Source organism: Sciurus carolinensis, chromosome 6 (assembly GCF_902686445.1).
Source record: "Sciurus carolinensis chromosome 6, mSciCar1.2, whole genome shotgun sequence".
In the NCBI taxonomy this organism is placed as follows: Eukaryota; Metazoa; Chordata; class Mammalia; order Rodentia; family Sciuridae; genus Sciurus; species Sciurus carolinensis.
The window spans coordinates 64,261,733-64,550,090 of record NC_062218.1 but is presented as its reverse complement, the minus strand read 5'-3'; the positions used below and the strand labels follow the sequence as shown (position 1 = coordinate 64,550,090).

At 40.9% G+C, this 288,358-nt stretch overlaps 2 protein-coding genes across 9 annotated transcripts in view; both read left to right on the top strand.

Moving 5' to 3' along the window:
* Arsb (arylsulfatase B) overlaps positions 1-26,120 on the top strand; it is a 196,060-nt gene extending 169,940 nt beyond the window's left edge. The window contains exons 7-8 of the mRNA XM_047556044.1: positions 22,393-22,515; positions 23,647-26,120. Of these exons, the coding sequence (XP_047412000.1) occupies positions 22,393-22,515; positions 23,647-23,912 (389 nt within the window). The 3' untranslated portion in view covers positions 23,913-26,120. The remainder of the gene's footprint in view (positions 1-22,392; positions 22,516-23,646) is intronic.
* Positions 26,121-138,064: 111,944 nt separating this feature from the next.
* Positions 138,065-282,062, top strand: Lhfpl2 (LHFPL tetraspan subfamily member 2). Of its 8 annotated transcripts, none has more exons than XM_047556760.1 (6): positions 138,065-138,449; positions 150,401-150,476; positions 207,590-207,650; positions 257,229-257,565; positions 261,510-262,159; positions 278,130-282,062. In XM_047556760.1, exons 5-6 carry the CDS (start codon positions 261,730-261,732, stop codon positions 278,384-278,386), a joined length of 687 nt encoding a protein of 228 aa, XP_047412716.1. In that variant the 5' UTR covers positions 138,065-138,449; positions 150,401-150,476; positions 207,590-207,650; positions 257,229-257,565; positions 261,510-261,729; the 3' UTR covers positions 278,387-282,062. The 8 variants fall into 8 exon arrangements, with proteins under 8 accessions (XP_047412716.1, XP_047412719.1, XP_047412718.1 ...); XM_047556763.1 differs by lacking the exon at positions 257,229-257,565 and adding an exon at positions 249,079-249,139; XM_047556762.1 differs by lacking the exon at positions 257,229-257,565 and adding an exon at positions 246,632-246,701.
* The last annotated feature ends 6,296 nt before the right edge of the window (positions 282,063-288,358 follow it).

Sequence of the window (288,358 nt, the reverse complement as noted above, 5' to 3'; positions counted from 1 at the left end):
GTGCTTCTGTCCAGGTCCCAGGATGCCTGCTCATGGTGTCTCTAGGGAAGCATCTTTATCACATGTAAATAAGCATTCCACTCTCAGGAGAGCGGACACCCAAATAAGGACCTAGATAGTCCTTACTCATGCTTGCAAACCATCCGCCCTTCTCTCTACTCCATTTGGAAGAAAAGATCCTGGAGTTAGGTTCTTAGGAGATACCCGTTCATTTAAGTACATCACAAGAACTTTTCAAGGCAACCCTGGGTCTCACAGGAGAACCACAGGTTCATGCTGACCACAAATGTCAAGACTGATTCTGTTCCCTCCCAGCTCTCAATGCAGAGTACCCACACATTTTTAGTGTGGCCTAATACAGAGCTGGAAACCATTCATTCCTTCTGTTCTCTGTACAAAGGGAGCTCAGGTGAGTGGTTTCCTGCTCTGTATTAGCCCACAGTAAAAATGTGAGCACTCTGCATTGATAGCTGGGAGGAAACAGGATCAGCCTTGACACTTGTGGCCAGCATGAATATGAAATAGTCTAGTTTCTTTTCTTTAAACTTTATTCTTCTCCACTGACTATTTGGGGCTGTGAAATTGAGAGGTAGACACTGTAGCCCAGAGTGTGTTTCCCAAGGTCGTGTCTCCGCCTGCTGCTCTGCCATCTCCACTCAACATCTGTCCCTACTTAGATCACTCTCAAATCCAGCCGTACCTTCAGAGCCCTAATGCATTCCTCTGTTCAGTAATACTGATCAAACACTGCACAGTGTGAGGTGCTGAATGCACAGTACACAACTGAACAAAATAGCCAAGATCTCTGCTTTGCTGGGATCTCATGCTTTTAGAGGGAGCACATACTAAATACACAAATATATCATTACAAATCATAATATATGTTATGAAAGATAAACAGGAGTTGGTCTAGGTTAATTTGGGAGATTGTAAAACACTGCTCTGAGGAAGTGTTATTTGATCCGAGACCTGGAAAAGAAGTTATCCGGGCAAAGAGTTGTAGAAAGTTCTCAAGAGGGAAGGGAAGGACAAATTCAGACTTGTGCAGTGGAAAAAGACCAGACTGGACCACCAGAGCTCAGCGTGCCCACCAGAAACGAAAGAAATTCGTGTGTTTGGAAGTTTGTAAATGAGAACAGTCAGATGGGATGAGCCCCAAGAAATGGTGGATTAGTTAAGACAATGCTTACAGCTAGAATAAACCCAAACCATGTGATAGTTCAAACAGAAAAGACATTTATGTCTCATTCATAGGATGCAAAATGGGCATCCTGAGTCCCAGTTTCTCTTCCAAGCAACGTTTGGGGGGGAGGGGGGCACAGTTTCTTCTGTCTTGCTGCTCTGCCATTTGTAACAAGCTGCCAAGGCCACATCTTGTCTACAAGGAGGCTTCTGCACGAGAGGGTTTTCTGAGCCCAGGCCTGTCTGATAGTGGCCCACCCACTGCAGTCACATTCCATGAGCACACACCTAACTACACGGGAGGCTAAGAAATGTGGTCAGTGGGTGATCCCAGGAAGAACAGTGGTGCAGGTGCTGGGGACCTTGCACTTCCAGTTATATTCCTAGAGCGCTAAGGCGCGTGAGTAAGGATGCACCTGCAGCAAATCCGTCATCTGGTCTAAACCCACCTGTGCAATCGCTCATGTCACGCGCTGGGCCTGAACCAAATGCGTCATCCCCCTCAGAAAGCAGCAAGTTCCTTCTTCTTCCAATGATGCCATTCCAGACCTGGCGTCACGTTTCCTGCCCGGTTGGCCATCTACACTTCCTTTCCAGCCATAGATGTGGACTTATTCAGCACTTGCCCAGCTAGACTGCTCAGTGGATTTCTTTCTCTGAATGCTAATTTATTTATCTACAGTGTAGAATATCACCTTTCGATGACAGTTATTGCTGGCTGTCCTATAGAGCAACATTTTCTCAGTACGAAGTCATCCAAGAAGCTTAACTAATAACCTTAGAGAACATGGATCTCAGAATCTTTAGATTCTTTAGAATCTTTCTAAAATGTGCCTTTCATTCCTGCTCAAAAAATGTTACTGTCTTCTAATTGTCTACTAAAAATAAGCTCAGACTTCTGTAGTTTGGAGAAACTGACCCAACCCATCATTTCAAAACTCTCCCTACCCTATACCCCTCTAGCCAGCCAGGGTGCCTAACCATGCTCCACAGCCGGAACAGTATTGGTGAATTCCCACCTCATCCTGCCCCTCTGCCCGGGCTGCCTGTACCTGCCCATCTTCTTCTGTGAATCCTTCTGACCCCTCACTGTGTACCCTCACCTCAAGTATTACCTTCTCTGGAAAGCCTTCCTTCTCGCCCAAAAACTACAAATAAGCTTTCTGTTTCTGGAGTTTTGTGGCATTTATTCCATCTAGGCAGCTTCTTTGTTTCTTTTGCTTATTCAGGAAGTGACCTCTGGGTTATGCGATTTCCATTTTCCTATTCGCAGCCCTCTTCTCCTGCAAGAAGCAGGTGGCAGAGTATAAAAGAGTTGCCCTGGGTAGGGCAGGATCTGTCTTTCAAATTTTCCACATTATCAAGAGTTTCCTAACTGACCTATAGTATGCATACATATTTAGTGGGTACACTATTATAATTTGATATATCCATATAATGCATAATGCATTTAGCATTTGCATCCCCTCAAATGTTATTTCTCTGTGTTGGGAGCCCTCACACTCTTCTCCTGTCTCCTAGTCATTGTGAACTACAGAATTACCTGCTGAAAACTATAGTTGCTCTCTGGGTCATAGGACTCTGGCACTACTTCCCCCCTCTCCCCCTCTTACCGTGTTCCAGTGCCCATTAATCACAAGATTTTTCATGTGACCATCTGTATTAGAGCCAGGAGAGTGCATCAGACCAACTGGTATGTGTTTTCTGAATTTACCCTGCCTTTGGTGTTTTGGTCAACTGAATCTCTGTAGGGGACCATCCCCTAGCAAAATGAGCCTCTAATGTGATAGTAGGCCCCTTGGTTCTATTTCTAAATCTGCCTGATTCTAAACATTCTTATTCGAGTCAGATGGAAAAATTCAGTTCTGTCTTGTTTTCCTCCTCATTTAATTGGTTTTCCATATGCAGGTTCAGAAGTGGAGTTTTGCTGAACGCACTGTCCCTGAGTGGGAGTAAACTATCACTGGTATCAGGGGAAAGGGGAGGAATTTTCGAGTTAAGTCCCTCCTACCTACTTTAGAAAAGTGTTAGAGGGAGAACCAAACCGTATTGGTCAGCACAGATTCACATTCTGCCCTTGTGTGAATTGTCTCATGACTGTTAGGTGCCTAACAGCTGGCACCTGCTGGGCGTTGGGGTGGCGGGGAACCAGGGCTTCAGAAATCTCCAGAGAGCTGTCTGTTGGACTCCACAATCAAGCTACAAAATCACCTGCAAATTCAGGAACATTTAAGGTGCTCTCTGGAATGGTACCTTTTCAAAGATGATCTGAAGGACTGGAAGAGAGCCCTTGCCTAGCCATGCACGAGGTCCTAGATTTGGTCACCAGCACTGCATAAAAAAAGGGGAGGGGGACACCCAAAGTGATCTGAAAATTTGGTGGCACTTTAATATTTCATACTAAATCAGGCAGAGCAAAAAAAAAAAACCATCTTTTTGTATTGCTGTTTCAGACACATTTCCAGTTTTATTTGCAAAGAGGGATTGTGTTCTGACTCTTGGTTCATGTGAGACCCTGATAGCTTCTCAAAAATACAAAACATCCTTAGTTTCAACTGGGCTGCTGCCAAGATCTAGGGTAGGCTAGAAAGAGTTGTCCTGAATGTTTGCTTTTTTACCTTTGGCAAGCAGCACCTAGTGGCCCTCATTGCAATGATTATAGGGTGTATGTAACATGCTGGGGTTTGGGCCATGGACAGCAGTACTGTAGAGGGCTGTCCTTGGAAGAATGCCAACTGGCTTCAGTTTTCTGCAACTGTAATTGTCACTGTTACTACCCCAGTATGGGTTTCTGGGCTCGGGATGCCCCGTATCACTACACTGCCCAGAGAGACCAGTCCTGCCTGACAGCCATCATGGACTGAACCACGGACAAGGCGCCCTTTCCAAATTAAGTATTAAATTAGCATTATTTCATCCTTATCCAAAAATGTGCTCAGAGCCTAGACGGGCCTTTCCTGCACGCTGGAATATGAACGGTACAGTGCAGGAAGAGCTCAGCCTTCAGCAAGGCGTTTTGGATCGTGAGGCTTTGTGGTTGGGATTTCACTAAATGCCATGTTGGGGGCAGGGGAGTCTCTCTTCTTTCATCCCGAGCCAAAGAACAGACGGCTCAGCCTGCTTCATGCTCATCATCTTAATCACAGACTGAAAATGAATATTTTTGGTTAGTTTCCTTTTTTATATATATACAAAATGCCTATTTATAGCCATTTGTTGACGGACTCTACCAATTACTTGAAAAAACGTGTATTTAGAGAGAGACAGACTAAAAATGTGAATTGGATGGGTAGCTATCATCCTGTATTAGGTCAGCCTCGTGTGAGGCAGGACGAGAGTGGAGAGGCAGTTGGCACATGATCACTGGTGCCAGGACTGCCCATCTGCTTTCACTTTAATTGGAGGAAGATTAGAGCAAACACACACTCTCCCTCTGTCTGTCTTACCTGTGTTGTTACATGCTCGCTGGACCCCACGTTCCTGTTTACATGGCATTCTGTGTCCAAGCCCAGCGTGGCCGCTTTCTCCATGTCACCCCTTGTGCCAGGTTCTGTGCCCTCATCCTGCTCGCTCATACTTTCCTCTCCCCTTGTCCATTTTCTCCATGGAATATTTGGTTTCTGTGGTAACCACTCTTCTAGTCCAACTCCTCCTTCTTGGTCTTTTGGGGGATCCTTCCCCTCTTTGTCTTTCGGCATTGGTTTTCTTTGGCATTCCATCCTCTCCCCTTTCTCTTCCCAGACCACATGCTTCTACCACTTCAACTACAGCAGGAACAAGTCCAGTTGGGGAGTCTGGGACTTGGCAAGGCATGGGGACGTTGGAGAGGAGTTGCTATGGAAGCTATCTTATGGGCTGTCAGATGTACAGAGTGTGTTTCTCTGACTCCTTGCCCTCCACCTCACCCTGGGCATAGGGCTCCAAAAAGGCAGGGTGGCTCAGGGCGGCAGTGTGTAAAGACAAAGCAGCCAGAGGGAGTGCATAAGCTATTGTCCATGGAGGAGAAGGGGACACACAGGCTGAAGAGATTGAGCCTGTTTTTATGGCCAAGGCCAGCAACAGTAGAGAGATGGCAAATTCCCCTGTCCACAAGGGCAGGTCCGAGCACGACCAAAGGGTCAATGAGTGAATGAAGAATGAACGCTGGCCACTTGGTTCCCAGGTTCGTCTGGGTTTGAGGCACTGGAGAGTCAATGGGCAGAAAAATCTGGGAAGAAGATAAGATTTTGGAGTCTAGAATCCACAGGGGAATGTTGAAATAGAGCCTTGGGGAATGAAAACATGTAAAGATGAAGAGGGAAAGAAGAAAAAACAAAGGCTGAAAAAGGACCTCAGGCAGAACCAAGTCAGCCTGATGGAGCATCTTTTGTGTGCTAAGTACCACTTATGTGGGAAGTGTTTCATGTCCTTCTTCCCACTTGGAGACTGGAAGGGAGGAACATTCTGTAGGGAGAAGGACATCCCAAGAAGACAGACAACTGTTCTGGGGTTGTGACTCAGTGGTGGAGCACTTGCCTGGCATGCATGAGGCACTGGGTTCGATTCTCAGCACCACATAAAAATTGAATAAAATAAAGGTCCATCAACGTCTAAAAAAATAGAAAAAAGATAGGCAGGCTTTCTGCCTGGATCACCTTTGTCAAGATTTCCTTTACCTTTCACATCTACCCTGTCCTTAGGGTTCAATAAACCCCACCCTCCAGGATCCTCCCCTCTGGGATCCTCCTGGGGACATTTGCTTCTGCTTGGAATCTTCCAGCACTTTGTGCATTTATTCATGTCGGCCACAAATGTTTATTCCACTATTTTAGAATCTTTGATGTTTTAACAAATTATTTTATTATTACCTCCTAGGCTAGTTTATTCATTCTGATTCATTCTGAGAGTTTAGTATCTAGCACACATAGTGATTAACAAAATAGAAATTAGTTGAATAGAAAAATGAATAGTAATATCTAAGTTATTTATTCAAGATTCAATTTAATCCATCAGATGCTTTCTCGTCAGTCCATTTCAGACACACATGACTTAATTTACCTGGATGGTCGTGAATTGAGGATTCTTTGAGTGGTTGTTTTCTGGCTTTTGGTTTACATTGTTCAATTGACACTCCTGGCTAATGTCAGACATTAACCAACCATTGACGTTCCTATAAAACAGGCACATTCTCTGAATACTTATTTTACACAATTCAATAATGATTAACATTTGAACTCTGTCTAGGTTGAGCAAACCACATCAAAGCACTTTTTTCACTAGAACTTTTAAAATATCAAATATGGACTGAGTGAGTAGGTGTCAGAGAAATTGACTTTGTAAACTAAGAATCATAAACTTAGATTCATTTGAAATATGTCACATGGAGTGCATATATATAAAAATTATGAGCATTTTGATTTTCCCCTTGTAGGTAATAAATAACATCTGTAATATTCCTCCTCACCTTTTTCTGATTAGCTTCATGTCTGGCATATTTTTCTTGACACTCCTGTTAACGTCTTAAGGATTTCACCAAGGACAGACAGGATTCTAAATAAGGGGTGTGGGTGTAACAGAAACTTGCGTCAATCAGGTTTAAGTCCAGAAAGGAGGAGAATTGTTAATGGTGGTCAGGCTGCCCTGCTTACTCTTCCCCAGGTACACACTGGCAGAGCTGCACAGGCTCCAACTGGCGGGAGTACCTGGGAAAGAGAAAGGGCACGTGGGGCCACCTCCCCCTGCTGACGCGGCTCCCCAGACCCCCTCATTCCCCACACCTGTGCCTATGTGGGTGCATCCAGGATGCACCCTGGCCACAGGCTTCCACTTGGTGTCAGTGAAGCCCAAGGGGTCCCCTGGGGGCTGCCAAAGGTGACCCAAGGTGGAGGGAGGTTGGACAGCTCTGCTTTTAGCTGTTTTATGTAAGGGGCGACTGCGCAGTTTGTTTAGAGGGAAGATTTTGCCACATAGTCCAAAAAAACACTGCCTTAACTGAATTGGGTAATTTCAACAACTATTTTAGTCATAATAGTGGTAAATAATAATTGTTGACATTTATTTAAAGCTCACTATGTGCCAGGGATCCTGCTAAAGACCTTCAATGTACTATCTCATTTAATTCTCCCAAAAAAACTATGAGATTGTTACTCATTTTATCATGAGAAAATTGTAAAGTGCCCATGGTTATAGGGCTATTAAGTAGAAGAGTTGGTCAGGGAGGTCGGGCTACAAAGCTAAGGGTCTCAATCCTGTGCAAATTCAGCAATCAAGTGGCCCTGGCAACTTGGATAACTAAAACCCAACAAAACAGATGTTTATGAAGTGCCTGTTGTAGTCAGGCATTAAATGATGCTTGAACTCCACTTAACTCTGAGCTTCACTCTACTCCTGTCACCGTCCCCGCTGGCCTCACCTAATTTTGGAAATGTCTGATAGGCAGAGAGGCAGATAAGTAAGGGCGGAAGGAAAAGCTGTCTTGAACACCCTCCCTGAGCGCCCGGGCTGATCCAGCCTTCTCCTCACCCTCCCCAGCCTCCTTTCCATCATCTCACCTTTCCTTTTACTCCCCCGGCCCTCCTGTCTTCTTTCATGTCTTCTTTTTGCTTCCCTCATTGTTCTTCTCTTGCTTCTCTTGGATTCTTCCGGCATAACCCCAGGGCAGGGCTCATCTACTCTCTCTTCAGCACTAGCACATCCTCTGTTCTCAGTCCTCAGCATTGGTTATGGGGCCTCAATAAACACTTCACATTTTAATTTTACTTCAAGTATATGTATCTGAAGACTGTTGAGTCCATTCTATTGTGTCCCCCAAATTATGTATGAATTAGAATTGTCCTCTTGAGCCAAGAACCCTGGTGTTTTGTTGTTGTTGTTTAAACAGGGCATAAGATCAGAAATGGGAAACCAGTCCTCAAAATTAACAACGAGCAAAGCGAGAATCCATGAGAGCTCTGAGAGCTTACAGTGAGCCTGAGAAACAAACTCCCACAGGGTGAAGGATTCCAGTAGCATGGTTAGATATTTCAAAAAGCCTCAAGAAATTTTTATGCTGAAGTTCAAGTTGCAGCAGAAACTGTATAATGATGATCTCTGGTGTCTAAGGTCAGGTACGCTACAGGGCCTCCTACGACCTCTGCCTCCACCCACATGGCATGGTGTTCCCACTTTACACCCCAACCCCTGCACCGTCACCCCATCCCTGCAAAATCATCATCATTACCATCATCGTCATCACCATCAACAACCTACTCAGCCTTCCACTTTCATACGGACCTCGCTTCTTTGAGGAGATCTTTTCTTCCCGCTACACTAATCTAGTTTTCCCTTGGCAGCTGCCTCTGACCTCACAGTGTTATAGGGTTAGGTGGTCAGATGCACCTTAACCTTGATGACTTTCACCCTAGGTTCAATCTAAACTGAAAGGGTTTCTTTTGGTTGGTAAATTGGCTTTGTCCATGTTCCCAGTCTGATGGCAACTGCAGTGGGAATTCGGGAGACCTGTAACTGGGGTCTTTATACCTACGATCTCACTTCCTCCTCCCAGTTATCCTGTGGGTTAAGCAGTATTGTATCCTCGTTTTACATAGAAGGAAACAAACAGTGTGGTTCAGTGACTTAATAAGACAACAACCAAGAGATTGTTCTAAAATCCTCTAAAATGCACAGTGACTTCTCTGACTTCCTTGTCAAAACTAAATAGTAATGGCATAAGGCATGCTACTGCTAAATTCCTAGGAGTTCTGCACCTCCCAGGTTTCCATCTGGGGCAGCCATCCATGCTGCTGCTGGGGAGCTTTTCCATCTTCAGAAATTAAACCAAGGAGGCCAGTAGAACATCAGCTCAGAGAGTGGGGTTCCAGCCCATATTTTTTTTTTTATTTATTTTTTATTGTATACAAATGGGATACATGTTGTTTCTCTATTTGTACATAGAGTCAAGGCATACCATTTGTGTAATCATACGTTTACATAGGGCAATGATGTTTATTTTTTTTCCCTTCCCCCCACCCCTCCCACCCCTCTTTTCCCTCTATACAGTCCTTCTTTCCTTCATTCTTGCCGCTCTCCTTATCCCTAACCCTAAACCTAACCCTAAACCTAATGCTAACCCCTCCCACCCCCCATTATATGTCCTCATTCGCTTATCAGCGAGATCATTCGTCCTTTAGTTTTTTGAGATTGGCTTATCTCACTTAGCATCTCCAATTTCATCCATTTGCCTACAAATGCCATAATTTTATCATTCTTCATTGCAGAGTAATATTTCATTGTATATATATGCCACAGTTTCTTTATCCATTCATCCATTGAAGGACATCTAGGTTGGTTCCACAATCTGGCTATGGTGAATTGAGCAGCAATGAACATTGATGTGGCTGTATCTCTGTAGTATGCTGATTTTAAGTCCTTTGGGTATAGGCCAAGGAGTGGGATAGCTGGGTCAAATGGTGTTTCCATTCCAAGCTTTCTGAGGAATCTCCACACTGCTTTCCAGAGTGGCTGCACTAATTTGCAACCCCACCAGCAATGTATGAGTGTTCCTTTTTCACCACATCCTCGCCAACACCTATTGTTGGTTGTATTCTTGATAATCGCCATTCTAATTGGGGTGAGATGAAATCTTAGGGTAGTTTTGATTTGCATTTCCCTTATTACTAGGGATGTTGAACATTTTTTCATATATCTGTTGATTACTTGTACATCTTCTGTGAAGTGTCTGTTCATTTCCTTAGCCCATTTGTTGATTGGATTATTTGTATTCTTGGTGTAGAGTTTTTTTGAGTTCTTTATTAGATTCTGGAAATAATAGCGCTCTATCTGAGGTATGGTTGGCAAAGATATTCTCCCACATATTTTTTTTTTAACAAACTCATTTCTTTATTTGTCCTAATTAGTTATACAGGACAGTAGAATGCATTTTGGTACATCGTACATAAATGGAGTATAACTTCTTATTCCATTGGTTGTGCATAACGTAGAATCATACCTCCAGACAGTATTTTTTAGGAAATAGTTTTTATAGAAAAACCTTTATTTTTAGACTCACAATGCTTTTTAAAATAGAAAATAAGGCAAGATTGTACACACCCGGATACATACACCCTTACCACACAGCAAGATGAGAGTGCCACCTTGGCCTAAGCCCTCTGTCATTGGGACATATGAAACCATGAGCAGAATGGAGAGTAGAGCCACGTGTGGGCCAAGTGCATGTCTCCAGTTAAGGACTGAATGAGCTGCGGTCCCATGTGGAAATCCAGGCTCTGGGCTGTGGGCCTCTCACTAGCTAGCACAAAAAGGACCCTAGTGCCTTAAGTTTTACTTGGAGTTTGGAATTCTTTGAACTCTTCACTAGATTGACCAAGAAGAAATGACCAGCCAATCTAACGTTAAGTGCAACTTAAACTTTAATGTAAACTTTGAGATAATTGATTCCCATAATAAACAAATAGCCTACTCTTTTTAAAAATGGAAGCACAAAAGTTGAAGGTAGTATTGGTGTTTAAACCTAAAACCACACCTGATGGGATTCCAAATTAGAAAACACATTGAAACTAAGCTTGTGGAAAGGTTGGGAAAGTCTCCACAGCCCATGTGGGTGAACTTTAAATAAATATGCCCACATCAAGTGTGAAGATGGCCTCACACTGGCAGGCAAAGTGTCAGTGATGGAATGAAATCTTAGACTGATTTTGGTAGATTTTAACAATGATTAAGAACAAAGAGAGCTCAGTGGAAATGAGCAGCAGCCAAACCACAGGACAGAGAAGAGAATAAACCCTTAAGTGACAAATCGTAGCTTTCATCCACAAACACTGTTTTCCCCAACCCTATTCAAATTCTGGAACATAAACAAGGAAGCACATATAGGTCCTCAAACCTAGACCATGGAAGTAGGTTTGTTTTCTGTGGAGTTTTTGTTGTTAGGTTTTATTTTGTTTTTCTGGTATAATAATGACTTCTGCCTAATTTTCCCAGGAAAGAGAGTTAAAAGAAAGAAAAAACTATATTGTACTGATGATAGCATTATTTTATAGAGATATTGCAGGGACTGAATAAGTTTACATAGGAAGAATCCTTAAAATAGTGTTTTATGTTTATGAGCATGTAGTGCTTGTAAGAATTAGCCATTACTAATTAAGCATTACTATCTTTAATGCTGATCATGTTGACTGTAGTTTTACAAGATAGTAGACACACTATGCTAAGCATGTGTGCACCTTGCCTCACTGACTATTGTTAAACTAATTTTATAGCTAGTAAACTAAAGCATGGGAAGTTCAGAAATTGCCCAAATGGCAAAACTGGTAACTGTTTTAGTCAGTGTTTTTACGGCTGTGATCAAAAGACCAGACAAGAACAATTAGAAGAGGAAATGTTTATTTTAGGGCTCATGGTTTCAGAGGTCTCAGTCCCTAGATGGCCAACTCTATTCCTTGCGTATGCTAGGTGAGCACTCTCCAAGAGGAGCCATCTCTTCAGCTTCCCAACTCCATTCCTTAGGGCTCAAGATGAAGTGAACATCATGGTGGAAGAGTGTGGTGGTGGGAAGGAGCTCAAGAAATCACACCAGGAAGCAGAGTGAAATGACTCTGAAATGACAAACGCATACCCCCAGTGACCCACCTGGTCCAGCTACACCCTACCTGCCTACGGTCATCACTCAGTTAATCCCTATAAGGGGATTAACACATTGATTGGGTTAAGACTCTCATAACCCAAGCCATTTCACCTCTAACCTTCTTGCATTGTCTCACACATGAGCTTTTGGGGAACACCTCACATCTAAACCATAACAGTAACATTTGTTACACATTTATCCAGTCTACATTCTGGACTTAGTAACAAACATTTTCAATGTATCATCACATTTAGTCCACATAATATTGTGAAGCACATAAAACGAGGAAACTGAGGCCTAGCAAGTTCAGCTAGTGTCAAAGTCACAGGGCCATTGAGCAAAGGAGCTGAGATTTGAACCCAAGCAGCCCACTTTGTACTGCTATGCCCTGTGGCTTTCTGGGAGAAGGGTTGGTGGAACCTCGCTTCAGTCACACAGTCCTTACCTGCATCCTCATCACCATCCCCAGCACTGCTTTCCTTCAGGTCCTAACAGGAAATCTTCCTAAGTCCCATTCTCTTCCCATGCCCAGCTCCTGTTACTCAAGCAGCATTTCAGAGAGAAGGTGACCTAGACCATCCTGTTCACCCCTGTGCTGATGCTCCCTGCCCAACCCCTTGCCTCTACCCCTACGGCCAGAAGATCACCCTTCCCAAGGAAGCGTGGCCTTCCAAACCTGCGGAAGCTCTGTTAGAAACATTCCATCTACTGAGCCAAATGGTATTATGTGCCTTAGTCTTTCTGTTTTTGTTTCCTCATCTATGGAATGAGGAATGGGTGGGTTATAAATGGATTAAATTAGATGCATACTGCTTAAAACAATGCCTAATTATGTTACATTCAACAAATGTTATCTGTTATCACTATTATTTTTATTATCACTCCTGAAAGTTTTATAGGATGAACCCAATCCTTTTGAATTGCCCCCTTTCACCATTGTGTCAGCTGCAGCCTGCCCTCATCTCTCTATATCCAGGACACGGTACTTGTCTTCCTGATGACTACATCTGTTTCACTTCATTCTGACCTACATGCATTGTCAAGAACTGCCCTTCCTGGGTATCACTTAGGTTCATCAATATCCTCTTCAGAAGCCAAACTGGTTCTTGCTTGCTTTCATATTTGCATGGGTATAAGTTTCTCTCTTAACTTCTTGCCAATCCATACACACATGCTGTTTTCTTTGGTCTTGAAAATTTCCTATCTTCTCTGAACTTCCTCTTCTTATTTGCAGGCAGAAAAAAAAAATTAAAGCATTGTGTAGTTAAAAGCTTCAATGTTTATACACCAAAATGTTAGTAGCAACTAATAAATTTACAGGTTTTTTTATTTTCCCATTTATAGTTTTCTGTATTATTCAACATGTATATAATAAAATCTACCATTAGAAAAAATAATGTGTTTTATAAAAGTATAATCATAAACTATACTAGACTAGTGATTTCCAAACAGTCAGGAAGATGCCTTATACAGCCTAGCGAGCAGGATTGCCTTTCATGAAAATCAGAAGTGACCTTAGGCATTCCCTATTTGGTGAATCCATTGTCTATCACTGATCTTTTGAACTGCATGGTAACTTCAGATGCTTTCTTCAAACAAAAATTAGAAAAGTACACTATATTTAGTGGATACCACAGATTCTTGCTCATAGATTGAACTACTCTGTTGGAATAGAGATGGGAACCTGGACCCCTACTGACCAACTCGCCACCCCATCTGAAGATAGCTCTTGAGGTCTGGAACTCCTTCTAGGAACTTAAGCTTCAGATTTTACTCAGATAAGGAGCACCGTAAGTTTATAAGATAAGGATTTCCTTCATTTGCCCTAAAATTTTCTGCTTATCTCCTTTTTCATGTCCCAAATCAATACATATGGCTGATTCATCTTATGACTATTTCTGTCTGATCAGAAAGCTTTATTATCTCAGAGATGGCTTTCAGCTCAGAAAAAAAAAGAGAAAGATGCATTTGTTTTTGCCCAGAGGTTAACAAACCCAGTGTCCCTTTCTTATCCACCATGGTGATGGATGGAATATTTGTCACTTCTAATTTGTGGTCTGAAACCCTTTGCTCTCTTGGCTTCTGTGATGTCCTGTTTAACCAGTTTTCTTCTTCATATTATTTCCTTCTTCTCTACCTCACTTGCTGACAGCTTCTCTTCAGCACTTAGTGCTCTGTTTCTGGACTTCTGCTTTGCTCTTGCTCCAGTCAACTAATCCATTTCCAGGATTTGGTGGTCACTGCACGGTAGGCAATAGCCAAACCAGTGTGTGCCTTCAGTCTCTGAGACAGGTCCAGTGCTTTAGCCCCAGCGTGTGCTGGATATATCCACCTTGACTTTGTATAATTCCTCAGGTCAGGATGCCTAACCCTGCACTCATTCTCCCCACAATTTCCTGCACCAGCATCTCTTATTCTACCAGTATCAATAATATTCTCCCAGTCACCAAGCTCTAAACCTTAGAATTTTACTTATCTTTCATAACCTTTTGCCATCAAATATCTTGGATTACACCTTCAAAACTTCTCTTAGATCTCTTTGCCTATCACTTCCTGTCATAGAATTTCAGAACAAAATGCTTTATTACCACATAGTTGTTAATCGACAAATACTTCTTAAATCCAGATCTAGTCCAACTGTCAAAGAAATATTAAAAGTTTGTTCACATTCTAAGAAGTCTACCCCTCCTCTCTATCATTCCAACAGTCTATTCCATACACTATCAATTGAATAATGAAAACACCAATTTTATAAGTAAATATTCTTGTGAATATAGATACAAAATCCTCAACAAAATACTAACATATGGGGGGATGGGAGGGTCCAAGGAGGTGGGAAAGGCAGTGGAATAAGATGGACATCATTACCCTCTGTATATGTACGATTGCACAAATGGTGTGACTCTACATTGTGTACAACCAGAGAAATGAAAAGTTCTACTCCATTTGTGTACAATGAATCACAATGCATTCTGCTGTCATGTATAACTAAATAGAACAAATAAAAATACTAACATACAGAATCCAGCAATATACAAAAAAGATTATATACCAGGACCAAATAGGATTTATCCAAGGAATATAAAATTGACTTAAGATCTGAGAAGCAATTAATATAATATACCACATTATAAATAAAGGACAAGAACACAAAATAATCTCAATAGATACAGAAAGCCTTTAAACAAAATTCAACACCACTTCATGATAAAAACACTCAAACTAGAAATAGTAGTCCTGTTCAACTCAATAAAGCCCATCTACAAAAAACCTACGCTAGTATCACATCTAATGGTGAAAGACTTAATGCTTCCCTCCTGAGATCAGGAATGAGACAAGGCTGTCTGCTCTTGCCATTTGTATCAACATTTTACTGAAGATTCTAACCAGGAAGTTTAGGCAAGGAAAGGAAAAAAAGACACCCAGTCAGCAGGGACATAAAACTATTATGATCTTGGCTATGCAAAATCCTAGGGTGCAGGGTGTAACTCAGTGGTTGAGTGCGTACCCAGCATGTTCAATGCCTTGGATACAATCCCCAGCACTGGAGAAGAAAAAAGAAAAAAACTAATGACCCCATGAACTCTGTAATTCTCCTGTTTCTGCATGGCCCTGAGCTCCTCTTTCCTCAACTCAGTTAGGCCTGGATTTGCTTCGTAAAAGACTTTCCTAGTATTTTCTGCAGGCCCTGCTGTGGGGAGGTTCCAATACAGAATTTAAACTCTTCTCTCTCTTCTTCTCTCCCCTTCTCTATATATGTATATCTTTAAATAATCTATTAAGGACAGCAACAGGAGAGTTCTAACAATTCTAGTGTGAAGCCAAATAGTGATCTTTTAGTGCTTTGGGGCTGGGGTGAATAGATGGGCAACCATGATTTTGATTGCCCCTATTGCTCTGCATTTGCCAGTTTATTCTTTTGTTTCTACTACCTGACTGTTTGGCCCTGTCAAACAAGTGTCAAAGTTGTGGTTTAAAAATGTTTAGTAACAAAACAAGATGTTGTAATGACACAAAGCCTTATAAAAATAGTTGTGGAGTTCAATAAAAGAAGTAAAAAAGATAAAACTAATGAGTCAACTGAAAAGCTATTAAAACTAAAGTTTGGCAAGGTTGCACAATACAAGAACAATATACAATGGTCATTTGTATTTCTATATAAGAGCAATCAACAAAGCAAATCTGAAATTATGAGAAGGCTCACATTTGCAGGAACAGCAAGAAAGAATAATAGTATTTGTGGATATACAAATAACCATGAGGTTTTACACTCTAAATGGGTGAATTATGTCCTATGTGAACTGTATCTCAGTAAAGCTGTTAGAAAAAATAATTCAATCTTTAAATCTTTTGTCTCCTTGGTAATTAGAAGAAAAAGTGATAATTTCTACAGCCCAGTATTCAGCACTTTCTTGAGTTCCTTTTGCCATCTATTTACCTTCACCTCCCACAACAGCTATGTTACTTGTCCTTCAAAGGCACTAAATTGTTGGAACTGTGTCTTCCATTCTTCAATCTAAAATTCCCATCTTCTCCTTCTCTGCATCCAATTTAGTCTTTCCTTGCTTCATTAAGCTTTCTTGTGTGCTCACCATCCATGTGCCAAGGCCCTGGGCTAAGACTTGGGGTTACAGACATGAATCAGACTTAGAACATATCCTCAATTTTTTTTTTTTTTTACTGTAAAAGTGATTTATGTTGCAGATGACACACAGGTGCACTTTTTCAAATCTTCTGAAGTCCCATTTCATCAGTCTTTCCTCTGTACTTCAGCCATTATCAACTTCTTCCTACTGTGATCTTTTAAGATATTTACCGTTAGACCTTAGTCACATTCTGCCTTGTATGTAATACTTCATGCCTCCATCTGTAATACTTAGCTTCTTGGTTAATTTATAATGTCTGTAACAGCGGAGCTCATACGTATTCATTTTCCATTGCTGCTGTAACAAATTACCACAAACTTAATACCTAAGATGACACCAGTTTTGTGGGTCATACGTCTGACCCGGGCCTTCCAGGGCTGACATCGGCAGGGACTCTAGTATAGAATCAGTTTCCTAGCCTTTCCCAGCTTCTAACCACGGCCCCCTTAGCTTAGCTTAGCTCCTGGCCCCCTTCTCCACCGTCAAGGACGGCAGTATTAGTCTCTCTGACCCTTCTCCTGGCCATGCCCCACTTTTACCAAGGTCAGGAGGTACTCCTTGCTTCTGTGGACTCAGTGTGATTCGATTGGATTCACCAGATAATCTAGAATAATCTTCACATCTCAGAGTCCTTGCCCTTCATCACATCTCTTTTGCCACATAAGGTAACATATTCACAGTTCTAGGAAATAAACTAGGAGCATGGACATCTTTGGGGGCCATTATGATGCCTGCCTCACCCTGTCTTAGATGTCCTTGTATTGCATAAGAATTTCACACCCTACGGGTGGATGGATAAAAAAGTAATTCTATGCAAGCACTAAACAAACATGAAAGTTAAAACTGGGGTAGATATACAAGGTAGATGTGAAAAGTGAAAACATTATTAAAAGGGCTTTTTTTTTTTTCAAAATAATGAAAAGAGCAGTCAACAGAAAGTCATACATCTAAATTTGTGAGAACTTAATGGCTGGGGAAGTAGCTCAGTGGTAGAGTGCTTGTCTGCTGTGTGTGAGGCCCTGGGTTCAAGCTCCAGTACTACAAAAAAATAAATAAATAAATTTTCTCTGCTAGTTATTTTGAAATATTTAATCAATTGTTGCCAACCATACGTAGCTATCCTACTGCGCTTCAGAACATTGGAAGTTTTTCCTCCTATTCAACGGCATCCCTACACCCACTAGCCATGCTCTCTCTACCCACCCCCCACACCCTTCCCAGGTTCTGGTAACCACTATTCTGTTCTCTACTTCTTTGCGATCCACTTTTTTATTTATTCCATATAAGTGAGAGCATACAGAATCAATATAATCTTGATTCAAAAACAAGATAAGGAACATTGTCTTGAGCATAGAGGCGAAATTTCTTAACAAAATGTGGATAAAGCAACAAATAAAAGGTATAAATGTCATGACTATAAGGGAATTATTCTAGAAATGCAGGATTAGTTTAGCATTTAAAATCAATCAATGTAATTAAATACATTAGAAGATAAAAGAATACATTCTCAAACAGAAAAGGCATATGTTAAAACTTAACACCCATTTATGATTTAGAAAAAAATTAGTAAATTGGGAATAAAAAAGATGATTTTTGATAAAATATAATCTACAATCTATAATCTATATTGAGATATTTAATAGTAAAATGTTAAAAACTTTTCTCCTGAAATCAGAAATGAGTCATAAAGTCCCACTATCACTACTTTTATTCAGAATTGTGCTAGAGATTTTTTCCAGTGTCATAAGGTAAGAAAAAGAATTAAAAAATGGAAGGATAATCTATAGGATTTATTTTCATGTGACATGATATAATGCATAGAAAATCCAAAGAATCTATAAAATTTGGGACTAGAAAATCCAAAGAATCTATTATCTATAATTAAGAAATAACTTTAGCAAAGTCACTGTAATACAATTTTAAAAAGCCAATTTTATTTTTCTGTCAGCAACATTTAGAATAGTTGTAGCAAATAATATTGACCAGTTATGAATAAGCCTAACAAAAGACATGTGACTTCAGACAGAAAATCATAAAACCTTATTAAGAGAAAAATTTCAAAACCTAAGTAAATGTCAGGATTCACTATACTCATTAATTATAAAACAGCATTTGAAATAGTCCCCAATTGATTCTTAGAGTCAGTACCATTCTATTCAATATCCCAGTATGACAAGCTGATCCTAAAGTTTACACCGAAAGTATTAAAGGCCAAAAATGATGAAATCAATCTTGATGAACAACAGACTTGAGGGACATATGCCACCAGCTAGAAAAACTTGCTATCATTCAACAGTAGATAAGACTGTGGTATTAGCATAAGGATAGACAATAATAGGGGATCAGCATAGAGATTCCAGAGCTGTGCTGTTCAGTATAGTAACCACTAGTCACATGTGACAACTAAAATTAACTAACATTAACTTAAATCAAATTCACAATAGCTAAACTATGGAACCAACCTAGGTGCCCTTCAACAGATGAATGGATTTAAAAAATCAGGTATAATGGAATATTACTCAGCCCTAAAGAAGAATGAGATTATGGCATTTGCTGCTAAATGGTTGGAGCTGGAGAATATCATGCCAAGCAAAATGAGCCAATCCCAAAAAGCCAAAAGATGAATGTTTTCTCTAATATGCAGATGCTAATTCACAATGAGTGGGGGAGCTAGGGAAGAATGGAGTGACTTTAGATTAGGTAGAGGGATTTGAAGGGTAAAGAGGGGGTCTGGGGATAAGAAGGATAGTAGAATGAGTCAGATTTTATTACCCTGTGTACCTATATAACTATATGACAGGTGAGATTCTACATCATGAATAACCAGAAGTATGAGAAATTATTCTCCATTATATATGATGTATCAAAGTGCATTCTACTGTCGTGTATAACTAATTAAAACAAATAAAAAATTTAATAAAAAAATAAGTTCGGTTTCTCAGTTGCTCATGGCCACATGTGGCCGGTGCCTGCAGCATGGGCAGCACAGGTTCAGAACATCTCCATCATCACAGAAAGTTCTACTGGACAGTGGGGCTCTGGAGACACTCCATGTTCATCACTTCATGTTGAAATATTGTTTTTAACAAAGGCATCACTGCAGTTGATAGGGAAAAGAATAGTCTTTGCAATAAATGGTATTTGGTCAGTTCAAAGCTGAGGATAGCAAAGTTCTCATAAATTGGAATACTATATAGCAATAGAAATGATGAAGTACTGGAAACAGGCTGGATCCAAGCAATGTAGATGATTCTCACAGACATTATGTGGATCAAAAGCAGCCAGAAAGCAGAGTGACGTATTATATAGTTCCAGTCACATTAAGTTCAAAAGTTGGCAGAATATTTCAGCTAGTCAAAATCAGGATAGCAGCTACCTTGGGAAGAGGAGGGAGTACAAAGGCTGCCATAAAGAATAATAAAATTATGGCATTTGGCAGATGGATGAAATTGGAGAATATCATGCTAAGTGAGATAAGCCAATATCACAAAACCAAAGGATGAATGATCTTGCTGATAAGCAGATGATGACACATAATGGGGGGTAGGAGGGGGCAAGAATGAAGGAAGGAGGGACTGTATAGAGGGAAAAGAGGGGCGGATGGGGTGGGGGGAAAGGAAAAAATAACAGAATGAATCAAACACTATTACCCTATGTAAATGTATGATTACACAAATGGTATGCCTTTACTTCACGTACAGAGAAACAACATGTATCCCATTTGTTTACAATAAAAATAAATTTTAAAAAATTTTAAATAAAGTAAGCAAATATAGTAAAAATGCTATCTGATCATCCTAATGTGTTGTGTTATTCTTTATCATTTTCTCTTTAATTTCTCCAGAGGAAAAATACAAAATTGAGATAATAGTGTCTTTCATTGTTTAGTCTTAGCCTTATTTATTGTTTAGGTGTTTTGTGTTCCTGTTGGCTTTAAGAAAAAAAGTGCATATAAATATAAGTATGAATGAGATAACTGTTTCCCTTGTTTTGTTAACATTCACAAAGCATGTTTGTTTTATTTAACATTCTTGGATATCAAAACGTGGTTTTCATACAAACTCGTGAGGAAGAAGACATGAGGGCTCACAGTTTTACCACAGCCTGTGTACTAAGAACCCACTTCCTGTGATAGACATCCTCACACACTTCCATCACCAGAAGCATCTGTTTGTGTTGGAGTCAAAATATCACAAGCAGAAAAGCAAGAAGTCAAAAAGAGTTTCCTCTTTGGCGCTAAAGATATATTGCTGTGTGATTACTAAGACTGAAGCTCTGAAACCACCAGTATTTACTGGATCCGTCTCCATATGTGTCCACAAGGCCAAGTTTCAAAGGCTTACAAAGAATGGGACTTCTGCCTCTTCCACCCCTGGCCATGCTTCCTGCTTCACACTTGCATTCAAAGTCTGGAGAGCACCCAAACCGGCTTTGGTGGGGAGGGGGGCATTCTCAAAGTTTTTGTTTGTTTGTTTGATTGTTTAGTAATTTGTGACAGGGTCCTGCTCTGCTATCCAGGCTCATCTTGAACTCCTGGGCTCAGGCAATCCTCCTGCCTCAACCTCCCAAAGTGCTAGGACTACAGGCACTCACAGTGCACCCAGCTTCTCAAAAGTCTTTTATAAAAGGAAGGTAGACGACTAGTTTTGTCACATGGTGGAGTCTGCACTTTTATAGATATACCACACACTGTGGCAATTAGTTACTGGACTGGTAATTCAGCAACCCTTTGAAGTGCTCCCAAGATTATTTCTGTAACTGTATTTGAAAAGTTAACAGAGAAATATCAACTTAAAACAGACTAAATATTAGGCAGCTAAGTTCTGAATTGAGACTTTAAAATCTGCTCACATAGGAGTGAGGGGAGGGAAACTCTGCCCCTTGCCCTCATGGATCCACCAGGGTCTTGAACTAGAGTTGAACTCCCACCAATCCTTGTACCCCTTTTCCCAAGGGCAGGTGAAGGAGGGAGTATCCAAATAAGAAACTTAGCATGCTCAACCTAGATCCTTTTGTGTTCCTAATTTCAGAGCTAGTGCATCTCCTCCATATATATAAGCAGTCTTGTCTGCACTGTGTACTCCTAGGGAGTCCAGTGATTGTCCGGCAAGATCAATGGTGGTATCTAGGTCTTTCTAAGTCAAGGGTCAGTTATTAGCAAGTTTTCTCTGGCATGGATCTGAAGCTATGTTCTCTCTGATTGACTTTATCAGTAACAAAAGCAATTTTTTTAGCCCCATCTGTCTGGCTTCTGCCTCTTAATTAGTTCCAAACTCAAGAGGGGGTAGATATTAGTCATTGCTTCCCTCATAAGCCTAATAATCAATTACTACAAGGCCTTGAAATGATAAATTAATGTATTGCATGATACCAACAAATAATGTGTGTACCAAATTTATTCTCATACTCGTATTCTGTCTGAATAATTAATTGAGCATTGCTCACTTACTTTTAGATTGTATAAGAGTTGTTTTAAAATAAATATACTCTTTCCATGGTGTGCTTGAATTCTCCTACCTTGAGGCAGACTGCACTATCATGTGTATTTTATAATTTATTACACTATCTACTTAGATATAAGTATGCACAGAAATTGTATTTAATTTATACATTTAAGAGCAAAAAAAACCCAAAGATTCAAAAGAGCAACTCACTGTGCTGTAATAGAACACTGTTCTGCATATGGCCAGCTGCACATTGGCAGAATGCAGTGATTTTAAGGATGAATTAGTATTGTAATCTCTTTGGGGTTTCCTTTATATTTGTGGTGGTTTGTGACTGACATTTAATGTAACTATAGCTTTCTTTCTATTTTAATAGAAGATTCATTTCTGTAGTGGTACACACATTTGCACTCCACTGGTGAATAAAAGCTACTGTTCAGCAAGAATGATATAAACTGCTGATTTATAATGACACATTCCAATAACAGCAATCTTAACTCTCCAAACTATTTCTTCTCAGGTCCAGGAAGCAGCATGGCTCCAGCAAAGGATGATTCTTCTCTTCCCAAATATTCAACCTTTAACACATCTATCCATGCTGCCATTAGACTAGGAAATTGGAAACTCCTCACAGGCTTCCCAGGTAACGCTTAGCTTAGCCAAGGTCCCTTCCTGCAGTGAACAGGGGAGGGTTGTGTCCTCTGGGCCGTATCTCCAGTCTCTCTGCATCTTGGGATTATATTCCCTTGGCCATTTCTCTGGGAGAAGAGGGCTTATCCCTCCCATTCTAGACATTTCCCATCTCCTCCTCCTTGGCTCCTCAGGGCTCCTAGGACCTACCCCCTCCCCTCACTTTACTGAGATACCTGAAATGCAAGCTCGTTATTCATATCTTTTATGGTCCCCCTGATACGTGCCACAAAGAAGACAATGACTTATTCAAGGTTTTCTCGTCCCACTCTGAACACTGCTCCCAGTGACTTGGCTTCCACTGTTGCCATGGACCAAGTCAGCTTTTCCACCAGAACATAAGAAAAATTTTCTGAAATAACTACTGCCTTTTGTAAAACAGATCTCTGGGACTGCTAAATCAGGAGCTAATGAGGAGGAATGGTTGGGAATGCTCCCTCCCGCCACCCCGCAATTGAGAATTAACTGTAGTAGGAGTGAAAGGAAGGAATTCCATTCAAATGCTTCATGGAAAATATGGATTTCAGGTATTTGTGGCTGTACAGAGAATCTCTGAGAGCTATGTCCTCAGCCAAGGTGAAGCTGGGGAAGGAAGCAGTTTCTGTTTCCCTGATCATAGTCTCTAAGAGTGACGTGTTTTACAGGGACATTTTGTAAAAAGTAGTAAGATGGTTAAGACTGTGAGGAAGTCAGACAGTGCTTATAATGGGGGTGTTCTTGGTATTTGCAGCAAGACAATTCATCATTTGGGACTGTCCTGTGGATTGTAGGACATTTTAGCATCACTGGCCTATGTCCAGTAGATACCAGAAGCACTCTCACCCCGTCATTGTGATAACTAAAAATTCTCCCTCACACACACTCGTGTGCACACATGTCTAGAAGTCCCTGGTCGTAAAACAGCAAGGCATGTGTCATTAAAGCCCCAGAAGTCGGATTCTGAAACAAAGCTAGAGACAGCACCAAGCACCCATCTTTTCAGATGCGCACACCCATGAGCCAGCACAGCCTCATCCCCAGAGCTCCCTGAGATTAGCCATTGCCTACAGTGCTTCCCCAATAAACACTTCTGTTTCCTTGCCAGGCTGTGGTTCCTGGATCCCCCCACCATCTCAACACAATGTTTCTGAAATACCCTCATCGGACCCACCAAGCAAGACCCTGTGGCTCTTTGATATTGATCAGGACCCGGAAGAAAGACATGACCTGTCCAGAGAACATCCCCACGTGGTCAGGAAGCTCCTTTCCCGCCTGCATTTCTACCAGAAGCACTCAGTGCCTGTGTATTTCCCAGCGCAAGACCCCCGCTGCGATCCCAAGGGCACTGGCGCATGGGGTCCCTGGATGTAGCATTTCAGGGAGGTTGGAAAGCATTTCTGTTGCAAACTGGACCTCAATTCTTGACTCATGTAGCCCTTTGTCTCACTTGTCCTCCCACTCTGGGTTCACCTGGCCCTTCTCATGCTCTAAACCACACCAGGGAGTCCAGTTTCAACCCTAGTGCATTTAAGAAGCTGATAAAATCTGGAATGCTCCTGCCATTGGCTGGAGCTTGTGTCTGCAAGCAGGGGTGGCTGAGTTCATCCGCTCTTGCTAAGCTCTGGGACAGCTGGGAACTTGACAGGGGAAGTTCTCATTGAGTCCTAGGGGCTGGAGCAGCTGGCTCTTGTTGCCTCGCAAGTCAGACATTAGATTTCCCTCTGCCAATAACCAGTTTTATTGGAGTGACTCACATTTCTTGTAACGAATGAAGGGAGCAGACAATTGTTAATGGTTCTGTTGGCCGGGAGTTCTCTGTCTGTGAGAGACTGTGCTTAGGCCTTCCATGTGAATGACCTCCCTCGGCTCACCCCTCACTTACTCATCTCAGCACCAGCCTGAGGCCCACTTCACTAAGGTCAACACCACAAAATACCAACACCTTGGTTTTGGTTTTTACAACAAAGAAATTTTTTTTAATCCTAATTTTTTTCCCCAGCCATTGCTCATTCTGTCTAAACTTCCTGTTATCTCCAACTGTGACTCTACCTGCCATTCCTTTTGACTTCAGTGTCCTGTGGGAAGGCCACTTTGCCTGAGACCTGCCTTCCTTCCATTTCTAATGCTGAAGCCAGAGCCCTGCTCAGAGAAGGTGGCTGGGTTGCTCTGTAATCATGGGCAACCCAAGAGGAGCCAGGTGGAAGATGCATGGGTCCATGGCATCTGTCTGCTAAGGGTTTCTCCTGAGTTGCATGGAGGTCGTCATCAATATTGTGGCTTCAACTCCTGATATATAACAAGTTGTACTGCTATTCCTGAGCAGTAAGGAAAGACTTCTATTACTAACTGCTCTGTATTATATTGAAGTAAGATTACTGGAAGGATATGGTGCTAGAACTGATGGCATTTATTACCTTTACCCAACTCCTGGGTTGACAAACACCCGGCCAAATGTCCCCTGTAGCCCCGAAGCCTGTGGCAGAAGTATAAACTAACTGAGCCTGAATGTTACTCCTGCACCCTTCCAGCCCCAGGGCTGTAGGTAGCTGTTAGTGTCCTAAGATTGGAGACTTCCACTATTTGACACCTGTCTGTTCTCCCTATTGTACCCTTAAAAGCTGTCCCCAATTCCATTTCCTTGTTTGCTGTGTATCCTGGGGATTTTCTATAATCAATGGGTTTAAAGAGTTTTAAAGAATACTTTTAAAAATCTATCATTCAAGATTTTGTTTTATCCATTATTGACTCTATCTCATTAGACTGATTCTATGCAAGATGAAAAGATTCATGTTGTTATAAAAATATCCATGTTATTTCTTTCCAAATTTGTTTACCTTTAAAGAAGATTTTGTTTATTTAATTGTGAGCTTTTCTTTGTGACTACATGATTCTTCCAGATTTAGTGGGTAAAATAAAAATAACCATTTTAAAAATATGTCAGTCATGGATATGGGACTCCTTGGGATAATGAAAAAGTTCTGCAACTTGGTAGCAGTGATGGCTGCACATCGTGCGCTCACTCAGAGCCACTGAGCTGTATACTTCAACATGGTGAAAATGGCAAATTTCATGTGATGAAGACCTTATCACAGTTTTTTAAACTTGAAAATTTTATAGTATGCGAATCTTATCTCAATAAATCTGTTACATAAATAAATATACCAGAATTATCACAGTGAAAAAAAAAAAATGTGTCAGACTTTGCCCTAGGATTATACATCGTAAAGTAAGGTATTAGAGGTGGAGCAAAAACAAAGCACTAATGGAGTGTACTCATTTTCTATGACTGTGTAGCAAATTATCCCAAAACTTACAGCTTAAAACAAAAAGTTTGTTATTTCACACATGAGATGAGAGGGTCAGAAATCTGGGAGTAGTTGAGCTGGGTGGTTCTGACTCCTGGTCTCTCTGACTCAGTGGTTAAGACGTTGAGCAGGGCTGTGGTCATCTGAAGACTTGAGTGGGGTTGAAGGCTCTACTTCTGAGATGACTCACCAGGGTCTTGGCTGCAGGCCTCAGTCCCTTGATACATGGGCATCTCCATAGACTGCCTAAATGTCCTCAGATGGGCAGATAACTTCTATCAGAGAGAGAGAAGCAGGGAGTTACAGTGCCTTTTATGACCTGGTTTCCACATTTGTACAGCCCTTGCTATTGGGATGTGGTGGAACCTTTAGTAGGTAGAGCCTAGTGCACAAAATTAGGTTATAGAGGGGCATGCCCTTGAGAAGGATTTTGGAACCCTGGTCTCCTCCATTTCCCCCCTCTTTTGCTTTCTGGTCACCATGAAGTAAGGGCTTCTGTCATACAGTCTCACCATGATGTGCTGCCTTGCCACAAGACTAAAAGCAATGGGCCAACCAACCATGAACTGAAACCTCTAAAACAGTAAGACAAAACAAACCTTTCCTCTGTATAAGTTGATTTATCTCACGTATTTGTTTCAGTAACAGAAAGCATGACTAACATATAATTAAGAACTAATTTTTTTTTAATGTTTGCTATATACTGCTCAGTGTACTGAGGTGAAAGGATTAAAAATAACCAGAGCTGATGTTTGTAAAGCTCAATCTTTTTTTTTTCAGTATTGGAGAATGAACTCAGGGCCTTGCTGATGCAGTGCAAGTGTTTTACGACTGAGCAACATCTCCATCCCCTGTTTAATCTTAATTATTGGAGGCTGACTTGGTTTTCATCTTTTACATTCTTTCAATATCCAATCTTTATGCAAACATAAAATTATTTAAATCAAGAGAATAAAAAAGGAAGAATTATTTAATGTCTTTCTACAAGGCACATCAGAGAAATAACAAGTATCCATCAGAAGATAAATGGATAAGGAAAATTTAATACATAAATAAGAGAACATTTTTCAGTTCTAAAAAGGAACCAAACTCAGGAGACTGAGCAGGAGGATCACAAGTTTGAGGTCAGACTGCAACTTACTGAGATTCTGCCTCAAAATAAAAAATAAATAAATAAATAAAAAGGGCCGGGGATGTAGGTCAGTGGGAGAGCACCCCTAGGTTCAATCCCCAGCACTACAAAAACAAAAAATAGAATGGAATTCTAATACATTTTAGAATATAACTTTGAAAACATCATGCTGAATCAAAGAGGTCAGACAAAAGGGCAAGAATTGTGTGACTACACTATTAGGAAATAGGCAAATTCATACAGGTTAGAATCACCAGGGTCTAGAGGAGGGGAGAATAGGAAGTTTCCATTCATCATTAGGGTGATAAAAAATTTTGGAAATAGTGGTGATGCTCGTCCAACATGGTGAATATAATCAATGCTACTAAACTGGTTGCAGTGGCAAATTCTATGTTATATGTGCATATTTTATCACAATGTAAGGACAAACATTTGCCGGGAGGGAGTGCATCTGAGAAGTTCTGCATTGGGAGGGTAGAGAACAGCAGAAGCAAAGGATAGCTGGACTGAGAGCCTGCAGCCTTATGTTATAGAAAGTAGCTGTTCTTTAATTCTGGTACAGATTGAATTTCCATGTAAGACAAAACTAATTGGTGGTGATCGAAGTCAGCATAGTTGTTTCCTTTATGGGAGGGGAGATTGCTTGAGGAGGGACCAATAACCCTTCGATGTTCAGAACATCTTGCCCTGTTTGGTCTTTACATGGGTGTATGCTTATATAGAAATTTGCTGAGAGATATTCTTATTACTTACTATAAGTATATACCATATATGAAATTTAAAAGAACTTTTAAACAAAAACAAAAAACACCTGCCCTTAGAGCAAAATGAGTGCTACATATTTATCTTTGACAACCAAAATGGGCTTATAAACACAAATGTTAGTAAATAAAACATTTTCAGTACTGCAGGGGAATTCATTATTTGAAGAAACTTTTTTTTTTTTTTTGAGAATCATTTGGTAAACACCAAGTTTAGGTCTTGTATTTGCAAAGCCTAAATGCATGGATTTAAATTTCCTAAGTTGAGACTTCCCTGCCCAGGTTTGCCTAATGGGTCCCCATGTACATATGAGGGGCTGGCAAAGGAGGATCAGAGACGATGGAAGCCACCCCAGCATATCTGGAGGCAGGGCCTTGTTGCCCAAGTTGTTTTCAAAATTAATCCACATTGCAGAATGTATTAGAAAGGCATGTCCTCTTATGGATAAAAGAATTCCAGTATAAAATAGTATAATTCTAGACTAAAAAATATATATAAATATTATATATGAATATATAAATATTTTATATATTGTTATATTTTATATACTGTATAATATAGTATACACATATACTATATTGTAGATACACAGAATATTATGTATTATAATACATAATTATATGTATTACATACGATTATATATATTATAATAATATTATATTTTATATGATATATAACATATAATAAATATTGTATGTAAAATAGTATATTCTAGTATGAAAATATTCTGGTATACCATATTTTGCATATCCATTTATCTGTTGATGTACACTTGAATTATTTCTCTGATGTGCCTTATAAAAATATATTACAATCTAATTCTTTGCTGTAATGCTCTTTCCAGCCTGATCTAAGAACATTGTGGTCAATATATTGGCTAAATATATTAAAATAGTTCTTATCCTCTGCAGTGATCACTTGAACTTTATAATCTATTTTTTTGTTCACGTGGAGAATAGTCATGGTTCATAGGCTGGTTCATTTTTAGGCTGTTGAAAAGTCAGTCTGTTCACCCTGACCATGGCCCTTATCACCACTAAGGACAGGTAGATGCAAATAGTCTAGAAGCAATCACCACCTGTCTTTCACCTTTGCCCAGTTGCCATGGGAGCCACTCACCTAAAAGGCAGGAAGCACCAGAGGAAAGTGCCTGCCTGCACCTCCCTGGAGCCGACTTAGGAAACTAGAGAGGCATTTCATTCTCAAACAAACTCACAAGAGGAACTAATCATTAATCTCTAGATATTTCATAACCTTTATTACTTTTCTAACCATGGAGTTAATACAATATCACTGTAACAATTTTAAAAACAGAAAACATATAACAGAAAATTAATCCATAAACTACTACCTATAGACAGCTCCACTGACCTTTGACACCTCTGTAAGAGAGCAAGTGGCCCCTTTCCAGGTTTGTCTTTGTGCCCGGCTGAGTTCTCATTAGGGATTGAAGATGAAGATGGTTGATTGAAGATGGTAGATCAATGAAGTGTCACTCTTCAGGAAATTCTCATTTTGATCTCATTAATGACGTACAGATGTTCCCAGAATATTTGCTCTCCAGGGCCGTGGTTTAACGCACACACTCCACCACCTGTTTGCTTTCCTCCATGGACCTCAGGAGGGGGTCTGGCCACAGAAGGGCCAGTGTGATCAGTCAAGCCAGCCAGCCAGGGGTCTGGCCTCTATTTCAGATCAGAGTCTAACAGAGTCCAGCAGAGGAGGTAAACACCACCTCAGGTGAACAGGTAAATAATTTACTGGGTTTCTATTTACATTAAATGAATCAAAGCTTAGATTTGGTGTTTGAAGGTGATATGCATTGGAGGTGAAGGTAGGGTACAGATGCCAGGCATGGTACCTCCCGCAACAGGGGAAGAGGATACATCAAAGGAGACCCTGCTCCCAGGATGCTCACCAACTGTGGAGCACAGAGGCCAGGGGGTAGATAGACAGGAGGAGGTCCCAGGACAGGGCCTGAAAGACGAGATGTGGAAGGGCTTCCAAGTTGGATGTATGTTGTTGCCAACCTGTTAAGAAAATTCACATTACCTTAATTTTTATTTTTTTAGTTTTTGTACACCATGAGTGCAGTGAGTTCTTGCTATAGGAACCATTTCTAAAGTGAAAACCTTCGATTATAGCAAACTTTGAATCTGTGAGGGAAGCAGCTGGTGGGGTTCGAATAGGTTATTCTTTGGGGGTTTCCCATAGAACATCTGGGTTTTCTCAGTTCTTAGGCCAGGACTTGAGTAAAAGTGTTTAGGTTTATGACATATGAGTGATAGAAATATGTGTCCTGTCCCCACTGCTAGAATCCAGGACTGCTGGACATGGAGGAGGGCCTTTCTCAGTGGAGCCTGTGGTGCACTATCACTGAGGTCCAGCGGGGAGTCCTGCCCCACCAAAAAAGTCACTGGAGTGCCCAGGGCTGGAGGAACCCCAGGAATCCCCTCAGCCCCACAGAACACCCTGTCCCCCCAGATCAGGCACAAGGGCCCTTTCACTGTCAGAAGTCACATAGAGCTCTTCCTTACATTCTTTACTAGAATGAGTACTCTAAAGCCATGCTTTTTAAGATCACTGTGATAAAGGGAAAAATAGTATCATCAATAATCATAAAAAGGCAGACAATTAATAAAAATTGCTCTCCAATTTGGGGTACCAACTATTTCTAGCTGGAAGAAAGAGAATTGAAGTGTGAATAACCTTTGCATTAAGTGACTCAGGGTCACCAATGTCAGGTCTGTGACTTGGCATCACTGCTGGAGCCAAGGAAACTCCCTAAGGGCAGATACAGCCCCCTTTGGGTTCTGGGTGGTGCCTCACAGTGACTTGTAACTTCACCTCCTAATGTCACCACTGATCCTGTGCCCTCAATTTGTCATTTTCTTTACGAGTCACAGCTGTACTTTTTTTTCCAAACAATTTGTTTTGCTTATGTACTGGATATCCCAAAGCAAAGGCAGACTCCTAAATGAGTGAACTGTATAAACACAATAGGAAACCAACATGCACTTCTGCAATACCATAGAAAATCACAGAGGATCCCACAAAGGAAGAAGACAGGAAAGTCAATAAACAAGTTGGTGGAGCTGCAATGTCCTGAAATGAGATGTTTGGAAGAAATGACTCAATAGTGAGATGGAGAAAAAAGAAACAACATAGAAAGTTTCTGGATTAAGGATTTCCCTGATCCAGGTTCTAATTCCTTTCCCCACCTTAATTTCTGGGATTATAATCTCCGGTCACCTGGATCATAAGGCTTCCCTCCCAGTAAACTCGGTATCAGTGAGGCCTGGGATTTGCTCCTGTTCTGCCTCACCTGCCACCTCAGGTGCCCTAGGTGTCCGTGGGGCTTCATTTGGCTTTAATTCTCCAGAACCTCTTTGGATTCTGATTTAGCCCATCATGTACGCCATATCTTGCTAACTGTAGGAGCAAGAGAAAGAACTAAACTTTTTTGAGAACAAACTGTATGCCAAACACTGATGACTTTTCCAATAGCCACTAAACTTACAATAATACTACCTGTTAGGTAATTGTTTTTGCAATTTTGACATTAATCTTGCATGAAGTCAGTGAGGCAGTCAAGTTGGAATTGCAATCAGACTCCTCTTAACCCAAAGCTTCCACTTTCTACTGTGCTCCCCAACGTATTAGGACACCCCCCCCCACATTGTCCCTGCCTTCCTTTCCTTCCCTTTGTCCTGCACCTCTAAGGACAGAGCATAATCTGTAAAAGTCCTGTTTTTGCAATTTGCCCCAGGGCACTTATGTGAGGGATAGTCAAAGCTAGAGTTAAAGAACGTCAGCATCACAGGGGCTTGTGAGGAACCAGGGGGACCAGGGGGTAGACTGGTATTGCGTTTAGCCAAGAGTAATGACAAATGAAGATACAAAGGAGTGGGATGAAAATCTAACTGGAGGCTTCCAAAATAGAAAAATAATTTTTTTAAAAAAGAATATTTACTAATGCTTTTCATATACTTCATATGAGCCAGGCATTGTGGTGCACGCCTGTAATCCCAGTGGCTCCGGAGGCTGAGGCAGGAGCTTCAAGAGTTAAAGCTAGCTTCAACAACTTAGCAAGGCACTTAGCAACTCAGTGTAAATAAAATATTTTAAAAAGGGCTGGAGATGTGACTCAGTGATTAAGCACCCCTGGGTTCAATCCTCAGTACCAAAAAAAGAAAATCACCTTCCCACAGACAGGGCACAGAAGTTGGTGACCATCCATGCTCTCATCTCATGGAGTCAAGGACAAAACATACAGTACATGCTGATCTGGAAGAACAGTGAGGTTAACAGGTGAGTTCTTGACACTCTCCCCAGCTTCAGGTGGTAGTGCTGGCTTGAAAATGGAATTTAATGTGAAGCTAGTTCTGTGGCCAATTGGCATCCACCCGTCTTTTAATCTTCAGTTGGCACTAGTTACCTTCTTGTTGATTCTGAAGGAGGAGCAGGTGGTTCCTACTAGAAGCCCAGACTACTCCCCTTCATGCAAAGTCAGCAGGACCTCAGTCACCCTGTGTGGTTACGGAAGCTCTGAGAGGAGGAGTGACAAAGACCTCAACTGGGCGGGATATTTTTTTTTTTTTTACGATACTGGGGATCGAACTCAGGGCCTTGTGCCTGCGAGGCAAGCACTCTACCAGCTGAGCTATCTCCCCAGCCCCCTGGGTGGGATATTTTTAAAGTTTTGTTCATACTAATTGATCTTTAGGAATTGGGATGAATGAAGGTAAAGCAGATGTTAGCCTGTATATGTAGACTTTCTTATAAATAATATTGCTTAGTTAGTGTCAATCATCAGTACTGTAAGAGATCAGGCCATATCAAAGCCTATTGACTTCATCAAAAAGTATTTGTATTTATACATATTAAATATGCATAGAAAAAGAAAAAAAAGTAAACATAGAGCTGGATGTGGTGGTGTACTCCTGTAATCTCAGCTACTTGGGAGGCAGAGGTAGGAGAGTCCCAAGTTGAAAGTTGGAAGCCAGCCTGGGTGACTTAGTAAGACCCAATCTCAAAAGATAAAAAGGACTGGGGATGTAGCTTAGTAGTAGAGCCCTTGCCTACCATGTGCAAGGCCTCCATACCACAAAAAACAAATGAACAAACAAACAAAAACAAAAAAAAACATAAGTAGGAAAAAAAATGTTTTTAAGAACCAGACTATACTCTTTGCTTTACCCCTAAAAGTGGTAACTTCAGCTCTGAATGTTTCAGAATGTCTCATTAGAATGTCCATCTCTCGCAATACTGAACACAAGCTATCCTTAACCCTTAGAATTTAAAGGAAAACCTTTACCTAGGGAGGATTTAGGGGCTCAGGTATTCAAATCTTCTATCCTAAAACTAGACAATAAAGAATATTGCTTTGTGAGGATCTCTTTTTTAAAAAAAAGGAACAAATACTATGTTTAGATTCAGGCAGTATGTTTGGGTTTGAAATGCTTTGTAAATTACAGAAGACTCTTGGTTAACATGGATTAGGCAGAGAAATGCTTAGATTTCTAGTTAGCTAAGTGTTGTTGCCTTAAAAGTCACGTAGTTGAGCCATAGTTATTAGGCCCAAACTCCTACTGGCGGGAAAAGAGAATGTCAGCAAGAGATAAGCCCCTGCTTCTTGGCAACAGACCTGGGGAGTCAGCTCCTGTAGACAGGAGTTGAGCTCGGGCTGCCCTGGACATCTCTGGTGATGAGCCCAGCACAGAACACCTAGTCACCATGCAGAGCCAAGCCAAGTTCTGGCTAATCCACCCCCAGGTAGGGGAAATGGCCTGTCTCAGGCAGACAGGGCAGAATGGAGGTGCAGGCAGGTGGTGCCATCAGCCTTTCTGTTTGGTTGCTAGAGTTTTACACATAAGAACACCAGTGACAAGAACTTGATCTCGATTTTACCAGCAGTTATGTTAAAACTTAAAGATTCTTACTGATTTGACAGACTTAAAGATACTATATTATTTTCATTGCATTTCTTTCCCTGCTAGCAGATCGGACTTTCCTACATATTGGTCACTTTTCTTTTTTTAGTAGCCTTTTGGCCCATCCTCTACTGCCCAAATTTCCCTGGCCCTATAGTAGGGAGGGCAGGGTGGACAGGTAGCTGAGAGGACAGTGCAGGGGGAGGCCAGTCTTTGTTTGGCCCTGAACTACTACTATCTCAGTAGGGGCTGTTGGGTCTCCAAGTTCTGGGTGGTGCGTCTGAGTGGTCACCGGCCTCTGCTTTCTGTTCAATCTGTGCACTGGTTCAGGGGGTGGGACGGTAGAGAGGTGGAAGGGAATAGGCCAACTCTTCCTCCTTTCTTAGGGACACATCTAAACTGAGACTTGGGGGCCCTCTGGGAACGCTAGTAATCTGGAGCTCCTTCAAAGTGATGTTCTTTTAATATTGGAATATTCATATTAGAATAGGGTCACGGGATGGAGTGTTGGGAAGCTGGAAAGGGCAGGCGACGGGTACTGCCCATTTCCTCCTGTGATTCAAGCTCTACAAGTCTGGCTCCAGCTGGCATACCTAACTTGGCAGAACAAAAGCCCTGTGGACTGCCCTTCTGAGAAGGCAGGATAACAGCTACGTGTTTCTTACAAAGCAACCCCTTGGGGATGCCACGCTCACCTCCGAGGGCCATATTTCCAACTCCATACAGACTCCCTGAGAGGAGTTCTGTCAACCACAGCTGTAATCATGATTGTATTTGGTACTTTGGGGTTCTTCTATGTGGGCCAATCCCCGCTCCCGAGTTTGGATTTACTCTGGGACCCCTGAAGTCCCTTTCCTCTTGAGGGAACCTCAGGGGTAGTGGTCATTGCTCTCTGTATAAAAGCCTTATTAAATATGAAAACTTTATCGCACTTTAAGTCTTTCCCTTCCCAGGATGAATAATCTCCCCTCCTGGCCCCTGCACATCTTCCAAGACTTCTGGGCCTTAATACATGCTGGTCCTGTGGCACAGTTCACTCTTCTCTTTTCATTTGGCTTGACTGACTCATCCTTCACGTCTAAACCTAAATACCCTCTCCCCTGGGACAGTTTCTCTGAGTCTGCTGAACCGGAATTGGGTGTGCCTGACTTGCGTGTCTCCTAGGAGTGGACATCACCCTGTTCTGTGGTTTGTGTATAAATATCTCATGTCTGGTTCATTTAGTGGAATATCTGTCTCATATTCCAGTTCTTGGCACTTAATACTGGCTGAAAGAGTGTTCTATTTGTTGAATTTGTGGGACTTAACCTATCTTTCGATTATAAGATAACATTTGAGTCCTGGATTTCAAAGTCTGTCCCTTGCTCCAAACCCTTACTTCCTACCTGCATATGGAGTTTACTCTGCCTCCACAGTGACTCTGCAGTACAACCTGTTCCAGGGAAGTCTGTATCTTCAAAGGCCCTGTCTGTCTCTGCTGGAAGGACTTTTGTACCTTTGTCAAAGCAGGGTGAACCATTACACTCTCCAGACTCCTCAGGAGACTTTTGTTTACCCTGGGATCTCCTCCAAGATATCAGCTCATGGCTTCAAACACTTTTTATGGTCTCCAGATTTGGACAGACTCAGATTTTCCCCCTTCATCTTCCAGTCCTTCCCTAAGATTTTCCTCCTTCATTTGCTCATGCTTTATTACAAATGCTTTTCCATGTGTGATTTTCCCTGCAGAAAACTGGCTTCTTAGCTCATACCAAATGAGGAGATAAGTCTTACAAAGGCCAAGGGCTAGCTGCCCAGGGCAGATGGCATGTTTCCTGATGCTGTTTAGTTATCAACTGCTCTCTACAAAGGTTTTCTCCTGGGAGTGGGTGGTTTCGGGGAGATTAGATACAATGAACTAGTAGTGTCCTCAAGCAAAGTGAAGTCAGGAAAAAAAATGTTAAAGGCATGGTTTAGGGTCAATAGAGATACAAGTTTAGTCATCTAGATGCAGACTAGGACAGCATGCATCTTGGTGAAAAGTGTAAGGCACAAATGCATCTAAGATTTACATGCATTTACATTTTTTGTGTACCTACTGTATATGCCAGTTCTGGCACATTGGTAACAAAGACAAATAAGACATGATCCTTACCCTCAAGGAGCTCCCAGTCTGTTAGGACAATGACAATTACAGAATTGTGGAGGCGTGAGTAGGGGCAGCAAAACGATTTTGGTGTACTTGTGTTCCCTGACCTTGTTTAGCTGCTGGTACTGACATGGCAGGAGGACATAGGAACCCAGTTTTTAAAATTTCTAAAAAAGAAAAAAATTCTAAACCTCATGAGTCCAGATGCCTTATGTGGTCATCAAGATTATTTAAGATTCTGATATTTTTCTTCCAGCTGTCCTCAGAAGTCAAGAAAATGGAACCCACACAATACCACCTGCCCCCACACTCTATTGCTATGTAACAAATTACCATAAAATTACATCCAGAAAATAAATAAACAACTATCATCTCCCCTGTCTCTGAGGGCCAGGATTCCAAGTGTGGCTCAGTTCAAGGTCATAGTAGAGTACCCATCTCAAATAACAGTGTTAAGAGGTGAGGGGTAGGCAGAATCCAAGAGAGTCAGAGTACCCAGGACAGAAGTTCTGATCATTTGTTACTTCTGCTCTCAGAAATGACCCACCCTTACTTCTGTTACATCTATGTGTTGGAAGTTGGTCACTAAATCCAGCCCGTACTGGGAGGATAGGATTTCATGAGGGTATAAATGCCAGGGAGGACTGGGATCCCTGGGGACTATCTTCAGACTGCCTACTGTGCCCCTCCAGCCCAATCCCATTCTCTTTCCTGTCTCATTGCTTTTCTTCCCAATCCGGAATGTGCTTATGAAAATGACTGGTGATTGCTTCCCTCTTGTGTGTGTCACTGGGAGTGGGGAATAGCCATAAGTCATAATAGCTATGACGTTGCCTGTGCTTTTTGTAGTGGAAGTACAAGGCCTCAGCAGTGCAAGAAGACCCTCCTAAAAAGGCCCAAAGCCAACGCTGTTGCACTGAGTAGGAGGCAGGTAGATTTAGAAAGAGCTTACTTCTGGAAATGATTGACTAGAGGGTGTAATGTATAAAGCTGCTCCCCCACCCATCAGGTGCAGTCATTGTCCCCGCCTCCCAGCCACTTGTCAGTCTGTGGACATCCTAGCTAGCTATTGGTTCATCAGTCAGCTTGCAAGTATCCTTCTCCGTTATTGGTCCAGTTAGTCCGTAGGAATTCAACCGCCATCTTTCCCTTCTTGCTTCTCTCTCCTACACACTTGCTTTTCCTCCTCCTGGCTTTCCACTCTCTCTAGCACGTGCCCTTTCTTTTCCTTTCTCTTTTCCTCTCATTTTCTCTCTTACGCTGCAGGGAGACACTCTGTTTGCTTAATAAACTCCCTCATGTGATTTTCTGTGTCCGGCGTGGTTTCCGTGGGATTCCTTACAGAGGGGAGCTCTTCAGTAAAATAGGACTTGAAGCCTGTTCCTTGATGTTACTAAGTAGTCTGGTTGGGACTCAGTGATATCCCAAAGTGTGGTGCCCTGGCATGCTGAAAGTTTGAGCTGAAGGAAAGGGGCTCAGAAACAACATCTTCCTGACCTTCTCCTGCCCTGCTCCCGCCTTCAAGGCAGGACATAATCATTAGAATTCCTCTTTCCCACCAGGGTCATTTGGGAGTGGCTTTCCCCTAAAGCCAGTCATAATACCTAGAGGACATGGGGGCATACACTATAATCCCAGTTACTTGGGAGGAGGAGGATCACATGTTCAAGGACAGCCTAGGCAACCTAGACCTGTCTCGAAAAGAAAGAGAGAGAGAGAGGGAGAGAGAGAGAGATCTGGAAATATTACTCTAACTTTCCTCCACCTTTCAGTGTAAGAGCTGCCATAAAAAAAAAATTCTCTGACTTAGGTTGTCTGGTCGTAGGTCATGAGACCCTTATTTCAGAAGGAAACCTGCATCATACCTGGGAGGAAAGAAGCCTGGCCACACAGAGAGGTACAGAAGACTATGAAGAGATAGGTGTTGCTGACCCTCATCCCTGCCCCCACCCCATATCCCCTTTGTGTCCAATCACATTTCTACACTGCTATCCATTCTTCATCAAACCTAACCATAAAAACAAGCAGTTTTCCCCGAGTCATTGGCTCTTTAATCCTGAAGACTCCAGGGTCACATTAAACTATGTTCAAAGAAATTGATAATGCTTTTCCCTTGTTCCTATGTCTTTTGCCATAAGGCATATTGGCTGTGACCCTTATGATAGGGAAAGAAAGGAATCACCCCATTTAACTCCTATGTTCGTCATCTTCTAAAAATGCTTGCAGTCCCTGTGAAGGCTCAGGGCTGAAGAGCTGTCTTAGAGAAGAGGACAGTGTCTGCCCTATCTCAGGGCCCATGTGGTCACAGAAGCTGTGTTAGTTAGATTGTAGTCACTGTGACTAAAATACCTGACAAGAACAATTTAGAAGAGGAAAAGTTTGTTTTGGCTTAAAGTTTCGGAGTTCCAGTTCTTGTGCAGCCAACTCCATTGCTCTGGACCCAAGTGAGGTGGAACATCATGGCAGATGTGCTGTGGCACAGGAAAGCTGCTCAGTTCATGGCAGCTGAGGAGCAGAGAGAGAGGGAGAGAGAGAAAGAGAGAGAGAGAGGAACCAGGGGGGCAAAATATAATTCTCAAGAGCACCCCCAGTGACACCTCCAGTTTCACCTGCCTACAGTTACCACCCAGTTAGTTAGTCCATCGAATGGATTAATCATCATTTCACTTCCTGCTTGCACGGGAGCTTTTGATGGACGCCTCATATCCAAACTGTAACAGAAGCCAAACTGCTCTTGGTACATTCCCCACCTTGTCCTCTACACATGCGCAACCCCCAACTGCTTCCTGGCTCTGTAATTCAACATGCTTCTCTGCCCCAGGTCAACGCTGTCTTCTGTGAGCTCTCTGCTGGCTCTAGGTAGTCCTTGCCTCCATCTTAACTGAGTTGCAGTTAAGGTATAACTCCTCCCTGGGTCTAGAAGAGGTCCCTGGTTATTCCAGTGCTCAGTATCAAAACCCCACAGTTAGCAAGCTGCATGGGAAAGCAAAAGTTGTTATAACATAATGTCAACTGAGGAACTTAACTCACAACTTTCATAACTTTCACGAAAGGTATCCCTATGCATACGCGGTCCTGATTAATCCAGCTGTCTCCTAGTCAGTCATCTCATTCTCCCTGTCCTCCACCCAGCTGATTTTCCAATGTGGTAAAGATACAGAACCAAGATGAGAATCAAATGCACTTTAGTGAGGTGGGGAGTGAGGTTGAAGCCTTATTCTCTGGATGAACCCATTAACAAAGAAAGAAGGATCTGGCACATTAAAGCAGTCAACAGTGAAGGAGAGAAAATTGACAAGGACATGACACAAAAGACTCTTCAAAAGAAGGTGATTTGAATATCAAAGGTGGAACAGAGGCCCTCAGGAAACTAATGAAACTTTTGAATATTTTTGCAAAAATATTTCTCTTTACCTTCCTGTCTTTGAATGTAAAATGAAGGAAGACATCCTGTGTATCATGTCATACTATCAAATAGCTAATGCCAAAAAAGTTGACTCATTCTTTTTTAGGACTGAGTGTATAATCAAACAACACACCCATCTTTTGAAATTGCTCAAATATATTTTTATGATTTTTAGCTTTATTTGAAAATGAATTTCCAGCTATGACCCTCCCACACACACACTATTAACCATGACATTTTCAATGAGCTTGGCAGTGTGGAGAGGGATGTAGGGTTGAAGGTAGGTCTAAGGAAGAGGAAAGATATTTATTTATTTATTTATTTATTTATTTATTACTGGGAATGGAACCCAGGGCCTCATGTATGCTCGGCAAGCACTCTACCACTGAGCTCATCCCTAGCCCTAGAAAGATATTTTAAACAGCAGCATTAGTCAACAGGATGTAGGATGCTCTCTCAATTGTCCCCTGGAGTTTCAGAGCTGAAGTCAAAGAATGAGAAGCACCCGCACATTCTGAAGAGAGGAGCTAAAGAAGGTCATCAGTTTCCTAAAGAGAACCTAGAGGTTCATGAGAAGGTTCTATAAAGAGAATTTGTAAGAGGAATAAGCTTTGCCTTTTCCCTCCATTCCCATTGGGAAGGGGGCCCAAGAGAACCTCCAGTTAGGGGGTTCTTCCCAAAGGGGGAGACAAACTCACAATTCACAGGAAAAAAGCTTGTTGAGTGGAAAAACACTTTGACCTGTGTAGTGGTGCTATCAGAGTGAACACCAGGGAGCTTGGGAGAGCTTGCCACAGTCTCCTTGCCAAGTCTCCTGGAGTCTAGGGGCATGAAAACTGGCACCTCGTGTCAGGGAGCTCTGAAAACTGGCGGCTAGATGGAGCCTGGTGACAGGGTGAAGGGAGAGAGGGTTTCAGGGTTAGAAGACACTTTTCTGCTTCCATTTTTGTTGTTGTTGGTGGTGGTACTGGGGACTGAACCCAGGGGTGCCTCACCACTGAGTTACATCCCTGGTCCTTTCTATTTTTTAATTTTGAGAGAGAATCTCACTAAGTTGCTGAGATTGGCCTTGAATTTGTGATCCTCCTGCCTCAACCTTCTGAGTCACTGGAATTACAGGCATAAGTCCTGCACCTAGCTGTTTCTACCATCTGAAAGTGTCAAAAAGCAAAATTACAACAGAGTTTGGAGATTGAATTGACTTTTATTTGTGATTCTAGAATCAGGCCCATTCCCTAATTTCAGTCTTCTTCTGATGAACTGAGCAGAGGAGTTGGCTTTTTAGGCAGAAAGCGGCCAAAGAAAGCAGAGAAGAGAACAAATCACAGATTGATGAGCACCAGATTACTTTTGGTGACTTTCAAAGCAGACAGGACTTCCTTATCAGTCCGGCTAAAAGTAACTTGCTAGGGGATTTTGCTGTTATCTCTCTCTTCTGGGTTCTGGGAAGGTCAGATAAACAGCAGCTGTTGGTGATGTGAAACTTCAGTATGACTACAAGTTGGATTGTTCTGTTGCAACCTACTGAAGGAGCTCAGTCCAAATCAGTGCCCTCCAGAGATTAAAGATGAATGAATTCTCATGGGCCAAGTGATAGCCAGAGCTATCAGAGAAGTATTAAAGTTGCAAAAAGGATGTGAAAGGCAGGAATTGCATTGGATCAAGGATGCAAACTGTGACTATCAACTTAGGTGTCTCAAAATAAAATTTAAAAAGCAGGGGTACTGCTAATGTAGTTCAGATTTAGAGCTCTTGCATAGCATGCTTGAGGATCTGAGTTCAATCCCCTGGTACTTGTAAGCAAGAAGAAAAGAAAAGAAAAAGAGAACAAAGAATGTTTTCAGGTTTTAGCCCCCGACTTTAGTGTGAAGCCCTAGCCCTGGGTGTTGGGTTAAACATTAGTTTAACATTAGCCACACAAACTCTGGCCTGTGGTTGGTAGATCTGAGACTTAGATTCAATAGATGTTGTGGCCCCCATTCCATGTCTTCATAAACTCAGAGCAAAGAGCAAAGGAGATAAATATGGGTGCAGACAGGTGATGAGTGGAGAGCCAGGAATGCTGTATTTGGCTACCATCCTGGTGGGCGATGAAGATGAAGAATAACAAAGCCATCTCATGGTTTCAGTGTTTGTATAAATATCTCATTTGCACAACAAGCCAACCAGGTCTTCTGATGCCCAGGTTCTCTATTGCTCTTGGCTACCCTGACCTGGTTCTTTCACCTCCCATAACTTCACACAGCTGGACTGCCTCGCCCTCAAACTAATCTTTTCCCAGATGTTAGCACAAGCGAACACATAGGCCTCTTACAGCTTGCAATGGCTTGAATGTTTGAGTTCCTCCCAAATTTAGGTTGAAACTAAGCCACAATACAACAGTATTAGGAGGTGGGGCTTTAGGAACTGATTAGGCTCTGCCCTTAAGGACAGGATTAGTGCCTTATAAAAGGGCCTGAAGGGAATTAGTTAAGTCCTTTTTGCCCTGCCCCATCTGTCATGCAAGGACACATTTGTCCCCTTTAGAAGACATACCACCAAAATGACAGCTTGGAAGCAGAGAGTGGGCCTCCACTAGACATGGAACCCATCAGCACCTTGATTTTGAACTTTCAGGCTTCAGAACTATGAGAAATAAATTTCTGTTCTTTATAAACCACCCAGACTTGGGTATTTTGCTATAGCAGCAGGGAGGGACTAAGACACTGTGGTTGCCAAATAACAATTGGCAATTTCCTGATCTTTTTATCTCTGTGAGTCAAATTTCCATGCCATCCAGTGGCAACAGCTACACCTTGGCTGGCCAAAGTTCAGGTTAATATACTTCTCAGATCTGTCACAGAAAGGGAGAGACATGGTGCCTCTCTAATATAGACAAAGAATATTTCCTGACTTGATATGGGGATTGATTTGTGATGAATGTGTTGAGGACACTTGGCCAGTTGTCCAGTTACATTTCTAATGCCCATTTAATTCCCAGAGGAATTGGGATGTGGGCATGTACCATTGATCTCTCTGATTCCCAGACATAGTTGGCCACATGGTCTTTTTCCTGGACTTTTCACTTCTCAAGTAGCACCATTATGATGCGTCTCTTGGGGGTTATTAGTGCAGGGTATAAAAGGGGAGAAGGACAGGGTTCAAGTTGAAAAAAGAAAGTGAAAGTCAGAAACCGCATTGGCTCAAGGAAGCAAACTGAGACTATCAAGTTAGAGGATATTTTCCCACTTTTATTCAAGTCATCTTAAATGCTACCCTGACAAAGGAACTTTAAAAATGCTTCAAGCATCATATGATTTAAAAGATGTTTTCCAAGTCAACATTTGTCTGGGTTGTACATTCTAATATGTTTGTTCAAAAAGTTTGTTATTTTATGGTCATAATCTATGCAGTCTTTCAAGCAGCACTCTAAAAATGAAGGCCTTCCAGCTGAGATGATAAAGTATATATTTTTAAATGTGGATACAGGATCCCATTTTTAAAGTATCTTTAAACTCCAATCCAGAAGAAGATGGAAGCTTTTTGACACCGAATCAACAATGCAATCATAAGTTTAAAAAATTCAAAGTAGTTTAGGTCTGACTCCTACATCCAAGGAGTAGATCTTTTTGACCCCAGAGTGAAGTGCGGTTGTGGAGGCTGACAGGGCAGCTTCACAAAGCGAAATTGCTTTGTTTGAAGGCAGCTTTTTTCCTAGGAGCTGTTCTGATATTTAAATCAAACAGAGGCATCCTGCACTGAGCAATCAACAAAATACAAGCCTGGATGCAACTTCTACTCAGGGAGATGATCCTAACTACCTAGGACAATTAGTCCCAGAAATTGTCCTGGGTGCTGTTGTCATTTCTTTCACTTTCCATTCATTTCAGCAGCCAATCCAACAGGTTCTTGTTTCATGTCCAGGTTCCATGATAAGTGTCCTGACATAGAATTGGCTTCCCCAGGCTTGACCCTTGGTGCTAGAACTTCCCAGGTATGATGGACTTGCCTTGCTCTCAGTCACTTCAGGAATCACCTCTCGGCAACTCCACCAGAGTAGGTCTGGCCTTCCCTGTAAAACTACCAGTAATATAATAACTCCTGTGCTGACCTTGGGGCCACATGCAACAGCTAGGCTATGGCAAGGAGTGAACAAAATGCTTTTCTTCAAAATGTTAAGATTTATAATATGCTCTTTTCTTCTGAAGATATCTCCTGAAAGAAGCTCATCTTAGTCCATTTTCTGTGGCTATAACAAAATACCAGAGGCTGAGTGTTTTGAAAAGAAAATAGGTTTATTTAGCTCACAGTTTTGGAGGCTGAAAGTCCAACACTAGGCAATCCCAACTGTTTGGCCTCTGGTGAATGTTATGTGGTTGCATCACAACTTGGAGGATGGCATCTTGGTGGGATTATGGGCAAGAGAGAGAGAGATTACATGGTAGGACAGGAAGCCAGAGAGAGTCAGGGGCCAGGCTTGCCCTTTTATAACAACTTGCTATCACAGGAACTAAACAGGGTCCTGCAAGTCCCTTCTGAGGGTGATGCTCCCCGTGACCTGATCACCTTTCACTAGCCTCCACCGTCTCAACATTACTGCACTAGGGACCAAGCTTCTAGCACATGAACATTTAGGGGATACACTTGGATTATATCCAAACAATAGTAAATCCCTTCTGAAGTCATGGTATGCTAGCCATGTGTCTTTGCATCCTGACTTTTGAGGTAAAAACTAGTACAGGCTTATTTGACATTTCCTAAGGTCCCAGTGGACACAAGTCATTGTGAGTATATCAGAGGCTCCTAATCTTGGTCACTGAGAACACTACCCAGCTCCAGGGCGAAACTGATGCCTCCCGGTTCCCATTTGAGTGGTGTCAACAGCACTTTGCTCTCATGAAAACCACACACGAACAGAGATTTGGGTTTATTCCACTCTTAATTTTGAAAGGAAAAAAAAATGCAGGGTATAAGGATCCACAGTTGCCAGGCTGCTTATTTGACTTTGGCCTAACTCTTGGTCTCATGGGAGGCAGAGGGGAAACCTTGATAAAAATTAGATCAGAGTTTTTCCTTTTTGTCAACACAACCTGAAAAAATGTAAACCAGCTGAGTTGGCAGAGTCTTTGCCTGCCCCAAATGCAGGCATCTACAATATCAAAGCAGGTTTTACTTAGTGACATTTCAACTTGGGTTTCCTATGAATTAATTGGGAAGAAGGTGAATTGATAAGTCGTGGATGGAACTGGGCTTTCTTTTACACAGTTCACCAGAAACCAGTGCTCTTTACAGACTGTAGTGAGGTTTTGTTTGGAAGACAGGTCTGGGGGTAGAAGAAACCTCATACCACAAATACCTGGATGTATCCTGATGAAAATATGGTTTCCCTGGCCCTCAGCCCTGGTGAAGATATGAACAGTGTCCTGACATTTCAGACAAGGTTCTGGAATAGCAAGGTTTTCTTCTCCAAAATTAAGGTGCTAATAAGCCAAAGGCATAGTTGCTCAGTCAGACCCTTGATGATGCAGAGTTAGCAGAACACTGCTTTTATTTGTGGCTTTAGATAGTTGAGGCTCTTCCTTCCAGTGGTATATCCTCTGGTTGTTTCCTCTACAGAATATAGACCAAGTGATGTGCACACTTTCTCCATCATGCTGTGCCCCAAAGTATGTTTAAAAGATTAAAACCCATTAAGTTGTTTGAACTCCAAGATCTATTGCTTTTATATCTAACCCACGCAAAACCATTATTTTTCTCCATCTAAATCAGTCTGCATATATTCATTAAGCAGCTCAAAGGCGGGCAGCGCTTCTGTTCAGTCTCACCTAATGAAAATTTCCCTGTTGTCCTTGCTCTGGGGAAACTTCATTAAGGAGACAGCAAACTGTGTAAGATGTTAATTAACAATACAAGCAGGATGTAATAAGTGCCCAGTGAGGAAGGATGGAAAAATCTGTTTTTAGTACTGGGGACTGAACCCAGGGACACTCTACCCCTGAGTTACATCCAAAGCCCCCCTTTATTTTTATTTTGAGTTAGGGTCTTGCTCAGTTGCAGAAACTAACTTTGAATTTGTGATTCTCCTGCCTCAGTTTCCTTAGTCACTGGGATTACAGGTGTTTGCCACCACAACTGACTTGAAGAAATTTAATTCAGGGAAAATAAAGGGTCTATGAGAAACAAGGCTTTCTATTTCTTCAGGGATAATGAATGTGTTTCCAGAAGGAAGAACCTGGGAGATACAGGGAAAAGAATTTTAGCTCATCAGCAGGAAGACTTCTAAATGGGAAAGCCAACCTAATAAAGTTGCCTGAGGCCAAACAGAAACTGAGTAACCATCTGTTAGTGGCCAGAAAAGGACTTTTTACATTGAGAAAACCAAATAGCCCCTAAGACTGGCTTGGACCTACAAAACAGTGACAGTATCTAACTCAGTCTGGACCCTCCCCCTCCTCCCCCGAGAGAACCTGTACTGGGCTTCAAAGGATGATGGGCCTCGAGCTATGTAGGCCCTCCCTCCCAGTGTTCCCAGATCACCCACCTCCTTACCCCTGGAAGAGCCCAGCCTATAGCAAAGCCACTTCTGTGACAACCAAGACAATGGATTCAAGAAATACAAAGTATTTGTGTTATACTCAAAGTGTATGTATTTTACCGAATGTAAATTTTACCTTGAAAAAAGTCTACATAATGATATGAAGTATGAAAAATATGTATATCTTAATTTACTATAAAACATTTAAAAAATAAGATGGATAAATAGTGGATATGACATGAATATGTGATAAAACATACATAGCTAAGTGTTAGTTGCAACACCTAGGTGGCATTTATGGGTATTTACTGTACAGTTTTCAGCTTTTCTGTATATTTAAAATTTTTTATAATGAAATGTTGGGGGAGAAATCCACATAGCTGTGTCAAAGACAGTAAGTGGCGTTCAGTTTTCACAAACGTGGAACACTACAGAATATTACAATGCAGTTTATTGAGTTCTCACTGTTCCCTGAGCATTTTATGAATACCACCTCATTTATTTACACCAACACCTCTGAAGTCAGTACCATCATCTTCACTTTGTAAAAGCGGAAACTGAGACAGAGATGTTTACCCAGGGTCAGGATTGGAACCAGGTATGACTAACACCAGGACCCAAGACCATGACCCCTGACCACACCGGTCACACAGATGTGGACACCATGGCCTGGCACACAGCCTTGATTGGGAAGAAAGAACTTGATATTCAGGGGAAAGTGGGGAGGACAGAGGGACCACCGCCTGCCAGGGACTGCCTATCCCTCCTTCTAATGGGTTTCCCGTGAGTTTGGTTCTTTAACTATCCTTAACTGTTAATGGGCACCCAGACTGCCACCTGGAAGTTTTTTCTGGTTTTATCCCACTTTTTTTTTTTTCTTGTTTTTAAAAGAAGTTTATTTAAACAACAAGATATTGGACTTGGAGGGAAAACTAATATTCTTTTTTTTTAAGAGTAATTTTTCCCTACTTAGAGACAAATTGCTGTCCATGTAACAGTTACCTATATAACAGTTATAAAATGTGTCCTTACTTTTACAATAATAAATGAAAAACATTAACATTCTCTAATTTAATAAGGTCTGCAAGAGTTTTTTATGTTTGTTTGCTTGTTTGTTTTTGTTACACAGAGAAAAATAACTTACTGGAATATAAAGGGCTTCATGAGCATGACTCAATGTAGGAAAAAGGTATTTTCATAAAGCAGCGATTTTTCTCACCCATCTCCATCTAATATCGATCAAAACATACTATCGACAATTGTTATAGTCTGGGTGTGCAGTGCCCCCCACAGAACCTCACATGTGAGACAATGCAAGAAGGTTCAGAGGAGAAATGTTTGGGTTATGAGAGGCGTAACCCAGTCAGTGAATTAATCACCGATAGGAATTAACTGAATGGTAACTGAAGGTGGTTATTGGGGCGTGCCTTTTGGGTGTATATTTGGTAAGCTGAATGAAGTCTCTGCTTCCTGATCATCATGTGAGCCCTTTCCCTCCACCACACTCTTCCACCATGATTTTCAGCCTTGCCTAGAGCCCTGAGGAATGGAGCCATCTGTCCATGAACCCAGACCTCTGAAACTATGAGCTCCCCCCAAAAACTCTTTCCTCTCTACAATTGTTCTGGTCAGGTCTTTTAGTCACAGCAGTGAAAAAACCGACTAAAACAACAGTCTAGTTGTTGTTAATGCACAGTTACTTGATTTACAATAAAGGAATGGGGAAGGGGAAATGAAAGAATAGAGAAACTATAGCAGTACACAGGATGGTGGAACCAAATGGTGGTTTCCTAAATAAGACTGTACTCTTGCCTGCAGGAACGGAGTTCTGGAATAACTTCGTTTTTAGTAGACTTCTGTCTGCTGCTAGAACGTAGCAATCCTATCTTCAGCCTCAATTTGCATCAGGGCAGTGTCTGTTTCATTGATTGGTTGTCCATAAAATCAGAATCTGACCTGTCTCACCGACTAACCTTGTTCACAATAGGCTCTCATGAGTTTACCGAGCACTTGTGTGCCTCTTACCTTATACTTCAGAACCATCCTGCCCAGCCATGGTCAAACTCAGTCTTTTCCAGTCTCCACTCCTTCACTGGGCTTTTGTCTGCTATGCTGGCCCCCCAGGGGTCTTCTCAGCTGCTGCTGCTTGGCAAAAGAGGCACCAGATTTCTCCTCCCCCGATGAGTTTTATCTCTTATTGTCCCACGGAGTTCTTTCCAGTCATTTGTTGAATGTATGAAATGCAAACAACACTCTCAGCCCCAACCCCCATAGTTTGCAAAGAGAAAAAAGAATCATTGAAAATAAAACACTCTAACCCCTGCTATTTCACTTCAAAGTTCCTACAGCCCTACATACTTCTTGTGTGAGTTGTGGAACCTTTTGCAATGCCCCTGGGGAGCTGGGCAATCAGCCCTGGGTGTTATTTCTCAGGAGAGCCTTGGAATCCCAGCTCTGGCGACCACCTGCAGACCTCCTGGGTTATACAACTCTCCTTTGCCATCTGCTGAGTGCTCAGATTCAGCTTATTGGGGGCTTCTGTTGCTTATTTCCCTTTCCTTCCCCTTTCAAAAGGAAGGGAGGAATTAAAGCCCAGCTGGGTAGCTTGCCCACCCCGACTCCAAGAGCTCTTGGGTCCCACCACTGCTGTGGAATAGAGAGCAGGAAGAAAAGTTTTTAAGGAGTTTAAAGTTCCCAACACAAAGAAATGATAAATGTTTAAGGAGATGGAAATGATAATTACCCTGATTATGCATTGAATAGATGTATGATATTATCACACTGTATCCCATAAATATGTACAATTATGAGTATAATTATTATGTCAATTAAAATTTTCAGAGTTAAAAAAAGAAGCACTTTAGAAACCAATGCCAAGTAGTAGGAAGGAAATTCCTCATGGCTGGGCCTCTGGGTTTTTGGAATTGGCCCTCAGATAACTCAGAGGTCAGGCCGGCTAAGGAGGCATAGCTTATTCTAGATCATTCCCTGTAGGGCCCCTGAACCAGAGGCATCACAGAGTCACTGTTCCATTTGAGCTGTGGAGGTGTTCAGACTTCACCAGATCTCATAGTTCCAGGAGGACACAGGTAACGAGGTTGTCACTGGGCTCAGCACGGACATCCCTCATGTTGGACTGAGTCCTTTAGCCTCTCCTAGAACTTTCCATGGAAGACCCAGAATTGGACCCAGACCATGGAGTCTTCAAAGCCATAGAAATGTGAAGGACTCAGAAACATGGGAAGGAATCTTAGGATGTTAAGTTCAATCGTTTTTTTTCTTTTTAAATTTGTGGTACTTACATATAACATAGTTATGCCTTTCTGTGTTGCACACTATCACCACCACCTAGTTCCAAAACTTATTCAACATCCTGAACTAACTCTGTAGCCATTAAACAATACAACCTTCTCTTTTTAACAAAAAAAAAAAAAAAAGGACAAATATTGGCCCAAAGTTATATAGCTAGGACAAAGGTCTACAATCTTGGAATCAAGATTACACAATCCCTTACACAATCTGATTCCTTAAAATAAGGATTTAGGATGAGAGATGTAGCTCAGTGGCATAGTTCCTGCCCAGCACATACAAGGACCTGGGTTCTAGGTTTGATACCTGGCACCTGGGTTCTGGGTTTGATCCCTGGCACTGCAAAAAAATAAAAATTTTTAAAAAATAAAAAAGGACTTAAAAATACACAGACACATACACACTCACAAGCACTCTCTTGTTGGTTCTGAGGGCCACACTTTCAGAAGGATGTTGTCAAACAAGCACAGGGTATGGAAGAACCTAGAACCCTGTTGCTTACAAATGGAAAGATTTGGTGATGGGCAACTCAGGTGATGCCTTCAAGGTTCTAAAGTAGAGCATAGAAAAGAGACTCAACTCACCTGGTTTCAAAGGGCAGGACCAAGATGGAGGACGCAAGTGGCAGCAAGTTCATTTCTATTGGAAATATGGAAGGACAGCTTAACAACTCAGCTACAGCTATAGGTGCTGAGCTCCATGTGGCTGGAGCAGAGCCACTGGTCACTTGTCCCGGCCTGATGTGAGAGTCACTCACACAGTGGAGAAGGTTCCCTTCTAACTCTGAGACTCCACGTGAAAGAGTGAGGAGAGGATGTCTGAGGCTCTTGGATCATCCTACCCAACACACTCCTGGGCTGAATGTGGTAGGCTGGAGTCCAGAGGCAAAGGGCTTTGGCATCTTTGATGAGAAGTTGCTCACAGAAGCTGAGGATGAACCAGAGACAGCACCTAGAATTGTTGGGTTATGTACTCTCCAAACTACAGGTCATGACCTGACATGAAATTAATTTAGTGGGCACACCTAGCAATTTTCAAAAATGAAGTAATATTGAATACAACATATCAGAATGTAACACACAGGCAAGGGTAAATAGATGTTTAACAAGAAATACTTTGAGCTACATTGTGTGTATATATCTGTACCAGGTTAACATAAAATGTATGGTTTACTGTGAATTTAATTTTTTTTTATTTAAAAGCTAAAAGTGACGACTGGGTATGGTAGATCATTCCTGAAATCCCAGCTACTCAGTAGACTGAGGCAGGAGGATTAGCGTGAGCAACTTATCAAGACCTTGTCTCAAAACAAAATTATAAGGGCTGGGAATGTAGCTAAGTGGTAAGACACTTGGCCGAGCATTTGGCAAGGCCCTGGGTTCAATTCCCAGTACTGCAAAAAAATTAAAAAAACAAAAACAACAACAACAAAAAAACCCCTAAAAACTACTGCTTAACCACTATTTGATGCAAAACACAGAAGTGTCCAGTCTTAATAATAGGTTACAAGTTTCCAAAGAAGTCACATGCCAGAATAGGTAACAGTCTCTGCCATGCTGGACAACTCTAACAATTGACTTCTTTTGCTAGAAGACTGGGAAGCTCACATCTTGGCACTGCACTTGGGCCTGTGGGGTAACAAAGTATATTGATCTAGCCAAAAGCACTGCCAAGGGGCAGAGAGAATAGTGTATTTGGCTTTTTGTTAGTCTTCCTTCTTGTTGAGGAATTATGAAAATGAATTTGGGTCCCCAGAGAGAAACCTCAAAGAAAGAAAAATAAGGGTTTATGTAACTCATACACACAGCACTTAGATACCCAGATCTCTGTGCAATTATTCCACTCCCTCATTCCTTAATTCAGAGACTTTGTTCTCCATGGGACAGGACTGTGCATGCATGCTGGTCAGATTCCCCTGGAGGCTGTAATTAAAAGGGAGCTGCTAAGAAGTTCTACAGAGGGCTTTCAAAAAGCAAATCATGGACTGCAACTTTTTTGGACCACACTGCACAAGAGGATGTCTACAGTAAGACTGAGAAATAATTATATATGAAATAAATATATATGTGGTGTTTTTCAAACTAAGGGATGCTGCCACCAGTTCTACAATGACTCCCTTTCATAATGTAGGGTGTGTACAATGGACCTGTTTTTGTATGACCAACATCCCTTCCTGATTCTGAAATCAGCATGCACCTTCCTCTACTTCCTGTGGATGGATCGTCATTCCTGTCCTGCTACTCACTACACGTTGTTCTAGTGTAGAGTCAATTACAGTACCTTGCCCATCCCCTTGTCTTCAGTGATGGTCCATGGGGAAGGCCAAAGACTCAAGTGGGGTCAATCGGGGTCTTTCCCTAGGTCTTACATAGAATAATGTAATAGGCAAGAACCTAGTCTTTCCTATGGGGTTGCTAAGCTTGGAAGCCACAAGTTAGAGCTGTCCTTGGAACCATTTTCCTCTACCCACTAACCACTGGTAGAGTCAGAACTACAAACCTGGTGTAAGTCATGATATTTGGGCCCTTCTATTTTATCCTTCCCAGTTATGTGAATGAACATATAGGAAGATGTGCACTTGTATTTGTATGGGTTTGATTTGTCTTTTGCTTAAGCTAGTTTGAGTTGGTTTTTGTAATTTATACCTGAGAGAATTTCTTCAGCATGTGTATAATGGAATGGATATAGAATTTAGAATGAAAAATCTGTGTTCAAATCCTAGAGCCAGTTTTTATAACTGTGCTCAAAATATCTAACTTGTCCACACCTCAATCTCTTTATCTGTATAATAGGAATGATAATACACATTCCTCAGGGTATGTGTATGTGTGTGAGTGTGTGTGTGTGTGTGTGTGTTACTGGGAATTTAACCCAGGGATGCTATTATGATTTGGATATGCGGTGTTTCCCACAAAGCTCCTGCATTAATGCAGGAATACTGAGAGGTGAAATTATTAGATTATGAGAATACATCATACGTTGAAAGAACTAATGGGGTGGTCACCGTAGGCAAATGGGGCATAGATGGAGGAAGTGAATCTTTGGGGATATGCCCTGGAAGGAGGTTTCATCTTCTTTATGGTCCCTTCTCTCTCTCTCTGCTTTTCTGCCATCACAAGTGGAACAGCTTTTCTCCACCATACCCTTCCTCCACGATGTTCTGCCTCATCTTGTGTCCAGAGCAATGGAGTCAGCTTACCATGAACTAAACCTCTAAAGCACTGAGCCCAAGATAAGCTTTTCCTCCTCTAGGTGGTTCTTGTCAGATATTTTGATCACAGTCACAAAACTTTAACTAACACAGGTATTCTACCACTGAGCTACACCCCTAGCCCTTTCATTTTTATTGTGAAACAGGATCTTGCTAAGTTGCCAAGGTTGGCCTCAAACTTGTGATCCTCCTGCTTCAGCCTCCAGATTCTTGGAATTACAGGCATGTGCCATTGCCCACAGTCCCTCAGAGTCTATGAAGTTTCAGTGAATTAATTGCGTGGAAGTGATTCACATAATGATAAAATGTTATCTAAGTGTTAAAGATAATTTGTGGTCCAATCACCTTTCTTTTCATAAAAAGGAGTCTTTATCTTGTACCTGGTCAGGCAATACGCTATACCCCAGGGAACTGCTGTTCTGACCTCTATCCTCATATGTTGTTATCACAGAAAACCAGATTTGAATTCAGTGCTGCTAATTAGTCACTGTACAACTTTAAACATATTATCTAATTTTTCTGAGCTCTAGTGTTATCCTTAGTAAATTGAGGTTTTTAAAAAGTCTATCTTGGAAGGTTGTTTTTAAGTACATTAGGGTAACATAAACTTTCTAGTAAAGATCCATGAAGTAGGGTGAGGTAAAGAGCAAGCAGTATGTTTCTCTTTCTTGAACCACCCGACAGGTACTCTGAGTTGGTGCAGGGCTAAGACAACTGTATTTTTCACCCAATCAGACAGCAGGAAAGAGGAAAGAACTTAATTGGAGGAGACAGCTCCTCTCTAAGGGCTGACTTGAGGGTGGCACATTCTTGCTTACCTTTCTTTAGTGAAGGAGCAGTCATATGACCTCACCTGGCTTCAAGAGAGGCTGGGAAATGTAGTCTCAGGATGGATAGCCATTTTCTTATTTATTTATTTATTTATTTATTTGAATGCAGTGCTGAGTTTTGAACATAGGGCCTCACACATGCCAGGCAAGCGCTCTACCACTGAGCCACAACTCCAACGCCTAGATAGCCATTTTCTAATTACACTTCTCAAAAAAGAATGGATTTTGATGTGCAGTCACAGCATAAAGAATAGAGATAAAGCATGTAAAATGCTTAGACTACTTCCTGAAACAAAGTAGCACTTACATATTAGTAGATAGTATTATTAATTCTCTCATGCAATAGGAATTAGAAAAGAAAACTTTTTCTCAAGCAAGGCCACAAAATGACCCTTTCTAGGAAAAAAATGTACTGATCTCATGTTCACAATCTGCCAGTTTGCCTTGGCAGCTCTGAGCACATTTCTCAGCCCTTTTCCCTGAGTCTCCAGTGCTCTACCTCAAAGAGCTTCTGTAATGCTCCCTAGAGTGACAATCTTGAAAGACAAGTCATGGAGACAGTCAAGTTCCATCTGCTGAAATGTCCTCTTACTTTTAGGAAGAGCTAAGAATAGAAGACAATTAAAAAAATCATAGATGAACATTAGATTTTAGACATTTCTCAGCCTTATTTTGGCCACACTGCAAATTCATGCAGATCAGTGTGGAGACCATGGGAGTTTTTTTCATGTTAACTCTGGCACTGACTTCCTTCTATCCTGCTGGCAGACTGGTGGGAAGGGGGTGGGTGGTAGGCACCTGGTGTAAGAGGATAGCTGAGATTGACTGATGGAAAGTCATCCAATGTCATAAATAATGCAGACCTAAGTCCCATTAGCCATGGAAACCTGCAACAAGAAACTAATGAAGTCTTTAATTATAAAGGCCTAGCTATTTCATCTCCCAAGGAGGCAGGCCTCCTAATAAATACTCTGGCAGAGGCCATAAGCAAGGGGTGGGCTGTGTTGTGTAACTGGCAGAGACCACCCACAGGCAGAGATGGCAGAGCAGCCAGAGTTTGGCTTATTCATGACCTCAGCAGATGGGCTGCCGAGGAAATGGCATTCCCCACTGCCCCTCTCTTGTCCCTTACCAATCCTCTGGACTACCCAGATGCTTGCAAGGAATTGGGCCACTGCTAAGGACAACACACCTGCATTGGTTCCTCCTCAAACCTTACCTGGCTTCTCAACCACCTTGGAGTATCCCCATAAGTAATTAAATTACAGATTCACCTAGGTGAGTAGGACATGTTTTCTTACATCTTGCTTGTTAGTTCCACCTGTGACCAAGTAAGTGCAAAAAAGAAAAAGGAATGATTCTCTCCCCAACGTGGAATATGAAGGAAAATGGGGGAATTAAAAAGGGGCCTGCTTAAGGCTGTGCTTACACACACCACGTAAGGTAGAGGAAATTCTGATCACTTGGGCTAATATTCTTCTGCTGAAAGATCTGGAAACCTGAAGCCAGCTTTCTTTTATTTATTTATTTCTAGCCTGGCTGCCTCACACTGTTTCCCCTCAGTTTTCCACTTCACTTATCCCTAGGGAACTCAGTTAATTGCCTTGTTACTGACACATTTCAAATCTCAAGTCCAAGAAGCCTTTCTTCTGAAGACAGCCATGATGTTTGGCCTACCCCAAAGCTATTTTCCCAAGTATAGAGGGAATTGGTGCCACCTTTGGAAGAAGGCAATCAAGAGAATGCCATGTCATCTGAAAATCAATAGCCAGGTAGACTGCACCATAGATTTCTAAGGTAAGGACCCAAAGAAAGGAAACCTGTATTAGAAACTTCAGAGTCCTGCTGGATGGTATCCATGGAAACTGGAGGAAACAAAGGTAACAGGCCAGCCTTACTCCAGGCTGTGGAGGCTGCCCAGAGTGATTCTGAGCTAATAGAAAGTGTTCAGTAATGTTCCTACACAATCTGTTGGGACACTTGCAAGTCCTGGAACATTTTTACTTTGGCCTGGAGCCTCAGAATCCATCCAGCCCGTGATTAATTGCAGGAAAGATCCTGGGAAACAGATCAGGAATAGAAAGTGGTTTGTATCTGTGTGATCATTAAAATTTGATTAAAAGCTGGACTTAGCAATTTCTAAAAACTGGTTCCCAGCCTTCCAACCATAAACTCTCCTTGATTTCCCAAGTAATATCGTGAGGCCAGGCTACACGTAAGGGTCAGAGAGAGTGAATCAAAGTAGCTGAGGAGATTGGGATCTTATAGGTGGTGGTGTGGGAATAGAAAGGGCTCCAGGTTAAGGCATTTGGTGAAAACCTTTATAAGTGTCAACAGCAATGAGTGGCTTGTCTCTGTTTTAGGAAAAACAGCATCAAAACAAACTTCAATTTACATGTTGATTATCTCTTACAAACTCATATGTACAAAGTTAAGAATTTATAACATTTTTCTGCAGTCACAGTGCCAGAAATCCTTATATTGTCATTGTCACCTTAGAGGATAGTTTTTCTGGAAGCCTTCTGTGCATCTACCTCATCTGCTCTGAGGACCACCTGTCCAGGTGCCCTCTGGCACCAGAATCCACCTAGTGCATGCTTGTTATGCTCTTGTATTTGCCTTTCTGTATCCGTACTCTCCAGGACTGTAAGTTCACATTTGAGAGAACTTTCTAGGTTTAGCCCGGTGTTTGGTATTCATGTGTTGTGTAAATCTCTGTTAAATGAATGAAAAAATGAATAGTGGTTCAGTTTCCATCTCTTCCATAGAAATCTATATATTTATTTATTTATTATATTTTTAATCTTCAAAAAAAAGTGTTTTGGGAGAAGTACATTGATTTTTACAAAAATGAAACTTTTTTCATATATACATAGGGTAATGTAGAATGTCTGTCTCATTCTACTGTCCTTCCCATCCTCACCACCCCACCCCTCCTCTCACTTCCCTCTGCATAATCTAAATGTCCTTCATTCTTCCCTAACACCCCCCACTAAGGATCAGCATCTACTTATCAGAGAAAACATTCAGCCATTGGTTTTGGGGTTTGGCTTATTTCGGTTAGCATGATATTCTCCAGTTCCAGCCATTTACCTGCAAATGCCATAATTTCATTCTTCTTTAAGGCTAAGCAATATTCCATTGTGTGTATGTACCCCATTTTCTTTATTCATTCATCTGTTAAAGGGCATCTAGGTTGGTTCCATAGTTTAGCTATTATGAATTGAGTTGCTATAAACATTGATGTGTACATCAGTTTAGTATGCTGATTTTAAGTCCTCTAGGTATAAACCAAGGAGTGGGATAACCGGGTCAAGTGGTGATTCCATTCCAAGTTTTTTGAGGAATCTCCATACTGTTTTCTATAGTGATTGCACCAATTTGCAGTCCCACCAGCAATGTAGGAGTGCACATATTCCCCCCCATCCTTGCCAACATTTTTATGGCTTGTATTCCTGATAATTGCCATTCTGACTAGAGTAAGTTGAAATCCTACAGTAGTTTTGATTTGCATTCTCTAATTATTAGAGATGTTCAACATTTTTTCATATATTTGTCGATCAATTATATTTCTTCTTCTGTGAAGTGTCTGTTCATCTCCTTAGCCCATTTATTGATTGGGTTATTTGATTTTTTTGTTGTTAAGTTTTTCGAGTTCTTTATACATCCTGAAGAATAGTGCTCTGAGGTACATGTGGTAAAGATTTTCTTCCATTCTGTAGGTTCTGTCTTCACATGATTATTTCCTTTGCTGAGAAGAAGCTTTTTAGTTTGAATCCATCCCATTTACTGATTCTTGATTTTACTTCTTGTGCTTTAGGAGTCATGTTAAGGAAGTCAGGTCCTAGGCCAACATGATGAAGATTTGGACCTACTTTTTCTTCTATTAGGTGCAGGGTCTCTGTTCTAGTGCCTAAGTCTTTGATCCACTTTGAGTTGAGTTTTGCACAGGATACATGATAGACGTTTAACTTCATTTTGTTACATATGGATTTCCAGTTTTCCCAGCACCATTTGTTGAATATGACTATCTCCTCTCTAATGTATATTTTTGGCACCTTTGTCTAAGATGTAATAACTATATTTATATGGGTTTGTCTCTGTGTCTTCTATTTTGTATCATTGGTCTATATGCCTGTTTTAGTGCCAATGCATGCTGTTTTTGTTACTATTGGTCTGCAGTACAGGTTAAGGTCTGGTATTGTGATGCTTCCTGCTTCATTCTTCTTGCCAAGGATTACTTTAGCTATTCTGGGTCTCTTATTTTTCTAGATGAATTTCACAATTGATTTTACTAGTTCCATGAAGAATGTCATTGGAATTTTAATAGGAATGACATCGAATCTGTATAACACTTTTGGTAGTATAGCCATTTTGACAATATTAATTCTGCCTATCCAAGAGCAAGGGAGATCTTTCCATTCTTTCCATCTTCTACGGTCTTCTTCAATTTCTTTCTTTAGCATTCTGTAGTTCTCATTGTAGAGGTCTCTCCCCTCTTTTGTTAGATAGATTCCCAATTTTTTTTTTTTGAGACAATTGTGAATGGGGTAGTTTTCCTAATTTCTCTTGCAGTGGATTTATTGCTTATGTGTAGAAATGCTTTTGATTTATGGGTATTTATTTTATATCTTGCTACTTTGCTGAATTCATTTATGAGTTCTAAAAGATTTCTGGTGGAATTTTTTCATCTTCTAACTATAGAATCATGTTGTCAGCAAGTAGTGATAGTTTGAGTTCTTTACCTATTCATATACTTTTAATTTGTTTCATCTGTCTGATTGCTCTGGCTAAAGTTTCAAGGACAGTGCTAAATAGAAGTGGTAAAAGAGGGCATTCCTGTTTTGTTACAGTTTTTAGAGGGAATACTTTCAATTTTTCTCCATTTAGAATGATGTTGACCTTGGGTTTAGCATAGATAGCTTTTACAATGTTGAGGTATGTTCCCACTATTCCTAGTTCCCATGTTCATGTTTTGAATGTAAAGAGGTGCTGTAGTTTGTCAAATACTTTTTCTGTGTCTATTGAGATAATCATATGGTTCTTGTCTATAAGTCTATTGATGTAATGTGTTACATTTATTTATTTCTGTATGTTGAACCAATCCTGCGTCCCTGGGATGAACCCCACTTGATTGTGGTGCACTGTCTTTTTAAAAATGTTTTTGTATGGTATTTGCCAGAATTTTATTGAGAATTTCTGCATCTATGTTCATCAGGGATATTGGTTGGAAGTTTTCTTTCCTTGATGTGTCTGTGTCTGGTTTTGGCATCAGGGTGATACTGGTCTCATAGAATGAGTTTGGAGGGGTTTCCTCTTTTTCTATTTCATGGAATAATTTAAGGAGTATTGGTGTTGATTCTTCTTTGAAGGTCTGTAGAACTCAGCTGAGAATCTGTCTGGTCCTAGGCTTGACAATGTCTTCTATTTCATTGCTTGAAATTGATCTGTTTAAGTTGTGTATGCACTCCTGATTCAGTTTGGTTGGATCATATGTCTCTAGAAATTTGTTGATGTCTTCAAGTTTTTCTACTTTATTTGAATATAAATTTTCAAAAGTTTCTAATTATCTTCTGTATTTCAGTAGTGTCCATCATGATATTTCCTTTTTCATCACAAATTTTAGAAATTTGAGTTTTCTCTCTCTTTCTCTTTGTTAGTGCGGTTAAGTGTTTATCAGTTTTATTTATTTTTCCAAAGAACCAACTTTGTGTTTTGTCAATTTTTTGAACTGTTTCTTTTGTTTCAATTTCATTGATTTCAGTTCTGATTTTAATTATTCCTTGTCTTCTGCTGCTTTTGGTGTTGATTTGTTCTTCTTTTTCTAGGGCTTTGAGATTAATTTTAGGTCATTTATTTTTTGACTTTTTATTCTTTTAATGAATGAACTCAATGCAATGAACTTTCCTCTTAGTACTGTCTTCATAGTGTCCCAGATATTTTGCCATGTTGTATCACTGTTCTCATTTACCTCTAAGTATTTTTTTATTTCCTCCTTGATTTCTTCTTCCATTCATCATTCAATAGCATGCTATTTAGTCTCCAGGTGTTGAAATAGTTTCTTTTTTTAAATTTTATTGTTGATTTCTAATTTCATTCCATTATGATCTGATAGAATGCAGTATAATATTTCTATTTTTTGTATTTGCTGAGAATTTCTTTGTGGCATAACATACAGTTTATTTTAGAGAAGGATCCATGTGCTACTGAAAAGAAAGTATAGTCATCCAATGATGGATAAAATACTCTATATATGTCTGTTAAGTCTAAATCATTGATTGTATTATTTAATTCTATAGTTTCTTTGTTTAGCTTTTGTTTGGAAGATCTATCCAGTGGTGAGAGAGGTGTGTTAAAGTCCCCCAGTATTCTTGTACTATGATCTATTTGATTCTTGAAATTGAGAAGGATTGGTTTGATGTGTGTAGATGCTCCATTGTTTGGGGCATATATATTTATGATTGTTATGTCTTGTTGGTGTGTGATTTCTTTAAGCAGTATGAAATGTCCTTCTTTATCCCTTCTGACTAACTTGTTTGAAGTCTGATATGAGGATAGAAACCTCTGCTTGTTTATGCAGCCCTTGTGAGTGATGTGTTTTTTCCCAATCTTTCACCTTCATTCTATGGATGTGTTTTCCTAGGAACTGAGTCTCTTAAAGACAGCATATTGTTGGATCTTTTTTTAATCCAATCTGCCAGTCTATGTCTTCTGATTGATGAACTTAGGCTATTAACATTCAGGGTTATTATTGAGGTATGATTTGTATTCCCTGCCATTTTGGTTTATTTTTGGTTTTTAACTTGACTTAGTTTCTCCTTTGATTGACCTTTCCTTTAGTGTAGTTCTTCCCTTTGCTGGTTTTCACTTTTTTTTTTCTGTTCCTCCTCATGGAATATTTTGCTGAGAATGTTCTGTAGTGCAGGCTTTCTAGTTGTGAATTCTTTTCATTTTCGTTTTTCATGGAAGGTTTTTATTTCATCTTAAAATCTGAAGCTTAGTTTTGCTGGATATGAAATTCTTGGTTGGCATCCATTTTCTTTCAGAACTTGATATATATTATTCCAGGGTCTCCTGGTGTTGAGGGTGGGTGAGAAATCAGCTGCGATTCAAATTGGTTTCACCCTATATGTAATTTGATTTTTTTTCTCTCACAGTCTTTAAAATTCTATCCTTATTCTATATGTTAGTCATTCTCGTTATAATGTGCCTTGGTGTGGGTCTGCTGTAATTGTGTACATTTGGGGTTCTGTAAGCCTCTTGGAGTTGATTTTCCTTTTCATTCTTTAAGTTTGGGAAATTTTCTGATATTATGTCATTGAAAAGATTGTGCATTTTTTTTTGGTTTGTATCTCCATGCCTTTGTCTATTCCAATAAATCTTAAATTTGGTCTTTTCATGTTATCCCATATTTCTTGGAAGTTCTGTTCATGATTCTTACCATCTCTGTGTGGTTGACTTTATTTTCAAGAGTATATATTTTGTCTTCATTGTCTGTGTTTCTGTCTTCCAAGTGGTCTAGTCTGTTGGTGATGCTTTCCATTGAATTTTTAATTTGGTTTTTTGTTTCCTTTGTTTTGAGGATTTCTTCTTGATTCCTTTTTGTAATCTCTGCCTCTTTATTGATGTGATCTTTCAATTCCTATATTTTCTCTCCAATACCAACCTTTATTTTGAAGATCAATCTAGCTATGTATTTTCTCCTTTTCTGACATTTCTTCTACTGTGTTGTCTATGGATTCTATTGTTGAAACATCTTGGTTTGCTTGAGGCACTTTTTTCCCTTGTTTTTTCATGTTTGTTTGTCTTCTTATCTAGTGGTATGGAGCTGAGGCAGTAGATTCTACTCTGTAGTATTATAGTTCCCTGAGGGCTTCTAGTACCTCATCTTTAAGGGGGAGACCAATATTAACAGTACCCAAGGCAAACAATATACCACCTTAAACCAAATGGCTCCTATTAAGGCGTTTACAGTTTTGTCACAATAAACAGAAATGAAGTATTCAATTATTGTCTACAATATAAACAGTAAGTTTACTAAAAGGTTTTATCATTTCAAATGATGGACAATGAGGGAACAGAAGTATTGTAAGATGTGATGTTTATGAGGGAGAGGGAGAGAAGATAAGGCTAAAGTAAAAGTAAGGGGGAATTAATAGAGGTTGGATATTAGTATGAGAGAAGTGAGAAAAAGAATCCAGGAAGACAGGTAGGTGAGAGGAAAAAAAAAACAGATCTTTTAAAAAGTGAAAATATAAGAATGTACAACAAAACTATAATATACTATTCAGATATCTCATTCCTCAATAAATTGATGCATGAAAAATATTTGGACTCAAAGATGGTAGAGGTGTGAGAGAGAGGACTAAAAAAGAATAAAAGGAGAAAAGTCTCAATGAAAAATGGAATGATTGTTTGCTTATGTTGACTTTCAAAAATTTCTTCAGCATCCCTTCTTCACTGACAGGTGGGGTTGTGTGAAGTTTGATCTTAGCTCCAGTCCCACAGGTGCCAGACTGCGTGGATTAGTCAACAGCAAGATGCCCTCACACCATCTTCCAGTCTTTCCTGTTGTAGCTGGCCCCTTCCATCCCTGCACACTTCAGCTCTCACTGAGTGGGAGAAAGCCCAGTTTTCCACAGTTTCTCCAACCTGTGCTTTCCTCAGGGAAACTACCCCTAGTCTCTGGCTTTCCACAGGCTTGCCAGGACCAGACCAGCCCATGCAAACCCATCTGCAATCTGATGTACCTGAGCTTCACCTTCCCCAGGCTCTGCCTTGCTGAAGTCCCAAGATCTCAATGCCCTTTCAACTTGCAGAGAGACCACCAGGGCTGTGCTCACACAAAGGAGTGACTCTGCAAAGAGGGAGCAGATGGCAGCCACTACCACAATGAGCAGAAAGACCTCAGGTACAACCAGACCTGCAGGTACCCCTCTAGTACCCTGGCATCTCTAGGCCCTGGCCTATGTGCCCTGATGGAGGTGGCCATGCCTCAAGATGGTGGCAGTGGTGGCAAACCTGCAGGCTCTGGATGGTGTCCCCAGATGGCAGAGGCTACATGTAACTGAACCTGGAGGTACTATGACAATGGGCTTCTAGGCAGCAGCAGCAACAGGCCATCTGCTGGCAGTCTGTAAGGCAGTCTGCAGGTTAACGGCAGAAGATTAGTGGAAAGATGTCAGGTAGTGGGCAATGGGTAGGTGAAAGGAGGGTGATGGGCAGGCAAGAGGTGGGCAAGCATGCAAATGGTGGATAATAGGCAGTGGTCAGTGATTAATCTGCACTCAAAAGGCAGGCGATATGCTGGCAGATGGTGGGCAATCCTGGCGGACCAATGGGGGGTAAACAAAAGGGGATCCATGGGCAGCGACTGCCTCACAGAGACAGTATTTCCTCTGCTTGAATCCTGAGTTATGGAGTGACAAGGAATGCAGCCTTCCTCTAGTCCACCATCTTGGGTCTCCCAAAATCTATATATTTAAATGGGAGAAAAATAAAACTCTAACTCTTGTTTTTGTTTGTAGTACTAGGGATGAATCTACTGCTTTGTGCATGTTAGGCAAGTGCTCTACCACTGAGCTACATCCCTGAGCTTGCTCTTATTTCTCCCATTCTGATATAAGAGTACACCCCATATGTGACAATTCCCAATGGGTATAAAGAGTCCCACTGCTTCTGTGGGAAAATGCCTTTTGACTTCCAATTGGGAACCCAGATCATCAAAATTATATTCATCCTACTATCCTACTTTAGTGCCTTTAATGGAGATGGTTGCATTCTGCCATCCCTGCTTCTCTGGCTCTGAGAGAGGGTTCTCTTCTTTATACACTACTCCTGTACATAGTACATAAAGAGGAATATCATCTTGGGTCACAGCAGAAAGGACTCTGTAACCCACATTCACAAGCACAGCACTTGTATCCTGGGGAGCATTCATTGAGAAACCATTTTATGTCCTAGGAACAGCCTCTGTCCTATCCTCTTTTTTTTTTCTTTTTTTTTTTTTAATTTCTCCTTCTCTTCTCCCTCCTCCTCCTTCTCAAAGAGAAGGAGAATAAAAGACAGTTTTTAACTTTTATTTTTCTCTTGTAATTAAGTCATGCTCTCAGTCTAAATCTGCAGTTAACTAAAAGAAACAGCTATTCCCATCCCTTTGAGAGCATCTACATCTTTTTAAAAAATCCTGTTTCCTTTGTGCATTCCTTAGCTTTGCTCTTGCCATTTTGTGATAAGCCAACACAACTCTTTCCATCATGAGTTGCATTTGCTAAGGGAAGTTTTTGTCCTAGCAGTCAGGATTGTTACTTAACTGTCAGTTAGTGTCATTGGTGTTTAGGGCAGGAGGTTGGAGGAGAGCAAAGTATAAGAAAGTAAATTGAATAAATAAGAGGAAAAGACCAGTCTACCTTGAAGGCAGCATCTATCCCATTTACATTTAAAAAATAAGTACATGGCCAAAATAACATAACTAGTGAATATTAATTTAACCAAAATATACTTTAATTATTTGGAAGAATGGGGTGTGGGGAGAAGAGTAAAGATATATTTTAGAGGGGTCAAGCATGGAAGGTTTAAAGAGTCAAATTAAACTCATCCAAGTAGAAAGTCAGGAGATAGTGCTCAACATTTTAAAATTGAGAAATTTCCCTATATTTGGATATATAGCATGTTCATTCATTTTCTGATGACTGTGTTAGCTTTTTGTCACTGTGACAAATACTTGAGAAAAACTATTTAGAGGAGGAAAGATTTATTTTGGTTCACAGTTTCAGAGGTTTCTGTCCATGGTCAACTGGCTCCATTGCTTTGTGTCTGAGGCAAGGCACAGACTCATGGCAGAAGGGCCTGAGGGAGGAAATCTGCTCAGCTTCTAGCAGCCAGGAAGCAGAGAAAGGAAGAAAGAGCAAGAGAAAAGAAATGCCCTTCTGAGGCACACCCTGTGACCTACGTCTTCCAAACATGCCCTTCTGCCTACAGTTTCCACCACCTCCTAGTCGTCCATTGAGCTGTCACTGGATGAATCCCCTGATGAGCCCAGAGCCCTCGTGGCCAATCACTTCCCCAAAGCCCCACCTCTGGACATTGCTGCAATGGAGACCCAAGCTTTCAACACAAGAGTCTTTAGGGGATATTCCAAATTCAAATCATAGCAATGTCAAAAATACTTTCTAATTTTCATTATAATTTCTTCTTCAATCCAGGGATTATTTAGAAGCATATTTCTTAATTTCTATGCATATGGGGGGGTTTCTAATATCTATTTACTGATTTCTTTTAATTTGCAACATGGTCGGAGGGCATATGCTACATGACTTCAGTCCTTGGAAATTTATTGAGACTTGCTTTATGGCATACATATGGATCAGTCTTTCCACCTGCACTTTCAAAAATATATGCCCTTAATTTGTTGAATGTTCTCTTTTGCTACCAAGTTATTTGTTAATTATGTTTCTGAAACCTTTTGTGTTTTGCTGACTTTTGTCTATTTGTTCTTAGTTACAAAGTGTGTTTAAAAAAAAATCCCCACTGAAATAATATTTTTGTCTATTTTCTCATTTAGTTCTATTAAATTTTGCTTTATAGTACTCAGAAGATATTTTTCTGTGAGTACGAAGTTAGAATTTTCTTACCTTCCTAATAAAAAAGTGTATTTTTATCATTAATTGTACCTCATTAAAGATTGTTTAATGATATCTGATATTAATAAAACAATACTCAAAAAAATAAAACAACATTCAATTTCTTTTCATTGAAAAACATTCATAGTGTATTTCTTCATCCATATTTTTAATTTCAACATTTTTGTACTCATAGATAAATAGATGAGTTCTTATAAGCATCATGAAGGTTTTTTACATGAATTTCAAGATCTTGACTTTTAATTGCCTTATTGCATTGTGTATAACTAGTGCTATATTTAAGTTTCTAATCTTTTTTAATACCTTTATTTGTTTATATTTTTATATGGTACTGAGGATGGAACCCAGTGCCTCACACATGCTAGGCAAGCACTCTACAACTGAGCTACAACCCCAGTCCTAACTTTCTAATCTTACTAAGAATTTTGTCATTACTCTGATTTGGTCTACAAAATTTTTTGTCCTTTGTTTGTGTTTGGAGGTTTTAAACATTGCTAATATTTTATTTCTTTCCCCTCTCCTAAACCTAACCCTAACCCTAACGTTAACCCCTCTCACCCCCCATTATGTGTCCTCATCCGCTTATCAGCGAGATCATTCGTCCTTTAGTTTTTTGAGATTGGCTTATCTCACTTAGCATGATATTCTCCAATTTCATCCATTTGCCTGCAAATGCCATAATTTTATCATTCTTCATTGCGGAGTAATATTCCATTGTATATATATGCCACAGTTTCTTTATCCATTCATCAACTGAAGGGCATCTAGGTTGGTTCCACAATCTGGCTATGGTGAATTGAGCAGCAATGAACATTGATGTGGCTGTATCTCTGTAGTATGCTGATTTTAAGTCCTTTGGGTATAGGCCAAGGAGTGGGATAGCTGGGTCAAATGGTGTTTCCATTCCAAGCTTTCTGAGGAATCTCCACACTGCTTTCCAGAGTGGCTGCACTAATTTGCAACCCCACCAACAATGTATGAGTGTTCCTTTTTCCCCACATCCTCGCCAACACCTATTGTTGCTTGTGTTCTTGATAATCGCCATTCTAATTGGGGTGAGATGAAATCTTAGGGTAGTTTTGATTTGCATTTCCCTTATTACTAGGGATGTTGAACATTTTTTCATATATCTGTTGATTGCTTGTACATCTTCTTCTGTGAAGTGTCTGTTCATTTCCTTAGCCCATTTGTTGATTGGATTACTTGTATTCTTGGTGTAGAGCTTTTTGAGTTCTTTATAGATTCTGGAAATTAGCGCTCTATCTGAAGTATGGTTGGCAAAGATATTCTCCCACTCTGTAGGCTCTCTCTTCACATTTCTGATAGTTTCCTTTGCTGAGAGAAAGCTTTTTAGTTTGAATCTATCCCAGTTGTTGATTCTTGCTTTTATTTCTTGTGCTATGGGAGTCCTGTTAAGGAAGTCTGATCCTAAGCCAACAAGTTGAAGATTTGGACCTACTTTTTCTTCTATAAGATGCAGGGTCTCTGGTCTGATTCTGAGGTCCTTGATCCATTTTGAGTTGAGTTTTGTGTAGGGTGAGAGATAGGGGTTTAATTTCATTCTGTTGTATATGGTTTTCCAGTTTTCCCAGCACCATTTGTTGAAGAGGCTATCTTTTCTCCATTGCATATTTTTGGCCCCTTTGTCTAGTATGAGAAAATTGTATTTATTTGGGTTTGTGTCCATGTCCTCTATTCTGTACCATTGATCTACCTGTCTATTTTGGTACCAATACCATGCCATTTTTGTTACTATTGTTTTGTAGTAGAGTTGAAGATCTGGTATTGCAATACCCCCTGCTTCGTTCTTACTACTTAGGATTGCTTTAGCTATTCTAGGTTTTTTATTCTTCCAGATGAATTTCATAATTGCTTGCTCTATTTCTGCAAGGTACATCATTGGGATTTTAATTGGAATTGCGTTGAATCTGTATAGCACTTTAGATAGTATGGCCATTTTGACAATATTAATTCTGCCTATCCAGGAACATGGGAGATCTTTCCATCTTCTAAGGTTTTCTTTAATTTCTTTCTTTAGTGTTCTGTAGTTCTCATTGTAGAGGTCTTTCACCTCTTTTGTGAGATTGATTCCCAAGTATTTTATTTTTTTCGATGCTATTGTGAATGGGGTAGTTTTCCTAATTTCTCTTTCTGAAGATTCATCACTTATGTATAAAAATGCATTGGATTTATGAGCATTGATCTTGTAACCTGCTACTTTACTGAATTCACTTATGAGTTCTAAAAGTTTTCTGGTGGAATTTCCAGGTTCCTCTAAATATATAATCATGTCAGCGAACAGGGATAGTTTGAGTTCTTCTTTTCCAATTCGTATCCCTTTAATTTCTTTGGTTTGTCTAATTGCTCTGGCTAGAGTCTCAAGGACGATGTTGAATAGAAGTGGTGAAAGAGGGCATCCCTGCCTTGTTCCAATTTTTAGGGGGAACGCTTTCAGTTTTTCACCATTTAGAATGATATTGGCCATGGACTTAGTGTAGATGGCCTTTACAATGTTAAAGAATGTTCCCACTACCCCAATTTTTTCTAGTGTTTTGAGCATGAAGCGATGCTGTATTTTATCAAATGCTTTTTCTGCATCTATTGAAATAATCATGTGATTCTTAACTTTAAGTCTGTTGATATGGTGAATGACATTTATTGATTTCCGGATGTTGAACCAACCTTGCATCCCTGGGATAAAACTCACTTGATCGTGGTACACTATCTTTTTAATATATATTTGTATGTGATTTGCTAAAATTTTGTTGAGAATTTTTGCGTAGATGTTCATTAAGGATATTGGTCTGAAATTTTCTTTCCTCGATGTGTCTCTGTCTGGTTTAGGTATCAGGGTGATAGTGGCTTCATAGAACGAGTTTGGGAGGGTTCCCTCCTCTTCTATTTCATGGAATACTTTGAGGAGTATTGGAATGAGCTCTTCTATAAAGGTTTTGTAGAACTCGGCTGAGAACCCATCTGGTCCCGGACTTTTCTTTGTTGGTAGGCTTTTCATGACCTCTTCTATTTCATTGCTTTATTTGATTTATTTAAGTTGTGTATGTCCTCCTCGTTCAGTTTAGGTAATTCATATGTCTCTAGAAATTTGTTGATGTCTTAGAGGTTTTCTGTTTTGTTAGAGTATAGATTTTCAAAATAGCTTGTAATTATGTTTTGTATTTCAGTCTTGTCTGTTGTGATATTTCCTTGTTCATTCCGAATTTTAGTAATTTGAGTTTTCTCCCTCTTTCTCTTTGTTAGTGTGGCTAAGGGTTTATCAATTTTGTTTTTTTTTTTCAAAGAACCAACTGTTTATTTTGTTAACTTTTCTAATTGTTTCTTTTGTTTCAATTTCGTTGATTTCGGCTCTGATTTTAACTATTTCCTGTCTTCTACTACTTTTGGTATTGGTCTGCTCTTCTTTTTCTAGGGCTTTGAGCTGTAGTGTTAAGTCATTTATTTGTTGATTTCTACTTCTTTTGTTGAATGCGCCCCATGAAATAAATCTTCCTCTAAGTACTGCTTTCATAGTGTCCCAGAGATTTTGATATGATGTGTCTTTGTTCTCGTTTACTGCTAAGAATTTTTTTATTTCCCTCCTGATGTCTTCTGTTATCCATTCATCATATAATAGTGTATTATTTAATCTCCAGGTATTGGAGAAGATTCTATTTTTTATTCTGTCACTTATTTCTAATTTCAATCCATTATGATCTGATAGAGTACAAGGTAGTATCTCTATCTTCTTGTATTTGCTAACAGTAGCTTTGTGGCATAAAATATGGTCTATTTTAGAGAAGGATCCATGTGCTGCTGAGAAGAAAGTGTATTCGTTCTTTGTTGGATGGTATATTCTATATATGTCCGTTAAGTCTAGATTGTTGATTGTGTTTTGAGATCTATAATTTCTTTATTCAATTTTTGTTTGGACGATCTATCCAGTGGTGAGAGAGGTGTGTTAAAATCACCTAGTATTATTGTGTTGTGGTCTATTTGATTTCTGGAATTGAGAAGGATTTGTTTGACGTACGTGGATGAGCCAATGTTCGGGGCATAGATATTTATGATTGTTATGTTTTGCTGATTTATGCTTCCCTTAAGCAGCATGTAATGTCCTTCTTTATCCCTTCTGACTAGTTTTGGCTTGAAGTCCACATTATCTGAAATGAGGATGGATACTCCAGCTTTTTTGCTGTGTCCGTGTGCATGGTATGTTTTTCCCCATCCTTTCACCTTTAGTCTATGGGTGTCTCTTTCTATGAGATGAGTCTCTTGCAGGCAGCATATTGTTGGATTTTTCTTTTTAATCCAATCTGCCAGTCTGTGTCTTTTGATTGATGAATTCAGGCCATTGACATTCAGGGTTATTATTGTGATATGATTTGTATTCCCAGTCAATTGACTCATATTTGTTTTTGACATGATTTGGTTTCTCCTTTATTTGGCTATTCCTTTAGGCTAGCGCCTCCTGTTGCTGATTTGCATCGTTGTTTTTCATCTGTTCCTCATGGAATATTTTGCTGAGAATGTTCTGTAATGCTGGCTTTCTTTTTGTAAATTCCTTTAGCTTTTGTTTATCATGGAAGGATCTTATTTCATCGTCAAATTTGAAGGTAAGTTTTGCTGGGTATAAGATTCTTGGTTGGCATCTGTTTTCTTTCAGGGCTTGGTATATGTTGTTCCAGGCCCTTCTAGCTTTTAGGGTCTGGATTGAGAAATCTGCTGATATTCTTATTGGTTTCCCTCTGAATGTAATTTGATTCTTTTCTCTCGCGGCCTTTAAAATTCTGTCTTTGTTTTGTATGTTAGGTATTTTCATAATAATGTGCCTTGGTGTGGGTCTGTTGTAATTTTGTATATTTGGAGTTCTATAAGCCTCTTGTACTTGGTTTTCCATTTCATTCTTCAGATTTGGGAAATTTTCTGATATTATTTCATTGAATAGATTGTTCATTCCTTTGGTTTGTTTCTTTAAGCCTTCCTCAATCCCAATAATTCTTAAATTTGGCCTTTTCATGATATCCCATAATTCTTGTAGATTCTGTTCATGATTTCTTACCATCTTCTCTGTTTGTCCAACTTTGTTTTCAAGATTAAATAATTTGTCTTCAATGTCTGAGGTTCTGTCTTCCAGGTGTTCTATCCTATTGGTTATGCTTTCTATGGAGTTTTTAACTTGGTTTATTGTTTCCTTCATTTCAAGTATTTCAGTTTGGTTTTTTTTCAGTATCTTTAACTCTTCATTGAAATGATCTCTTGCTTCCCGTATTTGGTCTTTTAACTGTTGATTGGTGCGATCATTTAATGCCTGCATTTGCTCTTTCATCTCCTCCTTCAATGCCTGCATTTGCTCTTTCATCTCCTCATTTGCTTCCCTGATTGTTTTAATTATGTACATTCTGAACTCCCTTTCTGACATTTCTTCTGCTGTGCTGTCATTGGGTTTTATTGATGTAGTATCTAGGTTTGTTTGGGACATTTTCTTCCCTTGTTTTCTCATATTGGTCAGATGTCAGTGGGACTCTGAGCTAATGCAGATTTCCTCTATTGGCTTATAGTGTCCCGGTAGATTTCCAGTGTATCACCTCCCAGCCTTCAGTAGCCTGAAGTCTTGGAGGAACTTGATAATGCAGTGCTTCCAAAGAAAGCTTCCCCTAGCCTGCTACTGGTTCCAGGGCTTGGAGCTGGCTCTGTGCGGAAAGGCTCTCACTGGGGGCCTGCACCGTGCAGCTGGCTGTGTGGGGGGAGTCCCCCGCCGGAGTGTGGAAGGCTACCTGGGAAAGACTCTAGCTGCCCTGCCCTGCTCTGATAAGCCACCCCTATCTGTGCCTGCCGCCCAGGCCAAGTTTCACCCAGTGGGGGAGACTCACCCTGTGACTCTATTTTTGCCCAAGTCTGTCAATGCCTCCCCTTCTTGAGTCCTGGGTTCTGGAGCTACTGGAGATACAGTCACCCTCTAGTCCGCCATCTTGGATCGCCCCATGGAAGGAGCCTGCGGCCGGAGTGGGCAGAGCCACCTGGAGAAGTCTCTGGCTGCCCTGCCCTGATCCCAGAGGCTGCTTGCGTATCGAAGCTCTCCGCTGGCTCGGGGACTTGTGGCTGGCTCTATGTAGAAAGGCTCTCACTGGGCGGTCTGTTCTGAGAAGCTAGCCTTGAAAGGCGCCTCCCACCTCAGGGGTCCAGGCTGTTTGGGGAGGTCTCTGGCTGCCCTGTCCTGGTCCCTGAAGCCGCTTGCAGGCCGGAGTACGCCATGCTGGCTCTGGGACTTGGAGCTTGTTCTGATCAGAAAGGCTCTCACTAGGGTGCCTGCTCCGAGAACCTGGAGAAGATGTCTCTTTGGGAGGGGCCCAGCGCCGGAGTGCGCAGGGCTGCCTGTGGAAGACTCTAGCTGCCCTGCCCTGCTCCGATAAGCCACCTCTATCTGGGCCTGCCACCCGGGCCGAGCTTTACCCAGTGGGCAGACTCACCCATGGCTCTATTTTGGCCCGAGTCTCTCAATGCCTCCCCTTCTTAACTCCTGGGTTCTGGAGCGACTGTGGATGCAGTCCCCCTCTAGTTTGCCATCTTGGATCGCCCCGTGGAAAGTACATTTTCCTTTTTTAAAGGTTTTTTTTATTGGTGCATTATAATTTTACATAATAGTGCTACATATTTTTGTTGTTACATATTCTTGCATACACATAGCATAATTTTGGTCAGTTTCATTCTCCAATGCCTCCTCTTTGCTTCCTTGCCTCTGTTCCCTGGCCCTCTTCTTCTACTCCATTGAGTACTCCTTTCTTTTATTTCATGAGGTCATGAGATCTTCCCCGCTTTCCCTTTTATTCCTTTTTTTTTTTTTTTGGCTTACAAAACACTGCTTCCATCCCACTTGGTACTCATTTCATTCTATTTCATCAAGATAATTTTATCCCTGGTAAAACATATCTCAATGTCTGAAAGTTTTTTATCTTTAATTCACTCAATCATTCTTTGATGCAACAAAAGTTAATAAAATTAAAAATATTTCCTGTGACTGTAAAGTTCTAAGGGTAAAAAGAGTTTAAATGGTGTCATCGCTGTAATTGTTTTGACAATGAATAGGGCTGTATCGATTTTAAAGTAAGTTCAGTTATGTATGGATGAGTATAATTTATCACATCAGTTTTATTTTTATTTTTTGTTTTTAATGATATTAATTCTGAGGAACATTATTTGTATAAATAGGTAATGGCAATAGAAGAAATTTTCTTATTGCAATAGCACTCATTTCTCTGAAGTCCTCAGTTGTACATAAAAAGTGGTCCTCATTACCTGTTATCAAAATAATTTGTAATGTTGTAATGTTTGTAATAATTGTAATGTTCTATCAGCTATTGATTCTATAGGTCTTCTTTTTTTAATTTGTTCTAATTAGTTATACATGACAGTTGAACAACTATGATATATCATACATAAATGGAGTTTAATTTCTCATTCTTCTGGTGATACATGATGTAGTCATATATGTACATCCCATAGTCATAAATGTACATAGGGTAATAATGTCTGATTCATTCTACTCTCCTTTCTACCCTTGTAACCCCTTCCCCTCTCTTCACTCCCCTCTACTTAATCTAAAGTAACTATTTATTTCCTAGTTCACCCCCCACACTGCAGCTTATTGTGAGTTAGCATCCACATATCAGAGAAAACATCCAGCCTTTGATTTTTTGGGATTGGCTCATTTCGCTTAGCATGATATTCTCCAGTTCCAACCAGTTCCGGTTCCAATTTACCAGCAGATGCCATCATTTCATTCTTCTTTAAGGCTGAGTAATATTCCATTGTATATATGTACCCCATTTTCTTTATCCATTCATCTGTTGAAGCACACCTAGGTTGGATCCATAGTTTAGCTACTGTGAGTTGAGCTGCTATAGACAATGATGTGGCTGCATCACTGCAATATGCTAATTTTAAGTTCTTTGTGTATAGGCCAAGGAGTGGGATAATTGGGTCAAATGGTGATTCCATTCCAAGTTTTCTGAGGAGTCTCCATACTGCTTTCCAGAGTGGCTGCACCAATTTGCAGTTCCACAGCAATGTAGGAGTTTACCTTTTGCCCCACATCCTTGCCAACACTTATTGCTGCTTGTATTCTTGATAATTGCCATTCTGACTGGAGTGAGATGAAATCCTAGTTTTTGATTTGCATTACTCCAATTGCTAGAGAGGTTGAACATTTTCTAATATGTTTGTTGATCAATTGTGTTTCTTCTGTGAAGTGTCTGTTCATTTCCTTAGCCCATTTATTGATTGGGTTATTTGTTTTTTGTTGTTGTTGTTGTTGTTGCTGTTGTTGTTGTTGTTAAGTTTTTTGAGTTCTTTATATATCCTGGAGATTAGTGTTCTATCTGAGGTGCATTTAGTAAAGATTTTCTCCCTTTCTGTGGGCTCTGTCTTCACATTATTGATTGTTTCCTTTGCTGAGAAGAAGCTTTTTAGTTTGAATCCATCCCATTTATTGGTTCTTAATTTTACTTCTTGCACTTTAGGAGTCTTGTTTAAGGAAGTCAGATTCTAGGCCAACATGATGAAGATTTGGGCCTACTTTTTCTTCTATTGGTGCAAGGTTTCTAAGCAATCATGAAATTCATTTGGAAAAATAAGAGACCCAGAATAGGCAAAGCAGTCTTTGGCAAGAAGAATGAAGCAGGAGGCATCACAAATACCAGACCTTAAACTATACTGCAGAGCAATAGTAACAAAAACAGCATGGTATTGGTACCAAAATAGACATATAGACCAATGGTACAAAATAGAAGATACAAAGACAAACTCACATAAATACAGTTATCTCATACTAGACAAAGGCACCAAAAATACACATTGGAGAAAAGATAGTCTATTCAACCAGTAGTGCTGGGAAAATAGGAAATCCATAGCAAAATGAAATTAAACCTACATCATGTTCCCTGCACAAAAATCAACTCAAAGTGGATCAGAGACTTAGGTACTAGAACAGAGACCCTGCATCTATAGGTCTTCTTCCATTTTTTTTTTTTTTTAAGGAAAATCTTGAAAACTACCTTTTGCAAGAATTAGATTTGCAAGAGAATTTATTTCCCAGTCTTTAAAATCAACCTGCTCATTTACTCAAGGTCAATGTCAGTATTTGAATTGCTTTTTGTTTGATCTCTAGGAGGTCTTTCCACCAGAGGCAGTGCACAAGAATAAAACGCAAGGTGGGCATTTCTCACTTGTCTAATGTCACTTAAGATAAAGAAGGCTGGGAGAGAAGTGAGAAACTAGAATTAGCCCAGCAAAGTGCTTTCCAAGACAGATAAATTTTAGGCAAAACCACTGATAGATAGATGTTTTACGTCTGGAAACGGATCCCTTAACCATGTAACCCATGTACATAGACCCTCAAAGAAATGTTTGCTGAATCTTCAGGATTACATGTACCTCAGATTGAAGATCATCTATAATATCTAAAAGTCCAGACAGGGTCAAGTTAAAGTAAGGCCATCTGCTTGCCAGGCACATTGGCATATATCTGTAATTCCAGCTATTCAGGAGACTGAGCCAGGAGGATTGCAAGTTAGAGGCTAGCCTGGGTTCCTTTGAGACCCTATCTCAAAGTAAAATAAAAGAGCTGAGAATGTCGCTAAGGGATAGAGCACCCCTAGATTCAATCCTCAGTACTGAAAAAAAATCTGCTGGAAATTAATTTCTATATTAATGTTATTTATCTATTTTTGATCAAGTAATACATTCACCTGGTATAAAATTAAGAGGTGTTAAAGATATAAATAAAATGAAGCCAGGCACAGTAATACACACCTATAATCCCAGCAACTCTAGAGGCTGAGGCAGGAAGATCACAAGTTCAAAGTCAGCCTTAGCAATTAGCAAGAACCTAAGCAACTTAATGAAAATGAGACTTTCTCTTGCAAAATTAAAAATAAAAAGGGCTGGAGATGTATGTAGCTCAGTGGCTGTGTCCCTGGGTTCAATCCCTGGTTCAAAAAAAAAAAAGATATAAATAAAATGAACCTCCATCCCTCATGTCTTCTCTGTCTGTCAGCTACTCATTCTCTTCCCCAGGAAATAGAGGTCACAGGTTCCTAGTATAATTACGAATATAATCTTCATATTTAGCGATTAAGAACAGATACTCATTCCTTCTTGCTCTTTCACAGTTGCCTCTGTTTTATACACTCTGTCCACACCTTACTTTTTGTTGTTTTTCTTAAGGTTTTATGTTGGAGTTTTTTTCATATCATTTTACAAATGCTCTCATTCTTTTTTGGGTGGTGTGCTACTCTGTTGAATGTTATGGTGTGCTTAACAGGTTCACATTTATGACCTTTTAGGTTATTTATAATAATTTCCATTTAAATAGTACTGTGATAAATATGTTGTGCATGGCAATATGAATCTGTGTATGTTTGTTGGGAAACTTCTACAAGTGGAATGTCTGAAGAAAGCACTTGTGTATGTATTATTTTGATTAGACATTACTAAACTGCTAAGCTTTAAGGTAGATGAACTGATTTCCCCTTCCAGGACCAAAATAGGAGAGAGCCTATATTAGTTATCTATTTCTGCAAAACAAATCACCACAAAATGTAGTAGCTGAATTCAAACAACAGTCAATCCTGTCTCTATTTCTGGATTCAGATGCAAGAGCATTTATGATCTTTTAGGTTATTTCTAATAATTTCCATTATTAGACCATCCTGGTTTGGAATCTCAGGAGGTTGCTTTCAGATGACAGCTTGCACTGGGATCCTTCTGAAGACCACACCCACACATCTGGGGCAGGACTGGGAATGGGCGAACTGCCAGGCAATGAAATGTCTGGAACCACTCAGATCTCTGGTGTCTTTTTCTATCTCTGTGGTCTCTCCATAGGATTTGTCCGGGATGGTGGCTTCAAGGTAGGCTGACTTTTCCCATGTGACTCAGGGCTCCAAAAAAATGAGGGGGTGAAGGATAGCAGGCTCGAATTGGATCCTTTTTTATTACATAGCCTTAGAAGCGTGCTCAGGACTAGGGAGAAGCAAGAGAAGTGTCTGGAACATGCAGTTTAAGGAGGTGTTCTTTTCTGTGACCTTGACCTTGTATGACCCTGAGAGTATATTCACCTCTCCTGCCTTCCCCTTGTCCTGGCCCTGCTTGGAGGTCACACAGCATCCCTTCTTACTGTCCTTCAAGGCACCTATGAGATCACCTGGGTGCAAGGGGAGGAGGCCTAGAGAGAGGGACCTGCACCCTGGTGGGAACAGTGTCGGTTCGTCCCATTACAGAGAGCATGTTGGGTGTATTTACTCTGAAGAGGAAAACATGATCGATGGTGTGTCTATTTTCAAAAATAAGCTTCTTTTTGAAGTGTAATTGAGTCATACTTTTAAAATTGCGATTCTCTATTAGGGAAATGAACATCTTTTGAGAGTTTGCTTTCTCTTTGTCTATCTCCATAGCTTTTTTCCATTTTCCTATTGACATATAGATCTTTTTCTGTAAGAATGTGTGCGTGTGTGTACGTGTGTGTGTGTGTGTGTGTGTGTGTGTGTAGAGACAGAGAGAGGAAATTAGTCTTTTTTTCTGTGATGTTACAAACATTTGACTTTGATTAAGATCAGTTTTCCATGCAAAAAAATCTTTTTTTTTTTTTTTTTTTTTTGCAGTGCTGGGGATCGAACCCAGATTTTTTACCTTTGATATATTTACTACTAATTTTACTCTAAGGATCCAAGTGACTTTTTCAGTGGCTACCCAGTTGATTTGAAATGTCATCTTTATGATACCAAGTTCCTGAGATCTATGTTTATATTGTTTTAATTCCATTTGTTTATTTGGGTTATTTGTGAGAGTGCCATAGTGTCATTAAGTATTGTAGCCACATGACATATCATCTAATAAGACTACTTCCCTTATTTATTTTCACAATTTTGTTGACTCTTTTTTCTAACTTATTTTTCATGAAAACAATTTAAGTTAATTGAATGTTATTGGTCATGAAATAATTAGGATGAGTGAGTCTCACTGGGGTGTTTGGAATTTTCCTGAACATAAAAGAAGGAAATGGGAGGTCACCTGTCATCCTAAAAAGAAGGCTATTAGTAGGATGAAAAAAAAATCAATCTCAAATCTACAGAATATTTTGAGAACTTAATCGAAACTGTAATGATACTTGAAGAGAAATGACCTGAACCGTTAGAGATGAATGAGGAAAAAATCTTTTTCATATAATCATTTCCCTATTTTAAGAATTTAGATTTTGAGCTATGGGTGTGAGCCCTTGCCTCACATGAATGAAGCTCTGGGTTTGATCCCTAGCATCACCCTGTCCCCCACAAACACAGACAAAACGTAGATGTAATGCCAAATCTCTCAATGGAATTTCTTTAATTAGGAATCATACATAGTATTTAACTGTTTATCTGTGGTACTATTTCCATATAATTTGCCTTATTTCCCTGAAAGAATGGTAATAGAGAGGTGAATGAGATTCTTTCATTAGAGGATTTATTCATAAATACTGTTTTAGGTTTTCCTAATTTTTTCAACAAACCAATAAAACTGAAAAAAATCTTTAAGAGCCACTTTTTGTTACTTTTCCACTTCAGTTTGAGGATTGTAAACACATTTCTATGTTCTGACTAATGTACAACAATATTTAAGCACAGGACTTGGCTTATATTGGAAATTTCCTGTGGAAGGGATCAAAAGCACTTTGCTATTGTTCTCTTCCCATTCTCCTGGGATATTTGGAGATCCTGCAGAGTTTCTTGTGATAGATATCAAAAAAAAAAAAAAAAAAAAAAAAGGCTTGGTTTTGCAGAGGTTTCACTATTATTCTTTAAGGTCTCAGGATTTCAACTGAGGGAAAACCCAAAGCTCAAAAGTTCAAGTAAGGGACAGGGGCAAGGAATGTACTCCATGGTAGAGCTCTTACCCAGCATAAGTGAGACCCTCAGTTCCATCTCCAGCACCACACACACACGTTCAAGTAAAGCAGGAATAAAAAGCAAATGAAAATTGAAATGTAACAACCTTGTTGTGTATTAAATTGCAGCTCCAAAAGAAAATGTTCTATATTAACCCCAGCACCTGTGAAGGTGACATTATTTGGAAATAGGATGTTTGCCATTGTCATTAAGGTAAGGTTCTGGAAATGAGGTTGTCCTACACTGAGAGTGGGCCTTCATCCCAATTACTAATGTCATAAGAGAAAGAAGGAGATTTGACACGCAAGTAGAGATTAGAGTGATGTGCCTACAAGCCAAAGAACAGCAGATTGCTAGAGAACTATGGAAAGATGGATAAGAAGTATGGAAAGTGCTCTTCCCCAGAGCCTCCAGAAGAGGCCAACCCTGTGACCTTGTGTATTCTGGAAATATTTCAGACTTTCAACCTAGAAAACTATAAGAACAACTTTCTAGTATTTGAAGCCACACAGTTTTTGGTAATTTGTTACAGAAGCCACAACAAACTAATACAGACTGTTTTACCAATCATCTCCAGAAAAGGCATCTCAAGTCCCCTGGTTCATCTTTGAGACACACCACCATTCCTTAATATTCTTTCAAGATGAAATCATAGCTAACCTCAGCTTTGAGGAGATTCCCAGGCACAGTCCACCTGTACGTGACAAAGAACATTCACTTCCAGTTAGTGGTTTCAACTCCAGTTCTCAGCCATAGAATCAATGCAGGTATATATTCATCTAAAGCAATTGCTTCCGGTCTGTATGTGAAGGTGCTGGAGTGTAGATCAGTGGTAGAACACATGCTTACCATCCCAATGCCAAATAAATAAATAAATAAAATCTCTATGTGAGTTATTTCTGCTATAGAACTGCTATTTGCATTTATTAAAGCAGGCCAAAAGTACAATATTATGAACTATTAAAATGTCATTCAGTAGAGAGGTTTTAAAAATCCTCATGCCATCAGGAATACAGCAATGTTTTTCTTTTTGTTTTGTTTTGGTACTGGGAACTGAACCCAGGGGCACTTAACTACTGAGCCACATCTCAAACCCGTTACATTTTTCATTTTGAGACAGGGTCCACTAAGTTTCTTAGGGCCTTGCTAAATTGCTGAGGCTAGCCTCAAACTTGCAATTCTCCTGCTTCAGCCTCCTGAACCGCTGTGATTACAGGCAGGTACCAACACACCCAGCTGGCAATTTTTTATTTTTAGAACCGTATGTTGTAAGTTAGGGTTGTATGTGGCATTCGATTCCTGAAAAGGGTATTTTGTAGTTTAAGGTAACTGTCTTTTTTATCCCTTTACACTTGTTCTCTCCCCTTTCTAGCTAACCACACATCCCTCACCCCCACCAAAGGAAAACCTGCAGTGCCCTGGTCTCATTTCATTGTCGAAAGGTTTAGCAATATTATTCACTTGAGGATTCCACCCATCAAATCCAACATTATGGGTCTGATTTATTTTGGAAATGAAAAAACCCAAATTGTCCGTCTTCCAGCCCAAAAGTTAAGACCAAGATGTCTCCCAAGGAACAATAGAAAATGGACCACTTTGTGAGTTAAGAGGCCAGCAGTTTTCATTAGTTCCCACCAAGGCCTCATCAAATTTCAGCATGTGTTCTGGTCCAAAGACTATAGACGTGGAGAGCAGAGGAACAACCACAGCAACTAGGTTTGTTCATTCGTTTGGGTCAACAAATATTTACTGAGCACCTACTATGTGCCAGACATTGCTTTGGACCCTTTGGCTACAGCCATGATCAAGACAATATACATGGAGATAGAAGGTTCAGGACATCTATGAATCATACCACAGAGACATAAGGTCAACCCTGGAGAGAAAGATAGTCACAGAACCTTCTGGTAAAGGACGTAGTCACCAACTCTCACTGCCCTCAGTGCTCCCTCTTACAACTGTCACGGTGGTCCACTTTTTGGTTGGAATATAGCCCTTACTGCTCTGCCACTGTAGCTTATTTTTAAAATGAACACATTTCTTTCTCTTCCTCTCTTCCTGCTCCTCCCTAATCTCTCCCCTTCCTTAATCTCAGGGGAAACAGAATTACCTTTCTTCCCCAGCCTAGGCAGAACTACCTGTCCCTGAGCACACTCCCACCATAGGAATGAAATAATCCAGACTTTGGGGATGGGACCAGAAGATCTCAGAAATGACCATTTCCCAAATTAACAAGTGAATTACAACTCCAACAGAGAACATGTGGAATCACCTCCTTAAAAGCCCCCTGTTCCTGCTGATGGGCAGAATCACAGCCTCTGGGACAGGAGTTCCCTCTGTTTCTCCTTTGCTAGCAAAAAATAAACTTTTTTCCTTTTTTCTTAAAACTGTGCCCTCCTTGTTGGATTGGCATTGGGGACAAGGATGGAGCTTTTGGCAATACAACCATCCTGACAAGTAAATACCATCAACGCCAGGGAACTCAGTGCTTCTCAAAGACCATCTTACTTCCCCTCAGTGCCAGTTTTGTCTCTTATGTTACAGCAAGATCGCAATAAATCACGGAGTCGATCTTAAAGCAGGAGACAGAACCATCTTTATTCACCAGCTGGCGGAACAAGGGGCAGGCTACAAGTCTACACCTTGGATCTTTCGACCCCCTCCAGGGTCAGAGTACACATTTTATACCATAAGTAAAGCATGTGAGTACATTAATCATAAGTGACTGTTGCTACAATCAAAACTACAAACATCATGAGATCTAAAATCATAAGCAAAAGGGGAAGTGGGTCAAAGCGACCCTAGTTGAGTACAAGTTAAAGAATGGTTACTAACATCTAGACAATCATTCTCTGACAGGGCACATTATCCAAGAAAAATGGGAACTGAAAAGAGAATTTTACATTGTATAAGAATTGCCATTTTGTGTTGCCAAAAATACTATGCTAAGCAACTGTTGATGGGTAGAGGCAGGGTGTTCCCACGGGAGAAGCATTTCCTACATGACGAGGAATCACAGGGTAAAATGGAGTCTGTCTGGTCATTGCCCATATGGCCTGGCCCATAACGCTCAGACTACACAGAGCCTCTGTACCCCTTCCCTTTCATGACCGCCCTCCCAACACAGAAGGCAGCAGACATGCTTCTGTTATTCTTCTCACTGAATGTGGGGACAAGGGTGTGGAAGGATGGCCCAGACTGAGCCCAAGCTAAAGTCCCAGGAATGCCTGGGCCTTTCTGAAAACTGCTCTGGCCTGTCTATCAGAAGTGAATGAGGTCCTGATGATCCTGTGGGAATGATCGTGAACTCCTCCAAGAGTAGATCAGACTGAGGTGACCGGCTGGGCCATTACCAAATCCTGATCACTGGAGAAAGGGACAGACTTGAGCTGAGGTCAAGGTCACATACAGATTTTAAAAACTGTATTAGTAGCAGGGCGTGGTGGAGTACACCTATAATCCCAGCTACTATGGAGGCTGAGGGAGGATCACTTGAGCCCAGCAGTTCAGGGCCAGCAGCCTGGGGCAAAATGGAGAGACCCTGTCTCAAAATAAAATTTTAAAAAAGGGGAGGTGGTGCTGAGGATGCATCTGTGTAGTACAGCACTTGCCTAGCATGTCGGAGACCGTGGGTTCAATCTCCAGCACCACCAAAAACAAAAACCCTGTGTGTGTGTGTGTGTGTGTGTGTGTGTGTGTGTGTGTGTGTGTATGCAGAAAAGGAATGAGACAAAATGTCCATTTTTCTGGGAGATGAGGTTATGAGTGTAATTTTTTAATACTTTTTTATATTTTTAATATTTTCTACAATGAATATGTAAAATAAGTAGAATGAAATTTATTTTTAAAAATCATTTAAAAACTGACCTTCCACAGTGATGGACTTATCTGCTCTTTTTTACTGTAGAACAAAAGTCTTTTAGTTATAACAAACAACATTCAGAAAATGTTGGCATTCTAGAACCACTCTGTTTTTTTGGTTTTTGTTGTTATTTCCCATATTCATTCTCTCCCTCTCCCACCCTTGTTTTTTCATTTTTTAAACAAGCAACACACAAATCTTCATTTGATCTGAATAGTTCCCAAAAAATAGAGGAATCCACTAACAGAAATCCCTTTCCCCTAAAGGATTGCAAAAGTTCTCTCAGAGAGGGCCTGAGACAGGGACATTAGGGCAAAATTTCGGGAGAAATTGAACACTGCTTCTTAACATGGAATCGCATCTAACTAAAACTGCTTTTCATGTGTTCCAGAAATTTTCAGAACTCATCAAAGACATCTGCACAAATCAAAATTACTATCTAGAAAACTTAGGTTCTAGGTATAAGATTTAGGGAAATAATGGCTAAATGGGTATTTAAAGCACTGGCTTTCCAATAAACATCTTAATGTTTTCAAAACTATAAATTCCATTTTCCTTAATTCTGTTGGTGGCTGGTCATCGAATTTGTTTCTTTCTAACCTGATGGAAACCATGTAAACATACTGTTCAATATCACTAGTGGGTTTAAGATTCTAGGGTAAAAACGTTCAACTCAACTGATTTTAAGACTGGCTTGCTTGAGACACGGCTTCCAGATGGACCCTGGGATTGGGAGAGATTTCTTGGAGACAGTGGGAACATTTGACTCATCTCATTGACAGCGACTGTTGTTGGTTTGAAAAATGTCTTTGATGTAACCGAAGTAAATATTTCAAAACCAATGTGGGAAGGGGACGATTGGAAGGATTATTGTCCAGGATTTGTGATTTTATAATCCAGTTTTCTTTTTCCTACTGCAAACTCTAATTTAGTCTTACACAATAATGACTCCTTCACAGTTCCTATAGAAAGCACTGGTTGAAGTGTGACCCGTTGAGAAGAGTCACTCTTGTTCCTTGAAGGAAGTATATCCTGGGGCTCCCTCTCACCTTAGAAGACAGATAATTTAAGAGAAAACAAAACTCAGAAAGACTGATTCTTTAAGTTTCATGATAAACTATTTGGGATCCTCTAAAATTAACTTTAAGTGAGCCCTATGTTACAGGCTAGCTTGTGACTTAGTAGACCCAAAATGCATTTATCTACTGTTAGACACAACTCCTCTGTGGTTTGGGGTGTTCTTGCTAGTAGCCTAGTTTAGTGTTCAAAAGCTTAGACTCCCTGGGTTCAAATCCCAGCTTTCCCACTTATCAGTTGTGTGACCTTGAACAAGTTACTTATCTTTCTGCACTTTCATATTCCATATCTATAAAGAGGAAATAGTTGCTATCTTATACAATTGGCACTAGGATTAGAAGAGTGTAATACGTGTAAACCATTGAGAACTGTTCTCAGCATACAGTGAATGCCAGGTAAGAACCCTGTCCCATGTTAATTTTTTAACTTACCCCTTTCTCTCTTAAAATGTATGAAAGCATAACAGTAACCTCTGCTGTTTTTGCCACTGTTGTTATTGTGGCCTAAACGAGTAAATATTTTCTCTGAGGTTTCTATTTTATGATCAAACAGAAAATCTGGCATTAGAATCAGACTCTATATTTTAAAATCAGATTTTTTTTTTCCTATACAGATTTTTCTTTTTTTTTTTTGCTGTGGCTAATTTTCCAATGTGACATATGTGACTTTGACAACAGGGCATGTTACAATGTTGTTTCACAATTTCATTTATTTTGTCATATTGTGGATGAACCCAGGGACTCACACCTGTTAGGCAAGGCTCCCCCACTGAGCCACACCCCAGCCCTTACAATTTCTTTATATGAGACAAAGGTTGAAAATGTGTCGACATTTTTTCAAGGTAACAAAGCAGGAGACTGAGTGAGACCTTAATCTAAGCCTGCTCCAGGAGCCACAGTGCTGCCTGGGATATCACGTCATCCTCCAGCTCCTGTTTCCTTTTTTCCTGCAGCTGTCTGTTGGGTGCAGGCCCTGGGAAATCACCTGCTAACAATAACCCATTTGCCTTCCTGATCCTGTGAAGATCATTCTCCCCTGGGAGAGGTGGACATCTATTTCTTTTGTTATTTGCTTTTCTTTTTCCTCCCCTCCCCGCCTTCTCTTTATTTGTTCACTTTTCCATCCAAATTGGAGTTTCCTCCAACTCCTTTTAAAGTTGTGGTGAGATTCTTTTCTCTTCCATTCCCTCCTCCATAATTGGAGTGTCCTACTTGCCCAATTCTGATGCTCTGTGACTCTTTGCAAGCCCTGCTTTTATTTTTCCTGTGCAGGTCATCTGTGCAAATCACTCTAGTTAGAAGGTTAGTACTAATGACTGGGCAACCCCATTAATGCAGCCTCCCCTCTGTGGAAGTTTACTTTTCTGGTTCAGTGTCTTTTACTGTGGAGCTTGTTAAGAGCCTTTATTGCTTGAAGAAGGTGCACCTTAGAACTTTAAGATTTCCTGATTATGCACAGGGCGGGCCCAGCTGAACGCTGGCAGCTGGCAGCGTAAGCAAGCTCTCAAGCTCTGCCAAAAGGCTCTCAGTGAAACCCAGGAGGAGCTGCAATGGGGATTTAAAAGCTAGTGTCTGCTTACCTGCCGCAGCTCTGCAAGAAACCATGAGGAAGCAGCCGGCCACAGCTGGGGATAGATGCAGTACTGCCACTGTTGAGGCCTGCACCAAGGTCAGGACCCCAGCAGGGCTGCTGTGAGCCTGAAGGTGTCCTTGCACCAGAAGCAGAGAAAGTACCCTCTTGCAGGTCCCCAGTCTGAGGGGGTAAAAATCTAGGACTGGGTTCCTATAATGGTGACAACCAGACGAACTTGTCTTTAGCTCCTATCCAGGCAAATGATAGGAAATTTGACTGTTCCCAAATCTTTTCTGTGTCCACCAGAGACTGGGGAGGGGTCCTGATTCATTTCTGCTATAGTGCAATACCGGTCACAGATCTAAGCAGTGCTGGAGGGGCTAACTTTTCTGCCCCTGGCTGGGTTTCTAGGCCCACTCTATAGCAAATTCTTCCTCTATAAAGCCCACCCTGGGATAGTTCTGCTCCAGTGTCACCTGATTTGTGTCTCCACGCAGGGGATCTTTCTGCAATTGGGAGTAGGGATGGGATTGTGGGGGAGGGGTGGGGTCTTAGGGAGCTGGAAGCTGCTCAATGAGCGTGGAATCCCAGTAGAGAGCCCTGGAGTCGGAGAGACACACCGAGGACCCTGCCGCAGAAATTTCACAGGATTTCTAGATCAGGAAGACCCGGATAAAGTATTGCTCACAGAAGTAGCCAGTCCAAGGAAAGAGTGTGCATTTCCCATCAAGAGGATGAAAGGTATCCTTGGGGTCCCACTAACTCAGGCTCAGTCCCCCTAGTGTTGGAGAGGCTGAGAGTCCCTGGAATATCCACCCTCAGACCAGGTTCTCCTCCTTAACATGGTTCTGAATGAAGTTGGCCTCCTCTTACTTCCTGGTTCCTACTCACTCTCAGGAGAGTCATCCCTCAGGGCACAAGTGAGACTGTAGCTTTGTTACAGCCCAGTCTCTCCTAAAGTAGAGCTGAACAGGGCTAGAGTCAAGCCAGTGGTGTTCAATTGCTGCAGGAGTAGCCAGAGTCCCTCAGGCCTGGGTCTCCCTCTTCTCTGCTGGGCATGGCTTATGGGAGGCTCCCACCAGCTGTGATTCCACACCCTGAATCATTGCCACCCTCTCTCCCCAACAGATCCAGGAGGTAAGGTCCTCTGACCAGTTCAGTAGCTGACTTTCATGACACCCCTGCCCGCTCCTGCCCTCAAGAGTCCTTTCTCATTTTCCGATTCGGACGATCCATGTCTTGCTTTCACTTGCATCCTCACACAGGCATGTGTGGCAGGTATTATCATCCTTGTTACAAAGGAGCAAACTGAGGGGCAGGCAGAGGATAGGACATTTCTATGGGTGGGGAAGGAGCAGAGATGGAACAGATCTGGATCATCAGGCTCCAAGTTGAACACTGTCCCCACACTTAAATAAATATCTCTGCAGCCACAGCTGGTGCCTGGGGGTAGGGACTGCGCTGGGTCTTCTCTTGAAGCAAGTTTCCTCTTCCCTCACCAGGGCAGCAGGCAACATGGCGCTTCAGTAAATATTTATTGAATTGAGACTCCAGGTCCTTCCTCTCATTAACAGTAGGAAGGAAGATGGGGAGTGGAGAGCTGATGAAGGCAGGAGGCCAGCGAGGCCAATCCCTCCCAGACCTGCCCAGCCAGAGCACGTCTTGTTCATTTGTTAGAAGAGTGTTTGTTTCTTGGACAAACGTTTCATGATCTCCAACTCACAGACGTGCAGGCACATGGATCTTTTTCATTTCCTCTTAGTACACAGAGACGGAATTGTGTTGCTGAGAACCTCTTCGTGCAGCCCCTGGAGGTGGGGACAGTTTTATGTACTTCATGATGCTGATAAAATTTTTTTTTAATTTATTTTTATTGTAAACAAATGGGATACATGTTGTTTCTCTTTGTACATGGAGTAACAGCATACCATTTGTGTAATCATACATTTACATAGGGTAAAGATGTTTGATTCATTCTGTTATTTTTTCCTTCCCCTCCACCTCTCCCACCTCTCTTTTCCCTCTATACAGTTCCTCCTTCCTCCGTTCTTGCCCCCCTCCCACCCCCCATTATGTGTCATCATCCGCTTATCAGTGAGATCATTCGTCCTTTGGATTTTTGAGATTGGCTTATCTCACTTAGCATGATATTCTCCAATTTCATCCATTTGCCTGCAAATGCCATAATTTTATCATTCTTCATTGCAGAGTAATATTCTATTGTATATATATACCACAGTTTCTTTATCCATTCATCAATTGAAGGACATCTAGGTTGGTTCCACATCTGGCTATTGTGAACTGAGCAGCTATGAACATTGATGTGGCTGTATCTCTGTAACATGCTGATTTTAAGTCCATTGGGTATAGGCCAAGGAGTGGGATAGCTGGGTCAAATGGTGATTCCATTCCAAGTTTTCTAAGGAATCTCCACACTGCTTTCCAGAGTGGCTGCACTAATTTGTAGCCCCACCGATGCTGATAAAATTTTGAAGGCAACTAATGAAGCTGAGATGGTGCTTCGGAGCTTGTAAGATCAAGTAAGGTAATTGGTTGCCTGCCCCTTTCTCACTTCACCTCCTCCTTGGCAAACAAACAGCAGCATGTGAACATCCTGTAAAAAGTCTAGGCTGCAGCATCTTCAGCTAGGCTGCAATTCCCACCACATCCTTGCTGGCCAGTGGTTACGGCTGTGCACTGCTAAAAACAGCAGGCCCTGGGGGCCCACACAGTGGGGTCACATCCCAGATAAACCGTTCCCAACTGACTTTGAACAAATTACTCAACTATTCTGATCAGATTCTCCACTTATGTAATTTCCCATGATCATTGAAAGGATCAGAAGTAATTTATGTAAATGCTTAACGCAGGGCCCAATGCACTGGTTATTTTGTGTGGTTGTCATTGTTGTTATTGTTAAACTCCACCACTAATATTCTTTCTTCTATCCAGGTGCCAACTGGCAATTGTAGAAAAGAAACAACAAACTCCTAAGGAAATCATGTCCTGTTCCCGTTAAAAGTCCTTTTCATCTTCATATATTTGTCTCGCAGTATCACATCTCTCCTATCATAATAATCCTACATAATTAATAACCACAAACCCTCGGTGGCATATAAGATGAGCATTTTTTGCTTGGGTGCTTTGTGGTCTCCTAGGCAGCTCTGTGGAGGTGCCTTATACATCTCAGAGTCAGCTGGCCATAGGCTGGGTGAGTGGACTCAGCCCTGGGTCTTTCTTCCTTCATCGGACTGATCTGGTACATTTCCATGACATGGTAGAGGAACCCAGGAGAGTGAATGGAATCGCCCAAGCATTATTTGATCCCATTTGGGTGTTGTTGCTGACATTCCATTAGCCAAAGTACATAGTCAAATGGCCCAGCCCGGATTCAAGGAGTAGGGAAATGGACATCTCTTTAACGAGAGGAAAAGGAGGTTGGATACACATACCACTCTCATCCTGGTCCCAGCTGGCATTAGGATCACTCTTCAGGAAAGATAAGCTCTCCTGACAGCAACTGCAGCATGGTGATGGTGTATGAGTTAGATCTTCATCCCCATTAAAGAGCGACAAAGGTCTCTGGTTAGTGTTTACAAAATTACATGTCTACCACACGGTTGTTTTTTGTTTGTTTTTATATTTTTTAGGAAAGCATCGGGAGACAATTCTTCATGGGTGTCTCTCCCTCTTCATATCTTATGAAAAGAGGCATTAACTCTGTCAATGTAAAATAACGACTCTGCTTTAAAAGCAATAAGAAAATACTTTGAACCAAACATGGATGAACATGGCTCAGGAACATGGATTCAAGTTACTTTGTTTTGTTTTGTTTTTTGTTTTTTGCTTTTGAAATTTTTTTATTTGTTCTAATTCGTTATACATGACAGTAGAATGCATTTTGACACATCATATATAAATGGAATACACCTTCTCATTCATCTGGTTGTACATGATGTAGAGTTACACAGATCATGTAATCACACATGCACATAGGGTCATAATGTCTGATTCATTTTACTACCATTCCTACCCCCATGACCCCGGATTCAAGTTACTTTGAATAACATGTCCCACCATCGAAGAAATTCATTTGAACTTTTATAGTCACAGAACAAGGAAAGTCATAAAGTAATAAATTTCTAATTACATTGTGGGAGCATCAGGTAGGCAGGCCACAGCAAGCCAGGGAAATCTCTTCTATAGGTTTTAGATATTTTAGCATCTTGCTTTTAAGACTGGTGGAAGCTAGCGATCGAATAAACTAGTGATACATTCTGAGAAGTTTATCTATTAGTTATGAGAATATTGGGTCACAAACAAAAGGTCATGGCTATCAAGTGGCCTAAGATGCCCAAGACAGTCTTGACTTTTCACCTACAACAGTCCATCTCTCCACAGTCATGATGTTTTAGTCAGCCAAGCTTAAGTAGTCTGCAGGGTCTTTAATATAGATTAAAGATCCTCAGAGAACTTCAGTTCATCACTGTTACTTGTTCCTAATTATATTTTCAACTATGTTTGTTTCATTCCCATTGATAGTAGGGAAGCTGTTTCCATAACAGCAGTGTCTCCAGCTACCAACTGTAAGCTGATGCCTACAAAGGACAGCCGCCATTAAACTTCTAAGACATCAGTGCCTCCCTCACCTACTGCTGTCATCACACTGGTAAAGGGAATATTCCTTCTGCCACCCAAGGGACAGAATTCAATGGTGGCTCCTGTGGTCTTACATAATAAGTCTGTTCCAACATTTCCACATAGCTGAGCTATCAATACCATGCTAGGCAATTTCCAGCATTTCTGCCTTATTGAAGTACATTATTTCTTAGTGAAAGAAAGACAATCTCAGGTTACATACTGTGTGATCCCAATTATATAACATTTTTTGGAATAACAAAACCATAAGATGGAGAACAGATCAGTGGTTGTCAAGGGACAGGAATGGTTTGCGTGTTGGGGGCTTTGAGTTGTGAGGGGGATGATGGGGTGGAAGTGGTATAATGAGTATAAACACAAAGAGAAAGCAAGAAGTTATTTTGTGGTGATGGATTAGTTTTGTACCTCATCTGTAGCAATGGTTACCCAGGGATAAAATGGCAGAGAATGAAATGTTGGTCTATCCAAGTACCTGAACAAGGATTTTTGTTGTTTTTTGCTTGTTTTTTTGTTTGTTTGTGGTACAGGAAATTGAACCTTGAGGTGCTTTAACACTGAACTACATCTCCAGCCCTTTTTATTTTTACTTTGAGACAAGGCCTGGTTGCTGAGGTTAGCCTTGAACTTGTGATCCTCCTGCCTCAGCCTCCCTAATAACTGGGATTATAGGTGTGTACAACCATGCCTGGCTTGTGCATGACTTTTTAAAGCAGTTTTACTCATAATTGCCAAAACCTGAAGGTGACTAAGCTATTCCTCAATAGGTGACTGATAAACTTTGATACTACTAGACAATAAAATATTATTTTGTACTAAAAAGAAAGGAGATCTCCAGTAATAAAAAAGACATTGAGGAAACAAATGCATATTACTAAATTAAGAAAAAGTTTATTTGAAAACACCATGCTGTATTGTTCTTCTATAGGTTAAGTATCCCTTAACCAAAATGCTTGAGACCTTAAGTAATTTGAATTTTGGAATTTAGAATTTTGCATACACACTGGACTGGGGTATCTTGGAATGGAACCCCAGTCTAAATACTGAATTCATTTATATTTCATGTGTACCTTATACACATTGCCCGAAGATAATTTTATGTGATACATTTAGTACATCAGTGTTTTGACCATGACCCATCACTTGAGGTCTGGTGTGGAACCTTCCACTTGGGGCATCATGTCAGTGCTTAAAAAGTTTTAAATTTTGGAGCATTTTTTATTTCGGAGTTTAAGATTAGGAATGCTCAAAATAATCTTAAAATCTGAAATGTACATGACATTTTGGAAAAGGCAAAACTATGGAGATAGTAAAAGAATAGGGATTGTCAGGGTTTGGTGGGGAAGGTAGGAATGAATAGGTGCAGCACAGAGGATTTTTAGATCAGTGAAACTGTTCTACCTGATACCATTATGGTGGATTTATTATATGTCATTATACATTTGTCCAAACCCATGGACTGTACAACACCAAGACTGAACCCTAATGTAAACTATGGACTTTTGGCAAACAAATAAATGAAGTCTATTTTTAATTTGCATAGAACTGCTTGTGAACATGTGCACATGTATGCACACACACACACATACACACAGAGATACCAGGTTGGAAAAGAGTGGAGACAGTAAAATGTGTAACTTGGTCAGCAGTAATGTTCCCTTTCCTGATGTATTAGTCAGGGTTCTCTAGAGGGACAGAATCAAAAGGAAGTATGATTATAAAAGGGGATTTATTAGATTGGCTTACACGACCAGAAGCTGGATAGTCCACAATGGTCGTCTGCAGCTGGAGAGCTGGAAGAATCAGCAGCTGCACAGTCCAAGACGCAGAAGCCCCAGAACAAGAAAGATCAACAGTGCTACCTTAGTCTGAGACCAAGGCTTCTGGAAACTACCTGGAGAATCACTGGCAGAGTTCACTTTAGAAGAGTGAAGAAGCGAAAGTCGAATATCCTCAGAGGATCAAAGCAGCAATCGAGAACCCGTTCAAGAAGAGCTGAGCTTGCATCTGCATCTGCTTCCTTGTTCTTCCAGCTTTTATTCCATCCTATTGGGCGGTGCTGCCCACGCTTAGGGAGGGTCTCCTCTTCAGTTCACCATCCCACATTCCTATCATTCCTAAATACACCCTTATGGACACACCCAGAGGCCTCTTAATCATTGGCATCTCTTAATCCAATCAAGTTGACAATTAAAATTAACCATTACACCTAATTTTGATATTTGACAGTATAGCTATAGGATGTCATGATTGGAGGAAGCTGGGCAAAGGGTACACAGAACTCTACTATTTTTACAATTTTCTGTTTTCTGTGAGTCTATAATTGTTTCAAAGTAAAAGCTTTTAAAGAACAATTAGCTCTTTAATTAATCTAAATACTTTATATGGGATATGAGGCAAGAGTCCACATTGATTTATATTCATGTGGTTAACCACACATCCCTGTATTATATCTTGGTTAATTTTTCCCTGTCCCACTAATTTGTGGAAACACCTATGGGACTCTTTAAACTCTTAAACATTCTGACATCTCTTTCTCATTAACCTGACTCTTGGATGGTGTGTTCTTGACCCTGTACCAATATCACACTGATTTAATTATCATAGCTAATAGCATTAGTTATTCATTATTGCTCTTACTAATAATAAAGAGGTAGAGGAGGAAGAAGAAAATTGATGTTCTCTGAGTACTTACCAGGCACAATACTAAGATCTTCACATAGATTATTGTCACTTAAAGAGAGGTGTCAGACCTAGCCTGTAGGATTACCAAGGTTTTTTATTTTTTAAACCAACTATAATAACTTGTCTCTTCTTAAAAAAAAGAAAACAGTCAGGCATGGTGGTGCATACCTGTAATCCCAGCAGCTCTGGAGGCTGAGGCAGGAATATTGCAAGTTCAAAGAAGCAATTTAGCAAGGCCTAATCAACGTGGTGAGACCCTGTCTCAAAATAAAATATAAAAAGGGCTGGGAATGTGGCTCAGCAGATGAGCACTCCTGGGTTCAGTCCCCTAGTACCAAAAAACAAAAAATATAAAGCAAAAAAAATACCAAAACCCTTATTTCACCTGTTTATTTTTTTATTTCAACTTACAAGATCATTTTGTCTTATTCTGAATAGAAAATAAACACTTGATGCTTTTGTTGCACACATTCACATTTATAAATTAATTTTTGAAAAAATAACTATTTTTGTTGGGAGCAGTGGCACATGCCTGTAATCCCAGATGTTAGGGAGGCTGAGGAAAGAAGATTGCAAGTCTGAGGTCAGCTAAGCAACTTATCAAGACCCTATCTCAAAATGAGAAGTTGTTTAAAAAGACTGGAGATGCAGCTCAATAAATGAGTGCTTGCCTAGCAAGAGCAAGGTCTTGTGTTCAGTCCCCAATACCACAAAAACAAACAAAAGAATCAAAGAAATTAAGTTAGCTCTCTCTTGTTAACATTTACTCAAAATTGTTTTCCATTGCCTAAATATAAAAAAATTACTTAAACAGTCCACCATTGATAGACATCTAGATAGTCACCCTTTCCCTGTTACCAGTTGAGCATCCCTTATCTGAAAATCCAAAGTCCAAAACTTTTCAAGTGCTGACATGATGCTCAAAATGTTTTGGATTTTGGAGCATTTTGGATTTTGGATTTTCAGATTAGGAATGCTCAAACAGTCTTTGCAAATATCCAGATTCCAAAACACTTCTGATCCCAAGCATTTCAGATCAGGGACACTCAAGCTGTTTATAGAATGTGAAAAAGAGTATCCTTAAACATTTTTTTTTCACAAGTCATGTGTGCAAAAATAAATATTTTTATACATTAAATTCCTAAGAGTGAAATTTCTGGACCTTCTGGAGCTACATTTTGGTACAATTTGGTGTTTTCCAAATTTCCTTCCACTACCACTCCCAAAAGGCCAGTGCTCATTTCTCTGGAGTCACTGTCAATGCCAGTCTAATAAGTGAAAAGAGTTATTTTAGTATAGTTATAATTGTTACTCTTCATGTTATGAGTAAGGGTGATCATGTGTTGCTGGTCTGTTCTTAACTACTTATAGAAGATTTTTTTCACTAAAGGATTAGTCCTTTGGTTTCTAATATGAACTGCAATTTGCCCCATTCACAAATAAAATCTCTTATATTTCTTCTAGTGATTATATAGTCCTTTCCAGTCTTTCAACTATCAGAATTTATTTTTGTTTGGATGGCTACCAGATGCCCCAATATCTTTTTTTTTTTTTTTCTTTTTTTCTTTTTGCAGTCCTAGGGATTGAACCTGGGGCCTTAAGCTTGCTAGACAAGCACTCTGCCCCTGAGTTACATCCCCAGCCACTAATATCATTTTTTTAAAAAAAAATTTTAAATATTTTTTAGTTGTAGAAGGACACGGTATCTTTATTTATTTATTTATTTTCATGTGGTGCTGAGAATTGAACCCAATGCCTCACACATGAGGCAAGCACTCTACCACTGAGCTACATCCCTAGCCCCCTAATATCATTTTTTAAATGAGCCATTTTTTCCTTACCGATTTGAATTGCCACCTGACTCTATCTGTGTAGGTTTCAGTTGTATTTGAGTCTGTTCATGAGCCTTCATGCCTATTTCATTGAACTCTATGACTCTCTGTGTATCAGTACCACACAGTTTTGCTTATTACATTTCAAAAATATATTTTATTAAAGAATAAGGTTTATGCTCTGTTACTTTTACTTTTCAAAATAGTACACTTTTTTATTTAACTGTTTTTCAGGGCACATGCCTAAGACAGAAACCTGGCTTTCACCCTCACTTATGAATTCTTCCCAGGTCCTAGTCCTCAAAGTCAGATTCTCTAAGCACTTGCCCTCTGCACATTTAAAAGATGGGTGAGCAGAAATGTGAGCCCCTTGTATTCATTTCCCTTTGGCAGGGACTGTGCTAAAGGCTTCTCCCAATAATGCTTCTAGATCCTAGAGGAATCCATCCTCCCCTGGACCAGGCACAGGGCTTAAAGTACTTCTCTTGTTCAGGTTCTCAGAATAAGTTCTGAGGTTTGATGTTTTTCTCCAACTAATGTCAAATAGCAGGCCTGTAATTTTCCCAAATTTAAGAGCATTTTCCCCTGGCTTCCCGGCTGGCTCGGACTTGTGAAAATATTCTCAATTTCAACTTCACTTCCTCTAACATTGTGCAAGACAGTGTGTGGCAAACCCTTATAATATTAAATGTTTCTGACGTTTTCACTCTGATTTGCCAATTTCTCATTCAATTCTTTTTCCTTTTTATGAAGACAAGTTAGAAAGTAATCACTCTATAACCTTTGGCTTTGTTATTTCTTTTTCCCTTATGCTACCCAGTCCAATTTCCTTATCTATCACTCTTCTCTATTGATTTTGGATGGTTCAGTGTTTGCCTTTGTGCTTTGCAAAGGGCGCCATTGATTTTGAATAGATCTAGAAATGTTGGGAACTTTTGGCAACATAACCAATCTTAGTGCTTCTACTAAAAGCATCAGACACTGCCTTGCAGATGGGTTTATTGTCTCAGTCTACGATTATGAAAATAAACACTGCTGACAGCTGTTGGCAAAGACCTTCAGAGTTGTCATTTGCCTATTTATGACAACAAGAGCCTGGAGTGACCTGTCCTGTTGAACCACTGATGGCAAGTATGTACTCAAAATCAGCTCCATAAAATAGGATATGGTGTAATAGGATATGGAAAGAGAACTTGGGATGGAGAATCAGAATACAGTGTGATGTGCTCTGGCCAGGAGGAATTCCTCATAAGGCTCTGGAGAGAAAATCTGCTGAATAACTCATAAATTGGACATTGTGGCCCACAGACCATTTTAGATCATTGCTAGATGATAAGGGTCAAAGATAAGGTGGACTGTGAAGACTCCCTTAGCCTTTTACCTTTATTCTGTGCAAATATCCCCCAGATTTTTACCCAATCCCTGGAGTAATTATATGAGAAATTAGGTGGTGAAAGGACAAACAGTGGAAAAGAATGATGGAAAAAATGTTAATGTCCCTGGCTGAAGGATCAGATGTTGAGCTGTTGAAAATCACCTTAAAATATGTAGGAAGGATGATGGGGAGGAGCTCGGGCAGCTTCTTAGTCACAGAGATGGGGCCACGAGGAGGACCACAGGCCGACTTTGCCCAGGAGAGGTTTAAGGGGCTCGCTGCTCCCACCTGAAGCTGCCAGGCTTACCTGCCCAGCCAAGTGTCATGTCCTCCCTTCCTAAGGTCTTTCCCATAAGCAGCTCTGCCACTGGAGAAGTAAGGAGGAGCTGCTCCTCCTTCCCAAGGGGACCACACCCAAGTAAGAAATGCACACGCCCTTTGATCCAGAAGTTAATCGCCACCTGGAAACCCAAGAGAGCATTAATTTGAAAATGGAGTTTTCATTTTCTTGATCTGTGAAGCACAGTCAGATTTACCTTCCAGGTCCCCCTGAAACATCAGTAAATTCTACCATTCTCATCAGGGGAAAATTTTAGTCGCAACTAAGGAAAGTACTCACATGTATGTTAAGGAGTAAAGAAACAGGTGACTAACTAGTGAGGGCTGGGATGGTGAGTCACGGGTCTAGGAGCTGATTCACCTGTCATTCAGGCAAGACTCTGTCCTTGGCAAACCTTGGAAGGGAGAAGGTGTGTCATGGACATTCACCCGTTTCATCCCAGGTTGACTCATCCATGGTATATTCTGATTCATTCATGCCTGTATCATCCTGGATATTCAGGGAAAGCCAGAGTCCTTTGTCCAGTTACAAGTCAGACATCTTTTTGAGGTCATCTTATTCTTGATTTCCATCTGATGGGTCATTCTCATGTTGGTGAATTGGTGTGTCCTGGGCTGACCTTCTATTATGGTTTGGATATGAAGTGTCCCCCAAAAGCTCCTGTATTAATGCAGGAATGTTCAGAGATGATGTGATTGGATTGTGATAGTTGTAATCTAATCAGTTCATCCTACTTTGAATTGTCTGACTGGGTGGTCATTGTGGGCAAATAGGGCAAGACTGGAGGAGATGGTGCCCTGGAAGAGTGTTCTTTCCTGTGACCCCTTTGCTTCCTTTCTCTCTCTCTCTCCCTCCTGCTCCCCTCTCTCCCCCCTCCCCCATCCCTTACAGGCTACAAAGTGGTGAGCTGCTTTCCTCTGCCCTTCTGCTATGATACGGCACATCACCCTGGGCCCAGAGCAATAACTCAGCTGACCATGGACTGACCTTCTGAAACTATGAGCCAAAGTAAACTTTCCCTCTTCTAAGCTGTTCTTGTTGGGTATTTTGGTCCCAGTAATGCAAAGCTAGCTAAAACATCTTCTAGCCTCCTCTGGCTCTTCCTCAGTCAAAGTGGCCCTCTCCTCCCAGCATTATCACATTCCTTTGGTGCTGGGGGGTGGGGTGGGGGAGCAGATCATGTGTTCTCTCTTCTTTGGTTGAACACATCTCAGGTTGTAATTTGCCTTACCCAACCCTCTATCCTTATTGCAAAGTGACTCATATTTACTCTTGGTGGAGTGTTTAGAATCTCATAATCTTACTACATTCATTTCAGCTTATCACCCACAATTTTTATCTCACTCAGTTTGAGTGAAAGAATATAGAAATGTGATATCCTGGGATTGATCTCAGTTCAAGGAATAAAACAAGTCTTCTTTAATCTAATGAAGGATACCTACCAAAATCCTACTGAGAATGGATAAATAAGTAGATGATAGAGTATTCTCAGCAGTGAAAATGAAGGAATTGCAGTTACACGAAATAAAATGGATAAATCTTAAAATCAATGTTGAGTTAAAAAAATTATGTCCGAGTTTATAGCAATTTTATAAAGATAAAAACCTAGATAAATGGCCTGAGGATGTAGCTCAGTGGTAGGGAGCTTGCCTTGCATGTGTAAGGAAAGCCCAAGGTTAAAGTCCTAGTACTACCAAAAAAAATTAACTAGATAGATATTTCAGTAATATGTATGAAACACTGAGTGTGTATATATTAGTTCCCCATGGCTGCTATAACAACTCGGTGACTTAGAACAAAGGATCATTATTCTCCCACTGTTGTGGAGGCTAGAAGTCTGAAATTAGTTTCACGGAGCTAAAAATCAAGGTGTTGGCAGGGCTGTGTTTCCTCCAGAGGCCCCAGGGAAGAATCTGTTTCTTGATTTTTGCAGGTTCTGTGGCGGCCAACAATCCTCGGTTGTGTCACTCCGATGTCTGCTGCCACAGTCACATTGTCTTTAGCCAAATCCTCTGATACAATTACAAATGTCCTAATAAAATGGGCCCATTATTAGGACACTTGTATTTGCATTTAGGATCCAACTGGATAATCCAGGATAATCTTCCCATCTCACAATTCTTAATTTAATCACATCTGCAAAATCTTCATCATGTAAGGTGATATTCACAAATTCCAGGGATTAGGATATGGATATCTTGAAGGTCCATTGTTAAGCCTACCACTACACACACGTGCACACACACACACACACAGTTTTCCCGGAATGATAAGCACTAAGGTCAGAATCAGTAGTGCTGGAACAGACCTGTACGGGCTTGCAAGAAGTAACTGCCCTTTTCTTCCCATCTCCACATTTAGTTAACTCCAGGTTTGCAGCTTGAAATCAGTCACAGAGGGGCATTTACACGATGAAAATCAACAAGTACTGCAAATCAGAGCTTTTAACAGAGCACTGGCTCACTCTGTCAGACATAGAGTTACCTTCTTGGTGGGTAACATGGATGAAATGGGATTTGGTAATACTCTAGTTTTTAATCTGGGTGGTTTGTTAACAGGTGTCATTTTTATTATGCCTTGAACTTACATGGATTTTCTACATACTCACGACATTGTTTTTTTTTTTTTTTTTATTTAAGGGAAAAAGGGAAGGTCCCAGAAAGTTTCTGATCTTTATAAACGATAAATATGACAATACCGATCGCTGGTGAGGACGCAGGGAGGCTCCTACACTGCTCGTGGGAATGCAGAATGGTACAGACACTCCAGGAAGTACTATGGCAGTTCCTCACACAACTAAACATGCTCTTACTGTGTAAGAGGATGCAGAGTAAACTCCTGGGAATTCATCCCGGATAAATGAAGTTTTCTGTCCACACAAAACCTGGACATGAGTTACACTGCAGCTTTACTTGTCATAGCCCCAAACTGGAAATGACCAAAATGTCCTTCGATAGCTGAATAGTTAAGCAAAACATTGTGTTCAGTTATTGATACACGCATACAAATCATAAAAGGCCACATGCTAGTGGGTATGGTGGTACATGCCTATACCAGTAACTGGGGAGGCTGAGGCAGGAGGATTGTGTGTTCAACGCCAGCCTCAGCAACTTAGTGAGATCCTAAGCAACTTAACAAGACTCTATCTCTAAATAAAATATTTTAAAAAATGGCTGGGAATGTGACTCAGTGGGTAAGCACCCCTGAGTTTAATCCCTGGTTAAAAAAAAAAAAAAGCCACATGTTATCTGAATCTGTTTATATTACATTCTCAAAACGTCAAGATTATTGCGATGGTTTGAATAAAATGTTCCCCAAAGATCCTTGAGTTAAAGATGCAGTCGTCAGCTGGTGGCACTATCAGGAGATGGGGGAACCTTTAAGAGGTGGGGCCTGGTAGGAAGCCTTAGGTAATGGGGGTGCACCCTTGAAAGGGATGGTGGGACCACAGCCCTTCCCTCTTCCTCTTTTCTGAGTTCCACTGTGAATGAGTGAATTTGCTCCCACACACATTCCTGCCAGGAATGGCAGGGTTACCCACTCATCAGAGGCCTAGAAGCAGCAGATCCACCTGATTATGGATGACTGGAACCTTCAAACCTGTGAACCAAAGCAATATTTTTCTTATTATAAATGGATGATCTCAGTTATTTGTTAGAGTAATGGGAAACTGACTGACACTGTTACAGATGGAGAACAGATTAGTGATTGTGAGGGATTACTGATAGCAGGGAAAAGGGGTAGTATTTGTAGCTCTAAAAGGGTGGTTTAAGGGAGATCTTTTGATGATAGAATATTCTATATCTTGATCTGGTTGTAATTTCAGGAATCTGCACCTGATGGAATGGAATAGAACCATATACACACGTTATACCAATATCATGTTCATGTTTCTGAGGTTGTACTATAGTTACATAGGGGAAACTGGGTGAAGGATACAAGGGACCTACAGTTACATTGGGGAAGCTGGGTGAAGGATACAAGGGACCTCTCTGTACTCTCTCTGCAACTTCCAGGAACCTATAATGAAATTCACCAAAACTGAATAAAGGTAGAAATTTCAAAATTTCAAAAGAAAAAAAGTGAAAACCTGTTATTGCTTTTATACCACTCTCACACACAAAACCTAACTTCGGGGCTGACGTCTCTGGTTTCCTCCAGGATCATTTTGCCAGACATCACCACGTGAGCTGATGTGAACTGTTTGTTTCTCCTGAAAGTCTCCACCGGAGATACCTTTCACACTTTCTCCCCATCTCCCTCTGTCTGCTTGTTTATGCGACTTCTGTCTGGCTCCCCTCACCACACCTTTGGAGCAAGCAGTCCCTAATCTTCCTATCACAATCTGTTCATCAGTACAGGAAGCAAACACAGCATTTCTTCTGTAGTGTGACCTACTGGAACTTTCCTCCTCTGCAGCCTGTTTTTAAATTCCTGTTCAAACCTGCCTGGTTTCTCATTATCACCAACTCTAACCTCTGGGCAGCAATTTTAAAATATTTTCTGACCAAAGCAGCCCACTGAATTTGGTATATTCTTTTCATTCTTTCACTATTGTATGTGGACTTTCCCTAGTCAGATGGCTGAAAATAACTCTGTTTCTCTTCTCTTCCAATAAGTAAATTCTAGGATCAATAATATTCCCTGATCAGGCCAGGGAATTCCAACTTTGACAAAATGGTGGGTAGAATGAATGAGTGAAGAACTTACTGATCAGGGACTCTTGCCTTAGACCTTCAGACACCTTGTCTGACTGGAGGGTTCCTGCACCTGCCACACACCTCACAAGGGATGGTGCCTGGGACGAGGGCAATCTCAGGCTACCATCATGCCGCCCAGTTCTTCTCTCAGTATCTCTATAGACTCCTACTGGGCACCAGTACCTGTTGATGAGGTTTCTACTTCCTGCCTATGAGTTTTCCTTCTCTTTGTAAAGTGATGTTGTTTAATATGGATATAATATTTTTTATTTATTTGTATGTGATGCTGAGGATCAAACCCAGTGCCTCACGCATACTAAGCAAGTGCTCTACCACTGAGCTACAACCCCAGTCCTGTAAAGTGATTTTTTAAAAACTTTTTATCTGAAGGCTCAAAGTTAAACTACACCATACTTGTGAAGGAGGACAGCATTCCTCCACCTTATACTTCATTCCATGCTCCAGAGATAGCAACCTTGATCTTCTTCCATTTCTCCTGACATTTGCCATACTTAACACTTCTATTACTGACATAACAATTTTAGACATTGTCTCTTGACTTTCTAATTAATAAGATGAGAACTCAGCACTCTTGGTACCTCTTCTAGTACAATATTTGCCCTACCCCCAATACAATAGCACATCTCTTTCGGTTAAATTGATAGTTTTTACATTTTAATGTTCCTAGGTATGTCAAATAGTGTAGTATCATTGTACTTCTTCTTTTTTTACAACCTTTTGTCTTACCTGTAGTTATTATTTGCCTTTTCTTTTTTTAGCCTTGTACTTGTCCCTGTGTCTTTTGGAACTCACCCACAGAATGTAAAATGCCTCTTAAAACAATTTTCCACAGAGTAAAACTTATCAGATTATCTCATCAGTTTTTAAAAATGGGGGTTACTTTCTGGGACCCTAAAGTCTTTCAATTAATCAGACTTGTTACTCTTAAGGCCTGCTACAAAACCCTTATTCTAGGATTTTTCTTTTCTTTTTTCCCATTTTATGTTCTGCACCAGTTTGGGTTCTTTGAGGAGACACTAAAAGTTAAGAGTGTGAAAGACTGATTGAGGAATACTACCTATGAAAGGAAAAGGGGAGAACAGGATTGGCAGGGGAGCTGTTCACCTATGTTGCAAACCTGACAAAGAATTCACCAGCACAGTGGGGAGAGCCAGTGCAAGCAGTGTCCTTTAGAGAGACTCCACAATGGGTAGAAATGGGTAGGTCCTTTGGTCAACACCTTGCCCAGTTGTTTACTAAGGGCCACCCCAAGAAGAATGTGACCTTGGCTCAAAAATTGAGGCAAGTCCCAAAGGAGTGACCAACTAGAGACTGTCAGCTGATACACAACTTTCAGTTGGGTGGCAAGTCATTTTCTCAAGGGAGTCTGAACAGTGAATTTCCAGGTTGGCACAGATCCCGGTTTCTGAATTCCATGTCTTCTTTTAGTTTTATACCCTCATTTTGGTAGAGTATATTCTTTGTAGTTTCTCAGATAAAACTCTTAGAACGTGAAGTGTTTGAGACCTCGAATGTCTAAAAATACTGTTATTCTATCCTCGCACTTGACAGTTTGCATATAGAACTCTATAACCTTTTGACATAATTTATTGGCATGCTCTGTTGTCCTCTAGATTCTGATGTCCCTGTTGATAAAGGTGGTACTGTTCTGCTTTGCACTCCTTGGAGTCTCACTTTTTACCCATCCTTTTTTCTCTCTCTGGAAACTTCAACACTCTTCTCTTTAGTCCTAGGGTAATCACCATTGTAAATTAAAATGTGACTTAGTGAGAGTCCTTTTTATTCATTAGCTTGAACACATGTTCAGTCTAGTGAATAATGTGTTGAGAAATATCCTACATTATCTATTTAAAATTTTCTTCCCCACTTAAATTTTTTCCAGTCTTTCTTAAACTTCTGTTATTCAGATGTAGAAACTTTCTGGATTAACCCTTTTGGTCTTTTCTTTCTAATTGCCTATCTTTTGTCTTCTTCATCAACTCTCTGAGAGAGATTTCATCTTCCATCTTTATTGGATCTTTAATTTTGACTATCATGGTTTAAATTTTCAAGGGCACTACATTAGTCAGTTTTTCATAACTGTGATCAAAATACCTGATAAGAACAACTTAGAAGAGCAAAAGTTTGTTTTGGCTCACAGTTTCAGAGGTTCAGTTCATGGTCAGCCAAGTCCACTGCTCTGGACCCAAAGTGAGGTAAACCGTCATGGTGGAAGGGTGAGCAGAGAAACACTACTAACCTCATGGAAGCCAGGAAGCAGAGATGGCCACAGGGAAGATGAACCCTTCCAGGACATACCCTCAAGTGACCCTCCTTCTCCAGCCACACTCTGTTTATAGTTACCACCCAGCTAGTCCATTCAAACTAGGATGGACTGATTAGATTACAGCTCTTCGGGTCCAATTGTTTCATCTCTGAGCATTCCTGCATTAACACAGTAGATTTGGGGGGATACCTCATATCCAAACCATAGTAGGCACTTTCTCTGTTCTCCAATTATCCATTCACAATATCCTGTTCTTGTCTATGAAACAATCTTCCCATATCTTTGAGGACATTAGAAGTTTTTTTTTTTTTTTAATTCTCTATGTGTTATATATACTTCCTCCAAGTTCTTTTATTATGTATGTTTTTTTCTTTTCATCTTGAAAGTCTTCCTTAAATACCTGGTGATTTTTAGTTGTCTGATCAAATTTAAGATTGAAATACTATAGAACCCATTGAAACGTATAGAGGTGGGGCTTGTTAAATAGTAGGCTCTGCTCTAGAGAGATCAGGCAGTAAGTTGTCTGTCCGAGTCCATTTTGTATTGCCATAATAAAATACCTGAGAGTGGGTACTTTACAAATAAATGAAATTTATTTAGCTCACAGTTTTGGAGATCCAAATGCACTCATATCAGCTTCTGGCGAGGGCCTCATGGCAGATGGCATTGTGTGGCAGGAATACATGCGAGAGACACAGAAAAGAGCAGAGTCATGGAGTGAGGAAGTAAGAGAGCAAGCGGAGGAAGGCAAACTCACTTATGACAACTGGTTCTTGGGAGACCTGACCCACTTTTTGTGAGATGGTTATTAATCCCTTCTGAGGGTGGCACCCCGTGATGTAAGCACTTTCCAGTAGGCGCCACCTCTTAACGATCCCACCACCTCTCAGTAATGTTACAATGGGAACTGAGCTTCTGGCACATGAATCTTTGGACACAAACCATATCCAAACCAGCACTTTCTTTTTAAATGGAGCTCTGAAAATGTCAGGATCTACAGATCTTTTCTTCGGAATCTTAAAGTTTCTTCCATAGACAAAGACCCCAGTCTTCGGTGTGAGTGCCACAACCCTGGCTGCCATTGCTCTGAGTGCCGGGAAAGGAGGGGCTGAGGCACTCTCCACTTGTAGACTGATTTTTACTGTCTCCCTGTTTTGAACAGAGCATCTCCCTCCCATCCTCTCCTAAGATCTAGCATGTGCTGATATTCTGGAATGGGGAGCCTCTTATGTTCAAAATTTTCAGAGAATAGCCTGTGTGGTGGCACACACCTGTAATTCCAGCTACTAGAGGGGCTGAGGCAGGAGAATCACAACTTTGAGGCCAGCCTGGACATCTTAAAATAAAATTAAGGGGCTAAGGTTGTGGCTCAGTGGTAGAGTGCTTGCCTAGTATGTGTGAGACACTAGGTTTGATTCTCAGCACCACATAAAAAATAAATAAAATAAAGGTTCATCAACAACTTTAAAAAATGTATATATATATAAACATTAAATTAAATTAAAAATACTGGGTATGTAGGTCAGGGGAAAAGTGCTTGCCCCGCAAGTATGAGGCCTTGGGTTCCGTCCCCAGCACCATACACACACACACACACACTCTCTCTCTCTCTCTCTCTCTCTCTCTCTCTCTTTCTCTCTCTCTCTCTCATGAATAAATATCTTGTTCAGAAGAAGGAAGGGGAGAGGTGGGATTGGTGAGAGGGGAAAAGACATAGTATTACAAAATTTCTTTCTATAATTCTCCGCAAGTCCCCTGTTTTCATTTCCATAATTAACCTATGTCTTCTGAAGTACCTAACACTCAGGTTCCTGAGAACTTCCAGGTTTCTGTGGTGTGAATTGGCTCGCTTCTCACTGGGCCTCCCCCTGTCAGTACTTGGAGTTTAGCTTCCTCAGCTCTACTCTAGCAGTCACAACTCCTACATCCACATCTTCCAAGACTTTTCTATTTCTAAGTGGCTCTCGTCTCCTTTACTTGGGGTGGGGGATTGTGGTGATGGTGGTGGTGGTGTGTGTTTATCATACTTATTTGTACTGGTGGTCTTTCAGACAGAAGAGATATGAATGCATGTATTTAATGCACCATGTTTAATTGAAAATCCTAACATGAATTTCCACTAATCTTACAGGAAGATGGTAGTCATTTCCCTTTGCCTTTATTCCAATTCTTATGAACATTAAAGCATCCCTATGATACATTTAGGGAAAATCACAGTTCCAGCATCCCATGGCTCCCTGGCAATGCTGATTCCTTAATTGTCTTAGATGTAACACAGTGTTCTTTCTGCAGTGGATATGTTAGTCAAAATCTATTTGGTTATTTTCCTTGCTCTCTTGACATGTGATTTGCTATAACTTTATTTTGTGATTCATATCCCAAGATTTGGTATTAAGGGTGGAATAGGAGTGATTGCTGTATAATGTCCTAACTTCTCCATTGAAATTCAAATGGTAAGCCCTCAGATTTTTAAACTCCAAGGTTAAGGGTTGGCTGCCTAGAGAGAGTAAATGTTTTCACTCAAAGCAAAAGAACAATCTTTTCACAAGTACAAAAATGTGTTTCCCACCTCTTCTAAGAGCCATAAAATTGCTCAGAATGGAAAGGACTTCCGATGTCCAATGGAGCCACTCACATGGTGTTCAGAGCCCCCTCCCCACTCAGCCCCTATGGGGTGGGGACTGTGCTTGCACACCTCTGGGATGGAAACTTACTCTCCCTCTAGGCGACGCCTTCACCTTTTTTGTCTTGACTCTTCTTATTTTTATCATCTACCACTGATTCTGTGCCCAGCTTTCTGCTAAGTGTTTTGCAAACATGTCATTTAATCCTCACCACAGCACTAGAAGTGTTGTTACTCTCATTTTGCAATGGAGAAAATCCAGAACTCCACTGCTTGTCCAAGAGCCACAGCCAGTGAGTACAGCTCCAGCAGGTGAACAGCAGTGGGTCTGGATATGAGTGAGTCCTTGCTCTATTTCTTTTTTCTTTTGTCCAGCCTATGATAACCCCTCCCTACAGTTTCTACCCATAGAAGACATTTTTATCCTTTGGAATCATAGGACAAAAGCCAAACCTCTCTTCTACATGAGCACTCTAGTTATTTCAAGATGTTTATCTGATGTCCATTCTACTCCAGGCTAAAGTTTTCTTGGAGGGGAAAAATGAGAAAAGAAGATCAATATCTGTTTTAAAAGTATTAAGTGTACTCCTCCTTCGGTTTCTAAGCTACTTTCCTACTTGAGGCTCTGGTTCAAACTTCATAACAGGATGGGCACTGGATCTTCTCAGTGTGTGGATGGAAGTTGCTGCCCAGGGATCAGCCAGTGACTCTGCCCTACATCAATCTTTGCAAAGACCAAAATGGGCCTGTATGAGCCCAGATCATCCTTGACCTCTGGGCATAGCCAGCATGTCAGTCACTAAAGGCACCCCACTTTTAATGGACTTCTTTCAGGAAGAGATGCAGCCAAGTCCCAGGTCAGTAGTAATTGCTTAATAAAAGGGGTCTTATTGACTTTGTTGTGCATCATTAAAGTAGTTTCAAATTATAGATTCCACATTGTTCAACTGTATATATAAATCCACCTAGATTGCACAATTCCTTACTTCCAAGTAGGTTTGTCTTACTGTTTTTTGGTTTTTTTTTTTGCCCAAATCTGCCTGATAATAATTCCTAGGAAAGTCAATGTGTTGGTGCACATCTGTAATCCCAGGGACTCAGGAAGCTGAGGCAGGAGGATCTCAAGTTCAAAGCCAAACTCAGCAACTTAGTGAGACCCTAAGTAACTTAGCCAGAGTATGTCTCAAAAAATATTTTTTTAAAAATGACTGGGGATGCGGCTCAGTGGTTAAGTGCCACTGGGTTCAATCCTTGGTACTTCTACTACTACTAGTAATAATAATAATTCCTAGGAGAGCTGATGTGAACTCTAGTCTTGGACTCTGCAGAGTTCCTACCTCCTAAGTCAGAATCTTCAGGGAGGGAATTGCAGGTTTAATGAATCTCTCCAAGGGATTCTTATGAGTTTGGAAAGAAAGCATTGTTCTGCAGAATTCATGGTCTGAATTCATAGAAATTCTATTCCTTGTATATATTTAAAAACTGGGGCCCTGGAGAGGTAGCCTCAGTGGTAGAATACTTACCTACCTGTGCAAGGCATGTGCAAGGTCCTGGGTTCAATTCCTAGTACTGCACAAAATTAATTAATTAATATTAAAATTTTTAAAATTTAAATTGGAAGAGAAACAGAACTCAATCAAGATTGTAATGGTTAATTTTATGTTTCATCTTTGCTGAGCCACAGTGCCCAGATATGTGGTCAAACATTATTTTGGATCTTTCTTCAAGGGTATTTTAGATAAGATTAACATTTAAATTGGTGGATTTTGTGTAAAACAGATGCCCTCTGTAGCATGGGTGGGCCTGATCCTATCAGTTGAAGCCCTGAATAGAAAAAATGATTGATCCCCTTCCACCGCCCCCCCAGCAAGAATGAATCCTGCAGCATGTGACTTTGAACTTGAACTACAATCAGCTCTCTCTTCAGCCTCTTGCCTGACTGCCCACCCTGCAGATTTTGTGTGAGCCATTTCCTTGAAATCAGTCTCTCTCTCTCTCTCTCTCTCTCTCTCTCTCTCTCTCTCTCTCTCGGTTCTGTTTCTTTGGCGCATCCTGATTGATATTAAAATTGACCTTTTTTTAAAAAGGTGATGAATGAAATAAGAGCTACTAATCTCTTTTAGGTGATGGACTGATATTTTAGAAACATTTTGAAACACTGTTGCATTACAGAGGGGAGTGGATAGAACATTTGAAAAGAAAGGGGTAATTTGTAGTATGCAGAAGGGATCTGACTGACAGAAGTTAAAGGTAATTGCTGCTGGGCCTGGTGGTGCATGCCTGCAATCTCAGCTACTCAGGAGACTGAGGCAGGAGGGATCAGCCTGGAATATAACAAGGCCCTGTCTCCAAATAAAATAAAAAGGACTGGGGATGTAGCTCAGTGAAAGAGCATCCTTGGGTTTGATCCACAGTACCACCAAAAAAAAGTAAACCTTGCTTTATGAGTCAACTAAAAGATTGTGACAACCTTGCTTTAACCTCACTATGAAAAGGGGGCAAAGACTGAGTTGGGTTTTGTTTTATTAGTCCTCAAGTTTGAACCCTAGGCTTTGTGTGTACTAAGCACATCTCTACCACTGAGCTGCATCGCCAGCCCTATTTTTAACACAAGATTTGTTTTTAAGTCATATTGAGAAATAATTTACACATGATAAAACTCTCTTTTAAAGTAGAATATTGCATGAGTTTTGGTAAATGTATAAATTTGTATAACCACTATGATAATTAAGATGCAGAATGTTTGATCACTCTGAAGTTCCCTTGAATTCCTTTTAGTCTGTTTCCTTTACCATTTCCAACTCCTGGCAATCACTGATTTGTTTTCTTTCAGAACCATATAGTTTTAAATTTTCCACAATCCCATTAAATGGAATCACACTGAATGTTTCAAGGAATAGGCTCATCTAACACTTTGTGGATCAATAGATTTTTCTTTGTGTTGCGGAGTAGTATCGCATGGTGTGCATGTATCAGTTTATCCATTCACAAGTTAATAGACATTTGAGTTGTTTCCAGTTTGGGGCTATTATGAATAAAGTTGCTATGAACAGTCCTATTCAGTATTTTTGCAGAGACACCTGCATTTCTCTCAGGTAAACACCCAGGAGTGGGATTACTGCCTCATGTTCTAATCTGACACTTACTTTTGTAAGATATTGCCTTGTTGTTTTTCAAAGTGGTTGGACCATTTTATATGTGAACCGACAATATAGTGCTTAATTTTTTGGAAAAAAAAATTTCACTGTAGACAGATCTACGAACACCTTTGTTTTGTGACATCAACATGGACATAGAATTAGTTTTGTTGAAAAGCAGTAATTAAGAATGCAGGACCTGGAGTTAGATTGAACTGGGTCCATTACCGATTTCAACAAAATTGCTTATGTAACTTTGGGTATGTTACTAGTTCTCTCCAAGCCTATTTCTTTCATCCATAAATTGGAGATAATAATAGATCCTTTCTGCTTAGTGATGTTATGAGGATTAAGTGAGATAAAATACATAAAGCTCTTAATGCAATACCTGATACATAATTTATGATTAATAAAAGTTACTCTTATTATTTTTATTACCTTCTTTGGAGTAGTATTTTTTGCAGTACAGTTTAACCATATGAGAATATGAACCATGAACTTGACTTCTTTAGGGTTTCTTTTAGAACTCAGGAACACCACAATAAACAAAATAATGTTTTTCACTGAGGTATTTGTAGTTATTTGGAATGAACAACTGGCAAATCATTTTATATCTCCTCTAAACATTCTGACCTCAGTTTTCTAATTTGTAAAACAGCAATAATTCTTCTCCCATGTCTCTCATACAGTTGATGTGAGACCAAAGAAAAAACTGAACATTATAAACTGTAAAGTGCTTTATCAATATTTGCCACCAATGAAAGTTTTAGAGGAAAACGTTTATAAGCTATGATTTAGTTAGAATCTTAAAGGTATCCTTTTATAAACTTCCTGCTTCTACTGTTGACTGGAAAAAAATAAACTGATAGCTGGGGAAGGTTACAAAGAGAATCTTTTGATTAAAATAAAAGATGTAAGAAATGGATATTGCTTGAATATGGTTTGTCCCTTCTGAAGATTATGTTGAAATTTAATTCCCAATGTGATATTAAGCAGTGAGACCAAGTGGAACTTGAAAGAGGTGATTAGGGCTCTGCCTTCATGGATGGACTAATGTGATTAATGAATTAATGAGCTACCTCCAGTGTAGGTCTGCTATAAAAACCAACTTCCTTATGCACTTCCTGTCTAAACACGCGATGTCTGTGCCAGCTCAGGACTCTGCCAGCAAGAAGGCCATCGTGTAACACTCAGTCTTGCATTAGGACCATTAGGCAAAACAAAACCAAAACAAAGCAACATGCTCTTTTTCTTTATAATTTACCCAGTATTATGGTACTATGGTATTGTGTTTAGCAACAGAAAACAGACTAAAAGAAATACCAAGAAGAAGAAGCTACATGTACATCCCAAACTAGCACCAATCAGCTTCCAATATAAAAAGAACATACACAGCACGTTTCACACGCTACAGAAAGTCAACAAGCTGAATTCACGGAAATAATTTAGTAGCTACAGAAAAATGGTTTGTCAGTGTATGCATCCAAACATCTGCTTGTGGTTGTGTACTTAGATGACACATGAATTTGAATGATACCACTTGGAATTCTTTTTTTAACTTTTATTTATTTAATTTATTTATTTTTATGTGGTGCTGAGGCTAGAACCCAGTGCCTCACACATGTGAGAACAGCACTCTACCACTGAGTTACAAGTGAAGCCCCTTGAAATTCTTTTTGAGACCCTAATTGTTGTATTAAAAGAAGAAGAAGGAAGAAGAGGAGGGGGAGGAAGAGAAGAAGAAGGGGGGGGAAAGGAGAAGAAGAAGCTATTTATACAATGGAATTTTTGACAGTATCAGGAAAGTTTTAATATAAATATAAATTATTTAATTCTGCTGGAGCCATGTGGGAGAACAAAACATAAAGTACAAAATTGCATTTGGAATCAGAAAGGCTATATGTATTCAGAATGGAAAAGAATCAATTGTGCCTTCCAAAATTTATGAGAAGTGCCAGGCAGTTAGCTTAAGCTTCTAGATGGTGATCTCTTCCTTGGGACCTGGCAACTGAGGGTTTGGTCCCAACTGTTTTGTGGAGGAAGTTAAAAGTTGAACATTTGGCATAAGTTGTTTTTAAAACTCAGAAGCAATGAAATTGTGTTTTAAATTTGCTAATGGATAAATGTATTCATCTATTTTTTCCATGCATTTAGTGTCGACATTCTGATATTTACTGTGGTTTGAAATTAGCACGTATGAACATGTACATAGAAAACACATTTCACCCAGAACACAGCCTAAAATGTCATAATTCAGAAGCATTCACTGAGTATCACTTCCTGACAGTCACTTTCACAAACATGACCACATTTCACTCTCATCACAATTCTGTGAAATACGTATTTACATCATCATACATTTTTACATATGTAAAATGTGGTTAAAATAACAGGTGTAAGAAATTGATACTGAGAAAAGCAAGCTACCTCATAGATCCCAAACCAACACTAAGCCTACTTGCAATGTAAAGTAGCTCAGTGGTAGAATGCTTGCCTAGCATGCACAAGGCCCTGGATTTAAGCCCCAGTCACCCCTCCCCACACATACACACAAAACCACATAGCAATTTTCACTTGACAGTAAGTAAATGAGCTGAATTTACTGCAATAATTTAGTGACTAACTTTGTCATTCTCCTGGTAATGATAAATACATAAACACATACTTATTTTAAAATTTTAAGTATATATGACATATATACAGTAAATATATAAAATGGTTAAATATATGCCTAAATAAATAATTATATTTATATACATATATATATACATATACACACACATACACCCACACACTGACCATACACATATATACACATATATATGGTAAATAATACACACATAAATGGTAAATATATCTAGTGGATAATATGCAATATAATATGTGTATATATTTATTTTTATCCAGATGAGGAAACTGAGGCCCAGAACAGTAAAATAACTTTCCAAACACTTTTCACACCTAGGAAGCAGGAGAAATGGAAAGGAAATTCAAGTTCTGCCAAGCAACAGATGTATATTCTAAGAACTAAAGACATGAAAACTCTGTGAATAACATATTTTGATCTGTGAGCCCCAGGAAAATTGCTGGGGTATATCAATTGTTCTCTTAGGACGTCAACCTCAAAAGTGGAACATCCTTCTCATATATCACTAATTTCCTTAATAACCTGACATAAATCTGTAATCCTTAAATATCTGAGTATATCTTGAATTTATTTCTAGATCCAACCCAGAATATCTCATGGGATGATAAGTACTATTTAAGTCTATGACCAGTGTATTATTCACTAATTGCTTATCTAGCCACCTAAAACATCTTTCAAACTTTGGTGTTTTCTGAATATGGGGTACACATTCTCTCTTACCATGCTCTCAGAATTTCACAAACTTTGTTCATATGATCCTCCTTAATTGAGAATATTCAATTTCTAAGTCTGTCTGAATGTGCCCTTGTCAAAAATCTCTTGACTGCAGAAGTTAACTCCGAGCATTCTGCAGATAAAAGAAAAGCTAGCGCTTGCCCTACCTGGGCTCTTCCAAAGGCCTCTTACTGTTGGGTGTTCTCTCTCTCCCCTGACCTGCAGGTCCACCTCCACATACCTGCTCCTTTCTCTGCCCACTCCAAAAACTGACAATTCACTGATTCTTTCCTGCTCTTCAGTGGTTCACACTGTTACTAGGCTACAATGTCTTCTCCCTTTCTGTTGAGTAATAATATTTTCATCTTAGAAAGCCATTACATTAGGAAGAAAATTTTGAGCAGAATCAAGCAAAGAATATGGCAGAATGAGAAAATGACCACTTTATTTGACAGTCCAAAGTGCTATGGATTGCACATGCAGTGGGCATCAGAAAAAACTGTAGATTCCTGGGTTTAACCCCAGATCCATGGAATGAGGGGCAGACTCCAGATATCTACAATTAACTGGTTTCCCTGGGGACATTCTGATGCAAGTGGTCAGAAACACTTCAAGAATGTGATGTGATAAAACCCATCTCCCCTGGAAAGAGGCAGCTCAGTTGATCAAAATCTCTTGTTTTTCATAAAAACCCTACTTGGAGTATGATTGATTTCAGGGGCTCTTATCCTTCAGGATAGTCTAAAACAAGAAACAAAACCAACCCTACCGAGCATCTACTCATATAGTCATGTAAAGACTGCCTGAAGGAAAGGCATTTGAAGGTATTGTAAGTTCTTCTCCGTAAGTCAGTAGAAAAAGATGATAGAATTGGAGATCTGTGAGCTTTGCCTCTACAGAACACATAGAAAACCCTTGTTTTTTGACCTGAGAAATGCATAACTGTCCCATGCACAATCAGATAACCCCTAAAATGCCTTTCCCCTGGTCTAACTCAATTCAGATAACTGCATTTGTCTGTGAGAAACCCTCAGAGAAAACATTCAGGCCAAATGATCTCATGCCTGAATTTTGCAAAACAATATGTGCACAAGACCAGAATTTATATCATCCAATATGTGCCATTCCCAAAACCAGCCTCAGGGTGCTCTTCAACAACATGGTTTCTTTGCCACCTCTGAGTCACTTCCTAGGCCTGGATCCAGGGCAGCTTGCAGACCCCTGGCCACCACAGAGGCCACATGAGAAAGCTGTTCTGTTCTATTTCTAGGAATGGCGTCTTTTAAAATTATTTTACACTTATCTCACCCATTTTGCTATCCCAGATGTTTTCAAAAAGGAGTTAGCATGGGTGAAAGTGATGTGGTTCTTTTCCCCTCAAAACAATTACAATTTTTCCATTCTGCCCAACTGAGAGCAAAATTGAAGGCGTGATGGTGAAAATGCCTGACAATCCCTGAAGATGTTGGACTAGGCTGGAGGAAAACTCTGACTCTATTTGCTGCCCTGGGGGGATTAATCACCTTTGCACCTTTGTTTGGATGGGAGCGGTAACTCAAGCTCTACCTCTTTTATTCCAGATTGGTGGAAGAAGTGGGAAAGATAGTTCTAAATTGACCCTTCACCTCTGACCCCAAACAACTGACACTGATACTTCTTTGCATTTATTTACATTAGACAATATCCTTGTGGTTGAAAAACATTGACACTGTTTCCTAGTTGTCATTTCCTCTATGTGACATGTAAGATCTCTATTGAGGGGAGTGTTACTCTGTGCTCTGTTTCAGGAGAGGAGGCTTCAACTTTCAGACTTACTCATAAGGAGTCCTGGACAGCCTATAGAATGGGAGAGATCTGTCATTCGTCCGACAAGAATTAATACCCCAAATACATAAAGAACAGGAAAAAAAGACCAAAAGAACAAGTAATTCAGTTAATAATTGGGCAAATGAGCTGAAGAGACACCCCTCAAAAGAAGAAACACAATGCCAATAGTTAACGCACATGAAAAAATGTGCAACATCTTTAGCCACTGGGAAAAGGTAATCAAAAGTACATTAAGATTTCATCTCACCTGTGTCAAAATAGCTATTATAAGGGAGCAAGAATTAACAAGTGCTAGCAAGGATGGGGGTAAAAAGGAGCATTTGTACACTATTGGTGGGGATTTTAGTTAATATAGTCATGATGGAAATCAGTATGGAGATTCCTCAAAAAACTAAAAATATGACTCAGCTATATACCACTCCTGGTATATGCCTGAAAGAATCAAAGTCAGCATTCTGTAGAGAGACTTGCATACCCATGTTTATTATAGCACTAGTCACAAGTTATGGAATCAGCCTAGATAGTCATCAACAGATGAATGAATAAATTGTGAGATATATATTTATCTCCAAATACACACACACACACACACACACACACACACACACAATGATGTGTTAGTCACAAAGAAGAACAAAGTCAAGTCATTTGCAGGAAAAATGGATGGAACTGGAGACCATCATATTAAGTGAAATAAGCCAGACTCAGAAAGACAAGTATCACATGTTTTCTCTCATATGTGGAAACTAGTGGCGGGGGAGATGACATTAAAGTAGAAGGGAGACTCTTGGGAAAGAGGAAGGGAGTGGAGAATGGAGGGAAAGGGAAAGTAACAGGGAGGGTAAATGTGATCAAAGTCTATTGTATGCATGTTTGAAAATGTCGTATAGAAGAACCACACAGGGAAGCCAGATTCCTGACATTCTGTAAACATATATTAATTGTTTTGCACTAGTAACTATAATAATTTTTAAAAGTGTTCTGGAGGCTGATCTATGTCCCTTGCGGGGAGGCATGACCAATCTGGGAGCTACAGGATGATACCTCTGGACCCTAAAGCCTCCATATGTGGCCAGCTCCACATACTTCTTTTGGTTTTGTGATAAGATCTGAAATCCCACAGTTGGCAATTTATGTGAATTGGTAGAAGTCCTCTGTGAGGGATCAAATAAGAATAAGTTGGGGGCCTAGAATGTTCTTCCTATAGCTTCCGTTTGTTATCTTGCTAAACTGGTTCTGTAATAATCAGGTAATGCCTCCTGCAGAGAGCTACTCCATTCTTGGCTGTTGGTCTGTCTGTGAGTCCTTATAACCAAGTGTGGTGTGGTCACTCCCTGTTTGTGGATAGTATTCTCTGCTGGCTCCCTCATGGTGATAATTCTGTCTCATTCATTCATTACTGTGACTACACTGGGCCTGACACCTAGTCTTGATTAAAGAAATATTTGTTGAATGACCCCTAGTATCTTTGACTAAGTGACAAAGGTAATAATGTATTTCTTGGTGTATTTGTGAGTAGGAGATGAGATAATTCATGTCAAATTGTTGGTAAAATGTAAAGCTCCTGGTACAAATGGAAGCCAGGAGGCATGAAAGGGGTCCCCAAAAAGGGACACACAGATCTTACCCACTTTGAATGTTCACCTGGGGTCAGTTTTAACTGCCTCCACTTACAACTGCACTACAGAACCACACTGGAAAGAACTTTGCTCTCTTTATATCAAGATCCTTTGCACTGTGTAAACCTGAAAGAACTTAACCAGGGGTGATCTCGGAGCTTATTCATTTTATAGAATGAATAACCAGAGGTTGGAAAGTCAGACACTAATTCTCACAGAATCTGTTAAATAAGTAGTTCGGTGGATAATTGCATTAATTATTAAAGTTGAGAGTATGAGGTAATAAGCAAGAATTTACTCAGTCCCTGTATACACCAGAGTGGGAGGTTGTGGGGAATTATTAGAACAGATGCCAGAAGTGCCTCCTCTCCCAGGCTGACCACGGCTGCTTGGACAGAAGTGGTATACATATTTCTTACGTAGTTTTGGGGATCTAACCCAGGGCCCTGTGCATGCTAGGCAAGTGCTCTACTACTGAGCTATACCCGAGACCTGTTTGGACATACATGGAAAGCTGTGGTTCAGGCCTTCTCACCTTGAAGAAGTAAAGCCATGACTGAGCAGGAGTTTGGACAGAGACACTGACAATGAGTCTGCTTGGAAACATAAGCTGGGAGCCTGTGTTGAGCCAGGCTGGAAGAACCTGTGCACACCAAAGCAAAGAAAGCCAGTCCTTCAAAAGACACACAGAGGAGGCTACTATTTCACCAGAACTGTCTGTCAAGGTCAACACTCAGAAAGGGCATTTCATTTAAAGTGTAGATAAAATATGCTGGGAATGGAGAGGGTTATAAAGTAACACACTTGTATTTAAGACTGAAAAATTAAATAGAAAAAGTCACCGTGCTTACTTATGGTGAATGCCAGAGCATATAGTAATTTTTGTGCTAATACTAGAGGTACTTTCTGGACCGGTTCAAGTTCTTTAGACTAATGATGGTGGTGTCTCATTAAATGGTAAGTTCATGGGAAAAAATAGGTGCCTGAGATAAAATTCAATGTCCTATGAATGGTGGGAAATGGAGGTAAAAAAGGACTCATGCAAGCCTGAGATGGAGGGAATGACAACCTATGGGGCTACTGTCTGAAGCTGGTGGGAAAAAGGGTTTTACGGGGTGAGGGTGACAGAGTTGACTGTGACCAACCTGTGCACAGCTAAGACTTCAGTGGGTTGTGCCTATTTGGAGATAGTTGTCCTCCAGAGAAGGAAGGACTCATAGGGAAGCAGATCCCTGTCATTCTGAAACACAAAATACCATGCTGTCCTTATAAGACTTGGATATGACAGGTCTTTCCATCTCAAGACTTCTAAAAACCTCCACTCTGAGACTACATTTTTATTTTTTCAGTTAGGACTTCAAAATGCCTCCTCTTAAAGTTTCTGGACGCTTATTCATGTCTTCCTTTCCTCTCCTTGCCCTTAATCTTTTTTTTATTTCATTTTTCCAAGTATTATATGATTTTTTTACTTCTGCTTTTCTTCCCTACCAACCTCCTTTTTTTTTTTTTTTTAGATTTTTTCCCCCTTTTGAAATAGCCTAGCCTCCAAAATTTGCCACCAGGGAGAAAAATGGTAACCTCCTCCCCTGTGTACCTGCCTTGCTTGCTTTTTGACACGATCTTCATGCCATTGCAATATATCAGGCCCACTGCATCTTAGAGCAATAATATTTAAAGTTTAAAAGAACTGTAACCCTGAGGCCATTTGCAGAGTGCTCATTCTGTAAGTACAAAGTTTAAGTGAGTTTGAATGTCAGCTTATCTCAGATTCCCATTTGTGGTTCATTTAAACGATAAGTAAACTTGATTTATTGCTCTAATCTTGTATAGACTGAACTCAGGATCTGCCTGAACATTGCTGGTCCATTTCCAAGTCTACATAATTTCCAGTGATCACCTCCCCATAGCTCTTCACTGTGATTCAAGGTTCTTTATCTGCCAAGTTGTGTATTATGTGGGGAGTTTGGTGGTGCTGGTGGTTTTCTTTTTTGGCTACTTCTTTACATTCATAAACAAAAAATAAGCCATGCAACACTCTACAGTAGGTAATCAAATCCATCCATCCTTTCTTTAATTGTATGTTCTGTGCCTGCAATGAGTCCAGCAGGGTGCTTGCTCTGAGGGAGGCAGTGATGACATTCACAGAAACAGGACAGCTGCTCTGCAGGGGCTCACGGTCTAGCAGATGTCTCACAAACAGGTAGTTATAGGGTAAGCGGGAGTCTTTAGTGGTTCAGCTCAACACCATCTCCAAGAAGAGGTTTACATTATTCGGAGCTTTACATAGAAACTGTTTTATTACGTCTCGTTCTTGCTATTGTTGTTAAATGTAAGACTGTGTCCTTTTACTCTCAGCTATAAGGAAGCCCTTTTGGTCAGCCTTCTCGAATGAAAACTTTACATGCCTTTGAGTAGGCAGCTCTCAAGCTGGCCTTTCCTATGTTTCCATTATACCACTTACCTCTCGAATGTCTTCCTCTTCAAGAGTTATTGCAGAGCCCTTGAACATCTCTGAGCATCTAACTTGTCTCTTGGGGGTTTCCTTGATTCTAGAGAGACTAGAGTGCTAGGATATATCCTGAATAAAATGGAAGAGACTTAAAAAAGAGATTTTTAATTTTCAGAGATGGGAAAAATTGTGTTCTGGGAGTATAACATGTATCTTTTTTTTGGAAAATACATTTGCTTATTAGGATCACTAGGATAAAAAAGGTAAGAATTACTGTGGTGTGTGTGTGTGTGTGTGTGTGTGTGTGTACATGCACACACACTGGGAATTGAACCTGGGCTGCTCTACCCCTGAACTACACCCCTGGTCCTTTTTTTTGTTTTATTTTGAGACAGAGTGTCCCTAAGTTGCTGAGACTGACCTCAAACTTGCAATCCTCCTACTGCAGCTTCCCAAATAGCTGGGATTACAGATACCTACCACCACAACCAGCTAGTAAGGCATTTTTCATCAGCAACTTTGAGAGCCCAAACTGGGCTAAGTTTTGTGCAGTGTAAAAAAGAAGGTTGATTCCTGACCTTATGCAAACAAAAAGTGTCATTATTTAAGCAGTGATGTTGCTATAGTTCTATTACAAAAGGCCTGTTGTTGAAGGGTGACTCTACCTTCAACTTAAGTACTTTCTAGGATCTGGAATCTGACAATGTTATAACTTGGCCTCCATGATCTGGTTGAGTATCCATCCCATTACTTCTTTTTATTTTTTTTATTGATCTTGGGGATCCAGGGATGTTTTACTGCTGAGTTGTATGTCCAGTCCTTATTTATCTATTTATGTGTACATATATATATATATATATATATATATATATATATATATATATATTTGAGACAAGGTCTTGCTAAATTGCTGAGGGATTGGCTGAGCTGCACAGGCTGGCCTTCAACTTGTGATCCTCCTGCTTCAGCCTCCTGAGTCACTGGGATCACAGGTGTGGGCCACTGCGCTGGCTCCCATTACTTCTTGAGGAAGCCTACTGACACACAAAAGGCTAGTGCTTCTACCTTGGGACTGTCTTTGAAGGTATCTGTTTTGCAAATAAAAACACCCTATTTGCAAACCCAAACTCAAAGAGTCCTTATTTACTATCCTGACTGCCTGCTTCCCAGTCCACATGAACAATAAATCCTATAATTTTTCCTGCTGTATCTCATACATTGATCCTTTCTTTCTTTCTATTCCCACAACTTTACCTACAATTCTGTGAAAATGAACTACTTCCCCATAGATGTGATCAGGTCATCAAAACTTTGAGAAATGTAACCACACTAATTTTTGTGATTGTCTTTTGGAGGATATAGAAAAAAAACAGAGGGTATAATCACTGCCAGGCATTCTGGGGCAGGATTCAGCAGTAATATCTACTTTGAGTTTCACATGCAATTTACAAAAGTGACCAAGATTTTTGAACACAGGAAAGCAATTACCTCCTCCTAGTGTGAGAGAGCTAATTGTAGGTAGAACAAGAATCTGCTGTAGAAAGGCTTTCATGTCAGTGTGAACAAAGTTGGAGGCGGGGCATGTGATGGATGGAGTAAAGCCAGTGCTGGGGATTGAAGGCAAGGATGTGGGGGCAACTTTGAATTCTCTAATACAGTAGCATCCATAAGCAAAGGCAAGCTGTGTGAGCGCAGGACAGAATTTGAAAGAAGGTCAGTTCAGCCTAGGTGAGCAGTAAGCTGGGTGCTCAGAAGTGGGGAGAGGCAAAGATGAAGTCCATGAAGATACAGAGGGTCCATGGGCTGCGTTCCAGGGGTCTTGAAGACATTGCTTCATTTGAAGCAAGAAGACTGTTTCTGGTTCAGACAGGTTAAGTCTCGTCTCCAAGGGTCTGGGTATTAAAGGAGAGTCCCCAGACTTGGACAGTGTGCCAGAAGCAAAAGAAGTGAAATTTGGGAGAGGAGCTATTCCAAGATGGAGTCAGATGTGAAATCAGGAGATTGGAGTAGGCAGGAGGCAGGCCTGCCTTGGAGAGACAGAGAAATTTCTTGAGTCATATTTTAATCATTCATGAGTTGATTCCCTTTATACCTATTTCCCAAGGTATTTAGATGCTTTATAATGGCCAAGCTGCATGCTGTGCTGCAGGGAAGCAGTCCGATGACAAGGAGCCCTGTCTGTCCTCCAAGCTGTCCCACACTCTGAGGACTGGTCTTGGGGTGGGCCAATTTGACAAAAGTGGCCCAAGAAAACTCTACAAAGGAAACTTCTGTTTGGAAACTGCCTGGGGTGCCTATTTCATCACCAACTCATACATTTCTGTGATTCCACCAGTGATAGATATTTTCTAAATAGAGGAACCAGATCCTTCTGATAAAACATTCATTGAAATATTCCCACCCTACCGCAGCAGGAAATGTCCTCCAGCCAGAACCTTTGATTAGAAACAAATTAAGACTACCCAAACAGTCTGCTGGTCCATGTAGTCTCTCTCTCTTCTTGATGGGTCTTGGGGAGTGGGTAGTGAGGCCTCCTGGAGGCTCCTCCACTCAGTGAACCCCATCCAAATGCCAGCACCTCATCTCCTTTCCTGCCCTGAAAAGCATCTACCCCCAACCTTCTCCCTTTAATTCACTGAACACCTGCTCTATGAGGTCAAGCTGCAAGGCTTGTAAAAGGAGTCTGAGACATAACAACTATTTGCTGTGTGCCCACTGTGAAGGAGCCCTGTCGCTGCTTTACATAGAGCTCATTCAAATGCCAATCCTTACAAGAACCTTGTGAGACATTTATTATAACATTAGTTAGAAGGAAGGAAACCGAGGTTAAAATTGTTCACTGATATTCAGACTTAAGGGGAAAACAGGAGTTTCTAACCCAGGGCTGCCTGATTTAATTAATAATAGCTAATGTGTTGAGTGTTTATTGTGGGCCAAGGACTTTTATAAGCACTCTACATGTCCCCACCCATGGTAATCCTGGATGATTACTTTTCTTCTTTCACCAATGAGGAAACAGAGGCACAGAGATATTAAACACTGGTGTGAGGTCAGTGTTACATGGCGTAGCTGGAGTAGAAGCTGGACAAGTGATCTAGATGCCTCACCATGGAAAATCCTGCGTGGCCTGCCTTGGCCTTCCCAGGCGGCGGCACAAGTTACAATTAAGTGGCAATGTAGGACAAGTGCTGTGATAGAAAATTGAGGTGCTTCTCAAATGATTATTGAAATTTAGGGGTCTCAAAAGAGATGTATGAAAGTCATGAGGATTCTCTCATGAATATGCACTCTGGGTTGGTCACTAACAGGTGCAGAAGTAGGCCTTGAGGGGATCTAAATTGGAGCAAACAATATTTACTAACACAAGGAAATGTTTAGGGCCTGTTGTTAAGCCAGAAGAGAAAGCTCTGTGCCAATCTACAGTATGATCTCCATGATAAAAAAAGAATGCGTGAATATGATATGAGAAACTAAACTACAATTTTTAAAAAGGATTTTAAATTTTAAGTCAAGTAACAGTAAAGAAAAATCTTTATGCTTTCTATAGGTTTTTTCTTAAGTGAGATAGTTCAAAATAGATCTTTGTAAGTCCCTCCTATATTGGCAACTCAGTGACACGGGCATCCCAGCATTCCCTGGAAAGTCTGCATCCTGGTGGTACAGGCCAGCCGGTGTGAAGCCTTCTCTCCACCCTGGCCCAGCTGGAAAGAGGCCTTAGCCCTGCCCTGTTACAGGTTTACAGTGCACACTCTCCTACCTTCTCCTTTAACTCCTATCACCCAGCTAAATTCTTGTCATAGAGAAGGAAGTTTAGTATTTGTGGACTAGAAATACATCTATCCCTTTCACTCAACAACAGCAACAAAATGTTTCTTAAAGGTGAACAGCTCTGTTACTAATCATTAACTAATAACCTTGAACTTGATATTTGTCCCTTTTGATGTTTTCTTTACAGCAGTATTACATGCGCACACCCACAGGAAAGCTTCACTGCCTTTCAGTCTCCCCCTCCCACTTTTCTACTTTTGCAAGATTAACAATAGATTTTTTTTTTTTTTTGGGGGGTGCTGGGGATCGAATTCAGGGCCTTGTGCTTACAAGACAAGCACTCTACCAACTGAGCTATCTCCCCAGCCCCAACAATAGATTTTAATGTAATAAAAAGCTAATTGATTTGACCTCAGATTTCACATAGCAACTAGCCTCTAAAAACTACCACTTGTCGAGTTTGGTATTTTATCAAAGAACATCCATGACTATCTGAATATCTATTAAAGTCTGCTTTTTTTCCCCTCCCAACTACACATCTGTGTAAAGCTGGATTTTTTCAGCCAAATAACACTGCAACAGCTTGGATGCAGAAGAAAATGTGAGCGTCCAATTCTCTTTTGAAGCATACATAAAGGAGATTTTCAAAAAATATAAAACAAAACCACTCTTCTCATTGATTTTCTTTTGTTTCAGATTTTTTTTACACAATCCAGATAAAACTCACACAACATAAAACTCACAATTTTAGCCATATTTTAAAGTTGATATTTCTGTAGCTTCCAGTACATTCATGAGGTTTTATAACTGTCACCACTATCTAATTTGAGAATATTGTCAACATGCCAAATGGAAACTCCATACTCATTAAGTAGTCCCTTCCCATTTCCCTCTTCCCCCAGCCCCTGGTGGCCGCTAATCAGCTATCTCTATAGATTTGCTTATTCTGGACATTCCATATAAATGGACTCGTACAATTTGTGGCTTTTTCTGGCTGTCTTTTTTCACTTAGTGTATTTCCAATGTCTGTCTTTATTGAAGCATGTGTCACTACTTCATTCCCTTTTATGGCTTGGTAATATTCTGTTGTATAGGAAGAGTAACTTGTTAATTTTTAAATTTTTATTTGTTCTTTTCAGATATACATGACTAGAGTATATTTTGACATATTATGCATACATGGAGTATAACTTCCCATTCTTGTGGTTGTACATGATGTGGAATTATAAGGGTAGTGTATTCATATATGAGCATAAGAAAGTTAGGTCCGATTCATTCTACTATCTTTTCTATTCCCATCCCTTCTCCCTTCTCTTCATTCCCCTTTGTCTAATTCAATGAACTTCTGTTCTTCCCCTAACCCCACCCATTGTGTGTTAGCATTCGCATACCAGAGAGAACATTTGGCCTTTGGTTTTGGGGATTGACTGATTTCACTTAGCATTATAGGCTCCAGTTCCATCCATTTACCAGCAAATGCCATAATTCCATTCTTCTTTATGACTGAGTAGTAGTTCAGTGTGTCTATATACAACATTTTCTTTATCTATTCATCTGTTGAACAGCACCTAGACTGGTTCTATAACTTAACTTTTGTGAATTGAGCTGCTATAAACAGCAGCTCATGATAATATGCTGATTTTAAGTTCTTTGGGTATATGCCAAGAAGTGGGATAAATGGTTCAAATGGTGGGTCCATTCCAAGTTTTCTAAGAACTCTAGGAGGAGTAACTTCTAGTGTTCTATTGCACAACCGCATAACTTCAGTTGACAACAATTAATTGAATATTTCAAAATAGCTGGTGGAAAGCATTTTTTAATGTTTCAAACAAAGAAATGATATGTTTAAGGTAATGTATGTGCCAATTATCCTAATCTGTTCATTGCACATTGTATAATATATTGAAATATCACACTGTATCCCATAAATATGTATAATTATTAAGTGTCAGTTAAAAACAAAAATGTTTTTAAAAACTCCCCAGCTGATTCTATATATAGATGAGTTCAAGAACCGTTGGTAGGCAAGTGCCAAAGATGAGAATAATACACTTATGACAAATTTTTCTAGTAACAAAATAATAATAATATTCCATCATATGTGTATACAACATTTGGCTTTGACGTTGGGTTTGTTTCCACTTTTTGACTAATGAATAAAGTTGCCATGAGCATTCATTAGTGTATAAGTTTTTGCTTGAACACCTGTTTTCAGTTCTCTTTGGTGTGTACCTATGAGTGGAATCATCAGGTTGCATTTTAGCTCTGTGTTTAAGTTTTTGTGAAATTGCCAAACTGCTTCCAAAGCAAAGACATCATTTTACATTTTTATCAGCAATGGATGAGAGTTCCAATTCTCTGTATCCTCATTCATGCTTGTTATTTTCTATTTCTTCAATTGTAGCCATCCTAGTGGGTACAAAGTAATATCTCATCGAAGTTTTGATTTATATTTTCCTCATAACCAATGTTATTGAACATCTTTTCATTTGCTTATTGGTCATTTGTATATCTTCTTTGAAGACATATCTATTCAGAGCCTTTGCCCCTTTTTTTTTTTTTGAGAGCTAATCAATATATTTCAAGTACAAACAAAATCACTTAAAATAACAGTGATTGATCATGGTAGTGACAACAATTTCCTGTCCCACTTCAAAGAAAAGCCAGACATTCCCATGACTTAGAAGGCCCAGGATGATCGGGCCACTTGCACTTAGCTCTGCCATCTCTTTCCCTAGCGTGCCCCTGTCCCTTTCCACCATTCTCTCCATCCTAACCACAATGGTGCCCTTACTGCACTTGGACACATTAGTACACTCCTGCCTCAGGCCCTTTAGCTCTACTTTTCCCTCTGCCTGAAATACTCTTCCTCAGCTAGTCACATGACATACTTCCTTGTCTTCTGCTCTTCACTCTAAAGCCACATTTTAGTAAAGTCTTTCTGGGTGGTAACAGATCCTGACACAGAGTAGAGCCTCAATTAAATGAAGGGAAGAATTGGTATTAGCCTTAACATTTTTTTCCCCTTTTTTACTAGGGATTGAACACAGAGGCATTGTAGTATGGAGCTACATCCTCAGTTCCTTTTCTTTCTTTCTTTCTTTCTTTCTTTTTTTTTTTTTTTTTTGAGACAGGGTCTCCCCAAGTTGCCCACTGGCTTCATACTTGGAATCCTCCTGCTTCAGCTTCCTGAATAGCTGGGATTACAGGCAGGAACCACTGTGCTTTACTCTAGACTTTTTTTCTTTCTAAGATGAAAAACAGCATATGAAATATAACTACCTGAAAAATTATAAAGTAAAGTGAGGAAAATAAGTGTGAGTTAGAGCATAAACATTCTAACTATCTGCCAAGTTAGGTAATACAGCATAAGGCTTTGATTCATTGTTATTTTTTCCCTTCCCCCCCACCCCTCCCACCCCTCTTTTCCCTCTTTACAGTTCTTCCTTTCTCCATTCTTGCCCTCCTCCCTAACCCTACTCTAACCCTAACACTAACCCCTCCCACCCCCCATTATGTGTCATCATCCACTTATCAGTGAGATCATTTGACTTTTGGTTTTTTTGAGATTGGCTTATCTCACTTAGCATGATATTCTCCAATTTCATCCATTTGCCTGCAAATGCCATAATTTTATCATTCTTTATCTTTGCCCGTTTTTTTAAAATCAAAGTGATTTCTTTTTGTTATTGAGCTATCAGCACTTTGTATATTTTGTATACTATATCTTTATCAAATGTATTATTTGCAAATATTTTCTCCCAAAGTGTAGGTTATCTCCCAACGTATAGTGTTTTTCATGCACAAAAGTTTTTAATTTGATTTTATCTGTCTTTTGTTTCTTGTGGTTTTGGTATAATATCTAAGAATCCATAACTAAATCCAAGGTCATGAAGATTTACTTCCATGTTTTACTCTAAGAGTCTTCTAATTTTAGTTTTTACATTTAGGCCTTTGTTCTATTTTGAGTTCATTGTTTTATATGGTGTGAGGTAGAGGTCTAACTTACTCTTCCACTTGAGACTTTCCCATAAACTGATCATGAGATATTGACTGAAAAGCAAAACTTGGGTCAATAGACATTTGGTTTCTGCTGGAACTTTTCACTTCGTAAATCTATTTCATCTATTTCACCATGTTTTCTCAATACAAATAAAATTAAAGCAAGAAACAGACTTTTTAATAGCATTTATTACCATCAATTGGCATACAGAATGTTTGGTTAAATTTATTAGAAGAATGGCCTATATCTAAGTCAAAGTCCTGCCTGGGGCTTAGGCAACAGTGAGGTAAGAAACCTGGTGGTTCCCCCACTCCATCAGAACTTGAAATGACCTAAGATGATCAGTGAACTACCAGAACCATAGTTTGTACGTTGTAAAATGTTGTAAAACAATCACTAATAATTTTAGTGAAGATTTGTGACATTTGGGATTAAGAAGAGGTAATAAAACTGCTAATTCATTAAAATTAATGTGCATAAAAATAATAGGCATAAAAATTGGAATTTGTTAAAATTCACAGACATTATTAAATGATATTGTTTTGCACCACAGAGAAATGAGGGAAGTGAATATGTTTTTCTCAAAGTCATTTCACGAGCCTATTTCTTGAAGAACAAATCATCTCTTACATTAAATGCATACACCATCTCTTACATTAAAATGTTAGCAGGAGACTGGCATTGTTACCACTGGCAAATTTCCTCCACTTACAATATCATTATGAGCCTGGGAGCTTTGGGAAGTGTTCTGGAGAGAGAGAAGCTGTGCTTTTGGCCCTTGACCAGGTTCAAACAAAGAATAAGAGAGATTTAACAATTTGTTTTCGAAGTTTGAAACGTCTCTCGTGAATTCCTTTTCTGTTATCAGTAAACACGGTAGTTGCTTGTCCTTGCGAGGTCTCTGAGGTTAAAAATGCACTTTCAACAATTGTTTGTTTTTGAACAGGCATATCACATTGTTTTTTATTCTATGCTGAAGTGGCTGCTTTCTATCAGGTCAAAGAAAGTTCAGGTTTCTAAGAGAACTTTGCACCAACAAAATTCCACACCAGAAGACAGAGATGGTCGGTGATGTGATTTTATTTTTAGGGCATTTGTATTGATTATTTTTTATATTAATTTTGATCCCCCATCAGCAATCAATAAATGCGTTAAGAGTTGCCCGAAAGCTTTATCTTGACTTGAGAATCAATAATTCCATTAGGATTCGAGGGACTTTTCCAGCTTACAAAGTTACAAAGCTTCCCTAAAGTAGTAGTTTGTATAACTGCAAAAAAATAACTCAAATGAAGTGAAAAATTCTTTTGGTTGTTATTTAGTTGTTGACTAACTAATGAGGTGATGCCCATCAGGAACGACCATTTAGATGATTGATGTTCTTCATCTGTCTGCAAGGTACAAGACAATGATATTTGATTCAACACAACCTGGAGAAACTTCTGAAGAGAATCTCCTACATTCTATCAGAACCTTGACCATGATGTCCCCTGGGGTAATTTTTCCCCTGGTCCGTGTTAACTGACATGTTCCATTTGACTCAAAAGCATCCAATGAGGTTTATCAGTACCACCTAACGTTTTTGCAGTCTGAGTTTTGGGTATCTTCTAGTGCCTGAAGGCCTGTTCTTGGCTTGGGTACCAAAAAATTATAGATGGGTGCAACTCCACAATCTGGTGGCAAAGGGAAAGATTTGACACCTAAACTACCAGGAGGGCAGCTCCCGTTTTGCATAACCAATGACCCATGGCCCTTTATGCTCAAGTGAGGGTTATGTCACATTCACCATGGCCCCATGGGAATCAGGCTATATTGCCTGTGTTTGCTGCCCCTGTGGCTGGCCCAATCTGCCATGCATCACCCAGCCTGAAAACCTGGACATCACCCTTGACATCTTTTCCCCTCACTGACCACCTGATCAGTGCTGCAAGCTCATTGCCACCATCAAGCTTGATACTCTTTCCACTCTGGAAGAGATCTTTCCATTCATGATCTTGTTCACATTTAATCTGCCTCCTCACACAGCAGCCAATCTTTCTGAACAAGATCAAATCATTCCTAGGATTAATACTCTCTTTGGCTCCCCAGAGCCTCAGCTTAAACTTCTTCATGTAATTTATAGACCCCTTCATGGCCCTGCTAATATCCACCTCTGCCTACCCACGCAAATCTCTTCTCACCCAGCCCTTTTCCTCTTCCTGTGTTCTTCAGTCATGTGTTCTCTGATGCTTCAGGGTCTCTATGCATAAAGTCTCCTTTGTCCGAGACTGATTCACTTTGTTAATTAACTCTTTCCCCACAATGTCTCAAACCCCAGAAAACCTTCCTTAACCTCATTCCTCTCCCACCGCCTGTTTTGTATTGGTGGACTCCCCTGCTACCTTCACCTACTTTCAGCAGAGAGCTTTTGCCTAGATTCTTCTCCCTCACTCCAAAAACCCGAGTGCCTATGGAGAACGGTAAACTCTGTACCTCATGTGTAGTACAGTGCTTAACACTGTGTACTAACGGAAACTGTGTATCATAGCTATTTAAGTCTGATCCCACTGGCAATCAAAGTATCCACTGACCGTCACTGAACTGCTACCATTCTCTGGATTTTAAGCTCTTCGATGATGGAAGTCATGCCTGACACCTTTATATCACCCTTATACACAGTAAATGGTTAGACAATGTTTACCGAAGTTATTTCTGGTTGTTGAGTACATAATCATTTATCCCACCACTTTTTTCTTTTTTTAAAAAATTGAGATATATTTCATATAATGCAAAATTCATATATTTGTATATATATATATATATATATATATATATATATGTGCACAAATGGAGTATTACTCAGCCATGGAAGAATGACTTTATGGCATTTGCTGGTAAATGGATGGAACTGGAGACTATCATGCTAAGTGAAATAAGCCAGTTCCCAAAAGTCAAAGGTTTTCCCTGATATGAAGAAGTTAATCCAAAATAAGGGGCGGTAGATTAAAAAAAGAATAGAATAGAAGAAAGATGACTGGAGTAGACAAAGCGGAATGAAGGGAAGGGAGGAGAAATGGGATGGGGGAAAGACAGTGGAATGAAACTGACCTAAGTTTCCTGTGTACATACATGAATATACCACAGTGAATCTCACCATCATGTCCATCCATGAGACACTAATTTTAAAAAAGTTTAAGTAGATAGCAGAAAGACCAGTAGATTAGAGAGAAGGGAACAGGGAAAGGGAAGAGGAGAGGGGAAGGAGAAGTATTGGGGACTGAATTAGAACAAATTATAATCTATGCTTTTATAATTATGTAAAAAGGAATCCTATTGTCATGTATAACTAAAAAGAACCAAAAGAAGAAAAGAAAGAAAGACCAGTTCAAAGAGGTCAGACTTCCCAACATTTAGACATTTCTATCACCCCAAAAGAAATCTGTACCCATTTCCCCTTGGCCCTCAACCCCGCTCCAGCTCTAGGCAACCATTAATGTATTTTCTGTCTCTGTAGATTAGCCTATTCTGGACATTTCATAAATGGAATCTTACCTGACATAGTCTTTTATGTCTGGCTTTTTTTACTTGCCATAATGTTTTCAAAGTTCATCTATGTTGCAGCATGTTTTTTAACAGCTGAATAATATTCTATTATGTGCATATACCATGTTTTACTTGTCCATTTATCAGTAGATGAACATTTGGGTTTTTTTCTAACTTTGGGATAATACAAATAGAGCTGCTATGAACACTTGTGTATAGTTTTTTTTTGGTTTGTTTTTGTTTTTGTTTTTGTTTTTTTGGTATTGGAGATTGAACTCAGGGGCTTAACCACAGAACCATATCCATAGTACTTTTCTTATTTTTTATTTTGAGACAGGGTCTCACTAAGTTGCTTAGGGCCTTGCAAAGTTGCTGAGACTGGTCTTGACTTTCAATCCTCCAGCCTCAGTTTCTCAAGTCTCTGGGATTACAGGCATGCACTACTGTGCCTGACTTTGTATAGATCTTTGTATGCACATGTTCTTATTTCTCTTGGATACGTAGGAGAGAGATTTATGGGTCAGATAGTGGGTTTATGTTTTACCTTTCAGGTAATTGTAAGAATGTTTCTCAAAGTGACTGCATCATTTGCAGTCCCACCAACAAAGGATGAGGATTTCAATTTCTCTGTATCTCCAACACTCATTACTATCTGTCTTCTTCATTTTAGTGAATCTAATGTTATCTCATTGTGGTTTTGGTTCACATTTTCTGGATGACTAATGATGCTGAGCATCTTGCCATGGGCTTACTGACTGGCTGTTTGTATATCATCTTGCAGAAATATCTGTTCAAACTTTTGCCCATTTTTAAATTGGGTTGTCTTTTAATTGTTGATTTGTAAGAGTTTTTTTTTTTTTTTTTTTTTTTTTACATATTCTGGATACAAGTCTCATGACAGATAAATGCCTTCAAATATTTTCTTCCACTCTGTGGGTTGTCTTTTCACTTTCTCAATAGTGCCCCTTTGTCACACAGAGATTTTCAGTTTTGTTGAAGTTCTATTTATATATTTTTCTTTGATCATTTGTTTTCTGGTATCACATCTAAGAAATTATTGCAACGCCCAAAGCCATGAAGATTAACTCTTATGTGTTCTTCTGGGAGTTTTATAGTCTTAGTCCTTACATATAGGTTTTGATCCACTTTGAGATAAGTTTTTTTTTGGATGGTATGAGGTAGGGGTTCAAATTCATTCTTTTGCATGTGTATATACAGTCGTGTCAGTTTCAATTATTGAATAGACCCTTCTTTCTCCACTGAAATATCTTGGCACCCTTGTTGAAAGTTTTTGATCATAAATGTGAGTGTTTATTTCTGGACTCTCAGTTCTATTCCATTAATCTGTATGTCTATCTTATTTCTTATGTTTTAAGTATCATTTCATTTTTTTAAAACAGTATGGATAATAGCCATTCTAATTGGAGTTAGATGAAATCTTAGGGTGGTTTTAATTTGCATTTCTCTAATTACCAGGAATGATGAGCACTTTTTCATATATTTGTTGATCACCTGTATATCTTCTTCTGTGAAGTGTCTGCCCAGTTCCTTTGCCCATTTATTGGTTGGGTTCTTTGTATTTTGGGTGTAAAGATTTTTAAGTTTTTTATAAACTTTGGAGATGAGTGCTCTGTCTGAAGTGTGTGTGGAAAAGATTTTCTCCCACTCTGTAGGCTCTCTTTTCACATTATTGATTATTTCCTTTGCTGATAAAAAAAAACTTTTTAGTTTGATTCTATCTCATTTATTGATTCTTGATTTTATTTCTTGCACTATGGGGGTCTTGTTAAGGAAGTCTGGTCCTAAGTCAACGTGATGGAGATTCAGGCCTACTTTTCCTTCTGGTGAAGGGTCTCAGGTCTAATTCCTGGATCCTTGATCCATTTTGAGTTGAGTTTGTACAGGGTGAGAGATAGAAGTTTAATTTCATTTTACTGCATATGGATTTCCAGTTTTGCCAGTACCATTTGTTGAAGAGGCTATCTCTTCTTCATTGTAAGTTTTTGGCAACTTTGTCTAGTATATGAGATAACTGTATTTATGTGGTTATGGCTCTGTGTCTTCTATCCTGTACCATTGGTCTACCTGTCTATTTTGGTGCCAATACCATGCCGTTTTTGTTACTATTGCTCTAAAGTAGAGTTTAAGGTCTGGTATTGTAATACCGCTTCCTGTCCAGGATTGCTTTGGCTATTCTGGGTCTTTTGTTTTTCCAGATAAATTTCATGATTGCTTTCTCTATTTCTATGAGAAATGCCATTGAGATTTTAATTGGAATTGCATTAGTTCTATACAATGCCTTTGGAAGTATGGCCAGTTTGATAATATTAATTCTGCCTATCCAAGAACTCACGTGGATGTGGGGAAGAAGGCACACTCATACATTGATGGTGGGATTGCAAATTGGTGCAGCCACTCTGAAAAGCAGTATGGAGATTCCTCAGAAAACTTGGAACGGACCCACCATTTGACCCAGCTAGCCCACTCCTCAGTTTATACCCAAAGGACTTAAAATCAGCATACTACAGTGATGCAGCCACATCAATGTTCATAGTTGCTCAATTCACAATAGCTAGATTGTGGAACCAACCAAGATGCCCTTCAATTGGTGAATGGATAAAGAGACTGTGGTATATATACACAAAGGAATATTATTCAGCCATAAAGAAGAATAAAATTATGGCATTTGCTGGAAAATGAATGAAGTTTGGAAAATATCATGCTAAGTGAAATAGGCCAAGCCCAAAAAACCAAAGACTGAATGTTTTCTCTGATAAGTGGATGATGATACATAACAAGGGTGGGTGGCAGGGCGGGGGAAGAGAAGGATGAAGGAAGTTTGGATGGTGTAGAGGAAAATGGGGCAGGAGGGGTGGGGAAGGAAAGATAGTAGAATGAGACAGACAGTATTGCCCTATGTATATGTATGATTACATGAATGGTATGAATCTACATTGTGTACAACCATAGAAATGAAAAGTTTACTCCATTTGTGTACAATGAATCAAAATGCAGTCTGTAAAAATAAAAAAGAAAAATAAAATAAAAACAGTATAGGAAAGCTATACTGCTGGAAAGTTGGGAAGGTTGATCTCTTTGAACTGGGTGAAATTCTTTTTACCAGAGTATGGTGTCAAGGGGAGGGAGCAAACATGTAAATTCACACATTTTAGACGTTTTAAGAGATGCTTGCACATACATTGGATTGATACTGATGCAATAGGATAATCCCAAGTAGGAGGCAAAATTGTCCTCATTTGAAGGTGAGGAAACCTGAGTTTGGAGGGGTTAAGCAACTTCCCTAAAACCATTTAATAACTGGTGGAGTAAGTCAAATTCATACACAGACCCTAGGACTCCAGAGCCTGTGACATTTCCCTGTTGCAAATATTTTTTCCATACATCTAGGAAACATATCTGCATGCAATGGAGAGATTTGAATTCAAGAACATCAAACATTTTTTTCTCATGACAATCTAGAAAATTAAAAAGGCACTATAACTATTTTGAGGCAGTTTTCTAGCAACAAAATTTCATAGGATATTTAAAGTAAACACTTTGACCAAAAACTGGTTTGCCTTCTTGATGCTATCCCTTTTTTCATCTCAATTTCACAGCTTATATTGTTCTCATTTATATGACCTCAAAAGTGACTGAACATTATTTTGCATAATTAACATAATATATCCATTTCTGCTAGAAGAAAAGCTAAAACTAATCTCAGTTGTATGGATTGGCTTTATCCTTAATTCTTGTTTTCAATGAAAAGCTACTTAAGGTTGTTTTGAAATGAACGTAGGTCATAGTTGTTGAATGAGTTCTACATGAAATAGTGCAAGATTTAAATTTGAGAAAAATTTGTGAAGTCAGTGAAGCAATGACATTATTTTTGCATAATTTGTGTGATACAGGGCTCTTTTATTATCATTGTTGTTATCATCATCATCATCATCATCATCATCATCTTGAGGGCACAGAGAATAGCTTCTGGGTCCCAGAGTCTGGGTAGAAGTTAAGTTTCTACAATGTAGTTTCAGCCATGACAGAAACACAGTATAGACCATTCTTGCCAACCCTTCTTAATTCCTACTCTCACTGCTTCTGTGGAGCAAGAGTCTATTGCTTTCCTTGAATGAAGATTCCACACCAGATGTTTAGATCATCCAATGTTTCTTATGCAAGGATTCCCATGATTCAATTCCTCTTAAAAGTAACTGCCAGGAAAAAAGTTTTCCTGACTTGAACAACTATGATTCTTTTTCCAGACCATGAGAACTATATCATTAATTGTATGATATTCTTGTCTTGGCTCTGGGAAGCCCAAAGCTAAATGCAATGCTTGACTGTGGTAAACCAGGACCCTGGCAAGAGGATCTCTTACCTTCTGTTATTTCAAATAAGAAAGAAAGTCACCCGTACCTATTTGCAAATAGGGAATATGTTTGCAATAATTTTTTTTAACCAATAGTAAATAATTTATCTTCTAACTCTAGCACTAAATGAAAATAAGATGCCCAAACTAGCAACTCCCAGTTTTTTGGGTGTATCAGTCTATGTTCTGTTGCTTTAACAAAATAACTGAGGCTGTATACTTCATAAAGAAGATTATTTTGCTCACTGTTTTGGAGGTTCAGGAGCATGATCCAGCTTCTGCTTAGTTCTGGTAAGGGTTCTCTTGGCTGAATCATACGATGGTATCATGGTGGGAGTGTATGTGAGAAGAAGAAACCACAGAGTGAGACAGGAAACCAGAGAGGGCTGGGGAAAAAGACATTTTTGTGTCTTGTTCCTTTATGGCAACTCTTCTTTTAATAACTGACCAGAGTTCCATGAGAATTCCATTAGTTCTTTCTGAGGTCAGCCCCTTTAATGACCTTATTAGTTCTCACAAGGTCCTACATCACCAACTGGGGACCAAGCTCCCCCATATGAAGCTTTGGGGGATACATTTAAACCACATCCAAACCATAGCAGCAAGTGTATACGTTTTTGTGCTTCTTGTTTCCAGAAAAAGGAGTGGAGAAGAAAGTAAAAGAAAAAAATTATTTTGCAGGCAAGGTTTTCAGATTGGAGGTTAGATTTTTTTAAAATTGTGGGCCAGATTAAGGACAAGTATTCTCTTCACAGTGCAAAACAAACCGTAGTAGTTTCTGTAAGTTTTTATTTTAGTATTGCTATTGAATCATAATGAGTATTTTACAAATTTTATTGTTTGTTGCTAATGAGGGTAAGAGTAAAACCTCTCTTAGAGGTTCTGAAAGCAAAACATAATTCATAATAGCAAAGATAATGCTTTTGAGCATATAAGTCACAGATCAGATATACAGCACTGTTGTTATAAGAACCAACAGATGCTTTCTCTACATGGTTTTATGCCTGTCATGAATACTGTAAGACAGTAAATTTTCCAAACTTCTTTATATTTTGTACCTCTTCTGAGAAAAAACGTTTGTAATACAAGAAAAATGTCTGCAGGTGAGTCATGAATAAGAATTTGGTTACCTGATTTTACCTGTTAGATGTTATAGGATAGTTAAGAATGTTGTAGAATTTATATGTTACTTATAAAGCAATATTGCAGTAAAATATTCTCATTGAATGAAAATTTCTACCTCACTTCAAGGCTAAGCTCAATTAGATGAAGGCCCATGGATCTGCTATAGTAGTGGTGACATAATAGGAGCAATGCATGGAAGCACCTTTTTAGGTTGAGTTTTGCTAGAGTCACGTGGAGTCTAGTTTTGGAATTAGGAGTACACACACAGACTATTTTTATTTAGGAAGAGTTGGTGGACAAATTAAAACTACTGTTTTGTGTATAGAAGAGAAGGCCAGGAGGTAGAGACTGTGGTTGGAAGATGAAAGCAACTAACAGTTTTCCACTTTTACAGGAAGAGTGCAAATGCCCAAAGTTTATTCATTTATTTCTTTTATGATTTAGCTGTGGTGGTATTTTGAGCACCATGTTTTTCTTTGACTGGGCTGGAATGTGGACAGTGTCCTTAACCTATCTGTGAGGGAAAAAGGACTTTTCTACAGATCATTGAGATGCTTTGGTTTCTGACTTGCTCCCTCCCTATGATGTGGTGCTGGAATAGCCCATTGCCTATTACACTTGCAATACTCAGTCTCGGTGGGAGGCATCTCGTGGGCCTCATTCAACAATCAAGCACCTTGGTAATGGGATTGCAATAAAAATAGGGGACTTTCTTTTGTATTTAACAATATCACTTTTTATCCTTAACTTTAAAATTGTCCCTGGAGAACAGAAATGAAGATATGATATTTCCAAGTCAATTGGTGACTTTGACCAGGTCATTTCTGTGGCCAAAGAGTTGTCTTCTATCTCACAGAGTTCAGAGAACTGATTTTATTCAGTTCTGTCCTTCAAGTCTTTGTGCTCAAAATTGCCTTTTCCTCAACATTTATTTGTAGAAGAAAAATGATAGATTCTTAGAATTTCTGATGGTTTATTTGTATAGTTACATTCAGGGACCAAAAAAGCAGAAGAAAAATCATTTTTAAGTCAGTGACTTTTCACAGCTCCTATTGGTGAACTGCAAATCCTGCTAAGTTTCCTTGAAGAGATTCTTGGCTTAAATCATCTAGTTTTTAATGTAATACTCAAAAAGTCTTGATTTCCAAATTTGTCTAGTACTGTGTTTCTAAACAATTTTTAGTTGTAGATGGATCTAATACCTTTATTTTATTTATTTATTTGTATGTGGTGCTGAGGCTCAAACCTAGTGCCTCACAAGCTAGGCAAGCATTCTACCACTGAGCTACAACTGCGATCCCTGGTACTGAAATTCTATAATCATGCACAGTTTTAGGAAATATCAATCTCTCAGAGTGTGGGGGGTAGGTTTGAGAAACAGATTTTTATGAAGATGAATAGCCAAATTTAAGCTAATCGATATTTGGTATGCTGACAATCATGAAAATATATAAACTGCTTTTCTGCTATGCATGCATATTTTATTTAAATACCAAGATGATTCACACTCAGAAAGAATAGGAAACAAAAAGTTCACACATGAAAAATATCTAGCTTTGCTCATGGGGGTGGGGTACAATGTCCAGATGTTGAGAGAAGAGAGTGATCTGCACCAGCAAGTCAGTTCAGAATCATACATTTCAGCCAGGCACCACTGTAATTTTACCTTATGACCTATCCAAGCGGCTCTTACTCATTTTCTTCCAAGGCCTCCTTGTTATTTGACCAAATTTTGCAGACACCCTTTAATTTCCTCCTCACTTACGCCTCATAGTGTTTTTTGAAAATTAGACTGAAGCACAGGGTAAAAGTAGCACTCACAATATTCCAAAGTTCCTTCTTCCTCCAGTGCTACCTTTCCACAGAACTTAGCAAGTACTTTCTTTTTGAACTAGACCTTTAAGCATCTCTTTCTTTCTCTGGTCGTTCTTTCTTTCCCAACTCTAATTTATTGCTTCTTGTTAATTGCAATTTATCTATTGTTCAGATATAATTCAGATTCAAATGATCCTATCTTGCTTTGATGGTAGCCCAAATAGTTGAAAACACAGAAACATGTAATACCACCAAATGATACAAACCATCCAGTGATGCTGTTGAAGAACCCACACTCATTTCATTTTGTTCACTGATGCCTCGTGAGTACCTACAATGGTCCCTGGTATATACTGTAGTTAAGTGTTCAATAAATGTGTGGAATGCAGTACAGTTTACTCTGTAAGTTTAGAATTAAGTATGGTCTTCTCTTACAAATGTGTTTCTGTAATGAGAGCATTCATAACACAGATTAACTCATCCATGACTTATAATATATAGGGAAAGGATACTAGTGAAATGGGGGTAGTTGTGTTAGTTCATATGCAAGTGTTCCCAGTACTATAATATATTGCACCACCAAGTAACAGCAGCTGCAAAACAGAGCAGCATGCATTGAGATGTGGAGAACACATGGTACTGGGTCTGATGCCCATTTGCTCTGTGTTCTCTTTTGAATTGGTTTGGTCATGAGTTCCAACTTGGGAGGGTTTATGGGAAGAGGGTGCAGGGCAAAGGGTTCTCCTTTTATTGATTTTGTGTTTATCTTCCCCACTCAGCAACCTCAAACTACTCTCCTTACAATCTCTTCAACATTTACCTTCATCTTTTTATAAAGGTAAGGTCCTATACTTATATTTACTGTAATATTTATTAGGAATTTAACATGGCTCATAAACTCTGCTAGTATGTTTTTTGGAATGGTTGCTGTTTTTGTTAATGCTCTGGTTGCAATATTACATAGATTTTGAGTAATTTATTCCTAACCCTATTTGCCCCATAAGCCCTGTTAATTTGAGAGTGTGATTTTTGCAAATGGGAAGAACACATACATCCTTTTAGGGTAGAAATGCAGTGCTGCAAACTTCATTTTCAATGAAGACAAGTGGGATTTGGCCATGGGACATGTTCTGGAAAGAGCATCAGCAACTCCCATGTGAATACAGGCATGGGCCCTTCTAGGGGCAGGGGAGGATTCTCTGACAGAGTGCCAGGATCTGAGGCTCTGAGGAACCTGTAAGGTGGGGTGGACCAGTTGTTGGATGGTTTCAAAATGTGGAGTTTTTACGGAATTCAGAATTTTCTCCGGCAAAGTGCCTGAAAGAACTTCTGGAGCAGGAGGTGGACTGCCCCTATGGTGTTCTAGAGACATTAACCTGTAGGTATGTGTAGACGGATGCAAGTGCAGAGCGGGGCAGGGAAGGGTACTGAAGCCAGAAGGCGGCAGTGGGCTTGGAAAGGGCGTGGTAACTGGAAAGACATTAACAGAGAACCAATGAGAGTACCCACTGGGGAGGAGAGGGTCCCAAAATTGATTGCTGATCTGGGTCTGTGCGACTGCTGGATAGAAATATTCTGGACAAGGGGCTGAGAAGTTGGGGAAAAGGAGCAAATCTGACAGGGGGGGAAAAGACAAAGAAATGTTTGCTCGGTTAAGTGCTACGTCCCAACGTTTCAACCACAGTGAATACTGGTACTTTAACTAGTGGCCGTTTGACTCTGTTTTCTGCCTCCATCCCTGGGGGCGGTGGTGGGGAGTTAGTGAGTCCCCTCTCTGGACAAGGTGCCTTTTTAGACTGTTGCTAAAGCGTCCTGGACATTGATCTCGCAGCCTTTGAGTTCAGAGGAGGATGTTTCAGGATCCCAAGCATCCTTCTTAGGAATACTCTGTGACTACTGGCACTAACTTTCCTCACCTAGAGCCTCAGGACACGGAAACTTGTCAGTGGATCTTCCTCTGTAGAAGAGAAAGGACCCCAGCCCACTTTCCGATTCGGATTCCCGGTGCCACTGGACTGACACTTTTGCGGTCTGACTGGGAATTGCTCCCGGCGCCCAAGGGCTGACTTTCGGCACAGGGAGCGGGCCTCTCACTCAGGGCTGCGAGAGCGCTGCTCCCCGCCTCTGGAGCCGGGTGGTGCGCACTCTCGGGGCTGGTGGGACAGTTTCTCAAAACTGCCCCCGGAGGTTCCCGGCCCGGTTCAGGGTACTCTCACTGGACCCCAGAGGCGCCGCCGCCGCCCGGCTGACGCAGTGACCGCTCCCAGGCCCCCGCGCCCCAGCCCCTCCTCCTGGGGATCCCCTGTCGCCAACACACTCCCGGGCCCCGCAGGACACTCCCCTCCGGAGGCCGGGCCTCGGCTACTCGCCCGCCCGTCGGCCGCCCCCGCCCCGCCCCGCGCCCACGCCGGGAGAGCCCCGGGCCCCGACCCCTCCCCCCGACGCCCGGCCGCGAGCGGGACTGAGGCGGCGATGGTGACTGGGCAGCGGCGCGGGGCCGGGCCCTGGGCTGGGAGGCTCAGCTACCTCTTTCTCTCGCTGCCCCCGCCCCTCCTCCGCCCCCTGTCGTGCTAGCCCCGGCGGCGGCGGCCCAGCTCTGCGCTCTCGCCTCGCCGCCTCCTCCCCCACGCCACGGACCCTCTGCCTCCCCGCCTTCGCCCCCTCCTCTCCCGCCTCCTCCCGCTCTGCTCCCTCCGCCTCCTTTCCCGAGCGGCCAGCCGGGGCACGAGAGAGGTGGCAGCGAGGAGGCGTAACGGAAAGCCCCTGCTTGGGGAAGGCTGCGGGCTCCGAGCCTGAGACGCCGAGCTGAGGCCGGGTGAGTTGGAGACGCCGGGCCCAGCGCGCGCCGCGAGAGGGGAGAGCCCGCAGCCCGGCCAGGTGGGCGCAGGGCGGCGCACGGCGAGCCGTCGCGGCCGGCAGAGCCCGGGCTCGTGCACCGCGGCTGGCGCGGGAACTTCGCTTTGCGTCCCGGGAGCCCGCCGGGCGGGAAGGGGTTCGTCTCCCGACCCGCAGGAGGTGCAGCGGGACGGGTGTCGGATGCCAAAATGGGAAGGGAGCCGCTGCTTCTGTCCATGCCGCAGCTGCCGGCCGCAGAAGTGGAAAAAGTTGTTTCTGGAACGGCGTCTTTTCGGGAAGCCGGCGCGAGCCCAGCTCTACCGCCGCCGCTGGCGGGCTCCGACCAGCGGCGACTACGGGGCCGATGGCGCGCGGGTCCTGGGAGCAGCTCGGCGCCGAACTGGGGCCGCCTGGCACCGCGCCCTAGGGCCGTCCTGTGGTCGTCCCCGCCGGGCCTGGTCTGTGGTGTGTGGGTCACGCCGGCCACAGACGTCAGCTGCTTCTCTGATCTAGGCTGCATTTTTGTGGGCAGCACAGTGATTGGGGGTGCGGGCTGGAGGAGGTGGGCGGGGAGTGGGGAAGACCACATCTGGGATGGGTGGGTTGGGCCCCGGGGATGGGTGAAGGGTTGCGGGAGATTCTTTACGTGTTTACAGGCAGTTTTTTTTTTTGTGTGTGTGTGTGTGTCTGTCTGTCTGTCTTTCTGTTTTTCTTTATCTTCTCTTCCATTTAGAGATCCTGCGTTCTTTGAACTGAGAAAAACAGAAGGGTTTTCTTCTACCCGGTTCAACTTTTCATTATTTCGAGGAGGGTCATGAGTTCTATGAAAGTCAAGAGTAAGCACGAATTTATCCTCTATCCTGGTCCTCACTCCTACCGGGCCATTTCCTGTAGTTCAGTTTTCTCTGCTGTGATTGTGCCTGTGTGTGTAGGTTACCACCGGTGATCCACCTAGAGAAGCAGAACCACTGTAGACAAGTGTGTGTTGGAGTCCGGGTGGAGAGGTGTCGGGGAGCCAAAGAGTGACCGACGTTACTTGATGTGATGTTTATAATATGCACTTGTTGCTTTTGCTTTACCCACTGGCCTGAGAGCTCTACCCTGCCAGGTTGAAGAGAGGTTCAGAGGCCCATTCCTTTGGTGACTTTTCTTGGTATTCCTGATTCTTTCCTTTGTGATTCTGTTAAAAGTTATCCCCTTTACATTTAAGATATAGAGAACACATGTTGTTTAAATCAGCTTTTTCATTGCTGTGACCAAAAGACTTAACAAGAACAATTTTAGAGGAGAAAATTGTATTTGGGACTCACTTCCTCAGAGGTCTCAGTCCATACATGGGGACTTTATTGCTCTGGCCTCAAGGTGAGGCAGAACAGCAAGGCAGCAGAGTATGGAGGAGGAAAGGGACTCAGGACCTGCAATCAGGAAGCAGAGAGAGAGAGAGAGAGAGAAAGAGAGAGAGAGAGAGAGAGAGACTGAGAGACTGCCGGCACCAGGAACAAAATATATACTCTAAAGGCATATCCCCAGTGACCTGCCATGTCCAGCCACACCCTACCTGCCTATAGTTACCACCCAGTTAATCCCTATCAGTGGATTAACAGACTAGGTTAATGGGCCCATAACCCAATCAATTCACTTCTGAATGTTCTAGTATTGTCTCATAATCTTTTTAGGGGACACCTCATATCTAAACCATACATATGTTAATGGGAAGTTTAAATGCTTTAGAAATAAGAAATAAAATTGAGATTTTGTTTTGCCGTTGGAATGATAGGCTTGTTAATAGTCCATATTCGAAATCTAATTCTGATGAAACATTGAAAGGGTTTGAAGTAATACCAGATAAAATACTATCTTAAGATAGTATTATTCCCTATGTGGTCGTCAGAGAGCAAACAGCATACTTGTTATGGTTTGCAGCGGGTGCAGCAAACATTTTATACTAGGAAAAAAGACATTGTGAGTTGTAGGAAAGGAAGGAAACTCATTTGTCTTCAGAACATTCTGATTAGGAAGAATAATTACTGCAAATGAACATTTGTGAGGATAATTTGAGTCATGATATGTAAACTGGTAATTTGTCTATAGAAGTAAAGAGTTTGTAGAAGGGAACAAAGTGATGCCTTTTGGAAAAAGTAAATGTACACAATTTAATTGATGGCACCTGCTGATAGCAGAAATGTGTGAACTTGAATTAAAGAGGTTTGCTCTACATAGGGTTTGGGTGGAGTAGGGAGGAAAGATCCATAGTAGGTGATGATAATAAAACAGTATGTTGAAAGATACACACACACACACACACACACACACACACACTTATGTATTTGTTTTTTATTCCACCAGTCTAATTATTGGTATAATTGCTTTTTTCCCCCACATTTTTTAAAATTAGTGCATCATAGCTGTACACAATGATGGGATTTGTTGTTCTATATTCATACATATACACAATATAATAGTTTGGCCAATATCACATCATATATATGTATTTTAGTAAGCATTGTATGCAGCTTCTCAAATTCTTTATTGCAAAAAATTGACAAAGTAGGAGACCAAAATTTAGGAGACAGTTTCAGTCTTGAGTTCAAAGATGTGTCACTGTTTTAGTCAACTTTTTCACTGCCACGACCAAAAGATCTGACAAGAACAATTTTAGAGGAGAAGTTTATTTGGGGCCCAGGGTTTCAGAGGTCCATCAACAGCTGGCTCCATTCCTTAGGGCCTGAGACCAGGCAGAATATCATGTCAGAAGAGTGTGGTGGAGGGAAGCAGCTCAAGACGTCACACCAGGAAGGAGAGAGAATGAGCTCTACTTAACAAGGACAAAATATAGACCCCATGGACCCACCTCCTCCAGCCATACCCTGCTGCCTACAATCCCCACCCAGTTAATCCTATCAGGAGATTGGTGCACTGATTAGGTTAGACGTTTTATAACCTGATCATTTCATCTCTAAACTTTCTTGCATTGTCTCAATCATGAACTTTTGGGGGACACACAGTATCTGAACCATCACACAGTCAATTATTATCTGAACCTTGTTATTTGATTACCCTTTGTCTCAATTTCTATGTCTGTATCATGGCAGTGATAAACAGTTTTTAAGAATCACCTTGAGGCATTCTTGTAGTCTCTTCTACTCAGGACACTGAGGCAGGAGGATCTCAAGTTCAAGCCTAGCCTGGGCAACTTAGTGAGGCCCTATCTCAAAATAAAAATTAAAAGGACTGGGGATGTAGCTCTGTGATGGAGGACACCTGGGTTCAATCCCTGGTTACCACTCTGCCTCCCCACCCAATCACCTTGAGAATTAACTGCTAACTTTCCTATAGGACTTAGCATAGTTCCTTACACTAAGTTTCAGAAAATGCTCATAATTCAATACTCCAAATCCTCAGGAAAAAGGGAAATGTAAAGATCTGATTTTAGGGTGACAACTGAATGGAGACTATACCCATGTTCATGACTGTCCACCTCCAGAAACACCTGATCTTTCTAGAACTTATAGCTACTTTCTTTGGCCCTTCCTGGTCAGCCTTTTCTGGACCTCCATTTCCAGAGTGTGTAGTACAGGCTCTGTGTGGGTCTGAGCAGCAGTACAGACATGACCTGTAATTCCAGGTCTGACTGCTCTTGCAGTGGCAGATTCTGAGGTCCCTGTAAAGTAAACATCCAAGTTTCATTTGAGAAAGAAGAAAAAAAAAAAAAAAAAAAAAGCCATAGTGGTGGACATGGTTAAGTGCTTCTCAGGGGAATCCTAAAAGCAATGTTTATTCAATGCTTAGTACTCTTAGAAAGATACATACTAGTAAGTAAATATCTAATCTCCAGGATTTACTTCAAAAAGCACCTTTAAAGTATGTGTTGGGGTTAGTGATGCCTAATAGCAAAGTGAACAAAAGACATTTTTAGCAAAACAGCATTTCTATAATAAGTGACGTAACTATGCTATGTATTGCTCCTTCTAATTCAGAGAGCATGCCTGTTTGTTCATTCATCCATTCATTCATCCTGTCATTCAGCAAATACCTTTGAAACTTCTCCCATCATCCAGGCTCTGTTCTGGGCTCTGGTAATTCAGGAAGAACCAAGAGCAGGCCTCTCCTCTCACAGAACACACATTCTCTCAGGAGAGACAAACTCTGCATGCCCTGGATGCCTTTTGGTTTGGAGGAGTCTGCACAGGGAGACCAGTGTGCTGGGTCTAATTCACTTCCACTAACCAGCCTGATCAGAGAGAGATGATCTGGCTGTGGTGGGGAGTGGTTACAGCCAGTGGATTATTAGAATAAGGGAGATGTCTTTCTTGACTTTCTGAAAGCATGCATCACTACATTGAGTCATGGCTAAGTAGAACCAGCAGCCAATGAAACAAATAGTTTTAGGTGCAATAAAAACAAATAGTAGTTTAGAAGTGAGACTTCTCAGCCTTCAAAAGACCAAGGAGTCAAGGGTAGGATCTGACCATCAATTTACAAAACCAGGGAATAATCTCATCTGACTTTGAAATACTTGACTGTCTTATTGTAGAAGGTGTAAGAAACGAGAGTGGATACATGGTTCTTCATGCATCTTCATGGTTGTAGTCCCCCCCCCCCCAACTTACTAAATTACAGTGATACATAATGCAACAATTTGTATTATGTTTGAAATCTAGAAGACTTGAAAAGGTAAAGCAAGCAGGTCTTTGACAGTAGTTGCTTGGACTACAGTCAAGGTTAAGGTCCTATAGCTGGGGAAGTACTTGAGGGGGTGGTGTCTTGGGTGCTGAGCCGAGCAATCTGAACTTCATCTTGAAAATTGTTTGAAGGGTGGATTTGTAGCACATGAATGCCAAGGCCACAGTGTGCTTTAGAAGAACTCCATGATTACAAGGTGGGCTGGGTGACCAGGAGACTGGGGCACAAGTTGAACTGAGAGGCCAGTGCAGGAATCCTGGCAGGACTGGATGAAGAAAAGAGAAGAGGCTGACCGTACTACCTATTCATCGCCTGAGGTGGGCTCTCCTGAGAGGGAATTCACAGGGACAGGAGTTGGGTCATGGCACTTTCCCAGAAGTAAGCAGTTGTGGGAACCCCATTTTGGAGGGGGAAGATGGCGAGGATTAATGGGTTCAGTTGGAATGAACTCTGAGGATTCTTGGGGAGGTGTCCAGCCCAGCATGGGATACAGAGGCAGGAAGAGAGATTGAAACTAGAAAAAGGGAGTTCTTTTTGCAGCAATGACAGGTGGTTGCAGGGAGGCCTCCCTCTCTTACCTGGTCTGTTGAGGTTTACTGAATAATGCCATAGGTGAGAGTAACTTGTGTCTTCATGGCTGAAATTTTCTCTTTAATTTTCAACAGGTGTAAGAGGATAATCAAGCCCCTGACCTTAGCCCCAAATGACCAGACTCATACTGATGTTATTCTGCTGACTTGGTGGAATTTCCTTCTGTTATTTTGAAACGAGATCATTAAGAAAGATGTACATAAAATGGTTCTGAGTATGTTGGATAGCTTAGATGTATAACTGATCAATAGATTCCATAGGCTCATACACATATAGTCCCTTTGTGTCCTTCCAAATTTATATGTCAAAACCCTAACCCACTATTTAATAATATTTGTAGACTGGGCTTTTGGGAGGTGGTTATGTTTAGTTGAGGTCCTCAGGGTGAGACTCCACATGATGAGATTAGTTTCCTTATGAGACAAGGAAGAGAAATCAGAGCTTGGTCTCTTCCTGGCATGTGAGGACACAATGGGGAGGATTAATCATTGTCAGTCTGTGTAACCAGCAGACACCTCATCTTACCCTTGTCCACTTAACTGGGTTGGAAGGATGTCGCCTAAAATGTTTTAAGTGGTTATGTTGGATTAGTGTGGTTATGGTGAGTAAATTTTTTTTTTCGTGTGTGTGTGTGTGTGTGTGTGTGTGAGATTTTTCTATTTCTTACGTTTTCTGTAACTAGCATTGCTTTTTTAAATTAGAACAGAAGAGTTGGTGGGTTGTCTTAGAGTTTTTTTTTTTTTTTTTGCACAAAACCACCAATTATTTTGGTCACAATGTCGTTCATCTTACACCTGTGGTGCGTGCATTATAAGGTAGTCTCTTTCATTAAACAGTCAAAATTCTTATTATAAATTTAGTTACAAATGCTGGAAGGCTACAGGAGTGCAACTAGAATTGGGTGCTGTGACCCAAAGCCAGAATGGAACAGCTTCCTCCAAACAGTTGGGAAGACCCCGCTCCATAATTATAGTGGGCATGTTTTCATAAACAGCTGAAGTGTGATTTGAGAGATATTTCTGTTTAATTGATAAGATGTACTGAATTAAATAAATACTGCCCCATAAATTTTTTAAATTACTTAATTCTCTTTAATTGTTTTAGTGTTCAGTAGAACCTGAACCAGCAGTGAGATCCTAAATATCTCTTTAGCAAAAACTTCCTCACATGCCCAGAAAATTAAGAAGGGCTCCTTTTCCTCTACTGATTCTATTGTTCAGCATTTTCTTTCTTTGCACTCTGAGCTGTGTTGTCAGGGGCACCTGGAGTTCAAACTTCCTTTCCCCCTCGGGCAGGCTGCAATTGGACTGCGTTTCACATGTTGTTTTCCAGTTTTGAGGTATTTGGCCAGTTGTTTAAGCAAGATTCTACTTCATTGACAGTAGCCTCATTTAATCTTTAGTTGGTGCATAGCATCAACTTTTTACGGACAAAATAACTTCTTAACTTCTTTAAAAATATTTTCAATTGTAGATGGACACGATATCTTTATTTTTTTATGTGGTGCTGAGAATCAAACCCAGTGCCTCACATATGCTAGGCAAGCGCTCTACTACTGAGCCACAACCCCAGCCCCAATTTCTTAACTTCTCTTGCTTATAGAGATCAAATTTTCTGAAATGCAAAATAACGGATTGGATAGTTGGGGAATTACAGCTTACCAGTAAGGAGGGTTTTGTATTTATAAATGACTACCATCTATACATTAAGTGTACAATTAAGAAAAACATGGCTCACAACTTTAAAAAGAATCTAAGATCACATTTATTTAAATGACCCACAGTCCATTTCTAGAAGATGATTCTACATAGAATCATGAGGTATGTCTAATAGGTACTTACTCTTTTGTTTGCTCATTATTATAGTAGTCCTTCTAGGGTTCCAAATTTACCAACCTAATTACTGACTCTGCATGGATTCAGTCTGTAATAGGGAGCATGGTGTGCTGACTTGAACAGGGCACCGTATGTCACTTTTGATCCCAATTCTTTTAGTAAGTGGTGTGCTTGGGTTTTCTTGTCTGCTCATTTTTTTTTTTTTTCCTGACTTGTGCTTAGGTCGATAATTCTTTTCTCTATTAGTAAAAAATAGGGTAGCATCAAAAGAAGTGAAACTGATGTATAGAATAGTTAGACTTTATTATAAAGCCCAAAAGAACTGTAACTGGGAACAGTATGGGTGAAGAGGCCAGCCACAATGGTTAATAAGACACCATGTGGTGGTAGTGGTAGAAAGGGGTGACAGATTGTATATATACCTGTGTAGCCAGGTGGCCTGTGTAGCCAGGTGGGCTATCTAGGATGGTCTGATCAACTATGCTGGAGTGAGGGTGGGGCTCCTGCTTCTCATGATCTGAAAAGCAGACTTGTGGGCTCTAAGAGTATGCAAGCTTTCTTCACAAACACCTCAGCAAAGCTTTCATGTTTTAAAAGGTTAAAAAAATGTTTTTTTTTTAAACTAAGAACTGCTATCAAGTTAGATTTTCTCTCCCTATATATTGATCTTTAAAATCGTGTCCATGGAATTTCCCATTTCTTTTCAGCTTTCTCAGTTCTGGCATGTCCAGTCTGTCCAGAGAATTCTGAATTCTGACCTGGTCGTCTGTCATGTCAGCCTTCCATAGGGACTATATGTTGTTCCTCCATGTATTCTGCTCATTGGATTTTCAGGGCCTTGGGGTTTACTGGTGCTGCTCTGCTCAGCCTCCCCCTGTCATTCCCACCAAGTCCTGATAGTAACCAAGGGTGCATCAACCTTTGCAGGCAACTGGAGGGCAGAGGGCTGGAGTCTGTGCCAAGATACAGAGGAAGCTAATCATGCCCGTGACCCCGACCTCATTAACATTGTGTTGGAACCAAAAGAGCCAGCATTCCGCAGCATTGTTTGACTTTGGATTGTCTCTACTGATTTATGGTCACGGGGTCCATATTCCTGCCTTCTAAGGGAGGCAGATATAAGAGCCAGATGAGAATGTGAGAGACAATCGGTTCTTCCTGCTTCTTTTCAACTCCTTAACAATTGGGCTTTGGATTGTCAGCTAGTTATTGGGTCCTGCTGGTGTTGATTTGGCCCAAGACAAACGAGGACTGACAAGCGTGAGTAAAGAGTGTGAGGGAAGAAAGCCTCTTACAGTTGGGGGTGAGTGGGTGGGCTCATGTTCTGCGGTAGGGGTAAAACTCTCACGTTGGTACTCCACATCCCTTCAAGCACTACTTCTCCAATATGAGTGTGTGCTAGCATCGCCCAGAATCTTGTTAAAATTCAGCCTCTGACTTAGCAAGTCTGGTGGGGCCTGGGAGTCTGTATTTCTAAAGAACTGTCCTAGTGATGCTGCTCATTCTGAGGAGCAGACTTTGAGGAACAAGTCCTCACATGAGGCTGGTGCAGGAGAGAGACTATAGATTAGCCAGAGGGAGGCTGAGACCTGTAAAGGCCAAACCTTGCCTGCCAGGAGGGCTGTATTCTGCTACTTAGGGCCTGCCTCTGCTGGGATGTGACTGAGGGTCTCAGCCTTGGCCCTTCCTCTTGGGTCTCTAAGGACTGCCAGGAGCAGCTATGCAGGGATTCCCTTAAGTCCTTAAGGCAGAGAGATTGGGGGGGGGGGTCTTCCTGTTGTGGGGAGGGGTTTGGTTAAGTTTTAGTTAAATTGATTTTCTCATTGTATGTTATATTCTACAAGTTTTAGTTGGATAAAGAAGGCTCTAACTTCCTTCAATTAAATCTGCATTTTCCCACACTGTACAACTTTGAAGTTACGTGATTACAAAGTTTTAGAAAGTTGACTATTGTTTCACTTGGAGCATTATTCTGAAACTTGCCTGACAATTGCTGGGTGCTGCTAGACACGTGTACTCCTAAGCTGCTTCCCTGGGGTTCTGACTTAGATTTCTAAAGTGGGTCCTGGGAATCCCTATTTTTTAAACAAAGCTTCTAGGTGGTTCTTATGCTCAGACAGGTTCCAGAAATACCAGTTTAGAGAAACATCACTGTAGAAACCTGTCTGTCTGAGCCTGTGATGTTGGCCCTGGCTGAGGCACACTCATCTCTGGAGTATTTGGTTGTGAAGGGCTGTCTCTGTCCCATTGGACAACTCCATTCTTATCTTGACCTGTTTTTGTCATTACAGACAGGCTCTTATCCTTGATAGAACCAAATGAGAGAGTCCTTTGTCAGCAGTGTAGGAAGTCAGTTCCCTGAAGCCTTTATTTTTAGGAAAGTTTTACAGCCACCGATTACTAAGTGCTTTGGGCATTCTCAGAGATATGTCATTAGAATATCTGACACTGACTTTTCTCACCCGTTTCCCTGCTTTGACTCAGACCCTGGTGCTAATGAGCATCTCCTTCTGAACTAATGGGTAACCAAAATTGGGTGCAGATGGGTCCCACCCTCCCTGGACCAACTCAGTTCTGATCTAAGTGAGTTGGGAGATGAAGGTATCAGCTTCCCACATCATTGTATCAGGATTAACGTCTACTTCTACAGATGCAGGATCCCTCTCAGCTGCACCCTAGAGACAAAGTCAGCTTATGAAACACACAAAGTGAGAAATGGTCAATGGGTATAGCAGGAAGCCTGGGCACCACAGACACAGAGGCAGGTGGGGAAGCCCAAGAGCTGCAGTGTGCACATGTCGGGTGTCATCCACAGACTGGAAGTTGAATTCCAGCAGCATTACTTGACATGCATTGGAGTCTTCATTGCCCCGGTACCTCTGGGGTTCTATGGCCTGTTGTGAAGTCCTGCAATGCAGCAACTCATGTGGCCTTGGCAGGAGGGGCACACCCTGGAAACTGAGTGTGTGTCCATCCACTCAGTGATTGGTGTTGATCTAAAGACTGTTTTTTGGACCATTTTTCCTTCTTGTGAAGGAAAGCAAGAGATGTGAAACAAATAAGGGTGTGAGATTTCCACTTGCGCTTCACAGAAATATGCTTTTTCAGGGGAGGGAAACGATAGAAATTCAAAGAGAGATGCAGCTACACTGGGCTTTTCTCAATCCTGAAGTACTTTATGCTCCCAGGAGGCACTGGTGTCTTTGTAACCACAGGGTTTTTGTTCCACACCCCAGGAAGAAACTTGACCCTCTGATAAAACCACAGGAGCCTTCCGGAATGGCCTCACTGTTTCATTCCTGGAATGGTCAGATTCTGTATCTAGGTGGGAGGAAAAACATCAAGAAGGAGAGGTGTGTATCCACTTTTTGCTTGAAATTTCTCAAAACCAAGGAGGGTTACATTGCATGGGGGAATGACATCTCCCTGCAGTGCCATTTCCCTGTGCTCTAACTGGTTGGTCTTCAGGGCTAGGAACTGATCCAAGCTTCCACAAAACCAGCTGTTGTGTATTTTCTTTTAAACAGAAATGGGTTTCAAAGGCCCCATAGAGTGTGAGGCCTTGAGCATAGCGTTGGCATTGGGTAATAAACTGGGCCAGCTCCATCCCCTGCCCCTCAGAGCTGTCCTTTAGCAAGCATTAGAATCATATGGAAGAGTTGGTAAAACAGCTTGCTGGGCTCCTTCTCAGGGGCCCTGAGTCTCCAGGTCTGGCATGGTGGGGAATTTGTGTTTCTAACAGATTCATAGGTGATGCTAATGCTGCTGATCTGGGGACCACACTTTGAGAACCATTGTGACCCAAGGCACTCATTGACCTCTGAGAGTGTGTTGAGTCAGGCAGATCCTACTCCTGAGGTGGGGGCTATGAGTGTTATCGGTTGGTGGCTATCACCTCTCACTGGAGGAACCTGCAGTTTGGAAGCAGTGGTTCTCTGGAGATGCTGGAGGGAGTCCTAGCTTCACCCCTGATCCCAAAGGCCTTCCCTTTGGTTCTCTCACAGGCAGCCAGGGATGTGGCACTTTGGGTAGCTAAAAAGGACCATCATTGCCTCCTTCCATCCCATTCCACTTTCTTGTATTGCTGAAAGCCTCAGAACCATGCCTTTCTCCTGTGCCTCTCTCCTTGGACTCAAGATAATGTCCCAACTCTCCTGAAATAACTGTAGGGACTTTTGTAATCTGAAACACTCCAGTGGACATCAACCCTTTCTTGCGACTCACTCTGCTCTTGCTTCAGGGCATCTCATTTTGCTGTTTCTCCTGCTTGCATGCTCTTTGCTTCTTCTCCAGTATGGTCAACTCCAGCTTGTCGTTCAGAGCTCAGCTTAGCCCTCACATGCTCTGGAGAGTTTCTTTTATTCCCCACTCTAGAATTAGCTGTTACCTCTGCAGAGGTTCATAATTCACCTTGTATTTCTCTCGCCTTCGCTCCTGTCATCTGCATCAAGATCAGGGTTGCTGCCTGTTTACTTTTCTTTGTGAACTGTAAGCTTCCTGAGGGCAGGGAACCCAACACATTCATTTGTGAGCCTCCAGGCATATAGAGGATGCCTGGCATATAGAAGACCTTCCTAATCCTTCTGCAAAGTAGGTACTGCAGCAGAGGAAACGGAGGCATGGTAGGTTGTGTACCTGGCTTATGGTTGTCCTGTCACTGAGTCAAACCCAGGATGCTCACCTAAGTCTGTTTGCTCCAACCCCTTGGCCAGGTGTCACTGGCTAAGTTCTGCTCTGAGGCTGAAGAGCCCTAACTATGGTCTGCATTAGAAGATAGGCTTCTCCAAATTAACAGACGTGGCTTTTTCCTTTTGTTTTTCAGGTAAACTGGCAAGCTGACCCTTGAGTTCACAGCTGGCCTATACCTTCTGCATTTCTTTAAGAAGCTCCTCAAACAGGTAAGGGGTTGTTTCCAGGGTTCACTTATGCCTTGGTGACTTGTCCCAGAAGGGTATGAAAATGCACTCTGATGATAACCCAAAGCTCTCATTCATGAGAAAAAGTCCTTGAATATAAGTATCATTTCCTCTATGGAAGGAGAATGGTCTTCTGCCCGTTACAGGTTACTGGAGATGCTTGACTGGCCGTCCTCCCAGGTGCTGGAGACCTTCGCATCACCCAGCACTCATTCCTTCTTCTCTCTACCTGGACTAGTGCTTCAGAATTTCTTGAGCTGGGTGTGGCACACACCTGCAATCCCAGCGACTTGGGAGCCTGGGGCAGGAGGATAGCGAATTCAAGGCTAACCTCAGTAACTTAGCAAGGCCCTCAGCAACTCAGTGAGACCCTGTCTCTAAATAAAATATAAGAAAGGGCTGGGGATGTAACTCAGTGGTTAAGCGCCCCTGGGTTCAATCCATGGTACCAAAAAAAAAAAAAAAAAAAAAAAAAAGACAAAAGTTTGCCTATTATTTATCAGATCATTTGAATGAGAAACTCTTTGGAGTTTAGTCTTTTTCCAGCTGTCTGATGAACAAATTGCTGTTTTGTTTCTCTATGCCCACACAATACAATGCTCCTATCATGGTGAACTTTGCTTACCTATTTGTGCATACCTTTTGCCTTTAGTCTGTGAGTTCTCTTGCTATCATTGCCCACCTATTGAGATTCCTGACTTGGAACAAATTTTCAATAAACGAATGTTCACCTGAGAAAAAAACTGCCCTAGTCAACTGAACTAAGGCGTAGCCCCCTTCCCCCACAGGGAATATCATAATGTGATTCTAAACCAATTAAGTGATTTATAGAGTGCTTTCTGGATTAATTACCTGTTTGCTTACATTAGCACACATATATGTTGAAAATTTACCATAATATAGTTAAATTAATAAGAATTTAGATTCTTATCCCTATTGAAAAGTATGAAAAGTCAGAATGTTTTATTTCATTATGTTCCTCCTGAATAGTGTAAGTGATGCTAGGTCATGAAATAGTGATGAATAAATGACAGTCTGTGCCCCTATGCAACCAACCCTCTTGGCTGCTCTCAGAGAGACAACCTTGTTAACCAGACCCTGGGAGTCCCAGCATCCCAGCCATTGGCATGTGACCACTATAGGATTGTGCATGTATCTAAATACATAGGTAGTTAGGAAGGAAACAACTGACTCTCCCAATTTGGAAACCTAAAGGAAATAAAAATGTTTCTCAATGACTTGTGCACTTGCTTGAAACATAGTCTGGATTTTAAAAAATTTAATGAAAAGCTTTAGATAGGTACATTTCACTTTCTCTGTACTTAGTAGGAGGGAGACATTGATTGGCTTGAGGTGACAGAGCCTTATCCTGTGGGTTGGGAGTAGAAACTCCCACTGCAGTGTTTCACCTGAACGTTGAAGCCAGAACAGGACCTGGGTTGTTTCAGAAGTTGGTGGATGATTGAATTCACTGAAACCTGGGCTGGTACTTAAATCTAACCAAAGACTGCTTTTGCAAAGGAGAACATGGCCTTGAGGTTTTGCTCCTGCCTCCTGTCTTTTCATTCTGCTTGTGTAGTAGCCTGACTCATTGTTCAGCCTTTCCAGTTGCTTTTTGGGCATGTGCAGCACTGAAACAAAGAGAAAGAAGTTGTCTTCTCATTTCTGTGTGTGCTTTCCACAACCTGATAGAGGTAACTGGCCAACAAATGCTTGTCAAAGCCATTATAGATCCATGGTTCTCTCTCTGGTGCTGAGTCCTAGCTGCACAGCCACCTGAAAGAGAATTTTGTGAAAGACAAGGCAGTAACAGAAATTTGACTCCCAGCTGACTGTCTTCATGGTCTTAAAATTTTCTAGAGTTTGAGTAGAATAAGGATATGAGATTTGCCCAGGAGTTTCTGGTCTTCATGGAATCAGTTGGTCTATCATACTTGGAAAGTAAGCTAACAAAAAATGAAATTAAAAGGCTCAGATGTTAAAATATATGAGTGGGCTTTAGCCATCTTTGGAATTTGGGATATTCCTGAATATTTGTGTTGCACTATGCCTGAGGTGGCTGTGTGCAGAGCACTCGTGTCCATTCTTCACCTTGCCCAGCATATGGAGAGTGCTTACCAATTCATAATGAGCCTCTAGGAGATGTCTGACTCTAGAGTACCTTGTGTTTTATAATATAGCTCCTACCAGATTTGAAAAAAGCACAAACAATGAGGTAAGTCAAGACCTTAGGTTATTGGGCTGGTCCCCATCCCACAGGTCTGTATTCAGGCATACTTCACAGAGGTGTCTAGCTTAATTTTGGCTACTCCACAACATCCTAATTAGAACACCTAGAAGGAGTATAGTTCCTCAGTTTCCTAGAGATTCTGAACTTGGAATATGGTTTTTGGATGTGTATTATGGTGTTATTCTTTCCTTCAGTAAAATGTTTACACTTGCTAAAGATGGGCCTGTGAGTACTTCTGTCAAATTTGTAAATCAGGGTGTTTTTAATATAGCTGTTCTGGTATGTTGGCCTTGATCCAGAGACACTGTCTAGCTTGGACCCCTCATATTGCGAATAGGCTTTGGGAACAAGTGGAGCAGTGACAACTAGTGGATGCAGCAACTGGTCTACTAGCTGTGGACACAGTGTTATTATCATCCTGGGTTGTGATTGATGGTTTCTTTTATTGCTGAAATGCTGGGAACAGGTATCAGTGCTTAAATAAATAAACAGGCCCCAATCAGGATCAGGTTTTTGGTTTTTTTTGTTGTTGTCATCGTTGTTTCTGGGTGAAACCTTAATCATCAGCTATAGTTTCTTAAAGAGGAAGCAAAATTTCTAAAATAGCCTTTCAAGTTTCATTGCAAAGCTGACTTATTTATTGACATCTCTGGGAAAACTTTGTTTGTTCCATTTCCAGATTTCAACTGATGCATAATTTAGGAACCATTTTTTACTTGAATCAGGTAACTTGTCAGCTATGATTTGTTGACTGGTTTATCTTATCCACTGTAGGAGTTTTGTTGTTGATTTGAAATATTTACAGGCTCTTTTTTTCTAGGAAAAGTTGATTTTTCAGTGACATATTTTGGACTTTTGCTTTACAGGACTAGAGGTGTTGTTTTAATCACTTTCATGGTCTCTTTCAGTTAGGAAATGACTTCCCTGTTCCTTAGGGTCCTTTAAGGGTTATGGTCCTGAGTTTAAAGGAGGCTCTTTAGAAAGCTAGTTAATAAAAGTAACTTTTCCTAGTAGACAAAGACAGGTGAAAAATTTTTCTTCTTCCATCTCTTTTAATGATAAATTACCTCCATTTTATGGTTCTTTCCCTGTAGCTCATTCTTACATTGAACAATTTCTGGAATTCTATTTTCTCAGGTTCCTTCTTCAGATCCAGTGAAGCCTTGGTCTGCTTCCTTTAAGCCTTGCTCATGCTTAACGTTTCCCCCACTTGATTTGCTGTTGGGCAACTGTGGTGCCCACCTCTCTTGTATCTCTGTATCAAGTGAGAAGCCCTCTTCCCTTTATGGCTGCAATCTGAAAAGAAAACAAACAGCCGAAGCTCCCATTGTAACCCAGCAGGCTGGGGAAAATAGTTCTCATTCTCCTTATTCCTAGGTTCAAAGTGCGTGTAACATTTTATGGGGGCGATCAGCCCTCCCAAGGTGCTGGCTTGAGTGGGCCTATGTTTTCAGCCTGGTGGACAATTAACCATGCTGACCTCCTCCTTTGCTTTGGCCTTTCTGGCTGAGTTGACGCTAATGCTCTGAGAAGGGGCTGCTGCTCCTTTGAGCAGAGCACCAGGCCAGGGTGGGGAACATTTGATCTTGTTCAAAGGGGATGTCTCTGAAGCATGAAGATTGAACTGATTGTGACCCCACCAGGGGAAGGAGAATCTCCCTCTGGAGAGCAGGCCGGGAGGAAGAAGCCCTTGGTTACTAATCCCATTGGTCTGTGGGTCTTCAGGGTCTCATATCTGTTTAAAGGAGAGAGAATTGGGGTTGAAGGCAATAAAGAAGGCCTTAAATGAAAGGAGCAGGGGTCATTTTATCTAATTTTGTGGTTGTTACAGAGGAATAAAAGATAGGTGATAATTTCATTAGCCCCCATGAGATCTTTATTACAGTGATAGGGCATTTTGGAAGGTGACTGTTTTCTTCCTGGCCAACCTAGAGTTAGGTTTCCATAGAGCCAGGGAAGGGTAGGGAACCACAGTACCCTTTAAGGTCCTGTGGACAGGAACATATAGTTGCTCCTGTCGTAAGTGGAAGGCTGGAAGCTGCAAGCCCCAATGTGTGACTGCCAGCTCCTCAGGCACAAGATGCTCAAACTGAACACGAATCCATCAGACAGGTGATCGAGTCTAGAGCTGGGATGTTTTGCCTCTGAGGAGAGCTCATCTGTCCTCTGTTGCTGACTTGATTTGTTTGAGGTGTGACAGTCATCCTGCATGTTCCCTAGAGCCGAGTGTTTTTCAAATCCTTTAGCCACGTGGTGGAGAATTAGAAGAGGAGGGAGAGCAATGCCTTCTGTTTGCTGAGTTCAGTGCTGTTCACAGTGTAGGATTGTACCTATTGCTTTTTAAAAGCCCTGCTGTGTAAGCAGGTATTCCGATCTGTGTTTATAGAGAAGGTAGTGAGGCAAAGAGAGCTCATGTGATTTGCCCGAAATCTCCCTATAGGGAAGTGGGATCTGAATTCTGTCCCTGGACTCATGACATTTATTGAAGCTTCCTGTGTCATCATTAGAAAAAAACAGGAGGAGGAGGCAAGGGAGGAAGAAGAGGAGGAGGATGCTAAATTTTTTCCGAGATGGGAAGGTGGTGGTGAGTGGACAGTTCTGTGTATCAGCCACCAGCTGGCACCATTCCCCAAGGCAGCTTGGTTTCTTTATGAAGAGGGGCAGAGTGACCAGGGTAAGGAGAGAGGGGACGGAGGGGATTGGCAAGGGGAGAGGGGAGCTGTCAGTATGACTGACAGTCCTAAGCAGAGTGATGACCAATTTCTTGAGTGCCTGTGATCAGGCGGGAGGGAGGCACCCACTGCCACCTCCCTCCATTCACATTCTCACCGTCAGGTGTCTGATTGCTTTCTTGTCTTTAGCATCTCCTCCTCTACTCTGTAAATTTCTGCTTAATATTTGTGGACTTAGCTCTGAAAAAAAGAAAACTTCTGTTGAGACATGACAATGAAAACTTTATTAAGGATTAAAATGTTAAGTGTTCTCAATCACAGCGTAGGTTCATATAGTTTGTATAAAAATCTATTCCTCCCATTGATTCAGGAGATATTTCCTTCCTCTCAGTTGACAGTGGAGACTGTAGACACCTCCCTTTCTGGTGGGCATGGTGCTCTTGGGAACTTCTAGAAGGCGAGAAATTGGCCAATTGTTTTCCTGAAATGTTGTGAGGGCAAGGGGTGGAGAGGGCAGATCTTCACTTGTTTCACTAATGCTTCCCCATGTCCTGAGGAAGACTCTTTGCCCTGTGGTCCCTGGAGGCAAGAGTCTTCTTGCTTTGGCCCTGTGTGGTTCCTTTCCTTCAGGACTGTGGCTAATCAGAAGTTGGCTGTACTTCAGTGCCTCTTAAAAGCTTTTCTCTCTGACTGTGTTCAGGAAGTTGAAATGTAGTGTCAGAAATGATGTGAGTTGATGAAGAAGAAATAAACAAACCCAGGCAACATGTGAGGAAGGCTTGGCAGCCCTGCTGCTGTTTTTCTGTAGTTTTGATCTGAAGGAACCAGATTTCCTCCATGTGGAAGGTTCCTGTGCCAAGAGGCCTGAGATGTGCATGCCAATCGGTCTTCCAGATTAGGGCACCACTTAGTCTAATCAACTCTGGGATGAAAACATTAGTTTATGATTGGCAGAATGGAGATAAGTCACATGGCTACAGCCAGAGTTGTATTAACGTGGAGTTAAAGTAGCATCTGTTCAGGGGAGCAGAACATTTCACCGTGGTTTAGTCCTCTCTGGGCATCAGTGGAAAGTGGAGAAGAGGAGAGCTGGGAGAGACTTTGTAGAGCTTCTTATCTAAGCTCTTTATTTCAGTCTGAAATACTGAATGACTTGGAAGAAGCCCTGTGAGCTTAGGGGCCCTGGCCCTGGCATGTGTTAGATGCTTAACATGTGTTTGTTAAGTGAATGAATGCTGCAAATAAAAATACCACTTCTGGCTCCCAAGCCAGTGCTCTGAGACATATATAGACTGCAGAGTCAGTAAGAAGTGGTTTTTATGTAGTCGAGATTTTCTTGAGATTATATATAGTTTAGAAAATGGAACTGTACAAGATCATACTGGTTTGTTCAGGTTGGTGGTGAGTTTGAGGGAAAGGCAGACCTACTCAGGCTTATGGGGGTGGGTGGCCACATTGCTCTGCACTGGGGACCCCTTTCACATTGGGTTCCATGTGGGCAGTGCCCTGGGGACGTGGGTGCCTCTGCCTCCCTGGAGGAATCAGGACAACTGTGGAACACGTGGGCTGAAGCTAGCCCTCTCCCAAAGCGCACCTTCCTCTGTGGCCAGTGGGCTCCGTTTTAGATGGATGTGCCTCTTGGTGCTTATCTGTCTCACTGTCTGTATAGATGTGTGTACAGAGAACACTGCAGGTGTGACTGCAAGGTCCGGGTGTTTGAGACTGGCGACAGGAGAAGGGCTATGTTAGAAAACAGGGTAGAAACAGGGTAGCCACTGCTCTCCAATCCCATTTTGAGAATTGCAGTCCAGTCCTGCTGTTGTGGGTCATAACCAAGGAAGCCAGGTCTTGCAGTAGTCTGCGCTTAGAAACCCACAGTGGGAAACCCGGTGTGGTCAGAGGCCACACCGCTGCTTTTAGGCTGGTCACTTAAAGCCTTGCTGTTTGTTTACCTCCCTTATTTAACTTCCTGGTTAATTCACAAACAAAAAAGCGATTTATGATGACAGTTTAAGGAAGTTTTAAAATTTAGAATAATTATAGGAGATTAAATTTAGGATTAAAGATTGCCAAAGGGAATTCGTAATCAAAGTTTTTTTAAATTCACAAACGCTGACCTGAGGAGACGTCATTGTTTGCCATTTGGTAGGTTTTGTCCACTTCTCTGGTCTGCCCTCCAGACCAGACTTCTGGCTGAGAATGTGTCTCTTTAAATGGACCTTCAGGCTTCACCACTTGTCTGTGATGTTTTGGGGAGACAGTAGTTCCTGTTGGCACTGCTATAGTTTGCATCTGGAATGTCCCCCAAAGGCCTGTGTATTAAAGGCATGGTCCCCAGCCCATGGCATTTTTGGAAGGTGGTAGAACCCTTGAGAGGTGGGGCTCTTTGTGGGGGTGTCCTCAAAGGGGCTAGTCCCTTTCTATTTCTATTTCTGGTCTTGCCTGTGAGGTTAGTGATTTTCTTTGTCACATGCTCCTGCCATGATGTACTGCTTTGCCAAAAGCAACAGAATCAACCAGCCATGAACTGAAGCCTCTAAAACTGTGAACCAAAATAAACTTTTAGGGGTCCAGGGGAGTAGTTCAGTGCTGGAGTGCTTGTACAAAGCCCTGGGTTAAATCTCTAGAGCTGCAAACAAAACAAGATAACCTTTCCTCTTTTTAAACTGCTTTCTCTCAGTTATTTGTTACAGTACAAAAAGCAAACTGACACAACTAACCATTTTCATGGGGGATTTCTGTGCCACCTCTGGAGGGGTGGGGGAACATGGTTTCTTCTGGAAACCCCTTTCATTATTTGCCTGACTTCTACTGTTATCTTTATATAAGCTCTTCTTTCTCCCTAGGAAATGTATAGCAGACAGCCCATCTCCTGGTGGGGCAGAAGACCAGCTATAGTCAAACACTGATTGAAGGCTATAGAAAGAACCAGTTGGGTTCTGCTTTTGCTCTGTATTAAAGATCACAAGGCTTATTGATGTAAAGCTGGCAGGCTTTCTGCAGGCCAGAGGTCAATCTGAGCAGGTCTCCATAGCAGCAAGAAGAGTTATTACTGTTGTCTGGGTTATTAGAACTTGAACAAAAAGAGCAAACTTAAATTTGCTCACTGGCAAGTACTTTGTTTTTTTTGTTGAGAGGCTTTGAGAAGTGATTTTGTGGCAGTGTTCTTATAGTCTGGAGTTCTCACAGTAGCTATTATTGACTCGGAGATAGTTATGTGTGAGTTGGTCCCGCTGTGTGGTGCTAGCAGAATGTTTGGGAAGTGAATAGTAAATATGTACTTGATCCCTTAATATCCTATGTGAAAAACCCTATAAATTAGAAAGAAATTAAGAATACATATATGCTGATTAACATAACTTATTTGGGGTATGTAGTCTCATTCATTCATTTATGTGTGGGGATTCTTCTCTTCAGGATCCTTCAAAGTACAAACAAAATAGAGGTGGAAGTACACAGTTACCCCAAATGTGAACCTTGAGCTTTTGTGGAAGGTATGCTAGAACCCTGTAGTGGAAAACTCTTTTGGTATTGCCTGCTGATGAAAGCACACCTTTTTCTTATTTATTTGCTTATTTTATTGTGACATAGTTTTAATACAGCTGTGTTCTCTCTTTCTCTCTCTCTAAAGCACTATAACCATAGTGACAGAAAAAAGTTAATGGAGAGTGATAGTGCTTATGTTTACAAATTAAAATGCTGAAATGTCTTGGAATTCTGAATTCATAGAATTTCAATTCACTAAGAACTAATGTTGTTAGATGATTGGCTTATATCCATGGTTTTCTTTTTGCAAGTGAAGTAGTATGCGTGTACTCCTTAATTACACCCAAAATAAGATATAAATCACTTAAGTACTGTTTTATGTAGAGGAGGAGTGAAAGAATCAAAGTTTGTGGCTATTTTGCCACACAGAATTGGCTCCTGGTTTTACAACAGAAATCTGAGAAGTCTTTGATCTTTTCTTCCACTTGGATATTCTATATTTTCTCTAGATTTCCTCCCTTACTATTATACTCTTTTCCTACAATTAGGATAAAATCCCTGATCACCACCCCCATTTCATCACCCCTCTTGTAAGACTAGACTCTTGGGGTCTTAATGAGGGGACCAAATTCTTCCCCTAGCCACACCACCCTCAAGGAACCTCAGTCTGTATCCTCTAGTCGCTAGTCCTTTCTGGAGCCTAGCTGTAGCTCACAGACAGCCCAGCTCAGCCTGAATCTAAAGACCATGCATTTTATGCATCCTGAAAATGTTAATGATGACATACACAGGATTAGATTTTGTTTGGTGATTATGCAGCCTCTTAACAATTTTTACCAACTGAGAAACAATGGCGAGCCCATCTCAGACTCTTTGGAGAGAGAGAGAATGCTTGGGAAATAGCTTTTCCCTGCTCCATTTTGCTCAGTGAAGATGAACTGAACTCTGGGCTGGATATGTGGAGGGGAGATCCAGCCTTGAGAGTTGGGCAGGCCTGGGCTCTGAACTCTGCTCCCCACTCATAGGCTTATGACATAGGCAAGAGGACTTGATCTCCTCATCTGTAAAATGGGGATAATCATGTCTATTCTATTTATTTAGTTAGGAGGACTAAATGAGGTAACCTTTATAAGGCCTATTTCTACCTGGAATTTAGATGGTGGTAAGCAAATCTGCTTTGAGTAGTCTGGTATCTCCTTCAAACTTCTCCCTAATAGTTTCTCTGCGGCTGTCCGAGGTGCTCAGAGTTTTGTAGCTGAAGTTGTTTTCAGGCATGTAGCATGTATTGCTTTTAAAAAGTGTCACTCTGTCCATGACGGAGCTTGCTGGTGAGTTTCTTGGTACCCTGTGCCTTGTGTTTACCCTTATTCTAGAGGAAACTGACGTTTACTGGTACTTCCTCTGCCTTGGGGATCAAGGGACTTCTAGAATGTGTATTTTGATGTGAGTTAAAATTAATAGTCATTTAACAAATTAAGTTAACACTCTGGTCGGATTTGTTAGAGAGTTTGTGTATTTTTGGTGGAATACCTTCCTGGTGAGGGCCAGTCTTGGAGGTGATCTGCTTTGTGGAATAGTTAAGACCCTACTTTCTGAGCTAATATCTTAATTGGGAAGGGTGAGGCAAAGCCCCCAGATTGTGTAAAAAGTGTTTATGTTTGTCCTGGGAGAATAGCAACATCTCACACACCATTAACAAGGCCTGGCCTGCCAACAGTCCTATGTTACAGTGTGCAGCAACCTAGCAATGTAATTTATTTCCCTCAGGGAAATGTGGTTTTATGTGCCTTGTATCAGTGTCATTGAAACCTTGTTTTAAGAGGAAAATAGCAATTAATGTTTGGAAATAGGAAATAGCTTTACAAATTTGTGGTGGAAGAGACCCAATAAAAATGACTATCAGGAGTTCCCTGAAGGTGTATGTAAGAGTTTATAAATGGTGTTTTCTGTCCAGTAACTTGGCAACTTTTGATTTGTAAGTATTAACCAAACTATGACTGCCCAAACAGCTGGGTATGTGAGGGTATTACTGCAAGGAAGAAAGTAACTGCATGGATACACAGAGGCAGGCATCTGTGTCATCTCAGGGACAGGTGGCAGAGGTCGGGGGTGTGTTTGGCCAGAGGAGGCCATGTCTGTGTCATTGTTGCTATTGTTCTCCTGCTGGGAGATGACAGATGGAAGAGCCTGCACTGAAAGAGCAGCTATTAATCTGTAACTCTTGGTTTGCTTGCACCCATGCATAAACATTTCAGCTCATTATTTTAAGAAATAAAAGACCCCAGCATGTGAGAGCCAGTAAGTACTGAATCCTTAAAGTTGGCTCTTGTGTGTTTGTTTTTAGTATTACTGATGAGTCTGAGCCACCTTAAAGTGACTCTTCAAGATTGGGTTAAAAGTGGTTTCATGATGAGAATTATAGTTCCAGATTTTTTGTTGGAGAACTTTTTTTTTTTTTTTTTCTCTTGGTGGTAGTGGAATTTAACCCATTTGACTCTACCACAGAGCTGTATCTTCAACCCTTTTATTTTTTATTTTGAGACAGGATCTCATTAAATTGCTGAGGATAGATTCAAACTTTTGATCCTCCTGCTTCAGCCTCCTGAGTTGCTGGAATTATAGGCATGAGGTGTTTCTGTGGAGCTGCAGCATATGTATATGTAACTCATAGCAACCAAACTATATGTGCATAGTTCAAAAGCAGGAAGAGAAATAACAAAATAAGGTGGAACTGCTTAGCAGTCAGCTCAATGAGAGTGTGCCTTAGAGCAGGATTTCTCTACCTTGGCACTATTGACATTTTTCAGTGGATAATTCTTTGTTGTGGGTGTTGTCCAGTGTATTATAGGATGTTTAGCAGCATCCTAAGTGGATGCCAATAGAATCTTTCTCCTTCAGTTGGGACACTGAAGGGTGTCTCCAGACATTGCCACATAAGCGTGCCCTGGGTAGGGGAGAGGGCATAACTGTCCAGGTTGAGAACCTCTGCCCTGGTGCGGCAGGGATACGAGATGCTTTTCAGTCTGTTGCTCCCTTTGATGATCTTCGTTTGAGGTTTTCTTTGTAGACTCTAAATGACAGCTGTAAGCCAATTCAGAGCATTAGAGATTTATTCCTCAAGGAGTACAACCTCAGGGAAATCTCTCCTAGAAGTTTGTAAAGGCTACAGTCATATAAAGAAAAGTGATTGGTCCATTGACACAAATCTTGACCTTGTCAGTTCAGAATTTCTCGGTATTAATGGGCTTATGACTGATTTCTAAACTTCGAGTCAGTTTAATACCACCGTGCTGCATCCCTGCTGCTTTTGATCAGTGTTCTGGGGCCAGGGGTCTAGTCATTCTGGCTCCTTTTCAGGCCATTCTGAATCTATTCACTACCAGGCCCAGTGTAGATTAAATTTATCAGACTGTTTGAATTTTTTTTTTAATGTAGTATGATAGAAGGGATTCTGGATTTTAAAATAAAATATCTATCTTTGATTCTGGGTGGGCTTGTCAACACGCCTGAGTGTAACTGAAGTGTGCCACGTCACTTCTGGGGCTGGCTCATGCAAGGACACACAGTTTCTGCTCTGTTTGCTGGGATACTGCTCTTCTAGCCTGGAGCTGCTCTTTAAGAAGGCTGACTATCATAAGGCTGTTGTGGCAGGAGAGTCCCTATGCCAGTGGGTAGTCTCAGCTGAAACCAGTCTTTCAGACATCTCTACTTGTGAATGGAGCCATCTTGGATCCTGGAGACTAGACATCCACCAGCTTAATACCAGCCGTGGCCTCTGCCATTGCCACAGGAAACTCAAATTCCTGACTCATAAGTGTAAGTCACTATTAAAAATTGTTTCCCTACGGGAAAAAAATCAGTCTCTTCATCTCTATTCTACCTGAAAAATGTATCCTAGAAGCTTCTTGAGATGTAGTTTGTTATTCTGGAGATTTTTAAAAGAGTGATCATGATCATACCTACATACATAAGTTCTGCCCACTTTGTTGACTTTGATGCTTTTTTGGTATAGTCTATAAAAATATTACCAAATGTTTAATTACAATAAATATGCCTAACGGCAACTGTTGAACAACAATAATGAAAACGATGTTGCTCTGGTTTCATTGGGATATGAGAGTCAGAGCTCTGTCTTATCCCATGTTATTGCTCTCATGTCCAAGACAACTCTGGATCCTCCCTGAAGTTCACAGTTTGAATTTTGAGATTATTCTTACAAGGAGAGATCAGTTTTTCCTAAATTCAGGTCTGGGGTTTGTATGCACTCTAAAAGATGTGTCTAAAAGATGATAAAATTGGCACCTGTGCATGCAGAGAGGCACGCCCACATGCCTACTAGCAGAATGAACTGTCTCCTGGGCTGAGCCAGTGGAAGGAAAATCATTATTTAAATGTGTCTTTTCTTACTAGGGTACTAAGAGCTTCCATATAAATATGAAGTTACTGGAACTTTTAAGAAACCCTAGCAATGGCACAGTAGTCATTACAGGGAGGGACTGTGACACTTCAGATCTTGAGGCTATGTAATGAGTGCTTCTGGAAATAGGGACTAATAGGGAAAGTCAGGATTAATAGCCCACATGCAAGGTTCTCCTTAATTGGGGCAGGTGGGCTGATAAGCTGTCTTTTAGCAGGTTGGTGCCAAAATACAAAGAAGTCCAGCTTGTTAGAGGTGTGACTGTTAATGCTCATGTCAATGGTAAGAGTCAGACTAACATCAGGAATGATGGTCAATGTTTCTAACAAAGACAGTGAAGGACTACCAGTGGAAACAGACGTCCTTAGGATTACTCTGAGGATCTCCCATATCCTGAGTCCTCTATGTATCTTTTTCTTTCTTCTCTAAGTCAGTAAACAGGATTTAGGAGAGATGAGCATCTATCTCATTTGCAAGCTTTTCTGAAATTTGGATGTGACTGCCTTAGGATTCTTACTAAAATCCACTTTCTGACTTTGAGTTTTGTGTAAAATGCCCTCAGAGGCAGTCCATTGTTAGGGTAGTAACAAAGGAAACCTGGGAAAAGAGATTTGGATTTGCCATTGCACTCTGAGAATGAGGAGTAGAAGAATAGAGAATGGAGAGGAGGAGGAGGAGAAGTAGCACTTCTGAAGTGTTACTACTGCCCCCATAGTAGAGGGAAGTCAAAGACTCTTCTTCAACATATGGTGGAGAGTCTTGAACTTTGATTTATAAACTGTGACTAACTAAGATAAATCAAGCTGTACCGAGTCACATGGTTAGAAGCTCTGACTTTGGAACACACTGTTGATTTGAAACCAGCTCTAACATTTACCAGCTGGGTGATCTTTGGAAAGTTACTTAAAGTCATTTTGTATCAGTTTCCTTATTGGTAAATTGGGTCTAATCATATCTCTTAGGTTCTTGTGAAGATTGAAAGGGTTAGAACACCACCTGGCTTGTTTTAAATGTTTCTTTTTGATAAATATTCTAAAGGATGCCAATGCTGTTTCCTGTCCCTACTCCTAAATCTGTTTTTTTTTTTTCTTTTTCTATGCATGAGCTATATTGATGCTCATAGTTTTATATTTGCGGAGCCATTAAGATCAAAATGGCAAAGTGATGCTACAATATTTCTTAAAAATTTTTCATGAAGTGGGTAGAGTCTTGCATATGGTAATGGTTTGTGTGTCTGGCACTGTGAGAAGCACATCTGTTAGTCTGATTTAAAACTGCTTTTCTAATCTCAAAGGTGGAGTTGAGAAGTAAATTCTTTCTCTTTAAAACGAGTGAACTTTACGCAGAGGCTCAGGTGCTCACGTATGGGTGAGGAGTGAGTTTTCCTGCTATCTCTCATCCTCCTGAGGCCCAGGGGAGGTAAGAGAAGTTTCCTGGCCAGTGGAGATGGGCAGAGTTGCTCTAACAGATTTGTCTTATGAGCTTTGTTTCCTAAGGGACAACTGGAAGTAGCCTTGACTCTTTTGCAAATACCCAGGCAAACTGGTCACACTGCCCCAAACATTGAGGGTGATAGACCAGATTCAAGGCCAGGATTATTGAGGCGTATTTCACCCACAGAGCTCTTTTGAACTCAGAGGCAAACTCCATCATCCACTAGTATTTCCAATAGCATGACTCCAAAATCAACTTCAGCATTATTTCTAAGGCCTGTCCTTCAACTACTGTATGGTATTCTCTGGTGACCAAGGAAAGAAAGTGTTATGAAGTGGCATTTCCTTAGGGTGTTCCAGGCTGCAGAGAGGTTGTTGCCAGGGCCCTCTTATAGTAGTTTACTCCTTCCATTATCCTCCCAGTCATCAGTCCTTTGGAGTTATTGCCCTTCCCACCCCCATTTGTACCTGATGAATCTGAGTCACAAAATGGACATTTTCCCAAGACCGTACAACCAATGAATATTAGAACTAGATTTTGGATCACAATTTTGCTTGATTCAAAGTCTGTTTTAAATCGTTACCCTGACTAGCCTTCTCTTAATATGAAATAAGCATGGGTGGTCCAGTTTGAATTGATTTAAAATTTTGACTCTGAGAATAACAAAGAAGGATGATCACTGATGACAGGAGAAGGTTGATTTTATACAAACAGAAGAGAGTAATAATCAGTATGTGTTTTATAGCAGGCACATATTTGATAGACGCATTTTTATAGATGAGGTGATAGAGGCTCAGTGAGCATAAATAACATGTATAAATAATGCAACTAGCAGGTGACAAAGTGGGGGTGTGAATCCTTTGCTCAGCATGCCATGCTGTGAAATGGCTGGGAGGCTTTCCTTGCCTGTTCTTTTCCAGTCACCTCTAGGGCACATGCGGATAATCCTAAACTTATGAACCAGGAAAAATGAGTATATGTTCCAAGTCTGTCATGGTCTTATAGAACCAGCTGCATTCATTACTTTTTTTTTTTTCCTTTTTAAAATTTCTTGTTGGTGCATTATAATTATACGTGATAGTGGGATTTGTTATGCATTCATTTCTTATCCCAGAAATTTACCCATGTCCTAAAGAGAGAAGCCAAAAATAGAGATAGAAGACTGGTAAAGGAGGCATGACCTCTACCCCTCTGGGGAACGAGGAAAAAGATTTATAGGAATTGGCATTCTGTACCATCCAGTGTGTCAGCTTCTGTGCACAACTGCCCATTCTGTGGAGCTACCTCGTCCTTTCATGCTTTGTCTGCCAGGTGTGCTCTTGGTGGAGTTTCTTGGGGAGAGAGGCCGGTAAGTCTCTGTCCTCCAGCTATCCGTGGACCATCCCCCATGTGTATTATGAAGAATGCTCTTTTCTCAACTTTAGGAGATTATAATCTCTTCAGCTCATTTGGTGCCAGTCTTGAGGGCTCTTTAACTGTAGGACCAAGTGCTGCTGTAAAGTGAAGCCCAGTGCTTTCATGACAGCTGCTGGCACCAGGCCCCTGGGCCATCACTCTTTACAGGAGCCAGTTTTGTAGAAGTGATTTTGGGTATCAGGGCAAGAAGAGGCAGCCTTTGTGTAGAGGAAATGTGCCATGGGTAGGTAGTTGAGTGCTTATTAGTTTACTCTTTCAGCCAAATTATTTTTGTTGCTGTTAAAAATTAATTTTAATAATTGTTTTTGGATCAAGCTGTTGAATAACTGAGCCAAATTTTCATGCCCAATGAACTTTTATAGCAAACTCTCCTCTCTTTATGGGGTTATTATGAGGATGATATTTGTAAAGTGCTTTAACTGCTTACAGGCAGGTTCTGGATAAATAGCAGTCATATTTTCAGGGTTTTGGAGAACTCATTACACAGTGGCATTCCAGTTCTGAAAGATACAACTCATATTCTGCTGTTAGGAGTTGTACTAGTAGCTATTTTTCTATTTTTAATTTCTAAAGGGAAATTAGGGCAAAAGACTGGGGTGATTTTGGTATTTACATAAAATTATTCAACTAGTCAAAAGAAAATCTCCTTTAATCTGAAAAGAAATCTTTTCACAGTATTGGAATTTGAATAGTAAGTAGTGGACAGTAGGAAATGCTCCATTCTCAGTGAACAGCTAACTTTGTATTCTTTGGTCACAAAATATTATAGTCCTTTATTATAAAGTAATACTTTTTGTCTATCTCTTTTGGAGGAAATAAAAACTACAAGTAGTTGTTCTGTCATTTGAGAGAGAAATTCATTCCCTAGAAAGGGCCACCTTACCAAGGACTGTGGGATTTTAGTGAGTGAAGCACATCCCATGCTTGTGTGCATCTGAGAGCTAGTCTGTACCATGTGTGGGAAAATGGAATTACAAAGACTTCCCTTTGTGGCTTTAGTATATTCTGAATTTTAACAATAGATTTTCAGTAACACAGTTTGAGTTCCCACATGATTCATTATACACACACCAGCTGTCTGGATTGTTAAAAATGTAAATTAGACTGGAAATTAAATTGCATTCACTCCCTTGCTTAAAATCATCCAATTGCTTCCTGTCACATGTAGGATAGAAGACAAATTTCTTACCCAGAGTCAGTGTGATCTGGACCTCCTGGCTTCCCTGATCCCATTTGTAACTCTTCCTGTGCTCCTCCTTCACCAGCCTCAAAGCCTTTCTTGCTGGTCCTCAGCTGCCACAGGGCCTGCACATTGTGGCTGTTTCCCTGCCTGGAATGCTCTTGTGGTCTTTGTCAGGGGGTGGAGGGCCTCAGTATCATCTTGTTAGTACATGGGTTATTGAGAAGGGAGCCCAGAAATCTCATGAGCCTGTGTCAGATGGTGACTTGTACCCCTGCCAGAACACAGCTGCTGACAATGGACAGAGTTTGAGGGCCACATGGAGTTCCACCATGTGGGTATTGCCTGCTGCGTCCTGTCCTTGTGGGCAGGCCACACAGTGCATAGCTCCCTGTGCGTGTCTGTGCATGCTGCTCTGGGCCATTTGCTGTCCGCTTTCTGATGGCGGGGCAGGCACTGTTATGCCTTGCTTAATGAGCACTGGCATATGCTTTGTTTGATTTTAGACTAATGTCTTGGGAGAATTTATACCTCCTCCATTTGTTTGCTCACTTGCTTATAGCAATTAATGAACTTTAATGAACTTAAGAACTTTTTTTTTCCTCAGTGACAAAGCATGAAGCCCTGACCACATTGAAGTTGTACCACTTCTCTGTTTCTGGCTTTTTGAGGAGAAACTTACCTATACTGTTAATGTCCCACAGTGTGCCTTTCTTCACCTGGGGGCTAATCCCGTTTTCTCTTTGCCACATGATACATGTCAGAATATTGATACAGTCTCTGCATGTGGACAAACCACATTTTCAACATGGATTAAGAAATAGTCGGATTGTATAGGAGAAGGAGGTGTAGGGTTGGGGCAGGAGCAGAGGGAGAGGGCTAGAGAAGGAAGGAAATAATAGCTCTTTGGTGCTTGAATCGTTAGACTGGATTTTGAGGATAGTCTACATCAGGACTAGGGGTGGGGTGCTTTCCTTGGAGTGTGTTTGTGTTTAGATTAAAGGCCTTTTTGCTGATTCTTTGGTGATGCCCCTACTGTTTGGAATATATGAAGCATGTGAAAGAGGACTTCTTCCTCCTCTTCTTCCCCACTCATCCTCCAGTGAAAACCAGAGTTCTGGATCCCCAGTGGATCCTTTGCTATCAAGAGTAGTCTTGCTGGTACTTGATGGGTGTGCTTGCTGATCTCCAGACTGAGTCTTTCCTGGTGGCCTGCTGGCTGCATCTATGGAAAAGTGGAACAGGCCCAAGGCATCCTGGCGTTTCTCTTCTCCTATTCCCCTTCTGTGAAGTTTCCTTCATCAACCATTCCCTGCCCAGATGGGGCCATGTGTTGAGTACAGAGGTTCAACTGTCATCTTTTGAAGTAGGACCTGCTGTCCTACTCTGCTCTCGGTGGAGTCCCAGAGCCCAGGCGGGAGCTCTTCTTACTGTGAGGCAGGAAGATGGGCGTGTGCTAACAGTGGTCCTCTGGCTTAGGCAGGGTCTTGACTGGAGGTAGCTGTGCCCTGCTCCATTCCATGGCAGTCCTGGTAGAACTGCTTCTCAGGGCAGGGGCTTCACAGCATAAGGATCAGGGTACTTCCATTTGGGAGAATCTTTTGTAAAACAGTGCATTTTCATCCTGTGAATAAAGGATGACTGTTCTCCCCATAAAAAAGTTTTTGTTTTCTTTTTATTTTTTAAAAAATATATTTAGGGCTGGGGAGATAGCTCAGCTGGTAGAGTGCTTGCCTTGCAAGCACAAGGCCCTGAGTTCGATCCCCAGTACTGCAAAAAAAAAACCAAAAAACATATATATACATATATATATATATATACATATATATATTTAGTTGTAGATGGACACAATACCTTTATTTTTTTTATATTCGTATGGTGCTGAGAATCGAACCCAGTGCCTCACCTGTGCTAGGCAAACACTCTACATAGCACTGAGCTACAAACCCAGCCCTGTTTTCTTTTTAAAAGGTACGTTGATGACTTTTTCTTCCAACTGAAAGTATTTCTTTTTGATTTCTGATTTCTTTTCTTAATGCTTATTGTAGTCAGTTCAAACAATACATAAAAGGACAAGTAGAGTGCCCACCATGCCTCTATTGAGATGATTGCACCTCCTAGCAATAACTGTTGCCCACATTTTGGATGATCTTCATGCACATATACTCACAGCTTAGATTTGAGATGGATATCATAAAACATTTTTATTCAGGATAGATTGTAGCATTCTTATGTCATAAATTTGGAGACACCTCATTTTTAATATCTGAAGACTATTACATTGTATGGATGTGCTGTAATTTGTTAAGCTATCTCTTATAGATGGAATTTTTCCCAGTTATGAAAATGCTCCATTAAATATCTTTGTACTACATTTGTCTAATTATCTTGTAGAGTAAATGGACTAAAAATACTGAGGCAGAGTAAGGCCATTTTGGATATTCACACAGGTTGACGTACTACTTGCAGAAAGGTCGTACCATTTTCCCCCCATAATGAAGGAAAACCTTCTGCTGACTTTCCTTAACGTTTTCTAATATGTTTTAAATGATTTAGTATTCCAAACTTTTTAGGTACTACTTTTTTTTCTTTTTTTCAAATAGAATTTAAATAACTAATTAGGAAGATGTTTAATTATTATTGTAGCTTCAGGAACCAAAATTGTATATCCAGTATGCATCTGGTTGTCCTGGTATGCTATTTTGTCTTTTCCTGATTTTAAGTAATTGTCACATAGAGGTTGTGATTAAAATGGTGCTTTGCATCAGACCCTGTTTTAGACAATCTGTCATGTTCTATATTTTCAGGTTACTCCTAAAACAGCGTTTGGCAATAAAAGTAGCAAATACTATTTTGTAATTTAATGGGGATTTTGAAAAATCAAGCTGAATTCTCATTTGAAGTTGATCTTCAGGTGTGTATTGTAGCATTTCTACTAAGGAAGTGCTGTTTTCCGTGACCATCTCTGGTTTCTTCTAAAATGTTTTCTCCAGGAGGCATTTCAGTCTGTGAGACACTGCCCAGATCCATGTGATTAATGACCTGTTGTCCCACCTCTTTGAACTTTATCTCCTTGATCTTATTTGTCCATCCCCTGGTGTCACCTGACACTTTTCACCAGTTCACTGGTTCATTGCTTATCTTTCTTTTACACTTTCTTGAGTTCATCTAGTGATAAGGATATCATGTGTCTTCTTTAAAAGCTTTTTTAGTGTGTGTTCTTTGACTGCCCAGACTGATGTCATATTTAACATTCATTATGTTCTACCAGTGGACATTATACAGATTGACCTCAGACAGAGTTTTCCTGTTAAGATTATTGCAATAACAAGCAAGTTATAGGTACCCATAACTTAAGGGGGAAAACCAACCAACTTAGGTTCATTATAAACTTATTTGGAATTTGAAGGGATGCTTATTGGAGAAAGTTCAGTCAATTCATAAAAGGACAAATGACGTGCACACCATGCCCTTCCAAAAAGAAAGAGAATTCCACCTTCTAGTAATATTTTGAAGACCTTCATACGTATGTATGCATTCACAGCCTTAGACTGGTGATCATATAAAACCTTGTTTTATGGGAGAATTTTTCCTTGTGTTGCCTCCTTATTAGGTAAAGCCTTCTGGAGGAGATAGAGTTTCCATATTGAACTTTGAAAAGACTGGCCACTAACTGGAAGGAAAGAATGGGATGACTAGTGAAGAGGCCACTCTTGGATAAAAAGGGAGCTCGAGGTAGAAACAACTGGATGGGAGGAAGTAAGATACCTAACAAAGACATTTCGGAGAGGTTGCCAAAGTAAATATGGCAAATTTGATTTGTAATTAAGTTGTGAATTGTTTTTAAATATCCTTTGCCCATGTATTAAAATGGCAAAATGAAAACCTATGGGTGAAGATAAACCAGAATTTTGGGTGTGATTGGTAAGTAAGAGAGGACTGTGATGGGGCTGCTGTCTTGTTATGCCAGTACTCACGCTGCACAGTGAATCAGAATGCCAGGGACTGCCAAGGGACTGCTGAGCCACTTGATGAAGCAAGTGGCTCAGCTATCCAGCCAAATGTCAGGGTTGCTACCTGGAGTTGGCTCCTGGGTGAAAACTTATGTTCCCCCAACCCCATAAGCAAACAGCTAGATTTCCCCAGTGACTGTGTTTGCTCATGGTGAGTTGTATGGAAATGCCCCTCTTTGGACACTGAGGTGCTATTTAATGAACTGTTCCATTAGTGCTGTTTAATAACTCAAATCCTAGTGCAGTAAGTGGTATTTAATTACTGACTTTTTGAGTCACTGGGGAACCATTTAGTAATTACTACTTCATTGCCATTTAATAAATTTCTGTCTTGTACATTAAATAGCACTGAGCAATAATTCACTCCCTAGTCCCCAGTGGCATAAATAAGTTAATGCTTCTTCTAGAGATGCTCATGTGGAACCATATGGTCACTTAGGCATTGAGAAGTAAAGGTACAATAAAAGCTTTCAAATTAGGGAGCCCTAGACTTTTGAATTTCTTGGGCCAGTTTAAAAAAAATTGTTTAGAGACTGACATAGGGTCTTTGATTTTGTTAAGTTTTATTCCCCTCAAGAAACCCTAGTCAGGAGCACATTGCCCAAGGTATAGTGAGCACTTGATAAATATCAATTGAGTTGAATCAATCTGTACATTTTAATACAGAATTTTTTGGCCGGTGACACCTGCTTAATTTTGTTATTTCATCAGACCTCAAACTGGACATGTTAATTTTATAAAATGTATTGAATGTGGCTGACTGCAGAGATACCACTTTAGGTGGGAATTGTGAGGGTTAAGTAGCATATTTGAAAACTTTAGAAGAACCTTGGACCAGATTGTAAATGTAAGGTGATTAATTTTCTCACTGCCAATACTATGGAGAGATGATTCATTTGGGATTATATTAAATTCTGAAGAGTTTCAAGATGCAGAGATTATTAATTTGAAGATAATCAGCAGGATGTTGTATCTTTATTCCTCTGTTAAATTTTGTGACAGATCAAAGAGAAAGTGAATCAATAAGAATGATTTAATTAAAATTGATACTTTTAAGACACTGCCTTTTCTGTGATTTCACCCATCTTAGAAATCAGACATTTTGCAAGATGATCTGTCCAAATTCCATCCAGTTCAGGTATAACATCGTCATGGGATGATAATTATGACATAAATATCCTAAAAATCCTGATGTGTATTTTGAAGGATGGTGGAAAGAATGATTGACAGCCTGTGGCCCATGAGACAGATCCCTGGGATGACTGATGTTCTTGTTGCACCATTTATTTCCCATACACAAATCTTTCTGCTCTAAAGCTGAGCAGTGCTTCTCTTGCTCCTAATGCCTACCAGTTTTTGAAGTTGCATTAATTACCTGAATGTCCTGTGGACATTGGGGCATTTAAAGAGTAAAGCAACTAATTTTAACATTTTCCATTAAACTGCTCTTCTTAGTAATGCTAGAAATATAATTATACCCTAGACTTGCCATGGCTTCTGCAGCTAGTTTTAGAACCCAGTAACAGCAAAGTCTACAGTGAGGCTGGACAACTTTTTATTATGGAAAGGAATGGAAATCTCCAGTCATATTTTCTGATAAAACATATTGTGAAAGCTGAATTTTCAGGTATAGGTTCATTCAAATTAGCAGAGTGCAAGACTGTAAACACATTGCTGAGACATAAAATTAAGTACATTCTATTAGAAAATTCACCATGCACTTAATCCTACTAGCTTAGTGCTATGCTTTAAGTACAAAGGATTTAGGGAGTTCATAAATGCAGGGAATAGAATAAACAAAAAGGATTAAAAGAGTGTTTCCTGAGCAGTACTGATATGGAACTGTGTATCTTGTTACTCTCCCCAGAGATACTGCTGCCTTTTTTTTTTTTTTAAAGACAGACTTCATGAAGTTACAGAGCAGACAGATATAAGACAAAATGAGAAATTAATTTCAATAATCAGGGTGTGCATGTGATGTCATGAGTACAAATTTCTTTGATCACGTAGCAATCTATTGTTCTCTGCTTTTTCATTTGTATGTTTTCTGATATTGGAGATGCAACCCAGGAGCGCCTTACCACTGAGCTACATCCCTACCCCTTTTTGTTTTTTTGTATTTTGAGACAGCATCTCCCTAAGTTGTAGAGACTAGCCTCGAACTTGCAATCCTCCTGGCTTAGTCTCTTGATAGCCATCTCTGTTCTGGTTTTTCACGGTTTGTGTTTCTCCAGGAGCTTTACAACTATAGCAACAGTGGGTTGTAGCAGAGATTGAACTTCCTTTTTTTTTTGTTGTTGTTGTTGGTTTTCTCATGGGTTGCTTTATGGTTTTAAGTGGCAGGTGCATATTATGTGTTTACAGCACTTAGAATTCTTATAATTGTGCATTCCATATATCTGTATTAGCTACATTCTGCTGGTTTTGGTAGCCCATTTGGTATTTCATCATTCTGTGTGTCATAGTGTGCTTAACTAGCTCCATATTAGGACATCCGAACTCTTTCCAGTTTGAGGCTGGCATAAATAATGCTGCTATAAACATCTTTAAGCCAGTTACTTTTCTTCTCTTGGGCTCCCTTCTTGGGGATATATTTCTCCAAAGAGGAATCTCTGGTGAAGGGTACAGATTCTTTCCTGGTTCTTGTTCCATGTCGCTACTTCCTATTTGCTTCAAAAGCCCTCTGAGGAGATACAATGAGAAAGAAAAAACAACTGTGAGGAAAAGAAATTGTCTTTTTGCTGGTAAGAAAACAATGGCTTTCAGATACCCAAATCAAGATTTTGCTTGCTGTGTACTAATCAGTGAATTTGAGCACAGCCTGTGGAGTTCAAATCAGTTACTTAGCCCCTTGAGCCTCAGTCTTCATTGGTATAAAATGCATATGATACTACCTATCTCTTGGTGTGTGGTGGTGAGGTTTCAATGAGATGATGTGCTCTAAAGTCCAATTAATTGGCACAGGACCTGGCTCATAATTGGTACTCATAAAGGAGATTGCTGTGATTTGTTCTGGGTGGTACCAAAGGCAGTAGATCCCTGAGTTTGGTTTCATTGGCAGGTCAGTTCCCCAAAGACCTTGCATGGCTTCTGGGGGTCCTCTTGATGTATTGTACTGAATTTGGGTCAGAATTTCTCTTTCCAGAACAAATTCTTAGATTTATATATGGATTAGTATTGATGGTGAAGGGTCCCTATGAGTTAGGCAAACTCCCCTACAGGGAGATATGTGTTCTTTAAAACAAACAAAAGACTCTGATAAGAGTAGCAACCAAAAATAAAATGTATGTGTGTGTCTATCTCCATTACTTAAAAAAAATAAAAAAAGTATCAACCAATCAATCAAGCCTACCAAGTATGCTTTTCTGGTATCATACTTTTTTGTTTGGTGGTGGGGAAAGAATGAGAAGGATGTGTTTTTTCCAATCCTGTATTTTCTTAACTTAAATAAAATGCCTTTAGTAAAGCTGGTGGACAATAATTTGGAATGGTGGGGTTTTATAAATGTTACACCCTTCATTTTCCTATGACATTAACAGAACTATTTCTACCTTGTGACTGGCTTATTCTGAAAAGTCAAAGAAATACTATCATTTGGTCCTTTTTTTTTGTTTTGTTTTTTCCTCCTTCTGTATTCCTTCATTACCATTATCTCCACCTTTAGCTATGTGTGCACTTTTAGACCAGTGGTTTTTCATTCTCCAAAGTATGCATCAGATATTGCCTTTCTTTTCTGGAAATTTCATTGGAACCACTTTTAAATGTGGTATCATATTTCATGAGTGTTTGGGGGAGAAAAGTCAAAAGTTGTGTGTGTGTGTGTGTGTGTGTGTGTGTGTGTGTGTATTTTTTCCACATTAACATTTAAATAGTTACTAAATTTTGGTTTTAAGGATGACTACCCCACACCCATTGACTCCTGCATGCTGAAGTCCAGCCATGACATTTATGATTGTTGGGCAATGTTTAATGAGGAATGTGGTGACTACAGCTGTGTTTCCACTGCTGCATAAACTTACACTCTGAGGGAAATGGTTTTCCCATGAGGAGTTGGAGAGTGGGTGTTCCCTCAAGCCTTCATCCCTCAAGTTCTCTGGCAAGTTAGCCTGATGATAGTGTAGCCAACACAGTGGGTTTCATCTTGGGTCAGCCCAGCCCTTAGGAATGCATGTAAGGAGTTGGATTTTCCCCCCATAGTGCTGTGGAATTCATTGACGGTGTAAGTTTGCTAAATAGACATGGTTGGTAGTTTTATTAGATTTAGTCGTGATTAGATTATTTTAAAGAACTCTACATCTTCCTTTGAAGGGGTATGCCTAACTCACAAGTGCCCTTCACCATTAATATTAATTACATACAGACCTGAGGATAATTCACATTGTTAGAACTTACCTTGAACAGAGGAATTCAGTGAAGGACCCATGACTCTAAATTTGTGACCCGGAGACCTGCATTCTCAACAGTGGTTTTGCAAATGTGGTGGAATCATCACAGCTTAGTAAATCTGAAGGCAAAGCAAATTACCCCTCTAAGACAAGATGTTTGTTCTGTTACCTTACCCTCACAGAGGAGTCAAGGGTCCAAATATTTATCACCCTTGTGACACCTCGTTTCTCCTTTCATCACCAGACCAAATGGCAGGAGTTGTTCTATTTAATTGTACTCAGTGTGTCCTCTGGGGCTTCCCTGCCTGTTGTTACTTGATCTTTCAAACTTGAGTGCCCTCCGGCCTGCAGGGTTACTCAGAGGCAGGGTCGGGGCAAATGGTAATCTTGATGGTCAAGTGTTGGGCAGATTTGAATGTGATTTCCTTTTACTTTCTAGTATTTTTGGCGGTTCAGTTAACTTTTTTTTTATTTATTTTATTTTAATGGCTAATTTGAGTTCAGACACAGGCCAAAATAAAATGTTGGCCTGGTCATCTGCTATTTATGTTCCATTGTGGAAAGTATTTTCTTAGCCAGAACTTGTACTTTAGTTACCAACTTTCTTCACAGGATTTTGTTTGTAGTGTCTCTCTGAGGGAGTAAGTATGTTGTCTGCTTGCATTCATTAGTCACTTATCTTTGAGAGTTTTATGATTTGAGTTTTGAAACTCAGAAAGTAGAGAAATCAGAAATTATCTTGTGACCTGGGTTGTAACCTTCACTTCCCTTCTCATCACCCCCACCGATGAGCTTATGATGTTTCTCTTTTGTTCCTTTGCTCTGGAACTTTGCTGCGGGTGGTCATGTATTGAGAGAACATGAAACAACAGAGCTGTTGTTAGAATTGATAGGTATGTAGTTTGCTCAATTGATAGAATAGATCTGTGATTTTTTTTTTTTTTTAATTGAAAGACTCAAAGAAAAATTTTACTTTGAAAAATTTAAAAGCTGCTTAGGAATTTAATAGGTGCAATGCCACCCACTTGTTTTCAAAGTAATTTTCTCATATGAACAGCCCCTTTTATTTGCTGTCTTCTGCTTCCCTGGGAAGTAATTCTTTCTGAAGAGTGTGTTGCTTACTCATTATTAACCTAAGTGAGAGGTTAATTGCCAAAAATTGCATTAAGATTTGTTTGGTTACTTAACATTTTCTTTTAATCTGAGATTTTACTCTGGACAATCACTTCAAAATTTTGTCTATTCGAGGCATTTTTAAAAGAGAACTCTGGAAGCCACCAATAATTTGAGAAGTTGGAGAAATCAGCTTATAAGGGATCCAAGACTTTGGAATGGCTGACACAGTTATACAGGCAGAAGGATGTCTTCCATTGTTCTTATCTTCAAGCCATTGCTTGTGCCAGGTCACAGCTAGGCAAGATCCCAAGGCTAGGCAGGAAGACTTGATGCTTGTTATTCATTTAGTCATTAAACTAGCAAGGAGGCCCTGTGTATTGACAAGTTTTCTCCATTAGTGGAGTTCTTCTTGGTAGAGGTAAGGCTTTCCCTAAACTTGTTCTTCTTTTTAAGAGGGTCTCACTATGTTGCCCAGCTTGCCCTCAAATTCTTGGGCTCAGGTGATCTGCCGCCTCACTATTGCTGCCTCACTATGGGTGCTGGCCACTGTGCTTGACTTTAAAAAAAAAAAAAAAAAAAAAAAAAAAAAAAATATATATATATATATATATAATATATAACACATTTATAACACATTTATAATACATAAAAACTATTTATAATACACAAAAATAACACATTTATAATACATAAAAACTGAAAAATCTAAATTTCACTTTGTAAAATTTAAAAACTTATTTCATGCTTGAGTAACCACTGTCATATATATATATATTTAGTTCTCAATGGATCTTTTTATTTTATTTTATTTTATTTTATTCATATTGGTGCTGAGTATGGAACCCAGGCCTTACACATGCCAGTCAAGTCACAACTCCATAACACTTGGGTGATACCATGTAACCTATCAGTACTGTGGTGCCAAGAAAAGACTGGAGCTGAGTATGATGGGCTGGAGTTAGGCCCACCAGCAGGTGCAGTGAGCTCAGCATTTCGTGGAACTGATATTTTAAAACTAGGGCTATCTGGACTTGGGTTATCTAACAGGTCTGTTACTGGCGTTACTATGCAGTGGAGCCCTCCTTAACCGCAGGTTCTGTACCCTCAGATTCAACCAACTACAGATCCAAAATATATTGAAAAGTTGAGTCTGTTCTAAGTGTGTATAGACTTCTTTGGTCATTATTCCCTAAACAATGTATAAAGACTTTAGCATTTATGTTGCAATATGTATTATAAGTAATCTAGAGGTTATTTAAAGTATATGGGAGGATGTGTATAGGTTTCATGCAAATACTATATCATTTTACATAAGAGACTCAATCATCTGTGGATTTTGGTATCTATGGGGTGTTCTGGAGCCTGAGAATACCCAAGGATAACTATATATTCAAATTTTATCAAATAAATAGGATTTTCATGTTTGAAAGCTTTGCACACATGTAGTAGTGTTGACTATGAGAGCAAGATAATGCATCTATATGTTTTACTCTGTAATATGATTTGAAATATAATATGGAAGAGAATAACTTATCAAGTTATTGACTAATCAGTAGGTAGACATGCACCATTTTCCATGGATCTCATCGGGGAATACCTTGAAAAGTAGTCCCTGAAACTCCTCTAGAATGCTTTCTCTACCAGAAGCAATCTTAGATCTGTGCATTCAGTTGTCATGCTATAAAAAGAATCTCCTTGTAAGGTCGCCTTGACCCAAAAGATTCCCAATACTTTTTTGTTTTTTTAATGGTGCTCTAAATGTCTAGATAAATTTTTTGAAAGTACAATCTATTTTGTTTAGTAAGTAGTTACATACAAACAAACTTATAAGTAGATGTGCTCTAACAACTTGGTTGCCAATTGAAAAATAACACATTTATAATACATAAAAACTGAAAAATAAGATCTAAATTTCACTTTGTACAATTTAAAAACTTATTTCGTGCTTTAATAACCACTGTCATTTACTAGTGAGATGTGTCTACCTGGACACTGCATAGTTTCTCAAATCTTGGGATTAACATTGGATACTCCCACCCTCATTTCTTACTTCACATTGCTTTTTCAAATGGTACTTGTTTTTATCATAGCAATTGCAAAACACCCCAGTTTTACAAAGAGATATCTTCAAAAGAAATATAATTCAATCTGTGAATTAACTTGAACTAGAAGTTTGTATCATGTCCAACACTTGACCGTGTTTTCCTTGAAAAATTAAAATCTTTCTCTGAGCTCCAATGAGTTCACTGTCACTCAACAGGGTGCCTTGGCACATGGTGAGGGAACCCAGTCTTAACCTATGTTTGTTCTCTATAATTCAGTTAGGGGTTACATTAAGGGGCCTGTATATTTTACTGTGTTACTCAGAAGTTGGCTTCTCCTGTTGTTTAGTTTTGTGGTTGTCAAGTTTTGGTGACTAACAAAACGTTTCTAGGCTCTGCATCCTGGATATTGACTCATTATATTAGGGATGAGGGGGTGGAACTCAGGTGTCTGGTAATACTAATGCTGTTTGAAGCTTGAGACACTGAATTCCACCACTGGTCCCTTGAGTTCAGGGACCATGCTGTTCTTCACTTACATCCCTTCCTATTCCTAAAATATACTGTATAGCACATTTGATGATGTTCGTTGAATGCTATCGAACTTAGTAATTGTTTCTTACTTCTGTCTCCTTCCCAACTCTGTTTGTTCTATACCTTCAAAAGAAAAGCAAGAAGGGTCTCAGAAGTTTTGGCCTTCTGTCTTCAGCCTTTGCTCATCTACCCTGCTACTTCCCCAACCTCCTGCACAAACCCTTATGTCCTGTGGAATCAGTTTGCTCAACCATATACATGGGTGCATTTTCTCCACTTTTTCTTGCTTCTGTCCTACACAATGCCATGTTAAATTTCCTAAGTGGGAAAAACTGAAAGTGACTTGGATTAGTGTAGCACCCCCATTTTAAGGTTCCCTGTGAGAAAACACAGGGAAGGGACATGACTATGTGAAACGGCTCAGGCAGTGCAAGACCATGCTAGGATTAGAAGGCCTTGCTCCCTGGCTTTTGCCTTTCCATGCCACACACCCACCCTAGCTTGATCTCTGTAGTGGTGCTAGGTCACCTGTAGTTTTTTCAAGTCCCACGGCAATTGTGATATGGGAACAAAGACTGAGACCCCAGTTTGACAATTGGCTTTGCTCACAAAATTGTCACTTGTGTATTAAGTACTATTTTGCAGTTTATTAGTCAATGATTGCATATTGAATTCTCTTAAATTTTCAAGTTTTAGTTTCATGTGAATTTTTATGCTTGGTGTCACTTATTCTTTTGTGACTTAATGGGAAGAAGGCAAAACGTAGGGAGCAGAAGAAACTATCAACATTATCATAAAAGGAAGAATTAGGATTTTGTCTTTTATTTGTAAATGATGCCCTACACCAGCATCAGAATGTGGTGTGTTGAGCTTTGGACAGCATTAAGTTCCTTAAATACTTAACCTGGGTTCCAAACTGAGTTCTTTGACTATAACTTGACCTTTGGATCAATTTAGATAGGCATGTGCCTGCCATCTTTACCCATAAACAGAGTTGGAATGAGTAGAAAGAGTCATAAGGATTGCCCAAGGGAGGTGAATAATTTTTACCATGTTTCTTTTTATCACGTTTCAGGTATATTTCAGAAGTAAGACATTTATGTTAAAGGAAAACTGGCAATGTGAGACTTATTAAGATACTCAGAGAGCTTTGTGATCTGAGATTGTTTTATTCAAATGTTTGTTCATTCGTTTGTTCATTTCTGCATGCCACAGCTCTCTGAGGGTTCTTCTCTAGCAACTTCTCAACTGCCTGAGTTGGTGTGGAACTGTGTCACCCTGAACAGACTTATATTTCCTATTTTCTTTTGGAATGAAAACCCTTTCTCCTCCCATCTTTCTTGGGAAATAGACTTACAGCTTCACATCTTTTCAGTTCAATTTTAAATACCGTTTGGCTTTTATTGTAGACATAATGATATTGGGAAGGAGGAAAAGAAATGTATAATATGAAGGTTACTTAATAATACAACTTTTGAAGTTTATTTCTTCAGAACAGCTGGAGAGAGGACTACTTTTTTTTAACTGAAAAAATGTTTTGACTTTTCTAATATAATCAAGCATAAATTTATCTTAAATCCACAAATTAAAGTAATACCACTTAATACCATTATTATTCATTTAAGTTCCCTGCCTCTCAGGATCCCCTTTACTAGAAGTGCTTATAAAGAAAAAATGCTGCGAGTTTGAGTTCCTTTTCTGACTTTTCCTTGTCAGGAATCCCCTCCAAAGAGAGGCAGTAGGAGAAAGAAGAAACATCTTAGATTCTCCTGGAGCCATCCTAAATGACTGGGAATGTTTGTCATGTCTTCTGTCACCAAGATATTGTCCACTGTGATGGAAAAGGCTCAGAGATTTCTGGTGGCAGAAATCCGTCCATTCATAGCACTAGGGTTGCCTTTAAGCACTGACGTGGCATAAACTGAGTTTGACCTGGAGCTTCGGACTCAAGCCAGTAGGTGACTCATTATTTCAGATGTTTGGTTTGTGCTGTTATAGTTGAAGCATTCTGTAAGAAAAATAGAAAAGCCTGTTGTAAAAATATAATCTGTCTCCAGGAAGGAGAATCCTGTGTCCTGACCAGAGGCGGGCTGCCTGCTCAAGGTTCGTCTAACCTGTTTTATCTTAGATCCTGATTTGAAGCAGCTCTGCAAAGTGTTCAACAGTACATGTTTAGATGGCATTACTGACTGTTTTTACATTTTCAAGTATGAGTTCAAAACATACTGGGTAGGAAGTTTGCTGTTTTATCCCTGAGAGACAGCAGTCTACCCTGAGGATAGGGGCTGTCATCGCAGTCTATTCCGAAAGAGAGGAAAGGACACAGGGCTGGCACCCACGCAGAAGGCTGACCTTGTCAACTGGTCTCTCTCTGAAGTTGAGATGCGGCATGCAATTTATATTCCTTCTTTGGAAGTTGTCCACTCTATATGTGATTTACTGATGATGGAATGTTTGGCTTTCTGTAGTCAAAGACAATTATAAAATTTTAATTTTTTATTATCTTTAACTCTTTCTCTATGTTTTTAAGTAAAACATTCTACTAACTTGTAAATACTCTTTTCTTTCTTATGTCTTGACTCTTAATTATCTTAGGGGAACACTTAGGAAAACCTATGGAATTCCTACCCAAACTGTGTGGTTAAGAAACTGTTCAAAATTTTTAGGGATCTGGTTGTGAACAACTATAGCATTGCAGTTTAAACCTATAGCCGTTATTACTTTATTATAGAATTTTGATTGTTAGATGGTAACCATGTCAGATAATTGATTTGAAGGAATAGCTTCTGTTGTGTATGTGTCAGCAGCTTTATTTATTCCTCACAGATATACTAGATAATATAGATAATAGATAAAATGAATAGCTGATATCAGGCTGATGAATCTGCCCAGGGCCACACAGCTAGCAAGGAAGAGCTTGACATCTTGCCCATCCTTGACTTGAAGGATGTCTCTACAAAGTTATGCTTCCTATCTCCCCCTAAAAGCAAGGGGAACAGAGTTAACATTTCATAGTGCTGAATGTCTTTAGATCTCTGTACTTGTCTAGTGATATATAAATAACCATTTCAGAGAAGCAGGTTGCATAATGGTTAAGAGCCTGGCCCTCACACTTCTTAGCTCTGAAACATGGAACAAGTTCCTGAACCCTATTATGTTTGACTCACCATCATTGGATAAAATAGAACCCTTAGTTGCGAGGCTTAACTGAATTCTTGTGTCTGCAGCGTTAGAGTGATTCACAATATGTTCTGTTCAGGTGTTTGCTGTTTTTGTTTGTTTGCTGTTTTTGTGTATTGCCTGGAAGATGAACAAGAATGGTTACCCTCTCCAGCTCCTTGCCTTCTTACCTCATTGGGCAAAATGCCCTGGCTCTGCAAATTAAAAGGCTTCAGAGCTGGGAAGTTCTGGGGCACAATCACCAAAAGTACTGGAGAGGAAGGTCCTCTTAGACCCCCGTCCAGATTCCCCCCCCCCCAGGCTCTGTATGGGGCTCCCATTTTCTTCCACACACACCTGTCTGTCTAGTCAACTTCTATAGGTTGCCTTTTCTCCCTAAAGTGTGTGTGTCCTCAATCTTGACCTCATGTGCTATTAATATGTCATTGCTCCTTCAAGCATTGATTTAGGGTCCTAGCCTTTTGTCCATATGTTTCAGCTAGTGTGGTGGCAATGGTATATTATAAACTGTGACTTCTGGGGGCTGGGCCAGGTCTGAGGATCTTGTAGAGCACTTTTTAAAAAAAGCTTGTATCATGAAGATGAGATTAGGGAGCAGGGAAGCAAAAGGTACCTCAGGGAGGCAGTGATGCCCCCAAGGCCTCAGATCCAGTCTTCATAAAATGCCCCCAGGGCTCCCAGGGCTTTGGTTTCTTGCCTTTTGCTCTCCCTTTCCTTAATTCTGGGACTGGGAAGTCTGACAGCTTGTCCCACTTCAGAGCAGTGGAGTGTTCTCAGTCTCACCCGGAAGAGCAGTGAGTCAGGCATCCCTGGTGCCGAAACTGCTTCCCAGAAAATGACTCTGGGAGGAGTAACAGGCGTTCTCTTCAGTGCCCATGTGAGTGTCAGAACCTGGTGGTGACCCAGCACTGTCTGAACGGACTGTTCCCAACAGGAAACCTTTAGTGACAGAGATTACATGCAAATTGCCAAAACCACATGTGAAAACTGCGCCTAGGTTTTTGGTTCTGTTTTTAATTGTGATAAAACACACATAATATGAAATGTACCGTCTTAACATTGTAAGTGTGCGGTTCCCCACTCATAAGCACTTCTACCCAGTTGTGCAACCGTCACTGCCATCCATCTCTGAAACGCCTTGATCTTGAAAAACTGAAACTTAGTACCCAAGAAACAGCAATTCTCTAGTCCCAATCTCCTGAAGTTCAGAAAGAACCACCTGAATTGCCCAGAGAGGTTCAGCTGAGCTTGTGTTTGTACATGCTAGGATTTTTACTTAGTAGAAGGGTGATCAGACAAAGCTTAATAAAAGTAAAAGTGAAGAAAGCAAAGATGTTTTTTGAAGGGTGTGTTTGGTACATAATTGTGAAACTTTGATGGAAAGGGAAAAAGAACTCTTGTCCTCCCCCAGAGTTGAGAATTTATTCAGTTTACTCAGAAGTAGAAACCACACAGGAGACCCGGGTTTGCTGTGACTTTTTGGTACTCAGAGTTTGTTTCAGACGTAGGAAGTCCCTCCACAGCAGTTGCTGTGGGTTTGCAGAGAGGTTCCTCCTCCCATTCCTTCGAGGGAGGTGTTCTCAGTCTTTTCCTGAGCCTTGCGACAGAATGCCCTACCACCTCAGGATACCTGGAGATTCTTCCAGAATCTTGATGCAGATTCTACTGCCATGCATCTAGTTTCCTGTTGGCCTCTAACTGTAGGTCATTGTTGCTAGTTAAAAAGAATATTGTACTATTTGCTAATTCGAAAGTATGTGTTCTTGACCACTGTGAAAAGACCACCAAATGAAAATGGTCTGAAGGAGACCATGTCTTTTCAGAAACGTTCCAGATAGAGTGTTTGCTGCACCCTTCATAGTTGTTCTGTGCTGGCTGTCAGTCTCGGCCTTAGGAATTAGCTCTCTGGCCCATCGGCCGCATGTTGCATGCCAGTTGTGTGTGCCCAGAAGGGACCGTAGAACTGTAAGAAAATTTGATGGATATGCATGCCGACCTTTATCTTTTCTCCCACCATGTTCTAAATGTGCGTTGGTTTTGCTTTTGCTGCCTTGGCTAACAAACATCCCTTTTATTCCCTCAATGTTTCCACTGGCTTCTCCTCTCCTCACTCACCTTGCACAAACAGTGCTTGACTTTAACTAAGCTAATTGTTTTTAAAGGATGTCTTATTTAATTGCTGGAAAGTACATACTCCATGAAAGCAGGAGGGTGCAGATAGTGATGTCAAGGATCACAGGACAAAATGGACTGCAAGCATTCTCTTGGGCCTCAGGATTGACTCTGCATTTTCCTTTGCTATCCTGTTTCTACCCCAACCGTTCTGCCTTGCCTTTCCCAGATGATTTCATTGAAAAGCAATGGCAAATTATGACTCGTGTTTTCTACTAGAGCCTTAACAGACAGTTTATTCCCAGATGTAAACATTTTAGTTAGCCTTTTGTTTAGTGACTCATTAATTTGATGAAGAAAATGTCCTAATAAAGATAAAGAAACTGTAAACTGTTTCAAAAGCTGCAGAGGGAAAAATGTTGGGGCACTTGAGGTCAACTACTTCCCCTGCTCTTTGAATTTCATTTGTTTTTGGTCATGGGAACAGACAAATTGGTCATTTAGGGTTAGGTCTGCATCTTCGTTCTTTTCTGTAAACTCATGCACACATAACCATGTCATGCATGTTTTACTTCCCCGAGTTTCTTTTGAATAGGCCGGAACCATGTGTGGGGAGATTTTGTGAAAATAGTACATCAGATTCTCCTCTTCCACACGAAACTAGTGCATAAAATGTGTCACTAGTTTGGAACTGTGAAGTGCTTGGTTGATTTTTACTGGTAGACAGTTTAATTTTCTCAAACAAGACACAAACCGCCAGGTATTAAGAGTCAGATTGCTAAGTAGAATCAAAGGCTCATGAACCTAGGCCTAATCTGTTGCTCATTTATATGGAAGTCTTCTAGAGGTATTATGGCTTTATTTTGTTCTACATAATTTTGGTAAGGCTAAATATTCTAGTATGGATGATGTAACTATTGCTTGGTTTTGTTTGATGTTTGGTGAAATATAAATTTATTTTGTGTAAAATGTCCTTTGCAACAGAAGCAAAATGACTTTTATTAAATCCAGGAATAATATAGATGTTTTGAAAAACAGTTGTCCTGCAATTTTGTACTTAAATTTTAAGAGGCAGTGGTGTCCTTTAGTGATTCTCGATCTCTCCAGGAGGAAGACCCAGTTGTAAACTGGAAGAAAAATTGAATAACATCCCTCCAAACTATGTTTATTAGAAATTTTACTTTTAGTATTCACTAGTTGTAAAAATACAGAAAATTTTTTAAAAAGTGATTTCATTGTTGTTAAAAAAAAAATCAAGAGGCATGGTAAAGTGACTCTTAAGTACTGTATTAAGAATTTGGGTTTTATCTTGTATAATCAGTTAATGCCTTTATCTAAGATTGTATCTGTTCTCTTGCCAGGTTTTTGTCAAGTAGGAAATACTATGATCCAAAGGTAACCTTTCATTGCAACACACCTTTAAATGATTGCCCATTTTTTGTTGTTACTGGCTGGGACTTACTGGACTGGAAAAGAAAGGAGAGCGATGATGAGTTACTACCTCTAATATAGCCGTGTGTGTGAGTGTGAGCATTTGTATAATGATATAAGAGTACATCGTAGCAAACAGGACAAACTGAGTTTCTTAATTATATAAATATGTTTGAGCTAAATATCTTTCTAATGACATAGACTAATGAAATGCTCTTTGTAAAATGTGATCTTGCCTCTGACCCAGATCATATTCTGAAGTGACACCCTACAGGAGACAAGTTTAATTCTGGGCTCCTTTAACTTCTAGTAATTGCCAAATAGCCTAGTCCTCAGTGTGGGGAGCTATCTGATGGCCAGTCACTCATGCATGCATTCCACTGACTGTATTGTGCCCTGCTTGGGAAGTGCAAGGTGAGTCAGGAATAGTGTGAGACCTCAAGGAACCAGGATATAGTCTGTTGGAGGACAGACAGGTGCCAGCACTTATGCTGCTAGAGGGCAAGGGCTGCTCGGAATGTTCACAGGCTGGACATGCTGCTGGAGTCTGCTCACCTATCTGCGAAGGGGCAGGAGAAGGAGGGCAAAAGTAGGCACCATTTGCACTGAACTAATTAAGTTCAGGTCAGTGTTGGAACCATATTGCTTATATAAGTTAAATGACTTTCTAAGTTTCTAAGGGAAACTTTATTATTTCCTCTCTTTATATTGAGCAGGAAACTGGGTACAACAGAAAGCAGGGTCTGGGTTACTCTGGCCTGACTTTGAATCCTGGCTGCCACCTGATAGCCTCTTGATCCTTCTGAATGTAATATCAAAAAGGGATAATAGAATCTACATGTATGTTTGTTGGGAGGGTTAAATGAGCTAGGTTAAGTACCAGTACTTATTGGTCCCTTATTTTTCATTAGTACACTAAAGGTAAGTGACTTGAAAATCAAGGCAGCTTATTTTGAAAAGTGCCTGATGAAGAAAGAAAGCAGGGTTAATTATGAATAATGAGAATAATGGTAGGCACCATTTATTGTGCTGGGCACTATTTTAAGTACTTCCCATTTGCTCACTCAGTCCTAACACCAGTTGTGCTTGGTACTTTATTTTACCCTCACTTTACAAATGAGAACTTCGAGTCTACAGTAGCTAAATCATTTTCATTAGCCCTCTTGTCTGGTTCCAGAATTTTTTGTATACATGACAGTAGAATGTATTTTGACATATACACACATGGAATATAACTTACCATTCTTATGATTATATGTGATGTAGAGTTACACTGGTCATGTATTTATATACAAACATAGGAAAGTTACATCTGATTCATTCGGCCTTTCCTATTCCCATCCACTCTCCCCCCCATTTCCCCTCTGTCTAATCCAGTGAACCCTCACCCTCCACCCCTTGCCTATTGTCTGCATATCAGAGAGAACAAACATTCAGCCTTCGGTTTTTTGGCTTATTTCACTTAGCATGATAGTCTCCAGTACATCCATTTACCAGCAAATTCCATAATTTCATTCTTCTTTATGACTGAGTAATATTCCATTGTGTATAAATACCACATTTCTTTATTCATCTGTTGAAGGACACCTAGGTTGGTTCCATAGTTTAGCTATTATGAATTGAGCTGCTATGAACATTGATGTGGCCGTGTCACTGTAGTATGCTGATTTTAAGTTCTTTGGTTATATGCTGAGAAGTGGAATAACTGGGTCATATGATGATTCCATTCTAAATTTTCTGAGGAATCTCCATACTGCTTTTCAGAATGGTTGCACCAATTTGCAGTCCTACCAGCAATGTATGAGTGTACCTTTTTCCCCACATCCTTGCCAACATTTATTGTTACTTATGTTCTTGATCATTGCCATTCTGACTAGAGTGAGATGAAATCTCAGTTGTAGTTTTAATTTACAATTTCTCTTAATTGCTAGAGATGTTCAGTATTTTTTCATATATTTGTTGACCATTTGTATTTCTTCTGTGAAGCGTCTGTTCAGTTCCTTTGCCCATCTCCTGATTGTGTTATTTGTTTTTCTGGTGTTTTTTGAGTTCTTTATATATCCTGGAGATTAATGCTCTGAGATTTTCATTTTCTCCCAGTCTGTAGGCTCTCTCTTCATTCTCTTCTTGATTATTTTCTTTGCTGTGAACAAGCTTTTTAGTTTGCTAAAATCCCATTTATTGATTCTTGATTTTACTTTTTTTTTTCCTATTGTAAAATTGCAGTGTATTGTAGTTCTTTTTAGACAAAGTTTTTTTTTATAAAGTATCTGAATTCCTCTTTGTCTACTATTATCATATTTACTAAATTTAATTATTTGTTATATTTTGAGGTTTTTATGACCCCATGGGTCATAAAACTTGATTTTACTTTTTGAACTTTAGGAGTCTTGTTAAGGAAGTCAGTTCCTAAGCCAATATGATGGAGATTTAGGTTTACTTTTTCTTCTAGTAGGTGCAGGCTTTCTGGTCTAATGCCTATTTCCATGATCCACTTTGAGTTGAATTTTGTGCATAGTGAGAGATAGTGGTCTAATTTCATTTTATTATATATGAATTTCCAGTTTTCCCAGCCCCATTTGTTGAAGAGGCTATCTTTTCTCCAATATATGTTTATGGCGCCTTTGTCTAGTATGAGATAACCATATTTATGTGGGTTTGTCTCTGTGTCTTCTATTCTGTACCATTGGTCTTCATATCAGTTTTGGTGCCAATACCATGCCATTTTTGTTACTATAGCTCTGTAGTATAATTTAAAGTCTGGTATTGCAATGCCTCCTGCTTCACTTTTCTCTCTGAGGATTGCTTTGGCTACTATTCTGGGCCTCTTATTATTCCAAATGAATTTCATAACTGCTTTTCTGTTTGTATAAAGAACATCATCGGAAACTTAATAGGAATTGCATTATATCTGTATAGTGCTTTTGGAAGTAGAGCCATTTTGACAATATTAATTCTGCCTATCCAAGAACATGGGAGATCTTTCCATCTTCTAAGGTCTTCTTCAATTTCTTTCTTTAGTGTTCTGTAGTTTTTCAATGTAGAGATCTTTCATCTCTTGTTATGTTGATTCCCAAACGTTTTATTTTCTTTGAGGCTATTTTGAATGGGATAGTTTTTCTAATTTCTCTTTCAGTTGATTCATCACTGATGTATAGGAATACAGTTGATTTATCAGTGTTAATTTTATATCCTGCTACTTTGCTGAATTCATTATGAGTTCTATAAGTTTTCTGGTGTCAACTCTAGAGCTCAACCATCAGCATGGCACTATTGAAGAGGCTAATGAAGAAATAATAACGTGACATATAATAATGATGATGACAGTAATAATAATACCAATAATAATACCTTAGATTTCTACAGAGCTTCATCCTTTGAAGAACACTTCTGTGTTCACTGTTACATTTGTTCCTCATGAGAAATAGGAGATGATTAGAAATTGGAGTAGAAAACAGGTATCCAGAGGGCAAGTTACTTGTTCAGCATTATTACTAAGAATGTGACCAAGTTGGTTGAAGAACTTTTCCCACTTGGCTCATTTGTTTATAGAATGAAAGGTAGGAATCTTTTAAAGGAATGGTTATTAAATTTTTAAAATATGAAACAGATAGAAGGAAGTTAGTTGTATTGGTGAAGGTCACATGTTATGCTAGTGACCAACTGATCTCAAATGGCAAATCCAGCCCATGAGCCACACATCTTCTGAGTGACTCAGAGAGTTGGAAAAGTATTGATGTGTCTCTTTTGGGGGCCTTTTAGAGCTGGGGTATATCCTCATGGTTTCTTCTGGGATTCTGGAAACAAACTAGCCTAAGGACCCTCACTTGCCCACAAATCTCCTTTCCAAAGGTGGGCCAAAAAGAATACACCTGGAAGAAGGATGATTAAGTTTGCCTACCTCTGGGATGGGGATGACAGAGGGCCTGGGCTGCCTCCCTCCAGTGCTAATCTGCTGTCTGGAAATTGAAGACTCAGTGCAATTTCAGGAGAGCAAAAGAGATGGGAAACCTAGTAAGATCTGATCGACAGCCTTTTGGGAGTTTGTGGTGTTTTGCTCTGTAACTGGGGATTCAGTTACAGATGTCTGTGATTATGGCCTTTGCAAGCAATTGTCAGAGAAACTATTAAGATTTCCAAAGGCTGCAGAAGAGCAGATGTGGACTTAAATTTCAGGCACTGTTACCTATAATGTCTTACATGTGGGCAGGGAGCATTGAGGATTCAGGCTTCGCGCCTTCCTGTTGTCCAGGAGGTGTGGGGGTGCAGACCCAAGAGCAGAGATTAGAGATGTCAGTGTTTTTTGCAGATCTTCCTGGGTCATAGTCCTTTTAAGTGGTGAAATTATTCCATAGTGGTTTGCTTGCAGTGTCTGCCATAGCTGTTGTTTGTCCTGTGGAGTAAGAGGGATCTAATTGACTTCTTTGCCAACAAGCATCACCATGCCAGCAGATAGACTATGGAAAAATGAGTCTCTGTGACCAACTTTAATTGACTGTGCAGTAGACAATTTAATTTGGTATCACTAGCAAAGTTCAAAGTATTTGGGCTTGCCTAGTTTGATAGCTGCTTTTCAAAAATCACATGGCAAGGGCTTTAGAGGAGTATAAGAAACACTTTTAAATTAAAAGGAGTAGTTGTAATAATCCAGCAGTTACTTGTTATTGAAGCAACAGCTGCTAGGTTTCTCCCCACTGCAAATAAAAAAGGAAGCTTATTGAGTTAAAAAATCCATTAAGTACTCATTAGACAGCAAAAAGATTTAAAAGAATCTTCCAAGCCTTGGCATAAATAAGAATATTCCAGCTCTTATATTGAGATGTCCTTTTTTAGAAGTGCTAGAAAGCACAACTTATACCATGTGACTAAATGAAGAACCCAGAACAACCCTATGTTGAACAGTGAGAGAGAATTTAAGGATTGGCTTTGTTTTTCCTAGAAAATATGAAAGTTCTGCTGTTGTCTTGTTCAGGTATCCTCCTGCGTAGGGGTGAGCGGAGCCCCGTGTACTCGAACCTCGCATGTAATCTCCAAGTAGATGTAGTTGCCGGAGAGTGTTGAGGTTTTATAATGACTGCAGCAAAGGGCTGAGGAAGAGCAGGGAAGCTGTGGTCCTCCATCAGCTGCATGATGACGCAGTGTGCCTGGGCGTCTGCCACTCTGCTTATGAAATGAAGACACTACCATTCCTGGGTCCACAGAGTGCTTCTGGAAAACCAGATGGCTAGCACTCCTGAAAGTGAGAAAACATGGAAATCAAATGGGATAACATGAAATAACAACCACCATCAGCCACGGGTGGATGGCCTTCCCATTAAAACTCGTCTTACTTAATCCTCACAGCTGCTCATTGAGGAGGCGAGATGATGATTCCGAGTTAGAGGTTTGAGTAACTTGCCCAAGGGAAGAGAGAGTGAAACGGACTGTTGCTAACCTCCTGTGGGAGCTGGGCTCAGTGCTAGGCAGCGTCTCATGATTAGTCCCTTATAGCTATAAACAAGTGTCCATTAGTCCATAAACAAGTGGTTTATGGTACTTAAACCCAAAAATCTGAATTCCAGAGTTGGTGCTATTCCTTATCCACAAGTCCTTTAGAGAAGTAAAGCATAGGGTATGAAAAAATGATCTTGTCACTCCTTTCACATTAAGCTCTGAGGTTCCTTGACCTCTTGGACCCTTGAGAAGTAGTACGAGAAGGGCCCTTGCTACTTGTTAGCTCTTTTAACTTGGTCAAGCTAGTTTATCCATCCACCCAACCCCCAGTTTCCCTATCTGTAAAATGGAATTCATGGCCTGTCTGATAAAATTGTTGTGAGTGTTCTGTGGAGATAAATGTTATTAAGTGCTTAGCACAGTACCTGGCACCTAGCAAGGAGGGGTTCACTTTGTACATGGTGAGGAGAAGGAAGATGGTGACAGTGATGATGATGATGATGATGATTGTTATTGCCAAGGTTTTCAGTGCTTTTAGCTTTTAGTTGCAAAAGGTTCGGTCTCCCTGGACTCAGGTGTGGCTAGGTGGCTTCCTGGCTGAGCAACCACTTTTGACCCTCTCTACACACTCCTGGTGTAGTTTCCAAGAATAGCAGTAGCCTTTTGAACCTCTCTCATCATCTGTTTCCTATTTATCCCACATACCCAGGTTCATACTTTCAAGATCCTTCTACCCCATCAAATGAGATAGCTAGAGCTGTGGCTGAAGCTGACCCTCATACCTTCGGAAGGTCAGTGATACTGCATCTCTGTCCAGAGCTAATCCTTCAAAAGATTTATGAACCTTTTTATCCCCAGCAGAACCAGGTGCTTTATGTCTCTCGGTATCACTGAACTAGGTAGCACCTTATCACATTTCCGATGAACAGGCAGAGACAGACCTGCAGGAACTCCCAGATGCTGTGGTCAGACGTTTCCCTCATTTTCATGGCAATGTTCCCATAGTGCTGTTGCTCTGTTTCTCTTTGCTTCCCCTGAGAAGTTGTCTGGCCTGGTTGGCTTCTCTTCCATGTGTACATCCTGTAGGGAAACTGGAAAAATCATAGGCTTCTGTTTCAAGTTTTTATTTTAATTAAAATTTTATGAAAATTCTACTCTGACCAGCTCTTTCCCTCCCCAAATGAAGTCTTGAACTTAGAATGCCATCTCCATTTATGTCTCTCAAACAGCCGCTTGCTGAGAGCCGAGTCAGCATTGAGGCCAGATGGTTGCAACCTAAACTAAGATTAGAGATACCTTATTTAGCATCTAGAAATAAAACCCCTTTTCAGATCACTACTTCTTGAAAAATTAAATTAAGCCTTTGACATTAAACTTGAACCAATGAAACTTTGAATGGAATGGAAACAAAATAGTTCCCTTGTTTTAATTCTAGGGCTCCTATTTACACAGAGTAGTCCAGAGACCAAGCAGTAGTTAGTCTAAATTAATCTGGCTGAAGATGAACAAAGAACTTGAAATTATTTATTTCTTTACTTATTTCCCTCTTACTGCCATTTCTTTGAATTCTGCTCTAACCATTCTCCAGCATTTTGTTTCTGAATCATATAGATGGGGAAACTCCAGTGACTTGTTTGCTTTTCTTTCACACAAAAAAATCCCATTAAAATCTTTGATTTGCTATACCAAGTTGGAATATAAATGAAAAGTATTCTTATTAGGTGAAATTCCAAACAGCAATTTTTCTGGCCTCTTACCAACCAATCATTCCAGTCTGTCAACAAGTGCAAATTAAGCACTTGTGATGGGCATTGCAATAGATTCATCTTTCTACTTGACTGGTTCCTGAATCTGAGAAGATTCCAATCATGGCCCCAGTTGGTTTTGCCGTCTTGACCTACAGTGTAGGGAGATGACCAGATTGTAACAAATAGTGAAATCACTGAACTTGGGTCATTTTGGAGGTCACAAAAGGGTCTTTTAAATACTTTGATTGAGGACAGTTTTCATTTCTTTATTTTACAGATTCAGACTCCAAAAGATAGAGGAAATAATCTCCCTTTTTGTACTGGGTTCAGGTTAATATTTACTGTTTTTAACTGAGTGTATCTTCCCAGAAGGACCTGCTCAAACCATAGCTCTCAGTGAATAGGTGCTTCCTTTGCTATTGAATTGTAACTTCTAGGAGCAGGAAGTAGGCTGAGCGTATGAGCCCCCACAGTGCTTAGCTTTGTTGTTGAGGAATTACATAGTTGTTTTGCTTTGTTACAGGACAGGTAGCTAGGAACAAGCTTGCTCCCATGGACCCAGACTTCCAGGTGCCCTAGAATGGCATGGTGTCAGAAACCTTGTGCCTAAATGATTCCTGGCATACATTTCCTAGTAAAATACATATTCTTCTTTCCCCTTGATCTCTTGAGAGGAAAGCACTTGTCCTCAGCAGATATCCCTCTTGGACAAGAAGCCTTGGGAATACATATGACTGGACTCCATTTTGTGTGTGTGTGTGTGTGTGCCTGTGTATACTTTCCTAAGCTCTTCCTAAACATGGGTGAACGTGATTGTTGGAAATGAAATTGCCAAAACCTCCATACCAGAATCTTCCCTCTTTCAAGAAAAGGAAACCATCAACTCAACTTTGATTGTGGGCATCCAATTCCAAACCTCCTCACGTGCCCTCTACTAGGGAAAACATGGACCCAACCTCACTTTGACCCTTAGTTGGCAGAAACCGATTCTCGCCTTTCATTTTCTCTGCCCCTGAGGTCATATTTTTTCTGCTTTCCCTATATTGGAAAAAACCCATGATATGCTTTTTGTTCTTCCTGTGATTAACATCTTGCTTTTGGCAGAATGATAATGTGCTGGCAAGTCCTGTCTTTACATTGATCCTGTAAGCAGGTGAAGTGCAAATGACTGTGCCAGAAAAGAGAGCATATTCCATACCTTTGTGATATTGCCCAAGTCCTTGAGGAACTATTAGAACTCAATTATCTTGGTGTTTGCCAGTTGAGGTCCAGCCAACATCTGTACTTGCTTTCTTTCCCAGAGGGCATGACAAGGAAGGAGAAAGAGAAGAGTTCAAAGAATTGAAAGCAGAGTTTTCATTAGGATAATATTTGGGGTCAGGTAAACATCTCTTTCTAGTTTCATTGAAAAATTCCAAGAGGCCAAGGGCAAAATCTCCGGAAGACTTGTTTTAAGGAGTATAATGTGATAGAAAGTTCACCTTTAAAAAAAAAGTAAGAAAACTGAGTATGATATTGCTTAGGGAACTCTTTAAAAAAAACAAAAAAGAACAGGAAAAGGATATCAAAAACCAAGAATTTCTTCATTTGGAAAGTGTAGAAGACCTGGCAAAGATTTTTCTCAATGACTAGGGAATATTTCTTCATAGCACATAAATTACTTTCCTTAAGCTGGTGAACTTGAGTTGTGTATGCAGACACCATGGACTTGGCTTGGGGACAGCATGCCTGTCCTTAGGAAGCCAGGTACATTTTTCAGGGACCTATGGCTTAGTGTTTAGTTCTTGATTGTTCACTTTTGTGTTGTTCTAATTTCAGGAAACTTTGAAATTAGAGAGGAAACTCTCTTTCCCTTTACTGAGAGATCAAGGGGTAAGATGAATGCCTATTTCTCTGGGAAATGTCTTCCAGGAATCTTTTAGGTACAGCACTTCTGACACCATGTCAGTTGTACTCCATCTGGAAATCAAGGTGCCTTTATTTTTTTTTTAAAGAGTTTAGCTCTTATTTAACTTAAAAAAAAAAAAGGAGAGAGCATAGTCTCCTTTGACGCTGAAGGAAATTAAACCACAAGTCAAGCTAGCAATGGAAACTGCAGAATTTCTGTCCTGGAGATCTTCAAAAGTAGGACATAAAAATTAGTTCACTTAATTAAGTCTGCTTGGAGGCTGACCAAAATGGCCTTTTGCAGTGTTCCAAGTTTATAAAACAATTCATGTTAATATTCATATATCATTAGAGCATAAGTAAAATCAGTCCTTTGTTAAGCTGTCCTTTGATTCTTAAAATATTTTGAATTCTCCATATCTGGAAATGGTTGTATTTCTTATTTGCAGTGTATGGTAGTGTGCTGTGGAAATGGGTGAGTGAGGAGGAGGAAGTAAGAGGGGTTGTCATTTTAGAAAATGACATTTGATCTTTTCAGAGGATGGCACTGAGAGGACATTGGCTTAGACAGAGATGACCTGATTGAACATATTAAACAAACTGTAAAGAACTGTACTTCAGCTCGTGGGTACTTATCAACGATCAGGTTTTATGACTTTAAATTAACTCTAAAATGCAAGAACTTTTAGTTCAATGTCATTGGGAGATAGTAACTTTTTAAAAAGATTATCTGGAGCAAGATTTTAAAGATTTTAAAATCATCTGGCTCCAGTATGAGCCTAGAATGATAAAAATTGAAAAGTTAAAAAGTTCTTTGTGGGCTGCCAAACCACAGTGAACATAGTTCTTGGTGACTTGCTGAATTCCTAGTGTCCCGAGAATTATCTCCTGCAAATTGTGCTCAGTTCCAATGCCTAACACATGGTAGCCAGCCAGTTTGCCTCCCACCTACTGACCCTAAAGAGATACGGTTCAAGGGCTTGTGAGCACCTGTACAAAGGTCTTGATTTCTTTTAGGAATGGGAAAATTTGAAAGCTGTTAAAGGTGCTCAAAAGCAGCAGATCAAAAGGCAAAACTAGGAACCTTAACTTTTTATTTGTTTGTTTTTGTAGGTAATTTGTGAGAACTCTAATTTCTTCCATTCTTTTTTGAGTAAAGATTTGGGAATTTAAATTGGGAGATTAAGGGTCCACTCTGACTTTATTCTAGAAATTGTCAGTCAGTGTAATATAGATGGAAGTCTTTTCCAGGGACCTAGAAACTCAAATGTTTTATCTTTGCTTTGTTTTTCTTCTCTTTGTCTTTTTGTTTTATTTTCCTGGGCAGGCAAAAATAAAGGCAAAATGCTAAGCTATAACATTTGGATTTAGTGCTATTTTCTTTCCTTGTTCCATTTTCAAAAGGACCCATTCATTAAAATAAGACCCTATGTTTTTAGTCCTTTCTCTCTTCAAACTTTCCTTTTATTTGAAGTTAGTTCTGCCATGTGGTGGTTTTCAAGATGTTTATTTACTGTGGAGCTCTTTCTTTCAAATGAAGTCTTGTGTTTAACCCTTATATGAAATAATAACCTGCCTCTGCCCTGGGGGTCCCCCCTCAGCCTCCTCTTGCTGCCCCACCCCCAGACTCCTGAGGCACATCCGAGCACCCAGAGTGGAGGAACCTGGTTTAGAATCCCTGCCACGAACACAGGATTACGAGGGAGTGCCTGGTTTACTGTCCCTAGGACTGCCACAAAGACTTTTATAGTCACTTCATTTCTCTGGATTCAAGTTTGCTCTTTTAAAGAAAGGATACTGGACCAGATTCTCTGAGGGCCTTCCTGCCCTGACAATCAGCAGGTCTGACTTACAGAGAGAGCACTGAGGCAGTACAGTGTGTGGTGACAAGGAACATACACAGTGAGAGCAGAGGGCTGCTAAAGGAAGAGCCATCGGGTTCTGGGATGAATGGCCTTCAGTCCATGCAAACGGAAGCTCGGGAACCCAAGCCCATGCATTAGCGGAGTTATCTCTGAGGAAAGTGTTTTGTTTTCAGTGGGCATCTGTAACCCCCAATACAGAAGAATCTTATGGATAAAGGCATTTAAATCTGTTGTTTACTGTTGATTGTTGTTGAATTTGGTAGTAGGTGGTTAGCTATTAATAACTGTAGCAATTTTTCCTTACTAGAGAAAATGACGTCCTATCACTTTTTTTGTTCCTTACTGTTGTTAGTTGGGAAGCATGCATTTGAGACCTAATTGGAGAATCTGTAGCCAGTTAACACATTTGGTCAGAGAATGGAGACAGTAAGGCCAAGGTCAGGGTTCAGCCACCATGTGGGCCATTTAACTGGGTTGGGCTTTGTGGCTAGACTGTGCTTTTAACCCTGACCTGTCGCATCTCATGTATGTGCCATGGGCCACAGGGAGGGGTTAGAAAGGGCATGAACATAATAGCTGAACCCAGTCTTTCCTCCGGGGACCTTGCAGAGCCTTTGTCCTGAAAAAAGAGGGCTGGCCCTTCTCATCTTGGTTTATGGGAGTTACCGTGCCTACATTTTTAACAACCAAAAGGAAAATCTGAAATAATTTCAGGAACCAGGGTCTTACACTGTTAGTGGTTCTCCCTAGTCAGAAGGCAAAATTTCCAACTCTGAGTTAGAACAGAATCTATTGAAATAATGATCCATAAATCTTAACATGAATGTACTCTCCCCCTCAGGCTTTGGGAACTAGGAGAAGGACTGGTATTAAGAGAGAAATTTGTTTCTGCTTTAATTTCATTGTTCTCTTGTCCTTGTTTTGTTTTCTTCATTCAGTTAAATACCATTTTATAATTAAAAATTGGAACTCTTGATTTTCATCTGTAAAAGATAGCACACAGCAATTTTATGAAAGTTGTTTGGAAAAAAAATATGATTCTAGTACACACAATTCCCTTAGAGAATGGTTCTGTGTGAATAGATCTTGACTACTAGACACAAAACAGTTTCTCTTGGTTCTTAGCATAAATACAGTAATTAATGTATGAGGCCTGGCAGGATTTTAATTTTGCCAGGGAAGCAATTGGATTTCATTTTTTTTCTCGTGAAAAACAATAAAGATAAGTAGTTGGAAATAAAATACTCATGCACTTTTTTGATGAGAAAAGCATTTGTTTCTCTTACACAAAACTCAAACATTGCAGAATGCTAAAGCTCACACATCTGTCTCTACACTAACCTGCCCCCTCCAGAACATCTTCAAGATATATTGTTTTTCCTGCTTTTTTTTTTTCCTTGGTACTGGGAGTTGAATCCAGATATGCTCTACCACTAAGCCACATCCCCAGCCCTTTATAATTTTTTATTTGAGACAAGTTTGCTGAGTTACTGAGGCTGGCCTTGAGCTTACGATCCTCCTGCTTCAGCCTCCCAAGTCACTGGGATTAGAGGCCTACACTCCTGGCTTTCAAGACATTCTTGAGCCAACTGTAAAGATGGACACAAAAATTAGAATTTTTGTTCTTCTAGAATTAATTTGCTCCAGAGCAGTGGCTTCCAAAGTATTATTTTTTTTAATGGTGAATCTTTTCTTCAGAAATTTAAGTAGAATTTTAATGGCAGGTGGCGGGGGGAGGGCAGGAATAAAAGCAGAGACACACTGCCTGTAGCTGGTGAAGAGCTCTGCTTGCTTCTAATACGGCCCCACTCAGCAAGACTCCAGGATCCCTCCATTGGAAGGCCCTCTCTGCAGAGGCACCCACCACAGGCCCCCAACTCTGCTGCAGTCATGGATATGTTGGTGGTGGGCCTTGGCCTCCTTAACTAACTCTTCTAAGTGAGGTGTCCATCATGATGTTTATTTCCCCATCATTGATATTGAGTGCTTATTTTTAGTTAAGCTGTGGTTAGTTGCAAACTTAAAAGCTGACCACCTAAGCCAACCAGTGTTTTTTTTTTCTTGATATTGGACCTTTACATTTAACACATTCTCTGAGTTTAGCTCCAGTGTCACATTTGTCACTACTTTTTAGTCTGTGCCAAGAAGCTTTTCTCCTTATGGACTTGAATTTAAATCCATAATGATAGTATTTGTGCCTGTCATGGTAGATAGACATTCATGTTCATGGATTTTGTAGGAATGCTTCTTTTCCTTTTATATCCCATTCTGGGAAATTGAGTTCTGTATTTTCTTTTCCCACAAGGTAGTAAAAAGTAATGCAGCCTTATTTTACACTGTCAATAATGCTGGGGCATCTCTTTAAACTGTGAACAGACTAGAGTAACTCCAAGTTCTGCAAAAGAAAAACAAAACCTTGTATAATGGATGTGCCCAAATGCTCATCATTTGGCCCTAAAAGTAGTCTTCGCCAGTATTAAAAGGTGTTCACATGTTCCATAAGCATTTATCAAGTGCTCGCTATGTTATTTGGCTAATAAGCCTTGAAGAGATAGATCAAATATGTCATATGCACTAACTCCTTTAATACACACATCCCTGTAAGGTATATGCTGTTATTTTTTACTTTCTACTGTACAGTGGCCACTTTATAGTCACCCTTACCCCGGGCTTCAGTTAACTCCCATTATATTGATAATTTTCCAAACTAAATTGTCTACTCTCTTTCCTAAGTTTCAGACCAATTACCTGCTGGAATCCCTTCTGCCTAGTGGCCCAGCTGAGTGCATCAAACTTCTGCTGAGCAAATTTTCCTCCCTTTCCATCTGATCTTATTTTTCTGGGTTTCCAATTGGTCAAAACACAGGTATTTCCCAGCCGATATTCACTGAGAACTTGTCCTTAGGTACTATTTCGGATAAGAGGGATCTATATCTCACATGCCAAAACACATTAATGGCCATTCCTTAATGGAGCTTATTTTCTAGCAAATAGAAAAACCATTAACTTCTAAAATAATACCCATGTCTATTCCTATCCATCTAGATAACTCTTTCTTTCTTTCTCTTTCTCTCTTTCCAGCACCCTCTCTCTCTCTCCAGCTCTCTCTATGGATGACATCAAGCAGCAGTAAGAGCCATGGGAAGGTGAAGTGGGTGAGGAAGGCAGGCAATGGCAGAGACACATGGGGTGTGTTGCTCTTTCAGCTAGGGTAGTCAGGGAAGGAGAGGACATTGGAATGAAGGGAGGGGACAAACCATATGAACATCTGTGATTCAGAGAGGCCTGCTTTATTTTCTGTATTCACTAGCCAAGGGACTGAGTTAGTCATTTTTTAATGACCACAGCCACTGTTTGTTAATATTGGCTGCAGGATGGATAAATGGACTTGAAACAGGCAGTCAGATGGGCACATAATTATTGCTCAGTGTGAATATGACAGGGCTGTGCCCAGAGTGTGCACAAACTCATTGTTATCACACAGAGATAAGTATGAGAGAGCTGCATGAGCCCAGGAGGCCTGGGAGAGAGGCAGAGGCAAAAGGATTTGCAGAGGCGGTGGCTTTGGTGGAAGCTGGCCCTAAGAGGGCCTTGAGTAAAGATTCATGTCTGACAACATAGTTATCGAGGCAGGAGCCTTGAGAGCTCAAAACTAAGATTTGAAGAACATGATATCAGATTTGGAGTAAAAGCAGGTCACAAAAGAAGGGGAGCCCAACACCATGATTTGTGATGGGAAGCATTCTCCTCTTTCTTAAGGGGCAGTGGATTTGCTTTTGTTTTCCATATAGGGTAACAATTGGTACTAGGTGGGCCTCATAGGACTTCATTGCTGAGGGTGTTTTTAGGATTTATTTTTATTGAATAATTATACTGTACATTATTGAGCAAAAAGTACCGTCATAGGCTTTATAAACTATTTTATTAAGATTTCACGTACCTTTTGTTCTGTCATGATATTTACACATTTCTTGATGTTAAGTGGTAAAACCTTATTTACAGTGTTCTCATGCAATTAATATTTGAAGTGATTTTTATTCCTCCTGAAATTCATTCAGCAGCTACTGTTAACTCCCATGTAGATGATGCAGGACTGGTAGGTTCTTGCAGTGTAATTGCAGATCCCCTTTTTAGCTCTGCCTCACCTACTCATCTAATGTCAAATTTTTGGAAAAGCTAAAAGATTTTGATTGTGTAGACTAAAACTTTATATAGATACTTCTGGAAGAGAAAGCAGTGATTCTGGTGCTTTGTGGTGTCAATGATGGCCACAGTCCAGGACAGGTCGTAAGAGAGGCGCCACAGGTCCATAGAGATGCTGAGCCAGATGCCCTGTGAGAGAATCCATTCCACAGGAGGAGCAAATAATGCTTTTGTTTTGGTCTTCCCTGTACCTGGCAGGAAGTCAGTGCCCAGTCATTATTGTGGAATAGGGAGTGAATAGAATAATGGACAGATAAATGCTTTTATGCATATGTAAAATAATAAAAAAAGTAAATAGGCGAGTTGGTAGTCCACATACAAACTGTTCATTTTACCATTAGAGCTGGCCTTGCATAGATGCAGACACTCCTGGGTTTCTTTCCTTTGGTTGTAGGAGACTTACAGAAAGGCATTTCCCAAGGGGTGAATTGACTTTTCTTGATGGATGGTAAAGCCCCTTTGGTGAGCTTCCCCTGTGTGACGATGACAGACTTCCACGTGGAGATGTGGTGGTGGCATACACATTTGGCATGGTCCCTTGGAGATATATAAGGGTCTCTGGGAAGCAATGCACAGGTTCATATAATTGCTTACTAGCCTGGGAGCAGGGTCCCTACTTGCAAAATGTATACTTTGGCCTGTGTGTGTTCATACTGTTTGGAAGTCTTTTTTCATGAGTAAATATTATTTATTTTTACTTTTAATCTTGTCGTCTGTTTTTCAGAAATGTTGGTCTGTTATTACGTAAAGCTTATGCCTAAACTTGGAATGCACATGGTGAAGACCTGTGAAGGAGAGGGCTCATCAGCATTTACAGTCCACGTTACTTAACTGTGGCTACCTGTTGGCCTTGACCCACTCCCCAAGGGTGCTGCACTTGCCCTTGTTGTAACGACCTGTGCCTGTCCATCTTAAGTCACCTGTTCTTGAACGAGTTGTTGGGGTGTTCCATGTGGCTCTCACATTACTGGTGCTCAACAATATTCACAATAGTTTCCATCTTGAAAATGATCACACATGTGTCTTTGAGGTTAGAAAAAGGAAAAAAAAAGAAAAAAAGCAACAATGTTCAGTCACCGTCATCTGGAGGAGAGTTTGTCAGTATTACCTAAAGAGCTCCTTAACTGCACACTTGCCTCTGTCACCCTCCTCTGCCACCCATGTTATCAGGCTATTCTGGGACAGAAGGAGTTCACAGAGGCTGGCCTGGATGGATGCTGGTGTTTTGGAAGCACTCCCACTTGAGGTTTCACCCTGCATGGGGTAACTAGTCCCCCATGCATCTTCACGGCCTGCTAATTCATGTCTACCTCCTGTGCTTTCTTCTTATTCCAGAATTCCTGCTGTCATCTTTGCTGAATGATCTTCTCCATTCCTATTAATCCAATATTTCTCTTTTTCAGGGAGCCTGCCTTTGCTGCCTTTCTGTAAGAAATGCAGTCACCTCTTGTTTATTCAGTATACTTTTCTGACCTCTCTGTCCTGTGCCCTATGCTGTTTTGTGCAAGAGATAGAGAGAGGAATAAGCTAGAATTACTTTTGTTCTCAATGAGCCTATGATTTCTTAGATTTATAACTAGATTTCGGAGAAGGGGTGACACTTATGTGTACGAACGTGGTGCCAGCCGCGTGTAAATAACAATAGTAACATTTTCATGCACAAACCTGACTCACTAAAATGCAGCGTAAGTGAATCTGACTTCTTGCTGGCGCACTCACTGGCTTCTCTGGTACCCAGGTACTGCATTTAAAAGGTACTCTGATAGCTTCATGTGAATTCCATAATGTTGAATCGAGGAGTGTTTCCATCCTTAAGAGTAGAAGTGAGTTTTTATGATTAGCAGCATTTGACTTAGAGTTTTCGAGGTCTTTGGAAAGTTGAAATTGAATCATTCACCATTGTGGTTGAATGACAGGACCGGCATTGTGGAGGTTCAAGTTCCCAGCATCTCACATGAGTGAGCGCAGTCCAGCCTTTGGCAACCTGCCACTCTCTGTGCTTGGTAGACAGGTTCATGAAATTTGACACCTTCGTGTCTTTTCTTGAAAATCTTGCAAGCTTCAGCAATCCTTCAGTGGTTCACCCATTTGTGTTAAACTTCTGTTGTCAGATTCAAGTGTGAGGTTGTCCTGGACGAGTTGTCAGAGAATGTATTCCAAGCGACCCCTTCCCCACCTCCTTTTTCCTTTAATATCTACCAGCCTGAACTTTGAGCCATAATTTATGCTTTGGGTGCAGAAGTGAGCCACAGCTCTTTGTGTTTATTGTATTGCCTCCGACTGTCCTTAAAATGTGGACAAACTTCCCCAAACGTTTATTGTTATCAACAAAGCACAGTCAAGTAGGCTTTGGATAATCATTTCTTTAGTTGACTCATGTAAACAGAGCCTTAGAGAACGTTCCTACCAAAAATATAATTAAACCCTTCCTGGCGAATTAGATATTTTGCTATCAGTTGATCTTTGCTCTTCATCCCCATGCTTTGTTTTGTTGGGGCCCATCCTTGCCACTCTCCATGATGAATAAATATAATGACTGAAATTAAAATTTTTTGGTTGTTGAGTGAATGCCTAGCTGGAAATGCACTGGCCTTTAGAGTCAGAAGTCCTAGACTGAGGCCCAAATTCTTGCATTTACTAATTGTGTGATTCAGCCTAAGTTGCTCAAATTCCTAACCTGAAAAATGGGAATAATAAACGATGTCTGTCCCTCCCCCTCAACACTCCATCCACTTTCTACTCATAATAGGTTCAAATGAGAAATGAATTGCAAAGTGCCATGTAACATCCCATGCTCTTCCATGGAACTCCCATTCTTGCCATGAATGGATATAATAGGAGGTCATCTTGGGTTCAGGAAAGCACTCTTCCTGTTTGAGGACAGTTATTGAGACTTCTGTACCACTGTGGGGGCAACTCTGTGTATTACAAAGTTCTTTTTGCATTAAGCTGAGATGCATCCTTATAACTTCCAAAGTAATTTTCACTCCTTGGTTCTGGTTTTACCCAGTAACATGAAACAGTTCAAACTGGGACATTTCAACCCTTCAGAAATTTGTCACCGAGAAAGGGGTCTTACAACTCTGCTTCCTGTTTTTCCACAACTCAATTCAATAAATAAGTGCTGGTGCCTGTCACATGGGTGCTATGCTTAGGCTCAAAAGGCAGCTATTGTTTCTCCTCCTGATCTCCGGAAGTGGAACAGGAGGGCATGCAACCCAAATGGAGATGAATGGGATGTAAAAACTTCTTAACTCCTTAATGTGCAGAAACACAGTGGTTTTAATTTTATTTGAAAGCTTGCTGGAATAAACAATGCCTGCATTTATTGGGCTATAAATAATTTAAATGGCAACATAGAGTAATAACGTATAAAAATGAAGGTGAAACAGTAATAATGAAGACAAACATTTCTAATTTTTACATAAACCTGCGTATTTAATAACCATTAAGTGAAAACAACGTAATTGCCTGAAAAATGGGAAATGGCGACATGGCAACATGTTAACCTGGTGTGAGCTATACTTCATGTTCTTGTAGTTTCCACAACCTGTGGCAATTCTGAAGAGAATTCAGAAGTGTCTTCTCGGGGATTAAAGGTACCACACACTCTACATCGAGTTACATATAGAATCTAACCCCCAAATCAGCAAATGTAGAAGCAGCACTAGCCTCAAAGTGGGATGCTCTGGCCTCTCTTCTTGACCCTTGTTCCTGAATTGCAGTGTGACTTTGCAGAAGTTTGGACACCTCAGAATTAGTTTTCCTTGACTTTAAAATGAAACTAAAAATATTTCTCCCCCTGCTTGCATTTATCATTATTAGGATTAAGTATGATAATGTGTATGGATTGAATCTTAACACCCCTTCTTCTGAGTCTTGTAATTTTTGGAGAGTTCTTTAAACATCTCTGTGCCTGCTTCTTCATCTTTAAGATGGGGATAATATTAGTACTTACCTTAGGGTTTTTGTAAATTTATCCCAGCAAACTCATACATGCATGGAATTCAATTTCAGTTCATGGTCCCCCTTTTCCCTCTCTTCCCACGTTCTCCTTCCTCTGCTCTACTAGACTTTCTTATGTTCATCTATTTATTTATATTTGATTGGTTCTTTTTACTTATGCTAAAGGTGAAGTTCTCTGTGGTATATTTATATAGGCACATAACAAGATTTTTTAAGAATTTATTCTGCATTGCCTCCCATTATGCCTCCCTCCATTCTGCTGCTTGATCTCCTTCTACATTACTGCTTCCCTTTACCCTTATTATATCCCTTCCTTCCTTCGCCTTTTCCTTTATTTTACTCTAGGTTCTACATATGAGAGAAAACATTTGACCTTTTGAGTTTCTGAGTTTGGCTTATTTTTACTTAGTATGATATTCTTCTCCATTTCCATCCATTTGCTGACAAATGCCATAATTTCATTCTTTTTTATGGCTTGGTAGAACTCCAGTGTGTGTGTTTATATATGTGTGTGTATAATGTGTATGTATGTATGTGTATATGACCACAGTGGTAATGTGTGTGTATGTATGTATAATGTCTACATGACATTAGATTTTATACATTTTTATTCACACACAACACACACACTCCATAATTTCTTAATCCATTCATCTATTGACAGGTATCTGGGTTGATTCCATAATCAAGCTATTGTGAATTGTGCTGTTATAAACATTAAGGTGGCAGTATGGCTGTAGTATACCAATTTTAGATCCTTTGGGAAAATACCAACGTGTGGGATAGCTCGGTCACATAACGGTTCCTTCCCTAGTTTTTTGAAGTATCTCCATACTGGAAATAGCATTTTTTTAAAAGAATAAAAATAGCATTTTATTTACCAACCAAACCCAGTAAAAGAATTGACTGGTTTAATCTTTCAGATTTTTTTGATAGTGTCACAAAATTTGACTTGTCAAAAAAGCTTAATCATGATACTGAGAACTTATTCCTAAATGTCTTTTTTCTTCAGAACTTTTGGGTCAGATTAATTTATTCTAGGAAATGGCTTTTAACATCCACGTGAGTTTGGAAAACTTTAGGTAGGAATCAGTATGCCACCCTGCCTTCTCTATTATTGCTAGGGTTTGAGATCTGTCTTTGTTCAGAGCTTTGCTTGTGATGTATGTTAAAAAATTTTTTAAATGTTATCTTTGATTTTGAACAGTGGTAAGATTCAAGAATTTCTGTGACTCATTTAGCTTCTAGTAGCAATGAAATGTTGATCAAGAACTCCATTTATAACAAACCCATTCATAATGATCCTAGTGATGTATTTCACAGAAGCCATATCCAGATAAAAAGTACTAGTCATGACTTCTAAAAAATTAAAATGAAAATATGGAAACTGCTTAGAATTTAGCCAGCAATTAACTTACAAAGAATCATTTAAGAAAAAAAGTTAGAGTTTCCCTAAGCTATTGTGACAAAGGATTTTATGCTTTCAGAATCTGTATTTTATATATATATATATATATATATATATATTTTTTTTTTTTTTTTTTTTTTTATTTATTTGTAAAGTGAAACCCAGTGACTTTTGTGCAGTATCTTTAACTTATTTCAAAAGCATAATGATTTCTTTAGATTGAGGAGCCTTTGAGTCACGTACTGACTACTCAACCTCAGGAACAGTTGGATTAGCATTGGTGCTACTGATATTAAACTATTATCAGGATGACAGTGTGGTTACTTGTTGCTTGCTATTATTTTCATGGTCAGCCCCATTTGAAAGTTTGATTATAGAAAATGGACATGTGGGCATTTGGGGAGGTAATGGCTACACTTGGTAGAGTAGAAAGAGTGCTCTCAAGAGCACGACCTCATGGTGGGGGGAAGAGCACATTCAGAAACCTTGGATCTGTGTGATATTAGGGAAGGCTCTCTACTTAAGCCCGGGGTCCTTATCTGTCAGTGGACATGATGCTTACCTGGAAAGGTTGGAATATGAAACCCAAAACAGTCCAGGAAGCATAATGAATTTTCAACAAATGTTAACTGTAGTATTTTATATGAGAAATTTGTTCCATTTACTTTTAAAATTTCATAGCACTGCTGAAGATATATTTTGGAATTCTTTAGTTTTTGTTTTTGTTTTTTCTTTCCTTGCTTTTTAGTACCTACTGTTCCTGGAAAGCAGTGGCTATATTCTAAGGCAAGTTGAACTATTGGTGTGGAAACCAATATTTGAAGAAGCATCATATATTTTATTTTAATAAGATATAAAATTGCATGGTAGTTTGTCTTTGTGTGTGTGTGTGGGGGGGGTGTGTTTAAATTAACCTTTCATTCAATTTTTTCTCCAGGTGGTATTTTTCTGAAGTTGTTCTTTGAGACTTACCAGCATTCCTGCAAAACTATAAATAGGTAAGTAAATGAAATCAGACATCCGTAGTGTTGGTGATTGTTTGGAAACACTTTCCAGGTGGGTGGCAACTTCCTACTTGAGAAAGATGCCAAGTTTCAAACTTTTGGACCCTGTGTGGTAAGCACTAGTATTTTTAGGTTAGAAACTCCTTTTTGGATACACATGTGTCAGGGTTGTAAAGGACTCAGTGAAGTTTCATAAGTGGTATTGAATTTAATGCTATAATTTCTGTGCTTCAATTCTGACATTGTTTTGTTGCCATTTATGGAGAAGTTTCAGAGCTCTCAATAATGGCCTTAGTAGAATTTAAGTTGTCTTCCCTTTTGAACTTTTTTGTGGACCATTTCCCCATTTGTTATCATTTCTCTCAGGAAGGGGAAGTAGAAATAGCCAATTCAAATTACCCAATTTTATTACTTGATGATAGTTCATGTAAGATTGCCAAAATGAAAGTTGGAATAAGTTAACTAATAGGTGTTTTATATTAACTGAATAGATTTTAATTTATAAGTCACTTTTGGAAAATATTAGTAATGAGGGTTAAGTAATCATCCTGTAATATACTTTAGTATATTAAGACAGTGGGTAGTTAAATAATTGTCCCTAAAGAATTTGATCCAGCTCTGCTTCTCAAATGCCTGTTCAACCACGGCCTCTAGGGATGAGCTCTAGAGGATGAAAACTCTCATTGTAGAGAGGTCATCTTTTGGTTAATTGATTTTGGGGAAGGAAAATTTGTTCTTGTGTCACATTTTGGGTGTTATTATGATGTTCTAACAACTAGTACTATTTAGGTTAGGAAGATTGGGTCTTTTTTTAAATGGGAACTGTAAATGCTTGTGAGTTATAAAATGATTGGAGCAGAATTCATTCTCATGGGAAGGTGAGGGCTGACATTAGACAGTGATGTCCTGAGCAGGTTAATTGTTTGCACCTTAAACTGATAATCTTTAAATATCTGCTCCATCTATAGTGGGGATGGGAGAAGCTGATTTTCTATTACTAAAGATTATTAATAAAAATATATATCTTTTCCTGTATGTTAAAAAAGGATTTTTTTACATATGATTTTCTGAACCAAGTATTCATGAACCTGTTTAAAATTTGGCTAGCTGTGACACTTTGCCATGTATGTTCAAATCTAGAATTTCAAGGTGCCTGTCAGCCAGGCAATGTGGAGTTAACAGTGGGGCCTGTGTTTGCTCAAATTGTCCCATGAGTGAAGATACTCTCAGTAGAGGCAGGTTTGTGCTGTGAGGAGTGTGTTTCCACTCAGAGGCACTGTCACTTGAGTAGGAACAGGAGCAAGTGCTGTGCTGCCCGTGATCTTACTTGACCACCCAACTTACATGTACCTGTGTTTCCCATGTATGCTGGTGATGGTTGAGTCTGTCTATCCTGGGTGGTACCCTGTTTGACCTTGCTCTGAGGAAAAGCCATTCCATTTTGTAGTACCTTCAGAAGCAAAGTCATGTTCTCCCTTAAATCCCCCTCTCTTAAGAGTTAGTCCCATAAAACCAGCTTTTTTTTTATGTCTTGTATTGTTGTTTTTTAAGTTGTGAATTCATCCTATACAAATTAAAAAAAAAAAAAACTTATCAGGTCAGACAGGCACAAGAATAGACATTCTGAATTAATGGCATCTGAATTTAGACAATTATGACCCTATTTCCTGTTATATACATTGTATTGACATGGTTATAAGGCTCCTCTTGATTGCAGTTTAAGGAGAGCCTTGACATTTGGCAATCCTAGGGAGGCATCCCCCTCTACTGGACATACCCTTGGCCCGGGATCCCATTGGCTATGTGGTGTCAGTTGGCTGTGCCACCTAAGGCAGGTTTCTATACTCCTTGGCATTCCAGATCTCTTTTCCTGAGGATGATTTCTTCTTTCTTGTGTGGTTGGGAAGATTGATCAAGGTAAAGAGGGACAGTATGTGATGTTAGTCAACAAGAACCCCCTGGTTGGCTCCCTGACACTGGGTCTGATGGATTGGTCACTGGATGTGGAGTCTGAGAAACTGTCTTTCCAGGCACTCACGTGCCTCTTAGGGCAAACATCTCCCCTCCTGTGCCCTATTTCGCAAAATGGCAAGGCAATACCTGCACTGTTCTGCCTGCCTGCTCATGAAAATTGTGGGAAGGCTTTGAAAAATGGGAGTTTGGGTGTGTGGTTAGTTTAAGGGAACTTCTATTGGCAAGCTTTTTTTTTTTTTCTTTTTCAACCTAGTTAGAATTTCTGGGCTTGAATTCCTACTCTACCCTTTCTAATTAGGTGTGTGACCTTGAACAAGTTATTGACACCTCTCTGGCTTTCACCTACTTCACAGGGTTGCTAGGAGAGTCAATGATGTATGGAGAGTTGAGCACAGGAAACTAACACTCAGTGAATCTCAATAAATATGCTTGTAAATTTGTCAGGACCCAAGAAACGAGGCAGAGAATTGGACTCAAAAAAAGTATCCACAGTTTTAAAATCCCTAGAATTTGAACATTAGCTTGTTGAACTTTCTTTTACACCAGGTTTTTGTTTTTTGGTTAGTTTAGAATCAGGAAGATAATTTGGATAGACTGAGGGTGTCCCTGCAAGGGGTACTCCCTCATCAGAAGAGTACAATCCTTAGGAGTTGGTGGGTTTTCTTCCTGAGTGGACTGGGGTCAGTCTGTCCTCGCCTGGGAAATTCTTACTGGAACTCACCAAATGGACAGAGTGGATGTCTACTTGGTAGCCCCTCCCCACATATGGCTACTGAACATTTGAAATGTGGCCAGTGCTACTGAGGCACTGTAATTTTATTTTATTTAAAAATTATAATAATAGTTCCTTTATTGGAAAACTTTCAAATGTATTTGAAATAACTTGGGTATGCAGATCTGCTTTTTCAACTGTAAACTTTACAATGTTTAAAACCAAATCAGTTATTGCAGATGAAACTTTTTTGCCTGAATTGAGATATGCTATAAGTGCAAAATATACAGCAGGTTTTAAAGCATTAGTATTAGAAAAGAGAGTGCAAATATCTCGTTAATAATTTTTGTATATTGCCATTCTCACACTTTACCAGATTGAGCAAAAGTTGAGAGAGTCTGCTTCCCGGTGTTCTAAGCCCTATCCAAGAATTAATATCTCTGCATTAAATAGGAGTCATTCTCAAGTCTCATGAAAAATCTTTAAAGAAAGGCAACTTTCCTTTGCATAGTTTAATTGTTATGATATGAAGGTTCCTAAATTCAAGTATCACAGCCTGGGATTCATTACACCATCAGATTGGAAGCAGTTAATAGGAATGGGCAAGAACTTAATAAAGGAAGATGTAACAGCTTTCTCCCTTAACTGAAGGCAAATTAGACTACATATATGATTTTTGGATAGGAAAATAATAAAGTACAGAGAGCAATTTTCACGATTTAACAAAAGCAAATCAAAGTAAATACATTAAAGACATTTTAAAGTGGTTACAGTTCTTATTTATCTTTTAATTTTCATTACCTGTAGGTTGACAGCTTGTCTTTCTTCTGATAAGAAATCCTGGTTTCAGAAGACTTGGGAATATATTCCTACATTTCTTATACCAAAGTGAGCACTGATTTACTGGGGGAAATTAAGTTATTTTCTCCTAGATGATAGTTTGCGAACCAGTCTTCTGCGTCACAGCAAAGCGTGACCTGGGAGCATGGTGCCTGTATCAGGTGCCAAGTCAGCTTTCACCAAGGAAGCAAGATGTTGGGCTGACAGTAGTATTCTGTGCATATCCTGGGGGACAGCCGTGTGGCAGAAGGCTGTGAGCACACTTCATAGGAGGACCACACAGAAGAACATCAGAACTGAGCATGACCAGTGTCACGTAAGGCTCAGGAAATACATCTGCCATTTGTCTTTCCCTTTCAGTTTTGACTTAAAAAAAAAATCCTCAAACTTGTTAATTGGCAGACTACAAACACAATCATTAAAAGAAGAAAAAAACACTTTCATGATCTTCATGAAAAATTGAGGAAAGTAATATTTTACTTAATAAATTAAGAAACTATCCAGTTCTTTCAGGGACCTTCTAGAGCAGCACAGTTCAATGAAAATATCTTTGTGAGCCAAGTATAGTGTTTAAAATTTTTAGTAGCAACACTAATAAAAAAAACTAATTTTAATATATTTAACTCAAAACATCCAAAATGAAATCATTTCAATATACAATGTGTGGAGCTGGTCCTGTAACATTTTCTGGAGGGACCTCTATAACATTTATGTAATTGAGTACTCAGCACAGTGCCTGATGAATATCATGCATTTAGTAAACATTGAGTAAAGGGAGGAGTGCATATGTCCTTAAATATTACTTCCCATTTATAAGGGAGTTTGGGGAGTACGACCCCTTACAATTCAGGAGGCCACAAAGGTTCTGGTAGGCAGAGGTGTGAAGTTGAACTTTAAGCTTTCAAGGTAAGGATCATGGGCATGTCTTTATGTAAATGGATGGCAACAGGAGTATCAATTGGTACCAAATCCAGATTGCCCAGGAGCCAGGAGAACAGGTAGGAAGATGTCACTGGGAAGAAACTGAGTGCTGAGAGGGAGGTGAGGGAGGGTGGGAAGGCATAACAGATGGGCACAGTCCCAGTGAGGCAGGTACCTATGGGATTAGCTTCTGACAGAGGCATGTGTTCTGAAGCATTTGGAGGGTGGGATTGCATAGGGAAGCTTAAGTACAGAGAATAAAGGTTTACAGAATTCTCATGTTGTGGCTCCAGTTCTTTTTTCTTTAAAATATGTTTTTTAGTTGTTGATGGACCTTTATTTTATTTCTTTACATGTGGTGCTGAGAATCAAACCAAGTGCCTCACACATGCTAGGCAAGTGCTCTATCACTGAGCCACAACCCCAGTCCTGGCCCCAGTTCTTTTGAGAAATAGGTGGAACAGTCAACCTGCTCTGGGGAGAGGAGGTGACCTGTGTATCCATCTTCCTGTGCATTTCTGTTGTCTTTCTGATGGATTGTTGCACAGGGCATTCTGGTCCTCTATCTGATGGGATTTGTTCACAGGAATGTTCTGGATCTTGTCAGTAAAAGCATAGTTTTGTGATGAAATGTCTGTGAAAAAGGCTGTGTGCAAATCTTCCAGGACACGGGTTCACTTCCCGTTGGTTATTGCTATTGTCTTTCCACCTGCATGCAGACGCTATGATCCTCACCTAGGAAGCTTTTTTATATTAGTGAACTCAGTTGGATGAATATACCCTGGGACAGTGTAGAGACCGTCCCCTCACTGTGTCTATAAAAAGCATGAATGTTTTATATGAAGCGTGCTACCATAGGTAGTAACTATATTTTTATTTAGTAATCATTTTTTTTTAAATAATTTTTCATGTCAAACCACAGCAATCCCTTCTTGCCACTAAAGCGGGTAATAATATACCTCTGAAGTTCTTAGATCCTGCCGTGTTTGCTCTTTGAAACTTTCCCCTGATTTCCTAACTGAAACTGACTTCTTCTGAATTAAATATTGATTTAATCTGCATTGCCTTTTGGATCAATTCAGTCACCACAATAACAATTTTGTAATCTTTCCCTCTCTTGTGCTCTCATATCGGGTGAAACACCAGTCATACAGTGATCCTGTCCTTCCATACAGCCTCAGCACCATCATCCCCCAACCTGAAGACCCACCATTTGCCACATAGCACAGGGCAAGGGTCCCAGGAAACCTATAAGGAGGGGCCTGGCTCCAGTCTCTGCACCTTACTGTGGGCATCCCAAAACAGTCTGTGGAAAACTCTCAAAGCCATTTGGTAAACTCAGATGCACTTGGAGATTCATCTGATTCTGATCCAAATTATTCTGTATACACAGCCAAGTTGTGTTAGGAGGTGGATGCTGGCTCGGGTCATCTCTTTATCTTTGTTAGAAATCTAGAGTGACTCTTCTAACACTAATAAGCTGGCTCTCTCTTCCTGCTTCCCCACCACAGTTCTCTCTCCTTGCTTCATTCTTAGACTGCATCTCTGGCTCAGTGGAAGTTCAATCGGTCTTCTTCTCATGTTCATGGAGTGTGGATTGGAAAGACAATGTAAGGTGGTAGTCAGATGCTTTCATGGACTCCTCATTATTCAAGGTTAGAGTCACCAGTTTGGGGCAATTTACACCCTATATCAGGTACTTATAAATCTATCCATTTGGACACCAGCAGGCATTTTGATAAGAGGGGGTTGCAGGGAAAGTCACTGTGATAGACCCCGAGGAGTTACATTTTTTTTGAGCTGCTCTGATTTTCTGTGTTGTTTGCTTGCGTATTTATACCATCTGCCCATGGGTCGCACTTTGACCTTCTCTAGTGCTCCTGAGCACTGGTACACTCCCAAAGCCAAGCAATAGACCTTGCATACTTATATTATGGCTGGCCTAGAATTGCCAAAAGATATTTGTAAGTGCCCCTCCCCAGTTATCCAAAGAACCCGTGTTCATACAGAAAAGCATAAGCATACGTGAGAGAAAACCTGTCATTTTAGGGGCCACCACTATTAATATAATGGCCAAGTTTCTAAGAGTACTTCTTCTTTATGTTCTCTTCTTTACATGGTAGAGCTCTTACTTTGTATGCAACTTTATATTTGGTGATTCCTCCCCCCCCTTTTTTTTTTTTACTATGTTACAAATATTTCTCCATGCCTTCCTTTCTTCCTTATTTAAAAAAAAAAAAAAAAATGAAGCATTTCAATTTTTTTTTTCCCAGTACTGGACTTTAACTTGTGGGTACTCTACCACTGAGCTACATCCCAAGTCCTTATTTTTAATTTTTATATTTTTAATTTAATTTTTATTTGTTCTAATTAATTATACTTGCCAGTAGAATGTATTTTGACACATCATACATGAATGAAGTATAACTTCTCATTCTTCTGGTTGTACATGATGTAGAGTTACACCACTTATGTAATCATATATGCACATAGGGTAATAATGCCCAATATATTCTATCATTCCTACCCCTTTAGCCCCTCCCCTCCCTTCACTGCCCTCTGTCTAACCCAAAGTATGTCTATTCTCCCTGCCCCCCTTATTGGGAATTAGCTTCTGCATATCAGAGAAAACATTCAGCCTTTGGTTCTTTGGGATTGGCTTATTTCAGTTAGCATGATATTCTCCAGTTCCATCCATTTACCGGCAAATGCCGTAATTTCATGCTTCTTTAAGGCTGAGTAATATTCCATTGTGTATATGTACCATTATTCTTACTTTTTATTTTGAGAAAGGGTCTCACAGAGTTGCCCAAGTTGGCCTTGAACTTGCCATCCTCTTTACCTCAGCCTCCAGAGGAGCTGGGACTACAGATGTGCACCACCATGTCTGACTGAATGGTTTAATATTCTGTTCTACAGTATATGTCCTAAATCACTTTAACCTTCCATCTTTGACATTTGAGTTTTTTTTTTTTTTTAATTTTTTAAAGACTATATATAAAACTTTGGATATCCTTCTATAAATAGCATTATTTAGATATGAAAATATTCCAGGAAAGCTGAAGTCTCATGGTAGTATATGCGAATGCTTACTTAATGACACCCTGATCGCTGTAAGGAGTTAAGATTCTTAAATGGTTGCCAGTTTAGGAGTTGAAAGTGGCATTTCATTTTAATTTTTACTGGCGTATGTGTGTGTGTGTGTTTTCAATAAAACTTTATGTACACAAATAGGCAGCAGTGGTGTTAGGGAGTTTGTAGATTTCTGTTATGTAACAGATGGAAAGGGGATGGGCAGAAGGCAGTCATCATTGATTCCTCTCCCTCCTCTTCATATCCCTTCTCGTGGCAGCCTCCTTTCAATAACTCTTTCAAGAACTTTTGGCTTTTTATTATTAATGAAATGGACTGTTTCTCGTAAACCGAATGACCATTTGTTATTTTCTCTTTGGTGAATTGTTTGTTCATGTTCTTAAATTCAGGCAATATTGTCAGTTGTGATGATGTGGGGGGGAAGGGAAAAAATGACAGAATGAATCAAACAGCATTACCCTATGTAAATTTATGATTCCAGGGCTTCAGTGGCTACCCACAGCTGGTGCTCCCCAGATCAAACCTCTCCTTCAGTCTGCAAACCCATGAAGCCAACTCTCTGTTGGGCATCTTCCCCTGATGTCCACTGGCACTTCTAATGCAGTTTATCCCAAAATGAACCTTCTCCTCCTCCTTTCATCTGCATCCCTGTTCCTCCTGCCTGCATCTGGACTTTGCTTCCTGATTTAGTGAATGTGTGTTTTCCTAATTAAATATATTCTTGCCAAATGGATAAATCAGATTTCTTGAGAAGAAACCAAAGTTGGTATTTTGCAGAGCATGCTATTTTTTTTTTATTGTATAAACAAATGGAATACATGTTGTTTCTCTGTTTGTACGTGGAGTAAAGGCATGCTATTTGTGTAATCATAAATTTACATAGGGTAATGTTGTTTGATTCATTGTTATTTTCCCCTCCCCCCACCCCTCTTTTCCCTCTATACAGTCCTTCCTTCCTCCATTCTTGCCCCCCTCCCTAACCCTAACCCCAACCCCTCCCCCCCCTTTATATGTCATCATCCACTTATCAGCGAGATCATTCATCCTTTGGTTTTTTGAGATTGGCTTATCTCACTTAGCATGATATTCTCCAATTTCATCCATTTGCCTGCAAATGCCATAATTTTATCATTCTTTATGGCTGAGAAATATTCCATTGTATATATATACCAAAGTTTCTTTATCCATTTATCAATTGAAGGACATCTAGGTTGGTTCCACAATCTGGCTATTGTGAATTGAGCAGCTATGAACATTGATGTGACTGCATCTCTGTAGTATGCTGATTTTAAGTCCTTTGGGTATAGTCCAAGGAATGGGATAGCTGGGTCAAATGGTGGTTCCATTCCAAGCTTTCTGAGGAATCTCCACACTGCTTTCCAGAGTGGCTGCACTAATTTGCAACCCCACAAGCAATGTATGAGTATACCTTTTTCCCCACATCCTCGCCAACACCTATTGTTGCTTGTGTTCTTGATAATCTCCATTCTAATTGGGGTGAGATGGAATCTTAGGGTAGTTTTGATTTGCATTTCTCTTATTACTAGAGATGTTGAACATTTTTTCATATGTTTGTTGGTTGCTTGTAGATCTTCTTCTGTGAAGTGTGTGTTCATTTCCTTAGCCCATTTGTTGATTGGGTTATTTGTATTCTTGGTGTAGAGTTTTTTGAGTTCTTTATATATTCTGGAAATTAGTGCTCTATCTGAAGAATGAGTGGCAAAGATTTTCTCCCACTCTGTAGGCTCTCTCTCCCTGCACAAAACTCAACTCAAAATGGATCAAGGACCTCAGAATCAGACCAGAGACCCTTCATCTTATAGAAGAAAGAGTAGGTCCAAATCTTCAACATGTCGGCTTAGGATCAGATTTCCTTAACAGGACTCCCATAGCACAAGAAATAAAAGCAAGAATCAACAACTGAGATAGATTCAAACCAAAAAGCTTTCTCTCAGCAAAGGAAACTATCAGTAATGTAAAGAGCATACTATTTTAATGGAATCTATTTATGAATTCTTTGTGGGAAGTGAATCCTCATCTATTAGTTTACCATTTATAGGAACTTGAATTTTTTACCTACTTACTTGGTTTAAAATCCCACATACCCTGAATAATGTCTATTGTATATAAGTCAGGCAAGAGCCTCTGGACAGTACTTTCTAGTTAGAGGACTTTTGCTTTGAGGGCTTGACATATTTTTCTTTGAGTCTTAATTATTTCCATATTCCAATATGTATTGTCTTTTGTAATATTGGAATTATCCTTTATTAGTTAGTTTTTCAGCTTACCTCCCAGGGAACTCAGGCAAGAAATACAAATATTTTCATAAGATTCTTTGAGGGAATAAAATTAATATTTTTGAGAATGAAAATATGGTGACTTATCTCCTAAGGATTGGAAGACTTTATTAAGATAGCAAAGTATGCTTCCCTAAGGGTAAGTTTTTTTCTTAAGGGCTTATTGGAAATGTGGTGCTGGAAAGAATAAAAGGAAACTTAATACCATGGAAGTTGGAAACAGCCCCTGAAACCCAATCTGTTTTAGAACACATATAACACACTAATTCTCAGAGATTTAAGACAGCTCAGTTTACTTCCTAAGGCTGTCAGACCATTACGATGGTGACACGGAATGGTTCTTCAGCCCGATGTGCCATGGCAGGGTTATATATACCAAGACTTCTTCTCTGCACCTGAAGAAGGGGCACCCCTTGGTCTGCCTTCCCTTCCTGTGTCAAGTTGTTTGCTTTAGTTTGGTACTTCTCTTAGGTTGGGTTCCTCAAAAATAGACATCACTGATGCTGAAAAGTGAAGGACGTTGTTGGGAGAATCTTGAGATGTGTCTAAATGTTGTTCCCCAAATGCCACGTGCCTCAGTAAGAACTCCTGACTAACAGAGTAAGTGGAACAATGGAATTATCAGGGCTCCTCATAGGGTTGAAGTTTCCTCAGTGCTAATCAGCCTACCGAAGTATAAGTAGACCTACAAGGAAATTACGATATTTTTTCCAAACGCTCAGATCTGAAAGAAAACAAAAAATCTGTTGGAAACCTGTGGCCAGCCAAGTTTGAACAGAGCCAGCCTTATTAGTTGGGGAAATTCCTGGGGAAGGAAAGAAGGTGGAATCCAGTGCTGTTAGTGGACCTTAAAAAGCATTCTGTGCTTTATTTTTCTGTTTTTTTCTGTTACGCTGATGTGAAAGCTTTGTTGTCATCATAACACAGGAGATGAGGAGATGTGATCCTCAGGCTATAGACATCTAATCATTTGGAGCTATTGTGTGATGCTGGGGCAATAAAGAGTAGGGAGGTGTCCCTGTCCTTAAAGAGCTTTGATTCTAGCCATGTGTGGACAAGTAGAGAAGTCACTGCCACTGGGTAAACCAATTATATTAGGGATGAGAAAGAAACAATTAAATCTGCCATTGGGAAAGGTATCTTAGAACTGACATTTGAAGTAGGACTTGGGGATGACCAGCTTTTGCTAAGAGATGGCAGACAGAGAGAAATGTGGGCAGAGGAGGCATGAAGTACAGTGTGGTCAGGAAGTAGCGAATGGTTTGGGGTGACTGAGACATGGATGTATAAGGTGCTGAGAAGGCAGCCAGGAGAGGCCGGGCTTGAACCTCCTGAGGCCCTTGCCCCTGCTTTTGCTGCCTCTCCCATACAAACATTAAAAAGTGGGGGGCTGGGGAGATAGCTCAGAGCTGGGGAGATAGCTCTGTCGGTAGAGTGCTTGCCTTGCAAGCACAAGGCCCTGGGTTTGATCCCCAGCACCACAAAAAAATAAAATAAAATAAAATAAAAATAAAAAGTGGGTACCATTTGTGGCAGAACCATTTCTGTTGACTTATATCCAAACCCTGACTTATATCCCACCATTGTAGTAACAATTTAGGTACAGAATGATGACTGGAACTTAGACAACCTGTGTGGGGTTCAAAGATACTGTATGGCCCACGAATACCTTGTTAAAGGGGAAATTGACTTGATTTATGTTGGTGGTCAATTTTATACATAAAATATGGACTGGGGATGTAGTTTAGTGGTAAAGTACTTACCTAACATATGCAAGGCACTGGGCTTGTTTCTCAGCACCACTCAAAAAAAAAAATTTATATGTAGACACACACACACACACACACACACACACACACACACATACATACATAAAGTAGCCAAGTATCATGGCTGTGATCCCAGTGACTTGGGAGGCCAAGACAGGAGGATCACAAGTTTGAGGCTAGCCTCAGCAACTTGGGAAGACCCTCAGCAAATTAGTGAGACCCTGACTCAAAATTAAAAAAATAATAATTTAAAAGAAAAGGATTGGGTTTATAGTTCAGTGCCCCAGGGTTCAATTCCTTGTAGCAAAAGAAAAACATAAAATACTATTGTTTTTCTCTGTTAACCATGTATTTTCTTTCATTCTAACAAGCTCCAAGTGTTCTGTATTTCTGGAACTATCTAGTTATATTCAGTAGCATTCAGAACCGATTGTATTTATTTTTTCCTAATTCCTTCCCCTCTCTGCAGTATAGTTGTCCCACAGCATTGGCCCTGCTGGAGGGGCACACCTGCTTTTAGTTTCCTTCAGAACATGGACTGAGAAAGGGAAGAAAAGTAATAAGGTGACATCAGGTTTTCCCCCATATTACATTATGCAGCTAATCTCAATCCCTTTGGCTGTCTTTGTCTTTTGTTCCTGTTGGAATCACTGTATTGGTAGAGGGGAAGAAAATCTAACATAGCACCCAGGTCCTGGGCCGTTGCTCAGATTTCATTAGGAGCAGAAGCTTGAGGGTGACTCCCAGATCCTTCTGTAGGAGCCCTGCGGATGGTAGATCGATTACTGTCTCACCCAGTGTTGGACTAACTGACCTCTAGCTGCTTAGATTCAAAACTACACAGAAGGCCTGGAGATTAGCTCAGAGCCTTCACCTAGCACATGCGAAGCCCTGGTTTAATCTCCAGCACCACAAAAACAAAACCAAACCCAAAACAATGCATATATATTTGGTTTTGATCCATTCTCAGAGAGGCCCTCCATGTGTCTTTGCTATAGAACAAGGAGTCACCTTGTTTATTTCTTAGTGTAACCAGTGTACTCACAAAATTCTTTGTCCCTGAGGAATTTCTATTTCCTCTTTCATCATTTATGGAGTATTTTTTCCCATGGAATTCCCCATTTCTCTGTAGGCTCACTTTTGTTCCGTCTTTTGAAATTGCAGTCAGGCTTCAAGAAGGATATGTTTCCCTGATGACTTTACAACACAAGATAAAGACTTAAAATATTTGACATCAAAGAAAGAAATGAGAGGATCTCTTGAGTTCAGTTTAACAAATTGACCACTGACTGTCGTGTATCTTTGGCTGAATTACTGTCCTTTAGTGAATGAATGTAAGAACGATCAATTCTGAGAAGAACTATTCCAAGCAGCCAGATGAAATTCTCTGTATCCTTTGTTAGTCACTGTCCCCAATACCAGAGTGAATACCAAAGTAAATAGGGCACTTTTTCACTCTTGGGTTTGGCCTTCAGTGCCACAGTTTGCTTTCACGGGGGGCTGCACTCTTCTTCATGCACAGACTTGGTCCCTGAGTTTGAGGAGACTGCTCGTGACTGCTGTGGTCTTGTGAGTGCTCTTGTCATAATAGCCCGAACCTTTGATTTGATTTGGTTCTCCCTATCTGAATCATCACCCTCTATTGGGACCATCAGGGTCTCATGAATAGAGTGTTAGATTACTAATTTTCCTATCACAGCTACTGAGAATTGCCAGTGGAGAACCTGATTTTAGGATGGATGAATATTTTCTTTTCAATTGAGCAGAAAGTTGTATGGGAGGGTACAGGTTCATGGCCAATAGACAGGTAAGAAGTGAAACGGTTCTTTAGTGACTCTTTTGCCCCTGGTGGAAGAAAAGCCACTGGCCTCCTACTCTACTGTTTTGCTCTTGTCACTGAAGTTTAAACTTGGGAAGTTTCATCAGAGTGCATCTCAACCTTCATTCTGTAGGAACCAAGACTTCTGTCAGTGCTCAAAACTATCATAGCTGAAGAAAAAGATGCCAAGGCTTTGTGCATACAACTTTCAAATGTTTTCCAAGGCTAATCAAGATGATTTTTAGTGAAGGTTTCTTTGTGTCTAATTCCCTTAGGGATAAGTGGGGCGATCTTCACTCAGAACTTGGTATATTGTATCATACTTCCATGTATTAGAAGGTAATGTGGACATATATGGGACATTTCTGGAACATCTCATAAGACAACAAAATATGCTAAACTAGAACTTCAAAACTCTGGGATTCATGACCAGTCTTCCAGAATGTTGTTATAGGAAAATAGTCTTCCTCTGTTTCTACAAACTTGTTAATGATTATAGAAAGTTAAACAGGTTTTATTTTTATTACGGGACCTCTCGGAGACTTCAGCATACTGATGTGTGCAAAGGCTCTCCAAGAGTCAGATAGAGGATCGTTTTGGACTCAGGAACTATGACCATGTCCCAGAACTCTTGTCACTCTGACACAGTTGAGGGGTACTGACATGGGGTTGATTAAAAATAGTCACATATATTCTTTTTAGCTCTTACCATCAAGAACTGGAGTCTTATTTCCCCATCCTTGAGTCTAGACTGGCCTTCTGACTTGCTTTCACAGATAGAATGTGACAGAAGTATTGTGTAAGTTCAGAACTGCAGCCCCAAGAGATCTGGCAGCTTCCACTTTAACCCTCTTGAAATGGCTGAGACCTTCATGTAAGGAAGTGGTCTAGCCTCCAGGAGGATGAGGGGTGCCTTGATGATAGGCCACTGCCAGTTATGGGGCTCCTAGCCCTGATGACCTGACTGGACACAGGACATGACTGAGCCCAGGCAAAACCAGTGGAGGAACTGCCTAGCCAACCCAGCGAATCATGAGAAGTAATAAATCATTGTTGTTTGAAGCCATTCTGAGGCACTTTTTTACATAATAGTAGTTAATGGGTATGCCAACATAAACACTAGCACCCGGCAAAAGCTTTGAAACCAGACAGAAAAATGTGTTTTTAAAATCTAATCTGATACACGAAGGAGGTTCTTCTGGTTTAAAACGAAATTTCTAGACAGGGGTTTTCCAGAAACCTGAGTCAAGTGAATAGTTAACAAGAATTGTAATATGTTGGGCGTGTGATGAACAGCACCAGAACATGACATCTACTCTCAGCGTGAATGACCCAACAAGGCAAAGCTCATGCTGCCTCAGAAAGGTTGGAGGAATTCACAGAGAAGTTTCTGACCTGTTCTCGGGGACAGTTTCCTGAAGACTGTCTGACAGCTATGTATGAGGGTGACCAGTGTTGCTTAGGGCTCATTCTTATGGCTTAATAATTATGTATGAGCAGACACAGCATTGGGTGTGATCCATTTGCTCCACTTGATGACCAGTTGTGGGATGTGAAGCCTTTCCAGTGTTCCTATCACAGAATACTTTTAATTATTCCTGGATTCTAGATGCAGATCTTATTTGTAGATGGCACAAGGGCCTGTTTTCAGCAGGTAAGATGTGGAGATGTGAGAGGGAGACCTGACTGGTGAGTGCCTGGGCTGGCAGATCCTTAGACATGACATGTGCTGTCTTCTTGGTGGAGCTGTTTACACAGGAGATGAGGCTGCAACTGGGAGGCCTCAGCCAGAGCCCCCTCAGCAGTTATGTCCAGGCCCTAGCACGCTCAGAATGGAGGATCACGGCAGTCCTGCTACAACCATACTGGCCCCAGTGAGTTGGAAAGAAGCAGAAGGATCCGGGAATCATGGGAGTTGGAACTGGAAAAGACCCACTTGGTCATGAAGCCTCTTCCTCTGTCATGGCCAGACCATTCCCCTGGGATACCCTGCAGTGCTTTGTAAAATCTGTTTCCGAATGACTCAGGCTGGGAGTCTTCCAGCCATTCCCTGGGGAGGCAAAGCGGCCTTTTCTGAGGAGGAAATATTTTCCTCACGATTGGTTGGGATTTTTTTTGTTGGTTGGCTCCAGCCCCATTACTCCTGGCTGGTCTCCCTCAGACCACCCTGAACAAGTTCCCCCTCTACCTCTTGGATTCCCACACTTAAATCTATGTCATGCTTCCGCTGAGCAGCAATTAAACCCAGGAGGAAGGGCCTGCTTCCTAGTCTTGCACTTTCTGAAGCAATGACTTTCCCCAGCTGCTTCATTATTCTGAGCCCTTGCTCTGAATTTCTAATTTGTTTTTTTTGATCCTTGTTCATTTCATGTTTGGAAACTGTGCTTTTACTTCATATCTATTGTACTTCATATCTACCGTGGGAATGGCATTTTTACTGAAAATTAATTGGATTTTTAAAATGATTTTTTTGCTAGACTGGCTCAGCCTTGGTTGACATGTTGTTGCCTAGTGTGTGCAAAGAGCCATCAGTGAACTATGGCTCCTCCAGAAGCTGATAATGATACCATCCATACCGTACTGGTTGGTATAGCTGTGTAAACCCTGGTCCTAGGGCATTCTGGGGGTTGGGAAGTTGATGTAACTCAATACATAGTCAGTAAAAGAAAGAAACTAAGTGTGTCCACCAAGCTCACAGCCACATTGGGGATGTTTAGGAAATGAGGAATCGTGGTTTGTGGGTCTCTGACTTTGTTGTTACTGATGAAGCCAGGCGTTGACTACCATGAGCTCACCAATGATCTCTACTAGTGCAGTCCAGCCAGAATTTGTAGGCCATGAGGTTGAAGTCAGAAGAGAGGTTTAAATCAACGATTTTCTGAGCATGTTCTACAAGAGGTTGCAGTTCCTAGGGGCACTTTAGGAGCTACGTGGAAGCCATGGGAAGAGAATCTCTTCTTAACCCTCTACAGCTCTGACTTGATCTGTTTCATGTAAAGAACTGGGATTGCTTGTCAGGTTCTGTTTGATAAATAGTATTACATGTTCAGAAAAAAGTTTGCAAACCACAGGTTCAGAGAACTGACCTCTAGTAAAAACAAACAGAGAAAAACCTCTTCAGCCCAGCAACTAACGATTACATTTCTGGGATCCACATAGATCAATCCACAGACATTTGAAAGCAGGAGAAAGCGAAGGACTAAACAAATAGATGTTTCTGTGTAACTACTGTGTCATCAGGAAACTCTTAGTCAATATAAGCAGGACTTGCAGACTGACCTTTAAGTGGCAAGGAGAACTAGAGCTCAATTCTGGTCATAGAGCAGGTGTCTGCCAAATTGTCTTAAACATCAGCAAGCCCTGGAGTTGAGGTTATTAAGAATTGTGCAACAAAAACTACCATTTATTGAGAGCTTTCTCTGTGTTGGGCACTATAACTAGGTGCATGTCATACATGGGGAAACTGAGATTTAAAGGTGAGTGATTTGTCCAAGGTCATACAACTGATTAAGTGATGGAATGCTTTGATTAGTTTATGCCCTTAAATGCTCTGCTGTATCACCACTCTCTGAATCCCTCTGTATTTTTATCACATACACATACACACATCCCTCTAAAGGTTCTGTTGAGTCCCTAAGGCTGGCAAGTTTGAAAACTTGTGTTGCTGTAGTTACAGCTTTTTGATCAATCCACTCAAAGATTGCTCCATATAAGATTGAAATTTAATGTTGCATGTAAAATGCCCTTGTTGGTAGAACAAAGACTATAGAGAGAGCCAATAATATAGCTTGACACTGTGTACTGATACCAAGAAGGTATGTGCAGCTCTGAGTGTATACTTTTGCCTGACCTTAATGACTCAAACAGCCACTTCAGATTTTTTCATGGTATAGCAGAAATTGGAACTCTGGACACCATAGCAGCAGGTGACAAGGTAGGTGAGAGTACCCTATGTGCAGGTTTTAGGTTTTAAATCTTGGTGTCTTTATCAAATATTATCTTTGCATCTCCAATTCATCCTCTGTATCATGGCCTTTCCCAAAGGCTGATTAAGTGAGGATGGGTCTGTTTTTAAGGGTCTTCCCTTGATTGACTTTATACCCTTCCAAATATGCATAAACAAGTTCCTTGTTCTTGCCATGAACCAGGTGGTTCAAGTAAGCTGCATTAGATTCTTCTGAAATTTCTCTCAGTTATTTGCCTCTGTTGGAGCAAAGTGGGTCTCCTAAGGAGTGAGTTTAACAGACATTTAGGTTTGTTTTTTTAGGTGCATTTGGAAATGCGAGGACTTTTGGAAAAACTATTGCAGAGCACATCCAGGTGGCTTGAATGATTCGCCTCCTCACATTGTGCCAAGTCTTTTTCAACAAGGCAAAAGCTTGCAGTGGGTTTCTCTCAGGGAGCAAGCAAGGCAGGGGGCGGAGGGAGTCATGAACTGATGTGGGTGTTTGAGAAGTATTGAGTAATACTCTTTCAAGCCACAAAGACCCCTTTTACCTAGCAGAAATTCATAAACAGTGCCCTGGTGTCTTAAAAATGTCCATGTTCTTTCCCAAGTCCCAATCTCACCTCCTGAAAGTAATATTTTGTTGAAGGGTTAAACCATACTAGATCTTCACAAAGGAACCAACACACAGGAAGTCCTACTCCTGATTCTGTAGCAGATGATGATGACTTTAGAAAGCCAGGACCTTACATGTTGCCTCCTGGTGGGGAGTGTGTTGGTTTAGAGGTCATGAGGGAAAAGTTGCTGAATAACAATAAGCCCTAGTGGATCGAGTTCCAGCTAGCCATACAGAATTGCTCTGTGCGCCATGGTGGACCCAAATGTCTGTGAGAGTGTATGGTCCGCCTCACAGTGACAAGCAGCTTGTCAGTGCTTTCAAAAACATCTGTCTCAAAGAGGCGACTGAGATTCCTACAGGGGAGTGTTTCTATTCATTGTCCATGAGAAATGAGAGTGAGTGGGAGGAAGTGCTACACAGATCAAGAGGAAATGAATCTGCTCTCCACTTGGGATTACAATGCAGATGAATTCCATATTTTGGTTAGGGAATGTTTTCTTTAAAAAAAAAAAAAAAAAAAAAACCCAAGACAAGAAAAGTTTAACTGCTGACCCAGTTACTAGAAAGCTGACTGAAAGGCAGTTACGGGCCTGCTGAGATGGTCACTATAGTTTGTATTTTGTTTGTGACGTGTGTGAAAATGGCCTAGAACTTACTGGCACACTTTTGCCTTTGGCCCGACTATCCTACCAAGGTGGTCAGACGCTGCTGACAAGCTGCTTTAAAACTGCTGTGGTCAGCAGAACTGTGGATCCTTCACTGCATCTGCACAGATCCGTCATTTGAGGATTCAAGCAAACACACAACATATTTATCCTATTAACAAAAATTGCAAAGGAGGTTTGCCTGGCTAAATTTTTGTTGTTAAAAAAATGATAGTCATATAAGAAAGCAGCTATCAGTTTTGATTTAGAGATTGTATATGCCCATCCTTGTCCTATACTGTATAAATACCAAAGTGGTAAAGTTGATTAGCTTAGATGCATTATGTTCAAAATATGCTACTTGTGACAATTCAAATGAGCTCTCTTTTACCCTCTGAAGTGTCACTCAACTTCATTCCTGCTATGTGTGGCAGATGTGTGCAAGTATTCGGTGTTGAATGTGGAAGTCCCACATGGTCCCTGCACTCATGGAGTTTACTGTCTATAGCATCCAGGGAGCTGAAGCTCATAAGGAAATTGACTATGCCTGTAGAGTTGCTCTTGTGGGAGACTCTGAATTGATAGGTCAGGCCTTCTCATTGTTTCCCTGGATGGGGCATGATCAGTGATTGTCCTCAGTGTTTCTTGGTGCCCTTCACAAGAACTGGGGACAAGAGTGCTTACCCGCTGCTTCTCCCACCTGGTCCATTAGCCCACTGGAGCTGAACTGGCCTCCAACATTCTGAGCCTCTTGTGGCTCTGCCTGGAATTGCAGAATATAAACAAAGGCTCAGACAGATTCCCCCCTGCCCCTTCTCAAGCTGCCTGTTCTGCCCTCAGTCTACATGTAACAATGGCATTGTCTTGCCTGAAATTTCATCCTTGTCACTGTGCACAAGTCTCACTGTCACACTTAGTTCTTCAGCTGTATCTGAAGGTGACCCCACTGAAGAAGACTCTTTCTTCAGTCCTGCATGGTCTTTCCTGTGCCCTGAAATTTCTGGAGCCTGCATCCTGAGGGTGGCCTTGAGCTGTACCAGTTTTGCACCTGTATACAGGAGGTTGTGCCCTGAGCCTGAGGACTGTCTCTCAGGTAAGGCTGAGGATGTGACCCTCCCACTGTGATCTTTTCTTGAAGAGGGGCAGCAGAGGGAGGATGGGCACACTGGAGATGCACAGCTGGGGAACTCAGGGACCTTTGAGGATGCACACCGCCTGCTGTGGGCAGGGCCTGGTCCTAAGGAGGTTTCCCTAGGGAGCATTTACTGGGTGTGATGCCATGTGGGGAACGAGAAGGGAGTCAGAGAGGACTCCAGCTTCCAGGAGTGGGTCTGGTGAGGTGCTCTTACGTCTACCAAGCTGTGGAAAGTACTCATGGCGTTGAAGTGGCACAGCTAAAGACCAGAGTGACCCCCTTTCCAGGGGGCAATAGTTTAAAGGGAAAGTTTCCATGGAAGAAGTGGCCTTGAGCTGGACCTCAAAGGTCAGGCACAAGGTGGACTTGTAGAGATGAAGGGGGAAAGACAACAGCATCAGTCAAGCAAGGAGTGGGCCCAGCAGGAACTCTGATCAGCTGGAGCAGCTGAGAGGAATGGGCAGGTTCAGTTGTGTTCAGCACCTGCCAGGATGCAAACAGAGCAGCCGTGGCTGAGAGGAGCCCACCGGAGGATCCCTGGAAGTCCTAGGAAGCAGAGCACCAACACCCTGTACTGGTAGATGGACAGAAGGACAAGGGCATGTGGCCATGGCAGCTCTGAGAGTGGGCGATTTGACTGTGCCCCACAGCAGCATTTCCCATTCAGAAAACCAAGCCTCTCAAGGGACTTACTGGAGGAAGCAAGCCCCAGGGTAACGTGAGGCGTGTTCAAGATTATTGCCCTTTTATTCCCCTAGTGACAAATTAGAGCCATAACACAGTGCTAGAGAATCTATTTCTGAAAAATGTGGAAGTAGTTGGACAAAACCTTAATGACAATAGTCTTTAAAAACAAACCCAGAGGTCTCAGAGCTATTAAATTTCTGTAACTAAAATATTCTAGAATTACAAACGACTTTCCTCATAAAGTAGACCCTTGTCATAATTCAAACTCAAAGCATTCTAATGTTATTTCTACTACAGAAGTATATTTTTAAAAGAGGGATGCTTTTTTAAAAAACTGAACTATGGTGACCAGGTCTCTGCTATCTGTGGTCTAGGTGGGCATGAGGTAATGACTGCCCTCTTCAACCCAGGTGTGCGGGTGCTTATTGATTACCACTGTCCCACCAAGCAAGCCTTAACTGAAGGTCGTCTTCTGTGTGGATTTATAGCAGTCTTAATGTTTTTTCCACTTCTTGAGTGTTAGTGGAGCCCTCATCACTAGAAGGCTGGAATCTGTTTTAGTAAATGATTTATCAGGTGCCAGATGGTCATATAGCCCATGCAAGAGTGTCCAAAAGGGACCCTGTGTTCTTCCTGAGAACTTCGTGACTGGCCTGGCCAGGGGCACCCAGACAGAGGTGACGGGCCAGGGTCTGACTTTGTGTTTTCCACACCAGAGTGTTCGTGAAGGGTCTTACATTTGAAATAGGAGGGTAACCTTTCTCATGGCTCCCATGTTCCAAGGCTGTGAGAAACCTCAGAGGAGCCCCCATAAGACTTTGGGGTGTGTTTGTGTTGTTATCAGCAAATCTTCGAGAGATGTTCTTCCCACATGCCCCCTCCCTCTGGGTGTTGGCCAGCGCACTCTCTCTGCCCACAGGCCTCAGGGACCACTTGAGTGAGCAGGTTCAGTCTGCCCTAAGAACCGGCACACACAAGGCAGGGGGATGGGGTAAGGACATTTGGAAAGGTGGAGCTGCAGACTCAAGGGTGTTATGTCAAGCAATTAATTAGGCACTTTCTATAAGGGGTAGGTGGGAAGATTTCTGTTCCTTGTTTTTTTCTTTCTTTTTTTTGGTTGGTTTTAATGCTAATATTGGTGTCATTTTTCCTCATAGTTCACTTCAGTCTCTGCCCCAAAACTTCCATGATTCTCTTTGGCAATGCCAGGGCTCAGCACTGTCCACTCACTAAGGGAATGGGAATGTCACAAACATTGGGGTTTTCTTGTTGCTAAGGACTAAGAGTGTGGGATGGAAACTCTCCACGTCCCCATAGTAAGGTGGGGACTGCCCGGCAGGGATGTGTGTTTTGTTCAGACAAGTGCTTCATTCCACGCCAGCCTTGAGCGCCCCTTCAGAAGGCTTTGTCTGCCCCCTGGAGAAAGAGCTGTTGTCCAGCACTGCAATTAACACTGGCAATTTTATAGCTGGTTATGTTTTATTAAAATTAAAAAAAATTAATGGTGCATGTATATGGGGTATAGTGTGATAACTCTGATACAATAAGCAATGATCAAATCAGGGTAATTTGCATGTCTATTTCTTTAAACATTTATTTCTTTATATTAGAAGACTAAACTCTCCTTATAAATTATATATTTATAAAATATAATAAATTGTAAACTGTAGTTACCCTATTGTGCTGCACAACCCTAAAAATTGTTCTTCCTCACTGTTGTAGCTACTTTAATACCCCACTTGTAAGTCAAAGCTGGTTGCAGAGATGCAACAGCAGTGGGGACTTGAATAAGTGCCCTAAGTCACGGGTCTTAGGAAATCTCCCAAACACTTCTGCTGCTGCCAGGCCTCGAGATACTAAAAATGAACTGTGTGGTTCTCCCAAACCATTCCTGTAAGAAGCCATTGATGTGAGCCTGTCCTGGTTCCTGAAAAAGACAGCTGAGACCAGAATGTGTGGCCTTTGAAACCAGTGACTGATATTTTAGAACTGAGAGGAGGAACTTGCGTGGAGACCATTGTTTTTGTAAAGACACATCATGTTTCTTCCGTCAGTTTTGCAGTGTTGGCAGATAAAATGCTACAGCTCAGAGATCATCACCAGTCCCATTTTCAGGAAACAAACAGGACAGTGACCCAATTTAGTCACTTTTCATTTGTGAAAGTGTGTGAGTTAGACATAACCAAAGACAACTTGAAGAGTTCTATTTCATAGTTTAGTTAACATAAAATGTATCTCTCAGCAAACAGAGAATGGATATTGGTGGGCATGGTATGTATTATGTTTGCTACATTGCTTCACACTCTGCTGGTATAAGATAAATGAAAAACAGAGGGTCTGTTTTGCTTAAAACAAGGAAAATGCTATGCATGCCTCTGTGTTTGTGTGTGTGTGTTTTAAAAACTTGTTTGCAGCATCTATGCTAATCACATTTGGAGGCCACTTAGTTTTTCTGGAAGGTGACGGCCTATATAAAATGTTGAGAGAGCATTAAGTGCTGGACTGCTAGTCTTAACTACATGCAGTGTGAGATCAGAGAAGGGAGAGATTCGTGTGGACCGAAATGGAATTCAAAAGTATATTTTACTGATTTTGAAAGGAGAAAAATGAAAATTCTAACTTAAAAAGTAACAACAATGAAAAGTTTGGCTGGTCTTTTAGAAGTTAGGTGTGGAGTTAAGGAGAATGCCGAGCCTGGCAGTGTGGTTTTAGGACTTGTTCCAGCAGCCATATCTTCAGATGCTGATGTGGGCATTGTGGCCAGAGACCCCCACAGATGTCATTCCCTGCTCTAGATGATGGTGTGGAGCGTGTGACAGCTCTGATTCAGTTGGGGTGGTAGTCAAAGGTGATAGAAAGCCAGTGGCTAACCAGTATCTTCTAAGCACCAACTCTGTACAACCATAGAAATCACCACCTTTATTAAACACATACTGTATGCTAAGCACTTGGTTTCTGTTTCTTAAAATTACTCAGTGAAGTAATAAATCAAGTTCTACCATTAATTTCATAGATAAGGAAAGAGGCTCAGGGGGTTATCTTTGTCCATGTATACTGCTACAAAAAAAGTACCTTAGGGTTGATAATTCATAAAGGCCAGAATGTATTTCTTACGTTAGGAGACTGCAAGCTCAAGATCTAGGTGCTAACACTGGTGTTTGGTGGAGGCTGCTCTCTGCTGCTAGGTTAGTGCCTTGTTGCAGTGTCCTCACCTGGCAGAAGGTGGAAGGGCAAGAGAACACTCTCTTCAACCTGGAGCCCTTTAATAAGGGTACTAATTCCAGAACCCCATGACTTAATCACTGTCAGACGCCTCACCTCTGAATACTATCTTGGGGACTGAGTTTCAACGTGAATTTTGGAGAAGACACCATCACTCAAACCATAGCAGGGGTCTAGTGACAAGCCTCAGGTCATCACACTGTAGTTGAGCGACTGAGCTAGCAATTTGAAGCAGGTTATGGATGGATTGCTTATGTTTTAAAGGATCCTGCTTTCTGGTGTGTGGTTGGTGGCAAACCACTGGAGATATAAAGGGTAGGTGGTGGGTGGCTGCAGATCTCAGGCAACCTGTGAATCTCAGAGGAAGGGGCTGGATGAGGAGGAGGAAGCTCCTTCTGCATATGCTCCTCTGTGGGGTCCTTGGGAAGGGAGACTGTGCCTGTGCAGGTATGTTTGCTGACCTTCATAGTTGGTGAAAGGAACGAAATAAGCAGGTGAAGGTGGAGGTGACATGGGCAGCTGTTGTTGATTTGGGGAATGACTTTGGTCTCTGTAATGGTATAGTCATGTATTTAGGCAGTCAGTAAGTGTGAGTGGAAAGGCTGGGTAAGGCAGTAGTGAGTAGTGGATCCTCAGATAAACTGGAGAGTCTGTGCCATCTGAAATGAATAGCCACTGTGTAGCTTTAGCCATCTGTGGAAATGTGGGCCCAGGATTGTCAAGGGTACTGCTTATCAGTCAGAAATCTGTTTTTTTTTTTGTTGTTGTTTTTGTTCTTCTTTTTTACATTGTCCTCCAATCTTTGAATGTTTGCTACTATTTTAAAAAATTTAAATGGGCTCATTGTTGTAGATAAGCCTCCAACCTAGAACCTTTGGAAAAAATGGAATAGAAATTTGGACAGCAGGTTGGAAACCCCAAGACAAGAGACCAGGATACAGGGTAGCAGGTGTATCTCATTTGGTAGAGCCATATCAGGTGATAGCAACTCACACCAGCATTTCTTAAATCTTGGTGTGCATATGAAGTCACCTGGGAGTTTATTAAAATGCAGATTCTAAGGCAGGAGTCACAGGATGGGTCTGACATGCTGCAGAACTAGGGCCTCTGTTGAGAAGGATGCTAAGGCAGCATCTAGGCTGCCATCTAGGGAGAGTACTGTGATGAGTTAGTGCCATCTACTGTGAGCAAAGAGAAGGGAAGTACCTCACATTACCATCTCTATGCTGCACCGGGCAATGAGGTAAATGCTATCTTATGGTCATTTCCAGGGTCCCCCAAAAAGGCAGAATTCAAAAACACAGCTAGATGAGAACTTTAGGAACTTCACATTCTTTTTATGCACACCCCTCTGCACTTAAAAAAAAAAAAAAAAAAAAAAAAAAAAAAACTTGGACTCATCTGTCTATCATCTGGGAAACTGGGATTAGACTATTAAACTTTCAACTTGGGTGGGATAAAGGGAGAGTTAACTGATTAGCTTTCCCTTCTTTCTGCTGTGTATTGAGGGTGAAAAATATGTCTTGCATATGTTGGTGTTCTGTTGCTTCCACGTGGCTTGGCGTCTTTTCAGCATGGGGTCTATGGTGGGAGGAAAGGGTGGGGGCTGAGGAAATTGTTTTGAGCAGAAATCATCTTGTTCCATTCACTAAGAGCTGTTCTTGGAGCTCTTCTCTAGGTCCCCTGCCTGTGTTCAATGCCCTTGGAATTGTATGCCAGGAAACAATATGATCTTTCTAATTGGGCAAGTGGGAGGAGGGATTGGGTGAGCCAGGATGGGCCAGCAGTTGATGCCTAAAAATAGATCTTTTTCCTTATGAATAAACATTTTTGGGGAGCAAAAAGCCTTGCACATTTTTAGCCATCCTGAGCCAACATTGCCTTGACAAGTCAAGGGAGAAGGCCAAGGGGGCCAGGGCATGGGCAGGTGGGTGGAATGCCGGCCAGACTGAGATTACCATAGTGACTGGACCCTTTGGAGAAAACTTCAGTGGCCTCCCGGGAGCAGAGGCTATCTCAGATCTGGGGCCAAAGTATATGTACAGGGAATGAGTAGGACAAGTACAGTCAAGGAGCAGAGCTTCTTGAACTTGAATGTGCCTCTGAATGTGAAACAGATCCTGATTCAGGGCTGTTGGCTGGCGTCTGAGTTTCTGTGGTTCTCAGGCTCCCCCCGGGCACCAGAGCTGCTGGTCCAGGGAGTACACTGAGTTGCAAGGCCTGGGAGTGCATCGGCGATCATCAGGCTTTGAGGCAGAGTGAAGACAGACAAGGGAGTTAGTACACTCCATTTCTTTTAAATTTAGCCTAAGCTAAGTGTCAGAGAGTTATTTTTTGCCATTGTGACAATGTTTTTGTTGCTGATGGTGGTGACATTTTCATATAATGACAAGAGTATGAATTTGTGTATTAGAATTTTATTGGTAAAAATGCCTGTGGTTGGATAGCATCTGAACATTATGGATACAATGACTAATTCATTCAAACACAGCCCTGGACTAGTTGATATATAACTAAGACACTTTTAACACAATGGAGCAGATTTTACCAAAGCTGTATGGACAAAAGAACAATCCAGACGTTGAAGCTATGAGGTGAAAATCATATTGACCATCTTAAAGCTTCCACAAGGAAGTAGGTAGTTTGCTCTTTGGGAAGGAAAAGACATTCCCTGAGAGGCCAGGGTTCTTACTGGGTTCTGAAGTTTCTTGGAGAATAATTTGGTTGAGAGAGGAAAAGCCAGAACTTGTGCTGATTCTTTTTTGTTGTTGTTTTTGGTACAGGGGACTGAACCCAGGATGTACTGCCACTCAGTAACATCCCCAGTCCTTTTAATTTTTTTATTTTGAGACATAGTCTTGCTAAGTTTCTGAGGCCGGCCTTGGACTTGAGGCCTCTTGCCTCTGCCTCCCAAGTTGCATTTGTACTGGTTCTCAAGCTTGTGAGATTTATTCCAGAGGCAAGGAGTAGACTACACTAAACTCTTTGAAGGAGTTTCTCTGGGTAGGGCTTTTAGTTAAATCTGGGTGATCTTCGTAGAGGAAGCCCAGTGAGCTACATTTTCAAGGGTCTCCCACATCCTTGTGTGATTTCCACATTCCTAAGGGAGAATGCCTTTATCCACCCACCCCACCACCAGGATATGAATAATCTGACTTTTACAACCCTGGGATCAGAAGACTCCAACTTATGACTTTGATTATACTCAAATTGTTATCAGTTCACATCAGAATCTTGTGCCTCTTGTTGAGTGGAAATGTTGTGGTCAGGTCCAAGGAGGAGCCTGCAGCCTGCCTGCCCCTAAGGCATGAGGTGCTGCAGTAGTGGAGTCCAGTGGCCAGTGTCGCTCATGTTTGGAAGTTTCAGAGGCACCCCAGCCACAGACTTGGCAAGGAGGCAAGGACACAACCTCCCCCACTTATCGTACAGGGAGTCCAGGGCCTGGGAGGCATCAGCGGGGGAGTGGGCCTGGGGAGGGTGAGGGCTGGGGCTGTTCCTGAGAAAGGTGTTCTCTCTCCTGGCTCCTTTGCTTTCCCCTGCTGTGCCTGCTTCCTGTGGGGGGCTCTGGTGGGGAAGGCAGTCCTAGGTCATCCTTATTCTTTTATTTTACAACAGTGTCATGCTGGCCACTGTGGACAGTGCCCTCTTCCCTGTGGGAAGCCCTGGGGAGAAGTCGCACAGCAGGAAGGGAGGTAGGAAGGGAGGTGTCTCGCACCAGAGGTCCAGAGGGGTTTCTGAGGGTCATCTGTATCTGCTTCCCCTGTGGCAAATTGTTCAGGTTGAGCTGGGTGGAAGGCCAAGGCCCCACCTGCCTCCCTTGTAGTGTTCCAGTTTGGGACTCTATGACACCCTTGGCAAGCCATCTTCTCTACCATCATCACTCCTTTGTGGCTGGCCTTGTAGTATGTCCCAGAGTTCAGATGAAGCAGTTCTGATACACTAGAAAATGGGATTTCTTCCCCTTTCTTCTAAGAAGTTGATGATTTTTCTTTTACATTCCGGCAAACTTGTTTAACCTATAACAAAATGCCATTAAAGCTTTTAAGATTTTGCCACGGTCTTATAGTAGAGGGCAGAAAAGCTTAGATTGATGTGGCTCTGGGATTTTGGCAGTGCTTCTTCCTGTGCCTTGTCCCAGCCTCTACCACCTGCTACATGACTTGGCAGGAATGGGGAATGTTGCCAGAGCAGTGTGAGGGATGGGGAAGGTCACTGAGAGCTATTTCATGGTCCCACTGGCTGCTGATGGGGCCTCCTAACAAAACAGCCTGCTTGGGCAGAGGAAGCTCTGGGTCTCGAGGATAGCCCAAAAGCCAAAACTTGTGCCCAAGGATCTGAGGCTGCCTCAGTAATATGGGGAGGAGGGAAGATGGACCTGACATCTTAGTTCTGCCTTTCTGTTACTGTTTTGCCTTGAATCAGCTGGATGGTCAGGAAAAGAAAACCCAGAAGTTACAAGTGGTGGGGTGAGTCAGCATCAGGAAGGGGTGAGGTACCAGGACATGGAATCATAGAGTCATGGTCTTTGGAGCTGTGGGAGCTCCTCAGCAGCTCCCTTTCTGATGGATGGCCTCATTATTTATGCAGGATCCAGGTGAGGTCCCGAAGAAGCAAAGCGGCCTGCCCAGAGATGTGCAGCTAGAGGAGGAGCAGGCCCCAGGACTCCCTGGTCCTCCCTCCTCTGCACAGTGGTGATTCCAGGGGAACCCACCTGTTCCCTGCTTCATCTGGGGAGCTCCTGCTGGGTCCAGGCAAGGGATGACAGCCTCTCCTGTTCTCTCAGCCTTTGGCTCTCTGCTTTTCCTCTGAGAGGGACTCCAGGGTATTGTGAAGCCTGGTCTCTGGTCCAGCCACATCATCTCCCCTCATCAGCATTCCACATCTCATGATTACATTGGCCACAGCTACCAAGTTTCTCCCTCCTGGGCTCCAGTGGACCTGCTCTTCTGAGCTGTCCAAGAGGCTATGGAGGCCTACAGCTAGAGTATTGGGGGTCTCTATCTCCACCAGACTGGGGGAAGGCTAGAGGCCTCTGCTCATCACTGTACTAATAGCCTCTCTGGCATCTTTGTTCTTTCTTTCTTGAAGCACTGTTTGAAATCTGAGGCAGGGTCTGCAGGACTGGAGGAAAGTGACAGACCTCAGATTTTAAAAATTTAATAAAGCAGCTTTAGTTCTGGGAATGAAAAGAAACAATTTCAGGTGTTGATAAAGGCTTGGCAGAGTTCTTTTCCTCTTTTCAGAACTGATCCTGCAGATTAGGGTTTTGGCACATGGCTTATGACTTAACCCATACAGGCAAGGAGAAATGTAAATGATGCTTTCTTTCCTTTTCTTCTGCTGAAATGGGGGCTCTGACCTTGGAAGGAGCCTGTAGTTCAAGCACTGACATCTTCCTAGTCATAGGAGGCCCCACCCGCTCCTTTGTTCAGCAGATTGAGACGCTCTGCTTTTCTTTACCTTTTTCCTGCCATCCCACACCTCCATCCCCTACTCTCACCAGTGTCAGCAGCATATTTACAAACTAACACTTGTTACTGTTCCTTATGATTTCTTCTCATAGGTATTTTTCTCAAATCTTCTAAGGAATTGCATTAGGCAACACCATGTTCATATGGTTTTGATTATTCTCCTACTGAATGGGAAAAAGCTTCATTTGTTTAAAACTACCTTACAGTTCTGGCTTAATGTTCAGTGCTCTCCAATATATCTTAATATAGGGGTGTTCCTCTTTTGCATGGGAGCAGTCTCAGGAATGGGAAAGATGTCTTCTAGAATCTTGGTTTTTGAAAGAATGGCACCATCTTAGACCTAAGTTAATTTTTGCTCCAGATGAGCAGTAGATCCTAACGTCCTAAGGAGGTGGATGGAAACCATAGGTAAGGCTGTGAGTGAGTGGACTCAGCAAAGGAGGGAAGAAAAGGCCAGGTCCTGCAGCCTGTTGTTCTGCGCCTGGACAGCTCATTTGGTGCCACTGGGTTTTCATAGTGTGTCCACTCATCACTGTTCAGCATTAGGGGGAACATTTCTAATCCCCACACTTCCCTGGGTTTTGCTTCTCTCTTTAATTTTAAAAAATCTAGTTAAATGGACTTCATAGAAATAAACTGACACTAGAATAGTTAGGGTGAAAAGTTAGCAATTTGGTCCACAAGATGGAAGACAAATGTTGAGATGTTGGTGCTCTCTCTAAAACATTTTATAAAGGTGATGATTTTACCATTGTGTTTAGCGTGTGTGTGTGTATGTGTGTGTGTGTATGTGTGTGTGTGTGTTCATAATGTATCAGTTAAGTACTGCATCTGTCAGTTACTGAGACCCAATTGCAGTACTTTAAGCAAATTAAGAGTTTTATTATTTTCAGGTAACAAGAACTACCGAGGTAGGTGGATTGGGAAGTTGGCTTTGTGATGTCATCAGGTACCCAGGCTCTTTCTTTTTCCTCCACCAACATTAGCACAGGATTTTCATTTTCTGAGTCCCCACAGTCATGAAATGGCCCCTGAAGCCTTTATAGTTACAGGAGGAGACAAGCAAGTGTCAAAGCTGAGTCAAATCCCTTTTAAGAGCTTTCGCAGAAGCCCCTTCTCCTCCTTTCCACTTAAACCTCATGGGCCACCCCACCTGCAGAGGAGGTAGAAAATGGAGACTTTGTGGCTAGACCCATTGTTCTCTCTGTCCCCATTCCACCCAAATGTAGGATTCCGTCAGGATCAGGACTACAATAATGTAAGTAAGTCATTCACCTTTGTTGTAAAGTTTCAAGGGGCACCAGAAAACTCATATAATTATATCTTTATTGCTTCATTTAATTTAACTATATGCTATGAATATTTTTGCATTGTTATAGAATCATTTTAACATCTGTATTTTATTTCATGGCATAGATATACAATAATTTATTCAAGAGATTTCATTTTGAAAAAAAGATAAATGATGTTTTAAGGCAATATAATAGTGCCATATTGAGACCTGAGGCAAAAGAAAGAATTTTGATATTGTGTTCATTGTGAATTCTTAAATTGATTTTGATTTTTAAGAACATTGCATTTTGAAATATTATTTATCATGATTAATCTAGTTTTTTCATACCTTAAGTTTTGTGCCCCATCCAAGTGCCTCACTTACCAGTGCTGACTGTAGGTTCTCTTAGCAAAGAAGGGGAGAATGATTGGGTGGGAGCTTAGCAGTCTCTGATAAGGAAATGTCACCCATTGCTTACCCAATTTCTAATCCGTTTCTGGTTGGGGAGTGAGCACACTTATGATTGGGGGAACACCATTGGCAGGCTAGGGTTTATAGGGCATTATTCCTATAACCTAAGAACTGGGATTGATCACAAACAATCCCAGTCCTTCAAGAATAAATTTGTGGCACATGTTCATACAGTAACCCCACCAAATCTGTGAGGGATACATTTCAAGATCCTCAGTGGATGCCTGAAACCTCAGATACTATTGAAACCTAACAATAATTATGGTTATTCTGTTTATGCAGACCTGTGATAAAGCTTAATTTATAAATTAGGCTCAACGAGAGATGAACAATAACCAATAATAAAATAGAGTGATTGTGCCAATATGCCAAATAAAAGTCATGTTAATATGGTCTCTCAAAATATCATATTGTGCTGTAGATACTCACAGGAGAGTAGTGTATACAGTGATCATAAACTTGACAAAAGGATAATTCACCTCCCAGGAAGGTAGAGCAGGATAGCATGTGATTTCATCATGCCACTCAATTAGCACATAAATTAAGACTTATTAATTGTTTATTTCTGGAATTTTATATTTCATATTTTCAGATCACAGTTGAAACAGGTAACTGAAACCATAGGAATAAAAACTAAGGATAAGGAAAAACTACTGTAATTGTGTATAGAAGCCTCAGGCCGGTTTCAGTGGTGTTGGTAATCAAGGATGAGTTTGTGTGGTTAGTCTTTTGGACAGTTTGGCGTCCCTGTTATAAAAGAGACTAATAAAGTCTGATCCATGAGGTGTGGAACTTTTGAGAAGTACTGACTCAGAATACCTTATCAGTTGATATAGAACTCAGAGCAAATGACCTCACTACATGATGGGATCTTATTGAGAAGAGATAACACATGCCTCATGGTGGGGGGCAGGGTTCTTCTAGCTCCTTGCTCCCCATATGGAAATACCTCTTGGAGTTAACATTTATGGATTAGCTTGATTTCTTGTGAACCTTCTTAGTAGTTACATCCTTCTTCAATAAACAAAGACCATATGGGAATGTGAAACCAAAAAATTGATGTAACTTGATTATTAGAGACACAGTGTAGAATTTTTTCATAACTTTTAATAGTCACTCAGCATTTCTGAGAACCTCATATTTTAAATTTCAAAAATTTTCTAAATATTTTTTCTAAAATTATAATTCTGACAAAGTTCTACCGAATGAAGTTCTACACTATTCTGTAGTGTTTAGCTATACATTGGAGTCCCCTTAAGTAAAAATAACATGCCCACTGGCTCTTATGACAACCTGTTATGCATAAAATGGTGTTTACACCATCTGCTTCACTGAGCGTTGGTTTTGTTTTGTTTTCTGTCCTTCTGTTACTAGTTTCCAGAAGTTTGATCTTTCAGTAAATTTTGTAAAATGTTTTATCACAAATTATTAAATAAGTTACTACCTGATATAAAAAGACAAGTACTTTTGAAAGAGCTGCTGTATTCTTAGGCCTGATTTTTGCAAGGATCTTTAAAAAAAACTTTTTTGAGGCTATGATTCATACCTTGATGCTTTTATATATTCTTGCATTGCACAAATTCATGATTCAGTCTGTCAGATGATTTCCCTTCTCAGGACTCTAGTGTTGCGAAAATTCAGTGATTTGTTTCACAAATCCTTTCATCTGTCTCCTTGTGTAGTGCTTTCTGTTATTCAAGCTGTGAGCATTTTCTCATCCAGCTGCCTGCAAGTCTCACTTCATGACCTGGCTCCATCCTACACTAGCCCCTATTGCCTGCAAGACTATAAAGCACCTCTGGACACTGTGGCTCACACTTGTAATCCTAGGGACTCGGAAGGTTGAGGCAGTAGGATCACAAGTTTGAGGTCAGCTTCAACTCTGTGAGATCCTCAGCAACTTAGGGAGAGCCTGTCTCAAAATAAAAAAAGGACTGGAGATGTAACTCAGTTATAAAGCACCCCTGGGTTCAATCCCCAGTACCACCCCCCCCCAAAAAAAAAAGAAGAACTGCAAAGCATAAACCATTTTCAGGAGGCCATTTGTGCTGTACTTTATTACTTCTTGTCAACCTTTCACAGGAATGCTGTGACAGTAAAATGAAGTCACCAGCAAAAACCCTTTTCACTTCTTATGAAGACACCTGCTACATAATTCCAGGTGTTGGTATGGATATACTTTTAAAGTATAAAGGTGTTTGCCTTTGACAGGGTTCTGCCAACTAATAGCTTGGTTGGTTATTTCCAGTTGGAAAATTATTTTTTTTTTTAAGTAAGTCATTGTTTGTTAGCATTAAACTGGTTAAAATAGAAAATCTTGGTTGTCAGTATTAGCATCTTTTTAATGTTGAGGTTAAGAGTATCTTAGGTATTGGAGGTAATGTTTCGTGTTTATTGATACACATAAATGGCCAGTGCCTTAGTTTCCCCATTTGTGAAACATAATAGTAGCATCTACTTGGAAGCGGTGAGGGAGTTAAATGGCAATGCATTCAGCAGGTATACAGTTACCACAGTGCCTGCCACCTTGGTAGGCCCTGAAAATGACACCATTGCTGTCTATTAGTTATTGCTGCAAACAATCTGTCACCATGGCCATGAGTTAACATGAATACAGTTAGACAGTCTGAGAGCATCGAATAGACAGCATGTGAACAGGGGTGAGTTAGGGCAGTAGCATTCATCTTGGGAAGTGCTTCAACTGGGAAGCCCATAGCAGGTATAGTTCAGTGACTACGTGTCCATGGGGAATGAGTGGTTAAAACATTTCAGTATTATTTTCTGTTGCTGAGAGGATAGTTACCCTAAGGAAAGATCCAAATTTGTTTCAGAGATTGAAATTTCCTGGCAGCTATCAGGTTCAAAAAGTAAAGATGGGGGATTATTAGGACTGGGAAATAAGAGAAATGAGAAGCAGAGAGCACTGACTCTTGGATATTACTCTTTGTCATCCTAGCGCCCATCCATTGCTTACACTCTGCAGGATTCAGAACTGGAAGCCATGTTGACCTCACTTTCTCATCTAGACAGTCCAGTAAATTTTATGCATCTGATTAAATGAAGCTTAGGAAGGGGACCTGAAGGGGAGGCTAATTTTTTCAATTGAATTATTCTCTTCAGTCTCTCTTTTGATGGGACTAAAAAACTGTTGTTAAAATTTGAGAAGTTCAGTCTTTTTTCCCCTTCTTTTGACGTCTGTGAAGTCAAACCTAAAATCCGTTCCTTAGCTACATTAGAAGTTCAGTGAAATTAGCTTTCTAGACTCTTTTCCAGGCAGAGGACTTGTTATGAAGTGTGCAAACACAAAATAGGCAAAATGACAAGACCTGAGGCTGGTCCAAATTTTTTATCCTTTTAAATTAAAAATTGTCCTAAGTGGCTGGGACATGGGGTGCCGTGCCACCCAGGAGGCAATCCAAAGGTCAGGCTGCCATTCCCTGGCCTTCTTTACAGGTAGGTTCTCTGTGACTTACCATGTGAACTTTTTGTGGGGGGGCAGAATGTCATCTGCATGAAGAACTTACGTAGAGCTTGATTTTTAGTTTTGCTTGCTGATTTCCAGACAAAACTGAGTTAAAAGCAGAGTACTGAGTTCATTTGTTTTTCTGTCTCCAAGGTTCCCAGCCCCAAGCGAATCTCCCCAGCCAAGGCTGGAGTGCACTCCTGGTTACTGGGTCTGTGTGCTGCCATGAGTGCAGTGTGGAAATGGTGACTTGACAAAATGCTGGCCAGGGAGATGCGCTTCTGCTGCAAGCAGAGCCAAACGTTTCCCCAGTGAATTCTGACAAAATGAACTTAACATTCAGCCTTCTGGAGTTTCTCAGAATAGTTTAGGACGTTTTAAGTCAACTAAATATTTGTTGTCTGTTTTTCAAATTTCTAACCTCTACTACCTTTGGGGTACTTCATTTATGTCAAATATTTTACTTTTCTAAGCCATGCTGGAAGTTTTTATCTTATGAAAATTACACTGGAAAGTAATTGCCACTGTGAATGGTACACACATTTGATGTTGGGGTCACATGGAGGGCATTTTGAGACCTGCCTTCAGAAAAGAATGGAGAGCTGTCTTTTTTCCTCATTTGATTCTTAGAATGCATTCAACTGACAGCAACATAATAGCATATCAGGGTAAAAAATGGCTTGCCTCCAGTGATTTTTTTGCATGGGCACAACTTGGGCTCAGAAGATTACAGTTAGGTAGGCGTATTGTTGAACATTGATATGCGCAGCCTTACACACTGGGCACAAACCCACTGCCACTCTCAATTATTTATTCTTCTCTAGTGAAAGAAAAATGTGGTGCATTTGAATGGAATAATAGATAACTGCATGTTATTGAGATATAACATGAATCAAAAAGAAATGACAAAAAGGAGGGTATTTTACTAAGTATTTCCAGGCATTGTATCACAGTACTCGGTTGTATGTTTATATGACTGATTAGAGAGACATTCCACTTAGTGTTGCATCCTGTGTGAGTTAAAATTCTAGATGATTGTTCTTAACAGCTTACTTCAGACTTTGGCTACCGTATTTCCAAGCCCAAGAATATTTGATGTCTGATGGACACAATGTTCGTGTTCTGATGATTCCATAAAAGCCCAGCAAGTACAGCTTGTGGTGTACAGCTGAGAGTTCAGGGGCCAGGAAGCACTGTTCTGTGGCTCTGGGGGTGTAGAGGGCTGCTGTGGGCCAGGACTGGTGTGGGAGGCCTCAGGTTGCCTTTCTAGTTTCCACTAGGGACTGGCGACCACGGGTGGAGGAGACCGAGAGTTGAGGCTCCTAACTGCTCTCCTTGCAGGAAGAACCTGAGGAGGCCCTGATTAGCTCTGCCCATGTCTTCTCCAGGTTTAGCATGTGGGCAGGAAGAAACGGCAGGGCAGCTTCTGGCCAGAGTCTCTACAGTGTTCCCAGCTTCCTCCTGCTCTATGTCTGGATGTCTTGTTTTCCCTCTTGGTGACAAGGCTATTCTCATCACCCTCCAGTGGCTATTAAATATTAACTAATGAAATACTCAACTTTTACCATAGTATCCTTTCCCTAGATTCAGTCAGTTTATTTTAACTTATAGCTTCAAGTATTTTTACAAGGTATGATTTGGTGTTTCCTCTTTGTGTCAGGGTATTTCTTCCTGTTTTATAGCTATTTTCCTACTTTATCTTTTCCCCTTTATTTCTACTCCTCCTTTGATCCCAGAAGGAATTAAAACAACTTGATTTCCGTCAAGGTTAGTACTAAGTGTTTCTAACACTCTGGCCAGGAGTGCCCCTGAATGGACTGTGGAGATATGAGACATGTGGGCCACTTATTCTGTCAATGACCAGATGAATGACCTGTTTGATTCTGCCTTCCAAGGTCATAGATGGGTCTATGACTCTTAACCATTATTGTTCTAACCATTTACTAAATGCTGACTATGTGCCAGGCTCTGTGCAGAGCATTTACCTGTGTTTTCTCTTTTAATCTTCTTATCAACTCTATGAAATTGAAGGTGGTATTCCCATTTTCAGCTGGGAAAATTGAGTCATGTAGAGAATAGTTACTTGCTCCCCTACATTCTGTTGGTATGCAGCATAACCAGGTTTTGACCCTCATCTTACTTCAGAATCTGTGCCTTAGCCACAAGTAGGTACCTTCTAGAGCAGAATTGTCAGCAAGGGAAATTTGGCAATGTCTAAAGACTTTATTTTTGGTCATAACTGGAAGAGTGCTACTGGCATACAGTGGAAAGAAGCTAGGAATGCTGCAAAATACCCTGCGATTTATAGGACAAGCCCCCACAACAAATAATTATCTGGCTCCAATGGTAAAAGTGCTAGAGTTGAGAAATGCTATTAAATAGATGTAGCGAAGAGCATTTATGTTTAATAGTTAAGGGGTACCATCCAAGGGATGTTCTGAAATTTTTATTTCAAGAAATATTCCTTATATGCATAGTTGTAAAAAGTATTTAAAAATTACTCAGTAGGGAGAAAAGGTATGTAACTATGTACAGAAATGACACATTTCATGAAACCCTGAACTTTAGAAATTCAAAGGACTCCTGACAGTTCTACCTCTGTTGTGATAAGATTATTGGAACAGAGCCTGCCATTTGGATAATTACTCCAGACATTTTTTTTCCCCCTCTGGTTCCTGTTGAGAGGCTGCATAAGCATAAATTATCTGTTAGATGTCAGCAGGAAATTTTAGAATTGTGAAATTTGGTGTCTTGGCCACATTTGGATCCCATGAGTAGGAGCGGCTCATATGGCCCCACGGACCATGCGCCTGAAAACCCCCATGAACCGCCCAGGGAGGCCACGAGGCCGAGGAGCATAATGAGGAGCAGAACCAGGGCAAGCCAGGCTTGCATTGCTCTGAGAATGAGGCTGGGTGTAGGTTTTGTGTGGAGTGTTTCTTGCAGCCTTAATCACAACCTTCTGTTTTTGTGTTCCAGTCCTGTGCTCAGCCCCTTTGCTCATCAGGCAAAACCAAGTACTCCCCGTTGGAGAAGTTTTAGGTCTTCCTGTTTGTCTGAACTCCTGGCAGCAAAAATGTAGACATCTGTGCATTGTCCTGCTCATTTCCTTCCCTGCAGCCCCCTGCGTGGCCCCCCAGCAGCATCTACACCATTGTGTTGTTCCTGCTCTTCCTCATTTCGACCTTGCGCTAACTGCCTGTTTATTGTGCTGGCTCCTCAGATAAAGTCCTCCCTGGGACTTTTATTTTTCTTTTTTTCTTTTAATTAAATGCTTAGGGCTTGAAAATTGAAGATTGAGCTAAAATGCAACACACAACATTTTGAAGTGCATCTCAGGCCACAGTGTGAGGCTGACTTTAGTTCCTGCTTTTCAATCACATTTTCAAATGTTTGTTTTGTACATGAAGGTCAGGACAGCCACTAGTCTCTGCTGCTCCCTTGGAACAGACCTGGCGATCCCTAGCTCCCCACAGTGCCTGTGTGAACTCATGCCCTCACACGTGCACAGGTTCACACATGAACACATTTGCTTGTGGCAGATTTTTTCTTTTCCATTACTTGACTAACCTAGTCCAAGCATCCTCCAGAAGACTTCGTAAAAATGCAGATCTGCTCTTGTCACTTTTATGCTGAAAATATTGTAACCCCTCCCCCATTATAATGTATAAGACTATTCAAAATCCTAAACAACATATCTGACCCCTCACAATATGGTTCTTCTTTTTCCTGCCTCCTGCCTCCAGGTTTCTTGATTCCCAGTTCCTAACATATGGAATGACATTCACTTGAATGGAACATGACCTCAGCACCTTCTCAGTGCAGCCTGCTATGTCCCACCCCAGGCAAAACAGGGCACCAACAGCTCTAGGCTGCAACCATTTGCTGATTTATCAGTTTCCCCACTAATCCAGGGCCTCTTGGGGGATGGAGAGTTGTCATTTGCCTCCTCTGCACTGACTCAGAACCATGCATGTGACCAGTCTTCAGAAGTTCCTGTTCATGGTATGTGAACAAGGTCTGTCATACATTCTCTATCTGGTGGCAGTAATGAAATCAGCTCACTACTTCACTCCCAGACTTGGTCATGTGGTTTCTGGAGAATGAGCAAAAGGTCACTTCAACTTTATTTCTAATGAGGAAATTACATTAAATGCCTTACATAGGTTGAAAAACTTGTCATTTTTTCACTCACATTCTTTGGACCCCCCTCTTCCTCCTGAAAAGGTCCCACATGGTCAAGGGCTGAGAGAATTTAGTAGGAAGGGACAGATTGCAAAAGGGGTTGCAAACTCCTTTTGGGGACCATATTTTATGCTCATAAACTCTTTCCCTGGTGTGGCCCTTTATTTTTTTCTGAGCCAAATATAGGGTGAATCTATTTTATCAAGTGCATATTACTTCTTTGAATAATTATAAGCTGTGTTTGCCGAACCCTCAGTCCAGCATCCCAAGACTGAGGATTCTGCCCTTTGCAGTACCAGCTGACTAGGACAAAGCATACCTGCCATGTATCACCCACAGCCTCCTAACACTGTGTGGACACCTTGTCCAATGGTGCATATTAGTCTCTTAAAACCACCTAAGCTGATGCGTTCTGGGGATTTATTTCTTGGTAGGATTTGAATCAGAAAGCCAGACTCATTTGAAGGTCATCCTGGTTCCTTGAAAGTCATAAAGAATACACAAGTAAGTCTATGAACTAAAAAGTGAATTTGAATGACTAAGAAGGGGTGTGAGAACCTACAGTTAATTCTAATTCTTCCTAAAATCCATCATGCTAAATAACTAGTAAATATGCCTGGATTAAATATCATTCATCTTTTCAGCCTCCATTTCTACTTACACACACACACACACACACACACACACACACATCAATAATTTGTTTTGCTTAGAACCTAAGCAGTGTCAGCATGGCCCAACCCTTTCAATTTCTTTTAAGGAGTGTTTATGCAGCCATCCAGTATTATCCAACAGAAGCAGGAAATTTCCAACCTTTCCCCAACTGCAAGTCTCCCATTTGAATTAATCATCTGTTGACTTCCCAGGTATTATGTTCCTGATAAAGCCTTATCAAGGTTTTCTTAGGATTCTCACCTCTTAGTACTGCCTTTCCCCAGAGCGGGCAAACTGAGTTCTTGATGACCTGGTTGGGTTTCTCAGTGTCTTGTCCTCTATTATATTTGTAGATTTCCCAATTCCAACTTTCAAAACAGTTTCTGGGGGCAGGAGGAGTCTCCTTGCCTTCACCCCATTGCCTGCTCATCCTTCAGTGTAACCTGGACAGCTGCAGTGTGAACAAGTTAGCAAACTGGTTGGTACGGGCACTGGCCTTGCCTGCCTCTGAGAACTTCAAAGTGTGGTCCAATCAGTGTCAGCTGTGGATGCTCACAAGACAAAAGGGGTTGAGAAAGGCATGTTGGTATGAATTCTTCAATTTGGGAAGCCTCACTCCTTTTTTTTTTTTTTTTTTTTTAGTGTTTTAGTTCTAGTAGATATTTAATGAGCCTGATTTTCACAAAGGCTGATGTTTATTTAATGAGATAAGCAGAAAGGAAAATTAAATATTATGGGTCCTGAGAAAAATCATAAGATCTGTTTTGGCAGAATTGATGCAGTTTCATCACTCACCTCAGAAATCCACCACCTCTGTCCTCTGTTAGGAGTCTGGCCCTTGGTTTCTCGAGGTGGAATGGGGGTCCAACATGTGCACACCCCACATTTACCAGGTTACTGTCTCCCATGAACCACCCTTCCAAGGTCTGCATTTTTATCCTGCCCATGTCACAAAGGTCTGATACAGGTTAGCTCTTGTTTTGGGGCGTGGCCTTCACTAACGGGCAGATTGGAGCAAAGGTCAGGAAGTTAGGAGGAGTGGAGCGGAATGTGTTTGTGAGTGTCCTGTTTGTTGAGTTTTCCTCTCGCAGCCCACCTGCCAGTTGAGGATGTGTATGGCTGACTGCCAAATAATTTGTCTTACCAGAACCGCTTACCCCTGGCCTTTGCTGTCTGCAACAGTCATCATAATTGGATTGGTATTGCCTTTGACAGCATTGTGGCCAAAATTTTTGAAAGAAAAAAATTTAAATCTATCCATGATCTCATGGGTAATGCCAGGTAAAATTGAAAATCAGTTTCACATCAGCTCAACAGCTCCATCCCTAGGCTTATTGGGGTGGAGTGTTGCATTATTAAAAATTGTTTGAATCATTTGGTTGATTATAACAAAATGACATTTTATTGGTGTATTAATAAAAATAGATATCAGAAATATGTGCCAATCAGTAGGTATAAATTGGTCTTCTGGGGACATTTGTAACTGATGAGAGAATTTTACTGCTTGACTTTAATAATTAACCCAGGAACAGAGATTAAACAGTAGCAAACGTTAGTTTTATTGGACAGTTTCTTACGACTGGTTTTGAAATAAAAAGGATGTGACTTTTGACTCTTACCTGAAACTAAAGCACTTAAATAGAAGTCTCTCATATTGCTAGCTTCTCAGTTGGAGAATTCATATTGGTATACATTTATTCACCAGTGGGTGCCTCTCTTGACATATATGAAACCAAACTATAAATACTTTTTAAAAAGGGTGAAACCTGTGTATTCTACTCTATCCTATGGCGTATCACTGACACATTCTTCATGATCCCTAGCATTTTACTTGTCTGGAATAAAGAGTCCTTGTATGACCTTGGATTTTTCAGAGCTTTGTAAGGATCCTTTAATTGTAGGTCCTACCTCTCTGAAGGTAATGGCAGAGGGGCCTCAATTTTAGCTGTTAACTCAAAGACTGGGGCAGGGAGTGCTCTACTATACTCCCAAGAATGGGAATTAGAGTTGGGTTCCCCCCCAATAAAAAAAGGCAACTGGAGGGGGTAGCCAGTCTAGCCCACATCTTTTGGCCAAGGCCTTTGGACAGCTCCTTGTGCAGTGGCCAAGCAATCCACTTTCCTTGTCTACCTAATTTTATGGTTAGATATGACCTTCACTTCTGCCATCCCCCAAGCCCTTGTACTTGACATTCCATATAACCTCAGCGTTCCCTTCTACCTTCCAGCCTAAGGTCTCCCTCTGCAGAGCAGCAGGTCTAGAAGGAACCACAAGCCTGGGAGAAAGTGGTAAGAGGTGATCATGGGCTTGAAATGAGTGACTTTTGAGCTGAAAGTGATAGAGATCCTTCACCTTTACTTTGTACTTGAGATATTGAAGGCAAAGTAATTAAGGAAACTGCGCATGGCCACATGCTAGGCCAGGACTTTCGTTTCCTTGACTTCCTGCCTAATGGGTTTCCCCCAACACACACATACACCTATACTTTGCCATTAGACAAATTTCAGTCTACAGAGAGTTGGTGGTAATACAAGGTGATTTTTGTGGCCTTATGGAGATAAGTAGAAGAAAAATAAATCTTAACCAATATGATGATAGTGGTAATGGTTCCTACCATGTATTGGTATTTGCAATAACACCCGGCTTTACATGCACTGTTTGCATAATCCTTGTGAGCGAGATACTTTCTTCACCCCCATTTCCCTAGAGATAAGGATATGATCCTCAAGTGAAGTCCACTGCTAGTAAACGGTAGAGCCTACTTTATAGCATTGAAATAGGGCTGGTTCTCTGTTACAGCCTTTCTGCTCTGTGACTCCTTTTACCTGGGGAAAATTAGTGTTTAAAGGTGAGTTTAATTATTCACAAGCCAGATGGATCCTAGAACAGGAAGAAGATCTAAATGGTAGAAGGAATAGCTGAAACATGACCTCAGAAGTGGCCATAAATGCTGGGAGGCTGGATTCTGTTCCAGGAAGGAGAGTCGTGTGCATGCAGGACTTGCCATTTGTAAGCACATGTCATTGCCCATTTTACAGACATGGGAACTGAGTAACAAAGGCACAACCATGCCCAAGGACACCATTTAGAAGTGGTATGAGCTGGATTCAGATGCAGACATTCTGGTTCCTGACTGAATCATTCTGTTATGCAGCCTTCCTGGGTCAGCCCCTTGCCCTGGAAGAGTGGAGCAGAGGGTTTTATCCTGTGCACCATTCTGTAAGCCTGACAGATCCTCCTCAGAGACATTGTCTGGCCCCAATATTATGCAAGGACTCAGAATTTTCAGTCACCCCACTTATGGGAGAACGTGGCTTTGTGATAGAAGAGGAATTTTGCTGCCACATGTGGCTACCATGGTAACCAGAGCTGTGGGGAATGGTTTGCTATAATGAAGTCTTGTAGTTCTACCCACCATGAGGAAATTTGTCTCATCACTCAGGGATATGCTCCTTTTTATGACCTATCTAAATGCAGTCTGTTCCTCCATTGATTCCCAAGGATCTCGTACTTCACAGAGTTCTGTCATTGAAGGACATGCGGGTTCTCAGGGAGTCATCTGCTTTGGCCTGACTTGTGCTGGGGAGTTGGGTGGCAGGATCCTGCTGGACCCTCATGGCATTGCATAGAACTGATCATGTTTGCTCAAACAGGGCTGGTCTTCCTCTTTGCTCGCCTTGTTTAGCAGATCTTACAGTTCTACAGGCTTGGAAGTATCTCTTCCTACAGGGGTGAACCTAAAGCCTTTCCAACCCTTTTGCTTTTCTGTTTAAATGACCTGATCTTCTGGCACCTACCCTCTTCTTTTGAGACACCCAGTTGAACTTTCTCTTTACTTACTACACCTCACTATTGTTGAAGCTGTAATAAGAAGTCACTTTTCCCAGAAAGAGGTTATGGGATCCTATGAACAAGTATAGAAATTCAGAGTCTCAAAAATGGGTTTTCTTTATAAAAAAAAAAAAAAAAAAAAAATCAGGGGGGTGGTTCTTTGACCCTCTTAAACTCTGGCCTGCAGTGACTTCATCTAGGTGGCCAGGAGAAAAGCTCACTGAGCCTCCTACTCCCGTTGTGCATTCCTGAGTCATTAGGCCAGCTCAGCACTACGGGCCAAGGGTTTTGCTTGAGTTACAGACTTGCTCTGTGTTTCCAAGTACCTGAAGCTGTTGCAGCCATATGTTGAACTGGTATGCTTCCCTTTGGAAGAGTGTGCATCCCTTTGAAAGCTGCCATTAAGACCATATGTTTTCAAAACATAATTTGAATCCTAAATATCTGGGGAATTCCTCTAGTTAATAAACAAAGAAAGTTTAAACCTGTCTACGATTTTGGATTTGGCATTCTCATTAGGAGAAAATTAAAAACCACTGCATAACTTGATCTCTTACTATGAATCATCAAAATGTACTGGTTTAGTAAACTGGGTGTGAATGCAGCTGATGGATCTACTTTGCTGTTTTTTTCAAAAAAAATTTTTTTAAGTAGCATTACAAGTGTGTGCATTCCTAATCACCCAATGTTTTATGGATCTTAAATCTCTGAGAGAAATAGGGCTTTTGAGAGGGAAGGTTTTCAATGCATGAAATCATACAGAGCCTTGCATGTGAACATTCACCTTGTACATTATGTTCTTTATTGCACGTGTGTTCAAAACGTAACAGCTTAGGCCATTTTCAGATCCTTCTTGAAGCTCCCTGGCTCTCAGAGGGGGACCCACAAGAAAAGACAATTCAGACCTTAGGTTGCAGCTGTCTTTGGTTGTGAAAAGCCAGCAGCCATGTGAGTAAATTAATCAAACAGTAAGCATTTGGGTGCTATATCACCTGTGCTCAACTTCAGTTCTTTGCTTTTACGTCATCCTCCAAACTTGTTATATTCTACTGCAGCTTAGCAATACTGGTTAGAAACAGAAGTGACTTCAGTGAGACTACCAAAGATTTAAAAAGAAAAAAGCGAGTAACTGTTAGCATTGTCTTGGTCCCAGGGTAAATCCCAAATTAGGCTGTTGGTGTTTAAGGCTATGAGTTGTCTTATCATTAGACCTAATCCACTGATACTGTCCTTGGGTGGGTAATTAGAAACACATCACTCTGCTGATATTTTTGCAAGTAAACTCAAAGCTTGTGGCTTTTTTTTTTTTCCTTGTAGTGCTGGCGATTAAACCCAGGGCCTTGTGCTTGCAAGGCAGGCACTCTACCAACTGAGCTATATCCCCAGCCCAAAGCTTGTGACTTTGTGATGTGCTTGTAGTGTTTGTTTTAATGGGATCCTGAGTGAAGGTCGCTGCTGCTGCTGTTGTGAGCTGCTCTTGCCTTAGTCCTCCAGGAAGTTGCTGGGTTAGTGTTTCAGCTGGCAGGTGTGAGTCCCCTACTCTGTGAGTCATGCAGCTAGATTGTCCCCTTAGCCACTGTAGAAGGAGGTTTCTGCTGTACTTTTGTCCATACCTGTCACCGCCTAACAGCCACCTGGGACCTGGGCTGTAAGGCCAGCTTGGACATCAACCACTTCTGCTTCCTTCTGTCAGTAGTACTGATGGCTAAGATGTTGGGACCAGTGAAGGTACAAAGAAAGACAAAATTTTTTGCTATTTTTTAACCACCTATGTAGATTAATATTCTTGTCTTACAATTTTGGATTTAGAAAATGATACCATATTGCTGGGGGCAGGGTTTTGTAGTTGTTGTTTTAAGACCTTGATTCAGAAGGAGGCAGTAAATTAAAACCTGTTTATAGCACTGGGCCTCATGAGCTAATGAAAGACTTCTCATGGAAGCCACCAGTTTTCACCCTCATGCCACATTCTTATCCTTCATTTCTGAAATGACTGTATTTCCAGAAGAAATATTCTGATTTGACAGTGGAGGTGGCATGGAAAAATGTGAAGTGTGGTCCCAACTCACCTGTTCTGCCTAGTGACTCAGCTTCCACTCTCTCCCCCTGGCCATTTTGAATGTTGGCCTACTGGGCCTCCTAACTCCATAGCGCAAGGTCCAGGGCCTCAGTCATCGCTGATGCTCTCCTTGATGGCTTTCTGCCCTGATGTACTTGTTGATGCTCTCACTCTAGCCCTGTTGCCTCCATGACTTGGGAAGATCTGGTCTGATGCATATTGGAGACAGGCCTCTGGGGACACCTGCATTTTGGTACTCTGCCAACATCTGTACCAACTGGTCCTTGAGGTGTCTTCCAAGCTGCCTTCTGGGCAAGCTTCACCTTCAGACAAAGTCCAGAGCACTCTTCTTGTGGTTGCTGGAAGCAGACTTCCTAGTTGCATCCCTAACTGCAGGGGCAGGAGGTGGCCAGAGCCTCCCCAAGTGTAGTTGTCAGGAGAGCCTTGGGTGGAAGCAGGAGAAGCAGTCACTGAGCAAGTTGTGACTCATTTGTTAAGAGACACTGGACACGCCTAATGTGGGAAAGGATCTTCACACTGAACACTGGGAAACACTTCTGATATCCTCACTTACTCAAAAGGGAATCTTTTTCTTTCTTAGTACTTCTGTTTGTTAACCTTAAACACATTAAGAACAAAGCTTTTATTATAGCAGCTTACTGAGTTGAATTATATGATGTGTGCTTCTGAGATTGTAGGCCATGCTTGATTGTGTCTCACCAAGTGACCTTTAATAATGAAAAAAAAAATTGTTTTCCATGTGTATGAGAGAGGATGGTGACATCGAATTTAACCTGACACCAAAGAGAGGAAGCAGCATGAGCAGGCATTCTGGCTCAGCCAGGAGCTTCAATCCTCTGAAGAGGTGGCATGTGTTCTGACCTAGAATCTTAGTATTTGCAACAACAGAAGTCTGGGGTTTTGCCCACACTGCCTCTCCATTGTGGGGTAGCTGTGCCTCTGCTTTATGTTGTCAGGGACATGTCTGATGAACGGGACTCCATCTGGGATTTTTCCGATGTTATGGTAAAGGTAAAGGAGAGTTCATGGGATGCTACTCACAAGTGGCGCACTTCTGCTTAACATCTGGATGAGCTGAAGCAGGTCCCATGGTTAGTGCTGTCAATGGGGTGGAAAAATACAGTCCTCCTCCAAGGAGGGACAGGGAATATTTGAAACAATAATACTGTCTTTCACAGAGCTTTCTCCAAAACTTCCAGTCAGGGCAGGGCTCTTGTTCTAGTTGATCACTGGGTTTTCTGGTGTTCTGAGAGGTTGTGCGAGAGACTCAGAAATAGCAAATGGCATAATCCTCTCCACTGTTCATGTTTGGGGTTTGTTAAGCTGCTGGAAGGGACTCTGGCTGATAGCATTGTATGTTGTGAACAAGCAGTGGTTCTTTCTGCCTCTGTATAGAAGGGTCTAGAAAACCTGCAGTTGCTGTGAAAATGAATGTTCACCAATGTCTCTAGCATGCACAGAGGTGCCCAGCTGTCTGTGGAGATGGGCCAGAAGCTCATTCCCTAAGGACTGTTAATTCTCAGAGTTGAATCATTTGAATGGAGAGCATTTGGAGCTTCCCCCACTATGACACCAGGGAGTTCAAAAAGGAAGTTACAGATCCTGATTTTTTTAATAATTGTTTTCCACCCTTATTACTTTTTGCCATGAAAACTCTGTACTTTTTAATCAATCCTGAAAAGACTCGGCTCACTTTAAGACCTTTGCCTAATATCACAGAATTCATTATAAACTTGAAAGATGCTTTTTATTTAAAATTATGTAAAGCAGTGACATTAAAAGGCAACTCTTAAAATTCAAGTGTCAATTTCATTTAAAAAAAAAACAAACTAAAAAAGCTTTTGACCCACATAGGCAGGCACAGTGCCCCTGGCTAAATCAGGCCTTAACCTCTGCCTTGGAAGTTCATTTGTGTAGACCTTCCTCTCTGGCAGACCCAGAAGGACACTCATATGAAGACAGACTCACTTCCAAAGACTTTTAGATGAGGGCATTTGTAGAAATAGCAGGCAAATATAAAATACGTAAGTAGAGCTTCAGCAGTCTTAAAGAATGGGTCATTTAGAAAAAGGAACCAGACAAGTAAACCTGCCATATCTGACTGCAGCTGCCCCAGGGTAAGGGTGGGAAAAGGACCCCTCTAGAAATGAGTGCTCAGGAAGCAGGGGGAGTTGGAGTAGTGGCATCCAGAAAGAAAGCTGGGGCTGACCAGGACTAGTGAATTAAATACAAGCTTGACAGAGCAGGAGGTCAGGAGGGCTCACTGGGTGTTTCCATGCCGAGAAAAAAAAGAGACTTGGTCAGGTGCTATTGGGGAAGGAGACCATCCAGCAGCTGAAACCACCAACCAGTTCAAGGGGAGAGGGAAGCATCCTGTATAGGAGCTGAGTTGGGTCAGGTAAGAGTCAGAATGCCTGAGAATCTCTTAGGTCTACTTCATGAATTCCCTACATTTGAGGGAAGGAGGCCTCCTCCTGAGCATGTACTGCTTGACCCGCCCAACTCTGGAGGAGGGGAATTTGAGAGAAATAAAGGTTATATGATCAAACTTGCAGTATTCAGAGGCAAAGTTCAGATAAAGCAAGGTAACAGCACAAGAACTCCTTGTATTTATAAGTGGGGAGCTCAGTTTTGCCATTTTCAGAATAGTGATTATTGCAAACAGAAGCTAACTTCAACATGTGACCCAGAAAAACCACCCAGGACCCCTGGAGAGGAAGAATCCATAGCACTGTCCCTAGGTCACTGGCAAGTTGGGCTCCACAGTCCTATCATTGCTGCCTGGGACACTCACACTAGAATGAACCTTAAAAATTATTTTTATTTCTCAAAAAACAACTATAAATGTATTGAACTTAGTAGATATTGTGAATGTCTGTCCACAGCATGCTCCTTAGAATAGACCTTTTTAAAATATTAAGATTTTAGAAATTTAAGTTACATCTGCACATTTAAAAACTGCTCTCTGAGCATCGCATACTGCTGGCTTTCAGGACCACAATTCTTCATTATGCTGGCTGTCCAGATCATTGATGGATGTTTAATTTAGCACACCTACCCAAAGTTGTAACAACCCCAAATGTCTCCAGACATTGGCACATGTCTCCATGGGCAAAATTGCCCCAGTTGAGAACCACACTTTGAGTGACTTCCCAGTAGTCAGAGATGGGATGGAGGAGAGGGCTTGTCATAGAGGCTCAGAAAAGGATATTGACAAAAGCAGGAGGAGTTGGGCATGTTTAGACTGTCACTCAAAGAATAATAAATATTAGTGCATTTGAATCCTCCTCTTCAACAGAATCAAGATGTTTTTATTTTCTGTAGTCAGTGTGTTGTATGAAGTGGCCAGAGTGAGAGTTCACACAACTTACTCTGGTAGGTGATTTTTAAAAAAGGAAAAAAGAAAATGTTGTGCAGGGCACTGTGTATTTTGTACCAGTGCTGTCTGTTTGGTTCTGAAGGCTCTGAAATGAAGGTCCTGAATGTTTGGGGAGCTCGTTCATACCATCTGAGGATTAGCTGGGGAGCGGCTGCTCCCCCTAGAGATTCACCCATCCTTGTGACTTGGGAGGTTCTCTCCACTATGCAGAGGACAGGCAGGCTGACCACTGGCTGTGTCCTGACCCCTTCTCCTCTACCTGCTTCTGACTGCTTCCACCTCACTGTGGAAGAATCTACTGGGTGCTGGGTTTCAGCACCACCTCCAAGACTCTTGCATCAGTGGGTGGGGACCAGGAACCTAGGCTCTTTGAACAGGTGTTCCCGAGTCGTCTTCTAGCCGGTGGGGGGTGGGGTGGGTTCTAGGACCACACTCTAGAAGCAGTGCTTTGGAGGGTCTTTCCAACTTTCAGAAGCAGAAACACAGATATCCTACTTACCTAATCCTCTTATCCTTGCAGAAGACCCTGGGATGGAGGCCTTATTGCCCAGCACTTGTGTAACTCATGTATCTGAGGGAGATGGTAATAATAAAAACAGATTGGCCAAGAAGTTTCCAGTGAGCTGGATGCAAAATACAATATGCTCAGAGGCACATTGATTATTTGGGCCTCATGGCTCAATGTAGTAAATTTATTAATAATTGGAGCTTTTTTAAAGATTTAATGAAGGCTTATTTTTCTAAGTGTACAGTTGGTTGATCTGCACCAGCAGCTGGGGCATCAAGGGTGGAGATCCTTGATATTTCTAGTGTAAATTACTGAAGCCCTGTGCTTTGAAACCCATTTGATAAGCTCTGTGCTTTGAAAGCAGTTTGATAAATCCTTTACTGAGAAGGTTCTGGAGGGCTGCACTGACCAGGGAACCACGACTCTTCAGTCTCTCAGAGGCCACAGCTGGAGTTACGAACACATGGTTGGGAACTTCCTCACAGAGTTCGTCATTAGCAGTTTTGTCAGATAAGACTAGGTTAGTGAGCTTGTCCTGATCTTTGACTCTGGATATCTTCTTTTTGGCTCTGTCCACAGCTTTGTCCATTGGGTCTTTGTCTTTCTCAGTCAACTCTCTGGCGACTTTCTTCTTGTCCTCTTTGGGCAGCATCATGAAGCTTGAAGAGCATCAGGGACACTGCAGCTTCACAAGGATGTCAGAAGAAAGCAAGCGCAGCTCACAGGCCTCAAAACTCCACCCCAGTGCTAATATTTTTTAGCACTTACTGTACCACAAACGCCGTGCTAATAAGCTAAGCATGTGGTAATGATCAGTTAGTGATATACGCTGGCAGGTGTGCTGGGGATTCTACGTACACTCTCACCTTCGCTTATCGAGGCTTGGGAACAAGGTGCTACTCTCCTTATTCTGAAGGTGAGGAAACTGAGACTTGCAGAGGTTTGATGTAAACAGCCTGAAAAGACCCAACTATTTAGTGGTAGAGCTGAGATTTGGTCTTGCGCTCTATTTATGACACTCCGAAAGCATTATGCATGCTGTCCCCACTCACAGTTTCATGCCTTTTTCCCAGTGTGGTACTGCCTGGTGCCTGCTGCCCCTCTGGATGGGCTGAAGGGCAGAGGTAGTGGGCAAAGAGCAGTGTCCATGGAAACCAGATTGTTCTTTTAAAAGGGGACTCTGGAGTTAGGGGAAGGGCTGTGGTCTCCAGGCTACTGTTAAATTGTAACCTTGTTACATGAAAGCTTTTCTCTGTAACCAGCATTCTCTTGGTTCAAGTCAATTCTCCAGGGAGGGGCCACATCTCTTAAGGTTGTATCTCCCTCCCTAGGTCTACAGATTTTTTTTTTTTAGCTATTTATAAAATATGGGTACATTTCAAAGAAATATAGCACACATTTTTGATACCTTCTCTTCAGACTCCAGGATGCCTTCTCTCAGAATCCAGGGGTTGGGGGATCTTTAAACATGCAGAGGCCTGCCCAGACCAGCCTTCACTCATTCCCCACTGATGCTGACTCTTCCAGACTGGAACTAACCCTGGGCATGATGTGTGTGTCTGTTTCTTACACACACACACACACACACACACACACACACACACACACACGTCTATGCATAAAATGATTCTGGTTCTGAGATGCAGACCCAGGAATATTCCTCCCAGTGATATAGTAGGAATTGTACGGCATTACATTTTTGGATTCTCACTAAAATTGTTTCAGCTGAATCTGAACTCACCTTTGGAGTTAACTGTGAAACAGATGAAACAGAACAAGTTTAAGTGACTTCATGAGGAATTACACAAATCTAGGTTGTTGGATATTCTTTAAAATAACTGGACTAGTATCTTCAAATAGTTAATATTGGAAAAAGTAGGTAGGATAGGTCAGGGAGGTAAGACTATTCTTACCTAGAAACCAACCAAATACAATGCATGAACCTTGATTGAGTCATTGTTGAAGAAAAAAATGACAAAAAAATGGAACAGGATATGGAAATGGACTAGGAGTATAGATGAGGCATTGGATATTAGGGGATTATTGTCACTTTTCCTGGGTATGTTAATTTTATTGTGGTTATGTAGGAAAATGTCCTTAGCCATAGATGAGCTATTTATAAACTCATTTTCTCTGTTAATGTTATTGTAGATTTCTGCATGGTTCTGTTTTGTGTGTATGTGTTATTTGCTAAGAGGCTTTATGTTGTGGACCTTTGTGACAATCATAACATTATTTTCTGAAAGTCATAGGGCTGTCCAAATTACCCACACTCATCAGGGATGTGGTAGTAAAGTCAGGTACCTTACAGGGGAAAGGTATTTAGTGACCCATGGAGAGGAGAGAAGACTTTTATGTGAAATGGCATTGGGACCTGGTTTTATGAGTGAGTTTCATGGAGCTATGAGGAGTGCTGTGTCCAGTGTCCCTTCTGCTAACAAGGATCTATAACAAAGATCTGTTTCCCCTCAGATAGAAATGTTGTCTCAGCAGGTGCCTGCCTTTCTGTGCATATGGCCTAACGGGGACACTTCATAGGTCTCAGACTATTCCAGAAGCCCCCTGCTGCCTTTCCAGATTTTACCTTGTCCCACCACCCTAAAGACTTCACTTGAATTGCCAGGAAGGTACAAATTTAGTCAGTTAGCCTTGCATATTGTGTCTGTCCTCCAATAGTAGCAGTTAACAAACATTCAGGGGAGATCAAGCATCTTATTTCCAGTTCAAAACAGAGAAGAATGGAGGCTACCTCCCAGTCATTCTAGTGCAGACAGGAGAATTGGTGATTGTTTTAGCACAAATAGAGAAGGACTATATTTCCTGAGCTTAAGCATGTGGACCTTTAAATTATCCTTTTCTGTCTCCATATATGTAGGTAAGCCCAGGTGGTGGTGGAGCAGGCTTTGGAACCCAGACCTGAGGGATTCTAAAATTCCCTCAGTGGAACACACCACCTCTCCCTTACCCAGTGCTTAGCACAGCCTCATTGCACATACACATATACACCCTGACAATTAGGTCCATATGTTCCCTATGTTATACTAATGATGTCCTCAAAATAGCATCTTGTGTAACAACAGTGATGTGAGGAGTTTTAAAAACATCATGATTCATGAGAAGAGTGAAGTCACCACTCACAAGAACCCCAACCAGCAGGCAGAGAGCTGATGCTTGGTGTAGAAACAGGCATTTTAAGCTTTGACACCGGGCTTCCTTATTTCCCTACTCCCTTCCCTCTTAGATAACTCTCTGCCTCAACTGAGCTCAATATGCCAAGGAATTCTTTGTAGTTCTCATGGAGTTGACATGACCTCAGTTAATAAGATCGAATCATTCAGAGAAGGGCCATATGCCCAGATGTCAGATGTGTGCAGCTTGATTCTGCCTGACCTTGGAGAGGGGCAGAAAACAGGACTACAGATGAGCACTGCCAGCCCCTGATTCAGGGTTCAGGCTCTGAAAGAGGGTTGAGCCACTGGGGCAAAGTCCTCTAGTAATGAAGTCATTTGTCCCCGGGAACAGAATGAGTCCTCTGTGAAATCAGAAACAATGAGCATGTTGAGTTCCAGACCTGGGGTGAACTGAAGCTAAGACACAGGCACATGTGATGAATTGGGACAATTCAAGAGATGCATTCTTCATGGACAAGTTTCTGTTGTCAACAAGTCTACTCAGTTGTAATGATAGTTAATGGTCATTAATGTCTCTGTTTTGAATAATTTTCCCAAGTAATGAACTCTTCTATGAGATTTTTCCCTTCTTTTTTTATTTTTATTTTTACAGAATGCATTTTGACTCATTGTACACAAATGGGGTACAACTTTTCACCTCTATGGTTTTACACACTGTAAATTCACACCATTTGTGTGATTACACATGTACATAAGGTCATATTTATCTTATTCCACTATCTTTCCTTCTTTCCCTTAAGTTTTAATTAGTATAAATTATTTTGTCTAAAATACTGTGAGAAATAGATGAAAGATAAGTTTGGGTAGCAATGTTTGTTTATTCTTTTTCATAGGATTTTTCCTTTTACATCCTCATTTACCTAGGAAGCAAATAATCTTATTTCCCTGCTGGTAATTTTATTCTCAGACAATAAAAGTTGGAAGTTGTTACTCTAATGCTGAGCAAAACTTTTGGTGCAAATTTTCCAGAATTTTGCTTATCTAATACCAGAACAACATCCAGAATCCAGCATACTTTAGAAAACATAGCTAGGGCTGAGACTGCAGCTCAAGACTGTTAGAGTGCTTGCCTACCACGTGCGAAGCACTGGGTTTGATTCTCAGTACCACGTAAAAACAAATAAAATAAAGGAATTGTGTCCATCTACAACTAAAAATATTTTTAGAAAAATTAAAACATAACCAGTCCACTGACATAGTTCACTGTCTAGATCTGGATTCCTGCACTGTTTACTTTTTTTTTCTTCCCCTTCCCTAATATAAAACAAGGGATCAGGAGCCAGCTGCAGCTGCTCCCTAGAGTGCAGCAGCTGAGCAGTGTCCCTGTGCACCTGGTGCCCCGTGGGTGCTAGCACCACTCTCTTGCTATGCTGCCTGGAGATAAGGTCAACCACCACAGTGTTGAGCCTGTGGTCTGACAGAAGTGAAACAAAGACACCCGTAAATGCTCAGACCTGCGCTGCATGCTACCTGGGGACCAGAGGGTGCTAGACACCGTTCTGTTGCTGACCTGACACAGTGGCATGCGGGTGGAGCAGGGCTACGCCTGGAAGCAGAGGCGGGAAGGCGGCTGGCGTCCCGAGGGCGGGTGCAGCCCCGCGAGTGTGTGGGCGGCGCGGGGCGGGGCCTGGAGAGCCGCTCACGCCCTCCGCTCTCTCCTCTGCTCTAGGTGAGGCCGCCGCGGGGCCGCTGCTGCCCAACACAGGACCCGGTGTCACAGAGCACGAATGCCGCGCGCCCGGGACTGCGCTGCTGCTGGTGGCCGCGGGAGTGAATGACCGCTGCTGCGACTTCCTTCCCAGCCTTCCTGAGCAGCCTCCCGCCCCACCGGCTGACTGTTTTGGTTGACCCCGTGGATTCCTGCCGCTTTCCCCGCCGTGAACATCAATATGTGTCATGTCATTGTCACCTGCCGCTCGATGCTCTGGACCCTCCTGAGTATTGTAGTGGCCTTTGCAGAGCTCATTGCCTTCATGAGCGCAGACTGGCTAATTGGGAAAGCCAAGAGCCGCAGCAACGCTGAGCCGGCCAGCACCAGCGGGAGCCCCTCCGAACCCTACCACCCAACTTTGGGCATCTATGCCCGCTGCATCCGCAACCCGGGCGTGCAGCACTTCCCGCGGGACACGCTGTGTGGGCCCTACGCCGAGAGCTTCGGGGAGATCGCCAGTGGCTTCTGGCAGGCCACTGCTATTTTCCTGGCCGTGGGCATCTTCATTCTCTGCATGGTGGCCTTGGTGTCAGTCTTCACCATGTGTGTTCAGAGCATCATGAAGAAAAGCATTTTCAACGTCTGTGGGCTCTTGCAAGGAATCGCAGGTAAGTGTGCGGGGCAGGGGGAAGCTGCCTTCCCCAGGGAAACAGCTACCAGTGCAGCTTGGCACTTGTTGATTCACATTCACTTTTGCTTTTTAAAAAAAGACCTTCCCTCTGATGAGGTTTACCTATATTACTCCCCAGAAGGAAGCTAGTTCTTTTGTGTGACGTGACCCTCCTGGTGGCTACCCTCTGGTCTAAGTTGTTGAGTTTTGTTTGCACAACTACTCCTTTTTCTTTCTCCATTAAATTAAAAAGCATGCTTTCCATGCCACTGCATCTCCCAGAGGAATGGTGTGAGAGTGAGTCCCACCTGCAGCAAGTGTTCTGCTAAGGAACATGGTGTTCAATAAGAAGCCTCCAGCCTGCTCCTGCCACCCCATGATTTCAGCTTGGGCAGGGAAGATGAAGGCTGGGAAGGAATTAGTATCCACTGTTCTGTTTAATGTTGTTCTGATTTAAATTGTCTGTCTCCTGGAGCCTGACAGAATGTTCTGTGCACTCAGATCAGAAAATGCAAGCTGGGGCTGGGGAGATAGCTCAGTCGGTAGAGTGCTTGCCTTGTAAGCACAAGGCCCTGAGTTTGATTCCCAGCACCCAAAAAGAAAAAAGAAAATGCAAGCTAACTCTTCCACTTTCTGGCAATTTCTCACTAATGAGCTTACTAGAAATGGGTGGAAAGAAAAGTATGAACTCTTTATGGTAATTCCCCCAGGGAAGGCTATATGCTACAGGAAAAGATCCACTGCCCCCAGCACTTTCCTAGGCGTCCCCCAGATTGTTGAAAGGTGGATCCTGAACCAAGAGAGCAGCAGTCTGTCTCAAAGGACAGCTCAAGGGATTCTGTGTGGCAGAAACACACATGAAGTTGTTAGAAGGTATCCCATGGAAGTAGAAGGAATAGACTATTGCTTTAATTTCCAGAGGGAGAAAGTATTCACTTTTTAACCAAGATACAAATCTCTACTTTTTTTTTTTATTGTTTTTACAGACTACATTTTGAGTCATTGCACACAAATGGGGTACAACTTTTCGTTTCTATGGTTGTGCACAATGTAGATTCATACCGCTCGTGTAATCGTACATGTACATAGGGTAATGATGTCTGTCTCATTCCACCATCTTTCATACACAAATCTCAACTCTTAACAGGAAGAACAGGAATCCACCTACAGCTCTAAATGAAGGGCACAGGTGATTCCTCAGCAAAATCAAGGGAGAACATGGGCCTCTTTGGCATATAAGATAAGCGTTGAGCCGTGTATCCAGGGCTGCAAAGAAACAGACCCCAAATGAATTAACTCTCCTCTGCCCCAAATGCTTGAGCTTAGCAGGGCTGGCTTCCAAATAAACAGATCAAATGACAGGGTCCCAAATAACTGATAAGATAAAGTTTTCTGTTCCTCAAATCTTAGGGGGCCCATGTGTGGTGTTGCATTTGCAGGAAGGAGTGGGGATAAAAGGCCAAGAGGGATGATGGAGGACCTGCTCCACATGCTGCTTTGCTTTCATGAGGTGGGGGTAGGGGTACTCCATTCAGACACCAGAACCCTTAAACTTTGTCTCAAAGCAAAATCTTAGGACCCTTATTTCTTTATCTGCCAGGATCGGCCATACCATGAATGACCCAAGCTGTCCTAAGCACTTACGAATCCAGGAGGCCAGGATTCCATTTTTCAGCTTTGCCACTAACTAGCAGTTCCAGTTGAGATGAAATGTACCAACTCTCTGAACATCAGCATTGCTTTTCTGAAAAATAAGGAAAATAAAATCTTAACCTTCGATGTTTTTTTTTTTTAATCTTAGATTTCTGATTCTGTGAAGCTTACTGTCCCCTTTTGATTCACTTCTGAAACCTGAAGTATATCCCCTTGGACTTAGCACTCTACTTCCCAGAAATGTTAAATAAGAATGATTTAGAGTACGAATTTCACTTTATTTATTTATTTTTTATTTATTTATTTATTTTTTGGTCACAGGTCCCATCAGACACAAAGTGCCTCAGGTGTTTATCTTAAAACTTTTGTAAAGTATTACCAAGGATTTTGAAAAGTCAAAATAAACATGTAGATAAGGTGAAGCCAGCACACACAATTTATTAATCTTGTTGAAGAGCCCTGGTTGAACAGAGGAGGATTTGTTGAACTTTTCCCTAGCTATGTTGAGTTTTGCACATCCTCCATGATTTCATGCCTTTGTTGTGAGTTTATCAGTATGCTAGTACGTAGGTTAGACTCCTGGCTTGCTCCTCTCGGAATACTTCTCATCACTACGGATCTGTCTTCTAGCAAACCATTAGCCTTTTGCAGCATGGGGTGGGACATCTTGGGCCCCAACACCAAACCTGTCTTTTGAAGTCATTCAGAAGCAAAGCATAGACATCCTTTAATTTTGAAGAGTACTAACATGCAGTTTTGAATAATGGGTTAGTTTAGTGAATTCTACCTCTAATTAGTCTAATAGATCTTTATGTTCTTGTTTGCTGCTTCACATAAATGGTGTGTTCATTTTTGTGAACTACATATTTCTTAGGTGTTATTTGTATACTCCAGTGAGGGAGTCTCACTTTTTTCTCAGCATACGGCCTCTTGGGAGAGGAGTTGAGCAGAAGGAAGTAAGAGCATATCCAAGCCAGTCTGCTCGTCGTCTGTCTCTTCCAGAGTCTGAATTTTCTAAAGAAATGTTAACTTTCTCTCCACCCTGCTTAGACAGCATCTCAAAAATTCTGAAATTACTCACAATTTTAAATTGGCAGGAGGCAGAGGTTCCTGTCTAGTCACTGTGTTCTCCAGGGGCCACTGGTCTAAGGCTGAGCACTGAAACCCAGGAAAGAAATGGTTTCTTTTCCCCTGGCAGCCCGGCTAACACCACACCTCAGAGAGGAAATAATAAGATGGACTAAGCCATGCTTCATGTGTTCAGGGGCACGTCGGCAAAGGGGCTTAGTGGGCTTTCTCCCCTGATGCAGGTCCTCATCAGGCTGTTCAAGCCAATGCAAGCAACAGCCCTTGTCCTGAATTGGATGACTGAGAAAGTTGCCACACCAGTGTCCAGAGCAGCTGACTTGCTTTCTCTTCTGCCAGCAGACTGTACTAGCACCTGGTCAGCCCAGCCTCAGCCAAGGACTTGCAGCTGTGAGCGCCAGTCTTTCCTCTCCCTTGCCTCCCTACCCCAACCCTGAATCTATTCAACATTGAGACAAATGGTGAGAAAGGAGGCCGTTGCCAGAGCAACACAAGGATTCTTTAGAAGTACACTGTGACTGAGTTTCGTCTTACAGCTTGCATTTTGGCAAAAATGACATTTATATAAAATGTGAATAGATGGAAAATGACATAGGAAGCGTACTCCTTTGCCACACCTAATTTTAAGGAGTAAATAGACCACAGGCTTATATAGCCCTGACTATAGAAAAAATGTGAATCACTGAAATCTTGATATTGTGATATTAGCAGTTGAGTATGAAAGAATTAGCTAGCAGTGGAAGTTCCTACCTGAGTTACTTCAAAAAAGAACGAAACAAAAGCAACAATTGACTGTTAACTTAGAAGGATTTGCCTTTGAGGCCTTGTCTATGAGGACACGAAGCTGACCCATCCTCATGTTGAATCCCTGGTGTCCAGCATTCATTCTGGGCAGTAATTATAGAGTTCACACCTCGCTTTAGAGTGGCTGTAAAAAGTTGGCCAATTTGCCTCACTTGTTTAAGCCTGTTTTCTCAATTACAATCATACATACCTCAGGTCTGCTTTGTGTATTAGATAACATGAGGAAGACTCAAGCACAGTGCTTGCATACAATGATTAATGGCAGCTATATGATGATACTTATTAAAGTATTTGTTTTCTTGACAAATTTCAGTATATTTTTTGTGGTTTTCCAAATTGCTGCATTCTAAGGAATGGGGAGGGACATCATTTATAATCCTAGACTTGATTTTGTTCTGTTCACGTTGTGAATTCATTCTCTAGCACCCTGCCTATGACAAGGCTGCAGGGTGCAGAGCAGTCCAAGGGCTTGGTGTGCTCAGGCGTGTCTTCAGTTGTTTTTTTGTTTTGTTTTGCCTTTTTAAGTGCAGAAGGTAGCAATAGAATCAATAGGAAAAGGGACTTTTTCCTCCACTCCCTTTCCCCCGACACACACTTCTCCATTCCTTTTCTTTCTGGAGGCAGCTTCTACAGTTGAGTCTTGATTGCAGGTGGCTTCTCAGACTCCCCTGGCAGAATAAATCACAGGCTGATTGGTCTTCACTGGGTGAGAGCTTGGCTGGGACTTGGCAAAGCCAGAAACACACGTGGGTTCATATCCCTCTGGGATTCATTACAAAAGCTGGGTAATCAGCCAGCGGGGTTGTTTTTTTGCCAGCTGTCTTCCTTAGGTTGTGACCTGGATGTAATCCATAGTGAAACTGTAGAATGCAAAGATCCAGGTTTTCCATGACAGCATAGTGCAGTTTGTTTTTGGAAGTGCATGCAGGGCTCTCTTAGAAGTGCATGGAATCCCCAGTGACTCAGGTTTGGGACAGAAGCCATTAAAATGAGCTCAGGATTTGGCTCACTTGTGCTGGCTGGGACTATTCCACTGGGGTTGCCGTGGGGGTGGGCCTAGCACATGAGCCTCAGGGCCTGGCTGCCTGCTGTCTTCCTGTCTTCCCTCCCATGCTTACTTGCTCCTTTTGGCTTGTTGATGCTCACACCTACACTCCCTCTTGCCATCTGTCTGTCCATCTGGGTCTCAGTCCAACAGGATTGCCTCAGCAAGCTGCCCCACCAGTCTGATCAGCTAGTTTGCTGTAGGCTGAACCTGGCCTCTAGGGCAGGGGTGGAGGGGTGTGGTCAGGGGAATTGCTCTTTGCCATGGTGGCCAAGGACCTGTGTGTTCAGGCTCACCTTTCTTGAAAGTGAGCAGAATAGTTGAGGGTGAAGGAGGACAGTATGAAAAAAGAAAGTAAGAATCCAAGAAGACAGGTGAATGTTTTTTGCCATTGCTGCATGCAGAACTGCTTTTGTCCTGAATCTGAGTGGGTGTGGGAGTATGAGTGGGCATGCAAAATACATCACAACCATCTAGGACTGGTATTCTTCTTTTTTCACAAGGTAGAAAAGTAACCTTAAGCATCAAGGTGATAACCACAATCCAACCTAGTCCCAGCCTCCATTTGAACTAATCCCCTCCCTGTGCATTCACTCCCAGGCCAAAAAGACCAGCCAGTCACTAAAGAGGAGAGAAAAGAGACCAGAAGTTCAGGAAGCATGTAGAGTCCCATCCCATAATTTTACACCTAAAAGATTCTCCTAGCTTTCTCTTTGACCTTTGTTGCCCAACTTCAAGATACCCTCAGAGAAGGGGCCAGAGGAAAGTGGAAGGATGTGCCCTCCTTTTCCTTCTCAGTGAGAGCCAGACACTGGAGGCTTCTGGTCACCAAAAGGGACTCCTGATTCCTCTAGACAAATGATGCCGCCACCAGAAATCAGGTCAGCAGTTCCATGTCTGAATCAATTTCAGAATTCCACCAATAGGACACATTGACACATTCATCAGTAATCCCTTGGTGTAAAGAATGTAGAGATGGTATGGTAAGGCAGGCCAGAATTAAATTTTAATTCAAGGAGCTGTTTTGGGATGCCTGTTAAGTGCAAAGATTTGAAGACTTGGGTCTACAATTTCTTGAATGTCTGCCTTCAAGCTCTATTAGAAAGAAGGTCATCATTTTATGAACTATACCCTAAAGAAGCAAAAAACATGCCATCATGTATAAAGGGGATAAAGAGGTCAATCATGTCATGAGATTAAAAACCATTTCCTAAAAGCAGATACACAAAGCACGCATTATTAATGTGAGTCTAGAGCCTTGGGTCTATTTTTAAAGAATCAGTTATAAGGTCTAGAAGGAAACTGCAACCTTTCTTAAAAATAAGATATAGCAATGGATGAGCAAATAAAATGTGGAAAGTGGTTTGCCATGGTAACCATTAAATTGTTGACATAAATTATCACAGAGCCATGGATGATCTATGTTCAAGTTACATTAACAAGTAATCACTTAAGCATGGCTCTTAATATTTACACAGCAGTTCAGCTTTCCAGTTTAGGAGCTGAAGGCAGTGGTGGCAGTCTTCTAAGCAGTAAAGCCACTTTAAAATAATCCACATCTCTTATAAAGAACTGTGCTGTGGCACAGTCAACCACATTTATGAGTCCACTTACATATGGTCTTCCCTGTAGCTTTATTAAATGGCTAGCAATCTGGCTTTTTTAAGACTAAATATAAAAATACACATTAAGAAAAGCCAATATCGAAACACTTTAAGAATCAGTACAAATACATGTCCACAACCTGAAGTAATTTCAAATCAAGATGCAGAGGGGCTATGTGTTCAGTGACAGAAGCCCCTGCAGGGACCTACTGTTGGCAAAATGGCACCTGGATCTTGGAGTAATATTTAACATTGTCTGTACTCAGTGACTTCAGGCAAGAAGTTTACTTATTGTCTGGAAAATTTCTAGCTTGGTAACTAAGTTTTTATGAGAAGTGTATTTCATTGTGTTATACTGTAGTCTGTTTATTTTGGCAGCTTATTTTGAATTGTCAAACAGGAGCTATCATAATCCTGCATGTCAGGTGAATAATTTTATCAAGAATATATTTCATAAAGTTCTCCTAGTTGCAGATAATCAGTTTAACAAGGAGCTCTCACTCTGAATGTGGAATAATGCTTCATCACCTATCGCTGGGAAGGAATAATCTGACCAAATTAGTTTGTCGGAATGCATTTCAGCAATTTTAGAGTGAAGCTTAAAAACCGCCAGCAAGGTAATGTGCATATAAACAGCATTGCAGGGAAAGATCTAGGGTGGCAGCAAGGAGAAGCTGCAGCTGAATCTTATAGATTGTGCTCCACACACCCTGAGGGCACCACATGATCCTTAATTGATAACCATTAATTTTGAGTAATTATAACAGAAACTTCCTCCGGGAGCCTGGGTTATGGGTCCTTTTATGATAACTATGCTCTGTCATCCAGAGAATTCTATTTAAGCAGCTCTGTCATCCTGTCTCCACCCCCACCCCAGAGAGTATTTTGCTTGCCAATTATACCATGTAAGTGTTTATAGTAACATACTGATTTCTCTGGGGAGATGGCATAAGCATTAATGCAAGCTTTTTTTTTTTTTTTTTTAAATATTAACACCTGCAAGTATGAACCAGCTCCTTCCCTTTTTCTCTCCTTTCCCTCAGAAAATCTTACAGAAAGCTCTAATATTATGATTAATCGTGCACTGAGCTGACATGAAAGACAAGATACTCATCAGCTGAAAACCCTTTTCATTGCTGCTGAACCCTTGGACCTCTCATTCCTGATCTGGCTCTTGAAGCAGATGACTAAATGGCCAAGTTGGGCCCTAGTCTAGCTTGTCCATAAATTCTTCAAACTTTTAAAATGAGTGGAATTTGCAGCTAAAACTCCAAGGAGACAGAAAACTCCAAAAGAACTTCCATACCCTTTATCTTGGTATTTGCACAGTAATAGGCTTCTCAGAAAGATGTCCCCATCGTAACCCAGACAACCCTCTTCCCCAGAAGGGCACCTCGGCCGATAGTTGCAGCCTTGAACAAGTGCTGGCCTACTCTGCTGAGATGCCTACTGGTCCACAGCAAAAATGAGGCAAGTGTAGTAAGAGATCACAGAATGAGATATATTCAATTTAAAGAACTGTTTTTATTTTCAGATCACATCCTTTTGGTAAAATATTCTCTTATGAAACATTGAGAGGGGATAATGGTTATTTTCAGTGTCCTCTTATTAGCGAAATAAAAACTGTTGACCTTCCAAGTGTTAGCTAACCATTTACTTGCAATTTTTATTTTTTGGGAGGGTGTGTGTGCTGGGGATTAAAATCAGGAGCACTCGAACACTCAGCCACATCCCCAGCCCTATTTTGTATTTTATTTAGAGACAGGGTCTCACTGAGTTGCTTAGGGCCTCACCATTGCTGAGGCTGGCTTTGAACTCTCCATCCGCCTGCCTCAGCCTCCTGAGCTGCTGGGATTACAGGCATGCACCACCGCGCCCGGCTTACTTGTAATTTTTATTTAAAGTTTTTACCTGTGAAATTTCTTTCTAAATCATATCATGTGTGTCTTGTCTTCTGTGTCTACCACAGAGTATGGGGAACCTACTGAGCCTTGTCTTGGTGACTGAGGATCATTGCTGCAGAATGTTTCCCAAATCCCTGCACCTGGGAAGCACACAGGGCCACACCATACTCTTTGGGACGATAACAACTTGATGGTCAATTTAGTGGATAGGGGGCCAGATGTGGTAGGATGTGGTGTGTCCTCCTCATTGTCTTTATGGTATCTGACATTTTGCCTCGAGATATTGTGAAAATGTCCCCACCTACTAACAGTTGATGCCCCACAGATTGCTGTTAGGGACTTCAAAATGACTTCCAGCTGTCAGCATGAAAGAGTCACCAAATTTAAAAAATTAGATAGAAAAGAGAGGGAAGCATGTAGGTAAATGGCAACTAGTTGCATAGGAATGTTTACTGTATCACATGTGTGATCAGGTGGCCCCAGATTTAGTTACATCACTGAACAGGTTATTCTACTGGAAACAGGAAAACCTGCCCCTGCCCCGAGTCTTTCTGGTGAATTGTCCTCAGGGCTGCTGATAGGAATGGGCCTTTTCCTGGGCTGCGGGACAGCATGCGTGCTCTGCGTGCCCTGCGTGCCCTCAGTGCTGGTGCTCCACCGCTGGCCTTCCTCTTCCCCACACTCACCGTGCTTCCGAGACCACCTTGCCTCTCTTGCCGCTGGCCCGGTCCAGCTCGCTCCCCACTTGCCTGTGCATCCTTTTGCCTTCCCTCACCTGCCATTCTCCTGTGTTCTTCAGCTGTCCCTGCACCCTGCTTCCCTCCCAGCAGCACTCTGGCCCGTTACAAGTCAGCCACAGTCCGCCTCTTCCGCTGTCCTCACCACAGCCAGGCATATGTGGAAGCAATTTCAGTTTTATGACTGAAGTCAGGCTGGTCCCTAGATAACTGAAAATTTATTACGCTTAATCCACTTCCTACCTTTTTCTATGTGTCTCCCAACAAAGAAGGCAGGAGGAGGTTTTCAGAGCAGCAGTTAAGAAGCCAGGCCCATGGTTTGGCCCCTACACGTGTTTCAGTAGTAACAGCGTGGCTGGTGTTCTCTTTGCCCAAATTACCAACCCCTGGGATTCATGTTATCTACTGAAGCTTTTCTTCCAACTATTCTGAAAACTTGGCAAGAACTTTTACAGTGGCTTGACTTACAAATGTACTATAATTGTAATCACTCTAGCTTTTCATTCGATTATTCAATCAACAGTTATTTACTATGCACATACTACACATGGGACATTTTTCGAGGTAATTGGGACACAAAGAATAGACTGCACAAAGTTCTCTATCCTCATGGAATTTACATTCAAGATGCTGGGACAGACTAAACCGTATAAGTGAATTGTCTGTTTGGGTAAGAAGGTGTGGCTCCAGCAGAGGCAGCTGTGCTGGAGTGGTGAGAGGGAGTGCAGGGTTTGAAGTTAGGTAGTCAGGGTGGGATTAACCAGGAGATCATCAAAACCTTGGAGGAGAGAAAGAAACCAGCCATATGAATAATCAGGAGAAGGCACATTCCAGGCCATGGGAACAGCTACAATGAAGGCCAGTCAGTGCTGCTGATAGCTCATGTGGGCTTTATGAGAAGGAGAGGAGTCAAAGGTGATACCAAGGTTTCTGACCTGAGCTGGTGTGAGAATTGATTGCCCACTGGCTGAGATGAGGTCGATGGGGTGAAGAGCAGAAGGCGAAAGTCCAGGTTTGAACATAATTTTCAAGTACCTTGTTAAGAATCTAAGGGTCGGTCAAGTAGGCAGTTAGACATGCAAATCTAGAGTCCAAGCAATGAGAATTTAGGAGACAGTAGCATGAGATAGTGTTTAAAGCTACAGGATCCCATGTGATCAATATAAGGAATGTAGACATGCAAGAGGGCCAAGGACTGAGCCTTGGCACACAGAGTCTGGAGACTGGGAAGGTAAGGAAGAACAGCAAAGAATACTGAGGAGGAAAAGCCAGTATGGATTCCCATTCAGAGCCAGAACACTGGCAAATGTTCAAAGATCTATGCAAGAATAACTGTCCTTAGTTTTCTGTTTATCTAATGCATCAGTACTCATTGAACTTGATGACATTATTAAGGTGTCAAAGCTTAACAAGCTTAAAATGGTTTCTGAGCTGTGTCCCAGAATGGGGATGGATACAGAAGTCCAGTCACATACTTGTCTGGTTTGCTGGGTACATCTTAGAGGATGATTACCTGGGTGGAAGGACCCAGAGTGTCCTCTTTGGTACTGTGCTGCAGTGAACTGAGCTGGCTCTACAGATGGGCCCAGAATTACAGAGTGACCAGTGTTTCTCATAGCAGTGACGTTTGGACTGGGATGAGGGGGGATATTTCCAGGTGGAGGAGAACCCAACGGGTCAGCATGAGTAGGAGGACTTTTTCAGGGAATGGCGATGTACGCGGTGTGACCTAATCCTTGAGCATCACTAGTCTGAAAGAAACCCGACAATGTCCCGCTCCCCTAACCTTCCTGTGGCCACTCACGGATGTGTGCAACAGGACAAGGAACTTGTGGACACTCAGTGGGCTCCTCCAAAATTACTTCCTAGAACCACATTCACTCAGCGCTTCTTTGCCCGCTCAGTGGTCTGCCGGGCACTTGCTCTGCAGACACCGGGGTGCTTCACAGCTGTAGAATGACTCAGTGGGGGTCCTCAGCACTGCACTGTGGCTTCTCCACAGGTAGCTGGGACAGATGGCCATCTTTTGTTCCCATCCTTAGAAAATTTCCTTTGTAAACTGAGGTCTAGACAGTTGTAATATTTAGTCTGGAGGCCTGTGTGAGGAGGAAGGAGGGGTGCAGTGTCTGAAGACTCACTTGCTCAGACAGTTATTCCATAGAACAGGAGCTGGCTTAGAGAGCTCACTTTCCGGGTGGGAAAATAACCTGCTTCTGTGTAAACAGTAGATGATCCATAAGATAAGAAGCCTCAAGTCCTGTTCTTTGACCAGAGATAGAGAGTGTGACAATTGTGTGATTGATCTGGAGGGGAGGAGCAGGTGACAGAAAGCCAGGGAAAGGCTGTGGGAGCTGTCAGCTTTCCCTCTCTCTCCTAGAAGAGCTGAGGCTGAGACCCAGCTCCTGTTCTTAGCTCCCCATACCCCTAAGGCTTGAGTGGCCCATCTTCAGACCAAGTGACACACTGCACATTGTATTCGACAGTGTCTGGTCTTCCCAAGCTTGAGGACTGACAGGACTCTGAAGAGTTTTCTCCCCACTCCAGGGGTTTGATTAAAGCTTGCATTTGCTAGCCTGCCATTTGATTGCAGGCAGTGGTAAGGAAGCTACCTAAGATGATTTTATGGCTGGTCTTTCCCCAGTCAGTGCTGATTGTTGGTAAGAAAGCTGAACTCTGTTTCATTTGGTGTCAGCGCCTTCTGTCATGAGCACTGGGGAGGCAGCACTAGTGCACAGTTCCTGCCTACATGGCGCCCATCGGCTAGTTACCTGAAGTAAACCCAAACCAATAAGGTTTGGTTTTACTCCACCAATAAGGTTGAATCATGCCCTAGGTGACCCCAGGATCAGCAGAGGCTGGCAACTTCTTGCCACCTTGGTAAAGTGAACCCAGAGGCTTTTAGCAAGAGATGTTAACAGGGAGGAGGACGTCCTTTCAGATTAAGAACACAGTAGCACCTAGGACACGTACTGTCAAGCTGAGCCACAGCACGGTTACCAGCTCTCCAGGTCACTTAGGGTTCTTTCTGTGTGAGCCTGTTGTCCTTGAGCTTCCAGACAGTATCCCTCCCTGCATTTTTCCCCTTCCCAGCTGGGCCTGCTGTATCTCAGGCAGGCACCGGGTTGAGGTGCCAGTCAGAAGAAAGCAAATGCCCACAGCCTACTCTCTGTTGCCTTCTCCAACACCTCACCCCAGACACACCCAACCACGGGGCACCTGCCCAGGCCCCAGGGAAGCTGCTTTCAGTCTGAGAACAGTGGAGACCCAGGGCCAGGCTGGGCTGAGATGAATGACTGTGCTTCCCTGTTCGGGGCTTCCTGAGGGGAAGGCTGAGTGTGCAGTCACCTAAGAGGGCCACCTGAATCACTGGTCTTTCTGAAATTCCTTGGTAGAGGAAGCTTTATATAAATACACAGAGAAATAATATGTGATTTAAAAAAAAAATTTTTTTTTTTCTTATTTTCTTGCTTACCAAAGGCCGACTGTTTTGTCTCCCAGTCAGTCTGAATTCCTGCGTTTTCCTGGTACTGGCTTGTTGATGACAGCTCTGATGAGTGCTGGGAGCAGAGGCCCACCCGACAGGGCAGAGTGGACAGGCTGCTTTCTCCCACCAACTGTGGCGAAGCTGCTGAGGCACATGACTATCTAGACTGGCTGCCCCGGGGGGCATGTGGTTGCCACACACTTCACATTCCCTAGAGCGATGCTCCATAGCCTGCTTTTTATCACCCATCCATGTGGACTTTCCTGTGGGTTTATATTCAAGCTGAGGCTTTTGACAAACTCAAGCATGACACCCTTCTGTAATAAGGTCTCCCTGCTGTCTTCAGTCACAAACTGATTAAGGCAATATGGCAGCCATAAGCTTCTGAGATGACCAACGCACCCAAGGTACCCCATCTGTGCTCCTAGAAAAGGGAACAAATGCCTAAGGGAGGTCAGTGTCCTGGCTGGGCTCAACAGGCTACTAAAGTGTGTCCATTATGATTAGGGGAAGTATTCTATTATTTTAAACTAATCTGCTTCCTAACAGGAAGTAGAATCCAAGATGGCCACGTTATGGTATTGCATATGTCCTACAACCAGCCAGAACCTAGCACAGTGTGGCAGGGCTGGGATGTGATCGTGAACTCCATGCTTTCTGTCATCTGTCCCTAATATTTTAAAATACGTTCATTTTACATTTAAGTCACAATACAAATGAACTGTGCAATTAATTCTTAATTGAAGCTACAAAATGTAAACACTTCGGTCTTTTAAAGGGAAAAGTAGCACCCTTACCCACAGCCTGCATTTAGAACCTTAGGACAGAGGTTGTCTGCACAAGGCTGCCTTTGAGTCCTGCCTGGGTAGACATTTGATAGAAGACCCAGTGGTGGTATGTCCAGGTTCTCATGGTAGTCACCTAGGACCTTGAAGGAAGACACTATCAAGATCTCATTGTACCTGGGGTGAAGCTTCCTAGGAGACAAAGTGGGATGCAGACAGGATTAACTGGGGTTCTTAGAAATATTTAAGACTCAGTTAAATCATTTTAGATTTCCCTGCTGAATAAACTTCTATTCAGATGGAGAAAAGTTTATTCTTTCAAAGATGCAAAGTTACAGCCTGGTATCCTTCTATCTTCCCAAATTATTATACCTTTCAAAATATGCCCTCAAAACTAAGCAAATCTGCTTATTATCGATGGGTAGACTTTGTGCTCAGAGATGGGAGAGGTCTGTCAAAGGCTTTAACTTCTTGTCAGGCTGCTGGTCTGTGTTCCAACTTTGTTATGATTGTAGAAAGTACTCTTCACAGGCTTTAAAGTTCACAAACACCTCAGGCATGAAGGATGAGTCCATTTTCCAGGTAAGGAATCAGGTTAAGAAACTTTTCTTAGATCACCCTGTTCCTAGAAGACGGCCTGTAGATTCAAACCTTGTCTTACTCCGAAGTCAGAGCTCTTGGCAGCCACCTGACCCACTCTGATGCAGCAAGCCTCTGCTGTGACCTCATGACACTGTTCTTGTCTCGTGCTGTCAGGCTCGCACTCTAGTCTCTAGGAACTCCCCTGGTGCATGCTTGCAAGCCAGCCTCTGACTTCACTGCAGATACCCACACCAAGTCTGCTGGCTCTGCACTTCCATAACCCAGAGAACTGAGTCTTCCTGGCTTCCTTTCATTTCCAACAGCCCCTCTCTCTGTCGTCTCCTGCTGCTATTCCTCTGCAGCTTAGTGGCACCCTGCACTTCCCTAACTCCAGCCACTACCTCCTTGGCTCCAGTGTCCAGACCTGTGGAGAAAGCAGTCAAGGGCTACAGGACTAGAAAGACTTCCTTGTGAACCACCCAGTGTGCACCTTTGGTCCACCCCTGCTAGAAAATCCCCTGAGGTCCTCTGAGTGGAACAGCAAGATAAAGTCAGGACAATCAGACCCCAAACCACTGTAGTATTGAGCTGCCCAACTGGGTAAGAAGACTTCGTCCAAGGATGAGGACAGCTATGAAAGTTGTGACCTGTGGCTTGAAACTCTGTCCCAAGTCTTCCTGCAAACCTCTTAATTGCACCTATAATTCCAGCTACTCAGAAGACTGAGGCAGGGGGCTTGAAAGTTTGAGGCCAGCCTGGGCAACTTGGTGAGAACTTGCCTCAAAATTAAAAGGGCTGGAGGTCTAGCTCAGTGGTAGAACACTTGCCTAGTATACACGAGGCCCTGGGTTCAGTCTCCAACACTGTAAAAACGACAAAAAAACTCATACTGCCACAAATCCAATCATGTTCTCTGGGTGGGGAAGTTTCTAAATGATCTAAAAGCTTTGGTATTATGAGACCAGAGCATTTCAGTTAAGGTAGGAAAAGAAACAGAATAGCAATCTAAGATTTCTTTACAAGGATAAAATTGATGTTCCAAGATCTATGAATGACAGGATTTTTTTGGTTGATTTAGCAATCTTGTGTCATTTTACAGAGAATTTTTTCCTGCCCCACATAGTAAAGCCATCCCTCTCTGATAACATCATGCAAACAAACAAACAAACAAACAAGACCTCTAAATAACACTTTGTACCAGAAGTGTTGGTTAAAATTTGGGACCCTGGTTATGAGAGCCTTCTGCTAGTGAGTGGTGGCCAGTGCCAGGCCAAGGGTGAGGCAAGCCAGGCATCCACTGTCCGACTTCCACAAGTGCATTGCTGGTATCTGCAAGTGAGGATCTGTAGCTTAGTTGCCTCTCCCTCCTCCTAGCTCTGGTGAGATCAGGCAGGAAGAGCAGCCTAAAATTGCTGCATTCCACTTGTTCAGTGAGCAGTAAAGCTGCGAGGAATAGAAACAGGTGCTTACTGTGACCTGATGATGGCGGGCAACAAAATGGAGGCATAATTTTAGTGTCTACTCAAAGCCGGGTTTGCTTAAAAGCATCCAGATAGAAAACTCTTATAAGATTTACAATTTGTTTCTAAATTTATGTGAAAAATATCTGCTCCTGGCGTGCAATTGGTTATCGACAAATACTAGCAAACACTCCTTGTGGGCATGTTGGAAGCACCAACAATCAGGTTAAGATCTGGTTTCCTTCAAGGCTTCTGTCTCTTGTGTTTAACCAAGGTTGGGATCAGATGGTTCTGTGTGAATTCCATTAGACCAAGGTTGGCAGACTCTTTTCTACAAAAAGCCACATTGTAAATATTTGGGGGTTTGTAGGCCATGTGGCCTATAGGAACTACTTAGCTGTGTTGTTCCAGCATTAAAGCAGTTATAGGCAGCCCATAAATGAATGGACATGCCTGTGTACCAATAAAACTTTATTTATAAAGCACATTTGTCCTCAGGGCTTAGTTTGCCAGTGTCTGCACTGGAAGAAAAGGAAATGCTCACTGTAGTAGCCTTGTGCAAAGACATGGTAACAAGGTAATTTGCTTTTCTAGAAGAGAGTATTAATGAATCCATGTTCCAACATGTACAAAAGTGGCTGAAAATGTTGCTAATAAAGTGATATTTCCTGCTCAGGTCAGATGAGTTACATAAACCGTCACTGTCACTTTCTACTCCAGAATGGATGCCACGGCCAAAAGCAAGCAAATCAAGTAACTGTTACAGCAGATCTGTAGGTTGTAGAGCCATGGGAACTTCACCTGTTTTCTCTTCTCTCCTGCAGGCCTATTCCTTATCCTTGGTTTGATACTCTACCCTGCTGGTTGGGGTTGCCAGAAAGCCATAGACTACTGTGGACACTATGCATCTGCCTACAAACCTGGAGACTGCTCCTTGGGCTGGGCCTTTTATACAGCCATTGGTGGCACAGTCCTCACCTTCATCTGTGCTGTCTTCTCCGCACAAGCAGAAATTGCAACTTCCAGTGACAAAGTACAGGAAGAAATTGAAGAGGGGAAAAACCTTATCTGCCTCCTTTAGTTTGGAAGAGACATGAATGCCATTTTCTTTCTTGTGTAATGTTGTGAAACAGTCCTCAGCCTTTGAATCAAGTGGAGAACTAGCCTTTACCTAACAAAGCCACATTCCCCAGGCTTTAGCACCGTCTGGTTGAGCAGTTACTGGACATGAGGGCTGCAGTGCAAAGTGCAAGGGATGGAACATGAAAATAGTATACGAAGCCTGACTGTGGTCCAGGAGTCCTGTCAGACTCCACCTCCCCCAGGGCTCAATGAAGGATAATGATCTGAATCATTAAGGCATCTGATTTCTCTGATAACAGAGGAGACTGCTGGCCAGCTCTACAGGCTGTTTTGAGGCACATTGGTGCCTCAAAGCTGCATACCTGTGAGCATCTGCCTGAGAATGAGGTCCAGGGTTGGTGTTTTGGTTTTCATCGTAGTTCTTTCAAGTTGTCTCAATTGAAGACTAAAAGGAAGTCTACAGACTTACTGGGGTTAGGATGTGTGCTAAAGGACGCAGCAAGACGCTGTCTCTTGCCTCACTGACCAAAGGAGTCAGCAGGGATAGTGTGGAATCTTGCTGTAGAACTTAATTCTAGGCTAAATTTGGGGTCAGGTGGATTAACTGAACTGTCATGCTAAGATTTTAGAAACTTTTAAATAAAGAAAGATTAAGGACCTGTACCATCATGAGACTAAAACTGCAAAACCTTGCTAGTTGAAGACAGATCCTTTCCTCTTCTCAGCAGCCAGGCTAGGCCTAGACTGGCCCGGTCTTCTCTTCCCCCACACATCACAGTTTTCTCCCAGGATTAGGGTTGTGCTTTGAATGCCAAAGGAAAACGTTACTCTGTTTTCCCCTTTCGGGGACAGTGGTCTCCAAACCAGCTGTGGCTCATTCAGATGTTCACTGGGAGGGACAGCAGGAACCTCAGCATTTCAGGGAGACTTTTCTCTTTGGTGACCTTATAGTCAGCAGCAGAATGGCATTCTTGGCAGAAAAAAAGGAGCTAGTCACTAGAGTTACGTTTTTCTAGATGCCGGTGTTGATCCTGAAAGCAGACTGAAATAACATTAAACTGCTGCAACTGAAGAGCTGCATCAAAGACTTTATGAAAAGAGTAGAAAGTTAATGCAAAACAGGAGCTAAACCAAGCTCATCGCACCTGCCTACACTTGTTTACAAAAACAGTCAAGCACCACTATTAAAAAGGATTCAGCTTTCCATCTAGTTTCCTTAAATTACCAATATAATTGATTCAGGAAGAGTGAATCAAAATGACCCAAGTAGCCAGAAACAACCTGGTCTGGCATCATGTGAGCTTCAGGAATTGCAGAATGATACGGAAACACCCTTAGCAACTGAAGGAAGTGGGGTGAACCTGCCAGATTTGAGGAAAGATTAAAGTGTTGATCTCTGTGGGTTTATTAATTGCTCACTTGAGGGTTGTTTTGAAATTTTAACAAATAGTCACTAGGCACCTTCTTCTGGCAAGTTAGTGTGTGCTAAGTACCACCAAGTGTACAACCCTGACTTAGATTTTACAGCCTTGCCCTGGTGAATCATGTTAAAGCCATATAAGTCTGTAACCATGCTTTGGTACAGAATAAATAAGTGCTTTATTTATAGACAGAATGGGGCAACTAAAGTTTTATTATGTTTTGTTTGTTCTTTGGCCTACACTAGAAACCAGCTTATCTCAGATGAAAGTCTTAAGGGTAGGAGAGGTGAGAAGTGTGGAACCAGGTTTTAATGAATTTATCAAACCAAAGTTCAGAGTAAGCAAGGTTTAAATCCTAGGTCTCTTTTTTAACCCCCCAAAGAGAAGGGTAAATAGAAATCCTCCTAGCAACCTAGGTAAAGGCTCAGGAAACATTAACCATCTCTCCAGCCACATGAAACTAGTCTATGGGAGCCACTGGAGAAGGTGCCTGTCCCTGACTGCATTGATAGTGTCTCACCAGGGCCCTCTGATAGCATATGGGCAATACTTATCATTAAAAGCAATTTCCATCATCAGGCAAATCTTGATAAAAACAATTTCTTTCTTAAACTTATCAGATTATTTTTCTTTATAAAATAGAGAATCCATTTCCTAACACTAATTTTTTAATCTCAGTCTCCTGCTTACAGACAAATCATAAGCCCAGAAGAGCCTCTGAGCATGTCCATCACCTGCTCTTTGGCAAAGTAGTGGTTTATCCCTAGATCAACCTGGAAACATTCACAAGTGAAAATGTGACCTCTCAGCCAGAATAAAGTCACTTGATAGTGTTTATTTGGTTAATTTGAATGTTATAAAAAGGCACATACACAAACAAAACCCTAAGCCACTAAAAACTACCTGAAAACTGACTTCCTACAACAGAGCAGAGGCTGAATTTTCTACTAGAAACAGTAAAAAGATAATGTGGGTCTTTTAAACCTTTAATCCTTTAGACTGACTCCAGGATGAAAGGACCATTTAAAATCAGGCTTTCTAGATCAAGACTCTTCTGCATGGCTCTTTAAAAAAACCACTTGTAGACCCACACATTTTTCTAATAAATAGGACCATTACTACTACCAGAAAAGTCTTAATTTATTTTGCCTGCATTTGTGCTTAAAGTTCTGTCATGGTCTGGGCTTCTCAGTGAACTCTAAGGCAGAAATATTTGCCTTAGAGTTTGTGGATTCTTTAAACCTGTGTGCTAATTCAACAATGTTACATTAATTGTGTAAGGGTTTTTGTATAGTTTCAAACATCTGTGGTGTAATGATCTTTGTTAAACATGTATTCTGTAAAGTGCCATAGTCTTTTTTTATGTGTAGCATATTTAAAAAGTATATATATATATATATTATACATACACAAGTTTGTGTGAAAGATGTGCAATAACAAAAGTGTATGTATGTTTTGTTTTTTTGGAAACTGGACAGGAGTCAAAACAGGGACGTTTCTGTTTTGGCAAAGGAGAGTTACACATGTTTGCCTTCATGGCCAAGTCATTAGCCCATAACAATTTTAATGCTACACAAGTCTTATGTGAACAAAAGACTGGTATGAAATCATTTTCTCCTGGGTCTAAATTAAAATAATCACTATATTTATATGAAAGTGAAGCCAGCAAGCCAGGCCCAGTTAATGCTAGTCTTTCATGTGAAATGTGAAGCTGCCGTATTGCCTTTTCTGTTAGTGTGATAACTAGTAGCTGGTACATAATCACTAAGGAGCTATTTCTTAATGTGCTTTTATAGACCATGTTAATGCTAGACCACTATTTAAGGGCTAATCTCACACCTTCTTAGCCATAAGAGTCTGGCTTAGAACAGACCTCTCTGTGCAATAACATGTGGCCACTGGGAATCCCTGGCCTACATCTGTGTGTAGGTAGCAATGACTCCCAAGGGCCAAAAGAGTTAAAGGGACGACTGGGATTTCTTCTGAGACTGTGGTGAAACTCCTTCCAAGATTGAGGGAGTCATTAGGTGCTATGGAGGAACTTGGCACCACTTGATATTCAACAGCCACTTGAGCCAAATATAAAATTGTATTTACAGCTGATGGACTCAATTTGAGCCTTCAAATTTGTGGTTATCCTACTATAATGTAAAGTAATACATTGTTTGTCTAGCATTGATTAGGTTCCTGTGCATATGTATTTTCACAATGTGCTCCCCTGCCCTCCTCAGATCTGACATTAAAATAAGATTTTGCAGACTCATTCTTTCTAAATATATTGGCTTCAATATGATGTGTGTTATTTGATCAAGACAGTACCTACTAGTCAAACTTTATTTTAAACACATATTGTAATATTTCTGATAGGAAAAAAGACATTCAGGTATTTTCAACTATTCTATTACTAATATCCCTACCACAGGCTATCTTTAACTTCAAGAGAAGTATATAATTCTTCCCTGGAGAAGCATCAACATAATTTTAAATAGGAAAAAAACATCTCATGTACTACACCAACATCTTAAAGCTATGAGATAGGAAAATGCTTCCAAATATTTCTTTACATTTGTGACAGGGAAAAAGTTAACTGAAAGACACATTCTCCTCTTCCACCAAAAGTACCAATCCTATAGAGTTATTCTAAATCCACATTTCCCAAAGGTAATCCTGTATATAAGAGGCCTCACCCAAAAACCCAGAACACTTTGATTTCTAATTTATAAATTCAATGATGATACTAAATACCCTTTTCATAAACATATTCAGCTCTCCATAGCCCACATGAAGCACTTACTGTCTGATAGAATAAACACAAATGGCTATTTCTTCCCCTGGCCTACAGCCTGTGACAGCTGAAAGTACATTTATGCTTTGGTTTCTAAACATACATGACAAGTGCCAGGTTTCTAATAGAAATCATAATTAGAAGCTGGCAAAGTCATCCTCCTCAATAAAGAAAAAGTTTTCCAAACGAAATCATGATCTGAATAACGCGAGCAAAACTGGGAATTAGCTGAAGCTTTCTCAAAAGTTAATCCTCAAGAGAAAGGACCCTGGCTTAAATTTCAGAAGAGGCTGGGGAATCCTCCCACGTGCTTTCTTTCCATCCTTAGTTTTTACCCAGCAATTTTGCTACTCAAATTTCTATGACAGATCTTCTTGGAACACACATTCAACTTACTCTTAGATCCCCTTAAATTCTTTGCCTAACAAAAAACATTTAAGAACAGTATTAACCTGGACAGTTCTTTTATGCAGGCCTTATTTCAGCAGTTTCAAATAAATCAATACCTTTTCAACTCAAACACTAAAGGATAAAGGCATCGAAAAAAAACACAGGATACTCTTCAAAGCAGAAAAACCCAATAATTACAATTTCCCAGGCCCATCGCAGCCGCTTAGTCATTGGTGAGGCCTCCCATTGCTGCCCCTGCTATCTCCTTCCTTGCAGCTTCCTCTCCTTACCCCAAGGAGTTCTGCAAAATAAGTCTTCAAGATGTGAACTGCTAATTTTGCTTAGGTACACAGGATACAGATAAAGACACAAATAGAGGAAGTAGAAAAACCAAAACCATATGGGAAAGAAAAGTCAATCAAATAACATGTAGCTATTAATTAGCAACTCTTTGGCTTTGTATGGTCAAACATCCTACAAAAATCTAACACCTACAGGTAAGCAGTCCCTACAGTGCCCATGTTTGGGGGAGACACCTATAATTTATTTACAGGGGCAGCAAGCCAATTAAGGCAGTGACAAAGGATGAATTAGAGATGTTAGAGCGTAAGAATGGACAGCCTAGGGACTGATCAGAAGCAGGGAGGAGGGGGGAGGGGGAAGGAGTCTAGGATGACTGTCAGGGGTTTAATGTAGGCTCTAAGTGGAAGGATCCAGAAGGAACAGGGATAGTGAAGCATTGGGGAGGGTCCCTGCAGGCTGCCCCTGGAGAAGTCTTGTGTGAGTGGGGAATAGACTGGAGAGAAGACCCACTCAGAGACAGGGATTAGGGATTCATCAAGACCCGTAGAGAAACGATAGTGTGCTTTGGTTATTGTGCACTTTCCGCATGCAGGTGTTACGGTAAACACTTGCTACAATTCATTTATTCATCAAACCCTAGAAGGTAGAAAATCCTCATTTTAGAGATAAGTAACTGTCATTTAACTGACATTAGTTAAGTCGCTTGCCCCAGGTAAGAAAGCTAATAAGTAGCAAAGTTCAAACACAGGTTTAACATCAAGCTGCCAAGTTACATTTCTTCTACCCAGAATGAGCAGGACAAGAAGCCAATACACATTCCCGGGAAAGACCAGTACCTTCGTGTGGCAAACGAAGATTTCAAATGTAACTTCAAAAAGGCCACACCACCACATCACAACTGAGGAAAACACTGCTCTTTCCTTCCCCTCAGAGCATAACCTAGTACATCCTCGTACTTTTGAAGATAACAACATAGCTTTCAATTCATCGGTGATGATTCGGCTCAATCCTGACAACGGACACTAAAATTAATCAGCTACTTGACATTGGCAAAACAAGTGATAGACTTTCATAGTTTTTATTATTTTTTTAGTATACATAATCTCTCATCCAGGATTAGCACCTACATGATCACATAGGAAGCATATTTAACCTAATAATTAAGGATTTGTTCACTATTAAAGTTTCTCCAAACAAAAATATTAGAGACCATTTAGTATACAAACACTTGAAGAGCAGGAACCAGGGACTCACCTACAGACCAGGGGGCTAGCCTTTGATCTGGAGACTTCAACAACAACATACTGTCATTTTTTCCCTAGTATCTTCTGTCCCTAAAGAATGGGCCCAGATTACTGGAAATGTGGAAGAATGGGAGGGAACACAGAGAAAAAAGTGGCACTGAGGAACAGAAGCAGTCCCCACTTGGAAGGAGTCAGGGGGCCTGGTTGTTCCAGCTGCCCTTACCTAGCCCCTCACCACAGTCACTCACTGAGTGACCTTGAGGTAATCTCCTGGACCTCTATGAAAATGACCAATTATGGAAATTACATCATAGATTTGGTGAGAGGATTGTAATGTATGCAAGGCATTTAGTGTAGTCTCTAATATGTAGTAAGTCATCATTATTAGAAGAAAATTCAAAGAATCCTGTCTGCCCAGACTAATATCATTTTGAGTTACTTTAAGAAATTACATTTTGTGAAGGGTAACATAACTTGTTTACCCGGAGACACTCAGTGGACTGACTACTTGAGGCCACCATTTCTTTTCCCATCCTGTTATATTAAAGGATTCAACTAATCATCTTTACCTTAGAGCTTTACACAAAGTAGAAGAGGTCTCTGTCAAAGCAGAATATACAGTTATTCCTATTTAGCAGAACCAAAGCAAATAGGTAGCATTGGGTGAGATCACAGCATGGGAAACCAGAATGCTCAGAAAACAGACCTCCTGATTATTGGTTAAAAGTTACTGGAAGGGCTGGGGCTGTGGCTCAGTGGTAGAGCACTTGCCTGGCATGTGTGAGGCACTGGGTTCCATCCTAAGCACCACATAAAAATAAATAAATAAAATAGAGGCATTGTGTCCATCTATGACTAAAAAAAAAAAAAAAAAAAAAAAAAAAAAACTTTTAAAACTTACTGGCATAAGAGGCTTTTTGGAAAAGAACATCCAACATTAGCAAGGTTGTAGAGAAAGAGGCCCTTTTGGACACAGCTGATGGAGGCATAGGTTAATAGAATTTTTCTAGAGAGCAATTTGGCAATGCACGTCAAAGGTGTTTAAAAATATACATACCTTGATACAGTGAGTTTTCCTAAGGAAAGAACAAAAGCCTGGGCCCTAAAACTTAGCAACAATATATTCCTTTAAAAATCACAATTTTTTAAAAAACTTAGAATGTAAGGGAATAACAAGGTTTTGATAGCTATATGGTTACTAAATGTTATGGAAATTACTCAGAAAAATGAAAAGATATTCATTATATATAGTGGCTGAAAAAAGGTAACAAACCATTGTGTTAACTAAGATCCTGTAGCTGAAACTAATAGGAAAACAACTCAAGACCGGTGAGAGAGGAAGGAGGTCAATGTGATAATAGAATAATGGGATGAGAGGAAGATGAACAGTACTTCCTATCAGAAATGGAAAACTACTCTCCCTTGTCCCCTTGCAGGTCTGAGTCACTCTTCATTCTCACTGCAGAGCAGCTTTCTGGGTGGTTCCTTCTTTATGGAAGAGTATGGCTCCCCATATGGTCCAGTTCTGAAACAGTATAGACTGGACACATCTGCATTCAGAATGAAAGTGTGATGAGGCAGGTATGAGAACTCCACAGCTGGACAACATCCAGTACCAATGCCATCTTCAGCCCAAAGAAAGGGCGCTGGTGAAAGCCAGATGAACAGCCCTGCAGGATCGGCTACTTGGGCGAACAGGGCAATCACATTTCTTACTTTGAGAAAGAAAGTTGTCTTCCTAGAAAAATTAACAGAAAAGTATAAACCAGACTTCAATAGAAGCTATTCATGAGGGTAAAACTCAAGCAATTTTATCTTCTTTTGCTTCTATTTTCCATAATTTATACTGAAATGAATAGTAATTGATTAAATCTTAAAAGTTAACTTTTATGATTATCAGGTCATTATGATTACATAATAATAAGCAAGGGGAAAGACAAAATTTTAAGAAAACATATTCACAGAAAAAGAATGGAAGAACATACAACAGAACATTAGCAGTGGTGTCCCTGAGTGACAGAAATAAGGACTCATTTTTATTTTCTCACTTACCACTCTCTGCATTTTTCAATTGTTCTACAACAGGTATGCATTGTCTTTATGCTAGAAAAAACATTTGCCTTCATGCTAGAAAAAATATCTGAAGCATGCATATGCCTAGTGAGCCAGATTTGTAATGAGAGACTAGAATAACGTGAGAATCACTGTGACCACCAGATGAACAACAGTGGGAGTAGGTTTTGGTGTTTAAACCCCCCCAGTTCAATACCTGAAGATTGCTACAGATCACCAATATATGTGTGTGTGTATGTATATACGTGTATATGTATATATGTGTATATATGTGTATATATATGTATATATATATGTGTATGTGTGTGTGTGTGTGTGTGTGTGTGTGTGTGTGTGTGTGTATACGTGATTCTCACGTTATTCTAGTCTCTCATTACAAATCTCATTACAAATTTTTTTTTTTGGTACCAGGGATTGAACCCCCAAGGGCGCTTAACCATTGAGCCTCATCCCCAGTCCTTTTTATTTTTTATTTTAAGACAGGGTCTCACTAGGTTGCTTACAGCCTCACTAAATTGTTGATACTGGCTTTGAACCTGTGATCCTCCTGCCTCAGCTTCCGGAGCCACTGGAATTACAGGTGTGCACTACATGCTTGGCTCATCATTTACCTTGAGAGTCACCAGTCCATAAAAGTTAAAAAATTGAAGAGTTTTTCCAGGATTACATCCAAATAAGTACTGAAAATAAATGACAAGTTCAAAAATAAAACTTGCATGCTATGATTCTACAAAGAACTGTTTGAATGAAGAGAAGATAACATTCATAGTAATCTTATAGAAATATACAATAGTAGCAATGTATGAAAAATCACTAGGTAGAAGGAAATTAACTATTTTTTGTCCCTACTAGAGAAAAGATGAATTGGGTTTAGTGTTAGGAGTGTTTTAACCATACTATCAGCCTTGTTGAGCGCAGACAACTTTGAGCAAAAAAATAAATCAAGATTTGAAGAAACGCAGTTTTAACACTTACCGCATTGCCACACAGTGGCTCCTGTGTTTTCTTGCCATTGAACAGTGCTAATGACATTTTTACTGTCTTACCTAAACCACAAAGTTAAATGATAAGTGTAAAATCCATGGAAAGTGTGGGGAAACTAGAGAACAATCTTTTCCTAATTTATCTACATATACAGGGTAGATTGGGGCAATGCCTGGCTTAAAAGTGTCCGAAGATTTCTTTCTAGTTCTTGAAATACTAAGACAGAGCCTTAAAGTTTAAAAACACCCACCAATAAAACAAGTGTGCTGTTTTCTAAAATGTGCCCTAAAATTTTAGGGGAAATGCTTCATTTTCCATAATACTTGACCATTGGGATATAGCTTTGTAGTTTAATAAGAAAGTATTTTAAACAACTCTAAGGTTTTAAATATTTATTCTACTATACTTTAAATGCATTTATTTATACTATAGTACTTGAAAAAAATCTATCAAAGTGAGACCTTTGCTATTTTGACCATCCTCAATTAACCATTTTTATTTCACCTCTAAAGGTCTTAATCACATTAACTCAACAAATTCCTCCGAACATTTTTTTTTTTTGTACTGGGGACTGAACCTAGTTGTGCTTAGAAGCCACATCCCCAGTGCTTTTTATTTTTTATTTTGAGTCAGAGTCTCACCAAGTTACTTAGGACCTCACTAAGTTGCTGAGGTTGGCCTGGAATTTGCAGTCCTTCTGCCTCAGCCCCCCGAGTTGCTGGGATTGTAGCCATGTACCACTATGACCATATTCTTAAGGAAAAAAATGA

Coding starts and splice junctions, on each gene's coding strand:
- Lhfpl2 (XM_047556756.1), top strand. CDS start 261,730: ATGTGTCATGTCATTGTCACCTGCCGCTCGATGCTCTGGACCCTCCTG. Junction 262,160..278,129: donor GCTCTTGCAAGGAATCGCAG/GTAAGTGTGCGG, acceptor TCTCTCCTGCAG/GCCTATTCCTTATCCTTGGT.